At 40.0% G+C, this 288,358-nt stretch overlaps 1 protein-coding gene across 1 annotated transcript; it reads left to right on the plus strand.

Annotated features, from left to right (window-relative positions):
• Positions 1 to 25,353: 25,353 nt before the first annotated feature.
• RP1 (RP1 axonemal microtubule associated) lies at positions 25,354 to 220,804 on the plus strand. Its single transcript, XM_075214421.1, has 29 exons — positions 25,354 to 25,591; positions 63,571 to 64,228; positions 72,407 to 72,578; positions 103,613 to 103,776; positions 107,935 to 108,021; positions 109,435 to 109,567; positions 118,715 to 118,866; positions 119,323 to 119,401; positions 120,132 to 120,207; positions 123,241 to 123,317; positions 123,407 to 123,438; positions 123,531 to 123,660; positions 124,889 to 124,992; positions 126,695 to 126,871; positions 130,444 to 130,656; positions 131,668 to 131,845; positions 141,211 to 141,354; positions 149,281 to 149,480; positions 151,407 to 151,493; positions 175,810 to 175,942; positions 191,396 to 191,547; positions 195,787 to 195,941; positions 200,736 to 200,794; positions 201,430 to 201,474; positions 204,900 to 205,063; positions 210,170 to 210,389; positions 216,077 to 216,231; positions 220,544 to 220,622; positions 220,755 to 220,804. Coding segments are annotated over exons 1-29 (4,077 nt in total). The 5' UTR covers positions 25,354 to 25,589.
• Positions 220,805 to 288,358: the final 67,554 nt, after the last annotated feature.

A 288,358-nucleotide genomic window follows, 5' to 3' on the forward strand; every position in this document is an offset into this window, starting at 1 on the left:
GGCGGATGCACCCAGGGCCGGTGCAAGGTCTGTAGGCGCCCTAGGCAAACTTTCAGCCTAGCGCCCCCCCCCCCCCCCCTCTCCCCCCTGGGTTCTCACCTAAAAAAAAAAATACAATTTATAATACCCAAAAAATAAATAAATTAAATATACTTACCGTTTTTGATGATCAGATGCAGGGAGGCTCTTCCTTAATGGCTGCCCACCGCTCCTCAGCTTCTTTCCAGAAAAAGGAGAGGGGTGGAGCAGCCTGTGCATGCTGGGAAGAGAGGGGGGCGCTGGGTAAACTTTACTCCTGACAGACAGGGGCACAGCAGGCGGCGCCGGGTAAACATATGTCACCTGATCACTGACGTCAGTGATCAGGTGTGCAGCCCGGGCGCATCTGACAGCGGCGGCGGCGGACATTTAAAAAACAGCGGCGGCACCGCGCCGCCGCTGCACCTCTATCCCACGTCTCTCCGCTGACTAGATTTTCAATCTAGTCAGCGGCAGCGGCGCCCTGCAGGACCCGGCGCCCTAGGCAATTGCCTAAGGTTGCCTAATGGGAGCGCCGGGCCTGGATGCACCTACTCTATGTACAGTAAGGGCCTGCCACTGTGCCATTCAAGCACTGGAAATCTCTAAGGTACGTGATTTTCAGTCATGTCATTTGCACCAGATACAGGTCAAAGTGCTGATTACTAGTGATGATGGCTGTGTATGCCTGCTAGACATCAGGAGCAACTGTGAAAATGTATTTTATGTACAGTAGACATCCTAATAAATTTATTTAATCGAAAACATTTTTTTTTTACATTTTTTTTATGTTTTGTCTCATTAATGACTATATTGTTAACAGGTGACATTAATTGAATAGTTTATATTTTTTCTGTGCGTTCTTTCGTGAATTGATATTCCACAAATGTATTGGACGTATCCTGCAGTGTACTGTCTATTATAGCAGAGCGAACCTAGATCTGTATCCATCACCAGATGTATCATCACATCTGTTCCTTGCTGAATATGGACGAGTATATACCCGATGCACGTACTCTTCTAAACTGCTGGCCGAGGTAGGTCATCTCTTCCAGGGGACCCCGCTCTGCACTTCTGACCAAACGTAGGTGCCGGCACATGTGCTGACAGTACAAACTGGGCTTCACTACACATGCTGTGGACCTGGGCATGCTCAAAAGAGGGGGAAAAGTGTTGAGCATCAGCGGACCCCACTCACCTTCAAGCTGCATAGGGTGATCATTGATAGGAATTCAACAAAGTTTAACGATGTTCTCTTTGGTCCCCCATATAGCCAATATGCCAATATAGCTCAATATAGGGGTCTATTTATCAAAGGGAGATAAGCCCTAAATCTGGTGAACACAGGAGTTTCTCCCTATTTACAGAAGCCCCTGGACCAGTAAGGATTATCACCAGTTATCGGTGGTGTAGCCCTTGTTTGGGAGCCTCTAGCACAGTTTTCCACAAGTTTATTTAACAAGGACAGTGGTGATAACCATAAATCAGCAGTGGAAAAATTACTTTATTATTAAAAACAAGTATTTTAAATTTTTCAGGTCTTTACATTTTCAATAACTTTATTACTTTTTCTTTTTTTAATTGAATCTGTAACTGGAAGCCCAGGTTTAGGCTTCCAGTTCCAGAGCTGGCATGTTGACTCACGTATGCAGAGAAGGACCCTGCACGGCTCCTCTTACCACAGTCAGCCAGTGTCGCAGGTGAGCTCGACATCATTCAGCTGTCCCCCTGATATTTTATTAATAAATTGGGTGACTAAAATGGTGCATGAGTTGCATAGACAAACTTATCAGGAAGACTTAAAGTTTGGTAAATTACCCGCCAATTGCTGTAGAGTGCCTCTGCAATGTACACTGTGGTGATGTAACATTACACATTTTTCCTCACACCCCATAAAGGTGCGCAGAAAAATCCATGATTTTTGGGTACTATAGTATCCAGAAATTAGCGCAGTCGGACATTACGGTAAATGTCTGGTGGATCATTGTGGGGCATTGAATCCCCCCCAACCAAGAGCTCATGTACTTATTGAGGAGACAAAAAAAAAAATTTCAAAAGTATAAGTGGAGTTCAGGAAGGATACATTCTAAGTAGACACGCACTTAAGGAGGCCAAAACTAATTGACATATCCGTTCCTCCCCTCCATTTTTTTGTGCCCACCCCACTCTCCCCTGCTGACCTCTGATTCAGAAACCTAACACACATCGAGCACGTACCACATAACATGCCTGCAGTCCCACATATACAGGAACTGGGCATTAATTTAATAATGATGGAGGGTGATATTCATTTAATAGTGGAAGATATTCATTTATTTGTGTGGCAATTTATCTGATGTTGGGAAATATTTTATTTAATAGAGGGGTAATGATAGTGCCTATTAGATTAAGGTGGGTTAATGACACTGTTTATTTAATGCTAAGGTGGGATGGGGGCTAATAATTGAATGTGGGGCTGAGTTTGAGGATAATAAGGGCTATTTATTAAATGTGAATATTAGTTATTTAATGATGGAGGAAATGTGGAAGTAGGTTTAATTATAGGTTTAATTATTAATTGTGAATACTAATATTCTATCACTGGGGGCGTTTGAAGGGGAAATAGAATAATTTATTAATTGTGAGTACTAGTTAATGCTAGGTCATGCTGGAGAAAACAGGTTTATTCATTATCTCTGAGTGCTATTCATTTACTTGGGGGAAATAGGTCTTTTAAATGTATGTCCTGTCAGAGCCTGGCAGGAAGTGAGGTGTTGGGGCTATGCATGCTGGGAAGTTCCTGTTCAGTGTTCTGCATTCTTGTTATGTATGTCATGCTGAGTAAACATGTTATATGTTTCACTCCTGAGAGTTGTTACTCCAGACTTTTTACACCCACATCTACATGGTGTCGGAAGTTGTCAGATATAGCTGAAGGCCCTCTCATATTTGATGAAACATCACTGACAACTGGCTCCAGTTGTGGAAAGAATGGAAAGTGTACTGCATTGCTGGGCTATCTGAGAAGTCAAAAAAGGAACAAGTATATACTTTACTGAATCTGGCTGGTGCAGAGGCAGTAGGTGAAGCAGACACATTTGTCTATGAGGAATGAGAGAATAATGAGGCTAAAGTGCTTCTAAAAAATATTAAGGAGATATATTTACCTGTAAAACATATAATAATGGACAGACATATATTTAATACCATAAACAAAAAATGTGATGAAAATGTGCAATCATATGTGTTAATATTAAAGCTACTAGCAAACAAATGTGATTTTGGCGCCATCACCAATGGACTAATCAGAGACATTGTCACGGGCACTAGGAGTCTTTACCCAGGGATCACCAGGTGATAGGCTTACCAGAGCAGTATAGGTGGTAATATGGTACTCTGGTAGCAGGGTGATCACGGAACAGGAAATAGCAGATGATGAGATGCTCAGGAAAGTCTATGACTAGCAGCACTGGCAATATGGAGGTAGTAATACACGAGGAACTGTATGGACAAAGGACACGTGAAGGTAGTCAGTGGTCTGCGGTAGCAAGTTGTACCACTGCTATAGTGAGGAGGAATGTCCAACAGAAACGAGGAGGTGATGAGAGTCAGCGGTCTGCGGATAGCAAGTTGTACCGCTGTCTGAGTGAAGGAATGGAATCCAAGTGGAGGTATCCGGGGAGTCAGTGGTCTGCGTTAGCAAGTTGTACCACTGCTATGTGAGAGGATACTGGAACAGGTGAAACTGTAAACAGGAGTCAGTGGTCTGCCACTAGCAAGTTGTACTACTGAATATATATGTGAGGAGGTGCACGGGGAGAGACTGCAACACAATATATACACGGGCACCTTGACTTTGATCCACAGTAATATGCACAATATAAATGTATAAATGACTGAACAACACTGCCAATATAGAAAGTCTCTTGAAGTAATCCGGCATGAGATAACACAGTCAATGATGGCAGTAGTGTCAGCAGATAGTACACTCCAGAGGAGAACCAACACAGTCAATGATGGCAATAGACTCAGCGGATAGTACACTCCAGAGGAGAACCAACACAGTCCAGCAAGGTATGCAATACACAGCACAGTCAATGGGAAGTATGCATACCGTGGTTCAGGAGAAGGCAGTCAGACAGGAGTGCAGAGATACCTGAAGGGCAGGAGGCCAGCAGGATACAAGTCCCTGGATGGGTGAAGCAGGGGTCTAGCAGGTGCAGCGCACAGGTAGGTAGACCAGCCGGGAACACAGGAAGGCGTGGAGAGCGGATCAGCAGTAGATGGATGAGTAGCGCTGAGAAGTAACAGCAGCGGGTCTCTGCGGGAATACGGAGGTAACCAATAGCAACCAGCAGGTGCAGTAACGATGGGACACCGGAGCAGAGTTGAACTGGAACAGATGATCACGGAGAGTAGCGGGTAGCAATAGTGGCAGCAGACTCAAGGAAACACGGTAGAGTAGACGAGGACTGAAGACTGAAGCGCACAGAGGCAGCGGATAGGAATCAGCTAAACAGTCACGATGAAACACAGACGGGTTGCAGGTTGAAGACTGTAGTGCACGGAGGCAGCGGATAGGAATCAGCTGGCAGTCACGATGATGAAACACAGACGAGTTGCAGGTTGAAGCCTGTAGTGCACGGAGGCAGCGGATAGGAATCAGCTGGCAGTCACAATCATGAACAGGTGAGTGGATGTGGTTGAAGCCTGTAATGCACGGAGGCAGCGGATAGGCATCAGCTAACAGTCCCAATGATACATGGTAGAGTTGAAGTGATTAGAAGACTGTAGTGCACGGAGGCAGCGGATAGGAATCAGCTCACAGTCACGATGATATAGTAGATGGTAGAAGTGGTATGGGAACCACAGTAGCAGAAGTGGTTTGGAAACCACAGAGGTAGAAGTGGTTTGGAAACCACAGGAATCAGCTGGGCTGAATAAACGAGGAAACACAGGAACACCTTCAGAGACTCATGGGGAATGAGACTCCAAGATCAGGCAACGTGGTGTTGACCACAGGTGCTTAATATAGGGAGGTTGCCTGATCTGCCAATTAAGTTAAAGGAACATACACTGAAGGTTTGGAAAGGGCTGCGCATGCGCAGTCCCTCAGGATAGAGGACGTCCACGGTTCCTAATAGTCCGGGAAGAAGCACTCACAGTCCGGTGAGTGACAGTACCCCCCCTTTTAAAGGTGGGCACAGAACGCCTGGAACCGGGCTTGTCCGGATTTTTGGAATAAAACTTCTTCAGAAGGGCAGGAGCATTAAGATCTTCAGCTTTGATCCATGAACGCTCTTCAGGACCAAAGCCCTTCCAATGAACGAGGAAACGGAGGACTCCTCGCGAAATTTTTGCATCCAATACCTCAGTAATCTCGAAATCCTCCTCCTGATGAACTTGAACTGGCTGCGGTGCTGAGGGAGGAGTCGAGAAACGATTGATAATAAGAGGTTTGAGTAAGGACACATGGAAGGCATTGGAAATCCGAAGATTCTTAGGAAGAAGAAGTTTAACACATACTGGATTGATAACTTGAATGATCCTATATGGACCAATAAAACGAGGGGCGAATTTCATAGATGGAACCTTCAAACGAATATTTTTGGTAGATAACCAGACACGATCTCCAATTTTTAGTGGTGGAATAGCCCGCCTCTTCTTATCTGCGAAAGACTTATATTTGTTAGATGTCTTCTTTAAACAGGTTTTGACCTGAGACCAGATATTTTTAAAGGTCTGACAAGCAGTCTCCACAGCAGGAACTTGGGTGGGCGGGAGGGCAGGAAATTCCGGAAAAGACGGATGGTGACCGTAGACCACAAAGAATGGAGTTTTGGATGATGACTCATGGTACATGTTGTTATGGGCGAATTCAGCCCAAGGGAGCAATTCTACCCAGTTGTCTTGGTTGGCTGAAGAGAACATCCTAATAAAAGTCTCAAGATCTTGATTGACTCGTTCCGTTTGTCCGTTAGATTGCGGATGGTAAGACGATGAGAGTGCTAATCGTATGCCCAAGGTTTTACAAAGGGCCCGCCAGAATCTGGAAACGAATTGTACTCCTCTATCTGACACAATCTCAGACGGACATCCATGGATGCGGAAGATTTCTTTAATGAAATGTTCAGCCAGAGTAGACGAGGAAGGTAAACCGGACAGAGGGACGAAATGAGCCATCTTCGAAAATCTGTCTACCACTACCCAAATAGTATTGTGATTCTTACTTGGTGGCAAATCAGTAACGAAATCCATACTAATATGGGTCCAAGGCTTGGACGGAATGGGTAGTGGTCGCAGCAACCCTGCTGGAGTTCTGCGGGAGGATTTGAACTGAGAACATAAATCACAGGAAGCAATAAACTCTTTGACGTCTCTCCTCATTGAAGGCCACCAGTAACTACGAGAGAGAATCTCAAAGGTCTTATGTTCACCGGCGTGTCCAGAAAAACGAGAGGCATGGAACCACGAAAGGATTTTCCTCCTCAGAGTAGGAGGCACGAGGGTCTTCCCAAATGGTAGCATTTTGGTGGATGACGCAGCCAGAGAAATACATTTGGGGTCTAGAATAGCATGGTTGGGAACCTCTTCTACATCAGAGGACGTCACAAAAGCTCGAGATAGAGCGTCAGCTTTCTTGTTCTTAGCAGCTGGTTTGAAGGTTATAATTAATTCAAAACGGGAAAAGAAAAGAGACCATCTTGCTTGACGAGGGTTCAAGCATTGAGCAGATTGCAAATATGACAAGTTCTTATGATCCGTGAAGATCGTCACAGGATGGCGAGCTCCTTCCAACAAGTATCTCCATTCCTCTAATGCAGCTTTGATGGCCAGCAACTCCTTGTCCCCGATAGTATAGTTTTTCTCTGCGGGCAGAAGACCCCGAGAGTAGAAGGCACAAGGATGTAATTTTTGTTGCTCCGAGCGTTGGGAGAGAATAGCTCCTAAGCCCACATTAGAGGCATCTACTTCTAGGAAGAAGGGGAGTGTCACATCAGGTTGTCGCAGAATGGGAGCAGACGAGAAGGACTCTTTGAGGATTTGAAAGGCTTGGAGAGCCTCAGATGACCATTGCTTAGTATTAGCCCCTTTCCGAGTTAAGGCCACAATGGGAGATGCAATGGATGAGAAGTCTTGAATGAAGCGTCTATAGTAATTGGCAAAACCTAAAAAACGCTGGATGGCACGAAGAGTAGTTGGCTGAGGCCAATGTAGTACAGCATTTACTTTGTCTGGATCCATCTTCAGGCCAACTCCGGAAACTATATACCCCAAGAATGGAATCTGGGGTAACTCGAATGAACATTTTTCCAATTTACAGAACAATGAGTTTTTCCGTAGTCTGGAGAGGACCTCTGCCACATGTTGGTGATGAGAAAGCAGGTCCTGTGAGAAGATCAATATGTCGTCCAGGTAGACAACGACACATACATATAATAAGTCCCGAAAGATCTCATTGATGAAACCCTGGAAAACCGCGGGGGCATTACACAGCCCGAAGGGCATTACTAAATATTCGTAATGCCCATCTCTGGTGTTAAACGCGGTCTTCCATTCGTCACCGGAACGGATTCTAATTAAATTGTAGGCACCACGAAGATCCAACTTAGTAAATATCCGAGCTCCCTTGATGCGATCAAATAGCTCAGTGATCAGCGGAATGGGATACCGATTCTTGATAGTAATGGCGTTGAGTCCACGAAAATCTATACAAGGGCGTAATGATCCATCCTTCTTTTTGACGAAGAAGAACCCAGCTCCAGCGGGAGAGGTGGAAGGTCGAATGAACCCACGCTGGAGATTCTCCTGTATGTACTCAGATGTGGCTTGAGTTTCAGGTAACGAGAGAGGATAGACCCGGCCCCTGGGAGGAGTCTTGCCAGGTAGAAGGTCGATCGGACAATCCCAAGAACGATGAGGAGGAAGACGTTCAGACTGAGCTTTATCAAACACATCGGCAAATGAAGCATACTGAGGAGGGAGTCCCGGGGAGGACGATGAGATGGAAGATTGCTGTACTTTAAGAGGAATAACTTGAGAGAGACAACGATGGTGACATTCAGGCCCCCAAGACGTAACTTGAGGGGTGCGCCAGTCAATCTGGGGAGAGTGACATTGAAGCCATGGAAGGCCTAAGACAATCGGACTTGTCGTAACAGGAAGAATTAAAAACGAAATTTCTTCATGGTGTAGTACACCAATCTGAAGGGTTACTGGAGACGTACTCTGGGTGATGAGACCATTGATGAGACGTGATCCATCTATAGCCGTCACAGTAATGGGTGTTTTTAAAGTGATCACTGGTAGGGACCATTGATTCACTAGTGATTTAGAAATGAAATTTCCTGCTGCTCCGGAATCAATCAATGCCTGTGACTCAAAGGATTTGGTAGCAAAGGAAATCGTAACATCGAAAGCGCAGACTTTAGATTTCATAGACAATGGAGAGGACTCCAGGGACCCTAACTTCACCTCTCCAGAACTAGTTAGGGCCTGGCATTTCCCGATTTCTTAGGGCAAGAACTGAGCATATGTGTGGAATCAGCACAATAGATACAGAGTCTATTCTTTACTCTTCGTTTCCTCTCTTCTAAAGATAATTTGGAACGTCCTATCTCCATGGGAATCACAGAAGGTGAAACTGGACGAAATTGAGGGTTTAAACGAAGAGGTGCTTTAGCAGAAGTTGTTTTCTCAGATTCTCTTTCACGAAATCTCATGTCTACACGATGGCAAAGAGAGATCAAATCTTCTAGTGACGAAGGAAGCTCTTGGGTAGTCAGTGCATCTTTAATTTTATCGGAGAGCCCCTGCCAGAAGGCGGCAACTAATGCTTCAGTGTTCCACTGAAGTTCAGAGGCTAAGATCCTAAATTGAATGACATACTGTCCTACTGTATGGGAGCCTTGTCGCAAACGAAGAATGCTGGAAGCAGCGGAGGTCACACGACCTGGTTCATCGAACACACTTCGGAACGTGGAAATGAATTTGGCACTATCTTGTAGAATTGGATCGTTTCTTTCCCACAGAGGGGAGGCCCAAGCCAGGGCTTGTCCAGAAAACAATGAGATAAGATAGGCCACTCTGGAACGATGGGTAGAAAAATTTTGAGGTTGGAGTTCAAAATGGACTGAACATTGGTTAAGGAAACCTCTACAAGTTTTGGGGTCCCCGTCATATTTTGACGGAGTAGGCAGGTGAAGCGTAGGAGCTGTAGACACCTGGGATGGCACTGGGGAAACGGAGGAAAGCACAGGAGCTTCAATACTAGCTGTAACAGTCTGTCCAGATGTTCCTTGGGAGGTTAACGATTGGTAACATTGAAGTAACAGCTGTTGGCGAGCATCCTGTTGCTCCACACGGCTGACCAGATGCTGCAGCATCTCTTTAGCAGTAGGTTCCGTATCTGGGTCTGTCATGGCCTGATCTTACTGTCACGGGCACTAGGAGTCTTTACCCAGGGATCACCAGGTGATAGGCTTACCAGAGCAGTATAGGTGGTAATATGGTACTCTGGTAGCAGGGTGATCACGGAACAGGAAATAGCAGATGATGAGATGCTCAGGAAAGTCTATGACTAGCAGCACTGGCAATATGGAGGTAGTAATACACGAGGAACTGTATGGACAAAGGACACGTGAAGGTAGTCAGTGGTCTGCGGTAGCAAGTTGTACCACTGCTATAGTGAGGAGGAATGTCCAACAGAAACGAGGAGGTGATGAGAGTCAGCGGTCTGCGGATAGCAAGTTGTACCGCTGTCTGAGTGAAGGAATGGAATCCAAGTGGAGGTATCCGGGGAGTCAGTGGTCTGCGTTAGCAAGTTGTACCACTGCTATGTGAGAGGATACTGGAACAGGTGAAACTGTAAACAGGAGTCAGTGGTCTGCCACTAGCAAGTTGTACTACTGAATATATATGTGAGGAGGTGCACGGGGAGAGACTGCAACACAATATATACACGGGCACCTTGACTTTGATCCACAGTAATATGCACAATATAAATGTATAAATGACTGAACAACACTGCCAATATAGAAAGTCTCTTGAAGTAATCCGGCATGAGATAACACAGTCAATGATGGCAGTAGTGTCAGCAGATAGTACACTCCAGAGGAGAACCAACACAGTCAATGATGGCAATAGACTCAGCGGATAGTACACTCCAGAGGAGAACCAACACAGTCCAGCAAGGTATGCAATACACAGCACAGTCAATGGGAAGTATGCATACCGTGGTTCAGGAGAAGGCAGTCAGACAGGAGTGCAGAGATACCTGAAGGGCAGGAGGCCAGCAGGATACAAGTCCCTGGATGGGTGAAGCAGGGGTCTAGCAGGTGCAGCGCACAGGTAGGTAGACCAGCCGGGAACACAGGAAGGCGTGGAGAGCGGATCAGCAGTAGATGGATGAGTAGCGCTGAGAAGTAACAGCAGCGGGTCTCTGCGGGAATACGGAGGTAACCAATAGCAACCAGCAGGTGCAGTAACGATGGGACACCGGAGCAGAGTTGAACTGGAACAGATGATCACGGAGAGTAGCGGGTAGCAATAGTGGCAGCAGACTCAAGGAAACACGGTAGAGTAGACGAGGACTGAAGACTGAAGCGCACAGAGGCAGCGGATAGGAATCAGCTAAACAGTCACGATGAAACACAGACGGGTTGCAGGTTGAAGACTGTAGTGCACGGAGGCAGCGGATAGGAATCAGCTGGCAGTCACGATGATGAAACACAGACGAGTTGCAGGTTGAAGCCTGTAGTGCACGGAGGCAGCGGATAGGAATCAGCTGGCAGTCACAATCATGAACAGGTGAGTGGATGTGGTTGAAGCCTGTAATGCACGGAGGCAGCGGATAGGCATCAGCTAACAGTCCCAATGATACATGGTAGAGTTGAAGTGATTAGAAGACTGTAGTGCACGGAGGCAGCGGATAGGAATCAGCTCACAGTCACGATGATATAGTAGATGGTAGAAGTGGTATGGGAACCACAGTAGCAGAAGTGGTTTGGAAACCACAGAGGTAGAAGTGGTTTGGAAACCACAGGAATCAGCTGGGCTGAATAAACGAGGAAACACAGGAACACCTTCAGAGACTCATGGGGAATGAGACTCCAAGATCAGGCAACGTGGTGTTGACCACAGGTGCTTAATATAGGGAGGTTGCCTGATCTGCCAATTAAGTTAAAGGAACATACACTGAAGGTTTGGAAAGGGCTGCGCATGCGCAGTCCCTCAGGATAGAGGACGTCCACGGTTCCTAATAGTCCGGGAAGAAGCACTCACAGTCCGGTGAGTGACAGACATAATAGTTTGTGGCATATATAATGATACTGTGTGAGGAGGGGTTGAGGCACCCCGACATCCTGGTGTCCCCGGAAACTTTCTAAAGAATTCCTTTATGAGCTTATCAGCGTGGAGTCAACTCCGCGGCACCCAGGATCGTTCCTCCAGGCCGTAGCCTTTCCAATGTACCAAAAAATGAATCTGTCCTTGACCTTTCTTGGAATCAAGAATTTTTTCCACAATGAGTTTGTAATCCCTATTCACAATGACTGGCCGAGTTCTGTGTGATCTATACCGATTGGACTTGCTAGGGACGACAACTTTTTTCAAGAAAGAACAATGGAATGTGTTTGGAATTTTTAAAGATAGAGGCAATTTAAGTCTGAAGGCCATGGAATTGTTCTTCTTGATAATAGTAAATGGTCCAATGAACCTGGGTCCTAGTTTCCTACAGGGTTGCCTGAACTTGATGTTCCGGATGGAGAGCCAAAAGTTATCACCGACCCTGAAGAAGCAAGCTCTACGATGACAATCCGACAAGGACATGAATCTGAAGGAGGTCTGAAGCAAAGCAGATTGGACTTTCTTTCAGATAATTTTGAGCCATGAGGCAGAAGCAGAAGCTCTGGAAACACCAGGAGAGGTTACTGAAGAGAGAGATATCGCCCTTGGATGGAAACCAAGGTTGCAGAAAACGGATATATGCGGGTTGAAGAATGACAAGAATTGTTATAGGCAAATTCAGCCCACGGGAGTAGAGAGGACCAGTTATCATGAAATTTGGAGATATTCAAGCAGAGGAACTGTTCCAGGGTCTGATTAGTTCTCTTTGTCTGGCTGTTGGATTGCGGATGATAAGCGGGTGATAGGTTAACCTTTATTCCCAGCAGGCTGCAGAAAGACCTCCAAAAGTGGGCGATAAATTGAGAACCTCAGTCAGAGACAATGTCCTCAGAGAGACCATGTAACCTAAAAATATGTTGAATGAATAATCATCATCATCATTTATTTATATAGCGCCACTAATTCCGCAGCGCTGTACAGAGAACTCACTCACATCAGTCCCTACCCCATTGGAGCTTACAGTCTAAATTCCCTAACATACACACACACACACACACACACACACAGAGTCAATTAGGGTCAATTTTGATACAAGCCAATTAACCTACCAGTATGTTTTTGGATTGTGGGAGGAAACCGGAGCACCCAGAGGAAACCCACGCAAACACGGGGAGAACATACAAACTCGACATAGGTAAAGCCATGGTCGGGAATTGAACTCAAGACCCCAGTGCTGTGAGGTAGAAGTGCTAACCACTTAGCCACCGTGCTGCCCACAATGAGGCCAGAGTCCGTGCATCAGGATATCCGAGAACAGGTAGAGGTCAGGGTCACCAGATATAAATCATGGTCCAAGAAACAAGCCAGAGGTCATACACAGAAGGGTCAAACCAAAAATATAGGAGCAGAGTACAGGAGCAGGTCAGCGGCGGCTTGGGACACTGCCGTGGCTCGCAAAGACTGGAGGCAGTAGTCAATGTATGCCTTTCACACTGCCTTCTTGTTGTCATACACCTAAGAGAAGACAATATGAAAGTCTTTGATGGTTACTGGATAATGGGTTAATGGGGAAACCAGACATGTTGAGGACATCAATTGCAAAAGGAGTGAATTAAAAGACAAAAAAGTAAAAACTCCTGGCCTTATTGTGAACAATGTAGTGTTCAAGTTTGAAATTAGAACTTGAACACCATGGTTCGAGGATGTTTTAAATATTTTTCTAACTACTTCTGACAACACTAATCTCAACACCTACTTTTGCTTGGAAATTCCACTGTCAGAAACATCATTAAGAAATGGAAATGTAGGGGAACTGATAGAATTGCTTGTAAATAGTCAGATATGCAAAGCAGAACCGGTTTATCACTGCAAAGGACCTGCAGACAGGTTTAGCTCACAACAAAGCAGTGGTCCACAGGTTCACAGTACAGTATTGTATACAAAAATCTTCTGCATGGAACAAAAATAATATAAAAATAAAGACTACAAAACAATATTTAAATAAGTTGAAATTTTTTTCAACAAAATGTTGTGGACTGATGAAACTTTTTAGCCTCAAGAACACAAGATACATTTAGGAAAAGAGATGAAAAGCATTGGAAGAAAAGAACAGTTTTGTCATTCATTAAGCATGTGGGTGATTCTATTATGCTTCAAGGTTGTGTAAGTGGCACAGGTAATATTGTACGAGTGTGAGAAAGAATTAATTTATCTCAATATCAACAAATCCTAGAATAAAATATCCCACAGTCAGTGAAGAAATTTAGGCTGAAAAGAGGTTGGATATTACGGTAAGACAACTATCCAAAACATACATCAAAATCGAATATCAAGTATATATAGGAATGAAAAAATAAGGTTTTTAAATGGCATTTGCAGTACCCAGACTTGAATAGTATTGAAAATCTGTTGGGAGACCTTAAACATCCAAGGCATACAAGAAGACCTAATGATAATATTTATGAGGTAATAGAGTTCTGCAAGGAAGAATGGGAAATGTTCCTAAAGCAAGTATAGCAAGTCTGTTGTTTGGTTACAAGAAATGTTCTGAAGCTGAGATTTCTACAAAGCAGATGTTACACAAGCCTCTGTGAAATCTGCATACCTATTTGGGCTATTGCAGGTTGATGTAGAAATGGCAATTGTACATTTTAATGTACTGCCTCTCACCACTATAGGTCCTCTCCCTTCATTAATAACAACTTTTCACTTTTTCTTCTAAATTACTGCTCATACAAGCTTCATTTATGTTAAATAAATCAAAAATTTGAGAGGACACCAGGGGGTAAATGTATCAAGCTGAGAGTTTTCCGGCGGGTTTGAAAAACCAATCAGATACTAGCTATCATTTATACTTATCATTCTACAAAATGACAACTAGAATCTGATTGGTTGCTATAGGCAACATCTCCACTTTTCAAACCCACCGGAAAACTCTCAGCTTGATACATTTACCCCATGACTGTATTTATTTCATGTGTCACTTTTCCCCATTCTAATGCGTTTATTACATGGGTATTTGTGTGCCTGTAAATGTTATTTTCAATATAAAGTGTGAAGAAAAAGGTCTCCCTTTGAATGTCTAGGACAACACCTGAGGGTAAATTTATCAAGCTGCGGGTTTGATAAAGTGAAGATGTTGCCTATATAAACCAATCAAATTCTAGCTGTCATTTTGTAGAATGTACTAACTATATGATAGCTAGAATCTGATTGGTTGCTATAGGCAACATCTCCACTTTTCAAACCAGCAGCTTGTTAAATTTACCCTCTGATCTCCTTCATGTCTCTCAAGACCACCCATAAAAATCAGTTTATTTACAGTAAGGAAACATTTCTGCAACCTCCCAACTAAACAGGGAATGCCCCTGAAATGTGCACTCACCACGCCAATATCTCACCTGGGAATGTGAAATCCCCTTTTCACATATGGGCACACTATGCACTGCCTCAAGCGTACATTTAGGTAGGAATGTCCCTATCTGCCCTGCTCTTCTTCAAAATGTGCATCCTCTGCATACGCCGTCATAATGAAATGCAGATTTATGCACTTATTATAAAATCTGGCACCACTGAGCAAAAACAGGCGCATGATATCACAAAAGAACATTAGCATTTGGGCCCTCCTTTATGAGGCACTTACCTTATAAATAGATGTTCTACTAATTACACTCAGAGGACTAAGTAGAAAACCTACTGCTATTTGAGCAGTATGGCTTTGTGTGAGGAACAGTGAAAGACCATATTACATCACTGGAGCTTGTTGGCACAGCACCTTTGGCATTCTAGGTCATGAACTCTGCACAAGTCCTACCAATCTTATATAGAGCATTGCCGCAGCAAACATTTCTTTCTTCATCTATTTTAGCTCTTGCTAATTAAATTAAACCATCCTTAAGAATTGACATACATTAAAATCAGCTCTAATTTTCCCAAACACCTGAGTTAATCTAGCATTTCCCAATCTCAGATAATGACACCCAGTTAGATGACTTTAATTTATTTAATTATTTATTTATTTATTTATCCTGCAATTTTTACTGAATATGTTGTTTTTTATTTCTAGCTTCCCTCGGTGTGGCCTCACTTGTGGTGCACCTTGTTCTGTACAATGCTACTAGATATCCTCTAATAGCAAGGGCTTTTGACGCAAGCTGGTGATGTTTGTGGATGAGATGAAGTTTGCATTGTCCAATGGGAGGAGATGGGAAGATGGCTCGTTATCACATTGCGCAATAAATGAAAACTGTTACTGCCTGAAATAGCAATGCTTCCACTGGTGAAGGCTATCCCCATGCATTTTAATGGGGAAGTCTAGTTAACAAGTATCATGGCGTTACTTGTACCGCGTCCAGTACCTGTTCTGTTATCACATGTCAATGGCGATAACAAATTGTAATCATTTAAAAATGGTTTATTCCTAATATTTTTTATTGTAAAAGGTATTTAATTACATTTTTACATTTTTTTAAAAATGTTATCTATTTTTAATATTTATTTTTAACTGAAACCCAAAATCTCGGCTCTTGGTTCCAATGTGCATACATGAGCTAGCAAACAGTCTGCACACAAAGACTGGCCCAGCGAATTGTTGGCTAAACCTTTGCCTCCCTGAGCCAGTATCTCCAGGGCAGAGCTATATCTTTTTCTTAATTTGCGGCGATAACTGATTTGTTATCGCTGCGATCTTGTTTCTAAGGCTCAACAGGCCACTTAGTCTTGCCAGCTTTTAAACCTTGTCCTCCTGGAGTGAAAAGTGTAGGCGCCCCCTCTACTATTAATAAAAGCTGAAATTCACGGCATTGAAAAGTGGGGGCGGGGCTTAATGGTGCAATTGCGCCATTAAGCCCCGCCTCCACAAGTGTCCAGGAGGTTTCCTATTCCCGGACTCCCCAAAATTCGGGACCCTCACGGAAATTCCAGAAGAGTAGGCAAGTATGGTCTGGAGTGCAGCATGGTCTTTTGAATCTGTTGTTGCAAAGAATTATTAATGAATACAAACATTTAAATAACTGCTTTGACTGCAATAAACCTGCAAAAACCTATTTATAGTAATAAACATAATTTAGTATGACATTTCAATAACACTCAAATCTTCTAGCTTTGAAAGTGCCTTTTAAGACCACCTGCTTAGTTTCCTCGCCTTCTGGCCTCTGTCTGCCCTGGAGTTGACAGATAAGCTGTGAACATCCTTTATGAAAGGAAACAGTGATCTATGAAATTTGCACCAGGAATCTTAGTGTAGCATTGCCTCCAGGACATCCTAAAATAAAAATTGTTCCAAAATAGCACTTTAAGTGGAAAACACTATAATAAGACCTAAACAATCCACTTGTCAATGAATCTGGTGAGAAAACGTTATCCCCAGATACTAGATCTGTGCACAGGTGCGATCTAAAACATCTGCAGAAAGAGGATTCCTACGTGAATCTCTTCAGTTAAATTTGGAAGCAAAACAGGAAATCATTTTATATAGATTTCTTACAGTAACCATGAGATGCCATAGATGCTATGATAACAATTAAATTACAGTTTTCCTTTGTGTAAAAATATTTGTCACATTTTCCTTGATAACTCATTATTCCTATTGTGACTTGCTTAGAAAATGTGACTTTTAACCTTTTATAATAAGTCAGAGCAGGACACCTTCCATTTTATTTCCTCCTGACTACCGTTGCTTGGGAAGACATCCAAATAAGAAATAACGATATTAAAGTAAAGGAACAGGTGGGGCGGTTACAGGTCATGTAAGTTAGCATTTTCTACATAGATTAATGTTTTATTTGGCAGGCTTTGCTTTTTTTTAAGTAAAAATACCTTTGTGATTCCAAAGGATATTATACACCCTGCAATGTACAACATATAGATACTTTGCAGTCAGGGCCGGATTTACCACTATGCAACCTAGGCAATTGCCTAAGGCCCAGCGGTCCCCAGAGGGCCCTACCAGGGCCGGCGGTGAGACCACCCTTAAAAAATGGGCCACTACTTATGGGCCAGTGCTATATGCTTGCCCCCCTGGGCTAAAGTCTGCCAGCCAGCCCCTGAATAGGGGTATATGTTATGCTAAAAAACTATAGTGCTATGGATTTTTTCAGGGAGGGGGCCTCAAACCATTATCTTGCCTAGGGCCCCATGATGTCTAAATCCGGCACTGTTTGCAGTATATACTTTCAGTGCCACCAGCAGGAATTTCAGAGCCTAGTACAACAATTTCCTGGGGCCCGTTCCATAAGTTCCTTTGTACCTGAAATGCAATATGTGAAATGTGATGTGATTATACTTATTGTGTGAAAATAAAGTGATTTAAAAATTGCAGATTAAACGGCAATAGTTTTATTGCCACTTTATTTAATAAACACATATATTTGTGTAATAAAGATGTCACCGCTTATAACTTAAGTCTAAATTTCCTCAGCTGTTATGCACAATCCAATCCTCAGATCAGACCAGTGAGTTGATATACTTCTCTTATAACTATAAGATAGTGTGATAAGTATTCACACCTAATTTGTTCCCATAAGCAATTGCTATAGAAAGCCCCCTACAGGAAAAATACCATCATTGCTGGGTCCCAGCTATTAACCTTAGCTAGATCTATTATATCACCGCAGGTATTTCGGGTTTCATATTTAATCTGTTTTATCACTCATTCAAGCCCCATCTATTTGATTCCTCCAAATAGATGTATATGGTTGAAATTTAATAAATTATCCCTCATATAAAATGTAATAAATTATCCTTAGAGAATCTGCAATTACTCATTAAGAGGATTTGTCACTACCATTGCTTGCCTCCTGCAGTTTTGCAGCAAGGGGAGGGCTGGCAATTTGTCCCATTGCCCCCCAACCCATCCTGCCCCTGTTTGTAGCCCATTATTACCACTGTCTTATTTCTATTCCTATCTGGCTACCCAGCGTCACTATGCCAAAATTCTTAACAAAACTCATTGATGGTTATGTGCTTATCTACCTTACCATTATAAGGCAGGGATATGAATAATGCCTGTCCAATGGGAGCAAGAGGGCTGGAGAATTGATCATGGATTAGTGCCAAATATTTAAATTACACTGTGTTTTTACAAATAACAACTTCTGTGTCTGGCTCAATTAGCTTTGTATACAATTAAACTTACCTAGTCTGGAATAATCAGTGTAATGTCCCTGTAAGGACCAGTCTAAATGCTACATTTCATAATAAGAGCCTGCTTATTGGAGATCATGATTAAGGACAGGGAATAAGCACTTAACAGGGCTACCATTTTATTTGAGAGACCTTTCTGAAACTAATAGGTATTTTGCTATTGTCTTTTAAATGCACAGTAGGACTATCAAAGTTAGATTGCTATCCCAAGTCCTAGAAAAGGTTGGCAATAAAACTGCTAGCCCTTCACAAAGATCTTTTTGGAAATATCTGCTATTAGAACTGTGACCATGCAGGACAGAATGGCATTAGGCTTTATGCTTACAAGTGAAAGGAGTGTGCATGTTCTAATTGAAGAGGAATGTTGTATCTATATTCTTGATAAGTTTACATGAGATATTTGGTGAAACTGAACATATTAGAAAAGAAGAAACAAAATTACATCAAGATGCATCATGGAATTTGGTTGGTTAGGAGCTCTAGGGGGCACACATTTTTATGATATCTTGTTTTGTTTTGGGTTTCCCATGTCTTGTCATATTTATCTTCCTACTCATATGTAAAGTAAAATGACAGAAGATTCTGTTCCATTTAATTTCATAGAAAGAAAACGTGTTTAAATTAAATTTTGAATTAAAAAAATAGAGAATAAGAAAGTGACACATTTGTGGATAACCTCATGAGGTTGATAACCTGATGTAGTTGAGCCAAGGTAGGTTCAAAAGATGAGAATGTGGAAGTAGACCTTAAAAGCCAACCTTAAATGTATGTTTTTATGGGACTTAAAAAGTGTCCCAAAAGTAAGAAAATAGAAATAGCAATGAAAATGATTCTGTAAGTGGGGTGATAACATCAACACTTATTTCTGTAACATATTATGTAAATGCATAAGGAATTGCAGTAAATTAGTAACATTATATTTTGTGTAGAACATAGGGAACAGACCTCAATATTGAAGATGATTATGTTACAATTTAACTTTTGATAAATAGGAGGTGCAAGCAAATTTGAGTGAATTAAGCATATTTTATCACGAGTTACGTAAAAGTAATGCGCAAGGCCACAACAGACCTTTGCTCTTAATTGAATTGCTCCCTTGTGATTCCCACATTTGATTTGACTGGTCAATTTTGTTATTTGCCCAACTATTGTACTGTGTGTTAAACAAACAAATCAGGTATAATTACAATCTTGGCATCTTATATTGTATGATTCCAGAAAAAGAATACATTGCATGGTCATTCCTTAAAGATTTTATAATAGCCTTTCATGTTGACCAATGGTTTTCTATTATATATCTATTCCCCTAGCCCTTTTAAAAGGATTGCATATTGTTTGAGAATGTTATAAACTTACATATGATTTTGTTCCATGATAAAACCATTTACGCACAAAGAAATACACCGAACAGGGCACACAGGAACACCCTTGAATAACTGTACTCTCTGTTGTTCACTACATTATATAATACAAACACTATATATGATCTGCCTGCATGCTTACAGGCTCACTTATATTTGTTTAGTGCTGGTCTTTGTAATTGACTAAACAGAACTTATATCTATATTGTCTAGTAGAGACTAGTGGATAGTTTTGTCACTAGTGAGGATATTTAGTTAAGATTTGTCTGTAAATTCTATACCACTAGCCAGCCATAATGATTTATTAATGAACCGAAAAAGAAGCTTTTACAAAAAGTTTCTGAGCAACAAGCTGCCCAAAATGCTGGCCCTAGAAATAATGTCATCTGTTTTTGTTCAATCTGTTGCATTCTGTTATTTAATCATTCTGCCTGTACATAACAAGGTGTTGAACGATATAAACATTATCCTCTGTCATCACACATACCAAAGCACAGACATGTGGATAAGCGAGCACAATCAGCTATCTACAAGTCTATTATGATATGCTTGGTAAAAGTTGCCAGTAGCCTTGTCAACAAAAGGTTAGTATTAGCCACAATTGCACCTTTACCATCCTCTTCATCATCCTTACTATGTTCCCTTAGAGAAAATGCAAAACATTTTGTACCCAGTCATGAGTCCTGATCTCAGCCAATGGGATCGAACCAGATGGCTTCTATGAGCCAATATGTATAAACAGGTTAATTTATATTTCCAGATGATTACCAAATTTTTTTGTTCATCCTTACTTCATCCTCAATCAATGCTAACTTTTGCAAATCACTAAATATGTTAAGAATACATACTAAAATCATGTCCATTTAATAGGTACAGGAAAATGTATTTCATTTTGTATCCTTTGTAGGTTCAGTATTGTAGCTAAATATGTCACTTTCCACCCTGAGTCATTAAGGAGAGTAAAGTATAAAAAGGAGTAACTTTGCACCTTGGTAAAATCATGTTGCATTGGAGGGGAGGTCATTTTAAAATGCGGGGACAGTTGGGATAGGGCATGTCCTACTAGATCAAGCTTTAAATTTTAGTGTAAAAATAAAGCTAACAAGTATTGTGTGCTAGATGAAAAACAGCCAGTATTTAACTTATGTGCAAAATAGTAAACTAATTTGTACCCCTTGCATTGTAACATGGTTTGTGCCGGAGAACATTTACTCATTTTTTTGCCATACTGTCCTTAATGACTCAGGCCCTATGTGGTTAATTAGATATAGTTATTGTGGTCTTGTACCATTTCTGACTTAGAAAATATGGATAAACATGTGTTTGGTCTATATAACTAAATAGTTTCAATTAGCAAAATAAGGCTGCAGGACAGAAGTTTTTATCTTTCAAACGTACATTATTAAAGAGTAAGTACATTGTGATGGCTATTAACGAAATGGGTGTCTACTGAATGTTTATGATTGAACATTAGCAAGCGGAGTGATGATACAAACTGAGACTTGCTTCCAACCACAGAAAATGGTGCTGAGCCCAAGAAACATGAAGGTCAGGACAAGAGGGCAAATCAAGTTTATACTTAGGGATACAGGAAAGAGTCAGTCCAGACAGGTCAAGTTGTTTATAAGGGTCAGGGGGGAAATGCAGTTCTTCCCAAAATAGTCACTTGACAGTCATTGTATAGATGATTATTTCCATTCATTCAGACTTCCTGGTAGTCAAGTAAGGAAATCTCTTTCAGTGCCTTATTTTGAAAAGATGAACCATTCACAGATACAACACACCCTTGAAAAAATTGTAAACAAGAGATAGATAGCATGTACATAGCTGGTCATTAAAAACAAAAGGTTATCAATTTTACAGTTAACCATATAAATAAAATCCTATAATTGCTTTAGAATAAAAATAACAAGAAGAAGAATATGGAACATACTTTGGAATGCTTCTATGTAGAGATGCTCAGGCTCGGTTTTCTGAAAACCGAGCCCACCCGAACATAAGGGATCCAAGTAGGTTCGCGAGCCTGCTCGCTATCTCCGCGTGTCCTTCTGAATCGTGGCAAAACGTCATTGTTGCGTTGTCGGATCTCGTGGGTTTTGGATTCCATATGTACCTCCCTCCCCAGGAGATCCAGCGCCATTGTTCACACAGAAACAGGGATAGCAGTGTTCTTGTCACTCTCCATTCTCCAGTGCCATTGCTCAATGCCATTACTCATACACAAACAGGGGTAGCAGTGTTCTTGTCACTCTCCAGTCTCCAGTGACATTGCTCAGTGTCATTGCTCACACAGAAACAGGGGTAGCAGTGTTCTTGTAACTCTCCAGTCTCCAGTGCCATTGCTCAATGCCATTGCTCACACAGAAACAGGGGTAGCAGTGTTCTTGTCACTCTCCAGTCTTCAGTGCCATTGCTCATACAGAAACAGGAGGGGTAGCAGTGTTTTTGTCACTTGACAAAAATTGACTGAAAATGATTGGAAATTAATGTTATTGAGGTTAATAATAATAATGTAGGGATAAAAAAGAGCCAAATTATGTGATTTTTGCAAAAAAATAGGGATTTAAGAAACAAATCTGGATCCAAAACCAAAACCAAAACATGCAAGGGTGGTTTTGCCAAAACCAAAACACGAAGTTAATCCAGATCCAAAACCAAAGCCAAAACACGGGGGTCAGTGAACATCTCTACTTCTATGGTCTATAACCAGCTCTGCTCCTCTAGACCTACAGTATATTCCTCGGAGTGGCACTATATAAAGTAACGTTTCAAATAGACTTGGTCCAACTACAGACTGCTAAATCTCTTATTGAGTGCACAGTTTTCTAGAGAATGGATAAGCTGCATTCACATGATTATTGGTTCAACCTACAAAATGATCGGCTTCACAGATGCATTTTCAAATATGTTTATTCCCAACTAATATTGCATTGACAAAATAACACATCAGAATCCCTTTGTTTACTGCAATATGCACATATGTGAATGCTGAGAGTAACTAAAAATATTAAATTTGTCCTTCATCAATAGAGAATAAAGGAGTTGCAGAATTCTAAAATACATAAGATAACATGAGAGTGAACAGAATATTCATGTACAACATGTATATAAATATTATTTTTATAACTTCTACAGAACCAATCAAAATGAACAATATTACTTGTACTTGTATACACATAAATAGCAATGTGTATAATGTATATTATTTGACAGGTTATATTGTAGTACTGCCAGTAGATGGCATACTTTAACTGGATAAAAAAAAGCCAAGGAAGTGAAGGTAATGTCAAGGTGATGACAATTTAGCTGTGTAAACAATTCCATGCCAGTATGAACGATATACACACATACATACATACATACATACATACATACATACATGTTAAGGTAGACATGACACTGGGGAATTAACTGTCATATTTAATTAGCAAAGTAACTCTTATTTTAAAATACATCATTGCCAGTTTTATTGCTAATGTAATTTTCATATTCTAAAACTAGGGTTCTGTAGGTATCATATTTGTGAATATATGGGAAATGAATGGAATATCATATCGTTATTTTTCTGTAGCATATATGATATGTTACTCTGCATGAATCAGTTTTAAACATAATTTCTATACAGAAGTCTCCCTGTATGCTGCTAAATATTGTTAAAAGGAGCTGATACAGGGATAAAGGAAGGGAACAGTGAAGCATGGTAAAAGTAATGTTACCTGGTGTTTGGTATCCCTCCAAACCAATAAGATTTTTTCAAAAAGCTCTAAATGTAAAAAAAAAAATTCAATTACACATATGACCACCAGATGGACACACAGGAGCGAAGGAGAGCAAATCAACAAAACAGGAGTAAATTTGATCCTGGACAAACCATGTTACAATTTGAGGGGTGCAAATTAGTTTACTATTTTGCACATAAGGAAAATATTGGCTGCTTTTTCAAATGCATAATAACTTTATTTTTACACTGACATTTAAAGTTGATCTAGGACATGCTTTACCCCAACTATAAATCTGTTCCCATATTTTAAATTTAACTCTCCCTCCAATGCAACATGGTTTTGCAAGGTGCAAATTTACTCCTTTTTTTAATTTGCTTTCCTTAATGACTCAGGACCACAGAGTCAGCCAGTTAAAAGGACGCAATTCTCTCTGAATATGTGTGTTGTTGTTTTTTTTTTTTAAACATAAATCACCCTGGTTACGGTTAAGAAGACACATGGAGGAAGTGTACTAAAGTGCAGTTTAACTTGTTTTTCTAAGATTTTCTGAGTGGTTTGAAAATAATCAGATTTATTAAAGGCCAAAAGGTTTAGAAAATGCTGCTTTTCAAAACACCACATTACGCATCTTGATTTTTTTACATGTTCAATTTATGACTAATAATCTAATGTATCTAGGCCCTACCTTTCTTGAGGTTTGTCGTAATCTGATATTTTTAGTGGAAAGCCAAGCCATAATCCAATGGAATGTCTACCCTGAAAATCAGAAAATCGTTTAAACAGAGAAGAGGAGCAAGTGATAGAGGAGTGTACCTTCTTCCACACTTGTCTCAAGTGCTGCATGGATTCTATATCCTCAGGGACATCAGAGGTCTGAATGGAAGATAAAGATTTTGGGTGATAATCATAGACACAGAAGAATGGCATCACGATTATGAAGCGTTATTGCTAGTAAATTCAAGCCAAGAGACCAGTCATCCTGGTTCAAAGCAAAACACCTCAAATATTGCTCAAGAGTTTAATTAGGGCTTTTACTCTGTCTGTTTGGTATGTGGATTAAAAGCAGAAGAAAATGACAACTCAATCCATGAATCCAAGCAAAAAAGGAGATAAATTGAGATCCTCTGTCAGAAACAATATTAATTAGAATACCATGTAGTCTGACAATATACTTACTGTTAGGAATATACAGGCAGGAAGAATGAGGTTGTTTTGTGATAAAAGATGGTTTATTGAAACTCAGCACCATACAAGGAGACACAGTACTGAACTGTCAATAATTATATCTAGGATAATCTGGAGATACACGGTATAGCAGAAAATCTCTGACAGTAGACAGTCATTGGTAATGTATAAGTGTCTCTGACATTGATTCACAATAGCAAACAATCTCTGATATTAATGATGTTCACTTGAGGCAGGTTGGCAAACAGACTGATGATAACACAGTCAAAAAAGAACAAACAGCTGAGTTTACAGCAATAGAGCTACCTGTGAGTAGAATACTGCAGATGGAGGAGGAGTTCATAAACCAAGTAGTCTGTGCCAGAAATCACTGTAGTCAGAAGCCACAGTTAGGAACCAGAACCAATAAAGATGTAGAACAGGAACCGTGGGTCACCATAATACAGAGCCAGAAGTCATCTTAATGCAGAGCCAGATGTCATCATAATGCAGAACCAGATGTCATCATAATGCAGAACCAGATGTCATCATAATACAGAGCCAGAGCTCAGGAGCCAGAAGTCACTGTAACACATAACCAGGGGTCAGAGCCAGAAGTCACCATAATGTAAAGCCAGGGATCTGGAACCAGAAGTCACTGTAATGCAAAACCAGGTATCAGGAGTGTAGAACCAATTGGAATGGAAGCTACAGAACCAGGAACCTAACATGTAAACCCTATCACTGGCAATATGTAGTTGGACAGAGAGACCTCAGAGAGACCCCCTATTATCGAGAGAGCACACAACAGTAACTGATCTGCTGATCTACCCCAGATGTCAACAAAGTGACCAAGATGTAAGTTTGCTTGTAAGACAATTTAGTTATATCTGATGTCATTTAGTGTTAGAAACAAATCCAGCTAAAGGATACACATTTTCACCTGGATAAACCCTGCTTTATGCCAGGGACAACAATTTAACAATGCCGCTGTTCAAAGCATAGCGCAGTGGGGGGCATGGCCGTCATGATACGTATTGTATCATTAAGCTCTGCCTTTGCTTAATGACGCAATATGGGCCCCTAGAATGCTGAATATGCTTTGATTAAAATATGGCAAGGTACATGGGGCATCTTCTGAATTATTTTTCTAAGTAAACAAAACTGATCTGACTTTGAAGGAAAATTAAATCCTCCACAACACATAATAAAATAGTATTTAGGATTCAGGCCACTGTACAGTGATGCAATATTCACAGTGTATGTATGGGATTGAAACAGTGAGATAATCCATGGCTTTAATGGTAAAGATTACTAGGTGTGGCAAGCCTTTATTTACTGTTGATTTACTGTTGCTACAGTAAAGCCTCAATGAAGAACAAACAGTGAGTTTTTGAATAAATAAGTTTTCATTATTCAGCTGCATGATCCACCACAAAGAGGTTTACTGGCATCTAACTGCTAACAGATCTAAAATTCCTCTGGGTGTATGAAGTCGGATGAACCAGCTCACTGGAAAGCAGGTATTACATAGCACCCTATATTCTGTTTAATTCTGATTATATTCATCCTCACACAGACTGTTCATATTATTCTCTATTTCTAAAGTGTTTGTTATCCTGAATTGCTCTGTATTGAAATTAGTAAAGCTCTAAAAGTGGTTGTTCTAGTGTGAGATGTATGTACTGTATGTCAGGCTTTCTAAACCTCTTCTTACCATGTGTATACATCCTTTAATTTATTCAAAATAACCCCTAATCTGAGTAAATGTCTACCAAGCCACCACTTATACATGGAAATGCATTAAGAATTCCACATTTCTAACTAGTTGTGTATGTTTTGTTCTTCACTAAGAGATGTTAATGGTATTTTAAGTTCTATTTAACAGACTAAAGCAGTGGTTCCCAAACTGGGTGCCGCGGCGATCTCAAAGGGGTGCCGCGGCCATTGCAGGAGATAAGCAATCAGGGGACTACTTGGTAATTATTTTTGCTTAGGGGTGTCTTGAAAACATTATGGAGAGCATAAGGGTTCCTCGAACTGAGAAAGTTTGGGATCCACTGGACTAAAGCAAACATTGAATCTATTTAAGGTATCCCTTGAAATACACATACAGAAGGTTAACGACCAAGGCTCTATGTATGTGGCCCCCCGGTTGGGTCCTGCTAAAGAAATAATACTTTAAGTGAAACTTATAGAGAATCTCAAAGGTTAGCTGGCAGCCTCATATAATAAAGGGTTGGTAATTATGATGACAGATATCAGTCAGGCACTAGAGTCATATAGTATTGGTATGGCCCAAGATTCCTGTTACTTTTCTTTGGTTCTTATCCTTACGGTGACTAAAATGAAGGTCCAGGTCTTCCTCTGACGCATCCACCAGTGACTGGCATTGATGCCTTATTACTAATAGCTCAAGAGTGTACAGTTTTGAGTCATGAGTCAGTATACTTCAATCCTGTTGTTGCACTGTGATAGCAAAACATTATCATAGGTCAAAATTGTGAATTACTGTATGGCTAATTTATAATAGGTAAATAAATTCAATAAATTATTATTTGGACTTCATACTTCAGGTACTTGAACATCAGTCCACCCAAACAAGGTATTTGAGTTGAAAACAGAAATAAATTAGTACAATGCTCAAAGACAAGAATTCTGTTTTTGCACTTACCTGACCCTGCATAACTGTCATTGGAAGCTACACACCCACATATGAGGGTTCCCGGATACAAGAATCTTATTAGTATGATGCATGAATATGATCTAGACGCATCCCAAAGTAAGTTCATCTACCTGGATGAATGCAAAACCGGGTGAATGGAACTTGATTAAATAACAAAAAATCAGGTGATCCATTTAGAAAAATAAATTTTTAAACAATTATAATTATCTTTTATTTATAAGGGGCCACAAAAGGTCTGCAGAGCCATACAGATCCGTAATATATTATTGCTACTCAATATAATGACTTAGACTGGCTATTATGTCTGCTCGATTCCCAATCACTATCTAATTTGGCAGAGTGCTAATTGCATTAATAGCAATATGGCACATTAGCAGTAACTAAGCAACTAAATACACAAACATGTCATTCTCGTTATTTTCCAAATCATTTACTTATCTGGATAAAATGGTAATGAAGTTATATTAAGTTTATACTTTAAGGCCCTTTGCTGTTGGGATCTATTAACGTCCAATGTCTGATATTCTCCTTCTGCACATTCACCTTCTACCCTATATTATATATATATATATATATATATATATATATATATGTACGTACGTCTGAAGAGGGGAAAAAAAAGTTAGATAAACAATACAAACACCACACATAATTAACAGATATATTCTGACAGGACAGGATGGAGGGATTTCATGAAGCAAAAGAGGGAGAACTTCCTGTCCTTGGGTGCTATATAGGATTGTTTGCCACTCCCAGTGGAAGCCTATTGGATATAATTCAAAACAAGCCAGGAAAAATTTTAACCCCTGACGGTAAGCGCAATAAAAGCCTACAAGCCTGGCGTTTAAGTGCATTCATCCCTATGCAGGTCTTCATTTATTCATTTCATTTATCATACCAGTCACATGGAGTGCTGTGGTTATAGATATGCCCTTTAGATCCAATCATTCAGCCTGAACCGTGAAAAAACATTCAGCAATCAGATGAACTGACGGGATCGCTGCATACATAGGTAACTTGTACATTATGTACAAAGTTATTAAAGGTCATTTGTGGCCTGCAGTGCAAATGCCATTTCACAGCTGTGCCTATTCTTGTTCTATCTGTTTATACCTAAATTTAATATATTAACTGACCTAAAGAGCATTGACTACAGGGGGTGCATAACTTGCATCTTTTAATAGGAGCACATGGTGTATTGAGGTTTTCCTTGCAGAATGCAGGTTAGACATGTTTGTGCACTTTGTATTGTGCCCACATACAAAACAAGAATTATTTTGGGGGTGGACAATATATTTTAATGAGATCCAAGAATGGTGAAAGTATATTTGTGCGGGCATTCTCTAATTAGCAGGGTGGCATAGAGCTTTCCTCACCATAAAAAGATTTAGTTTTTACATGTGCTTGGAGGTGGCGGGCATTGGACCTTGACCTATGCCTTCAATGTAATGACTTCATCACCTTACATGTGCTCTTTATATGTGATAGCACACTCGTAGTCACAATTCTACCTATGTAGTAAAATCTTATAAAAGCACATTAATAAAGACAGTTGAGATTGCTTCTCTATGTGCATTGCCATGTGGACTTGCTGTCCAGCAAAGTAGGTGGAGAAGAATTTTACTGGGGCAGTTCTAAAAAGTTAAAATTTCAGCTTAAACTAGGGTTGCCACCTCTTTCATTTATGCCTCATACCCTCTAATGGTTTACTTGTATTTTATAGTAATGTTAAAAATGCTAGTAATAATGCATATATATTAGGGATGTGCACCGGCGACTTTTGAGGTCTCGTGTTTTGTGTTTTGGATCCGGATTTTCTCGATGTTTTGGGTTCGGATTTGTTTTGCAAAACACCTGCCGAAAAGTTTTGGTTCGGATTTAAGGTTTTGGATTCGGATTTTTTTTGAAAAAAAAATAAAAAGTGTAAAAATCAAGTTTTTGGGCTTATTTTCACTCCTACGCTATTATTAACCTCAATAACATTCAATAACAATAATTTCCACTAATTTAAAGGCTATTCTGAACACCTAACACCTCACAATAATTTATTTTTTTTAGTACAAAACGTTGCAACGAGGTATCTTTCTGGACTGCGTAGAGGAGTGTTCCCCACAATACAATTAAAAGCCCATCAACTGGTCTGAATTACACCCAAAAATAGTATCTGGACTGCGTAGAGGACTGGCCACTGGCCACCACAATATAATATATAGAAAACCTTCAACAGGTCAGAATTACACCCAAAAATAGTATCTGGACTGCGTAGAGGACTGGCCACTGGCCACCACAATATAATATATAGAAAACCTTCAACAGGTCTGCATTACACCCAAAAATAGTATCTGGACTGCGTAGAGGACTGGCCACTGGCCACCACAATATAATATATAGAAAACCTTCAACAGGTCTGCATTACACCCAAAAATAGTATCTGGACTGCATAGAGGACTGGCCACTGGCCACCACAATATAATATATAGAAAACCTTCAACAGGTCAGAATTACACCCAAAAATAGTATCTGGACTGCGTAAAGGACTGGCCACTGGCCACCACAATATAATATATAGAAAACCTTCAACAGCTCAGAATTACACCCAAAAATAGTATCTGGACTGCGTAGAGTAGTGGGCACTGGGCACCACAATAAAAAATATATAGAAAACCTTCAACAGGTCTGCATTACACCCAAAAATAGTATCTGGACTGCATAGAGGACTGGCCACTGGCCACCACAATATAATATATAGAAAACCTTCAACAGGTCAGAATTACACCCAAAAATAGTATCTGGACTGCGTAGAGGACTGGCCACTGGCCACCACAATATAATATATAGAAAACCTTCAACAGGTCTGCATTACACCCAAAAATAGTATCTGGACTGCGTAGAGGACTGGCCACTGGCCACCACAATATAATATATAGAAAACCTTCAACAGGTCTGCATTACACCCAAAAATAGTATCTGGACTGCATAGAGGACTGGCCACTGGCCACCACAATATAATATATAGAAAACCTTCAACAGGTCAGAATTACACCCAAAAATAGTATCTGGACTGCGTAGAGGACTGGCCACTGGCCACCACAATATAATATATAGAAAACCTTCAACAGCTCAGAATTACACCCAAAAATAGTATCTGGACTGCGTAGAGTAGTGGGCACTGGGCACCACAATAAAAAATATATAGAAAACCTTTAACAGGTCTGCATTACACCCAAAAATAGTATCTGGACTGCATAGAGGACTGGCCACTGGCCACCACAATATAATATATAGAAAACCTTCAACAGGTCTGAATTACACCCAAAAATAGTATCTGGACTGCGTAGAGTAGTGGGCACTGGGCAGCACAATAAAAAATATATAGAAAACCTTCAACAGGTCTGCATTACACCCAAAAATAGTATCTGGACTGCATAGAGGACTGGCCACTGGCCACCACAATATAATATATAGAAAACCTTCAACAGGTCTGCATTACACCCAAAAATAGTATCTGGACTGCATAGAGGACTGGCCACTGGCCACCACAATATAATATATAGAAAACCTTCAACAGGTCAGAATTACACCCAAAAATAGTATCTGGACTGCGTAGAGTAGTGGGCACTGGGCACCACAATAAAATATATAAAAAACCTTCAACAGGTCTGCATTACACTGCACATACGGCTGCTCTTCCATCCTCTCCATCATATACATGTTGGAGTTTCAGCGTGTGGAAACCTCTTGTTTTTGATAATGTCAGTGCATTTTGAATATTTTTCAATTTGCCCCACACCACTGAATGTACTTTATCTATGATACGCATCTATCTATCTTGACTGCGTAGTGTGGTGGCCCCGGTACACAATTTGGTACCGAGGCCACAATATAATTAAAAAACCCTCCACGGGTCAGAATTCCACCAAAAAAGGGTATGGACTGCGTAGTGTGGTGTGCCCGGAACACAATTTTTTACAGCGCCAACAATATAATTAAAAAATTGGGCATCAACTGTCACCGTTGTTTAATATCTGATACACCTAAATATGGACTGCACAGTGGAGTGGCCCCGGTAGTAAATTTGGTGCCGGGGCCACAATACCTCCTCCAACTTCCAAGTATAGTGTTTATAAAGACAGACAGCATCGAAGTGTTATTAGTTGACTTTCTTAACCCTAAAATTGTCCCTATTGCAAATATTCATGCAATGGACAGTTACTTTTTCATTGAAAGACTTAAGCTTTCAAGTGTAGTGTTTATAAAATATAAACAACAATACAGTAGTTTTAGAGCACGTCAATACCTCTTGTTTTAAATTATGACAGGGCATTTTACTTTTGGTTTAATTTCTTGAATTTGTTTAAATTTGGTTTTACTTTTTGAACATGGCAAACGACTGTTGATTGGTCATATAATGCAAAAAAAAAGTTCCAAGATGGAATTGTCCTTGGGCCCTCACACCCACCCTTATGTTGTTGAAATAGGACATGCACACTTTAACAAACCAATCATTTCAGCGACAGGGCCTACCAAACAACTTTGGCTGAAATGATTGGTTTGTTTGGGCCCCCACACCAAAAAAGCTATTCATCTCTCCCTGTACAGACTAAACAGGCTCTACTGAGGCAAGATGTCGTCCTCATCCTCAACCTCTGATTCCTCTCCCCCTACAGTGTGTACTTCCTCCTCATCACACATTATCAATTCGTCCCCGCTGGACTCCACAACCACAGGTCCCTCTGTACTATCTGGAGGGCAGTGCTGTACTTCATTGAGGAATTGATTATTCATTTTTATAAACATCATTTTTTCAACGTTATGAGGAAGCAACCTCCTTCGCCGCTCACTGACCAGGTTCCCCGCTGCACTAAAAACTCTTTCCGAGTACACACTGGAGGGGGGACAACTCAGGTAAAATAGAGCCAGTTTGTACAGGGGCTTCCAAACTGCCTTTTTTTCCTGCCAGTAACAATATGGACTGTCTGACATGTCTACTTGGATGGTGTCAGCAAAGTAATCATCCACAATTTTTTTCTATTGTGACAGCATCCAATGCAGCGAGAGTAGACATGTCTGCAATGGTTGGCAGGTCCTTCAGTCCGGACCAGATGTTATCAGCATCCCCGCCAGCGCCTCTTTTGGGAAAACTGAGCTTTTTCCTCGCAGCCATAGATGTGGAAGAAAATGAGGGTGGAGCTGTTGGCATGTCACGGTCCTCTTCAGAGGACAATCTCCTGACCAGCAGGTCTTTGCACCGCTGTAGACTTGTGTCCGCCGGAAACAGAGACACAACATACGCTTTAAACCAAGGATCGAGCACGGTGGCCAGAATGTATTCCTCTGACTTTAAAAGAGTGACCACCCTCGGATCCTGGCAAAGCGTACGAAGGGCTACATCCACAAGAGCTACATGCTTGGTGTAATCGCAATGGCTTACCAGCTCCTCCCTCACTTTCTCCAGCTGCTTCTGCAACAGCCTGATCAGGGGAATGACCTGACTCAAGCTGGCAGTGTCGGAACTGACTTCTCGTGTGGCAAGTTCAAATGGCTGCAGAACCTTGCACAACACGGAAATCAGTCTCCACTGCGCTTGACTGAGGCGCATCCCCACTCCTTTGCCTATGTCGTAGGTGGCTGTGTAGGCCTGAATGGCCTTTTGCTGCTCCTCCATCCTCTGCAGCATATAGAGGGTGGAGTTCCAGCGCGTCACTACCTCTTGTTTGAGGTGATGGCAGGGCAGGTTCATGCTTTTTTGATGTGCCTCTAGTCTGCGGTAGGCACTGGCTGAATGCCGAAAGTGTCCAGCAATTTTGCGCACCACCGCAAGCATCTCCTGCACACCCCTGTCACTCTTGAGGTAATGCTGCACCACCAAATTAATGGTGTGGGCAAAACATGGGACGTGCTGGAAATTGCCCATATTTAATGCCCGCACAATGTTACTGGCATTGTCTGACACCACAAATCCCCATGAGAGTCTAAGTGGGGTAAGCCACTGGGAGATAATTTCCCTCAGTTTCTCTAATATGTTGTCAGCGTTGCGCCTCTTATTAAAGCCTGTAATACACAATGTTGCCTGCCTTTGCACGAGCAGCCATTTTGTAGATGCTGCTACTGATGCAGCTGTTGCTGTTGCTGCGGAAGGGGATGCATCTACCCAGTGGGCTGTCACAGTCATATAGTCCTTCGTTTGCCCAGAACCACTTGTCCACATGTCCGTGGTTAAGTGGACAGTGGGTACAACTGCATTTTTTAGAGCACTGAGGACACTTGATCGTACTTCTCTGTACATTTTTGGTATCGCCTGCCTAGTGAAGTGGAATCTCGACGGGATTTGGTACCGGGGACACAATACCTCCATCAACCCTCTAAATCCCACTCCACTGATGGCGGACACCGGGCGCACGTCTAACACCAACATTGCAGTTACAGCCGCAGTTATACGGTTTGCAATAGGGTGACTACTATCGTATTTTGTGGTCATGGCAAACGACTGTTGGACGGTCAATTGTTTTGTGAAAGACTTAGCGGTCTTACGACTTCCCCTCTGGGAAGATGACCGACTAACAGCAGCAACAGCAGCAGTGGCAGTAGTAGGCGTACCGCTGCAGGATTCCTCGGATGAATCCCGTATTGAGGAGGACTCAGTCTGGCTGCTGACTTGGGCTGCAGGACTGAATCTGATGGAGATTGTGGAGGAAGTTGACGAGGAGGGTGTTGCTGGTGTGTATCCAACTGGACCACGGGATTTAGGTGTCCCTGTACCGATGAGGGTCCTAGCCCCAGTTCCTGAACTAACCACTGAACTATGAAGGTTATTCAGGTGACGTATAAGGGAGGATGTTCCTAGGTGGGCAAGATCCTTACCCCTGCTTATTTGAGCTTTACATAAGCTACATATGGCCATACATTGGTTGTCTGGATTTGGTTAAAAATAACTCCAGACCGAAGAGGTGCATTTTTTGGTCTTCTGACCAGGCATGATGATGGGCTTTTTCATCCCATGGACATCAGCTGTTTCCCCCCCTGGTGCCTCATTTACAATAACCACATCACCATCCTCATCATCAAGTTCCTCCACAGCGCCAGCTACATCATCAATAGGCTCCTCCCGAGCCACCTCTTCCCGTACAGTGATGGGAAGGTCAGGCTTGACAACCACCAACACCCTTGGACTCGCCTTGAGGATTTGGGATAATTTCTCTTTAGAAGGCAGAGTTGTTTGCCGTTTTGTTGCTGACAGCATAACTCTCTTCAATTTTTTGTAGGGGGGGAGGAGGAGGAGGGATAAGATCCGTGGGTGAAGCTGAACCACTAGTCATGAACACGGGCCAGGGCCTAAGCCGTTCCTTGCCACTCCGTGTCGTAAATGGCATATTGGCAACTTTACGTTTCTCCTCAGATGATTTTAAGTTTCTCTTTTTGCTACTTTTTCTTAACTTAGGCTTTTTGGATTTTGCATGCCCAGTACTACGAGATTGGGCATCGGGCTTGGAAGACGACGTTGATGGCATTTCATCGTCTATGTCATGACTAGTGGCAGCAGCTTCAGCATTAGGAGGAAGTGGGTCTTGATCTTACCTACTTTATGCTCCAAATTTTTGGTCTCCATTATATGTAGCACAAGATACTGCAGAATGTGTGAACTTGGTAATATTGCAGTACCAATGGACTTATACTGCTGGATTGGTTTTGCAAATTTGGTTATAATTACTTTTTTTTAAAAAAAAATTATTTTAATATTTTTTATAACTTTTTTTTTATTTTTTAAAAACTTGGGAATAATGGGGAAATAACTATGCCCTTAGAAGCACAGAGCACAGGACACAGCACCACTGGACTGAACAGGACACAGCACAGGACCCAGCAGCACTACGGAACTCAGCAGGACAGAGCACAGGACACAGCACCACTGGACTGATACTGCAGAATGTGTGAACTTTGTAATATTGCAGTACCACTGGACTTTTACTGCTGAATGTGTGAACTTGGTAATATTGCAGTACCAATGGGCTTATACTGCTGGATTGGTTGTGCAAATTTTGTTATAAAAAAATTAAATTAGTTTTTGGTATTTTTTTAAATAACTTTTTTTTATTTTTTTAAACACAGGGGAATATTGGGGAAATAACTATGCCCTAAGAAGCACAGAGCACAGGACACAGCACCACTGGACTGAACAGGACACAGCACAGGACCCAGCAGCACCACTGACCTCAGAAGGACAGAGCAAAGGACACAGCACCACTGGACTGAGCACAGCACAGCACAGCACAGCACTGAACTGAACAGTACGAGATATAGCAGGACAGAGGACCACCTAACACACCCTCCCTCTACCCTGATCAATGCCCGAGTGAAGATGGCGGCGACTAGCGGGGAATTTATAGGATCCGAGTATCGCGAGATCCGACAACGGGATTATGAGTCAGAGCCTCGGTTTCAGATTTGAATTTGGCGCCAATACCCGGATCTTTCTCGGATCGGCAACGTTCGGGTGGGCTCGGATTTCATAAATCCGAGTGCGCTCATCTCTAATATATATATATATATGCAAACATGTTTTTAGTAGTATATTTTTTAGCGTTTCAGAACTGTAAGCTTCCCGATTCATTTACATTGAGTAAATGTAAAAATGGAACAAGTAGCATTCTGTAAAATGTTGCTCAGACAAGGCATCCTCTAGAGGTCTAGTCTCAACATTTAACAGATTAACGAGTGGAAGTGAGAAGCGGACATGGGGGAGACATTGGAAGTTGATTAGTTTGTCCCGAAATCATAAAAAAAATAGCTAAAAGTTTGATATTTGCCACACTAAAGGAACATCTCTATAAAATCCTTTATGGATGGAATTTATTTCCAACATGTCTTAATGCAATTTACCCGAGCTGTCCTAATAAATCATCATCATTTATTTATATAGCGCCACTAATTCCGCAGCGCTGTACAGAGAACTCGCTCACATCAGTCCCTGCCCCATAGAATAGAATAGGGTCAATTTGTTAGCAGCCTATTAACCTACCAGTATATTTTTGGAGTGTGGGAGGAAACCGGAGCACGTGGAGGAAACCCACGTAAACACGGGGAGAACATACAAACTCCTCACAGATAAGGACATGGTCGGGACATTGAACCCATGACCCCAGTGCTGTACGGCAGCAGTGCTAACCGCTACACCCCTGTGCTGCCCCATATATGGTCGTATTGTCCCAAACTAACTCCTTCACTTCCTGATACGCCCAAGCACAAAGCAAAGCTTATTCTGAACCTTTTAAATGGGAAGAAAACTGGGTATAGTTACTAGAGATGGTCACTGACCCCCGTGTTTTGGTTTTGGATTCGGTTTTGGATCTGGATTACCGTCGTGTTTTGGTTTTGGTTTTGGTTTTGCAAAACCGCCATTGCGTGTTTTGGTTTTGGTTTTGGTTTTGTTTGGTTTTGTTTTGCTATTTTTTTGGAAAATCCATGTTTTTGGGCCTAAATTAACCCAATTTAGTGCTCCAACTGTTTTAGAGACAAGTAATCTAATTGTTGAGGTAATAAATCATCCAAAAAAACAGTTTAATTCTTCGTTGGTAGGCCTATTCTACACACAAAACAGATTGTCTTCCTCTCCATCTATGCATATTGGCAATGCAGCCATAGTCTTTGAATGTATATTACACCCTACACTTATAGTTAAATATGTAAAGAAATGGAAAAAGCCAGTTTGGTTTCTGTCTCTCAAGGTCCCCCTCCACTTGTATAAAATACCAAAAAATTCAGCCATTATAGACTGTACAATATTAATTGACATGGAGAAAGCCAGTTTGGTTTCTGTCTCTCTAGGCCCCCCTCCACTTGTATAAAATACTAAAAAATTCAGCCATTATAGACTGTACAATATTAATTGACATGGAGAAAGACAGTTTGGGGTCACTCTGTCTCTCTAGGCCCCCCTCCACTTGTATAAAATACCAAAAAATTCAGCCATTATAGACTGTACAATATTAATTGACATGGAAAAAGCCAGTTTGGTTTCTGTCTCTCTAGGCCCCCCTCCACTTGTATAAAATACCCAAAAATTCAGCCATTATAGACTGTACAATATTATGAAAAATGGACAAAGCCAGTTTAGGGTCACTCTGTCTATGACACCCTACCCTTAATGATAAATTGCCCTAACAGCAGCCTTTCAAGATGGTATGTGATATGGAAATGCCACAAGTCCCTTTCCTCTTTTGGGGTAGATTGCACCCTACACTTACATAGAAAGTTTTAAAAAGATGTTATCGGCATCATCTTCAGCTTAATCCTCACCCTCATCAGTGTGTACGTCATCATCACAGACTATCAATTCATCGCCGCTTGAATCCGCCATTAGAGAACAGTCAGTGCTTGGATGTCTTGGATGGTGAAGGCCTTCCTCGTGGAAGATGTAGTTCATTTTTATAAACATCATTTTCTCCACATTTTTGGGAAGTAACCTTCTACGGCGATCACTGACTAAGTTCCCTGCTGTGCTGAACACTCGTTCAGAGTACACACTGGAGGGTGGGCAGCTTAGGTATTGCAAAGCAAGTTTGTACATGGGTTTCCAAATGGCCTGCTTTTCTTCCCAGTAAGGAAAGGGACTGTCTGACATTTCCATATCAACTACCTCTTGAAAGTAATCCTCCACCATCCTTTGCATGTTTATACTCATATTGGATGGAGTTATGGGCAAAGTGACACATTTTTTTGAAAAATCCTTCAAACCAGCCCAGATGTTAAATTGTTCTGGTCTGCCCCCTGTGTCTTCCCTGCTTCTTTTTTGGAAATTTAATTTTTTACGAGCAACAGCTTGAGAAAGTGAAGGAGGACACGTCGTCAAGCCGAGGCCCAGTTCAGCGGCCAACTTGCTGAGCAATAGCTCCTTGCAAAAGTTCACATCTCGCTCATTTACAAGTAAAGACTCAATGTAGGTTTTAAACCTTGGATCAAGCACAGTGGCCAAAACGTACTGATCCGAGTTCAAGATCTTAAAAACTCGAGGGTCATTGTGAAGCGAATTAAGTACTTGATCGACAAGGCCAACATACTTTGCTGAATTGCTTGCTTTCAGCTCCTCCTTCATTTTCTCAAGCTGCTTTTCCAATAGTCTAATTAAAGGAATGACTTGGCTCAAACTAGCAGAGTCTGCACTGACCTCACATGTCACAACTTCAGATGGTTTCAGCACCTTGCACAGCACTGAAAGGATTCCCCACTGTGCAAGAGTGAAATACATCCCCCCTCCTTTCCCAATGTCATGACTTGTGCAATATGCTTGGATGGCTTTGCGCTGTTCCTCCATCCTCTGAAGCATGTACAGGGTGGAATTCCACCGAGTTACCACCTCTTGCTTAAGTTGGTGGCAGGGCAAGTTAAACTGCTCTTGGAGCTGCTGTAATCTCCTACATGCTGTGGCTGAATGCCTGAAATGGCCTGAAATTTTACGGGCCACCGAAAGCATCTCCTGCACCTCACGGTTATTTCGTAGGAAGCTCTGCACCACCAAGTTGATGGTGTGAGCAAAAACAGGGAATATGTTGGAAATCACCCAGCTGTAATGCTTGCACTATATTGTTGGCGTTATCTGAAATGACATACCCTGGGGAGAGTCCGAGTGGTATAAGCCATGCATCAATCACATCTCTCAATTTGCGTAACAAATTGTCAGCCGTATGCCTGTTAGTGAAGCTGGTGATACAAAGAGTGGCCTGCCTGTGACAAATGTTACGTAGTGGTGTACATGCTGCTGCTGTTCCTGCTGGTGAAGGTGAATGACCAACCCAGTGGGCTGTCACAGTCATATAGTCTTTGGTTTGGCCACTTCCACTTGTCCACATATCTGTGGTTAAGTGAACAGTGGGCAGAATGGCATTTTTCAGCGCAATCTCTACATTTTTACACACTTTTTGGTATAGTTGTGGAATAGCTTTACGGGAGAAATGGTGTCGCGATGGAATTCTGTAACGCGGACACAAAACCTCAATTAACTGTGAAAAACCAGCTGCGTTTATTGTGGAGATTGGACGCAGATCTAACACTAACATAGCAGCCATGGCGCCTGTGATTCGCTTGGCGACTGGGTGACTGCTGTCATATTTGCTTCCCCTCACAAATGATTGTTTCACAGTTAATTGCTGAAATGTAGGACTGCTCATTTTATTAACCTGCCACTGGGATGACGATTCACCCCCAGCAGCAGCAACAGCAGCAGCAGGACTAACGCTTTCTTCAGAGGAATCAATAATAGTGCAGGAGTCATCCAGCCTTAAGTGGGATGCCGGGCTAACTCCGAGCGCTACTGAGGATATTGATGAGGATGGTGTGGTGGGTGTATTTTGTAGCCGTCGGTATGTCGGTGAGCGGAGGGTCTTAGCTGATGAGGGAGTGCTTGTATTCTTTTGGGAAGAACTTTCAGCTTTTCCCAACACTTTGCCATGAACTCTCGTTAAATGGCGTAACATAGACGAGGTTCCAAGATGGTTAAGGTCCCTCCCTCGACTGACTGTGGCTTCACATACACTACAAATGGCTATACAATTGTTGTCTGGATTTGGGTAGAAATAATTCCATACATAAGAAGTGGATTTTTTTGTTTTATGCCCAGGCATGACAATGGCCTTTTTCTTGTCACGTGCCAGAACTGCTGCCACTGGTGCAGGACTTACACAAACAACCTCATCCTCATCAACATCCTCATTAGCGCCCTTGTCGCCTACATAAATCTCCCGCTCATCCTCTTCTAATTCCAAAGTGGCATCCTCAATTTGGGTATCACCGGCTACACTCGGGCTATTAAGGCACACATCAGCAGAATGCTCACGATCAGACATCCCACTGTTGGATGGACTCTCCACAGGGATTGTTGTCATTTGTGAATCAGAGCAAATATTCTCCTGTAATGCCTCACTGTTATCTTGCAGCTCGGCTTTGACGCGTAACAGTAGTTGTGCACCAATTGTAGGCTGGGTAACTTTTTGGGATCTGCCACTAATAGCCAAAGGTGAAGGCCTCATTCTCTCTTTGCCACTGCGTGTGTAGAATGGCATGCTTGCAATTTTTTTTTATCGTCACTTAACTTTTGCTCAGTTACACTTCTTTTTCGCTTCAATACAGTAAATTTTTTTTTGGTTTTTGTTTTTTGCACTAATTTGAAAACACTCTGTTGTTTGACATCGCCTTGGCCAGATGACGTACTGGGAACACTAACATCAGGACTGGTGACAGAACCTGGTTGCTCATTCAGATCATATGTGGACTGCTTTGAATCCATTCTGAGCGCAAACCACTGGGGAGTGCTAAAAATTATTTAGTAGATACTGCTGACAGTTATGACTTTTGACAGCCAGAAATATTAATGCACAATTAGGGAGGACACCCCAAAAGCACTGAGGAGTGCTAAAAATTATTTAGTAGATACTGCTGACAGATATGACTTTTGACAGCCAGAAATATTATTGCACAATTAAGGAGGACACCCCAAAAGCACTGAGGAGTGCTAAAAATTATTTAGTAGATACTGCTGACAGATATGACTTTTGACAGCCAGAAATATTAATGCACAATTAGGGAGGACACCCCAAAAGCACTGAGGAGTGCTAAAAATTATTTAGTAGATACTGCTGACAGATATGACTTTTGACAGCCAGAAATATTAATGCACAATTAGGGAGGACACCCCAAAAGCACTGAGGAGTGCTAAAAATTATTTAGTAGATACTGCTGACAGATATGACTTTTGACAGCCAGAAATATTAATTCACAATTAGGGAGGACACCCCAAAAGCACTGAGGTGTGCTAAAAATTATTTAGTAGATACTGCTGACAGAAATGACTTTTGACAGCCAGAAATATTAATGCACAATTAGGGAGGACACCCCAAAAGCACTGAGGAGTGCTAAAAATTATTTGGTAGATACTGCTGACAGATATGACTTTTGACAGCCAGAAATATTAATGCACAATTAGGGAGGACACCCCAAAAGCACTGAGGAGTGCTAAAAATTATTTAGTAGATACTGCTGACAGATATGACTTTTGACAGCCAGAAATATTAATGCACAATTAGGGAGGACACCCCAAAAGCACTGAGGAGTGCTAAAAATTATTTAGTAGATACTGCTGACAGATATGACTTTTGACAGCCAGAAATATTAATGCACAATTAGGGAGGACACCCCAAAAGCACTGAGGAGTGTTAAAAATTATTTAGTAGATACTGCTGACAGATATGACTTTTGACAGCCAGAAATATTAATGCACAATTAGGGAGGACACCCCAAAAGCACTGAGGAGTGCTAAAAATTAATTAGTAGATACTGCTGACAGATATGACTTTTGACAGCCAGAAATATTAATGCACAATTAGGGAGGACACCCCAAAAGCACTGAGGAGTGCTAAAAATTATTTAGTAGATACTGCTGACAGATATGACTTTTGACAGCCAGAAATATTAATGCACAATTAGGGAGGACACCCCAAAAGCACTGAGGTGTGCTAAAAATTATTTAGTAGATACTGCTGACAGAAATAACTTTTGACAGCCAGAAACATTAATGCACAATTAGGGAGGACACCCCAAAAGCACTGAGGAGTGCTAAAAATTATTTGGTAGATACTGCTGACAGATACGACTTTTGACAGCCAGAAATATTAATGCACAATTAGGGAGGACACCCCAAAAGCACTGAGGAGTGCTAAAAATTATTTAGTAGATACTGCTGACAGATATGACTTTTGACAGCCAGAAATATTAATGCACAATTAGGGAGGACACCCCAAAAGCACTGAGGAGTGCTAAAAATTATTTAGTAGATACTGCTGACAGATATGACTTTTGACAGCCAGAAATATTAATGCACAATTAGGGAGGACACCCCAAAAGCACTGAGGAGTGCTAAAAATTATTTAGTAGATACTGCTGACAGATATGACTTTTGACAGCCAGAAATATTAATGCACAATTAGGGAGGACACCCCAAAAGCACTGAGGAGTGCTAAAAATTATTTAGTAGATACTGCTGACAGATATGACTTTTGACAGCCAGAAATATTAATGCACAATTAGGAAGGACACCCCAAAAGCACTGAGGAGTGCTAAAAATTATTTAGTAAATACTGCTGACAGATATGACTTTTGACAGCCAGAAATATTAATGCACAATTAGGGAGGACACCCCAAAAGCACTGAGGAGTGCTAAAAATTATTTAGTAGATACTGCTGACAGATATGACTTTTGACAGCCAGAAATATTAATGCACAATTAGGAAGGACACCCCAAAAGCACTGAGGAGTGCTAAAAATTATTTAGTAGATACTGCTGACAGATATGACTTTTGACAGCCAGAAATATTTATGCACAATTATGGGGGACACCCCAAAAGCGCTGGGGAGTGCCAAATATGAAGAAAAAATAATAAACCTCTATCCTCCTCTCTGCACTAGCGATTTTGGTTAGAGCAATTGCAAGAACAATATTGTATTCTCTGTCCCTGCTCTAATTAGCCTATGACTACACCCTGCTCTCTCCCTCTGTCAAATGGCGATGGATTGCTGTGGAGACGTGTATTTATAAAGTTGAAGTATCGCGAGAACCGAGCCCCGAGATCCGACGACGTCACAATGACTTTCGGCCTCGATTTGGATTCGGAATGGGCGGGAGAGTACCGAGCTGCTCAGCTCGGTACTCGGATACCCAAAGTTCGGGTGGGTTCGCTTCTCGGAGAACCGGACCCGCCCATCTCTAATAGTTACTAAAATGATCAGATTCTACCTATCATTTATTTAGTACATTCTAGAAAATGACAGCTAGAATCTGATTGGTTGATATAGGCAACATCTCCACTTTTTCAAACCCGCAGTTTAGTAAATATACCCCATAAAGTCTCTAATTGGAAAAACAATGTAACTACTGCTTTTAGCTATGTACAGTAAGCTCTGGCGGACACATCCCTAGAACATATTACAAGGATACTCCACAACCAAAAGAAGCTTCTCTGAACACTCTGTTGCAAGTGCTGTGTTTTACTTTGATTTTTATAAGATGAGAAAAGCTCTTCTCCATGTGGAAACTCTGATAGCTGCATAGCACAACCAATCTGTAACTGCATGATAGGGAAATGACCCACTAAACAGAAGAGCTGAAGATCTCACAAAGGATCCCAAGGGCATCAGTGACCATAGAGACTACCCTGTTATATTTAATGTTATAGAATGCCATGTCTGTAATATTCTGTTCTAGATAAACAATATTAGCCCTTTCTGTAGGTTTGGGTCATTTCACGCTACACAGTGTACATACTGTATATCTCAATATCTTCCAATAGTCTAGATATATGTAGAACAGTCATGATTTCCAGCGCCAATATGGTTGTGCATAGTTGCCAACTGTCCCTAATTTCAAAGGACAGTATGAAGTTTTAAAGATTTATCCTGAGAAATGTCGCTATGTTTCAATACTGTCCAGCTGCGCACGAAAACTCATATTTTTCAGCACGTTGGATTATTACCATCTTCTCTTTATGTGTTAATATTTATTGAGCAGAAGTACTCAAAGGCAAAACAATGACATCATAATCAAATTCAGCAAACATGTCATAATAGGAATTGTAGTGCTTTAAGGTCCATCAAGGCAGTGCATTTAAGCCCAAGTTAGACAATCCTATCTCATCGGCACTGTGCCCCTGGACACTACTTAGAAGTGCTGGTAGCTATGGGCGTGTAATAGCATTGTATAAAAGCATCTAATTTCTCAGCAAGAAAGAAGCAGTATCTGCTTTGTCAGGATCGGGGTCAGTGGAGTAACTACCACTGAAGTAGCATGTGCAGCTGCTATGGGCCTATTGGGGATGAGGGCATGGCCATACTGGTCCACCTGCTTCGGAGGCCCCTGTTGTGTACCTTGGAGCATGCGCAGAGGGCAGCATATGTGCAGTGTAGGCTCCTTTGGGCTTTCACTTCCAGAAATTAAATTCAAAACGGTGCTTGTCTGCATAACCCCCCTAAATGTTGTTATGGGGCCCAGTGAGCGTGGGCTACACCCATTATCAGCGACTTTTGTAATTCTGAGCACTAGTGAGATAAGTCATCTACTAACAGTGTTTTTGTAGAATTTTTCACTAACTCGCCTTTTTACCACATACTGCTAGATGGCAGCTTGGAATAGAAAAATAGAAAAATCTATCCCTGTGTCTAGTTTAAGGAATTTTATACGAGAATGGCTTAGCACGACTGCTTAAGTTGTGCCTGCTTTTTAGTGAACATGTCACAAGCAAATTATGATTTGTAATGTTCTGTTTAGCATCCAGGCTGATCATACATGTCATAGACAAATGTAAACAAGATTAATGAAGTTTGCCAACAAGGTTTACACAAAGCGCTGTACTTCTAAGCCTCAGTATGAATTATTTATCTCTAGCACCATAGCAATCCTGCAGCACTTCTGTTTGTATTTGCTTTATACTCACCAATGACATTAACAAATCACTGCTAATATAAGTCCTTAGAAACGTCTACTAGTAAACTTCTCAAGCAAACAAGTTTGGCCACGTGAGCAGTTTATGCCAAGCTGAGTCTTCCTGTGCGCTGCTTATAATTCTGACACAATACTGTTGTCAAGGGCTGCCAGGTGGTTTTTACAAACTCTGAACTTTGTTTTGCAGCATAAAACAAATCTAAATGAGAAATAAAAAGCAAGCTCATCTATAAATGTCCAAAATTAATTTTGTATTACATTATCTACTACTCCATTTTCCACTATACATTAATTTTAAATGTTCTTAAAAATATGATGCTGTGCTGTTTTTCTTTCTTAAGCATATTGGGGCTGATTCATAGCAGGACATACGCCAGTTTGTATAGCCTATCTTGCGTGATATTACTCTGCGCATGTCCAGGCCTAGGCACCTGTGCAGACTTGCGGCCCTTCCGCCTGTCTAGGTCTAGAAAGGCGAGATGGGGCAGGGAAGGGGCGTTCTAGCGTTGGCCTGAGAATATTCTCACCAAGCAGGTTCCAGTAGCAGAACATGAATCATCTTATCAGGCCTCCATATTAGAGCTATCTATAGAAATCCCTCACATGACTATTTATAAATTTACCTAAAGCAAACCCATGTTTAATATTATAACACTTGATGGGATAAGCAGATATATGCTCAGAGCACATACATTTCTCTCCAATGAGAGCACTGTGCTGCCTCAAGTAGGCAAACAAAATATTAACCACTTGACATTAGAAAAAGATCTGTACAAATACAATATTTTGGCCTGTGATGGGGAGGGGCAGACTTAAAGAAGAAATGGAGTTTCTCCGCTAAGCAATCTCCCCCTCCGCTCCAGATGGAAGTCCTGTGAGTGTTCCTCTCCCGGCTGTCAGGCGCTGACTCTGCATCCCTTATAGATACCGGAGACAGATGCCTCTCTTCTCTCAATCGGACACTCTTCTGGGATCTGGCGAATGCGCAACACCTCGCATCCCGTTCTAGGCAACGAGATGCTGTCATTCTCAGCCTGTCGACGGTCAGCTGTGTTCTGACTGCTGAGACTAAAGGCTGCAATCAAGAGGCACTTCCTTCTATTTATACCTCCCTCTGGTGCCATTAGGGTGCTAGAGTATTGGTTCACCCTTCTCCAGCATTCCTGTTTGTTCTATTGCTACTTGGTTCTTGATTCGGCTTGTTATTGACCTTCCCTGTGGATTCTGTTTGTTACTGCTCTGCTTGTTCTGGTTTTGACCCCTGACTACTCTCCTGGTTACCTCCGTTGTACTGTGCTGCCTTTTGTTCTGATCCGGACTGTTCGACTGTTCTTCTCTCATCACCTCACTGGTGACTGTCTGGAAGAACCGTGAACTGCACACCTCACGCAGCCAAGTCCATAACCTCCTTGTGGGGGTCCCTGGTGAACACCGGGGTAGCATTAGACTCCGCGCGTCCCTGTTTAGTTGCGCTAATACCAGTCAGTGATAATTCCAGTGTTAACTACATGACACCGGCACTCTCTCCTTTTCCATACAATCACTGCTTGAATAAAAGAATAACTTACATCTTCTGAGCCTCGAAAGATCTGGACTGATGGAGTTCCCAAGTTACCTTGACACGTGCCAGAGCATCTTTTGAACCTATTAACCCAATGTCTAATGACGTCTGCATCAGAAACAAATCCCACTGATAGTCTATGTCAGGTCCTCAATTTTGAAAGTGTTTAAATGTTAGAGCATCTGCAAGCATGACTTAACACAAGCTTAGATATCTCCAGGCATTAATAACTAAATAATGCAAAGGTGCAAATGTTCTGTAAATGATAGAAAAGCAATCAGACACCATATAGTCCTTCACCGTGTTCTCACAAACACTGGCAAAGTTTTCCAGGAAGCAGGAACTCCACCACCACTAGCAAAACTTCAAAGCATATAAGACCAGAAAGGGATAAAAATATGTAAATCTATAATATTTATTCAGACATAGACATTATAAGACTAACATAGAGGACAACTGTATAAAACCCCTATTGTGGTGGACACCGCCGGCGAATCCTGTGACGATTGCCTGAAAGCCTGGAAACCAGAAGCCAGAAGGGTAATCTGTGGTCTACTTGAATTCCAAGACTGGCAAACACATTTGAACAGTCTTGCAGGTGGACTGTACATTGTTTACATTGTCTAATCTGTGAAGGTGCAAAAGTGCAGTGCACATGCTGTATTGTGCCATCATACACCTACTTCTGCATAAAATTACCCATTTATCTGTTATATGCATGGATGTGCAGGCCAAGAGGGAAAAAGTACACTTTCCATTTGCACATTTATGAAAAGCACATTTCTTGGTGCACAAATAAATGTAAGAAACCATTCAGACACACAAAAGTAACTCTCATGATTAATTTAAGACAAAAAGTTAAACCGATCAGTATGTAAATGTATGGTTGGGTACTTAGGGCTCTATTTACTAATTCTGCTCAGTGAACTGCAATAGGCAACATTATCTATTGCATCATAACACTGCCATCCATAATGTAGTATCGCAGGTATTTAATAAACCTTGCAATGCGATGCGAAATTCCCCCTCCTTTGCGATAGAGGATGGGACTTCACATTGCTCCTTACACTGATGCTATGGTCTCCCACGGTGCATCTTCTTTCTTCTGAGATTCTGTTGATCACACGCCCTTTTCACACTTAGGTGTGTTTACAGATGTGTGTCTTTTCCGTATATATAAACTTTTACCTCCTTCTTGCGCAGTGCCTCCACCTTAGTCAAGGTTCAGTAGGGTCTTCGTGGGGTAGAGTTAGACTAAGGAAGCCTCTGCCCCCCACCAGAGACACACACATAAAGGAGCAATACACAGAACTGGACTTTAGAAGCCACATTAGCACATCATTGGTGAAGATGTGGTCTACTAAAGATTTTGTTAGTTTTACTATTTAAAATATATTTCTTTCTATCAAACAATATTTTAAAGGTAGGGGTAGGATAAGAGTAACACTTTAAACATTAACAAACACTGAACACAATTAGCACATTTACCACCAGCCGAACTACGTTGTATTAAGAGGTATCTCTGACCCACTTAATCTCACTAGAGCAGGTCCATCAAAACCCCTTTCGCACATAGCACTGTAATTTTATTGCATGCAATCTGTTCTCAATTAACTAGCTATTGTCGTACAATGGCATTTGCGCAATAAACATATAAATTCATTTTTTTAATTCCAGTGAAGACTAGTACAGATGCAGATTCCCACTCTTTGTCTACGGGGCTGATATGCATGAATATAGCAGAATGCAGAATATGATAACAAAGTCACTTGTATCTTTTAACTTGACTTAACACATATGATTTCAAGTAAGAGCATTTCTGTTTATCCTTCCTCAGCAAGACAGGTAATCTCTCTTTTTAACACATTGCAAAAGATGCTCCTTTTCTTGTTTAGACTTAAATCCAATATGGAGACATCCATATTACTAGAGATGGTCACTGACCCCCGTGTTTTGGTTTTGGATTCGGTTTTGGATCTGGATTACCGTCGTGTTTTGGTTTTGGTTTTGGTTTTGCAAAACCGCCATTGCGTGTTTTGGTTTTGGTTTTGGTTTTGTTTGGTTTTGTTTTGCAATTTGTTATAAAAATTACATTTATTGGTGCTAAAATAACATAATTTAGGTATTATTTTGTAGCTACATTATTATTAACCTCAGTAACACTAATTTCCAGTCATTTTTTATTCAATTTTGAACACCTCCTATGTCACAATATGATTTTCATACACTTGAAAAGAAAAATTGCTGCAGTTCTTGCCAGTGATAACAAAAAGGCCATTGTCATGCCTGGGCATAAGACCAAAAATCCACCTCTTAAGTGTGGAATTATTTTTACACGAATCCTGGCAAGAGTTGTCTATCCATTTGTAACATTTTGAAAGCCACACTCAGTAGAGGTAGGGACCTTAACCATCTGGGATCCTCATCCATGTTTCGTCATTTTTCAGCGAGTTATTGGCAAACTGTTGGGAAAATCAGAAACTTTGGTTAAAAAAAAATTAACAACAAGCATTCCAGCATAATCTACCTCCCTTCTCTCATCTACATCCCAGCACCTGCAATCTTCCCCCCCAACAATTGGCAAGTAAACAATCCTCTGCAAGAGGAAGCAAGAATGAAACCTGTCACCCAGTCGCAAAGCGGATCACAGACGCCCTGGGTACTATGCTAGCGTTAGATCTGTGTCCAATGTCCACTATTAATACAGTTGGTTTAAGACATTTAATTGAGGTGTTATGTCCCTGTTAGCAAATGTCATCACTATACCATTTTACTAGAAAAGCTTATTCTCTCCTGTACCGGAAAGTTCCTAAAAATGTCATTATTGGGTGACAAAATGGTATTCTACCCACTGTACACTTAACCACAGATATGTGTACAAGCGGAACTGGGCAAACAAAAGATTATATGACTGTGAAAGCCCACTGGGTTGGTCTTTCGCCTTCCCCAGCATGGACAGCAGCAGCATGTACCCAGGTGCATCACATTTTTGAGAAGTAGGCTACTCTGTGTATCAGCAGCTTCACTAAGAGGCATACAGCTGACAAACTGTTCCAAAAACTAAGGGATGTCATTGAAAGATGGCTAATCCTGCTTGGAGTCTCCTGAGGATATGTCATTTCTGATTACGACCCCAATATTGGTCCAGCATTACAGCGGGGCTGAATTCCATCACATTTCCTGTTTTGCACACACTATCAACTTGGTGTTACAGAACTTTTGAAAAATGACATGCAGGAGATGCTGTTTGTGTCCATAAACATTTAGGGTCAATTTGTGGTTTCTGCAACAGCATGTAGGAGAATACAGCAGCTGCAAGAAGACTAGCATTTGAGGGGAATATACTTTAGTCCAGCGAAGTAGTTACCTGTGAAGAAAGTGCAGACACAGTTAGCTTGAGTCAAGTGATTGCCTTAATAATAGATTTTGAAAAGGTGCTACATAAAATTATAGTGTGCAATAAAACAAAGTAAATGTGCTAACTATATTTTAATTGTAGATGAAATACTTAATTTTCTTTGCAAGGATCCCAGACTTATCAACATCTTGTTGGGACGTCTTCTCCTTCAGTTTCTCTGGCAACTGCTTGTAATAAAAGAAATTGCTTTCCCAAGACACCCAGTGGTGATGCAGATGAGTCCGCTAAACATTTTGATATTTGCTGTGCTGTAAAAGAATTGCCCAAAAACCGTGACAGCTCTGCCCTAAAATCAACTAGTCATTCCCTTTGGAAGGCCATTATCAGCAATTACATCATACTACACAGACTTCTATGATATTGGGATATTGGGATGAATTAGTATTGTTGGAGGAAGATTATCACTAAACCCTGCCACCTCTCCAGTTTCGCAATGAGCTATGGTACAATAAAATGTAACTGCAGATTTAGACCAAGACTGTCAGCCCTATTATTTCTATTTCAGCAATTACAATTAGCAATGGAGCAATGGAGCTCTTCTCTTTGGGTGTTACCTATATAACGCAGCACAATTTGCCTGCAAATTCTACAGACAAGCCTGCTTGTCTTCCTCTCCATCAATGACTCTTAGCAATTGAGCACTCGTCTTTGGGTGTATATTACACCCAAACATTATTAGTGAAAATTATGAAAAATACAGTTTAATCCCTGATAGGCCCTCCACCATCCTTTGCATGTTAATAGTAGGATTGGTTGGAATTATGGTCAAGGTCACACATTTTTTTGACAAATCCTTCAAACCAGCCCAGATGTCAAACTGTTGTGGTCTGCCCCCTGCGTCATCCCTGCTTGTGTTTGGAAAGTGCATATTGGTGCCAGAACCTCACATGCCAGAACTGCTCCCACTGGTGCCACACTGCTGCAGGACTTACACAATCAACCGCATCCTCATCGTCGGATACCCAAATCTCCCCCACATCCTCTTCTAAAGACAAAGTGTCATCCTCACTTGGTGTATCACCGGCTACACTCGGGCTGTTCAGGCACACATCAGCAGAACTGCTGAAAGGGCCCTTCTTTATGGGTAGACTAACAGAATGGTCACGATTAGACATCCCACTGTTGGATGGACTCTCCACAGGGATTGTTGTCATTTGTGAATCAGAGCAAATATTCTCCTGTAATGCCTCACTGTTATCTTGCAGCTCGGCTTTGACGCGTAACAGTAGTTGTGCACCAATTGTAGGCTGGGTAACTTTTTGGGATCTGCCACTAATAGCCAAAGGTGAAGGCCTCATTCTCTCTTTGCCACTGCGTGTGTAGAATGGCATGCTTGCAATTTTTTTTTTATCGTCACTTAACTTTTGCTCAGTTACACTTCTTTTTCGCTTCAATACAGTAAAATTTTTTTGGGTTTTTGTTTTTTGCACTAATTTGAAAACACTCTGTTGTTTGACATCGCCTTGGCCAGATGACGTACTGGGAACACTAACATCAGGACTGGTGACAGAACCTGGTTGCTCATTTAGATCATATGTGGACTGCTTTGAATCCATTCTGAGCGCAAACCACTGGGGAGTGCTAAAAATTATTTAGTAGATTCTGCTGACAGTTATGACTTTTGACAGCCAGAAATATTAATGCACAATTAGGGAGGACACCCCAAAAACACTGAGGAGTGCTAAAAATTATTGAGTAGATACTGCTGACAGATATGACTTTTGACAGCCAGAAATATTAATGCACAATTAGGGAGGACACCCCAAAAACACTGAGGTGTGCTACAAATTATTTAGTAGATACTGCTGACAGATATGACTTTTGACAGCCAGAAATATTAATGCACAATTAGGGAGGACACCCCAAAAACACTGAGGAGTGCTAAAAATTATTGAGTAGATACTGCTGACAGATATGACTTTTGACAGCCAGAAATATTAATGCACAATTAGGGAGGACACCCCAAAAACACTGAGGAGTGCTAAAAATTATTGAGTAGATACTGCTGACAGATATGACTTTTGACAGCCAGAAATATTAATGCACAATTAGGGAGGACACCCCAAAAACACTGAGGAGTGCTAAAAATTATTGAGTAGATACTGCTGACAGTTATGACTTTTGACAGCCAGAAATATTAATGCACAATTAGGGAGGACACCCCAAAAACACTGAGGAGTGCTAAAAATTATTGAGTAGATACTGCTGACAGATATGACTTTTGACAGCCAGAAATATTAATGCACAATTAGGGAGGACACCCCAAAAACACTGAGGAGTGCTAAAAATTATTGAGTAGATACTGCTGACAGATATGACTTTTGACAGCCAGAAATATTAATGCACAATTAGGGAGGACACCCCAAAAACACTGAGGAGTGCTAAAAATTATTGAGTAGATACTGCTGACAGATATGACTTTTGACAGCCAGAAATATTAATGCACAATTATGGGGGACACCCCAAAAGCGCTGGGGAGTGCCAAATATGAAGAAAAAATAATAAACCTCTATCCTCCTCTCTGCACTAGCGATTTTGGTTAGAGCAATTGCAAGAACAATATGGTATTCTCTGTCCCTGCTCTAATTAGCCTATGACTACACCCTGCTCTCTCCCTCTGTCAAATGGCGATGGATTGCTGTGGAGGCGTGTATTTATAAAGTTGAAGTATCGCGAGAACCGAGTCCCGAGATCCGACGACGTCACAATGACGTTCGGCCTCGATTTGGATTCGGAATGGGCGGGAGAGTACCGAGCTGCTCAGCTCGGTACTCGGATACCCAAAGTTCGGGTGGGTTCGGTTCTCGGAGAACCGGACCCGCCCATCTCTACATATTACACACATGTAACACACACTGCTCCCTCTTTTCGGCTCTGATGAAACAATTCTCAGCTGATTTTACAATCATTGGTGCCACAACTCACACTTTAAATGCTTTTCACTCAGTAAAGGATTGTTTCCCACAGTTTTCTTTGCACACTTCTTTCCTGATTTTATCTTAGTCCCAATATCCTGTAACACATGCGGGGAACGTACAGACGGACAAAAAGTTCCTACCTTGTCCGATTGGTCCACCTACCATTTGTATGGACCCCTCAGCACGGCTGACTCACCTATCGGGGATCTCTCTCCTCTATTTAAGGAACTTACTGAGGCCATTTGCTTGCCAGAGTATGTCTTGCTCCAGCATTTGTTCCTGTGATATTGCTTATTGGATTCTGACCCCGGCTTGACTTCTCCTTTGGTTCCTGATTTTGGCTTAGAGTGATTATTGGTACTGACCTGGCTTCCTGACCATTCTCCTGCTTCTAATTCGGCTATTTCCTTATATATGGTTCTGACCCGGCTTGCTGACTATTCTTCCATCCTGCATCCTTGTGGGCCATCACCGCTGCCTCAATTGTTACCTCGCCAGCTGACTGATACTGAGAGCCGTGACCTACACGTCCATTGCAGCAAAGTCCATACCTCCTTGCGGGGGTCCCTGGTGCAAACCAGGAACGTGTTAGACTCCGCGCCTCAGTACTCAGTAGCGCCAACTGCTGGAAGGTATCACCAACTCCACCTTGTGAATCTGACAGATAGGGTAGCATCAGTTAGTAATATGATTAACCTCTAAATGTTTCACTGGAGATAAGGGACCTAGCCCAAACCCTGAAAAACAGCCGCATACCATTATCTCTCCTCCACCAAACTTCACAGTTGACATAATGCAGTCAGGCAGGTAACGTTCTCCTGGCATCCGCCAAACCCAGAGTCACCCATCTTACTGCCCAACAGAAAAGCGTGATTTGTCACTCCACATAACAGGTTTCCACTGCATGGCTAGGTGCTTGATTTTATACACCTCTGGCAACGGGTCTGATTGAAACACCTCAATTCAATGATTAACAGGTGTGGCCAAATACTTTTGTCCATATAATGTACTTATGAATGCAAATGTTTAATATTTATTGCATGTTAAAAAAGTAAATACTTTACAGATTAGACCCAACAGTACCTCAAATAGAGCCCAATGTCCATCACATACAGTACAACTCCATACTCAAAAGTATAATTCTATAACACTACAACATAGCCTCATAATGCTTTCATGTTACCATACTGCCCAATGCAACATTATATAACACCATAAAGCACCATAATGCTAAAATAAATCCTAAGTCGCTTTTTGGTTCTCACTCTCAGGCAGAGATGACTTTATTGTTTCAACCGAATAGGAAATTTGTGCAAATTTGTTAAATACATACAAACATTTTTAATTTGTGAATCAGGCCTGTCACCAAATAATCAAATATTATATCTTATTGTAAATCTGACAGCAAAGTGGACATTTTAGAGATACCCTTTTAATGTATTAGACAAATACCAAAATAAAGGGGGTTTCAAGTAAGAGTTATATATGGCACTGTACGTGTGACTGAAAATTGTTAGTGCTTACAATGACTCTTTGTAGCTGAAATAATGCAGTATGGCTTTGTCATTGACGTGGTCCGAATGATCAGAATACGGGTTATACCAAACGACCACAAGAATGACCTGCCAATATAAATGCAGCATTTTAACTCAAATAAGTATTGCAGTAGCTGTGGTTCAACTTATTTTAATATACTTTATTCTATGTTTGAGGTTTATAAAAATTGATAATAGATAAAGTAAAATGCACAATCTAAACAAAGGCAATTTTTAAATGTCTAATTCCAATTTCAAGAAAATGCAGGGTGGTTGTGTGAATTCTCTTTTCTGTCATTGCGAACTATACTGCTAACTTGAATTCCCTGAGAAAATCATGTAGGCACTCTCCACACCCTGCTATTTTCTGGTGGCAACTAGCTTAAATATATGTGTGCAGAGATTTGCCATTTCTGTTGCTGTGTTAAGTGATTTATTGGAAGTCCCAGGAATGTCTTATCAGCTGAGATTGAGAGGTGCACACATAATACCCACCTATTTCCTATGAGCACAGCCTCTATTGTCCTGTCATACTCAACGTGAATGATTATTCCAGGTTGACCTTGACTGTTAAATGCAATTTTGAAAATCCTATGAAGTTTATTGTTGTTCTGTTCACATCACACACATTGCCAGAGCAGGTTCTTTTCTGTATGTTCTATTTATCTGTTTATTTCATTACAGGAGAACAAAGCCGCTACACAGTTACTGCTGTTCTAGCACGTATAAAGTGATCACTCATACAGTAAACAAAACACCATAAAATATGTATTGAGCTGTGATTTTGCTAACTGCAGTGAAGGCCATAAATAGATGGACAGCAATGTAGTTAAAAGAATAGGAATTGAAATTAATTCTTCCCACAAACAAAGTAGCTAGACTTAAAATTTTAATACATATGCAAAAGATATGCAAACAATATTACTATATAAAATATAAATGTGTTTCGTATACAATAATGAATACACCAAGCCAATGTCTTTTATGTAAATAAGTCAAGTAGGCATTTTTCTAAGACACTGCAAAAAGAAGAAAATGCTTTTTTTCACTGCGGCTGAATAAAAGTGGTCTATCGTTTGCAGATAACAACACTTGCAGTTAATCTTTACAAAATAGAACCATGAGCTTAAAACAAAATTATAATGAGAATTATGTACCCCGACTATAAAATACATACAATATTACAAGTCACCATAATCATATAAAAACACCATACTTGACAACTGTCCTGAAATGTCCGAGAGACTCCAGAAATCCTTTGTGTGTCTCCCGCATCCTGCCCATTAGGAACCAAAGTGATGCGATTTGCGTCATTGTGGCCCACCCACCATGACAAAAAAGATGATTTCTTCACAGCAGCATGGCCAAAATAATGCGATTTGCCCCACCCTGCCCCCTTTCACCCTCCCACCACACTCCCTCCCTTGATCTCACAGATGCCAACACCACAGAGTTGACAAGTATGAAAAAGTATCAGCCTGCAGAAAGTTCTTAGTGATTTCTTGTATTTTACAATAGTTAGTACATTATACTTTACTTTTAGACTGCAGGCTGAGTGCTCTTACACATGGAATTCTGAGGTGATTTTTAATATTCGTTATATTTTATAGTAGTATTCTTTATAATGTACGAGCTTGAGTTTGAAGTTAGACAAGCGTCTTGTTTGGAGTCATCATCATATAATGTTTAATTTGCCTTCACTGACATGGATACATTCCATTACAGAACACTGCACAATGAGCCATGTGACATAAGTGGTGTCAATAGGGATATACATATTGCATGCATACTGAAAATAAAAATGTAATATTGGGATCAATCAGTGGTGGCTATTGTTATGTCCAGTGTATGCAAATTCTGAGGCTTTCAGTTGCATTTATATGTGATGTGTGTCCTGTTTAACAAACAAAAAATATAGAGTTTTCAAAGACCATTACACCAACAGGGACTGTAATGACATTGTATTCAAATACATATACTTTAATATGGAGTTGGTCCCCCTTTTGCAGCGATAACAGCTTCCACTCTTCTTGGAAGGCTTCCACAAGATGTTTGAGTGTTTCTGTGAGAATTTGTGCCCATTCATTCTGAAGAGCATTTATGAGGTCAGGCACTGATGTTGGACGAGAAGGCCTGGCTCGCTATCTCCGTTCCAGTTCATCTCAAAGTTGTTCAATGGGGTTGAGGTCAGGGCTTTGTGCGGGTCAGTCAAGTTCTTCCACACCGAACTCATCAAACTATGTCTTTGTAGTCCTTGCTTTGTGCATCGGGGCACAGTCATGCTGGAACAGAAAAGGGCCTTCCCCAAACTATTGCCACAAAGTTAGAAGCATAACATTGTCCAAAATGACTTGGTATGCTGAAACATTAAGATTGCCCTTCACTGGAGATAAGGGGCCTAGCTCAGACCCTGAAAAACAGTCCCATACCATTATCCTTCCTCCACCAAACTTCACAGTTTGCATAATGCAGTAAGTCCGGTAATGTTCTCCCGGCATCCGCCAAACCCAGACTCACCCATCTGACTGCCAAACAAAGAAGCGTGATTCATCACTCCACAGATACGTTTCCACTGCTCCACAGTCCAGTGTCGGTGTGCTTTACACCACTCCATCCGATGCTTGGCATTAGTCTTGGTGATATGAGGCTTGCATGCAGCTGCAAAGCCATGAAAACCCATTCCATTAAACTACCACTGCACTGTTTTTGTTCTTGCATAAATGCCAGTGGAAGTTTGGAACTCTTCAGCTATGGAATCAGCAGGGCATTGGCACTTTTAAGCACCATGCACCTTCATCATCATCAACATCACCTTAGCAGTCTCTGACTCGGCTCTGTGATTTTATGTGGTCTTCCGCTGAGTTGCTGTTCTTCCTAAACGCTTCCACTTTCTAAAAATATCAGTTACAGTTGACCGTGGAATATTCAGCATGATGAAATTTCAAGAAACGTCTTATTGTAAAGATGGCATCCTATCACAGTTCCACGCTTGAAGTCACTGAGCTCTTCAGAACGACCCATTTTGTTTCACAAATATCTGCAAATCAAGACTGCTTGGCTATGTGCTTGATTTTAAACACCTGTGGAAATGGGTCTCAATTCAGTAATTAAGAGGTGTGGCCAAATACTTTTGCCCATATGGTGTAGTTCTAATATAGACATTTAATGTAATTTGTTTTCCATATGCATGCTATTTACACGATTTAAACGTGCTGGCAAATATGTATATGTAGCTGAGATATAAATGTGCTGTTATTGGCTATTGGTTAAACGCAACATCTTGTTTCAACCAAATAATGTCCCGATCACAGCTCTTAATGAGTGTGTGTGTGTGTGTGTGTGTGTGTGTGTGTGTGTGTGTGTGTGTGTGTGTGAAATCTGAAGTCCTAGGAGTAATAGTAATTATTGGGTTTCTACCTTTGGTTCCTATCAGGATCTGATGTTGGACACCTGATACAATAACCTATCCTCCCACATAATTCTTACTCTATCAGTCGCTATGGTCTAACCTTATTTCACATTAATAACAAGTGACACATTCTGAGTAGTTTGCCCTCTTTCAGCTCTTAGACCTAAGATACATTAGTGTTTTTTAGCCCAACTGAATATATCACATATTGTCAGATACCAGTGATTGAAAGTGAAAAAAGCACTTAGCATACGAATCATCCAAACCACATAAAGTCATGCCTACTTTTTATGCCTATGCAAGCTATCATACAAATAACATATACATTATTTCCATGTTTAACTGATGATAAAAAGACATGAAAGGAAACAAGAAGAAAAAAATAAACAAATATGCAAACTTGCATACCTTTATTATAAGATCACCTAATGTGAACAACAGAATGAAATAATACAATATATATAAGTACTCTACAATACTGCAAATGTAACAGTGAGATACCAAGTACTTGATTACGCCACAGTGCAATTAAATCTTCTGTAATCCGGATTAAGGAAAGCAGCTACAAATCTTATTATAGGTCTGGCAACAAGAAAGGGCAGCCATATGTGTATGTCTCATTGTACAGATTAAGCTGCACGAACAGCATCTGATAACAGATATGTCTAACCAAAATGTCAGCAGGTTCTTTCCAGCAGTCAAAGCTTTTTAAATTGTATAATAATGATGGTAATTTTCTCCAGCGTTCAATTTGGTTGGTTACAATGTAATTTCCGCTGTGAACATTAATTGTGTTTTGAAATTGACTGTATATGCTTGTTGCAGGACACACTTAATAGTGACATGGTCCTATTTAATGACAGCAGCATCTTCTATCTTCTCTCTAAACTCAACTTGTAGTTTCTAACAATGAATAGCTGCTATGTTTTCTTTTTCTTATGTTACACTACAGCCCTAGAAGAACCTTGTCAACATCACTAACAACCCAGCAACCCTTACCTTCCTGAAGGACCACTATCTAGAATAAAGTCATTTACAAAGCCTATTGCTATAATTCATATAAATCTGCTGGGAGACAAGTAATAGACTGGACATTCCAGACCAAAGCAAGCTGCATTTTATTGGTTAGCTGTGGACTAATTCATTCACTTTCGGCATCTGATTGGTTAGCTATGACTCAGGTCCATTCAATTTCAATATCTTTTTGATTAGCTGTTGCTCAAGTACATTAACCTGCCTGATATTCCCCACTGTCAAATACAGCAATTACCTCTAAAGAGGACAGGCTAAAGGGCCACGGCCTATGAAAAGTTTAAATGGAAAAAATTCTCCCCCTCAGCTTTGGCTGATCTGAGAGATGATCTGGTAAGTCGGGTAATTATTATGCTTTATGCAATGGCGGCGTTCACCCCCCAGAAAATATCAAATTAATTACTTTATTATGATATGTTTTACTACATCTTTATATTATCTAAAAATATTATTTTTATTTTATAAAATGTACTACAAAAATGACAGTGAGAGTAGAATAGAAAATGAAGGACTTTAACACCAGAATAAATTTATTTTAATTATGAATTCCAACATGTGATCCAGTCAATTCAGAATACTATTTATGTCAGTGCAAATAGTAGAAATATAAATTTACAGTACACATTTCTTGTGTCGAGAAAAAATGACACAGAGCATAATCTATGAATGGCGGCTGTAAGCCTGGTTTCCCTAATTTGACTCCAGTGATTAGCTTTAAAACCGTATTAGGCAAATTGATACTGATGTCCTGAGTGTCAGGTCTGCTCATAGCTTTTGGGTATCAGAGCTGTTTACACCATACCTGGATGTCTCGGAATTTTCGAATGCAATTTAAAATCTAAATCCAGTATTTCTGACAAGATAAATGGCAGGTGAGTGTTGACAATTTTGTATTAGAGAGCGATTTATTTGAAATGTAATTCAGAAATATTTGTTGTGTGATTGCTTTCTTTATTTGTAACAAATATTTAAGAATATTTTTTTGCAAGTGTTACAATTGAAATACATTGTGAGGCATAGCATGTGTTTTGATTACTCAGAATGATGGTTAGATTAAAAATATATTTTTAATGAATGAGTGTTGTAACAGGTTTCTATATTTATACATCAGCATAGAAAATATATAATTGATTTGATGGTTCTGTATATTTTGCACATAGTGAGGGTCATTTTACTAACTTGGATACAAATTCAGTGCTGTAACCCAGAGTTTAGCAATTAGCTTTAAACAGTTTAGTGCAAGGTAGACTAATGAAAACAAGCGTTTCATTGCTTGCTATGGGTTACTACACTGTTTAAGTTTCCACCTATGTGAGTTGATAACACACAAGTTAACCCGTGCATGATACTCATGCATTCTAGTCAAATCAAGCTACTTAAGGTGTTAAAAAGGTTCTTGTCATGCATTTGGGCCATAGCCCAGTCCTCAACCACCAACAACTCCACACTGTCACCCCCGGCAACCACCAACCACTCCCAACTGTCACTTCTCCTTCAAGAAATATATATATATATTTTTTTAAGTTTTATAAACACTTTTAACAATTAACAAATGAAATTAACAAATTAAAAACATCTTAGTATACCAAATTTCAGCCCTTTCTGAATTTTTTTCCCCACACACACTAAGAATTTAGTAGGTCAGTGTATAACTCCACCCAGCAGGTGGCGCTGCAGCTTGATTTTATTTTTTACACACACACACACACATACACACACACGCACACACGCACACACACACACACACACACACACACACACACACACACACACACACACACACAGACAGACAGACAGACTAACACACGCCACTAGACATTTATATTATAGATGATGGGCCTGATTCATTAAGGAAAGGAAAACAAGAAAAAGAGTAAGTTTTCTCCTGGACAGACCATGTTACAATGCAAGGGGTGCGTATCAATTTATTATTTTGTACATAAGTTAAATACTGGCTGTTTTTTTCATGTAGCTCACAAATACTTGATAGCTTTATTTTTACACTGAAATTTAAAGTTGATCTAGGACATGCCCTACCCAAAGTATAAATCTGTCCTCACATTTTAAATTTAGCTCCCCTCCAAAACAACTTGGTTTTGCTCAGGTACAAAGTTACTCATTTTTTCCTTTTTTTCCCTTAATGAATTAGGCCCAATGTGTTTGCGCAGGGCCATTGATAAGGTGCCTGGCAATTGTGATGCTTTACAATATGGCATAGGTAATTCACTTAAGATGGATGCATATTAAAAGCTAAATGTCAAGCAATGACGTAGAATGCACCAACTAGTAAACACAGAGCATATTAACTAAGTTGATACAATGTATAACTGCACATGAGTACACACCTTAATAAGGGCACCAAGGTGATGAAGGAATTACCAATTTCGTAATCCTGGCCTTGAATAATCTATCAATTATTACTTTGTGAGGAACGGTGGGGTTATGTCACAATACACAGGTATCAAAACTTCTCGGTATCCCTGGTTACCATTGTGTCTAGATTCAGTGCATGTAGGGTGTTCTATGTGTGTACCATGGCAGGGCCATCTTTTCCATTGGGCACGATGGGCAGGTGCCCGGGGGCCCCACGGGCAAGGGGGCCCCATATGCAGGGCTCTTAATTAGAATAAATAATCCTGCAAAAAAAAAAACCTGCAAAAAAAAACCTTCAAGGGTCACCGAGCAAGTACATCTATCTATCTCTATCTCTATATATCTGTATCTCTATACATCTATATCTATATCTATATCTATATATATATAGATATAGATATATATATATATATGTATGGGCCCCGGTGCACTGCTTTGCCCGGGGGCCCATAATGGTGTTAAGATGCCCCTGTACCATGGCATGAGCAATGGAAAAGAAACAGTTACGTGGTTAGTTACTACCTCTGCATTTCCTGTAATAGCCAGGAGTACATAAATATGTAAGGTGTTATATTTATAAAAGGGCCACACACTTATGTGTACAGATCATCAGGGACACTCAGTAAAACAGACAGTTTCCTGTTATTTGTCATTCTCTGTGCTCAATCTTCTAGTATTTTCCTATTGTGTGTAAAGAGAGCATTATACAATGTGCATCCTACTTTGTGCAAAGCTACACATGATGCAGGATTTTCCATTACACTCCATACTATGGCACTGAAAACTTTACCATTCCGTTAGTTAACAGGAAATCAGTAAATGAACTGCTATATTGATCACTAACCAAAGTAATTAATTATGTCTTGAAATGTTGCTTGTCAATTAACCTGGAAGATGGGATTAAAGAAACCCTGCTTTACAGTCACTGACTAGGATATAATACAAAGTATATTCATTAGGGTGTCTTGGTTCTAGTTTAGGAGATCATTGACAACGAGCCATGAAATGATGTCATCGAATGTCATCTGTGTTCTGCATATATATTTATATTTGTCTTCAGACAGCCATGAATTTTTAACCGGTATCATTCCCAGAAGATTGCGCTTGACTTCGTAAAGTCACAATGTTGAGTTCGATCTATTTAAACATGCTTACATTGTAATTAAAAGCCAGCTATAAACTGTTGGTAATTGCTGGTATGTATTTCAATTAAATCAGCTTCTAGTGCTGAATGCATAGTAGAAAGGAAATGCGTGTTTAATATGCATGAAATGTTTACTGGCTGAGTCCTCTTGAAGTATATTGTGAAAGTAAGATTGCATCAGTGTTATCAAGAACAATTACAGTGTGTTTTAATAATGGAAGATGCTACAGAACTCTGAGAAAAGCAACCTAAGCAGCCAACATTTTGCATTGTCTGTTCAACAATTAACCACATACACTAGTAAAAGCAATGTGGTGCTGTACAGATGTTTGAGAACTACAACTTTAGTAGTCTGTCAAAGCATAGATTAAAAAGAAGATCATTGTTAAAATGCTACGATGTCATAGGATGTTTACTGACATTTGTAATATCTAAAAGTTACCATACACCGACAGAAGTTAAAGAAAATCAAGCATCCCCCTCAGCCCCACTTACTAATACTGGTAATGCTGATATACCCTGCCAGACTACAGCAATATTGGGCAACAGGCCTAATATCATAGCGTCCGTGACACAAAAATGAACGTGATTGCTGATCAAATTCAATGGGATCATTATCAGTATGGAGGTAAACCGGGTCAGGAAATTACTGCAAATCACTGTCATCGGCCTGTGTGTGTGGTCAATGTTTGACTACTCTAACAGGCCCCAGTCATGCTTGAAGTAATCCAACCACTCGGCCAACAAGGCAGAAGATCTGGATCTCGACCAATTTAGCTACGACATGTGTGGCCAAATCGGACATTGGTCCTGTTATTCAGTGCTCATAGCGAGTTGCAGGGAAGGCCCGTGTTTGTCCAACTTTATATAGATGTTGACATTAGTTATACAATTTCAGCTTTTGCTGATTGGAAGCTGCCATAATAATGTCTCAAAAACAGTTATTTTAAAGATGTGGAATGGACTTTGCTCTTGGATTATTTGCTCTTGTTCCAATACTGAGAACAGTACAATATAATGCCACTGCAATGTTGGAACAGTGCTGAGTGGCTGGTGTATACATTTCCTTACAGCAACATATTAGGTCACCTAAAATCCAGCAGCTTCTGTGAAACACTTAATAGGAACATTGTGACTTTATACAAGTACCCCAGTAGCCTGAATTTTTTTAATGCAAAAACATTAGTAATTTATCAGATCTAATTGACCGTACATTTTATATTGGTTCCATAGAAGGGAAATAGACTATATGTTTTCATAACATTTGTTTTTTTTTTTTTAGGTTACTGTCAAAAATGAGTGAAACTACATCTACCAACATTTCGGTGGCTCAAGACAATTCCATAGAGAGCATACAAGCTTCTTCTACTAGACCTTCACGAAGGACAGGTCCTGGTTTCACCAAAAGAATATGTTTCTACAAAAGTGGAGACCCACGGTTTAATGGAATAAAAATGGTTGTAACCAACCGATCTTTCAAGACATTCGATGCATTGCTAGACAACCTCTCCAAAAAAGTACCTCTGCCTTTTGGAGTTAGGAATATAACAACTCCACGAGGCATACATCCCATAACCTCTCTAGAGGAACTCGAAGATGGTAAATCCTACATTTGTTCCCACCAAAGAAAGGTAAAGCCAATAAACCTTGAAAGAGCGAGTAGGAAACCATTAATGTGGCAGAGCAGCAGACCAATCAGCGCACGTCGTCGAACTACGCAGCTTACTCGACAAAACGAGGTTGCACCTTTCCAAAGAAAAAACACTGTTGTACTTGGAAGCTCAAAGAACTTTGTCATATACAAAAATGGAGAAAAAGAGTTTAAACATAATCTAGTACTGAATAAGAAGTCTATACAAAGCTTTGAAGCATTTCTGGACCAAATCTCAGAGGCCTTCCAGTTTCCGGTTTTCAAACTATACAGCACTGATGGAAGGAGGGTAAGACTACACATATTATGGGGTATAGAAATAAATGTTAATACAAATATATTATTTTATAGAAGTTACATACATTGAAAATTGATTGAAATCAGTAAGCATAATAATATCAACATATTAAAATAGAGTAAATTTAAAACCATACTAAATTAAAATGTTTATTAGGTTAAAAAAAAATTCATAGTTAAAATGTTTCAGTCCATATTCTAAACAGTGGCATTAAAAGACTGGTAATTGAATTATTTTAAAAATCATTTCCATGTAAACAATAATTTACAAAGTCATTTTGAGGCTAAAAAGTAATTTATAATGTTAGTTTAACCTTAGTTTTAATTAATATTTCTAAATTATTTAAGTAAACATGTGCTACAGTTGTTGTGCATTTATGAGACATTATTATTAAAATGGTGTGATTTTTTATTCTAATTAAAACCACACTGACATTTGGTAATCTGTATTCAATTTGGAGTTTCAGTTGCTAAACTCTTTAGTTTTTTGGGGGTTTTGGACTTCTCCTTTTTCATAGAAGGATCATCAGTCTCACTTTAGTTTTTTAAACTGAGTGGTAATGGCTAGTGAGCAATCCAGTGTTGGTTTTGGAGTGGAATCATGGATTTTTTCTAATGTAATGTTATATCATCGTATTTTATTATTATTATTATCACATACACTTTTAATCAATTAGAGTGCTTGTTTTTTGTTTTCCTTTTAATGCTTTTATTTTTAAATTAAATGTCACATATTCTTTTTCTGCTCTGGGCCCCTTTGTTTCAAACTTCAGCCCTGGCAACATTGGTTTATCAGGGAGCTAAATTGTATATAATAACCTCAATATACTTTATCAAAAATAAAAAAATCCAAGGCAAAGAGATTCTTCAATATTTTGCAACTCAAACAAATAGAAATGTTAGCGTAAATAAATATATATTGCAGTGAGAAATTCCTACATATCCTGTCAACAAGTTATTTATTTTATACTATTGCACATGTTACATTTCCTAACAAACACTTGAAGACATGGAGGGCCTGATTCTTTAAGGAAAGTAAACCAAAAAATTCTTAAAATAAGTTTTCTACTGGACAATGGATGTTACAATGCAAGGGGTGCAAATTAGTTTATAATTTTACACATAAGTTAATTACTGGCTGTTTCTTCATGTAGCACACAAATACTTGATAGCTTTATTTGTACACTGAATTTTAAAGATGATCTAGGACATGCCCTACCCCAACTATAAATCTGCCATCACATTTTAAATTTACATCCCCCCTCCAATGCAAAATGGTTATGCCAAGGTGCAAAGTTACTCATTTTTTTTACTTTCCTTAATAAATCCGGCCCGGTGAGTTGGCTACAGTATTCAATTGTGCCTTATGGCCAGTATAAAATATAATTATAACCCCTTTGCAAGTCCGATCTGTCCACAAGGGAGATATCTGTCGCTTCTGTGGCTGTTAACTCAATGCTTTGGCATTTTTATTTTTATTGTACCCACAGCCACTCCTAGATGCATTGGGTTTGTTTATTTTAGGGGGAAAAGCTTCTTAGAGGTGACCTAATTAGCATGTACAAAATGTCAGACCTACATTCCTGCCATTATATCAAAATGTGACTCATAACACAATACCAAACTATGCCCCATCATCATACCAGCTTGTGCCCCATCTTTATCACAGCCTGTGCCCCCTTCCCCACCCGATGTCTCCCATAGTTTTCTGGGATCTTGAGTCTAGGGGAGGTGGGAGCAAATGGACTCTGTGATTTTAATGAGAGCATAACTGGGTCTGTCTCATCCTGGTAATGAATTGCCATGGATGGGGTCCAGAAGGATTTTTACCCCTGTTTGACTAAATTGCCACTTTCCTCGGTGGGGGTTTGTTTTGACTTGGGTCTTTTTTCAACATCGCTAACTATGTAATTAAGTAACTATATCTCTGGATGTACATATTAGAGATGGTGGACTGGATGGTAGAATATAACATGAGCATATGGTATTGTATACTGCACATGGATGTCATGTGTAATAATTAACTATGTTTTTCTTGTCTGTAGTTATGGATCAGTGGAGGAGAAGGTTCTGTGTTCTCCATATTGTATATACTTTGAACTACAGTTTCAATAATTATTAGGACAGAGTTAGTTAATGTTTTTTTATATGTGGAGTCCATGAATTTTAATTTTGAAGGGCAAGTGTGCCTTCTGGTTTTAACATGGTAGTCATTGATAGGTATAACATGTTGGATATTAGTGATAATACATTCAGCACTGCTGGTTATTATATGCTGGGTCTGATGGAACCTGGATGCTCGATACAGTTGTGGCCAAAAATATTGTCACCCTTTCACTTTTTTAAAATAACTCAACATTCCCTCTAAACATAAGGTGAACGTAACAAAAGTATTTAGTCTACACAAGTCTTTCTCTTCTCAAGTTTAATATGGTATATCCTTTTAAATAAAAAAATGAAAAGAAATGTCATTGACAAAATTGTTGACAACCCAGACCTAATATTTGGTCTCACAGCCTTTGGTCAAAATAACTGCAGTTAATAGCTTCCTATAGGCATGGATGAGCTTCTTGCAATTCTGTACTGGTGTTTTGGTCCACTCTTTTTGTGCACGCTTCTCCAGTTCTCACAGATTTGAAGGTGCTGCTTTTATTTCTCTCCACATATGTTCTATGGGATTTATATCTGGATTCATTGCAGTCCAGTTTCAATTTGGGGGTCACTGTCGTCCTGAAGACCCATGACCTTTGACAGACATCCAGCTTTCTGACACTGGGTTCAACATTGCTCTGTTAAATGGCCTGGTAACCTCCAGATCTCATGATGCCATGCACACATTCAAGGTACCCAGTGCCAGATACAGCTACCCCTCCATGTTTGACTGTAAGGTAGGGGATCCTTTAATTCTTCTGTCTGTAAACATAGGAACGATGTGCTGCGACTAAAAGCACCAAGCATCAAAAAGTCCAGCTTTCTTATGTCTCTTTTTCAACAGTGAGACCCTCAAGGGCCTCCTTTCATTGAGCTGGTGACGAATGGTTGAGCCTGTCTTTCTTTGTGTACGAAGGTCACGTTGAATCTGCTTGGCAGGTGCTTTCTCCACTTTTTGCACAATCCTGTGCTGAAATTTTCAATCAAGTTCTCTCTTTCCAGGGAGGTTGGCTTACAGTTCCAAGGGCCTTAAACCTACTAATAACATTATGTACAGTGAAAACAGAAACATCAATCTTTCTAGAAATTGAGTTGTAGCCTTCAGATTGTCCACTCTTGGCAACTCTCTGGCTTTCTTTCATTAAGAAGTATTAAGGTCCACAATCATAGGTTGATGCGTCATGACCTCCCAATAACTCGAAATGCCATTGGTTGATTCTTCTGGTTCCTTGAAGTGAACAGGTGTCCTTCCACAGGCTCCCGCCTATATACCGGTATAAACCGGTCCTCTTATGACATCTCTGGACTTGCTATTTGGTGTATGAAATGTGATAATATTTATAACTGACGTTCGCAATGTGCAAATGCTACATAAATAGTACCGGAAACGTTCTCAAGAAATTGCAAACAGATTGATATCAAACTCGATATAATTTAAATATTGGAAACATTAATTAGCCTCTTCACCACTTTATATTTTATATTAAAAGATATAAAACATGTTAAACATATTTAAATGTCACTACAACAATAATTATGTTGCGTATTAATTGCATCGCAACTGATAGTGTAGACAAATTATTAATTACCACCTTCCTTCAATTAATAAACTTTAACAAGCATAGTGATGTCACAAATATGAAAAAAACAGCTTCTGCTTCTATTTGCCCATCATAAGTAAACTGTGGTGTATAAGTAATATAAAACCACAAATCAAGAATGTTAGTTATGTTTTCTATGTTTGTGTTGAGAAGATCACAGGGAGAATTTTTAAGACAGTGTTGGACTGGAGCATGAAGGGCCCACTGGGGGACTGCAACACTAGGGGCCCACCAGAAGGGGTGTGGCCAGCCATAATAGAGGCGAGACCAGATACTTTAGGGGAAATGGTCAGCCCATGAAGGGCAGCTAGCACCATAGTGTAGTATATAAAGAATGCAGTGTGTATATAAAGAGTACACAGTCTTGACCTGCCCCTTAGATTGGGCAGATTGTCCCACTAGAATCAAAACATTTGACAGACTGTCCTGCTCTCTCCTACCTGTTCTTTCACTGTCACCACCTGTGGCTGCTGGTTTCTTTAGTTCTGGCTTGTCTGGATCCTGTGATGTTGGGGGCCCTATTTGGAAAAAAAATGGCTACATTTAGAAAATTCCAACCAGCATCAGCATTAAATCAATAGGACCCATGATTAATACTTAGGCCTTCCTCCAGCCCCAACATTAAAATAATAGTATTTCCATTTAATAAATAAACCTATTTCCTTCCCTCCAAACAGCCCCAGCAATAAATTAATGGCATTTACGTATAGTAAATATACCCATTTCCTGCAACCTTCACTGCCATTAAATAATTAATATTCACATTTAATAAATAGAGCTCATGCTCCTCAAACTCAGCCCCACATTCAATTAATAGCCCCCAAACCACCCCATCTTAAATCAATAGTCCCCACTATAAAATTAAATTGCCCCACCATCAGACCGACAAACAAAATAACACCCATTAGTTAGCCACCACCTACCACAAACATGCTGTGCCATCACACACACACACATTACTGTGCCCCTTCATCACCATGCTGTGCCCCCTTATGATCACACTGCACTCTCCATGCTGATTTGCTCCCCCTTCTCCTGGCCCCCCTTCATCACCCTGTGCCATGCTGCTTTGGCCCCCCTTTATCACCCTGTGCCATGCTGCTTTGGCTCCCCTTCATAACCCTGTGCCATACTGCTTTGCCCCCCCTTCACACTCTGCCATGCTGCTTTGGCCCCCTTCACACTCTGCCATGCTGCTTTAGCCCCCCCTTCACACTCTGCCATGCTGTCTTTGTCTCCTTCACACTCTGCCATGCTGTCTTTGCCCTCCTTCACACTCTGCCATGCTGCTTTGGCCCCCCTTCACACTCTGCCATGCTGCCTTTGCCCCCCTTCACACTCTGCCATGCTGCTTTAGCCCCCTTCACACTCTGTCATGCTGCTTTGGCTCCTCTTCACACTCTGCCACCCTCTCCCCTTTCACACTCTGCCATGCTGCCTCTGCTCCCCCTTTACTCCCTGCCATGCTGCCTTTGCTCCCCCTTAATTCCACTCCTTCACTTACCTTTTCTATCGGCTTCTTTCTTCACTTTTCTACTCTTCTTGTTTTCTGTCTTTTTGCTGACTCCTCTCTGAGTCGCTCCTCACTTAACGTTGGGCGTGATGATGTCATGCCCAACATACGGAGCAGAGAGGAGGGGCGCCGGCGCCGCGATCACGTTAGTATTTTTTTTTTATTTTATGTATTTTTACTTTTTTATAACGTACCAGCCCCCCCAATGAACAGGGGAGCCATCAGGGTTGGGGGCCTAACGGGGGATACCCCGGCTCCCCAGTGGGCCAGTGAGACCCTGATTTAAGATATATTTGAAAGACTTTGGGCCTGATTCATAAGTCTTTTGCATGCCACATCTTGTGTGAAATTGCTCTACGCATGTGCTGAAACGGAAATTGCTCCGATGACTGCAATTGCATGCAATTCATGTTCGAAAACAAATTACACTTACGACTACCTATGATTTTAAGGATGGAACAGGGGAGGGAAAGGGCGGATGAACATAGGCAATGTACAGTAAGGGTGTGCCGAGGGCGTGCCAATAAAGATGTAGCCCGTTCAAGGTCTGGGCTTCTTGTATGTGCAGATTTTTTAGCCACATCATTTGCAGCAGCTACAGGGCAGGTGAAAGTGATGACAGGTATGGCATAGTTTTTGTTTTAAAAACTGCACTTACACTACATGCCACTAGATAGCACAGAACATGTGTATGCAAAGAAGAAAAGCTATAGAAACAGATTGTATGAATAGTATGCATTAAGAACATGCTAATTTATTTATTTTAATGGGGGAATATTTTTTTTAAAACACATATTTTTATTAATGATTATAGTTTTATGAGTTGGAAGTTTACTTGATAAAATTTTCTTTTTGTATGCATTTTAGTGGGACTTGATATTGCACATATGCACGTGCATATCCTGCAGTTTGTTCTGTCTCTTAACATATGACAAGTACTGTTTTGGACGAACGTACTTATAGCCAGATTCTAATCAAAATGTATCTTGACACACATCTGTATGTGAATACGGACGCACTGAAGTTTCGTGCTCACTTTAAAAACTTGTTTGCGAATATGAATCAGGCCCTTTATGATCATCTTCCATAATATCTACATCAGCATAGTGTTCATATGACTCTGCAATTATATAGATAAATGGGCACTGTAATGTCGACTGCTTGGTACTAGAAATGTCTCCACCATATCTCTCAATATTTCCAATTGGAAAATTGGCACAAATCAAGTCATGCCATTGGTCTGTCCCAGTCATACCATGATTCACCCATTAATCAAGCCTATTTCAGGTGATGACAAATACAGTACCTTTTTAAGCAGACCAAGGGCATTTTGATAAATGCAAATTGAAATTGTCCAGCTAGAATCAGGACTCATAGTAGGTAAGATGTGAGCCTTATATTTAAGTGAACAAAAAAAACAATGACTGGCCAAGGTCAGAGTTCTTCCCTTCCTGTGTGAGAGGTTGCAGAGAGGGTATTAACAGGTCTGGTGTTAATACATACCACCCAACTGTTCAAATCTTGATGAGATAGTCCCAATTTGAGAGGAATCCAATGGGTCGGCACGTGGGAAGCAGGCGCAGGCTGGCAAATTTCAGCCCAGGGGGCTCATCAATTGACGCGCCCGCATCGCGTGTCATGTGATATGTAATATTCTTGTAATATTGCATGAACAGGAGGGGGGCTCTGCCGGCCAAAAAAGCGGTTAGACTGAGCGGCCCAGGTGGCCGGATGCCCCCCTTCCCCCTAGCCCAGCCCACCCCTGGTGGGAAGCATGTGCCCGTTCTTCATGGCTTGCAGGTGTCTCTGGGGTGTTCAGAAGTGAAGGGCTTCAGTAACAGGTGGCATGCACCCCGAAGTGGTCACTCCCATTGTGACATGGACCCAACCTTAACATGACATCGCCATCTCACATTTCAGAGGCAGGTAGGAGTACAAACAAGTGTTTTCTGCACTAAAGCAGTCACAAACCACCACAAACATATTTTGTATTGCTTGAGTGTCATTTATTAACCCCTATAAGTTAATTTACATGCTTGCACCAAACTCAAATATCAACAAATGTGTGTGTGTGCTATGTACATGATATGATATATCAATGTTTTCCAGTTTTTACTGTTGAGATCACAGTCCACATGTAGTCACAAGCTATGTTACATCGATATATCAATTGATCTATGCAGTTTTGTCATTAACATTTTAGCAACATGTCAGCAACATTTTAATTTTTCAATAATACATCGTTTGAATGAGTTGCACTACACCTTACACTAAAAAAACGTATCAATATTTGCAAATATGGATCCTCAGAGAATCACTGAAAAACTTAACCTAGAGGGACTTACTGGACAAAGTGGTTGGCATATGATTGGATATCAGGGGGTAAATGTATTAATGTCCGGATTCTTCAACTCCGGCATGTTCAGCGTCTTCGGCGATTAAATTTAAAGCGGCGCTGCTTTAAATTTAATCGTCGAAGACGCTGAACATGCCAGAGTTGAAGAATCCGGACATTAATACATTTACCCCCAGATATCAGACAATCATATGTCAGGCATATAGGGCTTAGCATATATGTTTTATCTGTCTGCCTCCAAATATGCGAAAGACTAAAATTATCTTATCGCCAGACACTAAGCACCTTGCTATACTCTATAGAACAACCTGTTACTCTTGATTAAAGAAAGTTAGTCCTACAACTCTGCAACCATAACTTTGTTGTATCTGTTGAATCACACTTCCCGGGATGTTGGTCCTCCTTTATAAAAAAAAAACACCAGTGCACTCTTTGAAGTGGAGTCTCCTTTGGAGTGTGTGTTGTGAGATGTTTTGTTAATTAATTTCCATCACAATTTATCAGATGCTTTAATAGTCCATGTTATTGAATGTTTTTGTTGCTTCACAGATTCTTAGCACTCATGCTCTCCTGCTGAGCTCTGGAACTATAGTGGCAGCTGGCAGAGAACCTTTCAAGCCTGGAAATTATGAATCTGAGATGGATTTTCTACCTGCTAAATTACCTGGGATCTTCCAGCGCGTCTTTCCTAAATCAAGAACAAAACCAGAAATGAAAAGCCGTGAGTAGAATCAGCCTAACTCCTCTGTAAATAACCTTTGTAACCATTTGTCAAGATCAATTTCAGATAATTGACATACCTAATTTAGACATATCACATGTTCTTTTTAAGAAAGCTTTGCTGCAGGACTTTGATTTGGAAAGATGCCATATAAGCGGGTTAATATTTCCATCACTAAATGTGCACCAGAGGACGAACTAACGAGCTGAGGAACCCGGTGCAGGGAAACGGGGAGGAGGGAACTACGGCCCACAGTTCACTAGTTCCAACCCTCTGCCTCTGCCATGCAGCGGGCCCTATTAACTCCATGGGCCCCGATGCACCGCACCAATGGTAGTACCGCCACTGATGTGCACCCATTCCTTCATTTTAGGATTAAACCTACTATGGACCCAAAGCAGTGCTCAAACCATGGGTCCCACATTCACCCACAAAAACTATTCACATCTTTTAAATTTCTGTTCTGCACAATTTTTGGTTTTGATTTTTTTTTTATTAGAATACACAGCAAACATCTAGTCCAAATGTATTTACAACACAGCACACTTCACCCTCCAAGTATTTGGCAATAAGGAGTCATAATATGAATTTTTAAGCAGTTTTCACCAATTGTACCAAAAACAATATAACACATGTGCATAACAAACAAACAGCATATATCAGTGCAAGCAAACTTACAAAACAAAAAAACAGTTAGGTAAAGATATAACGTCAACTGGATTGTGCATGGTATGACGTTATCTATTTTGCGTAATCTGATGCAGTTAATCGAGCCAAAGTCATATTGACAGATATAGACTAATTTACTCTTCATTTTCCTTTTGGTATTTTTTGCACTAACAGATTTTTTTCTACATGCCTCCATCAGTAGATAATTTGGAACTAGAAAGGGTTCAGAGAAGGGCGACAAAATTGATAAAGGGTATGGAGTCATTAAGTTATGAGGAAAGGTTAGCCAGTTTAGGCATGTTTACTTTAGAAAAGAGGCGTCTAAGGGGAGATATGATTACTCTGTACAAATACATTAGGGGTCAATACAGAGAACTTTCATGGGAACTTTTTACCCCAAGGACTATCCACAGGACACGTGGTCACCACCTAAGGTTAGAGGAGAGAAAATTTCACAAACAGCAAAGGAAGGGGTTCTTTAGAGTAAGGGCAGTCAAGATATGGAATTCATTGCTAGGGAAGGTTGTCGTGGCAGATTCAATAGATATGTTTAAGAAAGGGTTAGACAAATTTTTAGCGGAAAGGTTTATCCAGGGATACAACCGTTAATTAAAATGTAGGATAGTAGTGGATATAGGGTAAAAATTGGATTGCAATATTGAGTCTGGGGGGATTTTCACAATTGAAACAGATTGGCGGTTGCTTCCTCTGGATCAATTTCAAATATAAGTGCAGGATCGCAGGAGATCCAAAATAGGTTGAACTTGATGGACTGGTGTCTTTTTTCAACCTCATCAACTATGTAGCTATGTAAGTAGCCAGAGCATTACCTACTTTATATATATGGAATAAATGTATGTAATGTAAACATAGTATTACATGGTATTAGACACTAAACAGACCACATCTTGAATATGGGATACAGTTTTGGGCACCTCACTGTGGGAAGCATATACCAGAATTTGAGAGGGTTCAGAGTTGGGCAACCTTAGTAATAAAGAAAATTTACATTATAAATAAAGATTACAAAAAACTTAATCTGTTCACATTGAGAAAAGCCACCAAAAATGTGGCTTAATAAACATGTATATCCAAGTTCACTACAAAGATATGAACGAGATTGAATTTTCAAAGGACCATACAGAGGCCAAGGGGTCATCAATCGTAAATGAAAGGAAGCTGATTTCACCATTAGAATGTTAAGGAATTATATACTGTGTGTGTGGTTAAGCTGTGGAATTCATGACCCCATGAGGTAGTCAAAGCAAATTCAGTAGCAAATATATAAATTAGATGACCTGCATTTCTTACAAGATATTACATCTGTAGCTAAAATTAGTAGAGAACATAATGGGGTTGACGGATCTAGGGAATTGGAAACTGTGGGACTGGTGGTTTTTATCTGAATTACCACAAGTAAACTGCAAGAAAAGTTGAATATTAAGTACAAGTGTCTTTTTAACATGTCTGAGGTCACACCCCTCTGCCTCGTCATTTCATTACAACAGAACACAACAGAGCACTAAGACTCCTGCTTTTTTTTTTCACTTTGTTGAAACAACCTGTTGTTGTCACATTCTGCAAAATACTTAAAGTAATACTTTACTTGGCCTGTTTTAGAGAGCAATTGTGTGAAATAGGCCCAAAGATTCTGTTTTGCAAATATAATCTGTTTTATGTGTAATTGTTTATTCTCTAGCAGAATATATCCAGAATTAACCTTTCCTGTCTATGCTCCATCTTCAGTGAATTGGATGTATGCAGCATGCTAATGCAATGACAGAACTGTATATACACGGCCCACTGTGCCGTGGTACAAACTGGATTCCATCAGATTTTAACTTTTTCCTCTGCATAGATCCCACTACTGGATGATGCAGCTTTTGGTGCCAGATATAGACAGGGGAAAATACACGCATGACCCCCTGAAGACAGAGAATAAGCAGGCAAGATAAGTGCTAGATAAACTCTCCAAGTGTCAGGGACTATTTTGAACTTATGCAGTATTAAGCTGGGTACACACTACAGGGTTTTTGTCCAATAATCGGCTCATCCAGCCGACATACCACCGCTCGTTCGAAAGTCGGGTCAGTGTGTGTAGTGACACGATGGTCGAAAGTCTGTAAAAATGGACGATTGTTGCCTCATTTGGTTGGCCGTACTGCTCAATATTTTCGTTCCAATCTCCTTTCCGTTGTGTAGTGTGTATAAACTTCCGACCGATCCACGACAATCCTCCGATACTTCCTCAACCTGGGGGGTGTGTATGTAAATTTGTGATGTCTGTACCAGTACCACGTGGTGCGGTATCCATTGTGTTTTGTTTAGATGTATATTGCACCTATCTGGTTGCAGACCATTACACTTGTATAAAGCACGTGTGTTGTTATCCTTTGCATCTATGTTGGGAATCTATTCATATTTACCCTTTATAAACTTATACCTTTATAAACTATTAAACTTAAAAAGTCATATTAACCTTTATTAACTAATATTTGTAAAATACCCAGATTAAACTTCTTTCATACCTTGGGATTCAACATCAATTTTTTCTTGTTTGATAACAGGTGGGTTACATTAGTGGTATCAGTGGCATCTAAACAGGCCTTCTCACCGTTAATTCTTCGTTCTGACAAAAAAAAATCTATGATACAAATTAGGCCTTTGCATTGCTTCGTGTGAAACTAGAATGAAATAAAGTCCTTCAAACAGGTACACTACATGTGCTACTGACCTTTTTAAATGTCGTAGTCGTACTGGTCCAGTACTTTTACCATCATCTCCACCTCTCTTGGGCTCATTGGATTTGCTCTTTGCTCTTCTTGAGCATCTCCATCCCCCACCTTAAGTTTTTCAACATTTTTTGGCCCTTCCAGCACCATCTCTGACTCAGTCTCCGTCTCCATAGCTGCAACCCCCACTGACACCTTCTCCTCACCCACAACCCCCACTGACACCTTCTTCTCGCTCTCATCTTCTCACGCGCCTGGGCGCCAGACAGGCTCCTGTCATTTTATACACAAAGACATGGGCGTTCGTTTCTACTGTGGATCAATCAGGGATGATGCCCACAGAGAATGGAGCATTCCATTACATACGAAGGGATTTTATTATTAGGGAATAATTATTGCATTGCACATTGCACTACCAGTTAAATGTTTTTTCTAAATTTAATGTATGGTAATAAACTTCTATTTTATAGGAAAGAATGAAGAGACAGTGTTGCCTTCTCTTTTTATGTTGATTTGGGTGTTAACAATAGTGAAAGTTCTGCCCCTTTATGCTACTGTCTTTGGTATATCGTTACATGCCCCGCAAATGATGCTTCAGTGTATACGAAATTAAAATCATTGCTCACGACAACATGGCTGTAAAAAGTCGCTAACGGGACGGCCGCTCTTCCCTTTATCGTCTAAAACAAGGCTAGTGTGTATGCAGTCCATGGACCGAGCGATAGGACCATCGATCGCATGTAAAATCGATCAGCATAAAAAGTTGGTGGAAAATTCTGTAGTGTGTACCCAGCTTTACACCTGATAACCTCTACCTTCAGCACCAAATAGCACAATACCAAGACTACACAAGTTTAAAATAAGAAAAGTTTTTTTTTTGAACAGCAGGTCATCTCCAATATTCCTTTCATAATACAGAACAGAACTGCAACTATAGATCTTAAGCTTGCAAGCAGGACCCTCTTACCCCTCAGTCTGTCTGTATTACCCAGTTTTGTTTTATTACTGTGTTTGTCCCCAATTGTAGAGCACTATGGGATTTGCTGGTGTTATATAAATAAATGTTGATGATGATATTTGAATCACAATGCACAGATAATAACCTTTCCAACTTTCCAAGAAATAAAAATATATAGAATGGGGCACAGCAATAGTGCTGGATAGCAGCAGGTGAGGCCAGAAATATCCAATGCAGGAATATAGCATAGCAATGGTTCAGTGCTAGATAGCAGCAGGTGGAGCGGGACTTATACAATTCAGGAACAGAGACCAGTAATTTCTCAGTAAATATAGACTTCAGCCTTAGGTAGTACACAAAGGTAAAACATTGGCAAGGCAGTGTTAGTAGCAAGATTTCCAAGTGCACACAAACTGCAGACATCATCAAAGAATGCACGGCAAGAATGGCAGGCAGCTAGCAGGAGTAATTAGTACAGAGCAGGTTCAGGTTACTGGATTGCTGGACATTTATCTGAGAGACTCAGTCACCTGGATCCTTGCACTGACTTATAAGAACAAGTTTTGCCTCCAGCACCTGTACAGCATCAATGTTAATCATTCTAGCATCAACATATCTAGGTGACCTCTGAGGAATCTATTAAAAGCTTCACGCACAGAAAACTGCCACATTTAATATTGAATGTCCCCATGTGCCTTCACTCCCATTATTAATGTTATAGAGAGCTCATTGATGTGTGCTGGGTGCACCTCATAATTGACCTCCAGTATTTGCAAATCCTTATAGATTTGATTGAAGGAAAAATATTCTGAATCTGAAAGGACAGTTCCTTGGATCTTGTTTATCATATATTGTGAATGTATTCGTACATCTAATCAATGCAAAGAAATTTAGTCAAATAGTTTATTTTGGAAATTTCTACCTACTATACTTCACCTCATACTAGAGCATCACAATCTATACCGCCAATATTTTAAATATCTGTCCTCAAGTTAAAAGAGAGAAGGGACTTTATTTCACACAAAATCCTCTTGTGCTGGCCTGGTTTATCCTCCTTCCCTCAACTTTCACATTAGTCGGGATAAAGAGAATCAATGCCAAAGGCCTAGTAGTTCAGGACCATTACTGCATTAACTATCAGCAGCTGTCACCTGATGAAAAAAAAGGAAAAGATCTGTAAAGGGTAGGTCTAGTTTCAAACAAGTACAGTCCATTTTATCTTATCAAGTCCAATATATCGAAATCTATATCTTACAGAGCATTAATGTAGACCAACGTGTTCTGGGTTGTGAGCACAACCCCTGTCACTTTATTCACCTAACATCATAGGGTTCTAAGTTTCAGCAAAACTAATTTGATGCGTTAGGGTTTAGAGTTCAGTGATATAAGGGGCATGTTACCGCAGAGTACAGCAACAAAAAGGTATGTAGGAAGACCAGACAACCTGAATCCTACAATTAAGATGTCCTTTCTAATGGCAGCAAGAACTAACTATTCCTTTTCATTGTTAACGTGGCAGTGGTGACAGGTGGCGTTATTTTCTGCACAGAGGTAAATGTTTAAGGCTAATGGGTGAAAGGTGACATATGCTTTAAATAAAGAAGAAAATCCTTAACCTTTCCTATTACCTTTTTTCAATTTGTTCTTTCAGTAGTTTTTTTTTACATATATCTTAATCTGACTATATAATTGTCTGCAATTCTCTTTCATTCCAACTGTTTTCTCTGTTATCACCTGTAACACACGCAGGAGGAAAGATACCCAGACAGACATGTAGACATTTATATATCAATACACACACTATATAGGTTATTTGATTTACCTATATTTTTTGTTTATCCTACACTTCTAGAAGCTCTACAGATAAGCAAATCCCTAATATAGTGAAATTCTATTCATGTTATTCCTTCCTGAGCTTCTTTATGTCCATTATCCCTAATCACACTATTATAGTTTGTAGCATATATATATATATATATATATATATATATATATATATATATATATTGTTATGTAAATCATATGGTTTCCTACAATTTCCTACAATACTCTGTTTCTACTAGATTTGTATGTAAATCATGGTTTGTTTGCCTGACTTTTTTAATTCACTTTTACTAACCTTCCATATTATCTCTTTCCTTTTCTTTTGCTTCAATGTGCTGTCTTCTCACTGGATAACGTAAACTCTTCCCTTCTATTGCTCATCTGCTCCTGTCATGAATTCATTCTGAAATTCACAAGTGAAAACTGATGAACCTGTCCTAATTCCCAATGATCAGGAGCACTTCCATTCATCATCAAATGTATGTAATAAAGACAGAAACCTTGTAGATTTGACCCACATATCTGACAATGAAACACTTCTAACAGAACAGTGGCCAAATTCTGGGGAAGAATTGCCCGTTATTTCTTCAGGGGACAACATTGAAAAATCAGTCCATCTTAATTGTGATGGCACTATGACTGTAGAAATGAAAGTTCGTTTTAAGATAAGAGAAGAGGAAACCATTAATTGGTCCACCACAGTCAGTCGAGCTAATCTGTCCTATTGCAAAAAGAAGATATTTCATTCTTCTGTAAATCCTGAAGTTCAAGCAGTAAGTATCAGAGATTCTCCTAAAATAACAAGTAACATTGATAATAAAACCCTTGATGATAGTAAAGACTCAATAGAAAATATATATGAAACTCATGTTGAAAGAGCCCAAAACCAAATACAAGATAATGACGTTAATACTGACAAATATACAAGATCCCCTAAAAGAAAAGATAAGACTCACTTCTACAGACCTCCCACGCCGGGGATTAGAAAAGGCCAAGAAAGAAGGTTGTCCATGAGGAGGTCATCAGAGGGGAAACTGCAGGAAAACATGAAACAGATGTTCTCCTTCAATGAAATGCAGTATGAATCTATCCAATCTGTAAATGATATTGTGGATCATTGTAATAAACAGATGGGGATAACTGCTGACAATGTTGAGTCCAAATCTGATAGCTCTAACCCAAAACAAGGTGAAACAGATCGCAATGATGAAGAGAGCTTGTCCAAGTTAGGAGAGGAGAGCTTTCATCTACTAGGGACCACTCGCATGGAACTGTTACAGAGAAATATGATATGCGAAAAAGGGGTGAGGAAAGCCGACAGAAGCGATTATATGTGTTTCACGGGAGCTTCTAAAGGAGATAGACCCCACTCTGCAGGTAAGCACATGTACCATCAGGATCAATTTAAATGTAAAGAAATCAAGAGATCTATGAGTGCTTCCATTACATTCTCTGAGCCATCCACATTCCATGAAGAAACAACACACGCAATAAGTGAATTTGAACTTGGTCATAAACATTGTTTGGATACAGTGTCACAAGGAAATGCTGTAACACAAATGGCACCAGTGCCCTCTACAAAGTCAACAAGTGAAGCTCATAGTACAATAGACTATTCATCTACCACTTCTATGGACAAAGTATTAAAAGGATCAGAAAATGACACTTGCAACAGCAACGATAATCATTCTACATCCTCTACAAAGAAGCAGAAAAAGAGGAAGAAGATTGTGGGTGATTCTTTAAAGCAAACACATACAAATATTCCAAATGGGGATAAAAACAATCTGGAATCTCCACAAATAGTTTGTGGAATATCTTGTGGGGGTATGAACCCTGAAACAAAATATATTATGTTTGAAGAAATATTTCCTCCTCAGATTTCCTCTGCTACAAATCAATCTGAATTAGGTACAATAAGGAAATTAAAGGGCAGTAAGCAAATGGCAAAGGTGAAGCCAAGATCAGTTAAAACAAATGGCAAACCCATTTCTTCCCTTAAACAAAATTGCGAGGAAAGTGAAGAAAAGAAAGACAGTACAGAGGTTGACATAACTTCCAGCAAAGGAATAGCAGATGTTGGTGATACTATTGTCTCAAATGGTTCTATACATTACACTAATGACCAAGCACAGTGTCCCCTTACTGAATGTAACTACGGACCAGATGAACTGGTGCCCAAAAAGACGGCAGAAATATATAGAAGATCACAGAAAACAGCAAAGAAGCAAAAATTTCCAAAGAAAAAAACAAAGAATAACAGAGCAGCTGAAACTAAAACATCAAATGGTTCAAACAGATTGGATTCAGAACAACTTAGTAATTCTCCAACTCTTCCAAATGCACTTGAAAGCTATGTTCAAACCTGGCTGAAGAACATATTCCCTAATGCAGCTTTACCTGTACTTCAAATGTTCTCTTCTACAAGGTTAGAGGATGATGTTACACATTCCTTTTCCCTTTCCAGCAAAGACTCGGGCACTCAGCCACATGTACAAACAAGTGAGTTGGTTAAAGGGGAAGTGTGTGAGAATGCAAATGGTAGCCAGACTCATAATGGGGATCAAGAAAATAAAGTGGAACCAATTCGCACGGAACCAAGGGCAGAAAAAGAGGTGCTTATCCAACACGTTGAATCATTCAATGACAACACTGTTCCAGTTGTTATGGAAAAAAGCAAACACTTAGCAGAATTATTTAGCCAGCAGTTTAATGATTTTGGATGCAATGCCTTTTATGAAAGCAATAAAACAGAGGAGTTAATCAACTGGATGGCAAGCCACCAACTCGTAAATGTGCCTCCAAAAAAGGCAAGCACTGATGCTGCTGTTCAGGTGGAAAATGAGTCAATTAAAACTGAAGTAGCAGGTTACATAAAATGTGATTGCATGGGAGATGTGTTGGAGGAACAATTCAAACTGTCCCCTCGAAATATAAAACAATGTAAATGTGGACAATTGGAAAAGTCATTCAGTCTCCCAAATTCTCCATCTAAAGTAGGTTCTTCATCATCTCAACTTTTGCTTGCCTGGTTGATAGTGTTACATTTAAAACAGGGTATGTGCCACACAACAGAAGACTTGTCCCTCAGCCCTAACAGTAGTCCGGCAATATTTACCTTACTTCAGTCACTGAAAAAAATTGCCATTATTGAAAAAGCAGATGACTTGAAGGCAGCTGTACTAAATTTGCAAGAGTCAACAGTAAGGTTTGATTCAGTTATGAAAAACCTCCCATGTGTAAATGAGTTTATAAATGTGTATGACATTCCAAGAGTCCTAACTAAGAGTATAGAGAGTAACCAACTGAATCACATGGATGTTGAAGATAAAACTGATACACAATGCATAGTAGAAAAGACAGATTTAATGAAAAATGATAGGCAAAATGTTTTGGCTGATGATAGTGCTGACTTAATGTTTTTTCCAACTGAACCATACAGAGACTTTACCGGTGAACACTGTCAACAGGAATCTGTTCAGAATCTAGAGCAATGCAATCTGTTAAAATCTTGCAAGTCCCCCAACAATGCAGCTACTGATTTGCTGATGAAAGTAGAGGAATCAATATCAACTGACAGAGATCATTTTGAACCCTGTTCTGTGGATTTATCACAGAGATGTATGACACATTTTAGCTTTGGAAATAATCACAAGATGGAAACAAGCACTGTTTCCCCAAAAAAGGTATCCAAAGTAAAAATGATGGTGCAAGAAATGGAACAAAGGAAATATTCTTCTCATGGCTCTGAACATCAGAAGTGTTTGCAAAGTCCCATTTCTTCTGACTGGTCGGACTACAGACAAGACAGTGAAGAGAGCGATAACCTGAGATCATCTAGTGAAATTATGACAGAGAGCGGAGAGGAACAGGTACACAAGAAGGTGATTAAAACAGGTTATGTTAAACGAACTATTGAAAGACTTTATGGTAAAGCAGAATCTAAAGTCAAAATACTTAAATCTCCATCATCTGTATCACCTATTAACGTAATCCACACACAACCTAAAAAATCCCCAAAGGATAAAAATAATGAATATTTGAGTTTCAGCAGTGAAGGTCACCAAAGTGTGTCCAAAGAAAACATATCAAGATCCATATCTATTCCTAGTAATAAGAATGAAATAGCAAAAGATAGCTTAAGTAACTTAAAAAGTGCATCATTGCCACTACTGGAGTCTTTTGTTGACCATGATAGCTTAGTTTCCCAAAAACCAGGGTCTTCCCAAAATAAAAAAAAAAAGAAACATTTATTAAATGAAGATGGTCATATGGAAACAGACACAGGTACAAATGGTGGAGTACTCATAGATAAAGGGCGGTGGTGGCTGAAGGAGAATCATTTGGTAAGGAGGTCACCCCCTGAAGTAAATGGGATGTATACTAATCTAGATACAACTTCCGCTGACACATTCCTCGACAATACTAGTGATGATGTTCCGTATCGCCATCATGCTTGCATAATGAATCAACCATTAGCTGAAGTGTCTTCTTCAGAACTTGAAGATATGGTTAAGCCTCAGCACTATACAGGCCATTACTTTAACATGCCCCATGGGAGCGACTCAGAACCCTTTAATGATGCATTCAGTACCAAATCAAAGGTCAGACCCAAATCGTCTGATGCCTTAGTTAAAAGCAAAACACAAGACTCCTCTATGAAGAAGTGTGGCGCTATAAGTACAAGCTTAACCTCATTTGCCACAGTAGACTTCCATTACTCTGATAACAAAGTACATCCCTTGCCACAACCGGGTGGTGAAAATACTAGTGATGACCAACATCCCAATCCTACTAGCACAAGTCAGAGACAACTAAAGGAACAGGACTCTCTGGACAAGCTTCAAGTTATTTGTGGACAGCACTGTCCAATTTTAACTGCAATAATGAATCCTATAAATGAAAATGATAGAGGCTTTGCTTATTGCAGACCCTATGACATAGAGAACCTTCTGATTCTACATTCTGTGCCGACAAATACAGCACATATTCCGTTGTTAAACAAGTGTCTATTTTTAGATGAAAATAACAATATACACTATACCAACAAGAAACTTCCTGTTATTAATTATAGTGAAGGTGGCAATAAAATTCCATTCATTTCTGATTACAAAGCAGCTTTGGAAGGTATAGAAACTTTCATAAAAATGGGAAAAGGCAAGCAAAGTTTATCAAAGCTGTATCCAATGCAAACAATAAAAATTACCAATATAATTAAACAATACGACAAATCTCAAACAAGCAAATTGTTTCAAGAACTTTCATGTATGGGAAATGATGAAAATAACAATATTCTACATCACCATATGTAAATCATCACAAAATAAATTGTTACTAGAATTGCATTACATTTATCTACAATTATGATCCTGCAAAACATCTTAGCATTAAATATTGGCCTCTTCTCAGTCCCATTTTTGCCCTACTTTCATGTCAACCTTCTTCTCTAGACTATATCTGACTTTTTTCCTGTCCCCTTTATTTTTTTTTTTACCATAACCCACTATGGGGTCTATTACTGCAGTCACAAACACATTTGTCTAGCAATGGTGCTAACCCATGGGTCTATAGCAGATATAGTAATATATTTCAGAAAGGAAACTGTATTAATTAGTTTTTGATTTTCATAAAATTCTATCATCTCATTGTGTTGAATGGGAAGTTGACGTTAAGCTATTAAAGTTGTATATAAATATTTGTACTGAATATTGTGCTCTGTATTCTTATTGGTGCTATCTGTGTATACATTTCAATATATTGCCAGAGCTTGATATATTTGGAAGTCGTTTGATTTTACAGTAACCACTCTTGGTATTGCAGGTGGTGCTACTTATATTATTGTGCTGCTGTTCTCTTTAGGAACAGCCCTGCAAATTCCTATTTTATCTTAAGATGGAAACAGCAAATTCTTTTTCGATCTAGAATTAAACATTTATATTAAGCATCACAAAATGCAATAAAAGCAACTAAATTTTTCCAGGAGGAATGGGGCTTATTAAAGAACATGGAGCTATATGCACAAATGGTCCTAACTTATGTCAACCAATTAAATACTAACTGTCATTTTTCTTGCAGACTTCAGAAAATGAAAGCTAACATTTGATTGGTTGCAGCAAACTTTTGCGCTTAGCACCATGTTATTTACTAAAATCCAATGAGTGAAGGTTCAAACAGCATACGCATGTTTTATAAAAATAAATCTTCTTAGATTACATGAATGCAAAAATAATCTGTTTATGACTCAGTTCATGATTTCACTTGCATTGGTTATGTGCCTACATACGTCCTTTATAATGCGAACATGGAGTTATCTACCAACTGTATTCAGAAACGCTCTCAGGAATGACTGTATATAGCAGAAACTGTAAAGAGTGACATTAATTAGATTCTGTTTAATGATCAATTTTAGCATTTAAAAATTAAAGGATACCTTATTTTTATATTGTATGTCTTCAAATAGATTGTACGCTCTTTGGGATTAAAATGTATTGTACAAAAGTGAGACATCTCCAATGACTTTTGGCCTTAATATATAATAATTCTGTGAAATGCAGAATGCAGAATTTACAAATACAGCACAGAATGGCCATTCCACAGAATAGAAAAGGTAACCCAGAGCTCAAATATTGTATTGTGTTGATATGCACCTCTACAATGGATTGTTCCTCTACGAAATGCCATTGCCAGGAAATTTCACTTTGCTCCTCTCTACTAGTGTTACACTTTTAAAATTCAACATTCATTGTTTTCAACGTATTTATTGTATGAAATATCCTATATTACATTCTGAGTTAATGTACAATAGAAAGTAGAATTTTTTGTGAATTCTAAATTCTGGTCTATTCTTTAGCTTTCATTTTATTTGTGTTATAGATTTTGGTTAATTGATATCTCTCTGCCCATAGACTGTAAGCTTGCAAGCAGGGCCTTCTAACCTCTCTGGGCCTGACCAAAGCATAGAAAGGGAGTAACTTTGCACCTTGGCAAAACCATGTTGCATTGGAGTGGGAGGTAAATTTAAAATGTGGGGACAGATTTATAGGTGGGGTAGAGCATGTCCTAGATCAACTTTAAATTGCAGTGTAAAAATAAAGCTATGAAGTATTTTTGTGCTGCATGACAAAATAGCCAGTATTTCTTTATGTGCAAAATTATAACCTAAATTGCACCCCTGGCATTGTAATATAGTTTGTCCAGGATCAAATTTACTAAATTTTTTGCTTTGCTCTCCTTAATGACTCAGGCCCTCTGTCTGTATTAAATTCTACAGTGCTCAGTGACAGAACATATAACACACCACATCTACAATCTCAAATAAAACAAATTACATTTAGCGTGTGAAGACATGTGGTTTTCCACATTTGTGAATCATGCACTGTTTGAATCTTGATTGCACCAATAAACTCTCCAACTTAAAAATAAACTTATAGCTGACCAATGTAAATACACATAACAAAAGTACCGTTTGTAGGCTCAAATCTGGATGATAGTGTTACTCCATTAGATGATAACAGTCCTCCAAAGGGCTGCAGTTTGTATATGATCCGTAGTGGATTTGATGGTCAAAACTGTATTCCTGGAGGAAAGCTGACCGCCCGATGGTAAGCGCTAATTGCGGTCTCGATAACCAGCCAAAAGAGCACAATCAGATAATTCTGGGTAATGTAGGTCGTGTCCTTGATGTCATAATAGATCCTCCGGCGTTTTGCACTGATGTAGCTGTGAACACCGATAGTGCCTTTCCAATCCTCATACACGATCCAACGAAGACCAAAATAATCAATCAGTATAAAAAACTTTATTGTGCCATACAAAGTAAATTAGTACTTACACTGAAGTAATATTCAAGATGTTCATAATAACTCCTCAACGCATTTCGTCCCCATATGGAACTTTATCAAGAGACTTGATATACAATTTAATTTTTGAGGTCTTGGGAGAGTCTCTCTGCGTGCTGCTCGTGGCAGGGTGGTCTGTTATTACTGGATTAGAGCGCTTATCCCCACTATATGTCTATATCCCTCTGCAGGCCCGGCGCTCCCATTAGGCAACGTTAGGCAGTTGCCTAGGGCGCCGGGCTCTGAAGGGCACCACATGATTAAAAAGCAGGTATACATTATACTGTAAAACTGTGCGGCAACCGCGGGCATACCTTCCACGGCCGCCGCACAGCTATGGATCACCATCGCCGCAACGGCGCCCTACAACAGCTGATGGGGCGGGCGCACCTCCGTCTCCTCCACTCCCCCTCCCCTCACTGACTGTCGGGCGTGACATCATCATCAGGGCCCGACAGTGTCAGTGAGGGACGGGACCCTGCAGAGAGGAGCAGCGTTATGGAGTGTAAGGTAAGGAAAGTCCTGGGGGCGGTTATTTTGGAGGGGGGGGTTGGCGGATTTTTTTTTTGGGGAGGGGGGGCGGATATTTTGGGGGTGGGTGGTGGATTTATTTTAGGGGGGGGCGGATTTCAAAATTGCGCCTAGGGCGCCAGGGATCCTAGCACCGGCCCTGTCCCTCTGTCTGTATTACACAGTATTGTTTTATTACTGTATTTGTTCTCAATTGTAAAATGCTATGGAATTTACTGGTGCTATATAAATAAATGTTGGTGATGATGATGAGCTATGATCAAATCCAACACAGTAAGATACATTTATTTACGTGCCTGAAGCCTAAAAAAATATCAATGCCACAGATGATTCCTGCATTCATTGGAAGGTTCAATGTGTCTCCTTATTTCTACTAGATATATTTCAGACTCAATTATTCCTCCCCCATACATATTTTACCTTATTTTGGATATAATAAAGTATGAAGTAGAGTTTATGGCATGAGCAAATTTGGAATATGGATGTCCCGTTTTTTGATTTTTACATTAAGGGAGTGCCAATATTGTTGTCTATGTATTGAAACCAGTCCTGATCCAAGATATCCGTGAATACCAAGTTCAGAATACTTTGTAGCCGCAGATTGTTTAGTTACAACCAGGGTGGCTGATTGAGACAACTTACAGATAAACCTGAAACATAATATAAAGCTTGCCTAGTGTTCGTTGAGTGAAGTATGAGAAACAAAGAGCTGTGTCTCAAAGTGCACCTGTGGTAAAAGTACAGTGGAGCAGACATTTTGTGGGCAGGGCCAATATTAATGAGAGTGCAGCCTATCAAATCATTAGGAGCCAATGACATCACTGAGTCATACCACAGAGCAAGGGAAGGCTGGAAATTTTAGCCCGTGGGGGCAAGACTCCACTCAGCAGCCTATTATAATGATTTTAAAGGAAAAAAAAATTGCAGGTGGCCCAGCCAAAGGTAGCCCACTGGGGGACAGGCCCGGGGGGCAGAAGCCCCCTGTCCCTCAGCCCAGCCTGCCCCTGCCACCGAGTTATCACTAGTTCCTAGTTAATCAAGTTGACTGGGCAGTCAACTTGGAAGGCTATTCTCTCTTCAGGAGGGATAGGGTAAATAAAAGGGGAGGAGGAGTATGTCTTTATATTAAGCCAGAATTAAAACCAAGTATTCAGGAAGTTATATACAAGAATATTGGTGATAATATAGAGGCATTGTGGGTGGAAATATCCAGCGGAGGAAAAAGTTCAGAGAAGTTGCTGATAGGGATATGCTATAAACCGCCAGATATTAGTACGATTGAGGAAGCCAAACTTCTACAACAAATTGAAAAGGCTACACAACTAGGTCAAATTTTAATTATGGGGGATTTTAATTATCCGGACATTGATTGGAGTACTGAGACCTGCGGTGCAGCTAGGGGAAATAGCATTCTGAGCACGCTAAAAGACCATTACATGTCCCAATTAGTAGAGGAACCAACTAGGAACCGGACTATACTGGACCTAGTAATAACAAACAATGTAGATGTAATATCAAATATTCAAGTAAAGGAGCACATAGGAAACAGTGATCATAATATGGTCTCATTTGAAATTAGTTTCCAGAAACAACGGTATAAGGGATCAACTAGGACTTTAAACTTTAGAAAGGCAAATTTTAATATGCTAAAGGAGTCTATAAAGAGCATAGACTGGGACAAAGCCTTTGAAGGAAAAAATACGGAAGAAAAGTGGGCTGTCTTTAAAATGTTGTTGGAAACATACACGTATAAGTTCAATCCTATGGGAAATAAATGTAAAAGAATTAAGTCTAAACCAATGTGGCTAAATAAAAAGGTAAGGGAAGAAATGCAAAGGAAGAAGCGTGCATTTCAATTGTTTAAGTCTGAAGGGTCAGAGGAGTCCTTCCGTAGGTACAAGGAATGTAATAAAACATGCAAAAAGGAAATTAGATTGGCTAAATTAGAAAATGAAAGGCACGTTGCAAAAGAAAGTAAGACAAACCCCAAAACGTTTTTTAACTATATAAATGGCAAAAGGATTAAAAAAGATAATATAGGACCCCTAAGAAGTGAGATGAGTGAATTGATAAATGATACTAAGGAAAAAGCAGAGGTATTAAACACTTTCTTTTCTTCAGTATTTACCAGAGAGGAACAAATGGCAGGAGTAATACATAAAAATGGAAATGAAACCATGCCATTAATTAATACTTGGTTGTCAGAGGAAGAAGTCCAAAGGTGACTGAAGAATATTAAGATAAATAAAGCTCCAGGTCCAGATGGCATACACCCAAGGGTCCTTATGGAGTTAAACTCGGAAATAGCTAGGCTGCTATTCTTAATTTTCAGAGATTCAATCTCATCAGGCTCAGTACCAAGGGATTGGCGAATAGCAGATGTGGTGCCATTGTTTAAAAAGGGGACGAGATCACAACCAGAGAATTATAGACCTGTAAGCCTGACATCAATAGTGGGGAAACTACTGGAAGGTATTTTAAGGGACATTATTTAGGATTACTTGGTACGCAATAAAATTATTAGTGGGAATCAACATGGATTTGTGAGGGATAGGTCATGTCAAACCAATCTAATTAGTTTCTACGAGGAAGTTAGTGGGAACTTAGACCAGGGCAGGACAGTAGATGTGGTCTACTTAGATTTTGCAAAGGCCTTTGATACAGTGCCACACAAGAGGTTGGTTTACAAAATAAGGGAACTGGGTCTAGGATGCAAAATTTGTACTTGGATCGAAAACTGGTTAGAGAATAGGGAACAGAGAGTTGTGATAAATGGAACATTTTCTAATTGGTCAAAAGTCTTAAGTGGAGTACCTCAAGGTTCCGTTCTGGGGCCTCTCCTTTTTAATATATTTATTAATGACCTTGGTTATGGTTTAGAGAGTAAAGTTTCTATTTTTGCAGATGACACTAAACTCTGTAAGGTAATAAAATCAGAGCAAGATGTAGCTTCTCTACAGAGGGACTTAAATAAACTGGAGGATTGGGCGGCCAAATGGAATATGAGGTTTAACACAGATAAATGTAAGGTTATGCATTCAGGGATCAAAAACAAGAACGCAATCTATAAATTAAATGGAATTAATTTAGGAGAATCTATAATGGAAAAGGATTTGGGAGTGCTCGTAGACAGTAGACTTAGCAATAGTGCTCAATGTCAAGCAGCAGCTGCAAGGGCAAACAAAGTATTGGCATGCATAAAAAGGGACATAGATGCAAGGGAAGACAGTGTAATTTTGCCACTGTATAAATCGTTGGTAAGACCTGATCTTGAATATGCAGTACAGTTCTGGGCACCACTCTATAAAAAAGATAATTTGGAACTAGAAAGGGTTCAGAGAAGGGCGACAAAATTGATAAAGGGTATGGAGTCATTAAGTTATGAGGAAAGGTTAGCCAGTTTAGGCATGTTTACTTTAGAAAAGAGGCGTCTAAGGGGAGATATGATTACTATGTACAAATACATTAGGGGTCAATACAGAGAGCTTTCATAGGAACTTTTTACCCCAAGGACCATACACAGGACACGTGGTCATCCCCTAAGGTTAGAGGAGAGGAAATTTCACAACCAGCAGGTGGCCCAGCCCAAGGTAGATCTTTACAGTAAGGGTAGTCAAGATATGGAATTCATTGCCAGGGAAGGTTGTGATGGCAGATTCAATAGATATGTTTAAGAAAGGGTTAGACAAATTTTTAGCGGAAAGGTGTATCCAGGGATACGACCGTTAATTAAAATGAAGGATAGTAGTGGATATAGGGTAAAAATAGGACTGCAATATTGAGTCTGGGGGGATTTTCACAATTGAAACAGATTAGCGGTTGCTTACTCTGGATTAATTTCAAATATAAGTGCAGGATCGCAGGAGATCCAAAATAGGTTGAACTTGATGGACTGGTGTCTTTTTTCAACCTCATCAACTATGTTACTATGTAAAAAATGACTGAATATTGATTAGTTCAGCCCACAAAGTTGCTGCTGTGTAGAAGAACAATGTGCACCTCAATAAGTAAAAGCAAGGAGATATGTTCGTAATTCACTAATTACAATTTTATGCAAACATTTCAGTCAACCCTCTTTCCAGTCTGACATAATGATAAAAAATCCCTTTTGTTTGAATCGATTGTAGCGGTACACAGACTTCTATGATGGTGGATTCCAGTGGGGATGAATTAGTATTGTTTGAGGAAGATTAGCACTGAACCCTGCCACCTCTCCTGTTTCTGAGTGAGCTATGGTACAATAAAATGTAACTGCAGATTTAGACCAAGACTGTCATGAGGTATGAGAGTAACTATTTAATGTAAATAAATTGTTTAACCCAAGAAACAGCAAGAATCAATGGTCTAGAATTATCTTCTATTATATTCATTAACATAAAAATATGTTCCAGATTTATCTTCTACTATTGTTTTAAGAAACAATATGGTTGAAAATAAATTATTTTTCAATCCCTATATTAGGTGCAGCGTATTATAAGACAGTAGGCGGTGTTGATATTTGCCTTACAGATATTAGGCAGCTGTGTCTTTTTAAACAAGTGACCATATCCATAACTACACCTTTGGATAAAATCCATCCTCTATATGATACAGACTGTGGTTTAGTAAAATGCAGTAAAATATACTGAGTCTGCAGGGAGATAAGTACAGGATTTGCATGTACATACTAGCAAACTCTGTATACACTTTTATGTGTGCTAATAAAAGTATATTGTCATATCACACTGCTCACTAGGCTCAGATTTTATTGTACTAAAACTCTTCATGCTGCAATGCATTTTCGAAAGATAATGTGAAATATTTTCTTCTGATTATGGTTTGTAATTATTCTTGTGCAGACTGTTAATTTTATACTTGTATTACGAGATGTCTTTATGTGTGCAAATAAATGCTTTGTGCGAACTCATCTGCACCAATAATTGCTATAGGTATATTTTCTTGTAAATTGAATTTTATATAATTGTGTGTTTTCAACTCTCATCTTTACAGGAACAGGATGGATATGAGTAAAACAAAAGCATAAATGTGTTACTATTAAGCATATTTAGTAAAATGCCACATATTAAATATTAATGTTACAATTCACTACAATAAAGGTTCAAACTCTGTAAAAAGCAATACCTATAAAAGATCATTTATGAGTACATTTTTCCCTTTCTGGAAGACAGGACACATATAGTTATATTTATTTCTAGCTACTGGAGTACCAATTATTCCACAATCTTTGCTAGGTTCTAAAATACACATAAATATATGAATTAAAAAAAATCATGTTCAGCCAATGCTGATTTTCCCACATTCTAACCACAGACAACATATCTGCTCAAATACTGTAATTTATGTTTGCTGGCATTATATTTCCTACTTTTTTTTTCAAAATACAGCATTTATTTCTTCTTTATATCCATAAATACCCCTATAAAGATACATTTTTCTATAGCAAAGCCATATGTATATGAACAGCAACAATGCTAATGCTAAGTAGATGCTTGTCAAGCTTACTGCCCCTCGGAGACCCATTCTTCCAGGAACACCTTGTGATGCTCTCTGAGACTGTGATTATTAGTACCCCAGACATACTGTACAGAACTGCAACATTGCCCGACTAATTTATCTTTACCCTTTTATTGTTTAAATACTTTACACCCTCACTACACCACACTGCCTGCTGCAATACATACATTTTTACTGAACATGTCATTGGTATCTAGTTATACAAATACAGAGGTAGTTCACTGTGATATCAACTTTTGTATTTGCTAAAATACTACAGGCAGAAACATTTTAGGTCAACGGGAAATGTATAACGTCTATACAGAAAATGGTAGTAGCATACTTGAATTGCCCTATAGTACTTCCTCTTGATTATAATCTTCTGGAATACTGGCAGGAGAAACTTGACCACTGATTGGGATTTTCTAAATTTCCATTAAAATGCTTCCCTTCCCCTGTCTTAGTGTATTGTATCTGAACTTGTATATAGTACTTCCACTGGGATTGTATCCAAAAAGCATAGTCAGTTATCCAACAAATATGTAGAAAGGTTGACCTTTATAAAAACGTGTCAAAATGTATAACCCTTCAATATACACACACACAAACAAGAGTCACAAGAAAAATAAGGGGCTATGTTAAAGAAAATCCTCTTAACACGATAAGTATAACATTAAATTAATTTGGAGCAAAGATAGATCCAGTGACACATAAGAACTATCGGCCTGATTCATTAAGGATCTTAAATGAAGGGGTATCTTATTTCAGTCTCCTGGACAAAACCATGTTACAATGCAAGGGGTGCAAACTAGTTTTCTGTTTTGCACATAAGTTAAATACTGACTGTTTGTTCATGTAGCACACAAATACTTGATAGCTTATTTGTACACTGAAATTTAAAGGTGATATTTAACTTATGTTCAAAACAGAAAACTAGTTTGCACCCCTTGCATTGTAACATGGTTTTGTCCAGGAGACTGAAATAAGATACCTCTTCATTTAAGATCCATAATGAATCAGGTCATAGATTCCATAAGATATTAAACTGGAAATTCCAGTTTAATATCTTATGGAATCTAGTTCTTATGTGTCACTGGATCTCTCTTACTTGTCGTAGTTTTTTAATTTCAGTGATGGTTGCAGTGATGTTTTTATCAGCCTCCCTATTTTTATATGAGGGGATAAGTTAGGCATTCTCTGTTCAATTTTTTGTATTCTTCCTCAAAGACTACAGTTTATCAAAGGCTGATTGTTGTGATTCAATCAGCTGAACAGGTGCATATTTCAATGGCTGTTATGTTTTTGCTGCTCTCTTGTATCAGAATCCATTCCACATTCTGCTGTATGTCAGAATTGTTGTGTCTCTTTGTGCTGGAGGTTGCTAAGCATCCATACTCACCTTGCTTTCTGAGCTGCTAATAGGGATTTCATATTGCAGCTGATTTATCAGCTCTTGCAAGACTCATTACTGCTAACTACCTAGCAGCTGATCAGCCAACACTCTACTCCCGTGACTTTTACCCAGCAGCTGATCAGTCAACACTTCCTGCTCACATGATTTCTACCCAACAGCTGATTGGCCAGGACCTACATAAATACACTCATTGCCATTATTACCTTGCTGGTGTTAGGTTTACCTAGACTAGTTCCTGTTCCATCTTTTATAGGGATTTATATATCTCCTGCTTCTGGATTCAATGTGTCTGACATTGGCTACGTTTACTTGACATGCTGTTGGATCTCTGCCTGCCGTTGAACTCTCTGCCTGTTTATAGACCTCCTTGTGGCTCCATAGCTGCAATTCTCTCAATGATTTGGCTAATAACAACTATACTTTACTGGGATCAAGTCTAGGGAGCATTCAAGTACCAGTGAATAGTGTGGTTCTGGGAAAGGCGGCTGCTAATGGTAAAAAACCTCCAGCACCATGGGTTCTATAAAGGGGTTGTCACTGATTGTGGGGTTCATATCAATGACTATCTTTTAGTCATTCATCATAACAGTTTGTGAAAAGGATTGGTTATTTTTCTAAAGTTCTTTACAAAACAGTGGTAATACAGAAGAAAAAAGAAGTTCTTTAATGTAGGTGCACTATCAACTCTACATTCAATCAGGGCCGGATTAACCATAGGGCTAACTGGGCTACAGCCCAGGGGCCTTTGGCATCGAGGGGGCCCTTGAAAGTGCTCAGCAGCAGTATTGATCGGTCGGGGGCGGGGGCGCCTCCGGCGCGATCAGTGCTGCTGAGCACTTTCACTGCAGTCCTTCTCCGGCGCGCTGTAGTCTCCTTATTGAGGAGATCTCGTCAGTCTTACTCTCACAAGATCTCAGTAAAGAGCGTACAGCGCGCCGGAGAAGGAGGTAAGTGCCTGGGGGGGGGCGCGGGCAGCTCGGATCATGGGGGGGGGCCCTCACGGGGCAATGGAGGCCCCCTTAGCCCAGGGCCCTCCATTCCCTTAATCCGGCCCTGCATTCAATATATGATGTGGATCAGAAGAAGCATGAAATTAAAACTTAACTTTTATTCTTGTATGTAAAATTAGCGAAATATAAAGTAAATAATAAGTTAAATTGTCCAAACATTGGTGAAATAAAACTGCTGTCTGCACCCCTTATTTTTCCTTTATAATATATAGAGAGCTATTGCTTAGTAACATTCAATATTGTAGGCTCCTCCTATGCCAAGTTCCGAGAATTATATTTATAAATGAATAGCATTATGTATTTCCTTTATTTCAGTATAGGCTTTTATATAGTATTCTTCTCAGCTTTTTGAGATCATATATAGAGATATAGTATGGTTCCCCTAGGCTGTCAGTTGTAGCAATGTGTAACACCACAATTCGTGGCAGGCTATGCGGGGTGAATTGCAATCTGCCTAACTAAGACTCCAGACTACCTGTGGACTAAATGGAGCAAAATAATGCAAGCAGCTTCAATGTTGAAATAGGATCGAGTGCAGACAGTGAGAATGCCGACACGCATTTCGCTAAGTCTGCTTAATCAGTGGCAAGCTGAGGGTTAGATTTGACGTTTCTTATATAGTCTGAAACCCTTCAGGTGACGGTGGCGCTAACAAATCACATAGAGGCTATGTGATTTTGATTGACAATATACTTATCCAGTGTGGGAATGTGTTTTTGTAGTTCTGCCTCCCTATATCTGTGATTGGTCCAATATCGTTCCTGTAAACCTTAACATCGGACATATCTGGCTCATGATACATGACTAATGCTCAGAAAGATGCATAGTATTGAGTAAAATTTGAAAGGATAAATGAAATAAATTCTGATAAGTACTTGGATTGTTATATATTTAAGGTAGTAATTGATATTTTATCTTACATGTTAATATTCCTTCTGTGACTTAGATTGTATATGTGATGTTTATAATTTGCAGTTGTATATTATATATAGGTCTAGTATATCACTTATAAAGATTGTTATGCACGTTTTGTCACTATTCAATAACGATTGTCGAATCTCGATTTGTGTTTCCAACGCACAAATATTTATTCTCAAAAAGTAGCAGAATAATTCAAGCAAAATAATAAGTACAGCCGTTACTTATCGCAGGCACTCTGGATCCAGTGAACAGTCATTCAAGTCTGAAGTCTGTGGTCAAGATGACTGAATACTAGATAAAAAGCTCCTGCTTATATGCAAACAGAAATACAGTAAAACAATGCAGATGGCGTGGCTTGCTTCTATTGGTCCAGGCTTCAGGAAGGTCCCGGGGGTTGCAGATCATAGGCTAGTTCAAACTAAAGAATCCAAAGGTGGGGGTCATCTCTCCAGGGGCTGTGCTCCGTTCTTCCCGCCAAGACTCCAATTTCAACTAGTCCATTAGCATTTTATAGTCAGCATCATATTAAAGGTTTATTCCCTAACATCAATAACTAGAGTATGCAATGTGCGATCTATTCGCCGAATGAACCGGACAGCTGCTGATGTAAAGGGGATTAATATGATACCAGACATGACACATTTCCTTTAACCTGTACCATATGTATTACTAATATGCATATAATTTATAATATTACACATAAACACTACTATATTTCGACATAAATAACTATGTGTTGCGACTATAATTAATGTGTACTATTTACAAAGATGCGTATTGGTGCGAATGTGTGTAAATGTGTAAAAACTGCTATTGCCACGTGTTGCGGCTGCGTATGCCCTTCCACGCTGCAGCGTGCAATACGCATCTTTTCAGACAAAGGCAACCGAGTCTGCTCGATATTAATTGAAATGACTTTATCCAATTTGCTGACTTCGACAAGATCGAATAAAATTAGTGAATGTATACTCTTGATAAAAAGTATATACTTCTTAGATTAATATTAATATATGAACATGATGAAATTTTTTTTTAGTGGATGTGATACATGTATAAGAGTTTCATAACAACAAAGTTGGGAACATTAAAGGTGTTAGGATAGTATTGATCTAGAAGATTATAAATAAAATATTATGTAAAAGGGAATATATGTTATTAATAGTCATAGATTCATAAGATATCAATAACATAGTGTGAGTGAAGATTCTATGGTGTACAGATATCTTTTAGTTTAAAATATCTTGTCAGATATGTGGAAGATGTGTTATTTATAATGTTACATAACCGCTCAGAGGCATCCGAAAATTTACACAGGTAAGTATAAAATAATATAATTCATCTTATAATTAACCTACAGTTTTCATATATTTATATATCTTTTTAAGAAGAAAGAAGATTGATTAAGGGATATCACAGACTACTAGCTTCCCATTCTTTATAAGAAGAATTTTGTTATCCTTGGATAGTTAATTCATTCCTTAATGAGTTAAAATTTAATTAGAACATTGATTTTTACTTGTTATTTTTAATTGCTTATTTTTCTCCTTCCAAATGGTTTTAAAAATTAAAAAGGAACCATTCATCAGGGAATATATTATAGGAATGCAGTATAATTATTATATTCATGCAATCCCAATGGATATACTGTATCCATAAGGAAAATCATTGTTGCTTCTTTTTTGAGAAGTTCCTGCTACAAATCTCCTCTTATGCCCAGGTTTATTTTTTCCATGCCGTATTCTGTCAGGTCTTTAAGATTACCATTGTGGATTTTATGGAAATGTCTTGCTACTCTTGTTATTGTTTTCATCTTTTTAATATCTTGTTCAGCATTTCTAATATTGCCTATGTGTTCAAGCAATCTCTGTTTCAGTGGTCTGCTGACAGTGAACCAGTATATCTCGTAGGTTTTTAGATCTTCTCCAATCAATAGATGTTTAGTCACTGATAATCTCATTAAGATCCAAATCTAATTTAAGGATGTGACTGTGTTTACACAAAATAGATTCAAATTCCTTCCATTGATTAAAGAACTTCTTTTTTCTTCTGTTGTATCGATCAAGTTTAAGGTAGCACCCCCTGATGCAAATATTAGGACTTGAGATATATATAACATAATTCAAGCTATAATTAAGGGGTTCTCAACTCTCTGCAATTGGTGTGACAGTCCCTCTCTTTCCTTTTAAAACAGAGGTAATACCCATTCAATTCTAGAATTCACTGCACAACCCTGACTGTTACAGGGCTTAGCCAGTTTTTTTTGCCATTTCTAACGTTCTAGGATCAGGAATGACCCATCAGTACTCACTTTGCACACTAGGTAATTGACTCTTTCATTTTCAGTCTGTACTTAATGCATTTCTCAAACACTTCTATCAGATGTTGCAAGTGCTCTTTACACTTTTTAAGGTAAAAAATGATGTCATCCAAGTACAATATTATTACAGGCCAAATAGTGCTCCATGAGCTGTTGTAATGTGGGGGCATTGCACAATGCAAAGGGGATGCAGGTGAATTCATACAATTGCATAGGTGTAGTGAAGGCTGTCTTCTCTTGAGCTGCTGGAGCCATGAGAACTTGCCAGTAACTGCTAGTCCGATCCAAAGTTGAAAAGAAAGCATCCGACCTTAATGTTATCAGAGATTCTTAATTTCTAGGTAAAATACATACATCCTTATTAGTGATGGGATTTAGCTTCCTATAGTTGACACAAACATTATTATTATTATTATTAATTTTTAATTATAGGGCGCCACTAGGTGTCCGTAGCGCCGTACAGGGACAAACGAAATTACAATACAAGGAGAGACAGCACAGTACAGTAAATAATAAGCACAGTAACTCTGTGAGCTCAAAGCACAGCAAGGGCGGGGGAGGGGAGAGGGGAAGGTCTGCATACGACGGAGCCCAAGAGGGAGGGCACGGATTATAGGGAGACCCCCAGGGGGGGAGAGGAGGGAGCGGGAGGGGACAGGGGGAAGAGGGTCCTCGAGGAGGATGACAAGGTTGCTGGAGAGCAGAGTTAACAGTGGTGAGACAGGAGGAGAGGTGACCCTGCTCAAAGGAGCGTACAATCTAAGGGCGTACAACATAAAACTGAATCACCTGGCTGTCAGTTAAGATAGGTTTCAGTTTAAGCAGATACTTTATGCCGTAAGCAGGCCCTCACACAAGCCCTGTGCTGCTTCTTCTTCATGACAGGGACCTACGCATTGTGTAGGGGCAATTGTCCAGGATCATCTAATGGTTGCACCGGCCCTATAGACTCTCAGTGTGATCAGCTGTTCAAGGCTGATCACAATAAGCAGTCAGGTTATACAGACACTTAACAAGATTAGCTGTGCAAGGTTACATGAGCCAGGGAACTGGTGAAAAGAGTCAGCGAGGTAAGTTAGGCAATCCAGGTTAAAAGACAGGAGATAGGGACAAACTCTGTGACATCCGTAAGCTGCCAGCTCTCATTACATTGGTTCTGAATGACCAATGATGTTATAGTGTCTTTACTCAAGTCTTCTTAGTAAGCTTTCAGCAAATTGTAGGTGGTTTCTTAACTAAACCAAGGGTTAAACATGAGTAATATATGAATGAGTTTGTGAATAAGGAGAAGAGTGGGTGAAGGGTTAGTTTAATAAACAGTCATATATGAAAACACAAACTTTGTTCTTTGAAACACAAATGATAAAACAATTGATACTTTAATAAATGTGGATATTGTGCAGTGTTACTGATAATGCTAGTTAGAATAATTGATCAGCAACATTCAGTCTCACACTTTTACACTACTCTAAACAGCAGATGGATAATAATACACACATTTGATAAGGGTGCGTCTGGTTTTTCTGTGATGCACACAGTTGAAAGGGAATCTATTACTAAACAAACAAAAACAGTAACTCAGTCCTTAATTCATAGATATGTTGGTGATATGTAAGGACCCAATCTCAATTAATAACTCAGGTCCTGATTCATTTAGGATCTTATATTAAGAAGTTTCTTATTTCAGTCTCCTGGACAAAACCATGTTACAATGCAAGGGGTGCAAATGAGTTTTCTGTTTTGCACATAAGTTAAATACTGACTGTTTTTTATATAGCACACAAATACTTGATAGCTTATTTGTACACTGAAATTTAAAGTTGATATTTGTGTGCTACATGAAAAAACAGTCAGTATTTAACTTATGTGCAAAACAGAAAACTCATTTGCACCCCTTGCATTGTAACATGGGGCCTGATTCATTAAGAATCTTAACTGAAGAAACTTCTTATTTCAGTTTCCTGGACAAAACCATGTTACAATGCAAGGGGTGCAAATTAGCATTGTGTTTTGCACATAAGTTAAATACTGACTGTTTTTTCATGTAGCACACAGATATCAACTTTAAATTTCAGTGTACAAATAAGCTATCAAGTATTTGTGTGTTACATGAAAAAACAGTCAGTATTTAACTTATGTGCAAAACAGAATGCTAATTTGCACCCCTTGCATTGTAACATGGTTTTGTCTAGGAGACTGAAATAAGAAGTTTCTTCAGTTAAGATCCTTAATGAATCAGGCCTATGGTTTGTCCAGGAGACTGAAATAAGAAAGTAATTTAAGATCCTTAATGAATCAGGCCCTCAGTCTCTAATTTAGGTAATGGAATGATTAGTGTTGGTATCCAGGAACAACTGATATGCAGCAACAATGTCACTGATATAGCTCGGCCCTTTCACAGGAACACTTTCTCTAATAGAACAATAGAATACTAGCTGGGTCGATGAGGAACCGACACTTCTAATAGTGGCCTAATATCACTCATGCATTGTTCTTAATTTCCACTTAATTTCCCCATGCTAGCAATCAGCCTATGACATGGAGAAGCAGCAGCCATGAAGCATCTTACTTATGAAGCTGTGGTCTGCTGCACCTCCATGTCAGTGATGGGCTGGGATTGTAGAACTTGGCTACAATTTCATATACCAGCACAGCACTACCAGACCGATACAGAGGAGCAGGACATGCTGTCCCCTACTTGCTCCATACAAGGAATAAAGCAGGGGGAATATTGGTCTAGGGGAGGGCGCTTCCACCTGCCCAGGGTCTATCTTAACTCAGTTTCAATGATAAATTTAATGCAACTTCTCTGATGTGTCCACTACCACAATTAATACTAAGGATGGTACTACTCATAGCCTGGCGTTGACGCCAGAGGATTTGATTTTCCTGTAGCTTGGCCCCTCTCACAGTCAATTGTTGGTGGGTGTCTAGTGGTAAGTTCTTAGTGGATAACCTGCTCCCAGACAAAGTGGAGCTCTCACTTTACTATTTTCCACAATGCTGTTCCAGCCTACAGGAATCAATGGCCCTGGTCTTGCATTATTTCTCACCCCTCAGGCTGCTGGGAGATGTCATCTTCAAAGTCCAGATCTGCTTGCCTAGGATGCAATAGAGGCAAAATCTTTTTCTGTTTGAAACAGACCAGCTGTATTAGTGTTCAGGAGACTGGAGTTGAACCGTGAAAACTTCTGGGAGTGCAGAGGATACCCTCTGACAACATGTGTGTAAATCTGTATAAAAGGAGGACTGTTTGACCATGTAATATATCATCATCATACCATCTGTAACTTCTGGAAAGATCGCTAGTATCACAAACTGGTGTATGTAACTGTCTATATTAGGACTGCTTAAGCTAATAAAACATCACGGCTTCAAGTTCCTGCTTTGACGCCTACTTACCTGCGGCAACTCCTGTGACCTACAGATTAGACTATTCTAATCTGTTATCCGGCTGTTTTGTGTTTGGGAGGCAGCATTCCAATGCTCTGCCCATTACCTTGCAGCTCTGGCCAATATGATAGGCCAAGGGGAACCATCCACAGCAACCCTGATCTAAAGAAAGAAGTCAGGAGTACCAGCCCAGTTGCCCAGTGAGAGGGTACAGCAACAGCAAAAGATACCCGAATGGAAGCGGTTCTAGGTGCCGGTGTAGGAGCCTAGTGGTGGCAGCAGGCTCCTCCTATTGCAGTTAGAAGGCGCATTTGGGATAAAGAAAGGGGACGGTGGCAAGGCAAACCCAGCCAGTCCCAAGCAACACAACAGACAGGGTGGCATAGAAGGTCCATCCTGTCACAATATAAAACTAACTCCTCCTCCTTCCTCTCCAGATTTCTATGCTGGTGAATTTATCTGAGACTAATGAAATTATGTTTAATGTTCTAACTTCCAAAGTTTGTAGGAAAGCTCAATCTATTTTTCCGACCTCTATCATCTTTCGTCCTTTCCTCTCCTTGCCAGATATGTTATTTCAGCATCTGTCTGTATTAGCTTCTGTTGGGAAATAAAGGTTGAACTTATCACTATTCCAGTATTAGCCGTAGGAAAAAATATCTAATACAATACAGTTATTATTACAAGAGTTGCAAAACCTCCACAAACAATTGCTACATCTATGCAAAAAATAAAAAATATTTACAGACTTCTATATGAAAAGCACAATAAATGCTTTTTGTAACACATTCACAAATGTAACCCATTAAATCAATAATGTCATAGAAAAAGCAACAGAAAACAACAATATAATTCTTCATTCATTTAATATGAAACAAACATCTGAGTGCTTACAGTGCTAAAAAAATAATACAAATAAAATAACATGGTCTAACTCTTCTAACGTTATTTCTTGTAAAAATTATTTTGAATAGAATGTTCCCATTGTTTTATCTAATGTACAAATTAGATATAGATGAATGTATAATAATAATAATAATAATAATAACAACAACAACAATAATAATAATATGTTGCAGGAATTTCTTAGCTTCTATAAAGATGTTACTAAATGTATTGTCGAATTTAGTTTCGCTACAGTTAGTTTTGTTAGTTTGAGAATCTTACAATACAACACCAATTGGCTAGGCTAGGTACACACTGAAGAATTTTCTGACCGATGTGTTATCTACAATGACTGAAGGTCCAATCGTTTGGACAATTCATGTGTACACACTAGACAGATTTATCTTCAGATCTGTGCTCTTCATCTGGTCCTATAGTCATTTAGAGAATGACAGCACAATAGCTTATTCCTATCACACTGGTTAACTGCATTCTTATACCTATCCACATGTCATTACAAATTTCTTTAGCTTCGTGACTCTGAAATTTTCAGTCTCACAATGAAGAAACTATTTCATATACAACATTCTCTACATTTAGTCACCAGGACATGTTCATTGCCCGCATTAACTAAAAAGACCATGACTCTGTAAAACTCTATGGAGATCATGATTGTGAGTGCATACACACTACAGGATCGGAAGGTGATGGGAACGAGATTATTAAAAAGTACGACTAACCAAATGAAATGACATCCGGCACTTTGGAACGATTGTCGTTCATCGTGTGATTATACACATTTACGCGATATGTGGCTGAGCAGTCGTTTATTGAGTGATTGACCGGATAATTGGCTGAAAACCCTCCAGTGTGTACCTAGTCTTAGTGACAATGGGCATGGTACATTGCCAAACCTAGAGGGTCAGAAAAATGACAGCGTGGCAGCTAAGGGGAGACAGTCACAGACCCTTAAGTTTGCTAATTGTGAATGTTAAAGTGTTTCATTTATTTATTTATGTTTGTATTTATTTTCTTTCCCACTTATGCAGCCGGAAAATGGAAAGTATCAGTTTTCACTAGTGAAATGCCTTCTGCTGGGACCACGTCTCAAGTTTACATCTTATTTTATGGACATATCAGAGTATCGGCACCTGTTTATCTGTATAGCAATGAGGAAGATGTTTTCCAGAGTGGCCATGAAGACACATTTCATGTATGTAAATGGAGGATGCTTAGTTCTTTAATAAACAATTAGTAATGGTAAGAATGCAGTGATCTGAATAATGACATAGTCAGAGGTGCCTCAAAGGTGATAGACTGCTCTGGGTGATCTCAATATTTAATTACATTTTGAAATGGATATAGATAGGGCAGGTTTACAAGTTATTAGGAATTCACAGCAACTAGCAAAAGGTTTGTTATACTTACAAACCTCACCAGGCAAGTGTCTTATTCCCCTAGGGCCTGATTAATTAAGGGAAGTTAAGTAAAAAAAATTGAGTAAGTAGTCTCCTGGACAAAACCATGTTGCAATGCAAGGGGTGCAAATTAGTTTTCTATTTTGCAAATAAGTTAAAAACGAGCTGTTTTTGTCAGGTAACACACAAATATCAACTTTAAATTTCAGTGTACAAATAAGCTATCAAGTGTTTGTGCCGTTAGCAACTAATCAGATTCTAGATATCATCTATTTAGTACATTCTATAAAATGACAGCTAGAATCTGATTGGTTGCTATTGGCAACATCTCCACTTCTTCAAACCAGCAGTTTAGCAAATATACCCCTCAGTGTATCTCAGAACTCTTTTGTCTCTCAGTCTCTCTCAGAACTCTTGTCTCTCAGCTCCAGGGGGTATATTTACTATGCGGTGCTTTGAAGTCATTTTCTTCAAACAGCAATTTTGTTAAAGACAAAACCCAAAAGGCTTTATCTTTAATAACATACCGTTTTTAAAAAATTACTTAAATCACCAGGAATCGGCGGTTCTGCATTGTAAATATACCCCCAGGTCTCTACTAGACCTCTGCTGTCTCTTGCCAGGCATCAATAGGCCTCACTTGGCCATCTACTGAGCTATCCAAACTCCCCTGAATCCTGCATATCTGTACTCAGCTTCCTGAGCCCCATCTGGGCTATATTCTGGGGCTGCTTGCCTGCTCCTTGTAGAGCGCTATTGGCCCACACATACAGTTGTGGCTAAAAATATTGGCACCGCCGCAGTTTTTTCTAACAATGACCCATTTCTTCCAGAAAATTGTTGAATTTAAAAAATGATTTTAGCATCCACATATGTATGTATTTCCTTGGTCTGTAGTGGAATAAAACAAAAAAGCAGAAAAAAAGGTAGCTTATGCCACACAGAAATCTTTTAATGGGCCGGACAAAATTATTGCCACCTTTTAGATTATTTAGAAATAATTACATTTAAAGCAGGTGATTCACATTCACTTTGAAACTCACCTCACCTTTGATGAGTAGCAGGTGGCTGCAATATAAAAACCACTCATTAAACAACCTTGAACAGAGAAAAGGACTCATTCTCCTGCTTTTGCTCCTGTGGGTACTGCAATGAGTGAGGAGAAGAGAAAGAAATCCAGATAATTGTCTGATGAGGTCAAGCAGAAAATTGTAGTAAAGCATGGACAATCTCAAGGTTACAAATTAATGTCCAGCAACCCTGCTGTCCCCTTTTCCACTGTAACGTAATGTTAATTTAAGGCCTATGGAACCGTAGTCAATCTCCCTGGAAGTAGAAAACTTGATTGAAGATTGCAGTGCAGGATTGTTTAAATAGCAGAGAAAACACCTTGATCAACTGCCAAACAGACCTTCAGACACAAGGTGAAAGATATGGTAGAAGGACCAGGAGGGCCTCACTTTTGAGAGAGACACATAAGAAACCCTGAATGAATGTTGCCAAAACACCTAAACACAGAGAATAAAGAATTGTTTTTGTATTTTTCAATATAATAGGTTATTTTGAAGGAATTTACATTCATGGCCATAAGTTTTGAGAATGATACAAATATTATTTTTCACAAAGTCTGCTGCCTCAGTTTTTATGAATGTCATGAAGAGTGATCAGATGAATTGCAATTAATTTCAAAGTTCCTCTTTGCCATGACAATGAACTATCCCAAAAACAACATTTACACTGCATTTCAGCCCTGCCACAAAAGGACCAGCTGACATCAGGTCAGTGATTCTCTGGTTAACACAGGTGAGAGTGTTGATGAGGACAAGGCTGAAGATCAGTCTGTCATGCTGATTGAGTTAGAATAACAGCCTGGATGCTTTAAAAAGAGGGGGATGCTCAATCTCATTGTTATTCCTCTGTTAACCATGGTTATCTGCAAGGAAACACATGCAGTCATTATTGCTTTGCACAAAAAGGGCTTCACAGGCAAGGATATTGCTGTTAGTAAGATTGCACCTAAATCAACCATTTATCGGATCATCAAAAACTTCAAGGAGAGAGGTTCAACAGTTATGAAGAAGGCTTCAGGGCGACCAAGAACATCCAGCAAGCGCCAGGACCGTCTCCTAAAGTTGATTCAGCTGAGGGAACGGGGCACCACCTGTGCAGAGCTTGCTCAGGAATGGCAGCAGGCATGTGTGAGTGCATCTGCATGCACAGTGAGGCGAAGAATTTTGGAGGATGGCCTGGTGTCAAGAAGGCCAACAAAGAAGCCACTTTTCTCCAGGAAAAACATCAAGGACAGACTGAAATTCTGCAAAAGGTACAGGGATTGGACTGCTGAGAACTTGACTATAGTCATTTTTCTTGATGAATTCTCTTTCAGATTGTTTCGGGCATCTGGAAAAATGCTTCTCCAGAGCAGGAAAGGTGAGTGTTACCATCAGTCCTGTTTCATGCCAACAGTAAAGCATCCTGAGACAATTCATGTGTGGGTTTGCTAATCAGCCAGGAGAGTGGACTCACTCCTAATTTTGCCTACAAACACAGCCATGAACAAAGAATGGTACCAAAGCATCCTCCAAGAGTAACTTCTCCCAACCATCCAAGAAGCGTTTGGTGATGAACAATGCCTTTTCCAGTATCATGTAGCACCTTGACCTAAGACAAAAGTGATAACTAACTGGCTCGGGGATCAGAACATCAAAATTTTGGATCCATGGCCAGGAAACTCCCCAGACCTAAATCCCATTGACAACTTGTGGTCAATCCTCAAGAGGCGGGTGGACAAACAAAAACCCACAAATTCTAACAAACTCCAAGCATTGATGAGGTAAGAATGGGTGGCCAACAGTCAGTATGTGGCCCAGAAGTTGATTGACATGCCAGGGTGAATTGCAGAGGTCTTCAAAAAGAAGGGTCAACACTGCAAATATTGACTCTTTTCATAAACTTAATGTAATTGTGAATAAAAGCGTTTGACACTTATGAAATGCTTGTAAGTTTACTTCAGTATACCATAGCAACATCTGACAAAAAGGTCTAAAAACACTGAAGCAGCAAACTTTGTGAAAACCAATACTTGTGTCATTCTCAAAACTTTTGGCCTTGACTGTATACCTAATTAGGTGCTACTTATGACTTCAATAAGGGTTGGGTTTCTGAAACCCCAAAATCTCAGCAGAATGAAAAATGCCACAATCTATTAAGAGCTGTCAGATTCCACATATTGATTTCACAAAACTGACTTTTCATCATTCCATAGCCATTGCTCTTTTGATTTTCAAGATGATCCGAGTAGCTTAAAGTAAAAACTCTCTTGAAGGACTAAAGGACTGTTGTAGCAGTGATTTCTCTACTTCATAGGTGGCATTCTCTAAGGTAAATCCTTGGAAGATGTGTAAAGTTAACTGGTGCGTAGTTAATCCCTTTATCAACTAACTATAAAATAGACCCTGAGCCTTCCAATTTTTTTGAGAAAGACACAATTCTTGCCACCGTTAGTATATATAATCTTGTATTTTCTCTTTTTTTGGGTGGGGGGTGAAGTTGCTTCTTTCCCTCTCTCATTCCCATTGCTAGTTAGTACCCGACTGTACAGTGACATAGAACACAAGGAAACGGGAGAGTTGTAATCAGATTACCACGTCTAATTTCTCTTTTCTGCTCTTTCCTGGAGGTTCCTATGACAGCATCATTTTCCCTTTCTTAGTAAGACAACAAACTTAGGTTACTCTGTTCTATCAGAGACAACCTATTAATATACAGTCAACCACAAAGAAATGAAAATTATGATTAGAATCTATTTACACTTTGCTACAATTCAGCTTGTGAGAAAAGATATCAGGGTCTCACACAAAACAAATATAAACTAAAATGTAATGAAAATCTATTAAATCTCTGTAATATTTATGTATTTCTTCTTCAATAGAAATTATATTTTTTTCCCTCAGGTTAACACAGGTGACATTGGAGAGGTTTATAAGATACGTATTGGACACACTAACTCGGGAGAATCCCCTGACTGGCACTGTGAAGAGGTACTTAAACATTTACATTACATTTACAGTTGGGCAGGACTGGGAAACTAGTTATAAATCAATATTGGCGTTAAAAGGCAACCAATGTAACCAGAGGCGGAACTAACGAGCTGCGGGCCCCGGTGCAGGGAAGCGTTGAGGGAACCGGGGCCCACAGCTTGCTAGTTCCCCATGCAGCTGGCCCCATTATCTCCACAGCTGCACCAGTGGTAGTTCCACCAGTGCATGTAACACAAATATAATTTACAGCAACAGTGCGCTTATTTTTGGGACTCTGTGGCTTATATTTAGCCTGTAAGCCTATGTGGTCATCACTATTTATTGTAAAAGTGAAGAAGGTCAACAACCCATACGGTTAAATCTGGTGCATCCCCAGCATTCAAATTCACTTGATATTGATACTGCTTTTGTGAACTATTGCGTACATCCTAACCACCAGCTTACTACAATGTTTGATCACAGATCAAGTGATACTTATTGTGCTCCATGTATTCTGTGCCCTCCCTCCTACTTTAGCAAGATCAGGAGAGTTTTGCCTTTAGATTAATAGATTCTTGTGAATTAAGCTCCAATCAATTTATCTCTGTGTTACATGGAATTCAGTTACCTCTGTTTCCCCCAATGTTGACAATAATCCTGATCGTGGCTGGTTTTAGTTATTAAAGAATGAAAGAGACAATAGCTCTACTTCAGCTCTCTGTGAATCTTTAAATAAGATCTCATTTTACACACTCTCATTAGGGTTATGGATGGAGTTTGGAGTTAAAGTAAGGCTTAGCTATAGAGTTTTTTGCTCCAGTTTATGGTACAGAAACCATTGGTGGTTTCATTTTGGTTAGAGGGTTTGTATAGGACTAGGCTGGGGATGGCTTTGGACTTCCCAAACCAGTGAACCCTATACCTAACCTTAATGAGTTACAGCTGGGGGGACTGATTTACACAGTTGTTCCTCCTTTTATTGCTAGACTGACCACGACTAGAAGCATGCTCAGTAGTGTGGGTAACATGGAAACTAATTTTATGTAACAATGGCTAGTTATCTACTTGTGGATTCAATGATAAACATTAATCACTGAACACAGGTTAATCTGTTCTGGTAATTTTTGAACCCAATGATTGTTTATTGTAGTAGTTATGAAAACTGTATAAAACATAATTTAGTATGTAATTTTTACAAGTGGTTTGACCTCAGTACTTGTTTTTTATTTTGTGGGGTTATATTATATTATCATCCTTCCTTACAGCTACACAATGGCAATTTTTATTTTGATGAGCACACTTTGATTTGACAGTTAAATTCATAGGTCAAAGACATAACCCTCTTACATTTAACGTTTGATGACTGGTTGGAGAATCAATGAACTATGAAATATAAAACTGTGAAGAATATTGCTTTCATGTTAACCTCCGTAGGTGCAGCTGTTCAATGTATTTTCAAATGAGCAATTCTGCATCAAAGTAAACCGCTGGCTTTCACAAGACCAAGATGACGGGGAAATCTGCAGGGAGTTTCCTGTGTTAAGACATGGCCATGCCAAACTGGCAGGTGAGACAAGTTTACATTTCTACTCTTCATTGAACTTTATGGGCTTATTTATATTAAATATTATCCATTAGAAAAACACTGACCCTTACTAGATTCACGTGCCAAATATGCCATATGTCATATCTAAAGACTGATAGGAAAACAATCAGAAAAAAGTGTGATTAAATAAAAGGTAAATTCATCCTACCTCAAGGAGGAGACACTGGGCAATTGTCCTGATAGGTGGGCCTTTGAAAAGTTCCTGAGCAAGGTAGAACCGTTTGGACTACTACCTCTTGCACTTTATCTCTGCACAGTAGTAATGCAATAGTAAATAAAACGTATCAGGTCGCTGTTCTGTAATGTCAGAGCAGAGGGTATAACTGAAAATGTGTGGACGCATAGCAAAATTATATGAAGATTCTCAAAGTTTCTAGGGAAATCCTGCTATCCTCTTACCTTACATTGTTGGTCGTCCACCCTTTCTTGTTTTCTGTTCCTCGTCGCTTTGATCAGAGAGGAAGGCAACTTCAGAGTCCACTTCTCCTCTGAGCAGAATATAATATTTGAGACCTTAAAATGTTGACTCTGGTGCATAGCATTCTGGGGCTTTAATGCATTGAATTGGAGGTGGTAACACAGCAGGAACTCATTAAGCTCCCTAATGAGGACGAACACCATGCTGGCAGAAGGGAGCAGGGCTGGAGCAGCACAGGTGGCATCTACACCGGACCCATGACCTTAAGGACTGCAATGGGCCCACTTAGCTGCCTGCCCTATAGTTACATCTATTTTAAGAGTTTTGAATGTAATTGTTCAAGAAAAACTCTGTTTTGCATTTGGTGACAGCGGTGACTGTTGTAGTAATAATCACTGCCACTGTCCTGCTTCACTGTATTCAATGGAAGCTGAAACAAATTATGTATCTTAGCTATGCCAGCAATGCTTCATGATCAATATTACATTATAAAATAGCTTCTGAATAAAAACAAGTATTTCAGTTAATTATTAAACTAACATAGAACCAAAAGTCAGTGGTTTACCAAGTATTTTTTTTTGACTCTCTGCTGTGAAAAATACTAATGCTTCACTCCTATTTACTTGTAGTCCCACTTAAGCTCAAATTTATTTCAAGTTAGTTCATTGTTACCCAGAAAACCCAATTACTGTAACTCCAACTTCCAATGATCTATGCATAGAACACTATTTTCTAACTGATTCATTCCTAAATACATATTCCTCTGAACTTTTCTATGGCTGGACTTTGTTCAAAATAACAAATTGACTTAGCTATTTGTTATTGGTCAGCTAGAAATGTATTTTTACTGTGCAAAGTCACATAATGGTTGTCAATAGGTAGAGGCACAAACTGGGCTATTTTTACTATGCTCTTTGCATTACAATGAACTTGCCTGGAACACATTTTTTTAATAAAAGAGCATATTGATTTGAATTTATTTTCATTAATAAATAATCCATTGACTGTCCAATTGTGCTACAAAAAAACCCCATACATTCTAGAGATGACTTCTGTAAAACCATGAGAGCAGATTTTTCTAAAATGTAGTCAGATATTTTATCTCACGAGACTACTTAAAAAATGTGACATATTTGCTGTTTTCTATTCAGCTAGCATTAGATTGTCACTAGCAATATGACCTCAAGCACACAAACAACATGTTGCTTTTGATATTTAAATTGAACTCTCAATGGGAATAATTTATATTGTAGTTGGATTATTTGTATTTGTACAATTTGATGACAAATTATAATGTATATTAATTGTTAGAAGAATTTGTGGTTAAGATTTATATGGCTGCCACTGCAAAGAAAGTGTCCTTCTCCTAAGCCAGTCAATCAGGAAACTCCTCAGATGCCATGTGATCACATGATACTTGATATCACAGATATCATGTGATCACATTATACTTAGCAAACCGCAAATTATTAAAAGCAGATTGAATCAAAACCAATCAATGGGCTAGATTTACTAAACTGCGGGTTTGGAAAAGTGGAGATGTTGCCTATAGCAACCAATCAGATTCTAGCTTTCATTCATTTAGTGCATTCTACAAAATGATAGCTAGAATCTGATTTGCTGCTATGGGCAACATCTCCACTTTTTCAAACCCGCAGTTTAGTAAATATACCCCAATGTGTCTTCTTACAGGTATCCTGAGTGATTTTTAGAAGTGGGATTGCAGTTTTCAGCTTTGATGCACTTTGAGACTTTGTTGGTTCAAATCAGGATGTACACAACTTTTTTCGGTGGCAGACATTTTAGGCACACTTGTGGGTGTACTCAGAGTCAGATTAAGACCGCATGGGACCCTACACAGACACAATGGGCCTGATTCATTAGGGGACATAAACAGCATTTTTGTGCATACAATCCTCAAAATTCCTCTGCGCATGGCGTGACTCAGACCATACGCCACAGAACGCAGTCACTATCAATTCTTCGGAGTGGAAAAAATACTTAATGTCAGGATGGTGTCAGGATGAGGGCCCCAAATAAAATATTAAATTGATAAATATAAATGAATATGATTTTCCCTCAGATAAAAGTTTTGTTTTCTTTTTAAATCATTTGGTCAATTAGCCCAGTGGGAGGTAATTAGGTTAAGCAGACCCTCTGTGAGGAATCCAACTTAAGATATGCAGATCACAGACATTCATTGTCTTTGATCATGTATTCCACTTCCTAATTAGAGGAGACGTCCTTTCAATAGGTATTGTAAAAACAAAATAACCACTAGGTGCAAATTAAGGAAGGCCATGTGTCGAGGTGAGAATCTTCTAGACAAAGGCAAAACATGAAGGCTGTCTATGGAGGTATATAGAAATATGAACTCCAAAGGAAATGCCTTCATATTTCATATTTTGGGAAATCCATGTGCCACTCCATACTGAGGGGCAAAAACCCCACCAGGGTTGTGAATTATAGGTACCAGCGGTACCATGGGACAACAGTAGTCACATGTCTTTGCGAAAGGTATGCCATATTTTATAATTCCATAATGTTTGGTATTTAAATGTGCAGGAGATTATCACTGGTTTATTGACGGGGGAGTTATGTCTCTGGGATATAGCTGAGAAAAGTTAAGACAGGTCAAAACTTAGGAATAGTTTTGAACAAACCCTAGGTGACACCCAGAGGACATTTCCGCCCCACATTAGCATCCGCACTGCCCTTGTGAATGCTGCCCCATATCATTTTGCTGTTGTGTTGTGAAGGGACAAATCGTCAGTCTTTTTGGAAATCAATCATCATTGATAAGTTGTCCATTTTTACAAGCCGATTTCCCATGGTGTAGTTTATTCAATTCATCTAAGTTTATATTCTGAAACTTTGTCTTTTTTAAATCTGGTTTGTTATGTATGTTATGTCAATTTAGTTGTTTTATTACCTGTAAGCATTGTACCTTTTGTATATTAAATCTAAAAATTTAATGGTGATGTCCTTATTGCTCTAAACACATTCACTGCCTGTCTTAAAGAGATAGATTGCTTAATCATGCTAACCCTTTAAATGCTGAGGTGTGCATTGTGAATACATTTGTATACCAAGCCGAGTGTTTGTTTGCATGTACATTTGTGTCATAGAGCCTTGAGGGGCTAAGTGTTAAGCCTTTGATTGCTGGTGTGTGCCTTGCTAAACTGTGTGTAATAAGGAGTGATCTCTATGTGCCAGTGTGGGACAGGAAATTGAGGTCATATTGCTCTTATTCAATAGGTGGTGGCAAAAACAAAGTGAGTGTGATTGTGTGAGTGCTGTTTGGGGGGGGGGGGGTGATCCTGCAAATCTGTAACCTGTGCTATATATGAGAGGAAGATTGAGTGCTGGAATCATGTGTAACCCCATACAGTAAAACACTTCCAAGTCACGAGTGCACAGAGTGCGGATTGTGACTGGTAAAGGCAGTTAGGAGAGGTTTTCTGATAGAATAGAGGTGATCTAGTGTTAGACGGTGTAAATATATGATAAGATATTAAATCAGGGAGTGGCTAGAGGTGGATATTCCTGACACTTAATACAGTCTACAATTTCAGGGAGAGAACAGGGTGGAGATGGGGAGTTTGCCTGTAGTCAATGTACAGTAAGGGCGTGTCAGTCTCGAGAGCATGCACCTGCGCCCGATTCAAGCTCTGGGCATCTCTCAGGTACTTGATTTTCAGCTGTAACTCTTACTCCAGCTACAGGTCTAGTCTAAGTGCAGATTACTAGTGAGGACAGCTGTGTGTGCATGCTATTACATCTGTATGGAATCAGGAGCAACTGTAAAAATTTATTGTATGTACAGTAGACATTCATAACATATCAATAAATGTACTTCATGGAAAAATAAAAAATAAAAACAAATGCACATTGCGCTCTAAGAGCTCTCCTTCTGCCCCAAAACATGCTCCAGTAATTGTGGAACTACAAGCCCCAGCATACCAAAAATGTTGAAGCAGATAGCTGCACTACAGCTGGAAGGCAAAATGTTGCATAATTCTAGTCTGCTTAATTTTGTCCCCCTTTAAGGGCAGCAGTGAATTGGGTGCATGTGGCTCACCCTTCATGAACAGAGGAGCATTAATTGGGAACATACCTCTCAACTGTCTCTGAAATTGGAATAAAATTCATGCGGTACAGTTCCACATATTGGGACTGTCCCACCAGAACCGGCCAGTTGTAGACTATGCAGATCTGTGCTATTTATCTTTTCTTTTTTGCATTTTCTCTTTTTATCTTTTCTGCAGTTTTGAATAATTAGTGAGCACTCCCTCTCTCAACCACCCCCAACATTAAATTAAGGAAAAACACATTTAGTAATTATGCCCCTACCCCCAACAAGCCCCCAAGTAAATTAATAGCATTCATATTTAACAAATAGGTATATCTCCCCAACAAGCCTTGGCATTATTTTAACAACACTCATATTTAGTAAACAGACCTCCTTCCCCCAACCAGCACTGACATTAAGTTAATAACATACACATTAAATAAATAGGCTTAATTCCCCCCAACCTGCACTAATGTCAAATTAATTGCATTCAGATTTAAAAAATATGCATATTTTTCCCAGTTTGCCTAACATTAATTTAATCGCCCCCATATTTAATAGACATCAAAGGGTTAACTTGTCACACCACCAGACTGTTACACAATGCAAATGCAAGCACACACTAGGCTTGTTAGTGAAATGTTTTAACAAATCCCAAATCGGCATTCAAAGGGTTAACTTGGTAGACCTATATTCTTCTTAACAGGCTAATGGATTTGTTAGAGTATCAAGAGTGCCACTTATTACATTTGTATATAAAATCTATAAAGGTACAGGGCATTCAGATATAAAAAACCAATAAACAATTGACATAACATATATAAGCAAAACAGTTTAAAATAAAAGGGATTTAAGTCAGAGTATCACTTACATGAGTTGTATAATCTGTGCCATGGGAAAATGGCTTGGACGATGGACAGCTTATCAATGTGGATTGATTTTCCCAAAAGACTGACAACTTGTTGATTACTGGTCTCATCTTTTTATAGATACTTCCACACCTGTCCCCACCTCCATGGCTTGCGGTCTGTGACACTTTTTCGATCACCATTTGCATGTTGCCTGATTTACTACCCAAATCTACTATGTGACCTAACTTTTCTGTGGAGCATCACACAGACCCAAATTTATTATTAGTAGATCCACTATGAATTTACCCATCTATTGATACCAAACAGGCCTATTACACGATATCAGTTGAGCTTATACTCATTTACTCAACTTCTCTGTGTGACAGAATTCTTAATTTGACATATGAGCTGCCCTTCATCATGCTATTGCGGAATATGTGGATGATCACTACTTTTATTGATTTTAAGTGGCATATTTTAAAACTGAATTATTATTATAAAATACAGCCAGTCAGCACATGGTCCTCTTGAGCTAGACACCATGCTGAGCAGTTCCTAAAAGTTTATTCAGGTGTCAAAACTCCATCCCATGCAAGGATATAGCGCACCACAGGGGCCTTTGAAGCTGCCACAGGTGACACTGCTATCTTCTAACACAGAGATGTGCAGAGTCACCGAATACACACACAACAGACTTTCTGACTTCACATGTTACACTTTTGTAGCTCAATTTATCAATGTATTCATTTGATATACCATATTTCCACTGCAGTTATGATTTAGGCCTTATTCCCCACAATTATAGGATGGATTAACCCTTATAAATAACCGTAAGTTCTCTAGGTTCACGACAGAGAACTGTTAGGAACCCCTCCAGCCAGTACAACAAAACCCGGAATCAATCCAAAGGCAGAGAAGTGGAACTGAGCAGGGAGCAGGTAAGTATGCACAGAGCAGGAACTATAACCAGCAGTGAGGCCCAGTCCTCACTGCCTTAAATACTATGATGGACAAATCAGAAAGGAGGAGGACAGGGCTGACAATGAGCCTCAAGAGGCTGCTAATTAATTACTAGCTGGGAACTAGCATAGGTAATAACATAACCAGGAAGCATGTATAAAAATATAAATGAACCAGTTTAAATAATATGAGAGCTCCCCCTGGAGTTGGAGGATGTCACTACACCATCCTGCATCTATGCAAGAAGGATAATCCTAAAGAATAAAAACAGAGCACAGAAATAGAGCACGCGCCCGGCTGCTAGATCACGCCAGGATGTGGCGTACCACCGCGGCTCGTGACAAGAACATAACATTTATACCCCCACTAACAATAATGCTTCCTACACCAGCCTCTACATAAAATCAATACCCACCAAAACAGCTCCCATATAACATTAATACTCCCAATTAACAATAATACAACCCTTCCAAATAATAATAATTATTTCCCCTCAAGACCCATACTGATCCTGGACATCTGACCAGCCACATGTGCCAATGGAGAGAATGGGTTTATAGGACAGGAGTGAGGAAGGGAAGAAAGGGGAGTGGGTGGAAGATAGAATGGGGAGAAAAGGAGATAGGTGGGATGGGCAGGGAGGAACAGATCACTGCTCAGCAGCGCAACTCATATGGGCCAGCCACCGGGAAGCACACCAATGCTTGGGTCAACCCCCGATAATCCCAGGCAGCACAGTCCAGTGCCTCAGGTCTCCACACATGGCCCACCCTCCTACACTTCAGACCATGTGAGGGACTAAATGTTATATTAAAAAAAAAAGGTCATCGGGCACTGGGTCATCAGGCTACTTCATATCTCTCTGTCAGATACAGCTGATCTAGTCTCTGAAGTTTATGAGCAGTGGGATGTTGTAGCTATCCAGTAATAGCTCTCCCTAGTCCACAGGACATTTGTTCTGTTTTCCCTTCTCTCTCTTCTCCCTTCTCCTGTAAGTCTCTTTTCATATACTGCCCCTCTTCTCTCTCTTATTTTTTACTTCATTTCTTTGTCCTATTGCTTTATCTCATTTTACCCAACCACGCTTACTACTAATTTACAGTAGTATAAATTGTAGTGGCTACTTACTGAACTCTAATATTTGACAAATGTAGTCGTATTATGTTTACTTTAGTATTTTACTATTTTAGTATTTGTTTTGCAAAGATTCAGGCTAATCGATTGAACATCCTTCTCCCTTAATTATTTCACCCCAAACAGAACATATTTGTCCCCAGCCATCATACCCAGCACAACATAAGACGTACTATTGATTTAATCTACACTATTAATAAACGCAAGCTTCCATCCCTTGTGCTACCATTAGATGCAGGGAAGGTGTTTCATCAGATTTCCTTGCCTTTCATGCTCCATATCATTTCCCACACTAGATTCTTTGGTAAATATGCTGCCATTCATGGAATGGCATAGTCTCCAATTCTTTTTCCATTAGTAATGGCACAAGACAGGGCTGCCGCTTTCCCCTCTTATCTTTGCTTTGGTCACTGAGCTGCTGTGCAAAGTGTTAAGTACCGCAGTGATAAGGATGTCTTCGGTATTAAGTCTGGTAATTCTGAATACAAAATTGCATCCTTCTTACTATTGCTCAACCACTGGGCTCACTCCTTGCTCTTCTGACAGACATTCAGTTTTATGGCTCTTTATCCAGGTACAAAATTAATACCGAAAAAGATGGAGGTTTTGGACTTTTATCTCCCCCCTTCTCAATCAAAACGGCCTTGGAATCTCAATTTCCATTCCGTTCTTGCTGTCATTAAAGACTATCATCGGCTATACAAAGCAAATTATCCCCAGCTCCTATCTAATATTAAAAATGATCTAAACGTCTGGCACCTACAAGATATCTCTTGGGTCGGAAACATAAATGCAGTTAAAATGAAAATTCTCACTAGTCTCTTTTATTTTTTCCAGGCCCTCCTCATCCGCATCTCTCCACAAACCTTCACATTTATTCAACACACCACCTCAGCATTTATCTGGACCAAAAAAAACACAATGGTCCTTCTAAAATCCTACAATGGACCTCCCAGGGCAGCGGCTTAGCTGTTTCTAACTTTAAAAGATATTATAAAGTGGCGCAGCTCGCTCAGTATGTCCAATGGAATGTGACCTGCCCAACTAAATTATGGGTCTTATTATAAGCCGAATTTCTTAACCTGCCTACCTTGTATTCGCTTCTATGGCTACCACTGTCCCACCTCGACAAAGTCTCATCTCTTTGTGTTTAGGAATGCGCTAACAAGATTTACAAATTGGTTTCAGGCTCCTCCCCATTCGTTCCCATCTTTGGCAATCCTTCTTTTACCCTGGGTCTTGCCCTGTCTTTCTCTTCCCCATGGCCGGCAGGTGGTACCAGATTTCTCAGCGATATAACTCATACATCCTTGTTCCCTCAGCTTTCAGACCATCAGTCTTTATTGAACTCATCACGCAATCACTTTTTTAAATTTTTGCAAATTTGTAAATTTCACTCATCTTATAATTTCCATCCACCAAACAAATCTTTCTCCACCTTTAAAACACTTTGCATGAGATAGGCCTCAATCAAAGGTTTGGTCTCTACATTATATGTTGGGTTTTCGCTCCCTGGTCCCTTTTTGGGAGATCCCTACATAAGGTTTAGATATGTTGGTGCACTGAAGATTAGATACTAATGTTGTCAACCTGTAAATCGTCGATTAATGAATTACACTTTCACAATATTACAATATTCTTTATAAAAACCTACCACGTGTTTTCTTTTCTAGTGACAAAGTACAAAATTCACGTTGTAACTGGAGATCTGTGGAATGCGGGAACAGAAGCCAATGTCTACATGTCTCTGCATGGGCAATATGGTGATACGGGTTCCAGGCCATTGCTGAAATCTAATCAGGCAAACCCTTTTATTAAAGGACAAGTGAGTAATGCATAACATTCATTCTATGTTTTCTGTAAATGTCAACAAAAGTTATCAGCAAGACACCAAGGTCTACGAACAACTTACTGGATGCAAAATGCAAGAATAAAACTGTACACTTAATCTACTTTCAACTATACCAATATGTAATAGTTCTGAAGGGCAAGTGACGCCATTTGTGTCATGATCACCCTGCTTCCTGCTGCACAATCACAATAAGGATTCCATTGTCAAACATTTGCCACAATTAGAATGCACAAGGAACACAGAACATGATATTATTACGAATCAATACAATAGCATAACATAACTTTTATTATAATACAATTTGAAAATATGTTACCCCTTTAATCCAACTGTATGCCAAAACGTTTACAGTATATTGCAATAATACGCCAGAAGAATTGTGAAATGGATTGAAATCCCATTCTGTCTTTTACCTTTTACTTTGCTCAGACTGATACTTTCTTCCTGGAAGCCGTGCATCTCAGTGATATACACAGAGTCATCATAGGTCATGATGGACTTGAACCGGGTAAGGAGCATAAAATCTCAAATTCTTAGTTTGTCTAAATGCGACACTTGAGTGAAACTTTAGTGAAAAAGCAGATTGATGATTTTTGGTCAATAGTTTGATTTTTACTAATCTACTCACAAAACTTTGGTTTATTATTTTTTATTTATATAGTGCAGTTCGTATTACGCAGTACTGTACAGATAATTTTTTATCATTCATATCAGTCACTGCCCCTTCGGCTTAAAGTCTAAATTCCGCCCTCCTCCCTTCCTCCACACACACTTGTGTCAGAACCTACCAGTATGTTTTTAAACTGTTGGAGGAAACCAGAGCACCCAGAGGACGCCCATACAAACAGAGGGAGAAGTTACAAGCTCCACACAGATAGGGCATTGGTCGGAATCAAACCCATGTATTAAATCTAAAGACAAATAGTTTAAAAGCATATTGTAAATTATGAACCGTTACCCAAATTGCATTCATTATTTAGCCATCAACTTATTTAAGAAAAATCTTTTATACTATTTATTGGTTGTATTTGAAAGATAAAATCAACACAGCAAATGGTAATTTCAAATTGTGTTTATAAAAAATAAACAAACTTTTAATTATTTAATTTGATTTTGAATGGATTTTCTTTATGGTATCCCTTGTCATTGGAACTGTTTAGCCACCTCAACATGAGTTCAATAAAAGTAAATTGAGTTTTACTTTATGTCTCGCATGATGTACTACTTTGACTTTATAGGTAATGGCTGGTACCTGGAGAAGGTGATAGTTCATGATGAATTAAAAGACAAGGAATACACCTTTTTCTGTTACAGGTTAGTTACAAACTGTAGTTTATTTCTTCATTTATTTTAAATTTTATATATATATATATATATATATATATATATATATATATATATATATATATATATAAATATCGCTTACATTTTCCATAAATGCCAATTGCAGGGGCTTGCTGGGATATTTTAGACTAGGGGGCAAGACTTGGCACAGGATACTTCATTTTAAATGAAAAAAAAAACTGCAGGTAGCCCATTGACCCAGCCCAAGGAAGCCCACCATGGGACCAGCCAGGGGGCAGATGCCCCTCTGTCCACCAGCCTGCCCATGGCCACTTCTAAATTTCCACTTTACCCGCTGGGCTAGATTTACTAAATGGCGGGTTTGAAAAAGTAGAGATCAGATTTTAGTTACCATTTATTTGGTACATTCTGCAAAATGACAGCTAGAAGCTAATTGGTTGATATAGGCAACATCTCCACCTTTTCAAAACCGCCGTTTAGTAAATATACTGCACTGTGTGTGTTTGTATGTATATATATATATATATATATATATATATATATATATATATATATATAAACACATGTTAACCCGTGCATGATACTCATGCATTCTAGTCAAATCAAGCTACTTAAGGTCTTAAAAAGGTTCTTGTCATGCATTTGGGCCTAGCCCAGGCCTCCTCAGGGGAAGAGCGTTACTTCCCGACGCAAGCGGCCTTTTTAATGTGTGTTCATGAGGTAAAATTACCTCACGAAAATGAGTTTGACCCCTCAACTCGTAAATTTAGCCTTTACTACCCCTCCCACGGGGGGAAGGGGGGATGATGGAAGTTAACTGACTTGACTATTCTAATTTTTTTGTCAAATAATGTCAGTATACCAAATTTCAGGTCAATTGGATGAGCCCTTTCTGAGAAAATAGTTTTTTCCACACACACACACACACACACACACACACACACACACACACATACACTAACGCACGCCTCTACACATGTGTGTTCATGAGGTAAAATTACCTCACGAAAATGAGTTTGAGCCCTACTAAATTTCAGCCCTTTTTGAATTTTTTTTCCCACACACACTAAGAATTTAGTAGGTCAGTGTTTAACTCTGCCCAGCTGGTGGCGCTGCAACTTGGTTGTTTTTTTCCACACACACACAGACGCCACTAAGCATTTATATAATATATATATATATATATATTTCCGCAACATGGACAACTTCTTGTTGCAAACCAAAATGGTGGTTTACTGTTACATCACAATCATGCATCAAACGTCAGGACGACACCAGACAACCTTCGTCTGGCTATACAGCAGTTCCCTAACTACTAGCCGGCCACTAACTGGCAACGGTTCCCATGCACAATTGCCAAGTTCAGTCTTTTATAGTACAGACTCCTCCCACATGCTTAGCTTGACAGACAGGCAACACTCTACCTTTGCCTTTAAAAGGAGATCCCAATAGATGTTCTGTAACCTCTCCTGATTGCAGACACCTCCTGCTGTTGCTGGGGAAGACACCTCAAACCATATGTGTTAAATGACATTTTACACTTAAGCTTGTAACATATGCCTCAGACCTGTATGAAACTATAATAATAATAATAACAATAATAATATTATTAACAAGTTACTAATCTCTCTTATAGTTGCTTTTTTATTATTTAAAGAGATCATTTTTTCTGCTTGGCACATTATTGACCTACAGTTATTTATTAATCATTTAATAAGATATCACTTTTCCTCACGTATGGATTACCTGGAGTAATGCATGTATATAAAAGCCTCATTTTGAAGTGTAGACATTAAAAAACAATTTCTGACAAGTTTCCATTTGATATAAGCTTAAATTTACATATATCTCCTGGTGTTGGCGGACAATAATGAACATATAATTGCAGTTTGCTTTTAAACTTTTCATTAAGAGAATATTTGAGCTGCAGAAACCTCTCACAGGCCGGCACGACTGAGAAAGCAACTAATGAAATCTTGCTAAGACTTGTTGTTCCGCAGCTTAATATTAGGATATTATCTGACTTTATATTCATGCAACACAATTTGTTCAAATTGTTGACATTAAAAATAGTGTTATCATTGTAAAAGTCCCTGTAATTTTTCATAATCCAATTCTGAGATGTGTTTTATTTACAAAAAACGTTGTGAATAATTGAAAAAAATCTGTGACTGTTAAAAGAACAACATGAAGCGATCACATGGGATTAGAGATTCTTCCCAAAATCTGTTATTAAAACCCACAATCTGAATCACCTCTCAATTTAGGAAAAGAATCTTTCAAGATATATTGACTCATAGACATTAAGAGAATTACTAAAACTTCTGAGAAGGAAAAATGGATTCTAGATATGATTTATCTTGTACAGTGATGGACAACAGATGGACCTCTGACCCTTCACCTGCGGCCCACAGCCGCTACCTAATTTATTGTCAGATTTGTTGGATATAGCGTGTAACGTGTTTAAAATGTCTCCTGATAAGTTATTACAAATGTCTTTCTTTCATTAAATGTATTATTTTAACTTATTACTGAGATTCAGTGAAATGTGCGGCCCTTGTGGATGTTAGAGGGTCACACCGTGTGCCCCTGAAGTGTATCGTGTTGCCCATCTCACATCTAGAGGTAAATGTATCAAGCTGAGAGTTTTCCAGCGGGTTTGAAAAACCAATCAGATTCTAGCTATCATTTATTAAGTACATTCTACAAAATGATAGTTAGAATCTGATTGGTTGCTACAGGCAACATCTCCACTTTTCAAACCCGCTGGAAAACTCTCAACTTGATACATTTACCCCCTAATACATTCTAGAAAATGATTGCTAAAATCTGATTGGTTGTTATAGGAAACACCTCCACTATTTATTTTTTGAAGTTTTAGTAAATCTACCCCCTTAGTCCTGTCTGGATAAATCAAAATATAGGAGATTGCACCTATAGAAGTAGTCCAAGCGTAGGGCTCACAGTGTTCTGACTAATACAATGCTTGTTAGGAAGAAATCTATAACTGGTGACAGTTCCTCTATAATGTGTTCTATCTAGATGGCTGGATGAAGGAGAGGAGGATGGGAAAATAGTAAGGAACCTTTCCATCTCAGATGAAGCTGATTTCCCAGCCAGTAAGTATCCAAACAAAATCTCAGCACTTATCCCAATGTTGTGCAGGAAAATAACTGTATTTACTGATATTATGTTTTTAATTCAAAAGGGCACGAACTTGAAGTCAAGAAAAAGGAAATGGTAAAGTAAATGTGTCTAGGTTTACGATCATACCGTTTTCTAAGGCACAAGGAATAGAGTTGATTATTTGTTTTTTATATGTCTCTTATCAGTGGAATGCTGAGAAATGGAAGTATCAGCATGAAAACAGTTTGCAGCTCTACTGCAAAGCAACAAGGAAATTCATCCGGCTCACTCCAGAAGGCAGAGTGGATGCTCTCGGAGACAAGAAGGATAAATACGGTATATATACTATCATCATCATCAACAACATTTATTTATATAGCGCCAGCAAATTCCGTAGCGCTTTACAATTGGGAACAAACATTAATAAAACAATACTGGGTAATACATACAGACAGAGAGGTAAGAGAACCCTGCTTGCAAGTTTACAATCTATGGGATAAGTCTGAAATTAAAAAAATGTTTTTGTGGCACCAGGGATAAAACAACATTACATAGATTTAGTACATTTAGGCAATGTCCAGATCAGTATTAAATATAATGGGCAGTTCACATGCTGCGTTATTTGTTTAGAGATCCATATTCACTAATGGATCATTCATTTTCTTGTAAGGATCAGTGTGATGAGGAGCAGGCACATATAATAACGGTTAAACCCATCAGGCACCCCTTAGATTTTTAAGGGCAGATTCAATTCCCTGGTTTGTTCTTTAGAACAACTTGGGGCATACATCATTACCGTTACTATGGTAACAGATGCGTAGTAGTACTGTTAGTATGATAGTGAGTCCAGAACATTCTGTTACAGTGGACAGTATACAGGGGATGGCGTGTAATTTCCACAAGTCATGAAGTGTCAGCTATTGGGAACTAACATCAATGTACTGTGGGATGTTAGTTCTGTGGGATTTTTATTATCACTTATAAACTTGTGCAGGACTGTGTTTTATGAAGAGTTAGGTTTATGGAGAGATGGTGTGGAGCCTATAATTATACCAATATTAACATGAACTGTGTTGATAAGCTATTGTGTTCAGACCTGTATGCGCACAGGACCATTTCCGAATGTCCACCCACTAAACCCTGGGATGCACTGGCCAAAGGTGCTCTGTAGATGAGGTAGGGTCACTGATGCAAACTGGCATTGACATGGGGCATGAGGCTGGAAAACCCCATCACTAAACTATGTACATACATTACAATACTAATACCACCCATGAGGAAAGAGGATAACATTACTGAGCTGACCAAGTGGTGGCTAGATGCAGCCCAATAAGGGCCCCCACCATCTATTACAGCTGCCATAGACTCTATCATATGACATCACTTTTTGGTAGTATTGCCCAATGAATATAATTCCAATATATATGCAGCCCTCTTCGTGTAAGCACTTCCATGGCACTGTTCTACAGTATGATGTAAAGGCCTTTGTTGTATTACTGTATGTATACTACAGGTTACCTCTCATACTTTATAAGACAATTCTAACTTTTCTAAAAACCTGCAGGTTTTTTTGATGTGTTGGTTAAAAGAGGAAAGGTTCGTGTTTTCAGAAGTCATCACATCAGACATCTCGCTTTGGCAATTGACAAGGGAAAAGTCACTGCAATGGTATGAAGAATTCATTTTAATACAATATAAAATAATTTTCTTTCCCAACCACCATGAAACTTGGGTTTTGTTTTGCTTAACTATGTTGTCTTAAATATTCTCCATTGGCAATAGCTCTTTTTTTAACTTGGCAAATGTTGTTCATTAGAGTTCCTAATAAACCTGACAGTAGATTGTGTTAGCTGTGTATCACCTGTTTGATGTAAAGTTTTGTAGTAGGATATTCTTATTATTACTATATTGATAAATATGTTATGATTTCTACCTAAGTCATTATAAACCACATTCTATTTGAGCATACTGAGCGTAATCTATATTGAAACAGAAAAAAAATTGTACCATTTGCGTGTACACAAAAATACCCTCATACGTTTACATTTTTGCAACTGTATTTTGAGTTGCACGCATGATAATTTATGTGAAAATGGGGACATCATCATCACCATTTATTTATATAGCGCTACTGATTCCGCAGCGCTGTAAAGAGAACTCATTCACATCAGTCCCTGCTCCATTGGAGCTTACAGTCTAAATTCCCTAACACACACACAGACAGACAGACAGAGAGAGACAGACTAGGGTCAATTTTGATAGCAGCCAATTAACCTACCAGTATGTTTTTGGAGTGTGGGAGGAAACCGGAGCACCCGGAGGAAACCCACGCAAACACGGGGAGAACATACAAACTCCACACAGATACGGCCATGGTCATCATCATTAGCTCCAGAATTTTGCACATGGGCTATAGTTTGGGCTAAGGTACGCCTTGCATTTTTTATATGGCACAAATCGACTTTTGCCCAAATCTAAATCAGGTCCATTATGTTTTTATTATATATAAAATACTCCATGGCTCATTTTCCTGAAAGTAGGCAGGAAAGAGTATGGGTGTGGTTTGGGTGGTTGAAGGGGAGGGCTTATTGTGTCCTGACTTTGCTTATTATAATATTGAGATATATTAATGTAATGCTAGTAAATGAGTCCTTTTCAGCGTCATTTAGTAAGTGTAAAACTTACAAGGAGCAGCATATCTAGATTAATAAACATACATTTATAGATATGTACACATATAGGTGCACAACCTTTTTTTGCATTCATATGTACAGCCCTTCCCTCTTGTTACTTCCTAATGGTACTTGTCATTTTGATGCACAGCAAATCACTTATCGCAGTGTGTCAAACAAAAATTACCAATTTTCCGCCCACTGTTGTTGTGCACATATGTGAGCTGGCATCCTGACTTGTGCATGAGCAATGGAATGGAAAATCCAGATTTGATCCTCAATTCCACTAAAAAAGACTGTATAAAAAAAATGATTGAATTTATTTTAAAAATCTAATAAAATTTTTGTAATATTATTGAATTTTAAAAAAATGGTTAATTTGACATTTTTAAGGATTTTCATTTCATCTCAGGATGGCGATAACAGTTTAAAGGTATGGCAGCAATACAAGTGCGCTAGATGTTACATAGACTTACTCATGGAAATGCATGGGGAAAATTTCAATGGGGAAAGCCAGTAAATCTTATTGCCAGCAGGAGTTATCGCTGGTGATAGCAATGTTATCACCAACGGTACCGCTTTGTTGTGTTGGTCAAAACAAAGACAAGTCTTATCACCCGCAAAAATGCCCTAGAAATAATTTAGAAATATTGACAAGTTTGTTATTACTCTGCTTTTGTGCTATTATTTTCATGTAGGACAACAGTGGAATTCTATGTGAGCTTGAGGTCCATATTCAGCATAACCGCTGTGTTACTTTGGAGTCAACCAGAATTCCGGGCATGACCGTTTCCTTTAAGAGTGATGGTGACCCAGTAGATGATAACATTGGAAGCTATGCTGAAATCTCCAAAGAATTTGCTGTACATGTTAAGGTACATTACGTCTTCCATATTTGTCTAATTAACAAGCACCAGTCTTGTTTTATGTCTATATATATATATATGTAAAATGTCTTATGTGGCTTTCATGCAGCTGTTAAAGTTGTGGTATATATGAAAGCTGAACAAAGGAGAAAGGATACATCTGAAAATTAAATTGAATTTTGTGACTGCACTGAGCACAACACAATGTCACGACTCTATGGTTTGAACTCCAGTGCAAGATTAATATACAGATTAATATACAATGTGGAAACTTTGCTGCCCTATGACCTGGAAAGTCTACTCGTATAGAGCCTGGTGCTCTATACGTAATCGTGGGCGCAAATCATAATTGAATATGCTCCTAAGAACACAACACAACACAATTTCAACACCCATGTGTGTTAGGCCCAATGGTAATAATTTACTATATAATAAAATTGTATTTAATGTGATATTTGTGGGAATATTGCACTATGCGTATCTAGGGCGCTTTTCACATGATCCACCCAACTGCTAAAGTCAGTCTAAATTGTATTTATATGTTAACAACATAAAAGTGAAAAGAGGAATGAGAAAAGTAGATAATAATGTGACAATATTGGAAACGACTAGAAAACTAGAATATGTGTTGGAGAAATTACAGGTTTCTGGAATTATTTCTTTTGTTCGCTGGGGAAAAAAACTCAAGAGATCACTGATTCCTTTTTCAGGCCGCTTGCTGTATCCAGAAGAATCACATAGCAGCAATACCAGATAACTGGGTTGTGGGCACGGTCTTACAAAGTCAGTGACTTTATTCAAGGTTTACAATTTTAAAGTGCTATATACAAATACACCACAGCAACATCTGACTAGAATACAATACAGAGCTCCATGTGGTAAAGAGTATGCTAAACATGGTATTATCTGATGACCTGTATTGAAAGCTTAGTCTATTCTGGTAACCAATATTCAAGGCTAAGTCCATAGTAGTGACCAAAATACAAGGCAGAAACAAAATTACAAGAACCAATTTGGATCATCAGTTCATAAAGCAAGAGCCCATATTGGAGGAAACTACACCGATCAGCCACAACACTGAAACCACACTCCTAATATTGTGTAGGTCCCCCACGTGCTGCCAGAAAAACAGTTCTGACCTGTCGAGGCATGGACTCAACAAAACCTCTGAAGGTGTCCTGTGGTATCTGGCACTATGATGTTGTGAGGTGGAGTCTTCGTGGCTTGGACTTGTTTTTCCAGCACATACCACAAATGCTCAATCGGATTGAGATCTGGGGAATTTGGAGAACAAGTCAACACCTTGAACTTTTTGTCATGTTCCTCAAACCATTCTTGAACAATATTTAGCAGTGTAGCAGGGCTCATTATCCTGCTGAAAGAGGCCAATGCCATCAAGGAATACCGTTTCCATGAAGGGGTTACTTTGTCTGCAACAATGTTTAGGTTAGTAGTACATGTCAAAGTAACATCCACATGAATGCCAGGACCCAAGGTTTCACAGCTAACATTGTAGGCGCTTTCTGCAGTGGACAGTGATCAGCATGGGCACTCTGACTGGTCTGTGGCTATGCCGCTACATACTCAGCAAGCTGTGTCAGAACTGTGTGTTCTGACATCTTTCTATCATAGCTAGCAGTAACTTTTTCAGCAATTGGTGCTACAGTAGCTCTTATGTGGAACTGGACCAGACTAGCTAGCCTTCGCTCCCCATGCACATCAATGAGCCTTGGGCACCCATGACCCTGCTGTCAGTTCACTGTTTGTCCTTCCTTATACCACTTTTGGTAGGTACTAACTGCTACATACCGGGAACACACCACAAAACCTGCCGTTTTGGAGATGCTCTGACCCAGTTGTCTAGCCATCACAATTTGGCCCTTACCAAAGTTGCTGAGATCCTTACTATTGCCCATTTGTCATGCTTTCAACACATCAAATTCAAGAATTGACTGTTCACTTGCTTGCTAATATATCCCACCACTTGACAGGTGTAATGAGATTATCAATGTTATTCACTTCACTTGTAAGTGATTTTACTGTTGTGGCTGATCGCTGATTATTAACCAAAGCCCATGTTGATGTTATTATATAAAGCAGGGATTGAATCTTAGTATATAGTGCAGAGGCCATTGTAGTGGCACGTATACAAAGTAGAGATCATTCTGGTGTCTAGCATTCAAAAAAGAGACCCTTCTCTTGACCCCATCTAATGACCAGTATGAGGTGATTCCATGCATTATTGCAAACTCCCGTCGATTCCTCCCATTGATTCCCAATTTCCCATCAATTTCTCCCTGTACAGCTAACAAGCAATGAGTGCTGCAATTTGCTGCTTTTCACAGCCAGTTCACTGAATTTAAGGGAACTTTGATTGGCTTCTTTAGTTGTGAGAAAGGAAACAGAGCAGCAAGTAACAGTGAGGATGCAGATAACTATTATTCTGATAGCACATCTTTTATCAATGTATATTACTCTTTAATTACAGTAACTGTGCTATTGAGCACAAGGAGTGTTATCTGTATATTGTGACTATAATACTGTATATTACATCATTTCGAAAAGATAACCTAATACAAGACAGACATTTTATTTGTGGCATTCTCTGACCTCCATGTTTTTCATCCCTGTGACAGGTTTTTTATTATGTCTGCCATTACTAAGCAAATAAAGCTACTAGTATTAAAATTAATATATTGCAAACATTGTATATTACTGAGCTGAATAATATACATGAAATAACAGGGTGGTTTGTACATAGGTCTATTTCAAACCCCTTTAGTAGGTTGTCATGTTAGCAGTGTCGGCACTAGCATTAGGGGTACCCTAGTCAGCACCAGTTCCCCCTTGGAAGTGCCACCATTCCCCTCCATCACCGCTGCTTCCTACCTTAGCAGTAAGGAAATGGAACTGCATCCTCTGCTTCTCTGTGGGGATGTGGTGCTTGGCTGAGACATCACAGCCAAGTGCCACACTGTCAGTCCATCAAAGACATGATGGAGCAGCAGAGGCAGCTTCACAGGTAAGAAGATGCCAACTACTTATCCTTGATGTCTGCAGCTTGCTCTCCATGGGGCTCCATGTGTTTTAGATGCCCCCTAACCATTGGTTCCCTAGGCAGCCACCTAAATTTGCCTAAGTGCCAGATCTGCATGTTTGCAGAGTGGTGCTTTTCTAACTTAGCAGGCAGGGTGTAAGCTATAGTTTAGCAGACTTGATCTGCCACGCTGTATTGTGTGGACTAGTTGATGCACACACAGGAACAGTGTAGTGATGAGGTCACAGTAACTCAAATGACTGCATTCTCAGCTTATTGACCTGTATCAGGCCCCATGAAGACACTGTACTAAAGATGTAGGAGGTGCTTCAGCTCTCTGTAATATAGTGTCAATGTACATGAACCATGCCCTGAATAATATGTTATAAATTTTCTGTACACAAGAACAAACATATGTTCTGGAAAAATAATATATTTCATTATTTTAAATGTTCTTTTTTGTGGGAGAGAATGTGGAATGATATGAATAACATTTTATTAATAGTAGTTAGTAGTGTTAATTCTGACTTGTTTTATGTTTAAGGGTGTTTTCCACAATGGTGCTATAATTTTGCTGGGAACCAGCTGGAGCCAGGCCTTGTGCCTGAGACGTGATGGCTTCTGCAGTGGTGCTGGAAAGCAGAATGTGGAATCTTACTGGAGAGTACACAAAGCAGGTCCTGCTGTGTGTATGTTTGAAAGTGTAACACAGCCCAGAATGTTTCTGCAGATTAAAAATGGCAGTTGCGATGGACTAGTAAGTATATCTTTTATCAATAACCTTTAATTGTGGGAACACTATTTTGCAAGAACTATCAAGCTATTGATTCTCATTTAACAACATGAACAACTTGGGGGCAGTCTATTAATTTCATGGAAACCACCAAGCAACAGACCCACAACACTACTACTAGACCCTAACACATTACTGCTGAGCCCTAACACATTACTGCTGAGCCCTAACACACTGCTACTGGACCCTAACACATTACTGCTGAGCCCTGACACATTACCGCTGAGCCCTTACACACTGCTACTGAACCCCAAGACATTACTGCTGATCCCTATCATACTACTATTGAGCTGTATCATACCTCTACGAAGCACTAACACCTACTGAGCCCCAATACATTACTGCTGAACCCCAACACATTACTACTGAGCCCTAACATACTGCTACTGAGCCCCAACACATTACTGCTGAACCCTAACATATTTCTCAAGAGTTTGTAACTAAAATAGATGATTTATTTGAAAGCTAAAACAAAATTACACAGTGTAGCCACTTACATGACTGGAAAAATCAGTCAGGACAGCTCATTATAGCAAGAGGAATGTTTGATGCAAGGGCAACTTTTAATGTTATCAGGAAAGCATGTAAACCACTAAACCCTATACACATGTAAACCACTAAACCCTATACACATGTAAACCACTAAACCCTATACACATGTAAACCACTAAACCCTATACACATGTAAACCACTAAACCCTATACACATGTAAACCACTAAACCCTATACACATGTAAACCACTAAACCCTATACACATGTAAACCACTAAACCCTATACACATGTAAACCACTAAACCCTATACACATGTAAACCACTAAACCCTATACACATGTAAACCACTAAACCCTATACACATATCTTGTGAAATCACCTCAACTTAAAAATTGTGACACCTGTGATTTTAAGAGGTAAATGCATTTACAACATGTAGTGAAATTGTTTTAATGTGTCTAATCTGTGGTTCTATATTAGGGTACAGGAGATGATTACTGTCATTTCAAAGTTGAAAAAAACTATGAAAATGGATCAGCAACATTGGAAAGTGTAAGAAATAAAGGAATATATATCGGACAGCTGTCCAATGGATTCGTAAAGCCAATGATACATACAGGAGAGAAGAACATTGTATTTTACCCACAAGTCATCAAATGTACGTATTCACAGACATGTCCCTGGACCATAGACTTTTTACTTTGGGAACATACTGATAGTTGTTAATGATTAATCCCCAGATTTGATTGGCCAACTGGAATGAACCAGCATTGGGAGATGAAAACTTTCATTGACTGTGGTGGAGGTCAAGAGTATTTTGTCATACTTGGTCTCCAACTAAAACTCTCACACTGCCATGACATCATTTATGCCATGACATCACTTATGCCATGACATCACTTATGCCATGACAATATAAAGGGGGAGCTATGTTGTCTTTATCTATTACAGCTAGCATGTGCTGTGATTAACTTTGAGGTTGTTACGGGAGTGGTGTATCATTGTTCCACTTCAATACTATAAATCTCAATTCTGGCTCAGGAAGGGGCCCTATACACAATGTTGTGAAGTTTATAGGGTCAGGGGGAACACCTTGATAGCAGTAAATGTGTGACTGTCACGGATTAGTCATACTGAAGGAATAGTAAGTGCAATCATGCAGCACATTCCCAACTATCCACCGGGCCAATATAACACCACCACAGAACATATTAGGACAAGCAGTGCCCTTTTAATCAGAAGATCAATCATTACAACTTTGTGTCAGAAATAAACAGGTAGTCATGTCCCCCCCCCCCTTAATATTAAATATGCAGAACTAAGCTTCAACTAGAACTAAAATAATTCAATACCCATGACTGGCAAAACAGGTGATGGACCAGGAAAGGACTGCACTAAGGGTGGTTTCATGCATTGCTGTATGCTATATAAGAAAGAGAAAGGGTTGAGTTGAGGAAGCTGTGAGAATACTGGGGTTAGGCCTTTGTTCATAAAGTTAGAGGATACTAGGATCTGCCTAAACTATTTTTAGGCCTGCACGCTGACAATAAATATCACCTAAATCCCATGTTAGCCACGGGATAATGAACACGGTTTCAACCCATGTTGTAACCCTTCACCCCACACTTTGGTCACAAGAATATCCCGGCAGGGGCGCACAGAGGAAAAAAAATAAATTCCTAGAGACCTGCCGCACATGCGCCCACGCGGCAGCTCCGTTTCGGCTGCACTGTATTATACAACAGTCGCGGCGCTGTCAAAGAAGCATCCGCGGCGGTGCTATATACAATACAGCACCGCCGCGGATGCTTCTTAGACAGCGCAGCGGCTGCTGTATACTACAGTGCCAATATGTAGGGCACTTTTTAGCGGAGGGGGAGGGTTTCTGGAGACCCAGAAACCCCCCCTGCGTGCGCCCCTGCCCGGGTCACCACCTTTCACACTGGACCCGTATCTGCCTGCATTATCAAGTTGAGTCATTAAAAGGGGACAGCAGAGGCTCATATAGATGGTGTAGCTTATAGATAAGTTATAAAAAGTAGAGAGTGGCTACATTGCTTTTTAATCATGACCAATGAGAGATATCAGCAGCTACTGTACAGTATGGAGTTCCTGTACTATTGTGTATTCTTATGTTTCTGGATGTAAATGACAGCTTAATGCAGCCGGTTGCAGTCTGTAATCTGGCCCAGTGATATTTCTGCAGGAGAAGGACGGAATTTTTTGGCAGAGAGGGCAAAAACTCGACTCCAATACTTACACAGGAGGAAAGCCTTTATGTTGTCCACAATTGACACCATAGTCAAATTCAGCACTGCGGCAAACATAAGAATGTGGGTCAGAGAATGACGTCAATGACAAGCTTTCTGGTGTACTGTGGAAGGTTTTGATGACGAGCAGAGTATGGCACACTTTCCCATATCATGTGTAATATTTGTCTATTCGCTAGAACTCATCACACCACCGCTAGCAAAACAAATGACAAACTACCACAAAGGGACTGTCTGACATTTCCATATCAACTACCTCTTGAAAGTAATCCTCCACCATCCTTTGCATGTTTATACTCGTATTGGATGGCGTTATGGGCAAAGTGACACATTTTTTTGAAAAATCCTTCAAACCAGCCCAGATGTTAAATTGTTCTGGTCTGCCCCCACGTCTTCCCTGCTTCTTTTTTGGAAATTTAATTTTTTACGAGCAGCAGCAGCTTGAGAAAGTGAAGGAGGACACGTCGTCAAGCCGAGGCCCAGTTCAGCGGCCAACTTGCTGAGCAATAGCTCCTTGCAAAAGTTCACATATCGCTCATTTACAAGTAAAGACTCAATGTAGGTTTTAAACCTTGGATCAAGCACAGTGGCCAAAACGTACTGATCCGAGTTCAAGATCTTAATAACTCGAGGATCATTGTGAAGAGAATTAAGTACTTGATCGACAAGGCCAACATACTTTGCTGAATTGCTTGTTTTCAGCTCCTCCTTCATTTTCTCAAGCTGCTTTTCCAATAGTCTAATTAAAGGAATGACTTGGCTCAAACTAGCAGAGTCTGCACTCACCTCACACATCACAACTTCAAATGGTTTCAGCACCTTGCACAGCACTGAAAGGATTCCCCACTGTGCAAGAGTGAAATACACCCCCCCTCCTTTCCCAATGTCATGGCTTGTGCAATATGTTTGGATGGCTTTGCGCTGTTCCTCCATCCTCTGAAGCATGTACAGGGTGGAATTCCACTTAGTTACCACCTCTTGCTTAAGTTGGTGGCAGGGCAAGTTAAACTACTCTTGGAGCTGCTGTAATCTCCTACATGCTGTGGCTGAATGCCTGAAATGGCCTGAAATTTTACAGGCCACCGAAAGCATCTCCTGCACCTCACGGTTATTTCGTAGGAAGCTCTGCACCACCAAGTTGATGGTGTGAGCAAAACAGGGAATGTGTTGGAAATCACCCAGCTGTAATGCTCGCACTATATTGTTGGCGTTATCAGAAATGACATAGCCTGGGGAGAGTCCGAGTGGTATAAGCCATGCATCAATCACATCTCTCAATTTGGGTAACAAATTGTCAGCCGTATGCCTGTTAGTGAAGCCGGTGATACAAAGAGTGGCCTGCCTGTGACAAATGTTACGTAGTGGTGTACATGCTGCTCCTGTTCCTGCTGGTGAAGGTGAATGACCAACCCAGTGGGCTGTCACAGTCATATAGTCTTTTGTTTGGCCACTTCCACTTGTCCACATATCTGTGGTTAAGTGAACAGTGGGCAGAATGGCATTTTTCAGCGCAATCTCTACATTTTTACACACTTTTTGGTATAGTTGGGGAATAGCTTTACGGGAGAAATGGTGTCGCGATGGAATTTTGTAACGCGGACACAAAACCTCAATTAACTGTGGAAAACCAGCTGCATTTGTGGAGATTGGACACAGATCTAACACTAACATTGCAGGTTATTGATGAGGATGGTGTGGTGGGTGTATTTTGTAGCCGTCGGGATGTCGGTGAGCTGAAGGTCTTAGCTGATGACGGAGTGCTTGTATTTTTTTGGGAAGAACTTTCAGCTTTTCCCAACACTTTGCCATGAACTCTCGTTAAATGCCGTAACATAGACAAGGTTCCAAGATGGTTAAGGTCCCTCCCTCGACTGACTGTGGCTTGACATACACTACAAATGGCTATACAATTGTTGTCTGGATTTGGGTAGAAATAATTCCACACATAAGAAGTGGATTTTTTTGTTTTATGCCCAGGCATGACAATGGCCTTTTTCTTTTCACGTGCCAGAACTGCTGCCACTGGTGCAGGACTTACACAAACAACCTCATCAACATCCTCATTAGCACCCTCGTCGCCTACACAAATCTCCCCCTCGTCCTCTTCTAATTCCAAAGTGGCATCCTCAATTTGTGTATCACCGGCTACACTCGGGCTATTAAGGCACACATCAGCAGAATGCTCACGATTAGACATCCCACTGTTGGATGGACTCTCCACAGGGATTGTTGTCATTTGTGAATCAGAGCAAACATTCTCCTCTAATGCCTCACTGTTATCTTGCAGCTCGGCTTTGACGCGTAACAGTAGTTGTGCACCAATTGTAGGCTGGGTAACTTTTTGGGATCTGCCACTAATAGCCAAAGGTGAAGGCCTCATTCTCTCTTTGCCACTGCGTGTGTAGAATGGCATGCTTGCAATTTTTTTTTTATCCTTACTTAACTTTTGCTCAGTTACACTTCTTTTTCGCTTCAATACAGTAAAAAAATTTTGGGATTTTGTTTTTTTCACTAATTTGGAAACACTCTGTTGTTTGACATCGCCTTGGCCAGATGACGTACTGGGAACACTAACATCAGGACTGGTGACAGAACCTGGTTGCTCATTCTGATCATATGTGGACTGCTTTGAATCCATTCTGAGCGCAAACCACTGGGGAGTGCTAAAAATTATTTGGTAGATACTGCTGACAGATATGACTTTTGACAGCCAGAAATATTTATGCACAATTATGGGGGAACACCCCAAAAGCACTGAGGAGTGCTAAAATTGTTTGGTAGATACTGCTGACAGATATGACTTTTGACAGCCAGAAATATTTATGCACAATTATGGGGGAACACCCCAAAAGCACTGAGGAGTGCTAAAATTGTTTGGTAGATACTGCTGACAGATATGACTTTTGACAGCCAGAAATATTTATGCACAATTATATGGGGGAACACCCCAAAAGCACTGAGGAGTGCTAAAAATTATTTGGTAGATACTGATGACAGATATGACTTTTGACAGCCAGAAATATTTATGCACAATTATGGGGGACACCCCAAAAGCACTGAGGAGTGCTAAAAAATATTTGGTAGATACTGCTGACATATATGACTTTTGACAGCCAGAAATATTTATGCACAATTATGGGGGACACCCCAAAAGCACTGAGGAGTGCTAAAAATTATTTGGTAGATAATGCTGACAGATATGACTTTTGACAGCCAGAAATATTTATGCACAATTATGGGGGACACCCCAAAAGCACTGGGGAGTGCCAAATATTAACAAAAAATAATAAACCTCTATCCTCCTCTCTTCTCTAGCGATTTTGGTTAGAGCAATTGCAAGAACAATATTGTATTCTCTGTCCCTGCTCTAATCAGCCTGTGACTACACCCTGCTCTCTCCCTCTGTCAAATGGCGATGGATTGCTGTGGAGGCGTGTATTTATAAAGTTGAAGTATCGTGAGAACCGAGCCCCGAGATCCGACGACGTCACAATGACGTTCGGCCTCGATTTGGATTCGGAACGGGCGGGAGAGTACCGAGCTGCTCGGCTCAGTACTCGGATATCCAAAGTTCGGGTGGGTTCAGTTCTCAGGGAACCGGACCCGCCCATCTCTAGTTGCAATTAACTGCCAGGGTAGCAAAGTGAAGTCCTGCATCAACGAGTGACCACCTGTATTACGTGTTTCTCCACATCTGTGGTTTTATCAGAGACCAATCAGAGATCAATCTATAGGTGTTAACTATTGTAAACATTGTGGTATGTTTAATATAAGTATACTTGGGTTTTATTGCTTATTGTTTGCACAGATAGTGCTTTTTTGTTTCATGTTACATTTTCCATATTTTAAAGGGGTGGAAGAATCTTTCAAATAACAAATAGTCTGACGAACAAAGGGATGTACAGCACAAAATGCTCTATGATTGCCTGTGATATTTTTCTTTAATAAGTCCCATATATGAGTTTTTTTGTTCAAATTTCTAATAAGTAATTTATGAAATCCAGCACAAATACTTTCTTTAGAACAACGCCAGTGTTATTAGACTGGCTATAAAAATAGATGACAGTAAAACATGTAATTACCTGAGAACATAATAGGCAACATAATAGGCTAGATGTTGGGTAATTAAAGCAAAATCATTTAAAAAGCCACAGAAAGCCTATGTGCTTTGGAAGAAAATTACAATCAAAATAAAAGTTTTGTTATGTAAAACTTTGCAATTTATTTGAAAATGAATTTCTTTCATTTTTTATTTATATTGTTATTGTACTCATTATCTTGTACTGTATGTTGAGTACCTTCCACCACTTGAATTTAGCAGTATTGTCGTGTTTTATAAAGTGGTTTCTCCAGCCAGTTTAGAAGTGTGCTTAATGTCAAACAGAATGTTATGGGAAACACTATGTCCCGGGCAGACATCAGTGCTTCAGAATACTTTAGCTATGATAAAATATCTGTATTCTAATGACAAGGAAACATAAATTGTGTCATTACATGAACTTCCGTATGCTATGTTTTCTAGCTGGAAATCAGTCATGTTCTAAAATGTCCATGTGTCACCAGCATGTTAGTAACTAGTAACCACTAGCCCCATAGGAAAAGTATCAAACAGCTCCAATACCCAGCTCCATCATTCCAGCCCTAACTGTTGTCATAGCTTGTATCATAAATTCCAACCATCCAAGAACAGTTTGGTGATGAACAATGCCTTTTCCAGCATGATTGAGCACCTTGCCATAAGGCAAAAGTGATAAATAAGTGGCTCGGGGATCAAAACATCGATACCTTTGGGTCCATGGCCAGGAAACTCCCCAGACATTAATCCCATTGAGAACTTGTGGTCAATCCTCAATAGGCGGGTGGACAATCAAAAACCCACAAATTCTGACAAACTCCAAGCATTGATTAGGCAAGAATTGGTGGCCATTACTCAGTATGTGGCCCAGAAGTTGATTGACAGTATGCCAGGGCGATTTGCAGAGGTCTTCAAAAAGAAGGGTCAACACTGCAAATATTGACTCTTTGCATAAACTTAATGTAATTGTCAATAAAAGCCTTTGACACTTATGAAATGCTTGTAATTTTACCTCAGTATACCATAGCAATAACTGAAGCAGCAAACTTTGTGAAAACCAATACTTGTGTCATTCCTCAAAAGTTTTTGGCCATGACTGTACAATTACTACAGTATGTTCCTTATGATCACTCTGTTTTACTTTATATTTCATCCTTCTGACTACCCCATTGTCCATAATTATATGCACAGCCTAATCTAGGCTATTTCTACAGCATGCTCACTTCTGCATTAGCCTTCTTCCAAAATTACATACTCTCTTCTGAAAAAAAAATACTAGCTTCCTGCTCTCTAAAGGTCTGTATTACAGATCTATAAATCTCCCTTTCTTGATTAATCTGACTTCCTTACTACAAATATTTCTCCATCATACTCTCCACCCAGTCCTCAATTCAATTTTACTTTATACAAGTGGTGGAAGTGGGAGTGTATATGGTGGTATGCCATATCACCACTTCTCCTACTACCTTCATTCTAAAACTATCAAATTCCATCCACAATACATTTTTCATACAGTCACTTCTAAATGTCCACTTCGACCACTGCTTCATAGTGTGACCCTGAGTCCACCTCTTTATAGTAAACAGTGGATTTGACTGTTTATTGACATCCAGAAATGGGAGATAAATTACTGTAGAGGGGCTTTATACTGTAAATAAATAATGTGCATTACTGTATGTGTGCACACCAGTAATTATGAAAAATAAATGTAAAACAAATATTTGAAAATGAAATAAATCCTTTACATTAATATAGGTAAAATATAGACATTACTGTACAATATAAAGTTAGAGATGTACACTAAATCATGTGTGATCCTTTCTAATCCAAACGGAGTAGAACCCAGAAAAATTTCCATAGGCCAGGGGATTTGGGAAGAGCCCCAGCACTACTCAGAGCAGGGATGGTAGTAACTGAGAGGCCACTTCATAGAGACACAAGCCCCGCACTGACCAGCCCGTTGCTGCTTTCCACTATAGTAGGGTGTTTCCATGCACCAGAACTGGCAGTTAACACTGAATTTGTGCTCTTTGGGTGCTGAAGGTCATTAGGTACTGTGTATGACCTATTCTTTCTGCTGAACTGGGCTCAACTATGTATGGGAGTCTGGGACACTATTTCAGGCAGTAGAAGATGTACTAGTTGCCCTGTTAAGGATGTAGCAATAGTGTACTTGTGTCACACCTGTCTGTACCCAGACTGGGTTGTGTCTCTGGAGCTGGACTGATGACTACGTGGACAAAGCTGGGTGGCCTGATAATATTCCTATGCATGTATTGAATGTACTGGTGCAGATGGTGATTACACTAGCAGGGGAGAGCAAACAGGAACTGGATTGCTGGACCAGACTGTAACCGGAATACTGGACCGGACTATAACTGGAATGCTGTAACTGGAATAGAGCCAGAATGCTGTGAACGGAATGGAACCAGAGTGGATGAAACCAGATTGCTGGAAACAGACTGGATCCAGAATGCAGACTGCACTGTCAGAGCTGGATAGATAGCAAGACTGCAAACTGCTGGAAACCAGGTTGGCGTCTGAAATACAACGTTGGCAATAGGTAAGGGCTCCAGGAAGTCCTTTTATAGTTGTTGTTGTTGATTCCTGATTGGAGACTGCAATCTGCTGGGCAGAAGCAGCACTCTGAGGTGCTCAGATGAATCGGGTTACTATATCCAAGATGGCAGCTCCCATGGACTGGTTTTGGAGGGAATCTGAAATGGAGGCTGTTATCACCTGATTGGCTGAGAGGGATCATGCAACAGAATCCAAGATGGCCATGCCCATACTCTGATTCTGGATGGATCTCTGTAGAGGAGACAGACTGGACAGCATCTTACAGAGAGGTCTGAAACCAGCTGAGCCTGAGGACCACAGGGACAACTTGGAAAGGCAGAGAAGATGTAAGTGACAGAACCTGAGAGCCTGGTGTGTGACAACTTGGCTTTTTGGTTTCTTTCTCCAGGTAATGGAACAGGCATAAATGATTGTGCAGTATGTGTGCAAATACTAGTAATTATGAGAAACACAAAGAACTGCATCTATTATAATATAGGTAAAACAGAGACATAAGAGTATAGTGTAAAATTATATATATATATATATATCTTGTAGCAAGAGCACCTACTTGTGACACGGACACCCTGCAGACCTCAGTCACACAGACCACTTCTTGTTGCAAATCAAACGGTGCTTTATTGTTGGTATCACAATAACAGCAACACCAGGCAATCTACCACTTATTGTTCCCTAACTGGACACCAGCCACAAGCTGGCATCAGGTACAATGCACATATGCCCAGTTCAGTCTTTTATAGTTGAGACTCCTCCTACAGTCTTGGCTTGAGGGACAAGCGACACTCCCACTTTGCCTTCAAAAAGGAGTTCCCAGTAGATGTTCTGTAACCTCTCTTGATTGCAGACACCTTGTCAGCTTTCTGCTGTTGCTGTGTTAGACAACTCAAAGCATGCAAGTTAAATCCCATTTCTTACTTCTACTTTGTAACATATGTCTCAGAACCGTATATATTACTTGCAGACTGTCAGACAAATAGCTTATTCTTCTCTTTGTTACAATATATATCCTGTATATATACAGTTTTGTGCAGGGTACATTTGGAGCAGCCTGTGCAGCACAGCCAAACACATTCAGTAAGTTTTTCTTTTTCATTTTAGTTGGAAGAGAAAAGCCTATGGGAACATCTGCAACACTCAGCCAGAAAAAGGAAGACATCCTGAACCATGAAGTGATTACTGAAGCAGAGGGGCTCGTGGCTCGGAGCCCATCAGTAGCCCAACCCAGGCCACCCTCAAGCAAAAGTGAGTTGTTGAATCAGTGCCATCCTGCACAATATCAGGTGTTGATCGTAACAACCAATCAGATTCTAGCTATCATTTCCTAGAATGCACTAGATAAATGATAGCTAGAAGTTCAATGGTTGCTATGGGCAACGCCTCCACTTTTCCTTTTTGGAAGGTTTGATAAATCTACCCCACAATGAGTCAAATAACCACAGATTTTTACCATGTTCTCCCCAGCTCAATGTAAATTTGTCAGTTTGTGTTTGGCATGTGATAAGAGAGTAGTAAAGGAATCCAGCATGCAAGCATTTCTATGCAATGGATCTATGAAACATAATTAAGAGAGATGACAACCTCACCCCCCTACTGAACCTATAACTTAGTATTAGACTGAATTAATCTGCACATAGTTAATTAATTGCCATGAAGAGCTTGTTTTATATCAGTTAATCAAATAAACTCAGATGACTTGATTCAGAAAGTCGGTGCTAATTTTGGTAATTGACAAATCTTCCAAGTGAAATGGGTCAGGAGGATGTGCGTGAATCCATGTAGAAAGACAAAGAGTAAAGAAAATCATTAGTGTGGCAAGACAATCACATGCTGTTTTCTTGCTGCACTTATCTGCTTTGCTTATGGTTTACTTTATATACATTTTGTATGGAAAGTAGCATTTGCATGAAGGTGGAAAAATTATAATTTTTAGTTAAGTGGTACATTGGCATCAAGATATCTGATCTGTAACAATAAATGAACTGTTATTAACTGATTTGTTCTTAAAGTAGAGTTGATATTGCCCTAAAAATTATGAGTGAAATTAATAATTATGTACCCCACCAGCTTACTGGGCTGTATCTATTAACATTTTGGGAGGAAAAAAAAAAGTTAGGCAATACCAAGAAATGCAAAAAGAAAAAGAAAGAACATTGAAAAAAAATAAAAAAATAGAAGCCCCTGTGTCACTTTTTGTGACAAGGATCCACAAATACATTCAGTTGGATACAGGCCACATTGAGAGCTTTGCAAGTTGTCCATTGCTTGGGAAGCTAGAATCCTGCAGCTGCCAGTAACATTTAGCATATAGCTGCTAGTGGGTCCCTCTCTGAGTAAGCGGAAAAGCAGGGAAGTGTGAATACATAGTGACATGGAGGCCTGGTCTACACTAGCCACCAGATTGAGGGTTGTAGTCAACAAAATGGGCCGCCTTATGTACAGTTTAAGGTGTTTGCTCAAAGCTAGCTACCGTATTGGAAGTTTTGCTCTACACTAGCCAACAGGTTTTGGCTAGTCACCATACTGGGGGAGATCTTCTGCACACTATTCTGACAGGACCCAGTAATTGCAGAAGTACATTCCACAGCCAGAACTTTTGTATCCTGACCATCAGTGTCACCGTTGTATGGACTTTGCCAATGTGGATTTACCCTTTTTGAAAAAAACTAATTTGCCACCTTCTTTCATGTTTTTTGATTCTTTAAAAGATGTCCTATTGCAGACATGTTTGCCAAACTATTGTGAATTAATCCCTTACTCCAATGGTCCTGTGAACGTATGAATTTATTGTTTTATTGACCTCTTCAATGTGTGACCAATGTTCTGCTTGCTGCTTACCTACCTGTAGCCTCTTTGCCATAGTCTTACCTTCCATGACATAACCATAGCCTTGACCTGTGAGGACATGGGTATGTTCTATGTTAGCCACCAGATTGGACGTATTCTATACATCTATATCAGGAAATACTTGGACAGTCACACAATTTTCATAATTTTTGCTCTCTACACCCCTACAATGGTATTGAAATTGAACAATGGACATGCAATTGAAGTGCAGCTTTAATTCAAGGGGTTGAACAAAAATATTGTATGAAACGTTTAGAAATTACAACAACCATTTTTATACACAGTCCCCTATTGTCAGGGGCTCAACTGTAATTGGAAATTTAAACATAATCATAAAGAAAATGTTCATTTTTAACAATTTGTCGCAAATTCTTTGCTGGCAATGACTGGGTGAAGTCTGGAAACCATGGACATCACCAACTGTTGGGTTTCCACCTGTGTCATGCTTTGTCAAGCCTTTACTGCAGCTGTCTTCAGTTGTTGTTTGTTCGTGGGTCCTCCTGCCTTCAGTTTTGTCTGCAGCAAGTGAAATGCATGCTCAAGCAGGTTGAGATCAGGTGACTGACTCAGCAATTGAATATATTTCATTTATTTGCCTTAGGAAACTCCTGGGTTGCTTTCACAGTATGTTTTGGGTCATTGTCCATCTGTACTGTGAAGTGCCGTCCAATCAACTTTGCAGAATTTGACTGCATCTGAGCAGACCGTATATCCCTATATATTTCAGAATTCATCCGTCTGCTTCTGTCTTCTGTCACATCATCAATAAACACTAGTGACCCAGTGCCAGTGGAGGCCATGAATACCCATGCCATAACACTGCCTTCACCGAGTTGTACATATGAAGTGGTATGCTTTATATCATGAGCCATTCCAAACCTTCTCCACAATATTTTCTTACCACCGTTCTTGTACAGGTTGATCTTAGTTTCATCTTTCCAAAGAAGAGCTACGCTAGCTTATTTAGATGTGTGTTGATGTTCTAATCTGGCCTTTCTATTCTTGATGCTTGTGAATGATTTGCACCTTGTGGTGAACCCTCTGTATTTGGTCTTGTGAAGTCTTTTCTTTATGGAAGACTTTGATAATGGTATGCCTACCTCCTGGAGAGTGGTCTTCACTTGGTTGGATGTTGTGAAGGGGTTTTTCTTTACCATGGAAACAATCCTGGGATCATCCACCACTGTTGTCTTCCATGGATGTCCAGCGCTTTCTGTGTTACCAAACTCACCAGCGCATTCTTTTTTTCTCAGAATGTTCCAAACTGTTGATTTGGCCACTCCTAAGGTTCCCACTATAACTCTGATGGATTTTTTGTTTTTGCAGCCTAAGGATGGCCTGTTTCACTTCCATTGAGAGGTCTTTTGAACACATTTTGTGGGTTCGCAGCAGCTTCCAAATGCAAATGCCACACTTGGAATCAACTCCAGACTATTTTCCTGCTTAACTGATAAAGAATAATGAAGGAATAGTCCACACCTGTTTATGAAACAGCTTTTGAGTCAGTTATCCAATTACTTTTGGTCTCTTAATATAATAGTAAATCCTAAACCCTTCCTCAAATTTGGATGTAAATACCCTCAAATTAAAGCTGATAGTCTACACTTTACATCCACTATATGACTTTAACTTGTATATAATTAGGTTAACAGCTAGAATAACAAAAATTGAGTCAGTGTCCAAATATATAGAGACCTAACTGTATATACTAACCACCAAGAGAGATTGTAGTGAGACAGGTGTCTCACTACCTGGATGGAGAGAGACAGGTGTCTTTGGAGGACAGAGATAGTAGATGGGGCCTGAAATGGAGTGATATGGTAGTTTGTATAGGTGAAGTGTGTTTGTATTGGAATATGTGTTATTGGATGTGTGTTTTGTTTGTAATATATGTATTTTGATTGGCATGTGGGGCTTTAGGATGCATTCCATGTCCATACCACAGCATGTGGAACCTCCTCTCACTGTCACTTTACATTGGTGTATCTATATCATTTGTCAAAGGATTAGCTCTAGAGATTTCCATCACCTGATTTGTATATATATTTTGTTCTTTACTAAGCAGTCATCTATTGTGTAACATTTAACATGCTGTGATGACATAGCCATCAGATTGGGGGGAATGGTCTATGCTAGCCACCAAATTGTATGTATTCTTTATATGCTAGCCAGTAGGATGGGCTTTCTGCTCTTTATATTAGCCACCAGAGAAGACTCTATGTTGAACTTATTTGAATGGGGTGTGTGGGGGTCATACCTGTTTATCATGTTGTAAGTGCCACAAAATTTTTACCAAGGGACAATCTATCTTGGGCCAAGAAGACCTTAAGCTGGGTACATCATGGGCACCCTTTAGGGCATATACAAGGCATCTTGCTGGGCATATTACTTGACATAGTACATCTTTGTTTGCCATTTAATATACTGTGGCACAATACAGCTTGTTTTTTGTCATATTATATTTTGTGCATAACACTTGTTACATTAGATATTGTTGGGATTATTGGCATATTACGTGTTGTTGGGAATATTACTGTTTAGCTATCATAGCATGGGGCCGTATACTTGAGCATGAAGCTGTTTTTCTGGCATAAAACTGTATTTGCTGGGCATTGTGATTGAATACATAGTAATTACATACCCTGTGTGCTAACTTTACTTTACCAACACATTATGGTATTGCACAGCAGGATATCATTATTTGCGGTGCCACACATGTTCGGTGTTAACTATCTCAAAGTACTTTGTGTTATGCACCATATACAAAAACATACAAAATATATCATAAATATGTCCCTTTCACTGTACCACCAAGTATTAGAATCAGAATAACATGCACACAACTATGAAGAAAGACATAGAATGCATACCCTTGCCTAATGTTCTATCAAAATAATAATAATATGCTCTAAAGATTTAATTTTACTGCTATCCAACTTCAAATAATCAGTTCCATAATAAATTATGATCTATTGAATTTTATGAAAAAAATGCCTTGCTAAAGTTGTAAATTCATTTCTGCAATTAATATGGATGTGCTTACATTCTAATCACTTCATAATGAGCCTAAAACATTCTGATGTTTAATAATGTGCTTGATAATAGCTGTTATATTAAGAGACCAGATTACGAGCTGTATTCATTGTAGGCAATTGATTCTGAAAATACACATTTCTAACTCAGTGTAGCTGTGCCCATGTTATCTCTACATGCAAAAAAATAAATAAAGACAAATATATATATATATATATATATATATATATATATATATATATATATATATATTTGTCTTTATTTATTTTTTTGTATATTATATATATATATATATATATATATATATATATATTGTATGATTACCATGTTATATTTTAAATATATCCTTATATTTTTTGACTAGATGACTCATTTTAAAAGTGTTCCGTATAGGACTGCAATACTGTCAGTGATAGTAGACTACACCCAGATATGAGGCTCACTAGAAAAAACATCTTATTTTGTTCCAAATTGAAACTTACATTTTCCAAGGAATAATGTAGCCTCTTACCCAGTGGTCAAAGTGGAAATTTAGAAGTGGCAGAATGGAAATTTGGAAGTGGCCATATAGAAAATGTAAGTAAATAGAATTTGCTAGTTTTAGAATGAAGGCAATTGTAAAAATGGCAGTATGGCCTACCACCGTATACACCCCCACATAGATCACTGCACTTACGGTAAAATAAAAAGAATATTAGTCCATATATAGGAAGGATAGGTTGGATAAAAAGTAAAATAACACCATTACAAGTGAACCATGAGTGTAGTAATCCCGTAGTCAGGTTGGCACTGTTAAATAAATCTACAATTATCGGCTACTCACGGCAATAGGCGGATATAGATTAGAGCTGAAGTGTGTGATATCAGTGGGGGAGAGAACAGTATTACAAAATAAAGGAGAGATTGCAGCTGGGGGAGAGAGTGATGGTAATTGCACAATATGTCAGTGCTTTATAAATAAAAGATAAATATATGGCAATGCAAAAGTGGTAGATGCCAGCAGGGAAGAGTGAGAGATGCATTGGAGATAGGGTTAAATGGCAGTAGGTGAAGGAGATGGCAGTGGGGAAATACTGAGAAATGACAATGGAAACAGATCATAGAGAGATGGCAGTGACGCACAGAAGGTATAGAGGAAGTAAGGAGAGATGGTAGTGGGGGGAGAGACAGGTGACTATGGGGGAGAGAGATAGTAGATGGGGCCTGAAAAAGAGTGTTATGGTTGTGTTTGTGTAGTGTTTGAATTGGAATATACAACATTGGATGTGTGTTTTGTTTGTAATATTTGCTTTTTACTTGGCATGTGAGGCTTTAGGATGAGTGCAATGTCTATACCATGGCATGTCGAATATCTTTTGTCAAAGAATTAACTCTAGAGATTGCCATCACCTAATTTGTGTATATATTTTATTCTTTACTAAAGCAGTCATCTATTGTGTAACATTTAACATTCTAAATTACCCTTCAATCAGTTCCTCCTGATAGTACATATACCATAGATTGTGAACTGCTAAGAATTTGTCCATCTGTAAAACACAGGTAACATATTTGATAATCATAATTTCATTCTTATGGCACAACTACAATGGCAGGGCCACTACTCATTATTACTAGGGTTCCTGATGAAACCATTACTGCTTCCTCATTTGCATATGACACCAATATCATTAAGCTGCTAACTGCTAATATCATACAAGCGAGGAAATAAAATAATACACAGAACTTAAACATTTCTGGAGAGAAATAACGAACAGTATAATATAGACTGCATACAGATTTTGTTGTACTTTGTTAAAGGGGTTCTTCAATCAAATTAATATATTTCCCTCCCTTGACGGGTTTATATTGCCTTTCCCAATGGTAACTGGCTTCATGTCTTTCTTGCCTATCCAGTGAGCAAGCAGTGTGCACACACTGTACAATGCTAGTGTGTCTGCTAATTGACCTGGGGAACCCCTTTAATTCACGATTCAATTATCAGAATCTCAGTTATGAGAAAAACTGTCAGAGCAAGATTTATTTACACTAGAGAAGAGATTATTAAGTATGATTAAGTATGATATAAATAAAAGCAATAAAACCGTGGAACATACTCCCACAAGAACTGGTGTTGGCAGACACTTTAAATAAATTCAAGAAAGGATTGGACATTGTCTTAGCAAAACAGAATTCCTGGCAATTAAAAGCACATATGTTGGTATATTGTTGATCCAACAATACACCAACATCGTCCAATTGCCAGTAAAGAGCCTAGAAGGGATTCTTCCCCTAAGACAATCTGAATTCTGCTTTATTGAGTTAGTTTGCTGCCATCTGGATCAACTGGGGTTTCTCAAGGAGATACAGCTGAACTTGGTAAGCATAAGTCTATTTTTAACTAGAGATGCTCAGGCTCGGTTTCCTGAGAACCGAATACACCCGAACTTAGCAGATCCAAGTACCGAGCCGGGCTCGGTACCTTCGCACTTTTTCGGATTTAAAAACGAGGCAAAATGCCGTTTTTGATGTCGTCGGATCCCACGATTTTTGGATTCCTTTTTAAGATCCAACATAACGGTGGGTGAGAGGGTGAACCCCCACTGCAGTGTGCCAAAGTGTCCTAGATGTGCTATGAACTGCAGTGTGTGTGTGTGTCATTGCTCTGTCGCTTACCATCCAGCCAGGTAGCTGCAGTATTTGTCCGAAAGTGTAGGAAAATAATATTGTGATATGTGAGGTTGTCAAAATTGACTGCAAATGACTTGAACTTAGTGTTATTGAGGTTAATAATAATGTAGGAACAAAAAAAGAGCAAAATTATGTGATTTTAGCATATATTAGGATTTTATCTAAAATATCCAAAACCAAAACACGAAGCTAATCCAGATCCAAAACCAAAACCAGTTAACGGGGGTCAGTGAGCATCTCTATTTTTAACCTTAATTATGTGAATATGTAACTATATGGCTGAGATGAAATTGCTGCAACATTTCATGTGAATTGAATCGATAATAAGGTGTAAAGTTCCAGCAAAACAATTTTCAAGTGTGTTTCTAAATTTGCACGCTGTGTAATGAATGAAGATGGAACTTTGACCAGTTCATTCTGCAGTGCAGTGTGGATATGGGTAGGATTGGGAACACTTGTCAGATACTGATGACGAAATAAGCAACAGTTTGCTGTCAAATTATATTAACAAGGTAAATATTTCATGGAACAGGTTTGAATATTTTACTCATCTATACTATATAGTATTTATATAACACCTAAGCTATGTATGCTTGTTAATCAATGGTAACTTTACTATTGTAGATGGTAGAAAGCTCAGTAGCTATGGAAATCCTACTCATTCTTCAGATGAATGGAAAGTGTCCATCCTGACCGGCAGTGCTGGACCGTCAGCTGATGTCACCCTGTGGGTATATGGAAACAAAGGGGCCACGGGTCCTATCATCCTTGGAGCTGGCAACAAAGATCATCTCTTTCAACCTAGACAGGAAGATGATTTTGAGGTAATTACACTGAACACAATGCTACAATATTTATATGTAAATAAAAATGCAAATACTTCAAAGGGTGACAAATAGTATCTTAATTGAGAACTTGCTTAGAGAAAATTTATAATATTTTTGGTTAAAAAAGCAAGTTCCGCCCATCATGTATGCAATACCCATAAGGATCCCTCTTGAACAAAACTAATTATTATTCTCCTATCCAACTGTGTAGAACATTTACTAAATATGATGATAATAAAACAATTGAATTCATTAATTCATACATTGCATTCCAGAAAGGTAATTTAAGTGGCCCATTGCAGAAGTAAGAACCACAACGTATAAATAAAAAGGTTATTTAATAGACTACAAAAAGCACTAATGTTTTCCAGATTGGAAATTAAACATCTAAAACATAATCAGTTGACTATTGACTTCTCACTAGAGATAAAGCCAAAGAAAACCAGAAACATAGATACAGTACATTATATTCCATTAATTTATTACCATGGCCAGTAAAAAGAGGTAATTCCAAGTACACACTATGGTACTTTATAACAGCTGGGCATAGTGTACCATCACTGTTCATTTTCACCAGTTTATGGAGACCAAGATGCCGTCCTTTGTATGCAGAGCCTTCTGGTACATCCATGAAATTTAAATAAGCACGATTGGTACAAGAAGTGGTATATTTAAGGGATGCTTTTCGGAAATGCAATTGTTTAGTCATTCATAGCTACAGGGAAGGAAACTGTACTTATCCATAATGGCTACAGGGAAGGATAAGTGCCATGTTCATCATAGTTACAGAAAAGGATAAGGCCAGCAGGATTGAGATTCCAGGACATGACACATAGGAGAAATAAACAGTCCTTTACTATAAAAATATAAATAAAAAACAACACAAAGTTTTCGTCTATTAATACACCTTAATTGAAGTGACTCGAATCTGTCGGAAAAGATTTAAGGACTTCAGAAAAAAGGGTTTTCAGGGTGCTACAATTGTTTATAAAACCATTGCTTAAAACTTTCTGGACATTGGTGGCTAGGACATGGTTAGGTTGGCAGTATACAAATAAGGAAAATGGAATGCCACAATTACTTTTCTAGGAATAGTCATCCAGTAAAAGTCCCTCAAAGAGCAAGAATTATAATACTTAAGAATGTCACAAACAGCCACTAAACAATAGCTAACGAAATGTAGATAATTTTTGCATTGTTCAATGGAAATGTTTATTAGTCCACTAAATTGAAAACACTCAATAACAGTTGTGTGCATGACAGAATAACAATAAGGAAATCGTCATCCAAAAAGACAATAACTGCTTTTCTCAAGCTTGCCAAAGGCCACCAGGATGATCCAGAAGGCAATTATTTCTGTGAAGAGTTATATTAATGCGGAACTTTCTGACTTTGGGAGAATTTCTGAATTTGAAGCATTGAATTCCAAGAAGAGAAATGTATCTTCAGCTGAAACTATCAAGACATTTAACTGCTGCTAAGCCCAGCACCACCCGGAAGCCTAAGCATGTGTAGCTCCCTCATACCTAGTACCAGAGGCGGAACTAGCGAGCTGCGGGCCTGGTACAGGAAAGCGGGGAGTAAGGAATGGGGCCCACTGCTTGTTAGCTCCCCGTGCAGCGGGCCCCATTATCTCCATGGGCACTGCACCTGCTGCACCAATGGTAGTTCCGCCACTGCCTAGTACATGGTGTGTTGGATTTTTAGACCATGTATGTGACATCGTCTGTATAGTAAAAACAGTCTTAAGAAGCGTCAGTAGAGACATACATTTGGTTCAATAAAATGTTTCTGTATGTATACAAATACTACCAAAACGTTACATTAAAATGCTACCTCGGTTGAAGGGTTTTACAATGTCTTAATATGTTAATGAAATAGGAGTACAACTAACAAATAATGTACATGTTTATGTCTTTGCAGATAGGAATATCAAATATAGGGAAAATATACAAGATCAGAGTAGGGCATGATGGAACCGGGCATCACCCTGAATGGGAGCTGGAACGGGTAAGGTTGGTGAAATAAAGGAAGTCTAAGACTCCCAGCTATATTTACTTGGCTCAGGTTGCTACAAGTGTGTGCATGGAGAAGCGGTCATTTTTACTGAGGTTTTTAAACATATTTTTAGATGTCCTTTTTATATTCCTATATTGGATGGAGAAGTGAAAAGCAATGGTGGAAAAAATACTTTTTTTTTTTAAAGATTTTAAAATGAGGAAGTGGTTTGTATTTTGTTCAATTAAATTGTATTTTTTTTAAAGGGTGTGTGTGATTTTTACTTTACATTTTAAGTATTATGTGAGTACTCTCATTAGCCAGTCCATTATAAACCTCTAGGCAGGGGATATTCATTTTACCTGTAGCCTGCTTACCCTGGTTTAGAGGCACCAACCCTGTACTAAGCGTCCTGGGGCAGGTTTTCTCTGTGACTGAGATCTCCAGACTAATGGTGTGCAGCATGTGCAGTTCATGGAGATAATGGGGCCTGCTGCACGGCAGATGCAGAAGGTCAAGGGCACCGGTTCCCTCCTCCACACCTACCTGTACAGAGGCCCACATCTTGCTAGTTCCGCCTCTGCTTGTTATAGTGAGAATGAGCCCCGGCTGTCAGGTGCTGGCTATAGAATTTGCCTGTTAATTTAAAAATGATTTAAAGGCTTACGATACTTATTGGGTATAGTTTTTTGTATGAATTTGGCTTTAGGGGTAAATTTATCAAGCTGTGGGTTTGAAGAAGTGGAGATGTTGCCTATAGCAATCAATCAGATTCTAGTTATCATTTATTTAGTACATTCTACAAAATAAAACATACAAGTGGTAGCGCTAGTGTGACTAAAAGTTAGCTTGTTTAATTAAAAAAGAAGGAATATAAAATAAATATATCAATCAATAATCATGGTCAACGAGCTGGTAAAATAGCACCACATATTGCATGAAATTTCTTATAGGCACCAATGGTCAGCTATGAATACACATTTCCTTGTAACTTAAAAGCGGAATGTCCAGCAATGTGTCCCAGGTATATAGCATCCAAAATCACAGTTGATAATTTCACAGTTTATATATGGAGCTCTAGCACTCTTCAGTGCAGAAAGAAAGTCTCCTAATCAACAGCTGAATAATTGGTATACCTTACAGGGACTGGTATTAATTTCTGGTCTCCTTTTGACAAGTCCTCCAATAAGACTACTATGGAAAGGGATAGCTGATTTACCCCTGTGCCAAGATTCCTAAATTCCAATCTCTGTAGATGCCAGTAAAAAATGTGTATACACGAAAAATAGAGAAAGAAGGTGCATCCAAGCTCGTGTACGTCTTCCTGGCGCGTTAGTCCGCCCCTTTGGTAGACAGTTTCATCAGAGGTATTTGATGAAACCGCCTATCAAAGGGGTGTAGAAACGCGTCAGAAAGACGTAGACGAGCTTGGATGCAACTCCTTTCTCTATTTTTCGTGTATACACATTCTACAAAATGACAGCTAAAATCTGAATGGTTGCTATAGGCAACATCTCCACTTATTCAAACCCGCAGCTTGATAAATTTACCGCTTAGACACAATATTGGTACAGTTATGATGTTTTTAAGAGTGAAATGAGCTGTTCCGACAACCCTAATAACGCGAAATCCGTTCCATCATGTAATAGAAAACAGGAAAAATATTTTATACTAGCTCTACTCGAAGAAACATATTTTTACATGTAACTTATCTGCTTTGAAAATGATTTGCTATTCTGTAGCTTTGTCTTTTGTTGGCAATGCTAATGCTAGCAAGAGGACATAATTCTCGCTGGAGGTTTAATCTCTTACAATATGTCATATTTTGTCTTTGCCGACCCTCTGACAAATACAGCTGGCACAGAAAGTATGTGCTGCTCTTTTTTATTGCTTATGAAAGCTATGTCTACTCGCAGCCTGGATTACAGAACAATAGCAGCCGTATTGCCATGAAGGATTGGAGAGCTAGCACAGGGATAATAACATTGTACAGTCATACTTTATATTTTTGCTTTCACATTGACTGCCTAAGCAGGTTAAGTCCTTCCTTTACTAAAAAATAGGAGGAAAGTCAGCTTTGTGCTGTATTCCTGAAGGGTTGTTCGATTCATAAGTCTCTGCGATTTCTATCCTGATCATATTCCCTTAAAAGCATCAACTGAGTTATTCATAATGACAAGGTATATCCTTCAACATGTAACTATATTCCAGTGCTGAACAGTATGGGCCTGAGTCACTAAGGAGAGCAAAGCATAAAGAATGAGTAATTCTGCAGTTGGACAAAACCATGTTGCATTGGAGGGGGAGGTAAATTAAAAATGTGGGGACAGATTTATAGTTGGGGTAAGACATGTTCTAGATTAACTTTCAATTTCAGTGTAAAAATAAAGCTATCAAGTATTTGTGTGCTAGATGAAAAAACAAGCAGTATTTAACTTATGTGCAAAATAATAAACTAATTTGCACCCCTTGAATTGTAACATGGTTTGTCCCAGAGAACATTTACTCCTTTTTTTTTGCCATACTTTCGTTAATGACTGTTCTATAACGAAATCCTCTGCAAATGCCTATAAAAGCAGATAGTGCAGTAAAAATTCATTTCATGGGTACGGAATTATAAAATTCTGAATGATGTCATAATGTAGATTTAACATTTGTCTTACAGTATGTAACTGTTGGAGTATAAGCTTTTTTTGTGGTTTCCCCCAACTAACATCCTACAGTCCGTACTGAGTATGAAACTGCCTATATGGTAAATACAGCCCTAGTCACAATTAATAGTAATGTAATCTGGGGAAGCATCACATGACCAGCAAAGTGGGGTGATATATCCAATCAGTCAATACACCTGGCATAATAAACTTTAGGGTGTTGTTGGATTTCACAAGCATTTGGGACCTTTAAGAAGGGATTGTCACTGAATTACTGGAAGCTAGGGTGTATTGGTGAAAAAAATAGATATCCCTTTTTTTTTTTTCTTATTGTAGTTGTCTAATGTAAATGTAACACCTACTTTTCCAGCCATGGTGTATGTATCAGTTTGTGTGTCCTGTCTGCGAATTCATTTTTGTACCTTGTATTCCGTATCGCGCAGTGCCCCCACCTTGGTCTGGGTACCTTAGGGTCTTCGTTGGGTAGTGTCTTGGTTGTAGCCCCCCCAGAGGGACACCAAGGAAACCTCCGTCCCCCTACTCTGGACCACAGGCACACCCAAATAATATATTACTACACCAGATTAGTCTTTAGAAACCACAGCGGCACATTTATTAGTGAGCCGCGGACTCCTAAATTTCTTTTGTAGATTCTTTATATAAAAAAATATATCTCTTTAAACAGGATAAGTATCACTAATAACATACACTAAACTCTAACACTTACTTTAACTTTGCTAACACATATCACACAAGTGCAATTTAGTATTAGACCAATGTATACAATCATGCAGTCTTTGTTAATAGGCCATTCAACAGATCACTTCTTCTCAATCTCAAGTGATTTGATAAAACATGCTCCCTTGTCTGTCTTTCCTACAATTTAACATGAATGCAGTATACAATTTACACCCGCTGCTCCCTCTCTTCTTCTTAGGCATAAGCATACAGTCACTTTAATACAAGCTGGCTCCTCAACACACAATTATAGGCTTTCCTACATATAGCAGATAATGCCAAAGGGTTTGGTGCAGTTTTTCTCAGTTTTAAACTCAGTCTCCGTCCCCTAACTAACTGTCCCTACACTTCACCCTTGTTATTATATCACAGTCACATAAAAGGGTATTATATAGTATTCTTCAGGCCTCCCCACCTGTTTCCTAACGGACTAGTAACGCAATACTCAGTCCAAGCAAATCAATAATATGACAACATGAGTTACCTATCCCCACTGTTCTCCAGTATCTGCATCCAAGATGGCTCCTCTCTGCTCAGGTGTCCTGTAAGCTCTCTCAATGAAACGCCTTTTCCTCTCTCCTCTTGCGTCTCTCCCTCTCTGGGGTCTCACTATCACTCAGACCTCCGTTCAGCTCTCCAGTTGTCTTGCTGCAGAGGACTCCCTCAGGATGTCTGCCTTCCTGAGTCCCCCTCAGAATTCCATCTGCCATTTTTAACTGCTCCTTCACAAGCTCCTCATCTCCACTGCATTCTGGGAAATGCAGCCCTCCGCTCCCAGGGAAGACATGTAAAGTGCATGTGAGGTCCACTTGGGTTGACCGCGCCACATAAATATTAAGAGATTATTGTATATTCTTGTTATAGGACCTAATTTCCATGATGGTGCTTGTAAGTCTCCTTGCCGAACTAACCATTTGGTATAGTTCCATTATTTGATTTCTCTTCCCCATAGCCTCTTTATCCCCTTCCAGAGCTTTCCTGTCAGCCTAATGGAGATGTGATAATTCTCTCACCATACAATAATTTGGGAGCATATGTGTGACACCATTCGGGAAAGTCGTGATCTTATTTGCGTTGTGGGCTTGGCCAGAAATGTCTGAAAATGTGACATAGAGCAGGTAAAGAGATGGCAGACACAACGGACTAAGCTTGCTCATAGCCTGTACAGAGGGATAAAATAAACCTATGTCTATCACATTCATTTCATTATGCTAGGCAAATCTATGTACAGAAAATTTTTGCAGTTAGTATCCCTTTAAGGTTAAAAGTAGTTTTCTGCTCTCCTAAACTTCTAGTGGCAGTCTAAAGGGACACTAATCATAAAATATCTGTGCTACATAATGTCCCTCTTCATACAATCTCGTGTCAGGAACCATATAACTTATTTTTTATCACCGCAAGACTGAATCAGAAGGGAAAGCGGTAGAGCAAACAACAATTCACCTTGTTAGTCTTGTGACAGTTTGTTTGAATTAAATCCAGATTTTAATCATTCTGTTTACAAACAATGTTTTAAATTTACCAAATTTGCAGACAAAATCGCAACATGTGTGGTCAGGTTTGGCGTCACTACTATGATTGCCCGCAACTCATCAGACACCTCCCCAAATTCCGTCACCTTTGCCTGTGAGCTTTGATTCCATTCTTGCAAGCACTTCAATATACATGCCATGTATTTGGAGAGTATTGTTCTTTCTTTTAAGATGCTATTTGTTTTTTTTTTTGTGTTTTTAAAAAGCAAACTTATGATCAGGTAATCGGCAAATATTTATCTTCACTTGTTTACTTTCAGACTGGAGTAAAACAACTGCAGCTTGATAGGAAGAATCACTTTGCATAACCAATTATGCCATCTGGCTGCTTTAAATCTGTGTACTTTAGAAATATCAAAACGGAATAGAACTTAAGTCATTATAATTATGCCCACATGATTTTTCCTGCCATATGTTCTATTGTATTTTCTACAGTCCATTTGATTACCACATGCCATAAATCTCACATGATAATTTGAAGGGTGTCAATGAATTCCCTTTGCTGGAGGAAACAATAAGAAATAAGAGATGATCACATTCCCAGCAAACAGCTTTAATTTCTACATCCTTGACTTGGTATTAGAGAGAGGATTGGAAGGAAATACTCAGCGATATTGTCCTTGTGTTCTGCTTTGCTTTGTTCATCAGAGCAAGCGCCTACAAATAGTCTTATTACCCAGAGCTGAGAGCTGGCTTGTAATACAGCTTTGAGTGGTAGAGGACTATAGGGTCTATATATCAAAGGGGCGAAAAGCTCGATGACCAGTGATAGCGACTTTGCCCTATACATCAAGGGGTTCATCCGGCATTAGCGATGTAATCAACGGCAGTGATCCCCACTGGAAATAAGAATCACTGGTGATAGGCTTCCTTAGGCTATATATGGGGAATCTATTTCCCAAACATTGCAGTGACACAAGTACTGCCCCAATCCTTGTTCTGTTATCACCATATCAGGATGATGATAACAAAACAAAATCATAGGAGAATGCGTTATTTTTTTAACAAATATTTTTAAAAATATATATTTTGAATAATTGTTTTCCGTTCCACTACGCACACGTGAACCGGCTAGCCAGGACACGCATGTGCCTTTTCCCTGAGACTAGTCCGGCAAAGCGGCAAGTTAAAACTTACCGTTTGGGCCAGAATCACTGAGGCTCCTCACTCTGATGAGACTACTCTACTCTCCCTCTCTCTCTGATATTTCCAGTAAAAACCATTAAACCCTTCACCAGCTCCCCTTTCTCCATCAATGTCATTGCACAATATCCTTCCAGCCACCAGAGACACAGGGAAATTTAGTCCCCACGGCACCGGCTTCCATAAGGATTTTCAATCTCCACTCGGTAGCGGAGGATACAATGACAGTACAACTAGAGCATTCTTTGTTCAACAGAGCACATTGCTGTAACAGAGTGACAACATAGTAACACATTCAGGAACAGCTCCACCTGCAGTCCTTCCAGTGTAATCGCTCAAGTCTGAGTAGGACTTAATCAACTAAACTCATCTTTCTAGGTAATCTATTATGTCTTTCTCCAGGTAAGGGCTTGGTGAAAATATCTGTGATCATGTCCCTGTTGGACAATATTGCAAGTTGAGAAGACCTTGTCCCTGTAAACCTCTCGAGAAGTGGTGAAGTGGTGCTTCATACTGATGTGTTTGCTTCTTGGATTGACACGTTCTGTTTGTGCCAACTTGAGACATCCTTGGTTATCCTTAAATATTTCTGTAGGTTCTACTTGTTGCTGTCCCAACTCAGCTATCAATTGTCTCAACCATATAACCTCTTGACTTACATGCGCTGCCGCAACATATTCTGCTCCTGTGGAAGAAAGTGTTATAGATGATTGTTTTTTACTTGTTTAACTGATTAGTCCTTTACCAAGCAGAAATATATAACCACTTGTTTACTTTCTGTCAGCAGGGTCTCCAGCCCAATCTGCGACCACATATCTGGTCAGATTACATTTGCTGTTTGCTGGAAGTTTAATTCGCAAGGTGATGGTTCCCTTTAAATAACATATTACTCTTATCAGAGTTCCAGTCCATCTGACTTGGTTTGGAGATCTTTCTATTCAAAACTCCTAGTGCTGTTGTAATTTCAGGTCTGGTAAAAATTGGCAATATACAATAATTTTCCAATTGCTTTTCTCTGGTAATAGTATACCTTGGTTTCTCACTTCTTTTATATAATTGGTTTCCATGGAAGTACTTGCTGTTTTGCATTCCAAACTTCTCAGTAGTTTCCTGTATCCTTTGGTTCTGACTTAGGATGAATTTGCCACTTTTTACTCTTGCTATTTGAATGCTCATATAGTGTTTAAATAGTGCACTATACATCCTAGGTGTTTTGTTTCAAAATCCTCATTCAGAATCTGTAATAATTCAACTTCATCCCCTTCTTGCTCAAAATATACTACAAGATCATCAACATAGGTTAGTAGATAAGGGGCAGCACGGTGGTGTGGTGGTTAGCACTTCTGCCTTACAGCACTGGGGTCATGAGTTAAATTCCCGACCATGGCCTTATCTGTGAGGTGTTTGTATGTTCTGCGGGGGTTTCCTCCGGGTGCTCCAGTTTCCTCTCACACTCCAAGAACATACTGGTAGGTTAATTGGCTGCTAACAAATTGACCCGTGTTTGTGTGTCTCTGTCCGTCTGTGTCTGTGTGTGTTAGGGAATTTAGACTGTAAGCCCCAAGCCCCAAATGGGGCAGGGACTGATGTGAATGAGTTCTCTGTACAACGCTGCGGAATTAGTGGCGCTATATAAATAGTGATGATGATAAAATCCATCCGTCAGTTATTCTATTTGTGTCTAAGCAGGGGTCTGCTTTGCTTCCCACAAAGTCCTTCTGTATGATTGCTTTGTTTGTTTTTGTGTTCCAGGCTCTCGCTGCCTGCTTTTCTGGAGTTTGCATACTAGATCTGGTCTTTGAAGGTCTTTAAATCCCGGTGGATGTTCCATGCAGTGGTGGAACTACCATTGTTGCAGCAGGTGCGGTGCACCGGGGCCCATGAAGATAATGGGGCTTGCTGCACAGGGAACTAGTGAGCTGATGGCCCCGCTTCCCTGCACAGGGGGCCCACAACGTGCTGATTTTGGTTCCATGTAAATGTCTTCCTTTAGCTCACCATGTAAAAACGCTGTCTTGACATCAAAGTGGTTTCATCAATTCATTTCTCAGTTCCTCAACAAATGTCACACTGTTGCTTATAGTTACCTTTTCTTGTTTTGGATTTAAGATTCTGTATCCTTTGGAACATTTGCTGTACCCAACAAGAACCCCTTCCACTGCCTGGTTCCAGCAGTAAGGATGGGTACACACTACAGAAAATTTCTCTTGATGCGATATGATTAACAATTTTACCAACATCTGAAAAACCCAATCAGCATGCTGTGCTCTTCATCTGTCATAACCGTCGGCTGAAAAGACTGCACACTCCATAGAGATCTGCCTATACTGCTGGTCATGAGTGCATACACACTGCAGAACATGAACGACATTGTTCAATTATTGAATGAGGTTTTTAGTCTGGTCATTATTCACCCAGATCACAAGCCCAATTCAATATAAAATTAATCATGTATCCCATTTAAATAAAATTCTTTAAGAAATCCCTATTGTTTTAGAAGAATTTTATTTAAATGGGATACATGATTAATTTTATGTTGCATTGGGGTTGTGACCTGGGTGAATGTTGGGTAATGCACATTTAGTTCCGTTATGTATCTTGTTTAGAAGTAGATACGCTTAAACAGGCCACAAATTGTTCCTCGAACCAGTTCATCAAATCAGCTCAAAAAGTCACCGGAATTTCTTGAAAGTTAAATTTGATTTTAAAACATCAAGCTACATTAAAAAAAGTCTAACAGGTTCAATGTTCAAATAGCTTTCACCATGTATGAGCTTAAATTTTTACATTTCAACTATTTTTTAATGGGTAATATTGAACCCTGAACTGAAACAGAGAACACAAATGACATAATCAAACTTCTAGCATTGATGTGTTTGCTTTTTCCATTTAAACATTGTTAAATACTTTCATACATTTTTCTTATTTAAAAATATTTTTTAGTGTTTAAAATAAAATGTCGATGTAAAAATACTAAGTTTTGCACAAACATAAACATCAGATGTGAACAATGAACGTGAACTGCAAAAGTCATTGACTGCAGATTTTGAACTGCAAATCCGGGCTCTAGTGATTCTACTGCAGACATGTGGTGGTCTTCAAACTGGTGAAATTCTACCAAATTTCAAACAGGTGCAACATTTTTGAGCATTTTTAGTCAGGAGTTCCATGACGACATTAGGGTTTAAAGATTTGTCTCTGGAACTTTTGTCCCTGGTTTTCAACATTGACATACATTCTTATTTTTTGGCTTTATAAGTTATTATTTATTAGGAAGTATTTAAAATGCTTAAATATGTTAGATTTAAATTCAGTAAGAGTTGTGATTGGTACTGTAGAGCTCAGAGCTCTACCAACACAGAATCGCACATGTCTTGCTTACATGCACCAACTCAGAGGAAAAGTGTCACTGTAAACCAGTTTAAATTGTTTGCAACTATGCCCAGTCTAAATAGCTGCCTGAAAATGCTGACCTGGGCTAATGAAAGAATGAACACAAGTTAATTTCTCTCTACAAAACTGCATAAAATACTCTTATTTAGAGCTGATCAGCCTGAGCTAGATGATCAATTGCTAATAAGAATCCAAATGAGTGCTTGCATTTACAAAACTAACCACAAGATGTCACTGATGTTAAGAAATGCCAATGTACAGATGAGCTCATCTTTTCTTATCCCCTGCCTACCATTCTAAATACACACAATCATAGAACAATGTATATATAGGAACATTAGCAGATACACATACTAAACCTGATGCTGAGTTGGACGCTTGTAGGGTGTAATTTAGGAAAAAAAGACACTTGTAAAATACTTTATTTACGAACATATATATATAAATAAATAGATGATGATGATGACCATACATCAGATCAGCAGCAGCTATTTATATAGCGCCACTAATTCCGCAGCGCTGTACAGAAAACTCACTCACATCAGTCTCTGCCACATTGGAGCTTACAGTTTAAATTCCCTAACATACACACACACAGACCAAGAGAGACTAGGGTCAATTTAATAGCTGCCAATTAACCTACTAGTATGCTTTTTTGGAGTGTGGGAGGAATTAAGAGCACCGAGAGGAAACCCACGCAAACACAGGGAGAACATACAAACTCCACACAGATAAGGCTATGGTCAGGAATCAAACTCACAACCCCAGTGCTGTGAACCATTAAGCCACTGTGCTGCCCAAGATATATCCAGCTTTGCACCAGTGACATATGCATACACCCACAAATGCATACGCACAACAATGTCATAAGCACAGAAAAGTTTGTTAACATTTGTTTTGATAGCGAAAGTAGACTTGATAAAATACATCAGATCAGTGGTCGAAGTGGGAATTTAGAAGTGGGAGCCTAAGTTGTAGGGAGCTTGATAGTGTGGAAATTAATTTTAGATGTATCTTAACACAATATGGTATAATAGAAAGCATACTAAATTATGCAAGACTATTATTATTATTATTATTATTATTATTATTTATTTATTTATAAGGCACCACAGATTCCGTAGTGCCGGATATAAAAGCAAGTAACAAATAGATGAGGTAATACATGTCAGCAACACAGATGAGTGTGAGTAATGCTATGGGGACTCACATAGAGTGCAGCAAAAGACGTGACAGGACGTACAAGGGACAGTAGACAGACGTGGGACAATAGGTAGAGAGGACCCTGCTCGCGAGGGCTTACATTTTAAAGGGAGGAGTGGTGAGAGACAGTAGGGCCAACTGAGAGAAACATTTAGATGGCAGACATGAAAGGTAATGGATAGAATGGTTAGGAGGTGGTAGATAGGCAAGCTTGAAAAAGTGAGTTTTGAGTGAGCATTTGAAGGACTGAAGGTTGGGGGAGAGTCGAGTGAGACGGGGTGGGGAGTTCCAAAGATTAGGGCAGCATGGTAGACGTCTTGGAGGCACGCATGGGAGGAGTTAATGAGAAGTTGATTGAGGCGGAGGTCAGAGGTGGAGCAGAGTGGCAGGGTAGGTATGTACCTCGAGACAAGATCAGAGATGTAAGGGAGAGATTTGTTGGTAAGGGCTTGAATTTGTTCTGAAATGGATAGGGAGCCAATAAAGAGATTTACACAGAGGAAAAGCAGAAGAGGTACGGTGGGGAAGGAAGATGAGTCTAGCCGCAGCATTCTGTATGGATTGAAGGTCAGATGTGTGAGAGCAAGGAAGCCCAGTGAGAAGGAGGTTGCAATAGTCAAACCGAGAAATGATGAGTGAATGGACAAGGATTTTGGTTGCTTCCTGAGAGGGGAGGGGATGAATTTTCATAATGTTTCGGAGGCAGAAGTGGCAGGATTTGGTCAGGGACTGGATATGATGGGTAAAGCTGAGGGCTGAGTCAAGGGTGACTTCAAGGCAGTGGGCTTGGGTGACAGGAGAAAGAGTGATGTTGTTAACCAAGAGGGAGATATTGGGATAGCAACATTGGCAGGAGGAAAGATGAAGAGCTTGGATTTGGAGATGCTGCGTTTAAGGAAGCGCTGTGACATCCAGGTAGTTACAGCAGAGAGACAGCTAGATACCTGGGTTAGGACGGCAGGAGAGAGGTTGGGGCAGAAATATAAATTTGCGTGTCATCAGCATAGAGGTGGTATTGGAGGTATGATTGAATGAGATCACCAAGAGAGGTGGTGTAGAGAGAGAAGAGCAGAGGACCAAGGACAGAGCCTTGTGGGACTCCAAAGAAAAGGGAAGATGGGGGGGATGGAGAGTCAGAAGCAGACACACAAAAAGAGCGGCCAGAGAGGTATTAGGCAAACCAGGAGAGAGCTGTTTTGCGAAGACCTAGGGAATGAATGAAGGTTGGCGAAGAGAAGAGAATAATTGACGGTGTCAAAAGCAGCAGAGAGGTCAAGGAGTACGAGAAGGGAGAAGTGACTATTGGACTTACCTGAGAGTAATTCATTTGTTACTTTAGTGAAGCCAGACTGGAAAGGGTCAAAAAGAGTGCAGGAAGAGAGAAAGTGGGCCAGACAATTGAAGATAATTTGTTCGAGAATTTTAGAAACAAAGGGAAGCAGAGATATGGGGCGATCGCTGGAGAGAGAGGATGGGTCAAGGGAAGGTTTCCTGAGAATAGGAGAGATGAGACCATGCTTGAAGCCGAGGGGAAGATACCAGTGCAGAGAGGTTAAAGAGGTGAGCAAGGTAACAACAGGCATTGGAAGAGAGGGAGCAGAGGAACTTGGAGGGGATCGTATCAAGAGGACATGTTGTAGAGGAAGAGGAGGAGAGAAGAGAGAGGATCTCAGGCACAGTTACAGGAGGGTAGGAGTCAAGGGTAGCAGAGTAATTGATAGAGAGTACAGGTGGAGGGAGGCAAGTCTGACAAGAGCAGATATAGTTTCGGATAGAGTCAATTTTATCTTTGAAGTAGTTGGCAAAGTGAAAAGCGGTCGAGGGGGGAGAAGGTGGGGGAGGATACAGTAGAGAATTAAATGTAGCAAACAGGAATTGGGGTCTATTGGACAGGGAGGAGATAAGGGATGTGAAATAGGTTTGACAAGAGAGAGCACAGAATAGTAGCAGGGCAGGATGATTTTATAGTGGGGGAAGTCAGCAATGGAGTAGGATTTTCTCTATTGGTGTTCAGAGGAGCGGAAGCACTTTTGGTGGAGACAAGTAAGAGGGGAGTGCCAGGCTTGGGGTTTAGATTAGCAGGGACGGAGGGGGGTGGGACAGTATACGGAAGCAATGGGAGCAAGTAAGGGTCCAAGAGATGACACAAAGATGATGGGATCAATGCTGTTGATGGGACGCAGTGTGTGAGTAAATTCGGTGGGAGAGGTGGGGCAAGGGGCAAACAGCAGGTAAAGGAAAGGAGGTAGTGGTCAGAGAGTGGGAAGACAGAACTGGAGAAGATGGAGATGTCACAGAGATGGGAGAACACTAGGTCCAGGGAGCGACCATCAGGGTAGGTGGCAGAAGTTGTCCATTGGGAGAGGCCAAGACAGGAAGTGAGAGTGAGGAATTTAGAGGCAGCAGTAGTAATAGGAGAGCTTGATTGAAAGTATGAGAAGGCTGAAAAGGCAGGTGGCACAGAGAGATCCAGCACTTCAACATTCACCATTTAAAAACAGGATAGTGTCCTCCACTTTACCTGTATGTTTTAATTTCCCAAACACATTAACATACTGACTCCAAACACGAAGTCCACAGAGGAAGTATCAGTGTGACAGATCACACTGCAGCGTCTTGGAGCACCGCCCTGTCCCTGTCCCCACTGAAGTGCGCATTAACTTGTGCTTTAAGGGTCTCCATGTATCCAGCTGAATGGGGCTCCTGCGATATTGTGCTCCACCCCCCAAAGACCGGATCCCATGTACAGGCAGCAGTGGCTTTTTCTTATGCTCACATGCTTGGAGAGCTTGTGAGCAGCTACATAGGAGTGGGGCGAAGAAGTGCCCGGGGATCATATCGGCACATACCGCCCCACTTTGAGCACTGCACCACACTTAATATTTTTTATCACGTACAAATAAAAATAGTAATCATTGTTTTTCAAATATGCCACAAAATCCTTTAATATATGCATGATCAATGCAGAAAGCACCTATTGGCTCTATAGATGAAGCCACATTCAGCCAATCAGCAGCAGTTAGCTAGTGCTAGCGATCGTCATCTTCATCATCAGCATGTGTTGCCCTTGCCCTCTAGGGTGCAAAAGACACGGCTCCTCACAGACATCTATGTGTCTCCGTACTGGTCTGTCTCAGCTGCATATGTGTGAGCACGACCCCGGCCTATATTAGACTGCCCCATTCCCTACCCCGTTCAACCTCTCCAGATGTAAGGAGGGTTATAAGCGAGAGATGTGCGCAACTTTTCATGCACACTGATGCCTGCGCTACCTTTTCATAATTTACATTGCAAACTAGCATAGGATCAACTCAGCATCTGGCCCATAGTAGTTAAAAGTCCTTTCTATCTCTGTATAACTTTAATTGCAAAAATGATTATTTGTTCAAACTTTATAAAACAAGCTGCTGTAATTTATCAGTTGTCAATATTACATTGAGAAACCATGTAAATGGCAAAAGGACTCTAGGATATTTTGTAGTTTCCAGTGTTAATTGCATAACAATAGTGTATTAAGTTGCAGTTTACTTTCAAGTAGTATTGAGGTAGTCTGGATAAGCAGTGCTGTATTTGAGAGGAAAGTGTCAGTGAAGCCGTGCCTGTGAGAAAGTATTTACAGGAATGGAGTTACCATAAGAAATGCAGAAATTAGAAGCAGTGGGTAAAGATATATCCAGTTATTGGCTCATCTATAAAATGACATTGGCCCATTGTTTGCATTCTAAAGGTATTAGAGCGGTGATAGCCATCTTTACGATTGTGGATATGCTGACGCTTATCCTGTCAACACAAACATGGTAACATGGTAAATGTCGACACATCCATGCTGTATGCTGAAAATGTAGACATTGTGCTTGATGCCAGTAGTAGTGTCGACAGTCACAATGTCTGCATTAAACGAGCAATGCTGGTGGGTCCGTCAGCACAAAACAGCACTGGAGGTTTTATTATTATTTGTGTACTGGTTTTTCTGTATTTTGGTAGGGGAGTAAGTTTTATTACTGTTTTTATGTATGTGTTATAACTGTTTGTGCCACTGAACCCGCCGGCATTACCCATTTAATGCAGACATTACTACTGTCGACATCTAAGTCTATATTTTCCGGTGTTTAGACAGCATGGACTTGTTGACGTGTCGATAAATGTCAGCATATCCACCGCCAAAAATTCCTCCCCAGCCCTATTAGAGGTATTTGTAACTGCGTATACAAAGCTGTGCTTTGTTCATTAGGACATGAAAGTCAAGGTGCATCTTTGTATTATAAACCTTAAGTGTCCCTCTTTGGTCATTTGTATTTGTAGGTAGGACAGTCAAATATATAGCAGACATCTGAACTAATTATAGCTACAGAATTTTCACATTTATCAGATCTATAGCCCAGTAGTCCATGCCATATATTTGGAGGCCATGGTTATGTCATCCGTAGCACAGCATAGAGATCAGTAAGTCTCTACAATCCACTATTTCCCCCACATTTTCTTGCAAGAGATAATTCTGCTCTAGACAAGCTCTAAATGTAATTTTGCAAACACTATTATCATTATAGTTCTGTGTGTATGTTAGAAAATGTATTGTAAAGGAAAATTGTTAGGTGATAATTACACAACTAATAAATGCAAATTTCTAACAATAAACTTTTTTTATGTTTCAATTAGAACAGATTTCCTTAAACCATTTGTAATCTAAACAATTATAATTATTTCCGTGAGGGCCCTGTGTTTCTCATCTTGCTATGGTGCTTTATTCTATTTCTGCAGAACATGTAGTCGCCTCAAACTATATACAACGTTCTACTTATAAGGGAACTGCTAGTCATGACTTCTCTTATAGTCTCTTCTATGTCACTTGAGTTGTGACATTCATCTCAGATAGAGCACCGCTCAGTCTCTGCTGGAGGCTGCCACAGGAGAGACATCCTTAATGTACTGATCACTGAAAGTACCTCTTACTACTGTTTTTAGACACTGTGGACCTGATACATTAACAAACTAATGTGCTTTTTTTTTAAAAAAAACAAAACAAAAAACTGCACATATATTGGACATACGCACGTCCGTATTCATAAAGATCTGAAGATACGTCTGTTGATGAATATGGGTATAGGTCCACTCTGCTCTAACCGACAAGACACTGCAGGATATGTCCAATGCATATGTGGAATATAAATTCACAAAAGAACATACAGAAAAAAATTCAATTAATGTAACCTGTTAATAATATAGTCATTAATGACAAAACAAACATTTTTATAATATTACCTTTTTTATTTTTTTCTCCATAAAATACATTTATTAGGATGGTATGAATGACTACTGTACATAAAATACATTTATTAGGATGTTATGAATGCCTACTGTACATAAAATTGTTACATATGCTTCTGATTGCAAAAACATGTTCTAGCATACACACACAGCTGTCATCACTAGTAATTGCCACTTACACCAGACCTGTAGCTGGTACAAGTGATACGACTGAAAATCATATACCTCTGAGATGCCCAAAGCTTGCTGGGTGTGCTTGAGCTTGGCACACCCTTACTGTACATTGACTATGTGTATATGTCCAGTTCCCACCCCATTCCACCCCTGAAATCGTAGGGTGTAGTAGAAGCCCTTTCCGATCGCAGATGATTTGGACGCTGCTGTGCTCTCTTAGAAATATGGTCCGGTTGTGTGCATGCGCAGAGTAAATGTGCACAAAGTACACAACATATGGACATTTACGTTCCTCAATGAATCAGGCCCATTGTTCGATAGTCACTACGTTTTAATGTGTTATTTTGCATGTAGCTCATATAATCAATATTGTTCCATGATCTTAGAGCTTTAATCTGAGATTCCTAGACTGATAGATGGATGATACTTAGTGACAAAGATAATGAATATCACAATAGATAGTGTTAACATTGAAACGATATAGCTTACTTATGACTTATGACTATGGGACAGCACGGTGGCCTATTGGTTAGCACTTCTGCCTTACAGCACTTGGGTCATGAGTTCAATTCCCAACCATGGGAACCTGTGAGGAGTTTGTATGTTCTCCCCATGTTTGTGTGGGTTTCCTCCGGGTGCTGTGGTTTCCTCCACAATCTAAAAACATACTGGTAGGTTAATTGGCTGGTTTGTGTATGTGTGTGTTAGGGAATTTAGACTGTAAGCCCCAATGGGGCAGTGACTGATGTGAGTGAGTTCTCTGTACAGCGCTGCGGAATTAGTTGCGATATATAAATAAATGATGATGATGACTTATAAATAGTATTTGACTCATTGGGGTATATTTACTAAACTGCAGGTTTGAAAAAGTGGAGATGTTGTCTATAGCAACCAATCAGATTCTAGATGTCATTTGGTAGAATGTACTAAATAAATGAAAGCTAGAATCTGATTGGTTGCTATAGGCAACATCTCCACTTTTCCAAACCCGCAGCTTAGTTGTCAGGCGCCGTCCGCACGGCCGCCTGACTGTATGATCGCGCGTCTGGTTGCTAGGCAACCAGACGCGTCATTTCCGGATCCTCGGCCGCCTGACCTCTGCAGACAGCGCGACCCGTTGCTAGGCAACGGGACGCTATAGTGATTCCCGGCGCTGAGGATGACAGCGCTGCAGCGCTGATTCTATTGGAGCACTCCAGTATTTAAACCTTCTCTGGCCCTCCTACCAGTGCCAGAGTATCAGGTCTTCCTGCCTCCAGCGTTTCTGTGTACCAGTTGCTATATTGTTCCTGACCTTCCTCGTGCTGCCTGTGACCCTTTTGACCCGGACCGTTTGACCACCCCTATCTGGATTCTGCCTTGTACTGCGCTCCCTGTAGATTACCGACCCGGCTTGCCTGACCATTCTTCTGGATTTCCCTTTGTACCTCCTCTACTTGAACGTTGCCGAACCGGCCTGTCTGACACTCCCTTGTATCTCGCTGTGGACTCTAGGAAGGACCGCGACCTGCGTGTCCCTGCAGCGGAGTCCATACTTCCTTGCGGGGGTTCCTGGTGAATACCAGGGGCACGTTAGACTCCGCGCCTTCCTCTGAGTTGCGCCAACAACAGCAGGTACCTTCTACCAGTCAAACACCCACTACAGTCGTGACAGTATACTCTGGCCATGACAACGGAGGGGTCTGGTGAACCGTCTGCTCGTGACCTACTCCTGCATTTGGCCCAACGTGTGGAGCAACAAGAAGCAGCCCAAGCGCATCTTCTACAATGTGTCCAAGGGATTGCTACCCGCTTCGATACATTTCAGAATGCTGCACCCGCTACACCAGCCATAACCTCTGCGGCATCCACAGCATCCAGTGTGGTTACGGTCTCTACAGCGGCCTCCGGTGTACGCATCCCGACACCCGAAAAGTTTGACGGTGATCCCAAGAAGTGCAGGGGCTTTCTGAACCAATGTGCCATCCAATTTGAGTGCAACCCAGGGGCCTTTTCTTCAGAACGCACCAAAGTAGCTTTTCTCATCTCCCTCCTCAGTGGTCAAGCCCTTGCCTGGGCCTCACCTTTATGGGAACAAGGGGGTCCACTTCTTCATAACTCCAACTCTTTCATTGAAGCTTTCAGGAAAGTCTTCGATGATCCCGGAAGAGTTGCTTCTGCAGCTACCAGCTTGTTAAACCTCCGCCAAGGTGACCTGTCCGTAGGGCAATACGCAGTTCAATTCCGAACCCTGGCTTCCGAGTTAAAATGGAATAATGAAGCACTGGTGGCAACCTTTTGGCAAGGTCTGGTGGATCGGATTAAGGATGAGTTAATTTCCAGAGAACTCCCGGCTGAGTTAGATTCTCTCATCTCCATGTGCATAAAGGTGGATTTGCGTTACCAAGAGCGCACGCAGGAACGCTCTCCTGGCAAACGGTTCATACCACGGCTAGCACCCCAGTTCCAAAATCCCATCCTGCCAGTGGACGAACCAATGCAAGTAGGACGCTCTAAATTATCCCTTGAAGAGAGGGAGAGACGCTTCAAACAACGCCTGTGTCTGTATTGTGGAGATCCGGGACACCTGCTAAGAGTTTGTCCCAAGAAACCGGGAAACTCTTCCTCCTAAATGGTGGCGGGGAGGCCGTTTTAGGAGAATCCACAGTTGCTCCCTATTCTAAAGAAAATTCTCCAGAATTTCAGATGGCTGTCATCCTGAGCACCCCCAAGGGTACCTTTTCCACCACGGCCTTTGTGGACTCCGGCTCCTCCGGGAACTTCATTTCGGCGGATCTAGCTTCGCAGCTCCAGATACCTCTGAACCCGTTGCCCCAACCGTTATCTCTGACGGCAGTCGACGGAAGTCGTGTCACTCACGGCTCCATCTCCTCCGTGACTTCTCCTGTTCGGTTGAGGGTAGGAGTACTTCACAGCGAAATTATCCAACTTTTGGTGTTGCCGAGGTCCATTAATCCCCTCATCTTGGGGTTACCATGGCTGAGAAGACATTCTCCTCAGATGGATTGGGACCACGCTCAAGTTATGTCGTGGGGTGAAGGATGTCAAGTAATGGCTCATTCCGAGCTAACCCACCTTCCTGAGGCTTATATGGAATTCCAGGATGTATTCAGTAAAGTGGAAGCGGAGATCTTGCCTCCCCATCGTCCCTGGGATTGCGCTATTGTTTTATCTCCTGACCAACCCATCCCCAAAGGGCGGACCTACCCTTTATCTCGTCCAGAGACGTCAGCCATGTCTCAATATATTTCAGAAAACCTGAAACGGGGATTTATCCGCAAATCTACTTCCCCAGCGGGTGCAGGGTTTTTTTTTGTTAAGAAGAAGGATGGGTCTCTTCGGCCTTGTATTGATTATCGTCCTCTCAACCGCATCACTGTCAAAAATCGATATCCACTACCTCTCATCTCCGACCTCTTTGACAAACTCAGTGGATCTCAAATCTTTTCCAAACTAGATCTCCGTGGGGCCTATAATTTGATTCGCATCAAAGAAGGAGACGAATGGAAAACGGCCTTTAACACCAGAGATGGACATTTCGAGTACCTGGTGATGCCCTTCGGCCTCTGCAACGCCCCAGCCATCTTCCAAACCTTCGTTAACGATATCTTTCATGACCTGTTATACACTTCTGTGGTAGTATATCTAGACGATATATTAATATTTTCTAAAGATCTGAAGACTCATCGGGAACAAGTAAAGGAGGTCTTACGTAGACTTCGGGAACATCACCTCTATTGCAAGCTGGAGAAATGTGTGTTTGAGATTAGTCAGGTATCTTTTCTTGGTTTCATCGTGTCGGGTCAAGGTCTTTGTATGGATCCCTCCAAGGTGTCAGCTATTCTGGACTGGCCTCAGCCACAAGGCCTTAAAGCTATTCAAAGGTTCATCGGCTTTGCAAACTATTATCGCCAATTTATTCAGGGATTCTCCACCATTATAGCCCCCATTACAGCGTTAACCAGGAAGACTGCCAACCCTAGGGTCTGGTCTTCGGAGGCCATGTCTGCCTTCATAACGTTAAAGAAAGCATTCTCTTCAGCCCCAGTTCTGTCCCAGCCAGATCAAGAACGACCTTTTTTCCTAGAGGTAGATGCATCCTCAGTAGGCATTGGGGCGGTGCTTTTTCAAGAGTCTCCGGCTGGCTCACACAACCCGTGTGGGTTTTTCTCCAGACGATTTCTTCCAAGCGAATGTAATTATGGAATAGGGGACAAGGAATTACTGGCCATCAAGGCGGCTCTGGAGGAGTGGCGACATCTGTTGGAGGGGGCTATATTTCCTGTTACTGTGTTTACCGACCATCGGAATCTAGTGTTCATTCAAGAGGCTCGTTGCCTTAATCCTCGGCAAGCCCGCTGGGCATCCTTCTTTGCTCGATTTGACATGAAGCTCACATTCTGCCCGGGAGCCAAGAATGGACGTGCTGATGCATTATCTCGCTCATTTGACGATTCCGATCGTTTAAGACCATTGGTTCCGCAGCATATTATTGATCCTTCTAATATCGTAGCCCTTACTAGGACCAAAACGTCCTCTCCTCCTCCAGGCCGGTCATTTGTGGAACCCCATCTCCGATTCAAGACCTTGCAGTGGGCTCATTCATCCCGCATTGCCGGCCATGCTGGAATAAAGAAGACTACATCGCTGCTTTGCCGACGCTTCTGGTGGCCTAATGTACGTGCCGATGTTGAGAGATTTATTGCTTCCTGCACTACCTGTGCTCAACACAAAACTTGTAGAAGAGTCCCGGCAGGCCTTCTTCGTCCACTTCCTATCCCCGATGCTCCTTGGGAAAGTGTGGCCATGGATTTTATCACAGACCTACCCCTCAGTGCAGGGTTTACCACTATCTGGGTGGTTATTGATCGATTTTCGAAGATGGCACATTTTATTCCTCTAACTGGACTGCCCACGGCCAGTCGTCTGGCAGATATCTTTATCAAGGAGATATTCAGACTACATGGGTGCCCGAAGGAGATCATTTCGGACCGCGGAGTCCAATTTACATCCCAGTTTTGGAGAACCTTTTGTAAGAGAGTAAACATAGAATTGAAATTCTCTTCGGGATACCATCCGCAAACCAACGGACAGACGGAGCGAATCAATCAGGATCTCGAGACATTCCTCCGCTGTTTTACCTCCGACAACCAGAATAAATGGTCTCAATTCCTTCCTTGGGCGGAGTTCTCCCATAATCAACACATTCATGAGTCTACCGGATTCTCTCCGTTCTTTATTGTATACGGAAGTCACCCTGTGTTTCCGGATCCTTTTCCAGTGTCCTCTTCACCGGTTCCAGCTGTAGATACTCTTTATCGGGAATTTTCTCGCATTTGGGCTAAGACTAAGACGGCTTTACTCAAGGCTACTCAGCATCACAAGATCTTTGCAGATCGTCATCGGAGGGCCACTCCTCTCTTAAAGGTGGGAGACCAGGTATGGCTATCCACCCGGGACCTAAGACTAAAGGTCCCTTCTATGAAGATGGCTCCTCGATTTATTGGCCCGTACACCATCATGCAAGTCATTAATCCTGTATGCTTCAAATTGAAACTTCCTCCTTCTCTGAGATGTCATAATACTTTTCATGTCTCATTACTACGACCACTGGTACTCAATAAATTCTATCGACCTCCCGGTCGTCCCCCACCAATACAAACCTCTTCTGGAACTGAATTCGAAGTCAGTCGGATCTTGGCGTCTCGCATTCTTCGTGGCAAACAGCAATTTCTGGTCCATTGGAAAGGATTTGGCTCAGAGGAGAGATCATGGGTGGACAAACAGGACCTTCACGCTCCTAGAATTCTCAAGAAGTTCCTTCAAACAGGAGGAGGAAGAGGAGGGTATACTGTCAGGCGCCGTCCGCACGGCCGCCTGACTGTATGATCGCGCGTCTGGTTGCTAGGCAACCAGACGCGTCATTTCCGGATCCTCGGCCGCCTGACCTCTGCAGACAGCGCGACCCGTTGCTAGGCAACGGGACGCTATAGTGATTCCCGGCGCTGAGGATGACAGCGCTGCAGCGCTGATTCTATTGGAGCACTCCAGTATTTAAACCTTCTCTGGCCCTCCTACCAGTGCCAGAGTATCAGGTCTTCCTGCCTCCAGCGTTTCTGTGTACCAGTTGCTATATTGTTCCTGACCTTCCTCGTGCTGCCTGTGACCCTTTTGACCCGGACCGTTTGACCACCCCTATCTGGATTCTGCCTTGTACTGCGCTCCCTGTAGATTACCGACCCGGCTTGCCTGACCATTCTTCTGGATTTCCCTTTGTACCTCCTCTACTTGAACGTTGCCGAACCGGCCTGTCTGACACTCCCTTGTATCTCGCTGTGGACTCTAGGAAGGACCGCGACCTGCGTGTCCCTGCAGCGGAGTCCATACTTCCTTGCGGGGGTTCCTGGTGAATACCAGGGGCACGTTAGACTCCGCGCCTTCCTCTGAGTTGCGCCAACAACAGCAGGTACCTTCTACCAGTCAAACACCCACTACAGTCGTGACATTAGTAAATCTAGCCCCTTGTGTACAGACCCAATTTTGCAGCAAAAATATTGCTGTGAAATGTTAATTTGCTATTTCTTAAAGTAAATATTTCTGTGAAAGGATTTAGGATTTTCAATGAAGAACAAGTAAATCCAATATATAACTTTAACATATCCTATATTTGGTTTAACACCGAACAATATATTTCACATGCATATATGATATTTGAACATCTAAATGGTTTGGGTTCAATGGCACATAGCACATTAAAACATGGTTAAGCCTAAATGTTAGATAGGTGACTAAAGGATTTTGCACCTTATTTTTTTTTTACATGTTACACAAAACAAGATTTATTTTGCTTGTCATTGTCGACAAAGTAAATTTCATATTATCAGAATACACCAAAATCAAGAATTATTGAGATCCATTTACAATAATAATATTGAGTTATTTACAATGGACACACTTAAAGGAGAAACATCTCCTTTTACACTGTTGCTCCTAATTGAGTGTAGTATGTATACATGTGTATACACCTATAGCATGCCTAAATATGTCTGTCCTTGTGTGTGGTCTTGGATAGCATTGTGCCCTCTTTCCATGTCCTAATTATATTTAGGTGGAAAGATAGAAAGTCATGTTTAAGCTCTGCCCACTGGGTTCCTATGACGCATTTAACTGTTCACCATAGTCCAGTGGTTCCCAAACTGTGCGCCTAGGCTCCCTGGGGTGCCTCGGCGATCTCACGGGGGTGTCTCAGCCAGGGCCAGTGGTAAGCAAGGCGGGGGACTACCTGGTAATTATTTTGGCTTAGGGGTGCCTTGAAAAAATTATGGAGACCCTAAGGGTGCCTTGAACTGAAAAAGTTTGGGATCCACTGCTATAGTCTGATATTATGATTAAATCACTGAAGACTAGTAGGTCACACGTGTGTCTGGTCTGTCAGTTTGAAAGTTTTTTTATTATATTGATTTCCTATGCACACGTGCAGTTCGTTGGTTTGGTTTCGCCTTAAGCTGTGTGTGATCCGTTTGTAGAAAATGAAGTATGCACCCTCTGAGATATAGAAGTTTAGCCTGTTTGTATTCAGGCATATTTTTTAGTCCATTAAAAAGAAAGATCACGTCTCCAGGTTTTACCTGTCAACTCCCCTTTTGATCACTTAAACAGTGCAAGCTCAAAGTCACCATTCTTTTGTACTGAACAACATGCAGAAAATGTTTCTGCCTGATTCTGGCTATGGTCTAATCCAACCAACTTCTAACACAATCTGTGAGTGCCATTAAAGTCCTATTCTTTGTGCACAAATATAATTTTTCCTGCAGTCGAAGAAGATCAATGATATTTGTACTTTTACACTATTTTATGCTGCATTTTATCATGGTTTTCATCATGGTAAATGACCCCCACTGAAGTGAGGTAAGTACTATTGTATGCAGTGATCCTTGTACTTGGCAAGGTACAGGTTAATTGTAAAGCTGCTGCACGTCCCCTTCTGGCCAGCAGAGGATAATGCAAAACCTAACGGTTTTTCGATTGACTATTCTGTAGTATAGAGAATCATAAGAGTATATTTGTTGGACATGTACATGAAGAATTAGATCTAGCAGCAATTTTTAGGTTTTATGATTTCACAATTCGTCTCTCCGTTATGACTGTGAGTGTAAGTAAGATAAAACATATTTACATTTTCAAAAATACACTAAACGGCTAAGTAAAAATGTCTAATTTATTTTTCAGATAATTCTCCAGAAAATGAAAAATGGAAAAACATTTACTTTTGATGCTAACAGGTGGTTGTCAAGAAGTCGTGGAAATGGTGAGCTTGTGTGCGAGCTTCCTGTTGTGGAAAATAGTGCATTTATTTTCCCAGGTAAGTGCTTTTTTGCCTTTCATATTGCATAAGCACATAATCATTTGTTTTACCTTCGCCATAAGCAATGTGATCAGGATACCTAGATACAGTAGGGCCACGTGCAGTGCCTCAGGGAATACAAGCTGATTCCTCTATGTAGTCTACACACCCCCCTAGCTTTTGTTGTGCAGTCAGACATAACAATCACATTACAAGAACCATTGTGCTTTACTTTTTATTTTCAATTTGCTTATTAAATACTGAATGCATGTTTATGAGACTTATAAAAATCTCTGCTCGCTCCTATTTCTAATCTTTTCTTAATGAGTAGCATTTAAATGATCTCAGTCTTTACATTAATGGCACAGTAACTTTCTATGTCCCACTATTAAACAGAACCTGTCAAAAACATACTTGTTATTTTACACTCATTTTAAATTTATTTGCTGCTTGCCTCTGTCTCTTTATCTACTGCTTTCCCATGCATTTATCACTGGTTCCAGAAACAGAATGCAATAAACAACAGAATAGAAATATTCTTTACCTATAAGTAATGTTAGTCATCTTTCTGTAAATGGTTGCAACATTCAGCCATAACTTAAGGGCAGCTCCGTCTGAAGTTTATATTTTCTCCCCAGGTTTATGTCTATGGTCCACATTAAGGCTGGGTGTTTGCAATGCTGTTGTTTTACTTGAGCGCAAGAGGTTATTGGTCACTCCGTTGACTTCAATGGGTTTAAGTGAATGAAGCTGGCAGTATTTGAATAGCCACAATGCTTCTGAACGCAATTAGCATGACAGGGTTGTGTACGCTTTACCGATGTCCACTACTCCGGCATGGAGAAAGCCTACAAATAAAATTCGAAATTATAAAAAAACGATTGGAAAAGAAACAGACTTACCTTCAATTCGCCACTCTAGAACTCCGATGGTAGCACGATGCTGACAGCAAGTGATTTTGATTGGAGAAGTGTTCGGCACTGCAGGGCGACGTCATCGCAACGTCTGTCAATATAAATTTAAAGTGGTCCCATCGGGCAATAGTGTGCACTACTGTTAGTTACACACAGCTCTGTCCACACGAGCAGTACAGTGTGAAGCGGGACATACCTCCCAACTGTCCTTCCAGTCAGACCAAATCCTGACTAAGCGAGACTGTCACCCAAATTCGGGACTGTCCCATCAGATTCAGGACAGTTGGCAGACTGTCCTCCTCTCTCCTACCTGTTCTTGTCACTTTCAGCACTTGTGGCTGCTGGTATCTTTAACTCAGTTGCTGCTTGCTTGAATGTTGGGGGCCCTATTTGGGGAAAAAAAATGGGTACATAAAATTTAGTAAACTTCAACCATTTCTGATGTTAAATCAATAGCATCCACATTTAATAATTAGGCCCCAACCCCCCCAGCACTAAAGGTCCCACCACCCTATCTTAAATTACTAGGCCCCACTATTAAATTAAATAGGCCCACCAACAAATTGCCCCATCATCCCACAATTAAAATAACACCCCTTAAATAATTAGCCCCCACCTATACTTCACCATTAAATTAATAGCCTGCCTCACACCCACATTATATTAAGACGACACTCACTTCCATCACACATTATATTAAGACTCCCCTCTCTACCTTCCATCACACATTATATTAATACTCCCCCTCCCTTCTCTCACATATTAAATTAAGACCCCCCCCTCCCCTCCCTCACACAATATATTAAGACCCCCCCTACCTTCTTTCACATATTAAATTAAACACATTAAGACTCCCTTTTTCCCTCTCACATTATCATCATCATCATCATCAACATTTATTTATATAGTGCCAGCAGAAGTGCTTTACAATTGAAAACAAACAATAATAAAACAATACTGGGTAATACATACATAGACGTAAGAAGGCCCTGTTCGCAAGCTTACAATCTATGGGATATTAAGACTCCCCTCCATTCCCTCACACATTATATTAAGACTCCCTTCCCTTCCCTCACACATTACATGAAGATACCCCCCTCTCCCTTCTCACACACTTACCTTGTTCCATCTGCGCTATATTGGAGAGGCAGACTCTTCTGTCTGCCTCTCTTGCTGCTCTGCACACATGAGATTGCTCCTGTCATTTGGTGCGCATCCCATGTGACACCTGTCTCTTACAGGGATAGGAGGAGGCCAAACATAGGGGAGGTAGGGACAGATCATAAGATTTACAGCCAAATGAAGGAAAGTGGCTGGTCCAGGAAGAGTGGCCACCCTACAAACTACCACATTGTCCCCTAGCTGGCACACTGGTTCATAGTATATCTGCTATCATGGAGGCTAATTCTGTTTGGTGAGAGCTGCGTCAAAGTACACTACAATAAACAGTATATCAAAGCCACAATGTTATTGTGTGTGCACCAGTATCATACCTCCCAACATCTGGGTAGGAGGCATCAGGAGAGGGGGGATGGCCACATCATTATGGGGGTGTGGCCATACCCAGAGGGCATGTCTATTACTTTTGAATCTCTAGGCTGCCCCGTTCTCTCCTTAACTCCCCTTCAAATACCTTCAATGCCATGTGCACAAATGCACCGCTGCTCGGCCATGCAGAACAGCAGTGAACGGACTTTCCTATTTATGGGACAAAGCTGTCCTGATTGGGATGGCGGTACAGACCCCACTAATAGGGACTGTCCTGCCTAAATCTGGATGGTTCAGCGGTATTCAGTAGGAAACTTTCTATGGATAGTTAAAAAGTAGACAGTCTGTAAATGCAAACAACCTGCTTAATCACCTTTTTCACTAATATCTCTGTTTTGTAGTTTGAATCAAATCTGTGTTCGTTTTTAATCAATTAAAATGAATAACAAATGTTCTGTTCACTGTTGTAGGCACCTGATGTGGCGTTGTGCTGCTGTGTCTGATTAATTAAACACTAGCATGAAGATATCTGTGCTATTATGGCTCACACCTGCTTCACTTAGAAATAGCACAAACATCCCTTCATTAGTTGTCAGATGCTATAGCACAGAAAAGCACACAGCTTTTATAAATATATTTAAACTCATAATTAGTGTCGGACTGAAGCAAGATGGGCCCACTAGGGGAATGCAATGGTAGGAGCCCAGGAAATATTGTGCATTGTGCCGCGCTAAATTGTCGTCTCATCACTGCAAAGTGGCGCCGCACCACTGAAGGTTGTGGCGAGCCATCAGAGGGATGTTGGCAGCCACCAGAGTGTTGAGGAGTGCCAATAGAGGGGCCATGGTCAGCCCATGAGATAAAATGTTTGGTTTTTTTTACATTTTGGTGCTTGTGAATTATACGCATGCCATTGTAGCTCCTCCGCACTATGCTGCTTCTTCCACTTGAACTGCTTTTATCAATGCCCCATATCTTGTTTTTTTCCTTTCATGCCTTTTAGCCTATCACATGTAAATTCTTATGACACATCTGTGTTCTGGGATACTGATTGGAAGTCACTGGCTTATTGTGAAAGTAGAGGTTTGGGAGGTACTGTACATGCTGAGAGGGCTGAGCTGGAAGCTTGTATGATGAGGAATTTTCCTGAAGATTAAGGGTGCCAACATATCAAAATTGACCCTAGTCTCTGTCTGTGTGTATGTTAGGGAATTTAGACTGTAAGCTCCAATTGGGCAGGGACTGATGTGAGTGAGTTCTCTGTACAGCGCTGCGGAATCAGTGGCGCTATATAAATAAATGGTGATGATGATGATATAACATTGAAAGACTTGTTAGATACCCTAGTTCCAATCCCAGTCCTAGATCCTTGTGACCTTAAACAAATTACTTGTGTTCACAATACCAAAAAGTTGATTCATTCTTTTGTGCGCTTAATAGGGCAGGTAGTCTGTACCTGGACAATTTCTGTGTACAGCGCTGCGTATATTTTATGCCTTACTTAGAAAATTGAAAATAAAGTATTTCTATTCTGTTGCAAAACCACCACACAAATTAAACCATATTACCATCATAGGTTTATTATATGTTGCAAATTTGAGACATGCAATGATTACATAGCATTTGCGTTAATGGGCAGCACAGCGGTTAGCATTGCTGTCTCACAGCACTGGGGCCCTTGGTTCAATTTCGACCAGGGTCCGATCTATATGGAGTTTGAACACTCTCTCCACGTTTGCATGGGTTTCCTCCCACAGTCCAAAAACATACTGGTAGATTAATTGGCTTCTGACAAAATGCATTCTAATGCGTGTGTGTGGTAGGGAATATAAAACCTATGCTCCAATGGGGCAGGTATTGATATGAATTATAAATAGCCTCTGCGCAGCGCTCCGTAATATGATTGGCACTGTATAATAATCATTTTATTTAGTGCTTTTCTCCCAATAGGACTCAGAGTACTTTACATTTGCAGATTAAAAAACACATAGTACAAAATAAACCTATAAAGGATTAACAGAGTTTAGTACAAATAGCTAAGCATTCGGGTTTTTTAGGAAATTAAGGAGCAGTAATGAAATACTTGAATAAACAGGTCTTTAGTATGTCTTTAAAGATGTCTAGAGCAGGGGCCTGGCAGACTGTGCGATACAGTGAGTTCCGGAGAGTAGGAGCCGCAAAGCTGAAATCTGAAGCCCCAAATGAATTATAGGAAATTCAATGAATTGTTAGTAGTTCCTCATCTGCAGATCAATATAAATAAACAATAATAATAAGGAGGATTTCACTTTCAGATGAATGTATTGGTTTACATATATTCTTACAATTTTATTAAACAAAGTTCACTATAGTTGTATTGTTAAAAAAAAGGATAAGGTTTATTTAAACACAGTCAACTTCAGTGTATTTGTCTCCATCCGTTTCCCACCCAAGAGAATGATTTCCATTTTTAACTCCCAAAGTGAAGTAACATCTCCAAAAATGTGTAATTTTGTAATGATCAACACCTGATTACTGCTTCCTATAGGGAAGTGTACAATTCAAGCTGTTTTGTTTGTACAAAAAGGTTCTGCAGGCCACTGCTAAACCCTAAGGCTGGGCACACTACAAGAAAATTCAAACAATGCGATAGCTAAGCGATTTTACCAAGGACAGGAAAAAAAAGTTCCAATCAGCATGGCGATTCATGTGTACACACTATACACGATTAACTTCAGATCTGTGCTCTTCACCTGTTATAACCATCGACTGAAGCTCATGGCCTCCTCCCTGCCTCTCCTTTCAGTGACAGCAGGTGATATTGCTAAATTGTCGTTTCCATCTGCAGAGTGCATACACACTGCAGAATTGGAACAACATTGTTCCATCGTTGAACGAGATTTTTATTTCAGTTTACAAATCTCATTCAATGATATGATGTGATTTGGAATGATAATCGTTCCTCGTTGCAGTGTGCACACTACTGGGTCATTCCATGTCAGTTCAATCAGGGTTGTCTACCACCCATCTCAGATTTCTACGAAAATTTTTTCGTTAAGAGGGGATGTCAAAACAACTATTTCTGCCAAATATCTTGACTGTCTGACAATTAGTTGATTATATATTGATTTTTAAATTTATTAAATAATTTACTAATCCCGGCTTCTTTATCCAGTTTATTTGAAGTATTACGGGTGTTTATTAAGGAATCGACACATAATTTGGGCCCTTAAGGTAACTCTTCCTCCCGAATCCAAAAATCCAAACCAAATTACTTTATCTGCCTCATGTTTTGCGTTACGCCAAAAACGCACGGTTTTCGAATATCATTAAAACCGCTAGATTCAATTGACATTAGGGATCCCATTTTTTGGGGGGTGTTTAAAAAAGGTATAAATTACTACCACAAAAAAAATCAGCCGGGTACTCTGTTTCATAGTGGAGAGAAAAAATAATGAAGTTGATGCTCGATTACTGCTGTACAGGAGATTTGGATTCGGGAGGAAGAGTTACCTTAGGGGTCCAAATTTTGTGTCGATTCCTTAATAAACACCTGCTGTACTTCAAATAAACTGGATAAAGAAGCCGCGATTAGTAAATTATTTAATAAATTGAAAAATCAATATATAATCAATTAATTGTCAGACAGTCAAGATATTTGGCAGAAATAGTTGTTTTGACATCCCCTCTTAACTAAAAATTTTCAAAAAAATCTGAGACGGGTGGTGGACAAATCATGTTTTTTTTGGGTGATCTGATTAGGAATGACCCTACTGTGATATCGGGCCAGTCAATCATTTATCGTCTGATTGGCCCAATGATCTGATGAAAACAATGTAGTGGGTACCCAGCCTAAGAGTGTGGTCTCCCCCCCATCTTGACGCACATTTGCCTCCACAAGTTTTAGCTTTGTTAAATGACCTTTTGTTTGTTCATATCAGGTAACAGTATATGTAACAAAACACTGTAATTAATATTTTGTAAGTTATATTTTATTTGACATAAAATACTAGCATTTTTATTGATATAGATGTCATATATATATAAACCGACAGTGACTTATATAAACTAGGGATGAGCGCACTCGGATTTATGAAATCCGAGCCCACCCGAACGTTGCGGATCCGAGTCGGATCCGAGACAGATCCGGGTATTGGCGCCAAATTCAAATGTGAAACTGGGGCTCTGACTCATAATCCCGTTGTCGGATCTCGCGATACTCGGATCCTATAAATTCCCCGCTAGTCGCCGCCATCTTCACTCGGGCATTGATCAGGGTAGAGGGAGGGTGTGTTAGGTGGTCCTCTGTGCTGTTTAGTTCTGTGCTGTTTAGTTCTGTGCTGTGCTGTGCTGTGCTGTGCTGTGCTGTGCTGTGCTGTGTTCTGCAGTATCAGTCCAGTGGTGCTGTGTGCTGTGCTCTGTCCTTCTGAGGTCAGTGGTGCTGCTGGGTCCTGTGCTGTGTCCTGTTCAGTCCAGTGGTGCTGTGTCCTGTGCTCTGTGCTTCTAAGGGCATAGTTATTTCCCCAATATTCCCCTGTGTTTAAAAAAATAAAAAAAAGTTTTTTTAAAAAATACCAAAAACTACTTTAATTTTTTTTAATTACCACAAAATTTGCACAACCAATCCTGCAGTATAAGCCCATTGGTACTGCAATATTACCAAGTTCACACATTCAGCAGTAAAAGTCCATTGGTACTGCAATATTACCAAGTTCACACATTCTGCAGTATCAGTCCAGTGGTGCTGTGTCCTGTGCTCTGTCCTGCTGAGTTCCGTAGTGCTGCTGGGTCCTGTGCCGTGTCCTGTTCAGTCCAGTGGTGCTGTGTCCTGTGCTCTGTGCTTCTAAGGGCATAGTTATTTCCCCATTATTCCCAAGTTTTTAAAAAATAAAAAAAAAGTAAAAAAAAATAAAAAATTTAAAAAAAAAAAAAATATATAATAATTATAACCAAATTTGCAAAACCAATCCAGCAGTATAAGTCCATTGGTACTGCAATATTACAAAGTTCACACATTCTGCAGTATCAGTCCAGTGGTGCTGTGTCCTGTGCTCTGTCCTGCTGAGGTCCGTAGTGCTGCTGGGTCCTGTGCCGTGTCCTGTTCAGTCCAGTGGTGCTGTGTCCTGTGCTCTGTGCTTCTAAGGGCATAGTTATTTCCCCATTATTCCCAAGTTTTTAAAAAATAAAAAAAAGTAAAAAAAAATAAAAAAGTAAAAAAAAAATAAATAAATATAATAATTATAACCAAATTTGCAAAACCAATCCAGCAGTATAAGTCCATTGGTACTGCAATATTACAAAGTTCACACATTCTGCAGTATCAGTCCAGTGGTGCTGTGTCCTGTGCTCTGTCCTGCTGAGTTCCGTAGTGCTGCTGGGTCCTGTGCCGTGTCCTGTTCAGTCCAGTGGTGCTGTGTCCTGTGCTCTGTGCTTCTAAGGGCATAGTTATTTCCCCACTATTCCCAAGTTTTTTAAAAATAAAAAAAAAGTAAAAAAAAAAAAAAAATTAAAAAAAAAAAAATATATATAATAATTATAACCAAATTTGCAAAACCAATACAGCAGTATAAGTCCATTGATACTGCAATATTACCAAGTTCACACATTCTGCAGTATCTTGTGCTACATATAATGGAGACCAAAAATTTGGAGGATAAAGTAGGGAAAGATCAAGACCCACTTCCTCCTAATGCTGAAGCTGCTGCCACTAGTCATGACATAGACGATGAAATGCCATCAACGTCGTCTTCCAAGCCCGATGCCCAATCTCGTAGTACCGGGCATGTAAAATCCAAAAAGCCCAAGTTAAGAAAAAGTAGCAAAAAGAGAAACTTAAAATCATCTGAGGAGAAACGTAAAGTTGCCAATATGCCATTTACGACACGGAGTGGCAAGGAACGGCTTAGGCCCTGGCCCGTGTTCATGACTAGTGGTTCAGCTTCACCCACGGATCTTAGCCCTCCTCCTCCTCCCCCCCCCTACAAAAAATTGAAGAGAGTTATGCTGTCAGCAACAAAACAGCAAACAACTCTGCCTTCTAAAGAGAAATTATCACAAATCCACAAGGCGAGTCCAAGGATGTTGGTGGTTGTCAAGCCTGACCTTCCCATCACTGTACGGGAAGAGGTGGCTCGGGAGGAGGCTATTGATGATGTAGCTGGCGCTGTGGAGGAACTTGATGATGAGGATGGTGATGTGGTTATTGTAAATGAGGCACCAGGGGGGGAAACAGCTGATGTCCATGGGATGAAAAAGCCCATCGTCATGCCTGGTCAGAAGACCAAAAAATGCACCTCTTCGGTCTGGAGTTATTTTTATCCAAATCCAGACAACCAATGTATGGCCATATGTAGCTTATGTAAAGCTCAAATAAGCAGGGGTAAGGATCTTGCCCACCTAGGAACATCCTCCCTTATACGTCACCTGAATAACCTTCATAGTTCAGTGGTTAGTTCAGGAACTGGGGCTAGGACCCTCATCGGTACAGGGACACCTAAATCCCGTGGTCCAGTTGGATACACACCAGCAACACCCTCCTCGTCAACTTCCTCCACAATCTCCATCAGATTCAGTCCTGCAGCCCAAGTCAGCAGCCAGACTGAGTCCTCCTCAATATGGGATTCATCCGAGGAATCCTGCAGCGGTACGCCTACTACTGCCACTGCTCCTGTTGCTGCTGTTAGTCGGTCATCTTCCCAGAGGGGAAGTCGTAAGACCGCTAAGTCTTTCACAAAACAATTGACCGTCCAACAGTCGTTTGCCATGACCACAAAATACGATAGTAGTCACCCTATTGCAAAGCGTATAACTGCGGCTGTAACTGCAATGTTGGTGTTAGACGTGCGCCCGGTGTCCGCCATCAGTGGAGTGGGATTTAGAGGGTTAATGGAGGTATTGTGTCCCCGGTACCAAATCCCCTCGAGATTCCCCTTCACTAGGCAGGCGATACCAAAAATGTACAGAGAAGTACGATCAAGTGTCCTCAGTGCTCTTAAAAATGCGGTTGTACCCACTGTCCACTTAACCACGGACATGTGGACAAGTGGTTCTGGGCAAACGAAGGACTATATGACTGTGACAGCCCACTGGGTAGATGCACCCCCTTCCGCAGCAACAGCAACAGCTGCATCAGTAGCAGCATCTACAAAATGGCTGCTCATGCAAATGCAGGCAACATTGTGTATTACAGGCTTTAATAAGAGGCACAACGCTGACAACATATTAGAGAAAATGAGGGAAATTATCTCCCAGTGGCTTACCCCACTTAGACTCTCATGGGGATTTGTGGTGTCAGACAATGCCAGTAACATTGTGCGGGCATTAAATATGGGCAATTTCCTGCACGTCCCATGTTTTGCCCACACCATTAATTTGGTGGTGCAGCATTACCTCAAGAGTGACAGGGGTGTGCAGGAGATGCTTGCGGTGGCGCGCAAAATTGCTGGACACTTTCGGCATTCAGCCAGTGCCTACCGCAGACTAGAGGCACATCAAAAAAGCATGAACCTGCCCTGCCATCACCTCAAACAAGAGGTTGTGACGCGCTGGAACTCCACCCTCTATATGCTGCAGAGGATGGAGGAGCAGCAAAAGGCCATTCAGGCCTACACAGCCACCTACGACATAGGCAAAGGAGTGGGGATGCGCCTCAGTCAAGCGCAGTGGAGACTGATTTCCGTGTTGTGCAAGGTTCTGCAGCCATTTGAACTTGCCACACGAGAAGTCAGTTCTGACACTGCCAGCTTGAGTCAGGTCATTCCCCTGATCAGGCTGTTGCAGAAGCAGCTGGAGAAAGTGAGGGAGGAGCTGGTAAGCCATTGCGATTACACCAAGCATGTAGCTCTTGTGGATGTAGCCCTTCGTACGCTTTGCCAGGATCCGAGGGTGGTCACTCTTTTAAAGTCAGAGGAATACATTCTGGCCACCGTGCTCGATCCTCGGTTTAAAGCGTATGTTGTGTCTCTGTTTCCGGCGGACACAAGTCTACAGCGGTGCAAAGACCTGCTGGTCAGGAGATTGTCCTCTGAAGAGGACCGTGACATGCCAACAGCTCCACCCTCATTTTCTTCCACATCTATGGCTGCGAGGAAAAAGCTCAGTTTTCCCAAAAGAGGCACCGGCGGGGATGCTGATAACATCTGGTCCGGACTGAAGGACCTGCCAACCATTGCAGACATGTCTACTCTCGCTGCATTGGATGCTGTCACAATAGAAAAAATTGTGGATGATTACTTTGCTGACACCATCCAAGTAGACATGTCAGACAGTCCATATTGTTACTGGCAGGAAAAAAAGGCAGTTTGGAAGCCCCTGTACAAACTGGCTCTATTTTACCTGAGTTGTCCCCCCTCCAGTGTGTACTCGGAAAGAGTTTTTAGTGCAGCGGGGAACCTGGTCAGTGAGCGGCGAAGGAGGTTGCTTCCTCAGAACGTTGAAAAAATGATGTTTATAAAAATGAATAATCAATTCCTCAATGAAGTACAGCACTGCCCTCCAGATACTACAGAGGGACCTGTGGTTGTGGAGTCCAGCGGGGACGAATTGATAATGTGTGATGAGGAGGAAGTACACACTGTAGGGGGAGAGGAATCAGAGGTTGAGGATGAGGACGACATCTTGCCTCACTAGAGCCTGTTTAGTCTGTACAGGGAGAGATGAATAGCTTTTTTGGTGTGGGGGCCCAAACAAACCAATCATTTCAGCCAAAGTTGTTTGGTAGGCCCTGTCGCTGAAATGATTGGTTTGTTAAAGTGTGCATGTCCTATTTAAACAACATAAGGGTGGGTGTGAGGGCCCAAGGACAATTCCATCTTGGACCTTTTTTTTTTGCATTATATGACCAATCAACAGTCGTTTGCCATGTTCAAAAAGTAAAACCAAATTTAAAAAAATACAAGAAATTAAACCAAAAGTAAAATGCCGTGTCATAATTTAAAACAAGAGGTATTGACGTGCTCTAAAACTACTGTATTGTTGTTTATATTTTATAAACACTACACTTGACAGCTTGAGTCTTTCAATAAAAAAGTAACTGTCCATTGCACGAATATTTGCAACAGGGACAATTTTAGGGTTAAGAAAGTCAACTAATAACACTTCGACGCTGTCTGTCTTTATAAACACTACACTTGGAAGTTGGAGGAGGTATTGTGGCCCCGGCACCAAATTTACTACCGGGGCCACTCCACTGTGCAGTCCATATTTAGGTGTATCAGATATTAAACAACGGTGACAGTTGATGCCCAATTTTTTAATTATATTGTGGCCTCTGTACCAAATTGTGTACCGGGGCCACCACACTACGCAGTCCAGATACTTGTTTGGTGGAATTCAGACCAGTTGAGGGTTTTATTATTATATTGTGTGGACCACTCTATCTATACCACACTACAACTCTATACCACTCTATTTCATACTTTAATTCTATTTCATACTTTAATTCTATTTCATACTTTAATTCTATTTCATACTTTAATTCTATGACTAATTACCATAAAGAGGAACAAAATGAACCAATTTTACCAAAAGTATAATATGACTTAGACTTACAAACACTACACTTGAAAGATCGTGCCTTTAAATGAAAAAGTCAGTCTTCATTGCACGACTATGTGCAACAGGGACAGTTTTTTGGGTTTACAAAGTCAACGAATAACACTTCGACCCTGTCTGTCTTTAACATACTTGATGGGATCTCAATGACGAATTGTCTGTACCATGTTTGGAGGAGGTATTGTGGCCCCGGTACCAAATTGGGTACCGGGGCCACTCCACTATGCAGTCCAGATAGAGGTGTATCAGATATTAAACAACGTTGACTGTTGATGCCCAATTTTTTAATTATATTGTGGCCTCGGTACCAAATTGTGTACCGGGGCCACCACACTACGCAGTCCATACCCTTTTTTGGTGGAATTCTGACACGTGGAGGGTTTTTTAATTATATTGTGGCCTCGGTACCAAATTGTGTACCGGGGCCACCACACTACGCAGTCAAGATAGATAGATGCGTATCATAGATAAAGTTCATTCAGTGGTGTGGGGCAAATTGAAAAATATTCAAAATGCACTGACATTATCAAAAACAAGAGGTTGTCACACGCTAAAACTCCAACATGTATATGATGGAGAGGATGGAGGAGCAGCCGTATGTGTAGTGTAATGCAGACCTGTTGAAGGTTTTTTATATATTTTATTGTGGTGCCCAGTGCCCACTCCTCTAGGCAGTCCAGGTACATTTATTGGTGCGAATCATAAAAGTTCAGGGTTTTTAATATATCTTGTGGTGACCCACTCCTATACGCAGTCCAGGTACATTTATTGGTGCGATTCATAAAAGTTCAGGGTTTTTAATATATCTTGTGGTGACCCACTCCTATACGCAGTCCAGGTACATTTATTGGTGCGATTCATAAAAGTTCAGGGTTTTTAATATATCTTGTGGTGACCCACTCCTCTACGCAGTCCAGGTACATTTATTGGTGCGATTCATAAAAGTTCAGGGTTTTTAATATATTGTGGTGACCCACTCCTCTACGCAGTCCAGGTACATTTATTGGTGCGATTCATAAAAGTTCAGGGTTTTTAAGATATATTGTGGTGACCCACTCCTCTACGCAATCCAGGTACATTTATTGGTGCGATTCATAAAAGTTCAGGGTTTTTAATATATCTTGTGGTGACCCACTCCTCTACGCAGTCCAGGTACATTTATTGGTGCGAATCATAAAAGTTCAGGGTTTTTAATATATCTTGTGGTGACCCACTCCTATACGCAGTCCAGGTACATTTATTGGTGCGATTCATAAAAGTTCAGGGTTTTTAATAGATATTGTGGTGACCCACTCCTCTACGCAGTCCAGGTACATTTATTGGTGCGAATCATAAAAGTTCAGGGTTTTTAATATATCTTGTGGTGACCCACTCCTATACGCAGTCCAGGTACATTTATTGGTGCGATTCATAAAAGTTCAGGGTTTTTAATATATCTTGTGGTGACCCACTCCTCTACGCAGTCCAGGTACATTTATTGGTGCGAATCATAAAAGTTCAGGGTTTTTAATATATCTTGTGGTGACCCACTCCTCTACGCAGTCCAGGTACATTTATTGGTGCGAATCATAAAAGTTCAGGGTTTTTAAGATATATTGTGGTGACCCACTCCTCTACGCAGTCCAGGTACATTTATTGGTGCGATTCATAAAAGTTCAGGGTTTTTAAGATATATTGTGGTGACCCACTCCTCTACGCAGTCCAGGTACATTTATTGGTGCGATTCATAAAAGTTCAGGGTTTTTAATATATCTTGTGGTGACCCACTCCTCTACGCAGTCCAGGTACATTTATTGGTGCGAATCATAAAAGTTCAGGGTTTTTAATATATCTTGTGGTGACCCACTCCTATACGCAGTCCAGGTACATTTATTGGTGCGATTCATAAAAGTTCAGGGTTTTTAATAGATATTGTGGTGACCCACTCCTCTACGCAGTCCAGGTACATTTATTGGTGCGAATCATAAAAGTTCAGGGTTTTTAATATATATTGTGGTGACCCACTCCTCTACGCAGTCCAGAAAGATACCTTGTTGCAACGTTTTGGACTAATAACTATATTGTGAGGTGTTCAGAATACACTGTAAATTAGTGGAAATGCTTGTTATTGAATGTTATTGAGGTTAATAATAGCCTAGGAGTGAAAATAAGCCCAAAAACTTGATTTTTAAACTTTTTATGTTTTTTTCCAAAAAAATCCGAATCCAAAACCTTAAATCCGAACCGAGACCTTTCGTCAAGTGTTTTGCGAGACAAATCCGAACCCCAAAAATAACGAAAATCCGGATCCAAAACACAAAACACGAGACCTCAAAAGTCGCCGGTGCACATCCCTAATATAAACATATGGACACACAGGCAGAGATGGAGACAGGTTTATGGACAGAAAGATGGACACAGACATATAAACAAACGTACCTAGAGGCAGATATATAGACAGACATATATACTATATAAATATAAAGACTTATAGTCAGAGACATAGACAGATTGGAATTCAAGATAAAAGACGTTAAAAGGAATCTAATAATCTCAGAACCGATTCGGAGATTGTAGCTGCACACAACTGTACATTAACAAGGTGAAGGTTATTGAGGTCAACCAATATGTAAAAGCCATATCATTAGACAGAACTCAAAGACCAATGAAACTCAATATATAAAAGTCACTAGAAGAATCCTTTGAATAGATTTATGATCAGAAAAACTAGTGTTCCTCTTCTATGGCTCTTTGGTGAAACTCCAAGTTCCTATAACAAAAAAATAAATGAATCTCCGATACTCACATGTGCAGTTATTTTCTAATAATAAGTTAAACAATATTTTATAGAAGTATTTTTTCATGCCTTTAAGTAATTAAAACCAGTTAGCATTTTCTTCTACCTAATCATGTACTCTGTTCAAGTTCTTAGCATTACACCATGCTGCTTATTCTCCATTTCCTATTCAGCCAGCTGACTTAAAATCAGATCGTCTAGAACATTTGTAGTCCTAATAGCAGCAAGGTGCCAGCCCTACTTCGGCCAACATTCATGAAATGAATCCTGTTTTATTTGATCATTGACCTACGTGTTACAACTTGGGATTTTTATCAGTTTGAAGAGAGAAATTAGTACATTTATTGTGGTCTGCTATGTGTAGATATCTTGTTTTATTGTCTGTTACTTACATTGGTTCTGATAGCAGAAGTGGTGCATACTAGGCTTGAGAGATAGGTAATTTGTTTATGGAGAAAGCCAAAGGAATCCATTGTTCAAGGAAATATAATAACATCCTTCTACTATATAAATAATTTGAGATCACCTTGGTTATAAAGATCATATACCAAACTTCATGCATGAAGATGGTCTTGCAGGGCAAGATCTATATAGATGTCTAAGAATGGTGTGATAGCATTGTGTGTTTGTGTTGCTATGGCGACTGTATCGGATGGGAGCTCGATATTGAACAAGGTTTTGTAAGAGGTGTTTTCTAGATTCTACAAAACTTTTGAATGTGCAGTAACTTTATATAACTTTATATAACTGCCTGTTTTCCAGTTGTGAAATATGAGATCAGTGTCTACACAGGACATTTGGAAAACGCCGGAACAGAGGATTCAGTTTATATTTGCATATTTGGAGAAAGGGGAGACTCAGGAAAAAGACTTTTATTCAGATCGGATTTGTTAAATCCATTTCGGCAAGGGCAGGTAATATATTAATTTTCTTTTGAATGTTGTTTTATTTGTCACTATTTATTATTCAGACAAGGTGGTCATATCCTAATATGCAACATTACCTTGTTATTGAACTAAACAACTGGGAACTATGGCTAGTTAAGTCATAACTATAAGCCAATGCTACGGATAATGGATCTCTTTAATTGGATAAGAGTAAAGTTATTTAAATTAATAGTTGATATAATATAATAGTTGATATAATATGCTTAAAATTATACAAAACATTTTGACATAAATGGATGTGCAATATTCAGAGAAAAGCAAAGCATAGATTTAGAGCATATGGTTCCACCGCTCAAGAAGGATTGGCAGTAAATAGTAGAGATTTTCACTGAACCCCGTGTTCTGGTTTTGGTTTTGGATCTGGATCAACTTCGTGTTTTGGTTTTGGCAAACTGTATACCTCTCTCCGGAGTCCTGACAAAACGCACAACACCTGTCTGCCACAAGTAGTGTTAAAAGTGACCTAATTTCACTCCTAAAAGAGTATTAAGAGCATAACTTTTGACAACAGCACAAACTACAGCAGACACAGATGGACTTGAGAGTCCTTCACTCCAGCAGGAGTGAGCTGCTCAACAAAGAGATGAGAAAGACCAGAGCTCAGGTGGTTTAGTGCAATTCTGACCTCCCAGGAGTCCGTAATGGTGCTGAACCCTAAGATTAAGGAGAGTGATAAGCCTGAAGTCTCCATCACTAAGTTTGAGAGAATGGCATCAGCCCAGGCCTGTGAGTTCATAGTTAATCCACCTCAATGGGGAAACCCAAATGGACTATGCGACCTTGGTGGCTAAAGATGCTGGGAACTATGAAATCATCAAAGCAGCTTTCTGACTAGTCACACCCAGAAACCTATATGCGACACTTTAGAGCTAAAGTCTCTTGTATGTCTGCCAGGCCTAGGGTCCTTGCACAATGGCTAACAATTAGCTACAAACCTTTCTGTGAGATGCTGAAGAGGAGATGGGACAATCCAGCCTGTTATTCACAACCCAAGCCTCGTGCATGGACCCCTCATGGTCCCATAAAGAGAACACTGCAATACAAAGGGAAGAATAAGAGATCAGTTAAAGGTTACTACAGCCCCAGGCATATCTATTGGAGCCAAAAGCTATGCCCCACTTTACTGGCTTATGAGGAACCTCAGCAATGGAGTAGCAAGCTCCCAGGGAGGTTTTTCACACCATGGTTTTCTAGACTCCAGTCTTACTTTCCCATAATCCAACTCAGGAATGAAAACTGCCCACTGTCTTTGGATGTGAGAAGTATCAGCTGATACAAGATGGACTGTTCATTTTGTGGAGGTCCTTACTACTGCCCCTATTGTACAGAGCCCACCTCTATTATAGGGACCGAATTCAGCAGCAAGAGGTCAGAGGGGTGATAGACTATGGTGAAGAGTATATCCTGGTTTTGGAAGTTTCATTGCCTTTCAAGAAAGTGTCCGATAAATGTCCCATCCACATTATATATGAGGATGCATGGTCCTATCTGACTGCTTAAATGCCACTTACCTTATGGGAAACAAATACTCCTCTAAGGGTGTGTATGTCCTTACTTGTTGGCTCATTTATCAATAACAGGTATTGAAAGAACTTAGCTACCCTCTGTGTAGTTCACTTTTCTGCTTACTTTTCCTATCTCAGATGAAAACCCTGATAAAAGCTAAGAATGGATCGCATGCACTGGGAATAGCAAGTCATTCTAGTGGAGTAGATTGTTGAATTATCTGACATTAATTAAAGCCTAAAATGTATTAAGCTTTTTCTAGCATGCATACATGATCATCTTAATATCACTTGGCACTTACACCTTACCTGTAGATGGTGCAAGTGATACACGTACCTTAGAGATTCCTACAGCTTGAATCTGACGCTTTGCACAGTTACTGCCCATTTCCTTCCCCATCCCACTCATGAAAACGTATGTTGTCTAAAGTGTCCTTTGCGTTTGAAGATTAATTGGATACACTTGCACTCTGTGGCTAATAGTACAGTTCTGGCCATGCGCTGGGCAATTTAATGCAAAATACGACACACATCGGTATTTTCGCTCCTTAATGAATTGGGCTCCTTTGTGCTTTTTGTCCTGACTGTCAGATGACAGTCCCCAAGCGCCAGCCTCTGACCCCTCTTATTTCCCTTCCTATAGGCTGGGATTTTTTTAATACACAGGGGTGTACTAAGTTAGCCCACTAGAACCCTCTTCTAAGTGGTACAAAGTCGTATTTGTGTTGTGGATTAAACCACTAGATACCCAGAGGTGTTTCTGCTATGCACTACCATGGCCAGACAAGTGACCAACAAATTGTTAGAACATTTTTTCAGAGTAGGATTATTGAGACCAAGGCATAAACTTTACGTCTCTTGTAGTTCAAGGGGTCCTAAGTCTACTGAAAGTCTGCACTGTTAGGATGTCAGTCCCCCACCCACACCCAGTTTATTTGTACGTTAAAGGCAATATTGAAAAGATTTATTACAAAACTACGACAAACTCCACCCCTTTCTCATCGTTGCTGTTCAACTGAATTTTTCCTGCTCAAGCTTTTATGTGTCAGAAAGCCTCAGGTATCCTAATTCTTTTTCAAAGAAAAGTGATAGCAGCAATGATTTAGGAATGAGAATATTTGATAGTATATTTTGAATAGGCACAGCGATACAAATTGCTAGTAAAAGCATATATTTTGACAGCACCAGATGCAAGGCTTTAATAAGGCAAGAGAAAAGCAAAGTGTAAAAATGTTCATCTTTGCTCTTAGCAGCTAGCACAATTCAGCACCAACTGTTTTAGGAGCAACAATACGTCAGCACTTACATCCTGTTTGCAAATAACACATACTTAAACTTGGTGATTCTGCTATAACGTTTTTAGTGCTATTTGTTATATTCCTACAATGTTAATCACATCGCTATTTGAGACATTTTTTTGACTACTTTGTAAGTTTTTTAAAAAGTTTATTTTAGCACTATTTACAACTGGCCAACACCAGCACACAAATTACTATTTACACATTTAATTATTCAATTTCTATTTGTTTTTTTTTATTGTATTTTGTAAACTAATTATCCCTCTATTGAAGGAATATACTTGTGGATCTTGTGTATACACATCTCTTACCAGACAGTGTGGCGGAAGCATTTCCAGATTTGCTCCTTTATCGAAGTACAGAGTATTTACAAAGCTGTCCCAGGTTTCACAGAATGTTTGTGTTTGCCTGTCTTTTTGTACAGATGCATCTAACCAATCCATAGGAAAGATATCAAATTAATTTTCCCTGAACAAGTTGACGGATGGGGAGGTGCACTGGATACACATCTTTTGAACACTCTTTTCCATATCATATATGATTGGTGAATGTCCAGCACCATCCACCAATAAGTATGTCAGGATCCATCTACTAAGTATAACAGAGGCCACATACCCAATAACTGTGTCACCTGGAGAGTGAAAGGGAGGCTGGGGAAGTTCTCTGGCCACTATAATTGTGCTTATAATAAACCACAATCAGAATGGCTGGGAAGCATTCTCTGCCTTTCACTCTCCAGGTGCAACCATCAATTGTGTGGCCAGAGGTAGTGTTCCCTTGCCCAGCCCACCTGCGCCTTATCGTGGGGGGGGGGGGCTTAATTTTGAGGAGGTCAGCCACCATCATCCCCTCACCAGCTCCCCCCCCCCCCACCCCCCTAAACTCTGAGGTAGTTGCACTCCATGAGGGATGCTGTTCCTTGCTTTACAAGACAGTACCTATGCTTCAGCCTTTCTCTCAATGCAATTTGTTTTTATCCAAGACAGGGCTGGAGTTTGCTCAAGGAAACTACCAACAGCTAGGAGTATAGTTAGTGGTAGGTGTAGGTATTGTGTTAGTCTACTGATTGAATTAAGCTTTATATTCTTGTCCCTTTGTTGCTCTGTTTAGTGTTTGTATACTTGGGTCTAGTAAAGCTGCTGATGACTGTCTACAGAGTACAGACACAACCCCTGCCCTACACAGGGAACATAATATAATACACTGAATTTAGTATTCCACCTATAAGGAAAAGCAGCAGTTTAAAAGAGAGAATGCCAGGCTTCATGTTACCGAATTCTCAAGTAGACCTGTAGACAAGCATAGTAGTATAATGGCGATGATAGCAATAGTAGCACAGGTAAATGAGCAGTGGATGTATTATGCAGGGATTCCTCACGTCTGACTTTGCTTTCATCCCTTAGGTTGATGTGTTTGAGATTGAAGCTGTGTCACTTGGGAAGCTACAAAGACTGCGGGTAGCCTGCGAGGCCAATCACAAGTCACAGTACTGGTATTGTGATAAAATAATCATCAGGGAACAGGGCGCGCTCTCAGAATATGTCTTCAATTGTGAAAGGTAACATTATTCACACCATCACAATTCTACTGCTTGCAAAATGCTGTATATCTGTATTCCCACAAGGAGAGTTTCATGTTTGATGTCAGTTTTATGGAACCTGAGCCCACAAATATTCCAGAACCTGTCTCACAATGAGGTTTTCTAGCAATATCGCCACTTTCATTTTCCTAAGATCTTACTGCCTGTCACATGGGCATTCATATTTTCAACACATTTATTTCTAAAGTTCAGAGTCAAACTAAACATTATCATTTTAACCCAACTGAGACCCACAGAGTAATATGTAATACCAAGCTTCCAGCTGCAAATCAAGGGAGAGATGTCTGTCTATAAAATATAAAGATGATAAATGCATATATATGCACATTTAGATTTAGATAAAATGATCATTACACATTTTGGGACTCACTTAGAGCTGGAATGGAAGCACGTAAAAACAGTGTCCTTAAGTACATGTGTAGTCAGATGCATTTAAAGATACATACAACTCAAAAACAGTAGCATTTTTGCTAGACGTATGTCAGGTGTAAAACCAGGGCCGGATTAACCCGAGGTCTAACTGGGCTATAGCCCAGGGGCCTTGGGCATCCAGGGGGCCCTTCAAAGTCCTCAGCAGCATTATTGATCGGTCCGGGGGCGGGGGCGCCCCCAGCCTGATCAATGCTGCTGAGCACTGTCAGTCCAGTCCTCCGTCCCCGGCGCTCAGTACTCTGCTTACTGAGGAGATCTCGCCAGTGAACTCTCGCGAGATCTCCTCAGTAAGGAGTTTACAGCGCGCAGGGGACGTAGGACTGGACTGACAGGTAAGCGCTTGGGGGAAGGGGGGCCCTGACGGGGGGCGGCGGGTGGCTCACATTGGGGGCCTCACGGGGGAATGGAGGCGCCCTTAGCCCGGGGGCCTCCATTCCCTTAATCCGGCCCTGTGTAAAACGTGTTTATTTTTAAGCCCCAAAATAGCGTAGACATGTGGCTTAGCAGTGTTATTAGTAAATGCTAAAGTGGCATTGCCTTATATGTACATAATATATGTAATGATGTATCTCAAACACAAGAGAGAATAGTGTCTTGGCAGTTATTAATAAATGCAAAAGTTTTATTTCCCATATACAATGTAATGAAATACAAACACGTGTCATTTTCACTTTTTAGAAATCAAATGTCAATCTTCTTTCCCACAGTAAAATAAAATGTATATACGAATATGCATACACATTTTTGACGCTTATGGAAATGCGTTAATCATGACAAACATTTGAAATGCCCAACTCGAAATGAGCCCCTTCATTGTGTAAAAAATGGATTAAATATAGTCTTTGATTTGTATAACGGAGTGAGGGTATCAGAAGTTTGTAGACATTTAAAATGACAGCAAATAGGATTGATGGCCTTGTTCTTCGACATGGCAACACACAGCTCAGTCTATCTCTGGTCTGTACATATGATATGTTGTCATGTTCAGGGGGGTTATTCTGTGAGTTGATACATTCATAAGTGTCATTTGCAGTAAAGATTCCCCAATGTGATCACTGTGGTTTCAAAGCAAATAGGTTTTATTCATATTAAAAGGCAGAGTTTGGCATATATATGCATGTGCCTGTTGGCACCAACACAAGCTTCTTTTAGAACGCTCTGATTTCCAAAGCTAAAGCTGAACAATTTTTATACACTGTACAGTTGTAAAAAGCAGTGACATCACAAAGATACACAGTTACAGTATTAAGGTCCACATCCATAGGTTGAAGGTTCTTGACCTCCCAAGAACTCAACGTGTCATTGGATGGTTCCTCTGGTCATTGTTATTAGAGATTGCCAGCTGTCCTCCTTCAGATTCCCTCCTCTAGACCTGTACAAACTGGTTCTTTTATGATGCCAGTGAACTGGTTATTTGGTGTATGGAAAGTGATATTTATAACTAGCGATCAAAAGCTGCATAAATAACACTGGAAACCTTCTCATGCAATTGCGAACAAAATGATACCAACTTCGACTTATTTGTATGTTGTTATTTGGAATAATAATCATTCGATTGCGTACTAATTACATTGCAACTGATTGTAGTGTACAGAAATTATTCATTAAAACATTCGTCCAAATATTAAATGCTTCTCTAGGCCAAAACTGGCATTACTATAACATTGAAGTTATAATGAGGATGACAAATAATGGAATTAATATAGTTATTATTATTATTATTAATAATATTTATTTATAAGGCGCTACAAGGCATCCGCAGCGCCGTACAGAGACAAACAAAATCACAATACAATGGGAGACAGCACAGTACAGTAAACACAGCAACTCAGTACGCTCAATGCACAGCTAGAGAGGGCGGGGAAAGGGGAGGGAGGATCCGAAAACGACGGGGCCCAAGAAGGGGGGCGCGGAAGACAGGGAGACCCCCAGGGGGGAGGAGGGAGCGAAAGTGGACGTGGGGTGGAGGACCTTTGAGGAGGAGGGCTAAGTAGCTGGAGAGCAGAGTTAGAAGTGGTGGAAACAGGAGGAGAGATGGCCCTGCTCAGAGGAGCGTACAATCTAAGGGGAGGGGTGGACAGACAGAGAGACGCAGGGGAGAGAGGGAGAGTAGGGGGACAGAGGCAGAAGATAAGGTAGGAAGTTAAGTGGGAGACAGAAAGGCTTTAAGAAAAAGATGGGTTTTTAGGGCCCGTTTGAAGCTGGACAGATTAGGGGAAGTTCTGATGGAGGGAGGGAGCTTGTTCCAGTGGAGGGGGGCAGCGCGGGCGAAGTCTTGGATACGCGCGTGGGAGGAGGTTATAAGGGGGGAAGAGAGGCGACGGTCAGAGGCAGAACGGAGAGGGCGGGATGGAGCATGAATAGAGAGGAGGGTGGAGATGTAGGGCGCAGTGGAGTTGGCGAGGGCCTTGTAGGTGAGTGTGAGGAGCTTAAAGAGGATTCTGAAGGGGAATGGGAGCCAGTGAAGGGCTAGGTAGAGGGGGGAGACAAAAGAGGAGCGGCGAGAGAGGAAAATAAGCCTAGCTGCAGCGTTAAGGATGGATCGAAGGGGATCGAGATGAGAGTGGGGGAGGCCAGTGAGGAGGAGGTTGCAGTAGTCCAGGCGGGAGATGATCAGAGAGTGGATAAGGCATTTAGTTAAATGTATTTTTGTGCAGAGGGTACAGCTGGTGTTAATTTTGGGTAGCGGTATAAAAGAGGGTCTTATAACAAAGGAGCACACTACTTATTATTGTCAAATTTAACATGTTCATTCAGTCTTCTAACCATCCACTGACCCTCCCTCTGTATGATGCCATGAGAAAAACTTCCCAAAGTTTGGTGTTAAAAAGTCTACAGACAAGAATACATTTCTCCTTAATTTACTGCTTCTTACTTCATTTGTAAAAAAAATTCTGTAGGCTGCATGTTAAAGTTTTAAAGTAAAATACCGTATTTCCCCATGTATAAGACGCACCCATGTATAAGACGCACCTTAATTTTGGGGCCCAAAATGAAAAAAAAGATGTATTACATAAAGTGGATGGAGTGATGGTTATGTTAAGGATGTTTAACTACTAATCAGCCCAACTACGGTAACATGCCTAATACTAATAGCCCATCTATCATAGTGACATGTATATGGTACATAACATACTACAAACACGCTGGGCTAAATTATCGGCGGTCAGCGGAGCTGCCGATCACGTGACTGACAGCTCCGAGACATCAGAGACTGTGGGAGGCGCCTGAAGGACCTGAAGGTTATTTTCCCTGAAACTATGAAGTGCAGATCGGTTCAGCGGGGACTCCTCTCTCTTATCCTCACACCAGGGATCATCTTCTTCATTCTGGTAAATAGCGCTGGTAGTGTATAAGACGCACCCTTTTTTTAGACCCAAAATTTTGGGGGTAAAGGTGCGTCTTATACATGGGGAAATACGGTAGTTGGTTGTCTGGTCCGATCCAATCGTTGTATTAAAAAGATAAACTGAGGTTTTTTGCATAGAAGCAGACTCCACTGACAGCCCTTCAATCCTGAATAGCACTGATGTCCAACAGGCGGAGTGTACATTTATACACGTAACACAAAAGAAAGCTAACAACAAGTCATACATAAATTATACAAAGAGTTAACATTGGTCCAAAATCAAAACCAGAACTATACACAGTGTTTGATTGCGTAATTCAGATGGTCATCTACACAGGTGTCTGTTTAGCTGGTGCCGAGCTGTCTGGGCCTCTCCCAGGTAAACAGTTTGAATATGTTGATGAGATTATGTATCACTCCTCTCCAGTAAGATGTTGTCCCTATATGGTCATGTAATCTTCTCTATCAGTCATTTTAGGTGTTGATTCTGAAACTAGATTGATAACTTACAGTGGCGGATCCAGGGGAGGGGGCAATCGGAGCAATAGCCCTTCACTCCCCCTCAGCAGGTGCGAGCTGCCTGCAGCTGCACACTATATTCTTGTCCCTATCGGCTGAGAGGCAGAAAGAGGTCCTGCCCGGCTGCTCCGACTGTGTTTAAAATCCTCAGCACCCTCCCCCTTGTGTCTGCCGACAGAGACATGCGTATATTGTGCGGCTATAAGCAGCCGCACAGAGAGGGCGGGGGGGAGGGGCACTAAACCCCCCCAAAGAAAAATTCTAGCTTTGCCCCGATAGCTTATGCATTGTTATTATAACTAATTAACATTATTACATCTGTGACACACTAGATAAATTTATATAACCAGTTATTATCGTTGCAGATCCTATTGATCATTTATTAAATCTATATAAAAATATTTTTAACTTTACCAAAAGATAACTTATGTCCATTTTACACTTTTTTATAGATGGCTCCCTTATATGTCTAAGGGTTCTCTTCATTCAGAAATCGAACTTCAAGTGCAAGGTAACATAATGACATCAGCAGGTATAACGGGTTCTTTAAGTCACATACTGTCGTAAGCAGTACTACATTGTAATGATGTATAGGAAATGTTTAATTGCAATGTAAATAGTAATCGCTCCTGCCTGTTATTATGGTATTTGAAAAATAAATGTTTCTATGTTGATCAATACAAAAATACTGAAAGTTATACACACCCGTCTTCATAGCAATTGAGATATATCAAAGCTACATACTACTCATTACGTTACTTGCAGGGATAATATCAAAACAACAAATACTTTCTGAAGAAATATCACAGTGGTAAAAAAAAAATTACATTTCCATATTAAGAAACACAACATGTTGTTAAACTAAATAAGGCTGATTTATTTTTTGCTACCAGTCTTCATCTATCTGTGTAGGTCCTCAGTACTTAAGTGGGCGGGAATAGAGCCAAACAAATTTGCAGAACATTCACAGCAGCATCAAGTATTTCAGTATATGAGTCATTCTGTGTGGGACAATGACCTGTCCATTTGTGTGTATATATGGAAGCACACGGACATAAAGAACTGATATTATGCTTTTTATGAATAGTTAATAGGATACAAGCAAAATATATTATTATACATTCTTTGTTTTCTTTATCTTTCTAGAAATAGAACAGTCTTCTGAAGTGAAACACCCTACTGAAATAAATGGTAAAACCCATCCAATTGACATTTTATATAGTACCATAGTTGGAAATCATGTATGTTTGTAGATGTCATCCTACTGAGTAAATCAAATGTAAGGTATCTTCAGATTGTGGTATGAAAATACTATTTAATGCTATAAAGTTATGAAAATGTACTTTCACTGAGCTTTATAATGACAAGCTATATTTTACTTAATGGTGCTGCTACATGGCGCTTGTTCTACTACTGCTATACTAATATAGTAAATTGTGGCCACACACAATTATTTTTCAATTGGCAAAACCAAAGCTCTTGGTATTAAGGGTGACATTATTTTGTTCTGAATTGTTTCTTAAAAAAACAATGATAATAGCAGAGATTAATTGTATTGCCCCCCCATTTGTGAATTCTGCATTTATTGTGTTTTTCACGTTAGTTGGTGTCTGTGGATGATTATCATTCCACCATGTACCTACTCAACTTCCCTTCATTATTTTTCCTGCTACTTTTCTCCAAATGTTTCTGCTCTCTCCAGCATCCTATATCTTTATCCCCAGGGGCGGATTGGGAATTTAAAGTGGCCCTGAAAAAAAGTCAAAGTGGCCCCATGTAGGTGGGGCCAAATAAATGGTAGGTGGGGCCCAGTATGTGTGTGTACCCAGTGTGTCTGCCCGTGTGTGTGCCCAGAGTATGTGTGCCCAGTGTGTGTACATGTATACGTGTGTCCTGTTCTTGTCACTTTCACCTCCTGTGGCTGCTGGTGTCTTTAGCTCAGTTGCTGCTTGTCTGGATCCTGGAATGTTGGAGGCCCTATTTGGAAAAAAAAATGGGTACATGAAATTAAGAAAACTCCAACCATCCCTGGCATTAAATCAATAGCATAATAATTTACTAAATAGCTATCCTTTCCCCAAACTCAGCACCACATTCAATTAATAGACCCCAAGCTTCCCCATCTTAAATTAATAGGTCTCACCAATAAATTAATTAAATTGCCCCACCATCACCGGACAAATAAAATATTACCCATTAAATGATTAGCCCCCACCTAAACACCACCATTAATTTAATAACCTACCTCCCACATTATATTAAGACCCCCCCAGACTATTTTAAGAACCCCCTCCCTTCCATCCCTCGCACTTAATATTAAGAACCCCTCCTCACACACTATATATTATATATTTTAAAAGCCCCCATCACACTCAGACACTATATTAACATACTCCTCCTTCCCTCACACACTATCTATATATTAAAAACCCCACCAATTACACACTGTATTAAGATACCTCCACCCTCCCCCCTCACACTTACACTTACCTTGTAACATCCGCTGTCATAGATGCAGACAGCCTCTCCTGCCGCTCTACATGTCTGGCTGCTTCCTCCTATAAGTGCTATTGATAGGAGTCAGATGGGATGGGCATCACGTGACAGGTGCCATCCCATGTGACTCCTGTCTGTAGCTCTGATAGGAGGAAGCAGCAAGACACAGGGATCCTCGCGGCGACCACATTAAGGAAGGTGGCTGGTCCCGAAGAAGGGGTCAGCTACCCATTACCAAACTGACCCCCTCCGCTAGCACCCATTTCAGGGGGAAGGGGACTCACAATTTCTTTTTTTTAAAAAAAAAAAAAACCAACCCAAAAAATACATTCAACGGCCTCCTGAGGCCAGCGGCCTACCGGGAATAGTCCTGATAGGTTGTATGGCCAATCCGCCCCTGTCTATCCCCTTTACTCTTTCTCCCTCCTTGCTCATCTGCATCCATGAACTGCTTTGTTTCCTGCAATTACCTCTCTCATCGACCTTACACAACCCGAAAAATCACATAATCACAAATCATCCCATGTCCTCCTTCGCACCCTTCCTTCTCATGGCTGCTGTCAACCTCTCACCTAAGCCTGGTTCCCGTGCAACCTCCACACTCTCTCCACCTCAGAACTTCCTTACCACTTCATACGTTGAGTCCCTCCAACCTATTCCACATATCTCTACTACCCTCCATCCTCTTTTTATATGTGCTCTTGAAAGCAAGATCTATTTGTAACAAACTCAGGGGACCCTCCCTCAGCCAAGCTCCCAAACATAAGGGTTATAGCACATTACAAATAATGGAAAGGGCAAGTATACCTAATAAACTGGCCACTCAATGTAAGCTCTGGATGGTCACTTACAGTTGGTATATCTTTGGATGCAGGAGCATATATTCAGGAAACTGCCATGATGTCACTTACTTGACTACTTACTCCTGCTCTGTCTGTGCTTCGGTCGATTGTGCTATATAGTTTATTTGCTTTCTGATCCTCTGTGGGGATGTGATCACATTTCAGACACTGGAAATGACGGCAGTTATCCTGACGATATGAAAATGTTGGCAAGCTAAATGCCGATACCTCCATTCTGGCGACAGCTTGAAAATGTCCACAGTGTGGCTGTCAACAATCACAATGTCTACAATATAAGAGCAATGCCGGAGGGTCCGGTGGCTATAGAGCTGAACCATCCGGCATTGCTCTTTTAATATCACCATTGTGAATGTCAAGAATGACACTCTGGACATTTTCATATCGACAGGATAATTGCTGACATTTCCAGTGTCCACATTATGTACCCAACCCCCTCTGTGTACCAACTCAGCTTGTCCTCAGATTGTTTTTATGACGGCAACCTTGACCTTGTCTTGTTTATTATTAGGAATCTCTGCTGCTAACCCTTGACCTTTTGTGAAGTTCAAAAACTGTTCCTACCCAGAAATGTTATAAAATTGTTGTGAACTATACAAAGACGTGCCCTGGTAGATTTAATCATTTTGGACCATAGGCCACTTTCTCTGTGTCGCAGCATAACACAACATAACCCAATATTGTATCCCTCCATGAAACCAACCTCCAGTGTATCTTATCTATATAAAATAATTAAAACTTAAATGATAATAATTCAGCCCTGTTTCAACCTATGTATCAGTGTGTATAATATGTAAATAATTATTTATATAAAAAATAAAACAATGATGTGCATGCTAAGCAGAGTGCAGCCCTCAAATCTTACCACCCGAGGAAAATCTGGTTATAACAAATGATTCCTCTCTTTAGAAAAATTTAATTTCCCTGAATAGTGATATCCAAGATTTGCCTAGAATGTAGATTTTCTTTGTTCAAGGGTTAAGTTGCATGAATAAGTTAGTTGTATATTTTTCTGCTATATAATTGTATGCAGTGCTGTACTTTAAGGTCCAAAATCACAGGAGCGGATGCTAGTATTTGAACCAGGATCTCTAACAAGTCTGTCTGTGTCATTATTATTCAGTCAGTGCACTTAACCGCTTTATAGCTCTTGTGTCTGTATGTTTTGTAATCAATGTTATTTGTCATCCTCCTATGACATTTTCACCTCTCTTTCTGCTAATTAGTATTTGCATACATTCCCTATTGCTTTCTTTTCAGAAGGAGAATGGAAGATCACAGTTGTAACTGGCAATCTCCCTAAAGCTGGCACTGATGCTACGGTTTTCCTTTATGTCTATGGTGAAGAGGCAGATTCTGGTCCCATTATGTTGGGATCAGGGAGTCATCAATTGTTTAATATAAACAGTGCCGACACCTTTCAGGTATGCAGATAGCGCAGTGTTTACAATTACATGTACATAAACACCTGGGTATAGCTCAGCCTAGGTAAAATTTAAGTGCTAAATATTCCTCTCTCTTTTTTTAAAAAAACATTTGACGTGGAAATGATTACCAGAGGCGATATTCAGTATAACTGGGTCAGATAAACTTTACTAGGGCAAGTGTTCACAAGGAGAAAACTTCCTCTGCTATAGACTTCTCTTAGCTGCACAGGATGTTTTCTACCTGATTCAAAAATCATACAGTGCTTTAGGCGGTATGAGTCTGATTCATTAAGGAAAGGAAAGCAAAAAAATGAGTAACTATGAACCTTGGCAAAAACCATGTGGGGACAGATTTATAATTGGGGTAGAGCATGTCCTAGATCAAGTTTTAATATCAGTGTAAAAATAAAGCTATCAACTATTTGTGTCCTACATGAAAAAACATCTAGTATTTTTCTTATGTGCAAAATTATAAACTCATTTGCAACCCTTGCAGAGCAACATGGTTTTGCCAATGTTCAAAGTTACTCATATTTTTTACTTTAATTTCCTTAATGGATCAGGCCCTATATGTGAGGCTAATGTCTTAAGGTATGATGGTTGGCCAAAAAAGCAAAATGTCTTTCTGGTTATACAGTTCATCTGTATGATTAGCAGATATTTACAACTTCTTAACAAAGAAGAGGAACGCATTACAAATATATAGCAATCTTTCAAAAGAACTTGAATAAAAAAACTACATATACAATGCAATTGCTCTACGTTTGGTTCCACAGACATTCTCTATCAGGATGCTACCTAACCCACAGACATTCTCTATCAGGATGCTACCTATCCCACAGACATTCTCTATCAGGATGCTACCTGACCCACAGACATTCTCTATCAGGATGCGACCTATCCCACAGACATTCTCTATCAGGATGCTACCTATCCCACAGACATTCTCTATCAGGATGCTACCTAACCCACAGACATTCTCTATCAGGATGCTACCTAACCCACAGACATTCTATATCAGGATGCTACCTAACCCACAGACATTCTTTATCAGGATGCTACCTAACCCACAGACATTCTCTATCAGGATGCTACCTAACCCACAGACATTCTCTATCAGGATGCTACCTATCCCACAGATATTCTCTATCAGGATGCGACCTATCCCACAGACATTCTCTATCAGGATGCGACCTATCCCACAGACATTCTCTATCAGGATGCTACCTATCCCACAGACATTCTCTATCAGGATGCTACCTAACCCACAGACATTCTCTATCAGGATGCGACCTATCCCACAGACATTCTCTATCAGGATGCTACCTATCCCACAGACATTCTCTATCAGGATGCTACCTAACCCACAGACATTCTCTATCAGGATGCTACCTAACCCACAGACATTCTATATCAGGATGCTACCTAACCCACAGACATTCTTTATCAGGATGCTACCTAACCCACAGACATTCTCTATCAGGATGCTACCTAACCCACAGACATTCTCTATCAGGATGCTACCTATCCCACAGATATTCTCTATCAGGATGCGACCTATCCCACAGACATTCTATATCAGGATGCTACCTAACCCACAGACATTCTTTATCAGGATGCTACCTAACCCACAGACATTCTCTATCAGGATGCTACCTAACCCACAGACATTCTCTATCAGGATGCTACCTAACCCACAGACATTCTCTATCAGGATGCTACCTAACCCACTGACATTCTCTATCAGGATGCTACCTAACCCACTGACATTCTCTATCATGATGCTACCTAACCCACTGACATTCTCTATCATGATGCTACCTAACCCACAGACATTCTCTATCAGGATGCTACCTAACCCACTGACATTCTCTATCATGATGCTACCTAACCCACAGACATTCTCTATCATGATGCTACCTGACTTTTAAAAGGCGGTGGAAAATGTAGTCACCTAGAAGTAACACTGAATTGTCAGATTTGTTTGTTATTACTTGTAATACTTATTTATCTTACATTATAATGCTTGCTAACATGTTATTACCGATTGATGTTTCTTTCTTTGTTTAAATGTATTATTTTAAATTATTTCTAAAATGAAGGGTAATATGCGGTCCATTTACAGGGTGGATGGCCCCACATGTGACTCTTGTAGTGCATCAAGTCCCCAGCACTGATTTAGAATGTGAAATAAGCATGTCTACGTTTACATGTCTTTAATTTAATTCTTTAATAAAAATCTTTGAAAGATTCTTACCTATTTATTTTCACCATGGCCACAGCTTAATGCTATGCCAGATTATGTTTTGGAATTCAACCAGATTCCGTTAAAATTAAAATGAGACTTAGCACATTGCCTGAGATGAGATCTTTCAGGAAAGTAATTGAGAAAACTGACTTCATTTACTGTTTGCTGTTATTTTTATGTGTGGCCTCTGCTGAGGCTGCCAATGCAGTCACTTAGGACGTGATCCCCTCAGGAGGTTCTCTTTGTATTTTCATTGCTGTCTCTATCGCTGTTCATCACACTTGATCCATTAGAAGTTGCTTGTACAGCTAAAACTGATGTATGCAATTTCCAGATTAAAAATAAACATACCGTTTTTCTAAGTATTTAAGGCACAGCTCTGTAACGTGAACAACCCGTTTACAAGGTAGTATTACTAACAATAATGCTAATATAAAGACAATACAACTGTTCTGGGAGGCCACAACCATTTTGACCTCTGGCTTTCCAACAAAATTGGGAGTTGTATAGAGATTTCTACTATGTTATTGTTATGAGCCGCGGCTCCCCGAAGAGCCGCCGCGACTCACTTCCGGCGGTCCCAGGCGTCCCGGCCGTCTCCATGACGACTGGGATGTCACTTCCGCTTCCTACGTCCCGGTTGCCTGGGCAACAACCGGGACACTCTAGCTCTACTGCCGCAGCGCCCGGCCAGCTGTCTTACAGACGGGCGCATGTGCGCAGAAAAAGATAACATACCTTTTACCTGTACTCTTTTACAGGAACTCTGTATAACCATATGTTCCTGCAAGTAACACATTACTATGGTTCCAACATGCCCTGTTTGTAGATACTGAGGATTTAGGAACAGAGATGCTTGTTTCATATATGTACTAAATTGAACATTTTACCTGGTCATTAATGCAGTAGGGAGGGGTCTTGCTGGCTCTCTCTCCTATTGGCCTCCCTCACTACTTAAGACAGTGAGGACAGAGCTTCACTGCCAGTTATAGCTCCCAGTGTAGCTAGGCTCCTGTTCCTTGTTTCCCTGCTACTGTGCTGTACACTAGGTTGGATTTCCCGTGTATGACCCCTGGCTTGTCTCTGGACCTTGTTGTATTGCCTGTGACCCCTGACCTCGGCTCGTTATCTGGTATCGCTGTCTGCTGCCGGCCCTTGACCTTTGCTTGGATCTCACGCTGCTGTGTGCTACTTCACGCTATCCCTGGGTTCTCCCCAGTCAGTGCACATTTCACGACCCTCCGTTTGTCTGCAGCCAAGTCTGTCCCCACCACTAGGGGCTCCAGTGAACACCAGACTTCGGAGCAGACTCCAGGTTTTGTCGTGCTGACTGGAGGGCTTCCTAACAGTTATTATATATTTAATTAAATCCTTTTTCTTTTTACTTATATTTTTTTACCCAGGCTCTTGTGCAAAGGCCTACACATTTCATTATCCACATGATATTGCTGCTCACAAGACTTCTCTCATGCTGCACCTATCCTCTGGCATACTCTCCCTCAATCTTGCAGACTGTTAGCAGTTATCTCTCTTTAGGGAAGCCTACCATGATATCTAGTTACTCTATCACTTAGTCCAGTTATCATTGCCTATCTTTCCCTTTTCCACATAATGCCATCAGAATACTGTTTGTATTAATCTTGAACATCTTCTATTGCCGTCCCTGAAGGTGTTCACCAGTTGTACACTCAGTACTCCTGAACACTTTACATTTGAATCCGAAACTGCGTAGCATGGCCACGGCTCTGTGTAACGTGGCCACTGCCACCTCTTGTGCCCACTGTGCCAATTAAGAAAAAAAAACCAATTTAGGAGATATGGTGAGAATGTCATGATTAGACCTTTTAATGACGTTTACTGTAGTAGATGACAGCAAGCGTGTTGCAGGATTTCCTGTCCCTTAGGGAGGTTGTAGAAAATATTCACCCCTTTTGTTGTCTGTTTTTATTTGTAGTTAACTAAGAAATAGATTTTAGTTGCTTTGTTTTTATTTCATAAGAAATTAGAATTACCTAAGGAGTCTATTGTAGGAAAATAAAATCTGAACAATGCCAATGGGAGAAAATACCTGTTATAGCCACTGTATAGGAACAGCTAGATTTATTTAAGAAACAAAACTACATTCAGGACAAAACTGACTTTTAATATGTAACTTTTTTATAACACATTCTATAAAAAAATGTCCAAAATAACTCATTATTTTGTAATTTTGTATAGAATTTTGTATTTTGAATTTGTAATACGTGATTCAATTTTACAAAGCAAACATATTATCATTTTTATATATATATATATATATATATATATATATATATATATATATATATATATAGTGGCAATGCATCCAAGTACAGGGGATATGTAATCATACATACTGTACCAGTCTCTGCCACATTGGGGCTTACCATCACTAGAGTACCTGGAGGAAACCAATGCAAACAAGGGGAGAACATACAAACTACACAGATAGGGCCCTGGTCATAATAGAACTAATTACCCCAGTGCTAACCACGTTAAATTAGCTCATCTCTGTTTATACAAAGTGAAGGCTCTTTGGCACAACACCACCACTCTCAGTATATTGTACACATGGAATACTATACAGCTTCTGATAAAGGTGTATATCAAATTTTCTGGGTTTGCTTGGATGGATATTCAGGAGATAAAAGAGTATAATATATGTATATCTTCTCATGTTTTAAGAAGGGGTTTCTCTACACGCCAATGCCAATGGTTTGATCAATCAGACCCCTGGTATCGAGGCCCTTCAAAATGACATCATTGTTTCTTTTATACCTCTTGCACAGATTTTATACAATGTTTTAGTTATGTTTTTGTGATTTTTAACCCTACAGATAAATTTAAAATATCTGCAGAATCCACATAAAATACGCATTGGGCATGATGGTTCAGGAGAGAGTCCAGAGTGGTATCTAGAGGATATAAAACTGGAGAATCTTTCCTCTGGCCAAGAGTTTTACTTACATGTATATCGATGGCTTGGAGAGAAACAAGATGATGGAGACACATGGAGAGAGCTGCCTCTATCAACAGATGGAACTGATCCACCACCGTGTATGTATTCTCAATTCTAGCTGTTTACTGTACAATAGATTGTGTATTCATACATACTGTATGTTTGACTTGCCAATTAATTCAGTGACTTGAAAGAGCCGTAGCTTAGCCAGTGGCCTACAGTGTGCTTGGTAACCCTACTATTAATAGATGTCCACACACAAAGAAGAAGAATAACTGAATTGTTAGCATGATATATAGGGAAGCAGCAGTAACAAGGATACAATTACTGCAATTGGAGTCTGGTGATAATGCAGCAGTCATCGAGACCACACTGAGACCACATCAGATCCACATGTACAAGTTCATGCTGTCAGTATATTGGTTATTGGAGTCCTTGGTGACCTCACCAATGTCTTTCTGCTGTTGCAGAACCTTAAGTATTATATGCCCCATATAGCTCTACCCAGAGTACCCCTAATGTTAGAGAATGTGTTTACATGCTCTAACATGAGCTTGAGCTTATATAATTAAATCTAAAACATATTTGTGATATAAAACAAAATCAAAATGATCTCCACTACTGGGAAAAAGAGTAAATATTTATCATACAGTACATTTTTACAAAAGCTTACAAAACCACTATTCAAGCACACACAGGCCTGTATAGTTGCAATGGATCCTCGGACCTTCATTGCAATTTATTTTTTATTATCTATTTTGTATTGATGGGGACGCAGACCCCGTGCTTTGGTCCTACGTCCACTTCCATAAGTTTTCGCCATAAGAATTTTTATTTTTATTGATTTATTACAGGCCTGTATAGTATCTATATAAATTATGGACGACGTAGAATTAAATGATGGAAATATAATTTGTGAGTAAAAGTAAGAAAAAAAAATCATGGAAGGTGTTTGCTTGTTTCGCCCTACTTTAAATTGAAACTCTCAAACCATATAGACACAGCAGAGAAATCCTTAATAAACCCCATCGGCATGTGCTATGATCATATGAACTATTAATATCTTCAGCAAAGCAATATTAATGTGATTACTGGAGTGCACCAAATAAGGACTAAAAGTCTAATTTATTACACCATTTTTATGGAAGAAATAAATTTCAGGGCCGGTGCAGGCGCCTGGGGCACCATAGGTGACCCCAACCCTCTCTGACACCCCATCCCCAGGTTCTGCCCAACCCCCTTTGCTACTTATCTTGTAGAGCAGGGTTCTGCATCTTCTGCACCTCAGACCAGGAGTATGGCGCTGGTCTATGACATCATAGTCCAGTACCAACATAGAGGAGCAGAAGCCAGCAGCTTTGCAGGTAAGATGCTGTCAGCTGCTACCCCTCTATATCAGTAGGGGGCACCACGGTGTTAATTATGTTTTAGAAGCCTCCTACACCCTAAAGCGCCTAGTGGTAGCGCTTAAAAACCATTAAAAAACATACTGTTCAAATACCACTGCTGTGATACTTTGTATTAAGCTGTTTATATAGGAGAACCTATTGCTGCTATTGCTGTCTGAACAAAGTATATTCACCCCCTCAAGAACATCATGAGAGAGAATGCAAAGATACTACATTATTTTTAGAAACAATACCCCTGCCTATGTTTCAATATATAATAGATACTCATGAACATCTAGAAATGAAGTGCTCAGTAAAGATGCTACAAGTTATCATGCATAATACAAATAGCTGTAATCACAACAATATTGGAAAGCAGGATTGTATACCCCGGATTCGCTGGATCCCTCTCCTATGAAAGTCCATAGCTCCAAAAATAATTAGGACCTCTGTCCCTGCAAAAAAACATGTTCTTTTATCACAGGGCTCTCTCTTCTGTTCTCCATGTGGGCTTTATTTCCTGAGTAGCCACGCTGCCTGGACGTAAGATCCCCCTCTCTCTATGGGAGCACTTTATAAAGGGGCTCTCATATAGTGGGACCTCCTCCCCTTTTTCATCTCCTTCTTATAGCCACCCTGCCTCTGCAGCGATCCCCTCTCATTATGGGGCCACTTCTCAGGTGGTACCGCTGATACTACTGACCCCCCCTTGCCAGGTACCTGTATAATAACACAGGGGACATTACAGCAACATTGACACTGGTTTTTGGCTACACATGTCCACAACACGTCCTTCTCAAAAACTGGATTTTAAAGTGGCGTTGTTTATGTTTGTTAAATATAGATTTAACAGTTTGTATAAATGTCTACAACACGTCTGGCATTTTGTTATTGTAAGGACATAATCCCCAGCAGAATGAGAACGAGAGAAGATATTAATACCTTTCACATCTCATAAAGCCTGCCTACAGTGAGTCTTACACTGTGAGAATAATGTGCAAGTCTTCCTGTCATACGCATTCTTATTAAGAACTGAAGTGATCCATTTGATGTGTAAAATATATTTTGAAGAGTAATTACTGTGTTTGCTGTGTATTACAGATTTTATTTCTGATCCTCAGTGTGTCCTTTTCCTCACATGTTTTTTAGCATACATTAGATGAAGCTTTACTGGCGACATCATGTCATGCTCTGAGGCATTTGAAGGTCTTTTAGTGAGGCAAATGCCAACCCATTATTAGTATGTTTTCATGTGCACTTGACCCACTAAAGTTGGCTAAAGCTAAAATTTAAATGTTTTTTTTTCTTTTTCTGAGATTTCAACAGAATTGCTTGAAAAGACTAGTTTCTCTTTCCTACCATTGAGGGACACTACGAGACATTGGGGTATAGTAGGTGGGATTAGGAGTCTAGGCATTTATCAGACTTGATGGGGAGAGGAGAAAGTGTTCTCTCCAGATCCTCCCCTAATATGGCCGCCTCCGAGTATCGCCGATAAACCTATATATTTAATATGGCTGTCGGCTGTGGGCCCCGCTACTATATATTAATGTGCCCAGGCTGCCTGCCGTCTAAATGACAACTGCATCACCTCCTTATGAGTGCGATCATTGTCTGTCCCCCGCAACTTATTGTCTAGGGGCGGGGGGAACCTGCCGGCATGTCGGGCGGGCGGGAAGGAGAGGCTGTTATAGCTTCACTCCCAGCCGGCCTTATTATAATGAGGCCGCGGTCGTCTATATGGCTGATATCCTATTAATATTATTTGTGGTGCCCAAATAACTGCTGCCTAGTGGTAGACTTAAAAAGTATGGCCCCTTTGCTCGTTTCTAGGGGAAGACTGCCGGCAGAGGTGCAAGGCAAGAGAGACCAGGCTGTTGGTTACCTGCGCCGGGACCCAGAGTGAACAGAGCTGCAGTCTTATTCACTCCTCTGGGTCTTTGGATCGAGTCCTGCACTGCACCTAAAAGGAACTTAAAATAAAAATGTGAAAAAAACTAAAACTAACCCGAGTATAGGCAAGAGCCTATACCGATGTGACCTAACTCCTAGGCACTTAGAAAAAACTGAGGTCTGAACTGGAGAAGAGGGGCATAGTAGGGGAGGAGTGTGGGGAACAAACAAGTCTGAAAAGTGCCTAAACTCCAATGTCCCACCTACTATACCGCAGTGTCCCCCCAATGGAGTCAAGGAAATCGATTTTACAGTGAGTAAAAATCTTCTTTTATTTATCGGTAATTGAAAATATATATACTCTCTACATATATGTTTGTATATAAACACACACACACACACACACACACACACACACATATATTGTGACATAAGTGCTGGAGAAGTTATTAAAGGCTGATATATATATCTCACAGGCTTCTGTCTTGTATGTTTTAAAACCCCAATGGGATTGTTGTTTATAAAAAAAACTTCCTAGAGATTGTCTTCAGCTTCAGGGCCCCTGGTGTATGAATGGAGAGAGACGAGTAGGCTCCATTTACAAGGCCCATTCCTAGTCTTGCAAATGACCTGTATCAGTGCTGGTATTCAGGAGTTGCATCTGCATGGTGCTGGTAAAAGGCTGTAAGGCTGTTCAATCAGTCTCTCATTATCTGGAGGGGAAGTCAGATGCTTTCTGAGAGACACTGCAGCTTCCCAAAGAGTGTGTTCAGCTTTAGGGAAAAGCTGGTAAGGGTCCCTGGAGTGTAAATGGAGAGAGAAGGGTGGGCTCCACTTACATGGCCCAGTACGGGGCTTCTGTTCTGCCAACCTGACTGCAGGCTGGTTAATGTTTGCACTTATGAGGGGTGTTTAAAAGGATGCCAGTCTCAGTCTGATACTCTGCTCTGCCTGAGGAAAGGGAGAACAGAGAGTCTCTAATAGAGAAAGTCTGATATTGGTTGTGAGTGACTATAGGTGCTGTAACTACTTATGTTTTGTTTAGATTGATAGTCAGGAATGACATATGTTTAGATCCAGGACAGGCAATGCGTTTATTTTAAAGCTTTCTTTATTTGTTTCTGCTTAATAAAACTGGCAGAGGCTAGTTGTACCAAAACCTTGGACTTGTGTGACTTCTCTGATGCAGAACACTACCATCTACTCCAGAAGATGGCACTTGCTCCCCTAACCTGGCACAATATATATATATTATTTTACAATTATTACAAAGAGAGTAATTGAGAAGTAAAAAGAAATAAATTAAAAACTACTTTATTAAAACACACATAATAATTCCCAAATATTGCTTTTACATGTTCTCTATTCTGGGATAATTTTAAATGTATACCTTAGGCCAGGGTTTCCCAAACCCAGTCCTCAGGGCTCCCTAACAGTGCAGGTTTTCTGGATCACATGTGACATAATTAGGACCACCTGTGGATCTGTTACAATGTGTCAGTGAGTAATGAATACACCTGTGCTCCAGCAAGGAGATATGGAAAACCTGCACTGTTAGGGAGCCCTGAGGACTGGGTTTGGGAAACCCTGCCTTAGGCTATTTTTTAACAGATGTGCTCACCTAGTGAAGAAACCTGAAATATATAGAAATTATTCATGTTAATACTGGCAAGGCAGACCTTCCAACAGTCCTGATTTTCAATGAGCAAAAGGAGTGTGGCCTGATGGAAAAAGGGTATAGCCTCATCCGAAATGGGAGTGGATCTGGGCATAGTTTGGGTATATTATGAAAGTGGCTGATTTTGACATGAATGTCTAATCGGGAATGTTGGCTGGTTTGTCAAGGGAGGCTTTTCATATGCTTCTTAAACTACTGGCAAGGGCTGGAAACTTTTACCATATCCTCTAGTGGCAAGCATACATTATTCATTATATTTCACTCCATCTCTACAGCAGTGCAGTAGTTTACATCTCCCATTGTAGAGATGCTTGCAGACAATTTGTAGTAATGATCCCCAGATGGGGGGCGAAACATTTCTTGTACTATAGTGATTTTTATTATCACCACCCCTCACTTTGGCACCTTTATCCTTAATCTACAATGTACCACAGAGGATTTCAATCACTTAAATTCATTATAGAATCTCAAAAGTTGGTAAAGTTTTGTGCTGTAAGTATTATAATAGTTTATTTCAAACCCATCATACTGGAAAAAAATGTTTAGTGAATTTGGCTAATTTCTTCAACAAGCAGTTGGGATGATGCTATTTGGATGAATATTGATAAAATGACTTTTTTGTGTGGTAATTTAAGTTTTTAGCATCAGTTTTTGTAGTGAATAGTGTGGTGTAGATAACATCTCTGTCCAATGACCTTGTAATTTATTATAACAGTAAAATAATGTATTTTGCCTTAACTCATTTTGATTACATATACAAAGTAGTTGTTTCTAGAAAATGTCATATAAAATTGTAAACATTATTCTCTTTCTATTTGTATTCCAGTGCTGGATTATGAGATTCATGTTTACACGGGCACCATTTCTGATGTTGATACAGAATCTAATGTTTATATCAACATCTTTGGAAATAAAGGAGATTGTGGCAAACGGAAACTACATAAAACTAAGTTTCAAACTATCAAATTTCAGCGGGAGCAGGTAAAGAATTTCACTTTCAGTGTTTTTATACATTTTAGATGCACTCTGTTGCAGCAAGTCAGGTGTCATTAGACGTGAGAACGTGTGTATCTAGGAAACTGAATACTTAACATTCCGATAAAACCACAGCCTAAGCTGGCAGTAAAGTTGCCTACAGTGTCATGACCTACATCTTATTCTGCTAACGTAAATGTGCAGATTATCCATAATTTCTACAAATAAAGTCACTGTATTATTAAGCAGTTTAGATTGTCTGCAAAAAGTATTAAAACTTCATTGAGACTCAAGGTAAAAAAATTGTGCAATAGTAGTGACCAATTTCTCATTGAATATGAATATTTATTAAGTGCTTGCACTTAGGAGTGTCTTTTAATCCACTTTTGCTGTGTTCACTTTTAAGGTACATTTGACTAGAGTCTAACATAATTTGGATTTCTGATATTGTACAGTCATGGCCAAAAGTTTGGAGAATGATACAAGTATTGGTTTTCACTTGAGATGCTCACTGACCCCTGTATTTTGGTTTTGGTTTTGTTGATTTGGATTAACTTTGTGTTTTGGTTTTGGATCTGTATTTTTTTGAAAAATTGCAAAAAAAATATGCTAAAATAATATAATTTTGCTCTTTTTTTGTTCCTACAATATTATTAACCTCAATAACACTAATTTTCAGTCAATTTTGACCACCTCACAGGTCACAATATTATTTTCATACAGTTTTGGTCAAAGACTGCAGCGAGCACAAACACATGGCCTTTTGGAGCACATCTAGGAAACATTGCCACACAGCAGTGGAAAAAAAGAAAAGTGGTGCAAGATGGAATTGTCCTTGGGCCCTCCCACCCACCCTTAAGTAAGATATTGAAAAAGACATGTATGGCTTAACAAACCAAGCACTCCAGCGACAAGGAGTGCCACTTTTGAGGCTGAGGTGCCTGGGTCGTTTGGGCCCCCACAAAACAAGCTACTAGTAGCTTAGCTGCCTTAAGCCCAACAGAGGCAGGATGATAAATATGTTCAGTTTAAAGAACAGCTAAGACACCTGAAAAAACAAATGGGTGTGTCACCGGCCCCTGCAGATGAAGATTTGGAAGATTAAGACAAGGAGATTGCCATCACCCAGAGTATACGGCTGGTACAGTGAAACTGAGAATGGCTCATTAAATCAGTTATGGCTCCTTTGATCGCTCCACCCGTTACTTGGATAACTGTGGCAATTTTACAGCTAATACATGGCGACAAGCACTGACCCCTCGGGATGCGTGTTTTTATCAGATGGAGACCAATCCGGGGTGCCCCGGCTGGTTGGAGATGGTGAACTCAGTGAAAAACAAAGTATGTTGTCACACATACGAGAGGGAAACAATAGAAAGGATGATTGAACACAAACTTCATTCTAACACAATATTAATTCAACCCTTCAGGAAATCACCATTACAGAAGTCTCTGTAACATAAATGTCAAAAACAAAAATGTAAAAAAAAAAGCCTTTACCTTTTTAAAGAAAAAAACACATATTTAATAAAGGTGAAACTTTACTGTAAAGAAACATAAAATTTCCAACATGTCATTTTATCTCAAATATTAATAAGTATTCCAGCATCAGCTAGCTTCCTCTCAGCTAGATTCCAGCACCTGCAATCTACATTGTCATTATGCTCACCCTCATCAGTGTGCTAGAATGCACCATTACAGAAGTCTCTGTACTTTCATCTAAATGTCAGTAAAGGCCTTGCTCGTGAAATTTGTAGTTCATTTTTCGACAGAGCTGTCACAATTTTTGGCCAATTATTGTAGACCAGACCAAATGTCAAAATGTTATGCTGCATCATCTGCATCACCCTCGGGTCTCTTAGAAAAGCTTTTTCTCCTAGAGAAACTGAAATAAGGGACACCGTCGTGTCAGGTACCACTTCAGCTGTCAACTTGCTCACCAGGAGCTAATTGCATCTCTTGTGATCTGAGACATTGGGAAAAAAAGAGTAGACATAGCTCCTAAACCTAGGATCAAGCATAGCCGCCAAAATGTAGTAATACGATTTCCAGAAGTTGATAACTCTAAGATCCTGTTGAAGTGATTAAAGTACTTCATCTACGAGTCCGACATACTTAGCGTAATTTCTTTGCTTCCTCCTTTAATTTTTCAAGGTGCTTTTCCAAAAGTCAAATAAAGGGAATCACTTTGCTCAAGCTATCAGTGTCTGCTAGCTTTGAATCATTTCCGCACCTTGCACAACACGGAAAGTATTCTCCACAGTGATGGACTTAAATACATCCCCTCCTTTCCCAATGTTATGACTTGTTTGATTAAGCATGGATGTCTATTCCTCCACCCTCACAAGCATATAAAGTGTGGAATTCCACCTTGTTACCACCTCTTGCTTCACTTGGTGGCAGGGCAAAATAAATTGTTCTTGCAGCTGCTGCAATTTCCTACATGCTGTTGCAGAATGCCGAAAATGTCCCGAAATTTTCTGGGCCACAGACAGCATCTCCTGCACATCCTTATCATTTTTCAAAAAGCTCTGTACCACCAAGTAGATTGTGTGAACAAACAGGGAATGTGATGGATTTCCCCCAGCTGTAATGCTGTCACACAATATTGGTGGCGCTGTCATAAATGACATATCCTCAGGAGAGACCAAACTGGATGAGCCATGTTGCAATAACAACCCTTAGTTTTTCAAACAGGTTGTCATCGGTATGCCTCTTAGTGAAGCCGTTGATACACAGACTAGCCTACCTCGGAATAATCTGGCGTTGTTGGGTATATGCTGCTGCTGAAGGCATTTCACTAACCCAGTGGGCTGTCGGTCATATAATCTGTAATTTGCCCAGTTCTGTTTGTCTACATATCTGTGGTTAAGTGTACAATGGGTGGAATGGCATTTTGTAGCCCAATAATTACATTTTATGGAACCTTCTGGTAGAGGTGAGGAATTGCTTTTCTAGTAAAATGGTGCTGTGATGGAATTTGGTAACGGGGACACAGGACCTCAATTTAACTCTAAAACCAGCTGCATTAATAGTGGATATTGGACGCAGATCTAATACTGGCATAGTCGCTATAGCGTCTGTGATCCTCTTTGCAACTTGGTGACAGCTTTCATACTTGCTTCCTCTTGTAAAGGATTGTTTAACAGTCAATTGTTGTAAACTACTAATAGTCTTCTTCTTGGTTGAAGATCCACCACCAGCAGCGGGACTAACGCTCAAGAATTCTTCAGAGTAATCCTGGATATGGGAGAAGTCATCTAGCCTTAGCAACTTGGATGGAGGACTAACTCCAATCACTAGTGAGGATATTGATGAGGAAGGTGTTGTCGGTGTGACTTTACAAATGCTACAAATGGCTAGACAACTGTTGTCAGGATTGGGTAAAAATAATTGCACACATAAGAAGTGGATTTTTTGGTCTTATTCCCAGGCATGACAATGACCGTCTTCTTATCACTGGCAAGAACTGCTTCCACTGGTGCAGGACTTACACAAACAACATCATCCTCATCAACATCCTCATTAGCCGTCGTCAGCTACACAAATATCCCCCTTATCGTGGTGCAAATACAAAGTGGTATCCTACATTTGTGTATCACCGGCTACACTAAGAGGCATACCAATGACAACCTTTTTGAAAAACTAAGGGATGTCATTATAGTATATGCAAATTGCCATAAAAAAAACTGAGGCAGTAGACTTTGTGAAAAATAATATTTGTGTCATTCTCAAAACTTTTGGCCATGACTGGATGAGGCAGTGGCCTGTACACTTATATTATTACTTTAGTGAGGATGGAGAAGGGATAGTGTCATGATATCAGAAGAAGAATAGAGGCAAGCATCAGCCACATACTGACAGCTAGATAGTGGAAGTAGCAGGGTCCCAAAACAGCGCTGTATAGTAGTGATGTGAGCATCCTATCAAACTGATGCAAGAAAACTGTGGAGTCAAATTTTACTCTATATAAAGTTCATATATTGGTGAATAAAGGGGAGAGAGGTCTCAACATCATTATGGAAATCATTGCTATGGAAAATAATAAATACAATAAATAAATAATAAAATACATGAAAAAAAATATCATGAAGTAAAGTTGGACAACTCAGTACTTTATCCTGTTAATATTGCTTTTAGTATATTGTAAAATGCTCATTCACTGTATGTGCATTGCTGCATAAGATCAATGATCCATGTGTGAGCATCCACCTCCACTCCATTCACCTGTGCAAATGTGGGTAAATATTACCAATCTTATGAATTCAATAATTTAAAATTATTTGTTCAATCACATGTACCATTACTTCCACTGTAGGTTGATGTTTTTTCCATTCAAGCAGTTTCATTGGGGATACTCCAGAAAATCAAGATGATTTCTGATGGAAGTAAAGAAGGTATTGTATTAGCTATACACTATATAATTCTACTTATGTTACAAACTAGAAATACAACAAGAGTACATATAAATTTTATTTAAGACATAGATTTTCATTCCCTAAATGACAAGTTTTAATACTGTGTATCAGTATTTGAATCTGGAGCTTCTGCCTCTGAAGACTGCTGCTCTGCTGACTGAGCTATTCTGGCTGCTGCTCAGCTCACTGACTTCAATCTGTGTTCTAGGTCAGTTGAACTATTCTCCTGACATTCCAGCATGTCCTAGCTCCACCCCTTGACTTCCTATAAAAGCCTTGTCTCTTCCTGTCTCCTTGCCAGACTATTGTGTTCCTGCCAGTAGTCTAGTCCTGTTGCTGCTACTGCTTTTCTGCCTCCAGTCTTCCACTATTTGTGTACCGACCTTGGATTGTCCTTAAACTACTCCTTTACCTGATCCCTCGCCTTATTGCTTGACTGTGTACAGACCTTGGATTGTCCTTTAACTACACCTCTGCCAGAGCCCTTTTGCCTTATTGCTTGACTGTCTACCAAACCAGCTGCCGTTGACTATTCTTATTCTATTTTACCCATGTGGCCTGCCTTCCTTCTTGCCACTGGACTCCTATGGACTCCACAGACAGTTACACTGTGGCAGGTTATGAAACCTGTAAATGAGAAGGAGTGGCGGCTGAGGATGGAGATCATATCTTACCCCGTTGCACAAGTTAAGGAGGCCCACAATGTTACTCAGTTGCATTTTGTACACTTAGTCACAGATAGGTTAGCTCAGCACTCAAACCACCAAGTGTATAATAAATGTGCTGAAGATTTGCAGGACTCTTATATAACACCAATAATTTGCCAAGTGTTCTCCTATTGTAATAAAGGGTCAGTTATGTGGGTGTAGGGACTTGGTACTTAACATAAGTACTTATGTAGCTTCAAGTGTTATGAATCCACTTACAGCAGAATATAAATTATATATTAAGATCAGTAGAAATGCATTCTGGTAATACGTTGCAGGCTGCGCATCCCTATTCCCTGCCAGCACAGTGATTAGGAGCCAGGGTAGGGGAGTGGTGCAGGTATCAGAGGAGTGCCTTATAATTGAAGCTGTAAAGTCAATGAGGAGCGTTGTCCATTGCAAAGCAATTCCCAGTGATGTAGAGGTCCCACTGCAGCAGTAGTGGAGAGGGGCAGCCAGGTAGTGCTAAACTTGGGGATGATCAGTTCTTGGTAAGTGATGTCTGCTGTAATTGGGTGATAGCCCTGGGAAAACAGTTTAAGTCAGTTGAATATAGTGGGGTATGTTGAGAGTGCAGCTCCGAAAATGGCACCCAGCTGTTGGTTCTAAGTGAAGAAACATTTCAGTACCAGGTACAGTACCTGTTACATGTAGAGCAGCAGATAAGTGAAGCACCCATATAATTCACTAGCGCCTGTAATCTGCTTATTTACTTTTTTCAGTGTTCTCTTCTAAACACCAAAACATGCTTTTGACAGGGATCAGAGTCTTACAACCAATCATATGCCACCCTCTATGACAATGAACATCCATTCCTCCTTTAAAGTTCTGCAAATCCCTGTCAAAAGCATGTATCAGTTTTTCCAAAATGGACGATGTACAAACACTTAAAGCTGTAATGCCATGGAAAAAATGTGTGTGTGTGTGTGTGTCTGTTTGTAATCTTGTTTTGGAGATACATAGTGGTTTTCTGTTTTCCTTACCCTCTTTCTTCACGTTGCTATTGATTTGATTTACTGTGCCAAGTAACAATGTACATGAAGGAAGGCTCTGATTGAAATATCAAGTGGCCCTCTCTTCAGAAATGAGCTTGAATGCGAGACTGTGCAGCCATATAACTCTCCCACACTCGAATAGGTCTTATCTGCACTCAACGCGTCAACCTGTGAGCAGCCGTGAAGTTTGTACACCTGCCAAAGAGAAACAGATCAATACTTGGAAATGCACGGATTGGGTGTGCACATTGGCCACTCCCCGTTGTTACTGTCCTGGTTGCACTAGCCAGGGCACAGGTGTCCATCATGGAAATGCTTCCTGCATGGGTACCATACTTGCTTAAGTGTGAGGGCAAAACAAGTAGCAAACACTGCATGGGATCAAGTTACTCACAGTGAACAGAACCAATTCTCTTTGACTGAGGATCACCACTTATTCTTGTTTCACCTGCAACAGACACAACACAATCCCCCCACAGTGTGCCATGATAGTGTATACCACCCACTCTAGTCTAACAAGGAACAATGACTCTAGAAACAACTATGTGGTCACTATGTTGCACAACCAATAAATACAGACTATGTGTAGAGCACTACCCTATATACTCCTATCTACTCTTATGGCACACTCAGAATCGCACAATGTGAAATTAAACAAAACTGGACTAAACAGAGTTCAATGCAGGAACATACAGCAAACAACAGAAATGAAAACAATCAATCACTTTGGAAAATCACTTCAGCTTTCCATTAATGCAGGACTGACTGGGGACCTAAGTTATGAGTGCACACCAGGGGCTAGATTTACTAAGCTGCGGGTTTGAAAAAGTGGGGATGTTGCCTATAGCAACCAATCAGATTCTAGCTGTCACTTTGTAGAAGGTACTAAATAAATGAAAGCTATAATCTGATTGGTTGCTATAGGCAACATCCCCACTTTTTCAAACCCGCAGCTTAGTAAATCTAGCCCCAGAAGTCTACTTTTAATGGGGTCCTAACTAATGGGCGCTAGGGAATTTGGTGGGAAAACTAAACTTAAGGACATAAGGACCAATTACCCACACCCATTGAGGACCAATTACCCACACCCTCACTCACCTGGCATCTACAGTGAATCCCTTGTAATTCAGTGGATATGGAAAGGAAAGAGCGCACAGCATTGGGGATAGAGGAGGTAAGGAGAACCCACTTAAATTCCACAGGCCTAGTGCCTGAGCAATAATGGGCACAGGCCTAGGCCTTAATCAAAGGAGTCCCCAGGACTCTTGACCTGACTATAAATGCCAAACCTATCTTGTGCCCAAATATGTGTACCATGGACTTAGTGTCCAAATTCATTTGTGCCTACTGGCCTAGTGCCCTAAATTATCTGTGCCCATGGGCCTAGTGCTCATGTTAGATGTGCCCGAAGGCCTTACCTGGTCTGACAGTTTTTGTTTGGCAGCAGGGGGTTACCATGAAAGCTCTTTGCCTTCCCCTGCTGCTATTCAGTGACAGTATTACTGCTGCCTCTGTTCCATCCTCTTGACCACCGTCCTCAATGCAATGCCGGCGTCTTCATGCATCTCATGCCGGCCCCGCCATCCTCAACATGCTGCTGCTGCTGTATTCTGTCTTCGGCTGATGTCTCTTCTTTCTTCGGGAGCTTTTCACAGCTCCCTCTCCACAGTCGGACTGCACACAACCACTCACAACAGATAGTTATACGGCAAAGGGACAGGGTGATCTGCATGGTACTTCGCTCCTATTCAAAATTCTAGTGACAAGCTCTGATGGCTTGCTGCAGTGGCCACTAGTTGGACCAAAGTGAATCTTTACAGATTTGCTTGATCCAGGACCAGAGTGGTAGACGGATACCTTACCCGTGCCACAATGTCGGCTAGCAGGTGATTAGGTCTCTTCTCCTGGGCACCTCTTCACAACACAGAGGGCCTTTTCAAAGGGAAGACTGAGTTAAAAGAGGGCATCCTGAAGAGTAATCAGATTAATGTTTAACAAAATTGCTGTTAACAAATAGCAAGAAAAACTAGTATGTGGGATTGCAGCTTTAAGGTAACACAGTGAGGGCAGCTCCCATTTTTTAACTGCAATCTGGAACACCAATGTAACACACAGTGTTGTTTGATCAGTTCATATAAGCCACACTATGATTAATTTTTCCTATCAAATGTAAATAAAATTTTCATAGAAACATATCCCTGCCGTAGACAAGCACAGTGTGGATTACAGATGTTAAAATGTCCCCACCCCCCACTAAACCAGAAATACTCTTTCAACTAGGAAGAAAATATTTCGGCTGTTTCAAGCACTGCTATAAGTGCCTATTTGCAGGGACACTTATAATTGCTGCGATGTATACACTCTTTAGGTAGAATATTTTTATACAATGAATATTGATACTTTAATGAAAGGAAAAGGTGGAATCCCCTCTGTGAATTGCATCTGGCCACTAGTTCTTTTATTATATTTGGAGTCCCGGCTATAGATTTCCAGTGACAAGAAGTGTGACTATTCTGCAAACACCTGGACACGTTTGAGTCTAACTTTCAATACATATTCCATTCTCCTTTAAAACAGGCAAGGGATGGTTTTTGGATAAAGTCATCATACAATATACAGAAGATGGACATGACCACAACGTTTTATTTCAATGCAACAGGTATGTCATATGTAGCAGAGAAAATTATTGTAATGCAATAATATTTAATATCATTCATCAACCAATAGTCAGATTTTCCTGCAGGCACTGACTGGGGCATGGTACAGTGGATTGGGGGTGTGGCCAATGAAGGCTAGATACATGATTGGCAGATAAGAGGGAGGCCTTGATAGTGCTATACATAATTTACTGTTGTACATGTATACCAGTTTTTTAAATGATTCACAATTACGCCTTCCATTGATTAATGTTTTATAAGTTTAATTTCACACCACTTACCTACTGTATTATAATGCCTTCTAATAAAAATTGACATTGCCATTCAGTTGCTATTTCTCGCTGTCAAAGTGAGCATCATTTCATAGACAGAACTAAATCATACTGTAATGCTATTATTTGAACACAAGTATAAACAGTATCATTGTTGCTTGTATGTCTACTATATAAAACATATATGCTCATTTAGCCAGCTATAAAGTATGTCCTTCATGGTACAAGGTTAAATACTACGTATAAAAGCACATAGACACTTTGAAATAAATAGCAAACATTGACATTGCACAGTTACGTCAAGCAACACGTTGCATTAAATTAATAACATATTGTAGGTGTTTCTATTGATTAGACAAATAATAATAAATGAGGGTAATGCAGAACACGGCACTAGATGGGATAAAGTGCAGGATGGGCTCAGGGACTTATTTGACAAATAACCATTTACACACTGGTGATTCATCGTTTGGGAATGTTACAACAAAATATGACTATTTAAAGAAAATATTCTTGGTTATAGTCGCCTTTTTCTTGCTGGACTGGCTGCAGAGTGGCTAGTTACATTCTTTCTAATATAAATAATAAAGTTATTTCATCCTTTTACCATTTTTTGCTCTATTCTGTACTTAACGTTTTTCTTAGAAAAAAAAAACTTAGCTTAGATTTTCAGAAAACTTACTTTTCCATGCCGACTGTTTCCTGTTTCTTGGAGGAAAACAACAAGTCTTTACTATAAATACAATGAAATATTTTATTCAGAGATGACTGGGTTGTCAGTTTAATATCAGCAATTTTATTGTGTGAGGGAGAGACAGAGCAGCAAATCCAATTATTTTGACATTTGTACAGTTTTCCTACAAGATTGTCATATGCCAACAGGAATTCTAATTTTATTAAATGTCATAATTTTTATAAAATTCTGGGCGTCTAGCTGTTTTATATTGAAACTTTAATTATTGCTTGCAAAAAAATATTTATTGTACAAACATCAATGTATCTAATATTGCTCAGACATCTGCATGTGAAGGTAGCCTGGAAGTCATTGGGTTATATTTAGATGTTAAATGGTCAATTCAAGGCAGTTGCTTATCTGCTGTCAGAGCTTGTGAGACGCACCACGAGAGATGTAAACCTAATGAAGTCAGCGGCGTTCAATGGAAAACTTCTTGTCAGAAGGAATTTATTCAACACTAAGCTGAGGACTTTAATTCCAGGACAGAAAAATTGCATAATTTTTTTGCTTGAAGCAATTTGAGGGACACTGATTGATATGGGAGGAAAACATAAAATTACATTGCACAACATGCAGATTTGAACTTCTAGGAAAGGATTACTGAGCAATTCTCATAATGACCCAATATTTTTTTCTTTTTACCTGAGTATAGCAAAGGAAAACAGCAGAACCAAGTGGGTTTTGGCTATGTAGATATCAGATATTCTTTTTTAATTACAATAAAGAAACAAAACATACTTCTTTTAGTGCTGTCGTGTTGCCTTTTATACACAGAGCCAGCTTAGGTTTATTTACAAATGCTTGTTTACTGGAATTAATTTGTCTACCCCTTGTGCTTTTGTCCCGCAGTTTTCCCTACGCCCTAGTAAAGGTGGTAAAACACTGTCTACCTCATCATGTACCGCTTTCATTTCTTTCCTATGTTTAATAAGAGAAAACCCATTTTCTTATTAATAGGAGAAATCCAATTTCTCAAGCCCAGGTTTCCAGTTCCTCTTTCCATGCCAGTTCACACATGGGCATAGGCTCCCACACTGGCCTGGCAAAATAGGAAGATCAGCCTTAACGCTTGCAGACAGTATTGCTGGAGAGCTGAGCATGCCTCAGCTGCCCCGGTAACAATTTATTGGTAGATGGCGGAGAGAGATTTTTGTTATCGCTGCAATATGTAGAGAATCTTCCATATCGCCAGCCAATAAAGAAATAGAACCCTTATTTACAACTTCATCAAGACCAATGTAAAAATGTTGTTATTATTATTATTATTATTATTATTATTATCTTTAATTTATAAGACGTCACAAAGGGTCCGCAGCGCCATACATAACATACCAAAAACAGTGAGCCATGACACAACATGATACAGAAATAACAAAAATAGATACACAGACACAGGTAACATGGTAATGCAAATCAAATTATTACTGGGACAAAGAGTGAAAGTGATGGTAGAAATCAGTGAGAAGTAGGCTGAAGCTTAAGAAAATAGGGCTGGGGAAAGAGGCCAAAAGGGTACAGAGGGTGAATAGTAAAAGAAGCACACAAGGAAAGAGGGCCCTGTTCCTGAGAGCTTACATCCTAAAGGAAAGGGGAGACACAAATAGGGTGGTGCTAACTGGGGGAGAGAGTTAGGAGGAGGACTGATAGACTTGAATAAAGAAATGAGTCTTAAGGGCACGCTTGAAGCCTTTGAGAGTAGATGCTAACCTGATGAAACGTGGAAGATCGTTCCACAGCTGGGGAGCAGCCTTGGCAAAGTCCTGAAGATGAGAGTGAGAGGAGGTGATCAGTGAAGTAGTGAGGCGGCGGTCAGAGGCAGAGCGGAGGGGGCGGGTAGGAGTGTAGCTAGAGATGAGACTGGAGATGTAGGGAAGGGAGGATTCATTAAGAGCTATAAAGGTGAGGGTGAGAAGTTTAAATTTAATTCTGTAGGCCAAGTGGAGCCAATGTAGTGACTGTTGGAGGGAGACAGCAGAGATAGAGCGGTGGGAGAGAAAAATGAGGTGGGCAGCAGCATTGAGAATAGACTTAACAAGGTCAAGGTGAGAATCAGGTAGTCCACAGAGAAGGGGGTTACAGTAGTCAAGGCGAGAGATTACAAGCGAGTGAACAAGGGTTTTCGTAGCTTCCATGGTAAGAAAGGGGCGAATTTTGGATATATTCCGAAGGCGGAAGTAGCAGAATTTTGAGAGGGACTTAATGGTGAGGCTTCAAGGAGAGGAAGGAATCAAGGATGACCCCAAGGCCATCGTACTTGAGGGACAGAAACAAGGGTAGTGTTATTAACAGAAATAGAAATGTTGGTGCATGTCCCAAGATTAGCAGGTCACATTATAGATTATATCCTCTCCATGAACATTCTTAGCTGCAGTCTCAGCTAAGGGGTTCAGTGAGCCAGGCAGCAGACAGCTCACATGCAAAAAGCAATCTGCCTACCCTATTACAAATTATATACATGGGAAAAGTTCCTGGAGCCTGCTAGTTCGATGTTGTCATAGATGGTGTAATGAGTTTTATAAGAAGACCTTTGATTTAAGATGATGCTTTTACCTAACAACGTGCTCACAAAACATTTGGGGCTCAATCATACCTCTCTGCTGTTAGTGCGCTTTTCAGCAGCTAACTTGCCCCTGAAATCCGCATTGATAAAAAAAAAATTATGGACCTGTTCCCATCATTGCATTAAAATTTTTTAATGCTGTTTTTAAAATCTAATTTTGACATGATCTATTTCTCATACATTAATGCACACTGCCAGTACAATTGTTTATTTTGGTAAAAAACCAAACAACTAAGTCTATATTAGTGTTTATGGATTTTATCCGTTTACCTAGTGAATAATTGTGATTGTGCCCATAAGGTTGGAGTCCTGAGTGCAAGGAGGCAAAACAGTGCACTCAAATTACTCAGAATTCAAGAAAAAGCAGAGTATCAGGAAATCAGAATGCCAGCAGTATACAGAGACAAGTATTTCAGGATGTCATAAGTTCCAAGAGTATAGGATACGAGGAGTTCAGGATGCAGAACATACTGTAGACTAGATTTCAAGCATATAGTTAGTTTAATGACATGGCCACCAGGGAATTACAGGTGGATTTGAACAGTATCTTTTACCCCCAGAGGCTACAGAGATGATAATTACGGTTGCATCCAGATCACCTATGACAAAACTTCTGCTAGAGCATATGATTACATGGTCTTACATAGGTTTTTGACGAAACACATGTAAACACTTCCTATATAAATATTTTACAATGGCTCAAAACATAGACCAAGGGCTAAATGTATGAAGCTCCGGGTTCTTCAACACCCGCGAGTTCGGCGTCTTCAGTGCTTAACTTTAAAGCGGCGCTGCCTTGTAAAGGGAAGTTTCCCTTTACAAGGCAGCGCCGCTTTAAATTGAAGCGCTGAAGACGCCGAACTCGCGGGTGTTGAAGAACCCGGAGCTTTATACATTTACCCCCAAATCTCTAAAAATGTTGAAAACTGGTCAAAAAAAATGTTAAGACATGCAGTTCAAATCAATGTTTTTTGTTGCCTGTTTATAAGGATAAAAATATTATTTTCTCCTGACTAAACTATTACTTTGTGGTCTAATACATTGCTGCATAGCATTTCCACATTTAAATAAGTTTTGTATTTATATAATGCTTGAGTCATTTCTTTCTAACTAATCTCTCTTAGGTGGTTTAGTGAGAAGCAGGACGACGGGAAAACAGAAAGAGTACTGTTTGCTAGTGGTAAGTGGAAGTTTTAATGTGATGGCTATTAGTGAAACATGAATAGCAGATTAATAAAAGCATTAAACTGCACTGACTTTATAATTTTACGTTCTGTGTGTTACAACTATGGGTGACATGGTTTGTTTAGTATAGCCAAATCATGCACGCTATAATCTTGGTCAGTGGTCGAAGCAGACATTTAGAAGTGGCGGTATGGAAATTTAATGTGAATGGAATTTGTTAGTTTTACATTGAAGGCAGTGGAAGAATTGTCCGTATAGCATACCACTGTATACACCCCCACTTCCACCACTGACCTATGTTTATACTAATGTGAGGTCATGTTTTCATAACAAGGGGGAAGCTGTCACGAGCAGGACCCTCTCTACCCTGTCTCAGGTCCGCTCCTTCAATTTACCTGCTGCACTTATGTTCATTTTTGTTAGAGCTGTGGTTTATGTTTGACCTGTAATTCTCCTTTGTATTCACTATGTTTAACTTGTATTCTTGTGTATTTTATACTGACTGTCTGGTGCTGCAGAATTTGTGACACTCTACAAATAAACAATGATAATTAAACAGCCAATGGCACACCTCTTACTTGCCAATCTGGTGAATTCGATCTTTAGCAAATTGTCCCTCTTTTTGATCTGCAAAACTTCATGAAACAACCTCCGCACGCACATTGTATATTATGTATTGTAATGCATTTGTACTTTGCAAGCTGTGTTTTATATTAATTTGCATCCGAAAATATGTTTTGTTGTCTGCAAAGAAATATTGTGTGTCTCGTTATAATAAATCTTAAGTGTGTCTTTATGGTATTTGAAAATAAAGGGTTTTATGTATTAGCAGAGAGGGGTAGGCAACCTTTTGCTCTATAGTTGTTGTTGAACTACAAGTCCAAGGGTGCCTTGCCAGCTGACGATCCATGCACTGCTATATATATATATATATATATATATATATATATATATATTTTGGTTTTCTGGTGTGGCACTGTTTGTGATTTAGGGAGTCTAGACACAGCTTTAGTTGTTTTGTTTTTAATATGTGTAACAACTTTCATATCTCCAGTATTTCACAATGAACAGCAATAGTATACACACACTGAGTTACTTGAGAAAGGTCTGGGCTCCCTTACAGTTTTGGACCCCCCGGACCACAGACCAAAATGACCATAATACTGATCACAATATTTCCCTTGCACTGCAGTCTCTTATGTACACCATAGTTGCCTACTCTCCTGGAATGTCCGGGAAACTCCTGAATTTCTGGGAGTCCTCCCGGACTCCCTGGATAGCAGAGCTACCTCCCAGTTTCTGGCCCGTACAATTAGTTGGCCTGTAGGGGTGGGGCTTAGTGACGCACCACTGTAATAGGCCAAACGGACTGTAACACAAGTGACATGTTCCGCTTGGCCACGCCACCGAAAATTGTCAGCGAGATCTCTCCTCCCGGAATGGAGATCTCAAAAGTTGGCATGTATGATCTAGATTTTCACTCAAAGGTAACATATTTCCCCATGCTGAAGGCTCCCCAGATTTCGCAATGCTTTGTGTGATATATTGCAAAAACTATATAGTTACAATGGATCGGGATATTGCAAGGTTTGAGTCTTGTTTACTGCAGTTGCACCTGCTTTTGCAGCCAGGCTATGCTCCGCTTTATACCCCAACTCCAGTTTGTCCCACTGCCCATTGCACATTTTCCGCTGTGGTTCTCACAATTCAGAGGAAGAGAAGGTGACGTATATTCCCTTAGGTTTGAACCTTCCCCTCCAATAAAGTTAGCGTTTCTTCTTTTTTTTTCCAATGAAAGCTACACTTTATTACCCTTCTATTCTACACCTAGCCATAGCCCTGGGGGCTGCTTCATGCAGCTGTCTTTCTGGATAGGAAAATAATTGGGTTAATAAAATTCATCGATTAGGTGGTGGCCCAGCTTTACAGTGTTTGTTAACGTGGGAAAGTAAAAGTAAAATGGGTCTTTCTTTCCTTTAAGTGTCATATTTTTGCATTTTGTAATAAATGACATCAGTTTATTTGCACAATAATACACAAGTGGTGCTACGTGAAGTATAAACTTATACAACTTACAAATTATAAAACTATTAGAATTCCCCTTAAAGATCAGTCACATTTGTGCTTTCATATAATCATTAAACGCCTTGGTGACTTATAATATCCTTATAATGTACAATATGCAATATATTATCCCATGTATATTGCTGCACATCTGTGAGCCTTAATGTGCAAACGACATAGAAGACAAATAGAAAATAGTGTATTTTTGCAATGTTGAGTTCATATACATAGATTGTATGTACAGAACCCCCACCTCTGCTGAACATCCATAGCAACCCTGTACGGGTTGGGTACTAAATGCCAATACTTCCATTATGGTGACAGCTTCAAAATGTCAACAGTGTTATTGTTGACATTCACAATATCAACATTAGAAAACCCATCCGAAAATGTATTGTAAATGTGACCACATCCTCCCTGTACACCTCTGCATAGGCCACCATCTTAGCTCGTAAAGCCTCACGTAGTTACACAAAGACTGGTGTTACAACACAAAGGCATTATAAATAATAAATAAAGGCTGATGTATGACATTGTCACGGAGCATGAGTTTGGAGTAGACCTCGAAGCCCTGCCCTAGATAGACTTACCCCAGAGAGGTGCAGAGTCTAACGGTATAGAGGTATTCACCTGGGATCCCCGCAAGGGAATATGGACTTAGCTGCTCTCTAGCTGCAGGTCGCTGTCCTCTATGGGGGATTAGAGCATGGTGAGATGGAACCGTGGAGGAGATCAGGACTGCTGGACGATGAATGCAGAAGTTCAGGTGAACGGCAGTGAACCGAAGCGTTGGGGTCTTTAGAAAGCGAATAGCTGAGAACAGGACCGATGATGAGGCATGAGGTTCCTGCAACAATACCGCAGGTCTTGATTGTGGAACAGGTAACCCAGGATACCAACTGAGAGGTGGTGAACTGCAGAGAACTGATGCACTGAGATCACTGGAAAGCGAATAGCTTGAGGATGGGACCAATGATAAGTAGGAATGAGCGGACTCGGATTCTCGCAATCCGAGCCCACCCGAACAGTGCGGATCCGAGCACTGTTCGGGAACTTCCGGGCGGCAAACAGAGCCAAACCGAGGCTATGACATCCAAGTCTCGCGTCGGATCTCGCGAGACTCGGATGTCATAAATACTCACCTTGCGGGTGCCATCTTCATTCTGTCTGTGATCACTCGTGAGGGAGGTTGTAGTTAGGGAGCTCCTGATCAGTTTAGTTGTTCTTTGTGCTTTGTCCAGTGCTCTGTCCTGCTGAGTCCAGTGGTGCTTTGTCCAGTGCTCTGTCCTGCTGAGTCCAGTGGTGCTTTTGTCCTGTGCTCTGTCCTGCTGAATCCAGTGGTGCTGTGTCCTGTGCTCTGTCCTGCTGAGTCCAGTGGTGCTGCCTGTGTCCTGTGCTCTGTTCTGCTAAGGGCATAGTTATTTCAAACCTATTCAAAAGTTATAAAAAATTTAAAAAATAATTCTAAAAAACTTATACAAATTTTTTTTTTAAAAAAAAATAACATTTTTTTAAGAAAATTATACAAAAATAATTGAAAAAAACCATAAAAAAATTAGTTTAAAAATACTAGGTACTGATATTTCAAAGTCAAACTACGTTCACTGTTGCTGCTGTACCAAAAAATAGGTACTGCTATTTAAAAGTCAAACTACGTTCTCTGTTGCTGCTGTACCAAAAAAAACTAGGTACTGCTATTTAAAAGTCAAACTACGTTCTCTGTTGCTGCTGTACCCAAAAATACTAGGTACTGCTATTTAAAAGTCAAACTACGTTCACTGTTGCTGCTGTACCCAAAAATAACTGCGGCCTTAACAGCTATGTTGGTGCATCCGGTGTCCGCCATCTGTGCAGTGGAATTCAGACCAGTTGGAGGAGGTAGGAGCAGACATCATTGTGGCCCCGGTACCAAATTGGGTACCACGGCCACTCCACTACGCAGTCCAGATAGATGCGTATCAGATATTAAACTACATTCAGTGTTGTGGGCAAATCCAAAAATAATTAAAATGCACTGTCATGATCAAAAACAAGAGGTATTGACACGCTAGAACTCCACCCTCTATATGCTGCAGAGGATGGAGGAGCAGCCATCTGTGCAGTGGAATTGAGACCAGTTGGAGGAGGTATTGTGGCCTCGGTACCAAATTGGGTACTGGGGCCACTCCACTACGCAGTCCAGAAAGCTACCTCGGTGCAACGTTATGGACTAAAAACAATATTGTGAGGTGTGAGGTGTTCAGAATAGACTGGAAATTAGTGGAAATGATTGTTATTGAATGTTATTGAGGTTAATAATAGCGTAGGAGTGTAAAAAAACCAAAAAACTGGATTTTAGCGCTTTTTATGCTTTTTTAAAAATAAATCAGAACCCAAAACCCTAAATCGGAACCAAAACCTTTTGTCAGGTGTTTTGGCAAAACAAATCAGAACCCAAAACCTCAAGCTAATCAGAACCCAAAACACAAAACACTAAAAGTGCCCGGTGCACACCCCTAATGATAAGGCACAAGGTTCTTGCAATAATATGACAGGTCTTGATCGTGGAACAGATAACACAGGATACCGATGTGCAGACGGGAGACAGAGAGAACAGCGTCCTAACAGGTAAGGAGACCTGAAGATCTGGCAACTTAGTAGAGAAGCAGGTGCTTTAAATAGACAGAGCTGACAGGCAATTAGCCAATCATGAGAATGTAGGAAGTTTTGAAAAGACCAGGAGTGCACATGTTCAGTTCAGACCAGCAAGTGAATGTAGGGAGTGAGAACCAAGGGAAACAGATAAGAACAGTGACCAAAATGCAGGTTACTGGCAGGGCTGGATTAAGGGAATGGAGGCGCCTGGGCTAAGGGGGCCTCCATTCCCCCGTGAGGCCCCCCCCCCCGTGATCCAAGCTGCCCGACCCCCCCCCCACCCCCCGGCACTTACCTCCTTCTCCGGCGCGCTGTACACTCTTTACTGAGGAGATCTCGTGAGAGTGATCTCCTCAGTAAGGAGAATACAGCTCGCCGGGGAAGGAGCGCAGTAAAAGTGCTCAGCAGCACTGATCGCGCCGGGGGCGCCCCCGCCCCTGACCGATCAATACTGCTGCTGAGCACTTTCAAGGGCCCCCTGGATGCCATAGGCCCCTGGGCTGTAGCCCAGTTAGCCCTATGGTTAATCCGTCCCTGGTTACTGGTGCAATGTGTGACAGAAATCACAAAAATGTCTTTTTACCACATGTATGTTCCCAGCTCATTGGAACAATGTGTCTTTTGATAGTAAGAGTGGATCGATAGAGGGTGCATGGTGTGCAGCAGCTATGACTCCAGGAGCTGAGGGGAGCACAGCAATACTGTGTCAACCACCCATATTTCAGAAGCCCACTCTCTGCTCTCAAAAGAGTAGGACCTGGGAGGCTAGAGCGGCAAGCTCCTTTCAAATTTTACTATGGGGCATGGGGATACTCTTTTCGGGTTGGCTCTATTTGATTTGGGAAGGCCATGAGTACTGGGCTAAGGATAAATGCAGCTTTGGTAAGGATTATTCATCCATATAACAGTGCTTATCACCAACCACATTTACCAGCTGCAACTCTTTCGCAGAGCTTTGTGGGACTTTCCTATCAGAGCAGAATATAGTGGCACAATGCTACCCTTGGCTGTTATATTTCACATCCTCAGTTAATGTTTTCTTGTAAGTTCATTTTATTCTGCCAGCGAAATAAAAATATATTTGATATATTTATCGTGCAAGGAGCTGCCTCTAAGCTCAGACCTAATGTGCCTAATTCTAAAGCCAGCTGTGTTCATGATAATTAAAATAATGAAAAATATACACATTTCTTAGAGAGGTGTATTGCAAGATTAAGCCAACTATTCCACAATTTCCCTTGATAAGGTGACCTCTGTAGCACTGATCATTACAGGAGATCATTACAGGAGAAATAAAGTGAAATTAGAGACAACTTATAAACAGGAAACATCTTTCCTTGAAATCTATGCTGTGTGTTACTTTAAGTGAAGTGGAGTTCTTGATGTAGATATCCATGTGTTATTACGGATGGACTGGATATGAGCAGTTGACTAAATAAACTAGTGAACACATTTCCAGAACCAACGTGACACAAAAGTAAAAATGAATGTGAGAAAAACACGAATACACTGATTACTGTTCCATAGTCATTGCTAAACGACAAGGGGACAAATTGGTGTTTCATGGAAAGCGTAAAAGAGAGAGAACAGCTTGATGATTCAGCGCTCTAATGATAATGTAAAGTGTTGTAAATTCTCAGCTCATTATCACGTTATTATTCATTTGGAAAACTGACTGATGATTAATTTTACCCATTTTGTTTGCAGAAAGGGATAATCCGGAAGAAGATATGGAAGGTAAGAAACACAGCAGGCCAGAAGAGATAATCAAACATTGTGAATAAGAATATGGAAAGTCATTTTGAAGTGAAGAATAAAACACACACAACAATGCTAAGTAAAAGTACAAAGCTGTGTGTATGATGAGGAATCACTGTAATGTGATGGAAATGTGTCACTGCTATACGGGAAGTAATTCAGTATATTATATGATGGCAGCTAGCCTCATCTCCTCCGAAAAGTCTTATGTTAGTAATAGAAATATATAGTAATAGTTAGTTAGTAATATATATACTTCAGATTTTTTCAACCTGTGCTATTCCAGCTCCCCGGTGCCACTCCAGCTCCCCGGTGCCACTCCAGCTCCTCGGTGCCACTCCAGCTCCCTGGTGCCACTCCAGCTCCCCGGTGCCACTCCAGCTCCCCTGTGCCACTCCAGCTCCCCGGTGCCACTCCAGCTCCCCTGTGCCACTCCAGCTCCCCGGTGCCACTCCAGCTCCCCGGTGCCACTCCAGCGTCACAATAGCTGGAGAGCTCTATGTTGAATCCCTGTCTTATATTTACAGCAGTTCTGATTGAATTTCCGTCAGACATGTTATACTGTAGATAAACAGCAAGACACAATGTCAAGGGTCTATTAAATCACATGAATAATTCTTACTTTGTTGCTCTTGTCCACTTATAGTATGAAGGACATTAAGTACAGTTCTAAATACTGGTGATCCCTGGGCAGACAGTAAATACAAACACTATTCAGAAGAAACACATAAAGAACACAACCACTACAGCTTTACCAAAATGACATAATATTGTACCCCCAACTTACTGCTTCATCAGGCCAGGCCTTCATAGATAGACCCCCTTAGTGTTATTCCAGGATCGTTGTCAGACCATCTACATGTGGGGTAATGAAGGAAGGTGTCAGACAGAAAGCAGAGTGAGAGGAGTAGCCAGGCTCACAGAAGAAGGATATAGGAGAAAAAGAACTTGGAGGTAGAAGGGTATTGTGGAGGAGGTAAGACGGGGAATAGTGACCAAAGGAAACTGGAAAAGTCAGGACTGGAGAGGACACATAGGAAGTGGGGGGGGGGGAGCCTGGACTACAGAGAAGACATATGTGAGATTTATGTGTCTGTGCATGCCCCCCAACTGTTTTTATTCTGGTGGGACAGTCCAGATCTGAGAGGACTGTCTCACAGATCAGGACTTCTATCCTGATTCCAGGACAGTTGGGGGATTTATTTCTCTTAAAGATGCCCCTTCAGTACCTTGTGTACCTGCGACTGGAGTGTGCAACATTGAATTGGTGGTTTTAGGAGAAGGAAGGGGGCTGGGGGAGTCCCAGAACTATGTTCTCCCCTGTGTATCATGACTACGTCCCATTCTTTGGGATTTGGGCCTTTTTGCCACATGCTTTTTACAACATGAGATCTGTTTCTACAGTAGAACTTTTCTTTACTAGTAAGATAATGTTTTCATTACTAATTAGTTTCACATTTTTTATTACCTCATTTATCCAACTACAACTACTTATTAAAACAATATAAAATTTACCATTTTTAATTATCATCTAATCTTATGTTTGTATTACACATGTTCATATTGTTTTGCTTATTCTCAAGTTTGTACTCCATGTGATTTATACTGTTTTTCATGTTATTACATAGTATCTTTCTGTAGTTGTTCTGTAGCATATTTTTCCCTAATGAACTCTTATATGTTTAATATCAATTACTTTAATGCATTTAAGGTATTTTAATTCATGTAATTAATATTTTAATATTACCTCTTAACTGATTCACAAAAGAAACAGCAGAAGGAACAACGCTAAACTGTATCTTAAAAAGACTATGAATAAATATCAATATGGCAGAATTTATAAACAACAATTTGGCTTTGTGCAAATACTGAACACTTTTATAATAAGTATATAAATCATATAGATATGCAAAAAAACAAAATTGCAATACAATTAGAAGAACTTGGAGGTAAAAGGACTATGTATAAAAGCGGCAGTTAGTCACATACAGAAACTGTAAAAAACGAACATGCACACTAAGGGCCTGATTCATTAAAGAACTTAAATTAAGAAGTTTCTTATTTCAGTCCCCTGGACAAAACCATGTTACAATGCAAGGGGTGCAAATTAGTTTTCTGTTTTGCACATACTGTATATACTTGTGTGTAAGCCGACCCGAATAACTTATGTGCAAAACAGAAAACTAATTTGCACCCCTTGCATTGTAACATGGTTTTGTCCAGGAGACTGAAATAAGAAACTTCTTAATTTAAGTTCCTTAATGAATCATGTCCTAAATATGAGTAAGTGGTCATCTTAATAACATATAACTCAGTAACACAGAGAGGCTGTCACTCGTGAAACTCTACAAACTGCAGTAGAGCGTCCAATAAAAATAAATGGTCTGAGAAAAAATTTACTCCTCATCATCTGCTGTCATTGACTCATTGTCTTCTCATGGAGACTTTAAGTTGACAAAACTTTCCAAAATCCTTTGAGTATATATCCTCCAGAGGACCATAGTCCTCCTCCAATTAATGAATTCATTATCTAGCTGGTGGGCTGAACAATCCTCCGTCAACCTCTGTATCACAATACTATTACATTAAAAACATAGATTACTAAAATAAGTGAAAAGTAGATAAACAGAATATAAAGAACGACAGACAATTCTTTGACTTCCTTAGAAGCAGAGTAAAAGCTCAGTAAATATGGAGACAGGGGAAATTAGTTTCTCTGATAACAAGCCGGTCTCGTTATATTATTAATGCAAGTACTGTGCTTACCATAGTGTGTATATATTGATCATCTATATAGGGACTGATTTTATAATTTTTGCACGTAGAAAAATTAAAAAAGATACGCACATCAAAATATCACCAGATGGATGTAGTGAGTCTCGTCGCTGATGGATACTCGGCAATGGTTTAAAGGAAAAGTGACGTAAGCCCCATCTAGTTGTCCCCAAGAACACTCAGGGTCCAGGCCTGTTCACCCGGTTCACCTGCCTAAACTTGCTGCACCCCCTTAGTTGCCTAGCCTGTAGTTTTAAGAGATATAATATATCCTGTACTGTTTAAAGTATATTAAAAGCCACTTTGGAATACAAAGACTACAACCAGTTGTGGCACAGCCACTGCGGGGTATGGAGGACAGGCCCTTCCCCCCGGGAGGCTAAAGCGGCATCCTCAAACTCCTACCCACATTTTGCTACAGGACCAGCAACACACTCGTCCATCCCTGTTTGTCATCTTCTAATAAGTCTAGAGAAAATTATATATTCCACTGAATTATTATCATGCAATACGCTATCTAATCAGGGCCTGATCAAGCAATAGAAGGGGGGGTGCAGCACTGGCAAACTGAAAAAATATATATATATTTTTTGGGGGCGATTTCCCCCCCCCCCCCCCCCAAACCACTGCCTACCTTATGGGGGCCGCCCCTGGTCTCTGGAGTCCACTTATGACTCCCTACCTTGATGACACAACTCCAATCAGGATCCAGAAGCAGACAGCTAACAGCTAATCAGAAGCTGTTAGCTGCCGTCAGTGCCGGCGCCGTGCACTCTTTAGTGTGGTCATGTGAGTTTTTAACATCTCACGAGACCACACTAAGCTGACAGACCGTGCCCGCACTTCAAGAAAGAAGAATCAATGTGGGAGCTTCTGAACGGAAGAGGATCACAGTCTTGCATCCACCAAGGTAAGTTACACTATTCTCTATGGGGGGGTGAATAGACTGAGTGGCCTTACTACTTATTCTCTACCGAGGGAGGGGCGGTGGCACAGATCATGACTTGGGGGGGGATAATGGGCCGAGTGGCTTTACTTATTATTCTCTATGGGGAGGAGCAGTGGCACAGATCAGGACTGGGGGGGTAATAGGCTGAGTGGCATTATTTATTATTCTCTATGGGGGACAGTGGCACAGATCATGACTCGGGGGGGGGGGGATAAGCTGCAGGGGGATAATCCTCTTTCTCTATATGTCTATATGGAGACCAGAGGGGAGACCGTGACTTGGGGGGGGGGGGAGAGAAGCTGCAGGGGGGGCATCAAGATTATTAATTGGCTAAGGCCTGGGGGGTTAATTAACTGACTGTCAGGGGTTGGTAGATGTTATTATTACAAATAATTTTCATAGATTTTATTATCTATATATGCCTGTACTAGGGGGTTGTTTCATTTGGTCATAATGGAGTGTTGTGTTTCAATCATTCAGGGTTTGTTAACATTTTGCATTTTTGCACATTCTCAATACTGGACTACTAAGTTTTCAGAAGCAAACTGACAACAACGCTTCAAGAACAAGCAAGAGAGAACATCAGGTAGTCTACACTGCAAGATCAGGTAAGAGAGAACAGCGCAATCTGTCTAACTTTGAATGTGGAATTTTACTTTAGTGACATTTTGATGTGTTTGCAAACTAATGTGGGCCTAATTCATTAATTAAAGTAATTTAAAAAAAATACAATTTGTACCAGCGATCAATATTTGGATCTGTAGTAAATTTAGACACATAATTGCAGAATTACAGTTAAATATTTGCGTAAATTTTGCTTGGGGAGGGGGCCGGAAACCGGTGTGTTGGCCTAGGGCGCCTGGAACCCTAAATCAGGCCCTGTATCTAATACTTTCTAAATGTTACAAGAGAGGGGGGATGGACAGAAATAAAACCCCAAAAACCAAAATGAATCTGGAGAACAATAAAATGAGGCTGCCAGGAGACCATAAAAAGTACTGCATTTTTATTTGGGATAATTGCTTTTTCTGAACGTAAAAATCTGATTTTAGTATTTGCTTTTATTCAGCATTTTTCAGTTATTATACACGTTCTATGTTTAATATATTTTTTAATACATATTTTCATGGACTGTAAACATTAAACAGCAGATGATTTTAATTACATTGTATAGACTAGTACACTTTATACATTTCATAAATGTAATGCTGTTCAGCAACACTGTATAATCCACCAGCTTCTTGCGCACCATGGGGGATAAAATTCTAGACACTTTTTAAAGTTGCCCATAAATTTGTTAGGGTAATACTGAAATTGTGCATCTGTAGCTGGAATTATTATTATATGAAAAATTCCTATCTCATTCCTTTTCTTACAGGGAAACCATGGGTTATACAAGTGAAAACTGCAAATGATTCCTCACAGACTAATGACTTAAAAGTTTCTTTCATAATTTATGGATCAGATGGGAAAACCATCGAAATTCCACTTGTGTCACAAAAATCTAATATGCCGAGTTTTTGTCCTGACTCGAAGGATGAGTTTTTGGTAAGTACATTAAACAGCCGCACTGTAGTGGTATGTATTAACATTTTTAAATTGATGTATTTTTGCTTTCTGTGATACTGTGGTTTAAACTGCTTTGTTGAGTGAAATCTGCCATAATGACTTCTACTGTCAAAGGGCTTGAGTCATTAAGAAGCGCAAAGCATAAAAAGGAGTAACTTTGCAGCTTCGCAAAACCATGTTGCATCGGAGGGGGAGGTAAAATTAAAATGCAGTAACATATCTATAGTTGGGGTAGGGCATGTTCTAGTTCAAGTTCAAATTTCAGTGTAAAAATAAAGCTATCAAGGATTTGTGTGTTACAAGACAAAAAAGCCAGTATTTTCTTTATGTACAAAATAATACACTAATTTGCACCCCTTGCATTGCAACATGGTTTGTAAAGGATCCAGTTTACTCTTTTTTTTTATTTTTTCACCTTGCTCTCCTTAACTCAGGCCCAAAGGGATTTTAAAACTATAAACAAACAATAGTCCAACACGAAAAGAAATATAGCTGACATCCCGACAGCTAGGACGTTTTTCTCAACTGATGGGAATATTGGGAGGTATGTCCTGCTCACCACTACTGGATCTGTACAGTAATATCCATATAATTGAGGATCACACATTACAATCCAATTATTTTTAATCTAAAATTTTTATCAAGATAAAAAATGTTTGATTATTTACACACATTACAACTTCGATACAAGAGATAAGTGACATTTATAGTGCTTGCATAATCTATGGACCTTTGTATGGTTATTAGACGTTAATCAAATATTTACTACACATATGCTTCAATCTGATCCTTTTTGATAACCATTTTCCACCAATTCTATAATTTATCAGTCGATAAACTGTCACTCAAACACATGTTCATTCTTTTAACAATAGAATGGTTTGGATTGCAACATGTAGTGTTACCTAATCTGAAGAGGCGTGGTCCTCAGATACTACTTTATGTGTATAAAGTATTGTATGATTGCATGTGTATATTGTATAATATGTGTATGTGTAATATATATATATATATATATGTATATATATATAAGAATTGCAAATATGAAGCAATGAAATTAATTAGTTATAGGTCTTGTACGAAAAATCAGATGACCTCAAATGCATGAGCATTCAATAGTCCCTGTAAAAGTGTAATACATCCACTTAATATGTTACCGGCCTTCTAATGGCATTCTGGTGTATATTGATCGTATACACATTGATTTGCTGTAGTATAAGTTACTGCTTATTTCTTGCATTCAGCTTCCACATATTCTCGAAGTACATCATATTAATCTGAAAAGTTGACACGGGTATGTTTCAAACAACAGATTGTTCTAGTAACGAAATATAGTGCAAGATATTTCCTGAGTATAGTTAGGACCTTCAAACTGTTCCTGGAGACTTTTTTTATCACTATAACATTTCATAAGAAAAAATAATGCCTATAACATATCTGGATAAATACACATATTGAGTCTGAGTCATTAAGGAAAGCAAAGCATAACAAGGAGTAACTTTGCATCTGGGCAAAACCATGTTGCATTGGAGGGGAGGTAAATTTAAAATGTGGGGACACATTTATAGTTGGGCTAGGGCATGTCCTAGATCAACTTTAAATTTCAGTGTGAAAAAAAGTTATCAAGCATTTGCGTGCTACATGAAAAATCAAACTTAAGTGCAAAATAATAAACTAATTTGCATCCCCTGCCTTGTAGCATGGTTTTTCCCGGAGAACATTTACTGCTTTTTTTTGCTTTACTTTCCTTAATGAATAAGGCCCATTGTGTATGACCACAAGTGATAAATTAGTCACGTACATTATTATTGTAGTATGAAGCATTTTATCACACATTCTGAATGAGTGTGTATGAAAATCATAAGTGGTCTGCCTAAATTTGCTTTTGTGAATTAATATTTGCCTGTGGGTCAGATCCAATTAAAGTAATTAAGTAATTCTACACTGCAGAGAACAAACACAAGCCCAGATGTCTGCCCTTTCAAAACTATTGTATATAATGCCAGATCAATGTGGAATAATACAGCTGCCATTGTCAACCTTATTGCATCTTGTGACTTGACATGTATTGCATAATATAACTACACGAAAATGCAGATTTGCAATGCTTTAAATCCACACTCAGCTTCAGACCCCTATCTATTTGAACAGTCCAGTCATTTCAATATGCAGATGTAAAAATGTACAGAGAATTGAGATTTAAAAATACTCCTCATCTATTAACCTCTGGGTGATAGAAAATCCTTTCTAGAGGGAATAACAGACATTACCTCCACACTAGCTCTAGAACATCACATATGGATAATCCTAAAAGAGACTTCAATCTCTGTATTTATGGCCAGAATTTACAATTTGGTCAAGATTTCCTTCAGACTATAAATGTGGGTTGCACACAATATGGAATATTTGTGACCCATAAGAATTACACACACTGAATCTAGTGTTCCATTTGGGCTAAAAGAGTGCTAATAAACACTTACCATTGAGCCAGTTGGTCAGATAACTACCTTGTGTATGCCCATATCTATACCATGTCTAATGAAGGCCAGATAGAGGAACTAGTCAGATATCGCCACTTAAAAAAAAAACAACTACCCAAAGCATAATTTCAAATCTGGACCCTACCAAAGTACTAAGCATTTGCAAGAATCTTTTCTCTAGTTGATTTATATTTTTTTTAAAATTTGGAATCTCCATTTGTTTCTATTGCACCATTCTAGACCAAGCCCCTCTGTCTTCACAATCACACAGCTTGGTTCTGTTGTGATGCTGGTAACTCCCAGGAAAGAGCCACTTGGTTGGTGTAGCTATCAGAGACACAGCACAACCGGCCCAAGAGGACGGGTCGCAGGGTCAAAGCTCAAGTTGGTGGGTTGAAAAATGTAGAATCATAAGGGACAAATTCAAAGTCAATTAGGAAACAGGAACAGGAAAACAAAACAAGGACTCTTAAAGCACTAGCAGAGAAGTAAAATTCCAACTTTGCTTGTGCAAATATTGCTTAGAGTGAGAGCCTTATTAAGTCTACATACATGTGTGGGCTCATACTCCTAATTGACTTGACCTTTAGCATAGTATTGATTGCAGTAATTAAAAAAGAATGTGCATTTTTCAGTGTTCGTGTTGTCTGTAGCTGGTATTACGGGGGGGATCGTCCATTGTTACACTTGTCAGTGTTTACTGTGCATTGCCAACTTTGGTCAGTAGCTGGTATTGCGGGGGATCTTCAAAGGTTCGACAATACCATGAAGAAGAAGAAAAACAAGGGATCTAGAAAGTCCAGTAAAGGAAAACAAAATCTGAAGAGGACAAGAAGTCACTATGGGCCTCATCTAGATTACAAAGCAAATCCAGCTAGAAGTTGTCGTTTTCCACCTTGGTAAAACCATGAAAATAAAACTGCCTAGAATATTTGTTACATGGAAGATCAGGAGGTATTTTCCCTGCATGTAAAAAAAATTGCATTTGTGCCCCTTGCATTGCAACATGGGTTGTACAGTTGCAAACTGGATTTGCTACTCACTTAAATGAGGCCCTATGAGGATTATAATGTCAACCTGAACTGGCACACAAAAATCAGATTACCTGTCATGTGTGATTGCAGCTGCTCTTGCACTATGGAAATACTCTACAAGTCAACGTGCCCTGAAGTCTAGCATAAACTTCTTACAGGAAAACTGAAAGGAAGGAGTTTGCACTTTACTTCACAATCTGGTCTAGAATCCAGACAGTGCAAAACCTTATAGATTCTACCAATATTTTAGATGAAGAAGAAATAGTTAAAGCCATCAAATGTCTCCATCCAACCACTTGTGACCTGGACCCAGGCCCATTGATATCTTACATTTATCATATCAACTCAGCAGTCTAGAAAAAACTGTTTTTTCATGGACCACTGAAAGGAACTCTTACCACGCCTCACATAAAACATCTATGACAAATTCCAGTCTGGGTACAGAAGAATCACTGTAAGGAAACTGTTCTAAAACTCAGCAACCTACTGATAGTTAGAGTGCTTTATTCTAATCCTTCTTGATCTTTTCAAATCATTTGATACACTGCGCCATGACTTAATAGAGAACTTGAAACGGTTTATCGTCTGTATGGTACAGTGCTCAACTGCTTCGAGTCCTGTCTGACAGGCAATTCACAAGGCTTCACCTCAGAAAGATTGTCCTTTATCCCATTAGCACTGCGTTATGAAGTACTACTGGTCTCTGTTTTATCACCAATAGCAATATTATATAACATCATGGCCTAAGCTACCACTGCTGTGCAAATGACACTCAACTCTAACTGTCCTTTAAACCAGTCTCTATAATTCCAGTACCAATATTAAATGTCTGCCTTGCTGGTCTTCAAGACGATGAGTTGTAGCTGGCTGAAACTGAAACCAGATAAATAGAAGTACTGGTGAGAGGACAGACCATAATAATAGGATGGCAGCACATGAATGGTATAGGACGTGTAAGACGATGAATGGTATAGGACATGTGGGCATAAATCTACAGATCTTACACTAGACATGGAGCCTGGGTGTAATACTAGATGTTGAATTGTCCTTCAAAAAGTGTCAGCTACCATCAAATCCTTTTCTCAATTGTAGAAATATCGCTGCCCCAAATTGAAGATATGCCAAACTAATTCATACTGTTGTATCCTCACAGTTAGGCTGGGTACACACTACATAGTTTTCAGCCGATTATCGGGCCAATCACAAGATAAACCACCATTCAGCCCAATATCACATTAGTGTGTACACTCCCACGATGAACGATTATCGTTCCACAGCTCATCGTATCGTTTGATTTGATTTTTACACTAAAAGTCTCATTCAACTATGGAATGATGTAATTCCAGTTCCTGAGTGTGTTTGCTCTCACGACCAGCAGTGTCCATGAATCTGTATGGAGTGTGCAGAGACCACATTCTTTTCAGCCGATAGTTATGACAGATGAAGAGCACATATCTGACAGTAAATCATGTAAAATGAGTTTAGTGTGTACACATGAATCAGCATGCTGATCGGGACTTTATTGTTTTGCTGCCGTTGATAAAGTCATTAGTGATATCGCATCGGGAGAAGTGTGTAAGCAGCCTTAGACTACTACGATGCCCTCTTCCAAGGTCTTACAGACAAAGAGCTTGCGACAACTGTAGATAGTACATATTGCAGCAGCCAGGTTGCTATCGAGTCAGTCTCACTCAGGGGCACACAGAGGATTTTTCGGGGGGATTTTCCTCCACCCCCGAAAAAATAATAATTCCTAGAGACCTGCCGCGCATGCGCGGCAGCTCAGTTTTGGCTGCACTGTAGTATACAGCAGCGGCGGCGCTGTCAAAGAAGTGTCCGCGGCGGTGCTGTATACAATACAGCACCGCCGCGGACGCTTCTTAGACAGCGCCGTGGCTGCTGTATACTACAGTGCCGATATGTAGGGCACTTTTTAGCGGGGGGGGGGGTTTCTGGGTCTCTGCGCCACTGTCACTATTGTTACATTGAAGTCAATATTAAATTAAAGAACTTCAGTTCCTACACTGGCTTCCTATAAAATGTAGTATGTGTTTTATGGTTGGCCTACTGATCTTTAAGGATCAAAATAACAAGTTCCCAACTATTTGAAAGATTTTTTGATATCTCAAATTGCCAAATATTCCATTTGATCCTAATGACAAGTTAACTAATTGTACACAGAACTTGGCTCACATGCTTTTTATCAAGCTGCTCCCACACTTTGGAATGCTCTACCTCCCACAGTTCTAGAGCAATCTTCTCTGTAGGTATTTAAAAGAATGCTCAAAATTCAGCAATTCACCAAAGCTTATGACTGCAATTTTTGGTATTCCATTATATTATTACAAATAAAAAAAATGTTTTGGGTCCCATGGGAGAAAATTCTATGTTAAAGTTAGTACCATTATTATTATTATAGCTAAATAGGTATGACATAGACAAACATTTACAACCTGGATGCAGCTCGCAGATGAACAGCTCTGAATAAAAATGTCTAACCAAAATGTGTCAAAGGATTTGTAATAGATTCACTCAATTATAATTCTTTAACATTTTTATTTCACAAAAATAAAAATCCTCTGCTATCAATTAGATATGAATTAATACATTAAAATTACATTAACTTTACCACTGATGTGCAAGCTTGTTAAAGGGCCCACTTGGTTTGCCACTTAAATCCCTTTACCATGTCAAATACTGACCTAACCTTGCCCATGGTTACCCTTTGTTTGCAGATATCCACTGCTGCTACTCAGCATTCCAACCATTGGAATTCTTTTCTACCTATACATTTCTTACTAATCCAGTAAATATCTGACAGTGTGATAATGCTGGTTTCAGGGCCATTAGAAGGTGTACAGTTTAGTAGTAAAAACTATATTAATATGCTGTACCATGCAGAAATTTTATACTATTACTCCACTGATGGAGGATGCATAGAGATTTCAGGGCACACTTCACAAATAATCTGTCATACCCTTAGCGCCGGTGCTAGGGTTCACGGCGCCCTAGGCAAAATAACGCCGCCGCTCGCTCCCCGGACCCACTCACCCCCCGCCCGCCCCCCCGCTCGCGTTACTTACTCGTGTTACTTACCTTTTCTTCCTCTAGCTGCTCCTCGCGATGCATGCTGAGAGGGGAGGGGAGAACTCAGAGGCGCCGCCGGACAGACTATCACATGATCACTGACGATGATCATGTGTGACTAGTGTGAGATGGAAAAACAGCGGCGGCACCCCGCCGCCGCTGCCCTTCTCTCCTGAACCGCTGACTAGATTAGAAAATCTAGTCAGCGGCGCCCTGCAGGTCCCGGTGCCCTAGGCAACTGCCTAAGGTTGCCTAATGGGAGCGCCGGGCCTGCATACCCTATTATAATAGTCACAGATTTACCCAAAGATAAAGCTCTGGTGCAATCAAAAGAAAATCTGTTACATAGCTAACCTAATACTGATAGTCCTGTTCACCAAACTATAAACTTTGAACAAGACTCTCTGGAGGGAAATGTCAGTGTATTGAAATAATCATTGACTTGAAGGGAACAGTTGGAAAATGTCCATGCAATACTGTGACAGGATGGACCGCCTATGCCACCCTGTCTGTTGCTGCTGGAAACCGGCTGGGCTTACTTTGCCACCGTTCCCTTTTGTTATCCTAAATGCACCCTCTTGCCGCATTAGGAGGGGCTTACAAAGGCTGCCACCACTGCACTCCTTACCGGCATCCATAACCGGGTTTCTTCTGGGTAACTGACGCTGCTAGCGTATCTTGTTGCTGGTGTACCTGTTACTCCTGACCTCTTACTATGGATCAGGGAAGCTGTGGATGGATATCCCCTGGCTTATCACACTGACCAGGGCTGCATGGGTAGCAGGCAGAGCGGTGGTACCAAAAAGCTTGGGTCCAAACCTCAGAGACAGACGGAGAACGGATTAGAATTAGGGTCTAATCTGCAGGTCACAGGAATTTAGCAATAGTGAAGATGTTTTCAAGCAGGTCTTTGAAGCAAGTGATGTTTATTTACTCTCACACTGGTTGGAGGTACCAGTGATCAGGTCAGATGAAAATCAGAAGAACAAGTTTCCAATACAAGCTAGTGCCTTTTATACAGTTTAGACACAGGCTGTTTTTAGCATCAGGATATAACCTGTTTACACAAGCATGGATTTACATGCCTTGCAAAGACAATAATATATACACTTAGTTATGAAATTCTTAAAAACCTTGCTATGATATCCTGCGTCTTATTTCAGAGGCAGGATACATACTAGCAAGTCAAAAGATCTAACTGACATGAATACCTTCTTCAGACAGTCGCCAAATACACATTCCCACAGAACAACACAACCCAAACAAGCCAATTCCCCACATCACAATACACCAAAGGCTTTGTAAACAAAGGCTCATTAAATCAGATATATACATCAGACATGATGCATTTCCACTGACAAATAATATAAGTTATTTGTTAGTGATCCAGTCACAAATACTTAAATAAATAGTCCAGGAAATGAATGGATCCTAGGTAGATGGTTAAGGAGAACTCCCTACTTATTACTAAACAACTACTACTGTGACTACTGTGTAATGTAATGATAGACAATGGAAAAAAAATAATATAAATATGTATAGAACCGTTATTACTACCCCAGTCTAAAAGAAGGCCAGCTATGGAGCTAGCCCATAGCGATTTATTTGAAGGACAATTGGAGACATAGAAAACCCTAAGCTGCACCTTGCAAAGGTTCTTTTGGCCTGAGGAATATAAACAATTTAGACAGTTTTTCCAGAATGCCGGCTTTGTGAAATACGGAGGCAGTTTAAAGCTTCCCCTTGTACCATTACCTGCGAGACAAGCCATAATGATCTGCTAATGGTCACCAATATACATTAAAAACACTCTACTTTAATTGCTTTATGAAATAAGGGAAGTACCATAATAATTGGCTAATAATATAATGTTTGCTACATTGCTGCGTTGTTTTCAACATTCCAATGCCTTATGGATATAATATTAAGACCACATAGATGAAGTTGTCATTCATAAATCTGACTATATATATGGTTGATTTGGTGCTAGGCAAAGGCAGATGTAATAGAAAATATAGCTAAATGTTCCATAGGGCTGACAGAGGTTAAATATTTGGGAGAGGTGGTATTAAACCCCAAATGGTTAAAAGGCCATTCAAAACTGGCCAGAAAACACAAAATAAGAAGCAAGTGAGAGTGTTCTTAGGGGTATTTGGTTGTTATAGGCAGTTCAACTTGCAATATGTCACATTAGATGTACCACTGACCAAAAAGACAACTGCCAGGGATTCAGAAAAGTTAGAATGGATTGAGGAATTGCATTGTCTCTGCACCAAAGGGCTCTATGTCCACAGCTTTGTTTGGCACAGATATTCTTAACACATCATATATCAGAGTAACATGAGTTAAACATTTTCTTTACTTTCAGTGATTGGATTTTTCCCCACTAATGCTGGGTACACAATACAGGTTTTTCAGCCGATTATAAGGCCGATCACAGGATAAACAACTGTTTAGTCCGATATCACATTAGTGTGTACCCTCCAACGAGGAACGATTATTATTTCAAAGCACATTGTATCATTTGAATTTTAAACCTGACTAAAAATCTCGTTCAACAATGGAACGATGTTGTTCCAATTCTGCAGCGTGTATGCACTCGCGACTGGCAGTGTCCATAGATCTCTGTGGAGTGTGCAGAGACACCATGGTTATGAGAGATGAAGAGCAAAGATCTGAAAGTAAATCTTGTAAAATGTGTTTAGTGTATACACATGAATCTGATGCTGATCTGGACTTTTTGTTTCAGTCATTGGTAAAATCATTAATGATCTGACATCGGGAGAAATTTTCTGTAGTGTGTACCCAGCCTTATAGTGCCGAATGACCTCACTTGCTAAGTAACAAATTGAATTACAAATGTGTTTTTGTTTGACAGGTATTTATCTATTATGCTGTATTCATTACATATTTTTCCCTGGTTTTAATTGTATATCTGTAATATGTTGTTGCTTATTTCCCAATGCATAAATAGAGCTTTTTTAGAATAAAATAAAAACATGGTATGTCCATGTTTTTAAGCTGTCTTTTTTAAATAATTTTTGTGCAATGCACTGATCTTTATGTACTGGATTAAGAAGGCTGTACACTGGTATTAAATATGTCTCAGTAAAATGTATTGGAATGAGTGAAGGCTAAACACACATAGATATTAAAGTATTTCTTATTTTACAGTGATTTTTTTTAACTCAACTTATGCAAATGTTATAGGTGAAACTTAAAGATGTCGGAGAGATATATAAAATGCGCATTGTCTGTGATCATATACCAGCTGCACCAGGCTGGCATTTGGAAAGGTTTCATATGGTAGAGCAACAGACCGGACAAGAGGTACAGTTTGATTGCAACTGTTGGCTCTCTGTGGATATTGAAGAAGAGGAAACTATAAGAGAATTTCGGGTACTGAATAATCAACAAGAACTTTTGCCAGGTAAATAAAACTAAATTGGAACTTATAGATCAAGATTGCAGCTAACAAACATTCTATTGTGCAAAGTATCAAACACATTCTCTTCTAGTTTGTGTAAGGTGTTTTAAAATCTGGTTTAAATCAGCAATGCAGAACTTACTATTTCTTAACACATACTTACCACCTTGTATGGATTTGCTTATGATTTTGTATTTCTGTCCCTGTTATTGATGACTGGGCTGAGAAGCACCTCATTGTTATGTTTCCTATAGGTCTAATGGGGTTTCACAAATGAATTAATTTAACCATGAAGTAAAGGTAATTTCTGGTCAGAGACTTTGGGGTATATTTACTGAACTGTGGGTTTGAAAAAATGGAGATGTTGCCTATAGCAACCAATCAGATTCTACCTGTCATTTTGTAGAATTAACTAAATAAATGATAACTAGAATCTGATTGGTTGCTATTGGCAACATCTCCACTTTTCAAACCAACAGTTAAGTAAATATACCACTTTAAGTTATTTAATGCAGAACCTTTTGAAGTATATCTAACATGTTAATTATATGAATGTGGTAAAGACATTGAAGAACAAGCTAATACTTAAAGGGGATCAATTATCAAAATATGATGCAAATAATTGGCTGTAAAGATAACCAATTCATTCACAATGCATTGTTTTTGCATGATAAAAATGGAAAACAAGTTTTTTAGCATTTTGTTTTATGTTAACTTTGGGCTCACATCACCTTTTCCTATCTGATTAGTAAATCAAGATAGCAGGGTGCCGAACCGATTTCACGAAGACAAAAATGTACAAATTATCACTTTTAATAGATAAGTAATTTTGTTGAGAAATTAGAAGTAATAAAGGTCTTTTCCATGATGTGAAAGTATTTTCGTATTTACTCATGGACAGTTTAACACCTTCCTACAGTACATTATCCTGCACCATGGTCAACATTGTTCGTCTTAACAAATGCAGGACTGGCAATCAATGTAACAAGCTGCAATGGATGCAGTTCAAGTTTATGCACCTCAGCGATATGTATGTGTGTGTGTATATGTGTGTGTATATGTGTATATATATATGTGTATATATATATATATATATATATATATATATATATATATATATATATATATAACATGATTCTTATAGTATTCTCAGTTTCATGCTATTAAATGGAGTCACTATAACTTGTATCTCAGCTACAGGAATATTATTATTATTATTATTATCTTTTATTTATAAGGCGCCACAAGGTTTCCGCAGCGCCGTTCACAATACAAACAATGGACAGTACAGGGAATAACAGTACAAAACAATAAACAAGTAGTACCAAGACTTCAGAGGCTCCAGGCAAGGCAAATATATGGAGGTTGGAGCAGAAGAGAAAGTAGAGAGACAGGAGGGAGAAGGTCCCTGCTCATACGAGCTTACATCCTAAGGGGAGGGGAGACAGACGACAGGCACAGAGGGTGTCGGAGGAGGGGAGCAAGCGCTCCCCTCTACTGAGGAGGAGCGAAGAGAGGAGAGAGACCATGGAGAGAGGGTTAGGTGGAAAGCTGGTAGGCTATGCGGAAGAGATGAGTTTTGAGTGCCTGTTTGAAGGAGCACAGGTTGGGGGAGAAACGGATGGAGCTTGGGAGGTCATTCCAGTGCAGGGGGGCAGCTCGGGAGAAGTCTTGAATTCTGGAGTGGGATGAGGTGATCAGAGTGGAGGAGAGGCGACGGTCATTGGCTGAACGCAGGGACCGGGCGGGAGTGTGGATGGAGAGGAGATTGGAGATATAAGGGGCAGTGGAGTGGGAGAGGGCCTTGTAGGTGATGGTGAGAAGTTTAAAAAGGATTCTGTTAGGGAAGGGGAGCCAGTGTAGGGCAAGGCAGAGAGGGGAGGCCAAAGAGGAGCGGCAAGAAAGGAAGATGAGCCTCGCAGCTGCATTGAGTATAGAACAAAGGGGGGCGAGGTGAGAGCGGGGAGGCCGGTGAGGAGAAGGTTGCAGTAGTCCAGCCGGGAAATGATAAGCGCGTGGATAATAGTTTTGGATGCTTCGTGAGATAGGAAGGGCGGGATGCGGGCGATGTTGCGAAGTTGGAAGCGACAGGATTGGGCAAGGGATTGAATGTGGGGGGCAAAAGAGAGAGAGGAGTCGATGGTGACTCCCAGGCAGCGGAGTTGGGGGACAGAAGAGATAGTGGAGTTGTTTACAGTGATGGGAATGAGACGGAGGGAAAACAATGAGTTTGGTTTTAGCAATGTTAATTTTGAGAAAGCGTGAGGACATCCAAGAGGAGATGGCTGAGAGGTAGTCAGAAACACGAGAGAGGAGGGGGGGGGGGAGAGATCGGAAGAAGAGATGTAAAGTTGAATATCATCGGCGTATAGGTGATACTGAAGACCGAATGAAGTGATGAGAGCAACGAGGGAGGTAGTGTAGAGTGAGAAATTGGGAGATGTTGAAATTAGGAGATGGATTATAGAATGTCAATAAGGGGAGGAATCTATAAAAATCTAAAATGCAAATGAAGAATACAAATAGGAATGGTCAGGGGGCAAAAACCTGGAATTTCTAAATACTTCAGTGCTGATCTGATACAACTATGTATTTATCAAGAAAAGCTTATTTACTGCACAGTTATTTTCTCTCGACATATGGGGATATATTTACTAAACTGTGGGTTTGCAAAAGTGGAGATGTTGCCTATAGCAACCAATCAGATTCTAGCTGTCATTTTGTAGACTGTACTAAATAAATGATAAGTAGAATATGATTGGTTGCTATAGGTAACATCTCCACTTTTTCAAACCCGCAGTTTAGTAAATATACCTAATGTACTTACAATGAATGAATTAAACCATAAAAATAAATTACACCATACTGAATTATATGGTGTTAAAAGCCAAATAAAATCATGGTTCTTGACAAAGGAATACAATTATTGTTCTACTATTTTAATTGTAACAATCGCGTCCTACAGCAAATGCTGATGTCAACGTTTTAGTAGCAAACAAACTCTATTATAATTACTGAAAACAAAACAAAGAATATAATAACAGTGTAATATATTTTTAGGCACAAGTACACATAGTAGTTTACTGGTGTGCATAATATTAGACATTATTGGTAGTTAAACTTCATTTATATTGCTGTTTTCAAATTTTGTAAAATAAAAGTCCAATTCGCACACGTGAAAAAAAAATGTAAAAATAAAAGTTACTTTGTCTTTATCTGAACATCTCTAAACTTGGTATACCATCAGTTTAAAATATCGGAAAAATAAAATGGATAACAGACAGGATATGTGATGTTGTTGATAAATTAAGATTTATAAAGCCAAAAGGGTTTTGGTTTACAATTATTTTGTGTTACATAATTAAGCTTAAATAAATTTTCTGTTGTGTTCAGTGATAATTTGGCCAATGGGTGGCACAATTCTTTTGAAGTCTATAATGCTCACTTACTAACTGCAGAATATACAGACGCGCAGTACATTTAACACTGTTCTACCACCTGAGTGGTGAACATTTTTATTTACCATTTTAAATTGAACAGGGGTGTAAACGTTGGTACCAATGAAAAGCCGCAATGTCCGCGGTTGAGGCTGATCTTTTGTCCTCCTGCCACACACCCTCCAAAACTTCACACAGCCCCAGCTTTGAGATGCTCTAAGACTATCCATATAGGCTGGGGAAAAACTTCTACCTGGAGCAGCCCCCTGGACTCCAGGTTGAGGTTGGAGCTATAGCACTCTGATGCCTGCCTTTTTTGGTATTAATTATATGCAAATTTTTGTCCGACTGGTGTATACCTACTTCACGATTTTGGGAAGTGTCCCTTTTAAATATTGCATAACAGTTTGTAGAAATGTGGGCTCAAATCGAAATGCATATAGTGGATGACGTAAAAATGTAATTTCAAGGTCTTGCCTACTGCTACATTCGAATCACCCCCTTATTTGATTTAAAAATTATATTCTTTTATTTAATTAAATTTATTACCTACCTCAGGTTTGTCATAGATAATGTCATGCTCCGTACTCCCGGCTTTCATCTACTGTATCCAGTCTCCAGCGTATTCCTCTGCACTCTTCCCCACAGGTTGTGGCTTCTGGCCTCTGTGCTCCCACTCCCCACCGCTGCCCGCCTATAGCAGCAGGCACACAGGGTATTTGTACATACGTTCATGTGACGCCAAGTCCGCCAGTTTTGAATGTGATGGAGCCTATATAAGAACTGCTCTGTGCAGAGTTCAGGCCCAGGGTATCAGGCTCACTATGTACGTATTCTTCAGAGGTTTCTATGACTTCTTGTGGCTGATACTTCCTCACCTGACCCAGAATGTTAACTTTTCTCTTTCAGATTCTATACAGTGATTAGATACCTGCGCATTCATGGCCCGGCTTGTCCTTCTTTCTTATGTCTTCTGTTTTGGCACACTGCAGCCCGACCGCGTACCAGACCCCGACTAGTTGACCCATCTCCTTCTTACCATCTTGATACCATTAGACACCAGGGGGCACACCAGTAGTGAAGCCCCTACCTCCTTGGGGGGTTACTGGTGTATATCGGGGTCCATTAGACTCTGTGCCTCTGTTTCTGCCAGTGCAAACTTTGGCTGGCAATAAGTAATCCGCTACTTTGGACATTTCCATGACAATTAGATTAATAAGATGATATCAGAACTGTGGGTTTTACTTGTATCACTTTTGAACATTGGTATTTGTGCAGCAAGTAATTTGCTCCAACCAGATTCTTTCTATATGGTAAAGGCCAGGGCATCTGATTCAAATTGCTGGCACCACTGAGGAATGTAAAACCCAGGTAACTTTGTGGCCTCCTGATACCCAGGGAGCAGAGAGTGGGCACTCGCTCTCTACCCCTTGATGCTCTTTTAAATTTATTGTTCCACAAAACAAAATCTTGTTTTGTCAAGCAGGCACAGTAAGGGGCACACAACAGTGCTCATCCCAATTTCAGCAAGGAACACCCCAGCCCTGTGACCTGATAAAACGTTCACGTACCTATATCAATTTGGTATATTAATGGAAAACAAGGCGGATGATATTACTAAGTGCCTTTTGCGCTGCATAACTACATTTTGAGCTTTATAATAGAGCCTTTTGGATGACCCCTCAACCCCGTAGAACAATCCACAAGACAGTTCTTGGTTGCATTATTAAATACAAACCTGCGGGAAAAACACGACTCTCTGTACAGAATATTTCAATTTATGTAGAAATCTGCTACTGGCAAGATTGTTACTATTATAGCTTAAATATACAATATGCAGTTATTGGAATGATTGATGTCAGTTCAGTATAAATGGCCACCCCCATTTACTCCTCCTGACTGGACTCAGTTTAGCAGTAGTTCCTATTACGCAGTCCTATCACAATAGCAGTGACTGTTATTGTGGCAGAGCGCTCTGAACTAGCTGGCTGCCCAGACTGTCAGACATGACTAGTAGAATACTGATTGCAAATCAGAGCTGAATACAATAACAATCAGTTTCCTCTAATAAGCATCAACTTAGAACATGAAGTAAAAATAAACCCTGAACCTTCATGTTATGTTTGCCCTGAATTCCCAGAAGGTGTTTCTAGTGGAAGTGAGGAGCATTAACTACAGTTTATCAGCTTCCATTCTTTTTATATCTTACTGCTGTGTAGTTTGTTATGGGGCCAATTGTTTAGCATCATTTATTTAAATGGAAATGGGTTCTTGAACTTGTATAATATTTACTCATTAATGTAATGTAAAGGCTGTCAACAAGGGTCTAGTATCAAAGTGCAAAATGTACACCTACAGCACATATGCTATTTTGTTATATTTCAGGGATCTTGTGCTGTTTCTTACTTTTTTCTCTCTGAAATATTTAGCTCTCAGATTGTGTTCACAATGGCATATGCTAATGGGGAATATTATTATTTACACTCATTGTAGAGAATCTGTTTCTTCTTGTGCATGATATAGGTGAGTTACTTTTATGATGATTTCTCTTTATATTTTTACAGTGAACCAGTATATAGTAGCTGTGCATATTGGTGATCACTGGGGAGCAGAGACTTTGGCAAATGTATACATAACTGTCTATGGGGAGAGAGGGGACTCAGGTGCAAGGAGACTATCCAAATCATTGACCCCCGGAGACAAATTCACACGAAACAAGGTAAATCAGATTCATATAAAGGTGTCTTTCATTTGTGAGTAATATATATATATATATATATATATATATATCAATACTGTGCAAAAGTTTTAGGCGGGTGTGGAAAAAGTGCTGCAACATGAAACTGCTTTCGAAAGTAGAAGTTGTAATAGTTTATTTTTATCAATCAACAAAATGCAAAGTGAATGAACAGAAGAGAAATTGAAATCAAATCAATATTTGGTGTGACAACCATTTGCCTTCAAAACAGCATCAATTCTTCTAGGTACACTTGCACAAAGTCAAGAATTTGTAGGATTATAGTCAGGTGTATGATTAACCAATCATACAAAACAGGTCACAATGATCATCATTTTCATATGTAGTTTGAAACACAGTCATTAACTGAAGCAGAAACAGTTGTGTAGGAGGCTTAACACTTGGTGAGGAACAGCCAGTGTTAATTGCTAAAAATAAACTATTAAACGATTAACACTTCTATCTTTGAAAGCATTCTTACTTTGCAACATTTGTTCCACACCTGCCTAAAATGTTTGCACAGTATTGTGTGTATTGTGTGTGTATATATATAAAATCCATTTATGTATTTATGTCCAGCTATAATTATATTTAGTGTGTACCACGTTCTGTGCCAGACGCAAACTTATCTTTGAAGTGCAGTAAGCAGAGTAAATGTAATAAGTACACAATAAACACCAATACATGATATCAAAATAAAACCATGGTCGCATCAGGCATAATCTATATTATTACCTTCTTTATTTGAAAGTACACACTGATGATCATAGTTTAGACTGTGTTATGGTACATAGCAGTTCTGAAAATACATCAAATATAGTATTTTCTTCTGAAGAGATATTTATTAAACAATGCAATCTATAGGATATGAGTAGATAGTAGATGTGGACCTTTAAATGAATTCCATGAACCCAATGAGGAAGCTGAGCTGGTTAGTTTGGAACTCTCTTGGGGATAGTTATGGGAGCAGATTCCAGGATCTTCCCATAAGTGTCTCCTCCTCAGCTAACAGCACTCACCCCTTATCCGACAGTCAACAGTGCTGCCTGGTATATTACGGAATCTGGCTGCTAGTTGCTAGAGGTTCATCCAACATATTAAATGCTCACTACATTTAAGATGTTGGATGAAGAATGACGTACTTACTACATGGCATGAGTATAGTGCCAACATTTAAAAAACAAACCTAAAGATACTTTGCTGCTGAGTGGATTCATCTAACATGATACATGCAGTCCTATACAAATCTATACAGATTTACCTTGGTTACTACAACTTTAATATATTTATTGAACTTAGTGAAAATGTAATATTTTGCATTGTAAGTGCCCATAAATATTTATTTATAAGGCCCTGAGAATACAGGTAATGCGAATTTCATGTAACATACAGGCTATGTATTGTTCCATGTAAATGTTCAATACCGTAGATCAGGCCTGTCCAACCTGCGGCCCTTCAGTGTTGTGAAACTACAAGTGCCCTTCCAGCTATCAACTGGTTGTCTACTGGCAAAGCATGCTGGAGCTTGTAGTTTCACAACAGCTGGAGGGCTGCAGGTTGGACAGACCTGCTGTAGATGAACGCTTCTCCTGACAAGTCTTCACATCCTGGTACTTAGGGGCAGTTGGTAACTGTGCAAGAGATACAATATGGCTTCCAGTAACATGGCGCCACCGTAATATCCTCACAGTGTGGAAAGTACAATCATTTTGTTACCATGCTGTAAGAAGTAATTACATTTGGTACTTTAGCTCTGGTTTGCAGGCAAGTGGTTCTATCTAAAGCTTAAAACAAAATGCAAAACGCATATTACGTTGTGGGGTATTATTTTTGAACAGTAATGTTTGCATGAGTGTACCGAATATAATAAAAGGCTTAATGGTTGATGGTCAGCCATGCTAAAACTCCCGAAAACATAACTCCCCTTAACATAAAATAAACACACAGACAATAAGTTTTGGCACATGAGAATCAGTTTTAATAATAGGAAACAAATGTATGGTGGAGGAGAAAATACAAGCAGCCAGTAAAATACCATAATGAGGGTTACTCACCCTCTAGGTTTAAATCAACTGGAAGACGTATTCCTCCCAAGATCACACCCTTAAAACGACCAGGTATCCATCCACCATAAGCTTAGAGGACCCGTATCAACTCCTAGGCTGACATAAACCACCAACAAACCCACCCCGAGGAAGGTACATGTGACCAAACCTAAAGCCTGAGACTTCGAAGGAATCCAGACTCTTCAGCTAAATATCAGTTCGCCCATCAGGTACAACACAACTCCCCAAACCCACAAAACTGAGGGCACAACTCCCTACCTGCAATATTCAATCAGAAACCATGTAACAACCACACCCCAACAGAGACTGGTACCTAGAACCCCTGCAACACAAGGTCTACCGACCTGATGGACAGCACTCACCATCTACCACAAATGAGCATTGGCCCCCAAAGCTTTCATGGACCAGTAAACAACAGGACTGACCAAGATGAATACAAAAAACCCTCCTGCACCAGGAGACACTGCGAAAACCACAACACATTGGGGATGGGAGGGCAGGAAACTTGCACATGATCAAAGAGGAAGTTCATAGGATATTTATGACCAGGTCAGCTAAGCAAATCCCATTGTGACACAACATTAGAGTATCCAAGTAATCCTCTCAGCTGCCCCAATATACAAGGAATGTATGTCACAACACCGACTATACAGCCCAAGCCACTCCAATGTGCATTTTAAAATAACAAAAAAATGATATTTGAACAAAGGGTAATGATCCTGTGGAACAGCCAGGAACCCCCACCCTGTGGTCGAACCCGGGCATACCCCTGACCAGAGACACTGGGCAAATAGATACATTCCCATACAGGGACAGGGTGGCAAACCTCCGCTTGCCCAACAGTTCTGTTTTAGATCACTGAACCTTACATATAACAGAAGAGTCAGAAATAATCACTGAAGACGGGGCCAGATTGGAGGAGTCACTAAGTTCACTGAATCTGAAAGCACAAAAGAAAATCATAACTTATGCAGTGCTAAACAACACACGTTCAAAATCATCTGCAGTCACCTCCCTAACAGCCCCCAGCATGGACGTGAGCATAGCAGAATTAATGGCCCGCCTTTGATCCGGCTGGACGGGTCATGCTTGCGTGACCACCCTTTCAAAGCCTTAGTTATAACCAAACTCTTAGACAGGTGAACCTGACCATACAACTGAGCAAAAAAGGATATGCCTGCAACTATAGCAGCCATCGCAGCCTTGGACCTACCGCCTCAATACTTATCTCAAATGAAGGAGTGCATACACTGGTGCAACACTTTACCTTGGATGTCATAGGTATCCTGAAACTAAGTCCACTCCTTCCAGGAAGTTCTATACATCTTTAAAGTGTGGGGTGCAAGGGAAATTTCGGCGAGGCCTTCTATAATGGCTTGACTATCTGCCAGACATAAGCAGGACAAGGCCTGCCAATGAGGGACACATGCTGCGCCAAAGCCCTAAACCTATCCCAGCGCCCATTGTCAACCAACAAATTGTCAACCCCGGGCATGAGCTGAGCTTGAAAACACACATCAAACAGCACAACTAACCACCACAAAAGGCTGTCAACAGGCAGAGTCAGTGCACTCTGCTGTTATTGGCTTGTACCACACCCAAATTGTCGCACCAAAACGTAAACTGCTTCCTCCTGGACACTGGGTGTCCACGATAGAGGGAAGCAATTCAAACAAAACCAGGTTAGAAGCCCAACCCACAGCAACCCATTCCTGATGGCCACAGTTCAGCGCACCCACTGCTTTCAAAATAAGCACCAAAAACCACCTCCACCGTGGTGTTGGTGAAGCTGCTAGACAGAGGGCACTATGGCCACACACACACCCTGTTAAACTCATGCAGAAACACCTCCTACACTCCTAAGTCTTCACATATTTCCAGAGACAAGGAAACATGGCAAAGAGGCTTAGTGCGACCTGCGGTAGCACTTTCGACAGAAGACCTGTCCATGGGAATAATCTTGCATGCAAAATTTAAGAGACCCATTGGGCATTCCTCAATGTCACCCAGGCGAAACCCGCACCTCCTTAATCATCGTCTGAAATGTATCCACCTTATTTTAAGAGAGATGGCACTGCCCCAGGGCAGTGTCAATCTCCACACCCAAATAAGACAGACAGGTGGTAGAACTCTCCATCTTATTGCAAGCGACAGAAGCCCCAAGGGAATGAAAAAGCACCAGCAAAGAAAGCAAAGCATCTGCGCAGGATGCAGACTCCCCGACTATGAGCAAATTGTCCAAAAATGGGCAACAGCCCTATGACTGGTACCAGACTCAAAGCACCATTAAAGAAACAAACTAAAGCATTAAAAAAAAAACTGTAACACAGGACATGCTTCAAGTATTCCGCTACAACTGCTCCCTACCAGGGCACTCTTGCTTTAGAAAAGCTTGCGCAAAACCTTAAGTAGTTTTTATCAGGCAAACATGCGATCCCGAAATCAGAAATTTCAGGCAACACCACATCATCAGAAGTAATATCATGTTCATCCATAACACTAGGGTCGTCATATGAACCTGGAACACCAACCGGAACTTGGTCCACTGCTTTCCACTCTGCTGTTTCGTCCACCTCAAGCAGACGCAGAGTGTTGGCCACCCTGGCTGCCGAGACACCTGCTGAAACAGAAATCTGGGACAAGTTTGCACTTAAGGGTACTTATAGAAGACCAAATGTAACATAAAAAATAGTTTTATGTTACCATAAGTGTCCTATTCTGCATATACAGTAGAAGTATCTTTAATCTGAGTAATATATCTAACAAAGATTTAAACTAAACTTCCCTCCAATGCTCCCAATGGAACAAGAAGCATATTCAATGCTGTATGATGATAATAAGGCTTCTGAACTGCAAGTAACTTTGTTATGCTTTACTGTTTGTTTGCCGCTAACTATTCTACAATCTTTAAAGCAAATTCCCTGACTCAGTTGAACCATCTCTTTTATTCGTAAAATATAAGTCAATATGATTATTAAAACACCATTTCAAAAATGGGACTAGTGTTTAGCTGCTTCTTAAACTTTTTTTGTTCATATAAAGATAAGTAACTGGATAGAGAGAGAAACAAAATATTGCATATAACCAAAGAAACCTTGCCAAAAAAACAATGTTTCATACAACTACAAAATAAAACCCTTGGTAAAGCCCTCAAAATACTGCAAGTACTATGATATCAATATGGAGACACGAATGAAAACTGATGTGACGAGGCAACAAATGGTGATTTATCCCATGCCAAATAATCGCATTCTCAATTTTTCTAGTTCAGTTTAAAAATGAAGGTGGCTAGTTGTTAAGGGTTACAGCACCTTTTTGCACAATGATCAGTGCACCAGTTTTAGTAAATGCCCTATTATGTTGTGTTCAATGTGAAATGAATGGGGCCATCCTGAACTGAAACTTACTTATTTATTACTTGGCCTTGGTAGCCTAGATCGATTGGAATTTATATCTATTGTATCTCAATTTACCTTGGAATACAACAGGTTGAGCACCCCTCAGACTCAATATCATTAATACAGTCACACACAGTACAATGTTTCTCTGTGGAGAGTAATGTGTGCTGAAGATTATAAATAAGTAAAAAGAAATTTATTTTTAAATAGGTTGCATTTTCCTTTCCAAATGACCTTCTATCAAACCCAGCTATTAATTTAATATATTATTCAGCGCTACCACTGAGAGTTTATTCCATGCATTTATCACTTTCACTATTAAGCAGTAGTTTGTAAATTTCAAAGGAATAGCTACTGCTAATTATTCACTGCATTTCATATGATTAAACGTGGGGCCATCGCACAGTATCTACGGTGTGTGAAATCACAGGTATTTTGTGCTACATGTTTTACAGATATACTAGTGAATTTCAGTTAATAAGAGTACTATATAAAACTGTGATTCTCAACCAGTGTGCTGGGACAAAAAAAAAAGTGTAGGGCGTTAGGTGCAAACAAAACCTCACTTGCTGCCCTTCACTATAAGACATACTTACCAACTTTAGAAAGTTGGTAAGCCTGCCGGGGGGAGTGGGCGTGATGGGGGGGTGGGGCTCCAAAATGCGCGTCATTTGGGACCCGTCCCCGTGATGCAATGATGCAAACTCGTCATTTGACAGCGACGGGTGTGGCCAAATGCAGCGATTCACTGGGAATCGCTGCGTTTGGGACCTAATTCTGCCCACTTCACTAGGAAGTGGGCACTTCCTGGTGAAGTGGGCAGATCCGGGAGATTGCCCCACTCTCCCGGGAGTCCGTGAGACTCTCACAAAATGTGAGACATTCCGGGAGAGTTGGCAATTATGCTATAAGGATCTCATCCCAAAAATATCCAATAATTGCAAATGTACAGAAAAAATAATAGTGAAAAAAATGGTGCTAGTAAGTACTGGGACTCGATTGTGTGTCATAGAGCTAATCTGGAAGAATTTAAGTGTCATAGGTAAAATGTCTTAAAAGAAGAACTAAACTTTTAATGGTGGTGATATGCAAAGTCTATATTTTGATAGAAAACCAAAGTAAACAGCAAAATGTCCCTTGGTTTCTCATACTTTTCAGTTTTATTTATCGGTATTTTAACGCATATACCACAAGTAAAATCAGGGGGAAGCTGGGCTGGGGACAGGGGGGCATTTGACACACCGGGTCGGTCCATAGTGGGCTACCTTGGGCTGGGTCACTGGGCCAACTGCATTTTTTTTCCTTTAAAATGTTCCTAAAAGGCTGTTGAGTTGAGTCTTGCTCCCCAGGCTAAAATTTGCCATCCCTCCCCTGGCTAAAATGCATTTTAAGGCAGGGAAATATTTTACACCAAGAACGTTTGATGTATACTGATATACAGTCTTCAGAAGTAACAGGGCCTTATTTCAAGCAAGACAATGAAAGCCCATTGACCAGATCGTCAATGATTTTCAGTATAGTTTTTGCTTTTATATCATCATTTGAGTCACTTTATGTGTGTTTGGGCAAAATTTTAAATCTTATAATAAAAGACAGTGAAATAAGCAGTTTATTACCCTTGTTCAATCCTCTTATTGCTCTTTTTTATTATCCATTTGTTCATCTCTAGTCTGTGCATGCAGTACCCACACTTAGGCAACATCACTGAGATTGACATTTTTGTTTAGAGTAATAAGAATAAGAAAATCCGAACACTACACATCTTGTTTAAATTGATGACGGGGTTTATTTATATTTAATTATGGTGATGGGTCCTCAACTTGTGTTCTGCCTTGGGTTTTGTAAAATATAATATACGCACAAAATAGTATACATCACATTTAAAAGGAAAAACTGTAAGATTGTGTGTTTCATAAATGTATTATCCAACTTATTGATGAGGGTCATTGTGTAATCTTACAACACCTTTATATATACAGTCAGTAGAATGGACATGTTAGTTGTTTTTATTGCTAATATTTGTGTTCTCCTTTTCTTCTAGACTGACTACTTTGTGTTGGAAGCTGTGTCTCTGGGGCAGCTGCGGAAGGTGGTGATTGGTCATGACAGAGAAGGTTATGGAGCAGGAATGTATATAAAGATGGTCACAGTAAAAGAATCTCAAGACTCTCTTAGCGAATGGGTGTTTGCATTTTGGAACTGGCTGGATAGTCACCTGGGATTATGTCAGACGGTTTGCAAACTGCACACAATAGGTATTGATTTAATTTACTTCATTCTGCGTAATGGTCTTTTGCATTAACACCAATATACCTTAGAAAGGTTAGAAGAACCACAGACTTCCCTCTAACATTATATCATTGAGAGTTACAAATATATCACCTGGATATTGCTGTGGTCTAAGTTAACCCTCTTATTTCCTTATTCCCTGTTTAAATTAATGTTCACGCCTAAAAGTACAATTTCATGGTCCATTTGCTCAGACACTTTCATCATCATCATCATTTATTTATATAGCGCCATTAATTCCGCAGCGCTGTACAGAGAACTCACTCACATCAGTCCCTGCCCCAATGGAGCTTACATTCTAAATTCCCTAACATTCACACAAACAGACAGGGTCAATTTGATAGAAGCCAATTAACCTACCAGTATGTTTTTGGAGTGTGGGAGGAAACCGGAGCACCCGGAGGAAACCCACGCAAACACAGAGAACATGCAAACTCCACACAGATAAGGCCATGGTTAGGAATTGAACTCATGACCTCAATGCTGTGAGGCAGAAGTGCTAACCACTAAGCCGCCACACTTTGTATCATTATTAAATTTTTTTGCTGTGAATTAACACACAAAGGGCATGATGCTAAGTTGGACGCATAGTGGATGTAATTTAAGCTTAGTATGGTAAAAAGTGCATGTTTACGCCCATATTCTGAGGTTTACTCATTGCAAGATGCATGCAAGTCTGCACCAATAGCATGTTCCTCCGGGTTAGGTAAAGCTTACGTCACATACACTTACACCCATGTTTTTAACCATTTGTTTTGCTTGCTGGTAACCATCATCATCAGCGTATGGTGGCATCTGCCCCTGGGTACCCACTCTTTTCTAGATTACTCTCCCCTCTCTAGCACCAGCTGTGAACTTATAAATTGACAGAACAACTTCCATTTCTGTATTCTGAATAAATTAAAGTAAAAAAAGTTTTGTAAGCAATATACAGACATTTCAGTAGATATATAAAGTTAAAAATGTATATCTCACAAAGCATAGCTAAAAAGAATTGATTCGTCTAGCGCAGTTTTGAAAATCTGTTGCTATGGTTACCTATTAGTGCAAGACATCTCAACCTGTAATATGTCAAATAAATATTCCATGATATTCTTACGCTCCTTATATCTTTGGATTCTTTTTTTCATGTTTTCGCTGTTTTCTATGTTTAAAGGCAAGAGATTATCAACAATCCCCAAACCCAGTCCACAGTCAGGCGGCTTATGGATAATTGATATTACTGGCTCTGGATTTGAGAGTTCAGAGACTCTGAACCACTTTTCTGTTTTGTTCTATGGTCACGGGGATAAAGAGCAAGTGGATCTAACAATTAGTGGAAACACACTGCAGATTAAGGTATTTCTGTTTTGCGCTTTTGGATGTAGACTCAACTGTATCTCAGTATAAAGCAGGCATCCATCTGTAGTAGTGTTTGTTAGACTTTGAGACAACCCTGGGGGAGTGTGGGGTGCAGGGGCGGGCTGGCCCGGGGGGCAGGGGGGCAGCGCCCCCCCGGGCCGCTCAGTCTTACCGCTATTAGGGCCAGGGGGGTAGGCCAGCTGGCCGCCCCCCGGATGCAATATAGCCTGTTTTCACACGTGATGCGGCGCGTCATCAATGATGCGGCCGCATCGCGTGTCATGTGACGCGGCCGCCTGTGCGCCCCCTGGGCTGACATCTCCCAGCCCGCACCTGGTGGGGTGGTAGGTGCATGAGTTTGCAGAGGCAGGTTCAATTTGCAGAGCACAAAACAACAACTTGCTGATAGAAGAGGTCTGTTGTGGAGGATTACATTACAGATGAGGGGTGGTGTGAGGACGATTACAGGGGTGGGTGGTTGGAATAAATATCAAGGGAGAGGGAGACAAATGCAGGAGACATTAATTACCAGGGTACAGTTCTGATGAATGACATGGTAAGGAGTGGTGATGATTTACAATATACAGTATGTGTATATGTTATGTCTGTTAGAAGTATATATTAGCAGGCTAGTAAGAGAAACCTCTGTTCTAATTTTTTTTATCTTGTGTAACTAAGGCTGGGTACACACTACATAAAATTTCTCCCGATGCAATATAGTTAACAATTTTACCAACGTCTGAAAAAAAAAGTCCAGATCAGTTTGCCGATTCATGTGTGTACTATATCTCCACTTTTTCAAATTCGCAGTTTAGTAAATATAGCCCCATGACTCTGCACACTCCATAGAGATCTATGGACACTGCCGGTTTTGAGTGCATACACACTGCAGGGTTGGGACAACATTGTTCCATCATTGAACGAGAATCTTAGTCTGGTTTAAAAATAAAATCAAACGATACTATGAGCTTTGGAATGATAATCATTCATCATTGGAGCATACACAGTAATGCAATATCAGGCCAAGCGGTCGTTTGTCGTGTGATTGGCCGGATAATCAGCTGAAAACCCTGTATTGTATATCCTGCCATTCAGTTTGATCAGTGTAGATCCAGTTTTCACAATGAAATCTAATGACTGTTATGGGTTACAGTGGCGCACGCAGGGGGGGTTTCTGAGTCTCCAGAAACCCCCACCCCCTGAGCTAACTAAGTGGCCTCTATAGCTGCACTGTCCTGTACAGCAGCCGCGGCGCTGCCAAAGAAGCGTTCCCCCCTGGGTTACATCACATTTCTATATCTTCACCATATAATTATATAATCCTTTTAGTATTATCTGGAAACATGGAGACGCTGCTTTATTAACGGCATTATGTTAATTAATAATAAAATGAATTAGAAAAGTATTCAGGATAGAGCCATAAAAAAATTTGAATACTCACTCACCCTGTGGATAATTTTCCATTAATTGATAATATTCTGTTGGTTAAAGAAAGATAAGTTCTCGGTTTATTAAGTCTTACAATCATTTCAATGTATTAATAGTAACTTACGTCAGCTCATTTTACAATGTTATTTTCTTTGTATTGTTTCTGTATCTTGTAAGCTAACAGAAATTTTAAATGTATAACTTTAATTTTCATAGATCACTATACATTATTGGTTCTATATTTTTTTCTAAAATCTCAAATATGTTTTGCATCATTTCTCATTTAATCTGAAAACATTTCAGGATTAGAATCTTAACTTTTCATGTTTGCAAACACTGTTTTATATATTCATGTTACATGGTGTAAATATTGACTACAAAGCTCGTGATTTATAGTTATGTCATAGGGTATCATACAAAAATAGACTTTCCTTACATCTGGGGTATTAGAGGTCTTACATTAAAACAAAATAAACTAAGATATTGGGGACTTAACTGTCACAACTAAAATGTGTAATAGTTTTCTTAGTTAAGCAAAGTATGTGAAATGGAGAATGTATTGTACTGTATATATAGCATACTTGCCAACCTTTAATACATTTCTTCTGGGAGCTGCAAGGGGGAGGTGGGCGTAAAGGGGCGGGGCCTTGGAAATCGCGTCATTTTAGCCCCGCCCCCGTGATGTAATGACTCAAATTGCGTCATTTTACAGCGGGGCCAAACTCCGCGATTCCCGGTGAATCGCGGCGTTTTAACCGATTTCTGCCCACTTCCTAGTGAAGTGGGCAGATCAGGGAGATTGCCAGGCTCTCCCGGGAGTCCGGGAGACTCTCGCAAAATGCGGGAGTCTCCCGGACATTCCGGGAGAGTTGGCAAGCATGATATATAGTATATGTGTAGTACTGATTATTAATATGTTACATAGACAATAAACATTACGGTTTAACATATATGATTAAGGATTCTTATACACAGGGGAGGGAGTGTATGAAGTTGACGATACAGATTTGTGTGTTCACTGAAACACACACATGCAGAACTATTACATTTACTTAGCTTACCTTACACAGAGTTCTCAGTACACAGATCATTTTGGTGAGCACTGCAGAAACACAGGGCACTTTAGTGACCACTGCACAATACACAGAGCCTTTAATTGGCTTCTGCACAATACAAAGCCATGCAGTGACCCCCTCTACAATACAGAGAGACATGCACAATACAGAGTGCACTCCTGTGCACATAGCACAGTGCAGAGCCTTCTAGTCATCCATGCACATAGCATAGTGCCATGTAGTGACCTATGTACAATACAAAGTGCATTCCTGTGACTGTAGCACAATGCAGGGCCTTCTAGTCATCCATGCACATAGCATGGTGCCATGTAGTGACCCCTGCACAATACAGAGAGCCGTGTAGTGACCCCTGCACAATACAGAGAGCCGTGTAGTGACCCCTGCACAATACAGAGAGCCGTGTATTGACCCCTGCACAATACAGAGAGCCGTGTAGTGACCCCTGCACAATAGAGAGATAATTGTAGTGACCCCTGCACAATGCAGAGAATATTTCTGCGACCCCTGCTAAATACAAAACCTCCAATTGACCCCTGCACAATGCAGAGTGCCGTGTAGTGACCCCTGCACAATACAGAGAGCCGTGTAGTGGCCCCTGCACAATAGAGAGAGAATTGTAGTGACCCCTGCACAATGCAGAGAATATTTCTGCGACCCCTGCTAAATACAAAACCTCCAATTGACCCCTGCACAATGCAGAGAGCCTCCTAGTGACACCAGCTAATACACAAAGCCTCCTAGTGACACCAGCTAATACACAGAGCCTCCTAGTGACAACAATTATACAGAGCCTTCTAGTGACACCAGCTAATACACAGAACCTTCTAGTGACACAGCTAATACACAGAGCCTCCTAGTGACACCAGTTATTATACAGAGCCTTCTAGTGACACCAGCTGATACACAGAGCCTCCTAGTGACAACAGCTAATACACAGAGCCTCCTAGTGACACCAATTATACAGAGCCTTCTAGTGACACCAGCTAATACACAGAGCCTTCTAGTGACACCAGTTATTATACAGAGCCTTCTAGTGACACCATCTAATACACAGAGCCTCCTAGTGACACCAGCTAATACACAGAGCCTCCTAGTGACATCAGCTAATACACAGAGCCTCATAGTGACAGCAGCTAATACACAGAGCCTCCTAATGACACCAGCTAATACACAGAGCCTCCTAGTGACACCAGCTAATACACAGAGCCTTCTAGTGACACCAGCTAATACACAGATCATTTTAGTGACACCAGTTATTATACAGAGCCTTCTAGTGACACCAGCTAATACACAGAGCCTCCTAGTGACACCAGTTATTATACAGAGCCTTCTAGTGACACCAGCTAATACACAGAGCCTCCTAGTGACACCAATTATACAGAGCCTTCTAGTGACACCAGCTAATACACAGATCATTCTAGTGACACCAATTATACAGAGCCTCCTAATGACACCAGCTAATACACAGAGCCTCATAGTGACACCAGCTAATACACAGAGCCTCCTAGTGACACCAATTATACAGAGCCTTCTAGTGACATCAGCTAATACACAGAGCCTCCTAGTGACACCAATTATACAGAGCCTTCTAGTGACACCAGCTAATACACAGAGCCTCATAGTGACACCAGCTAATACACAGAGCCTCCTAGTGACACCAATTATACAGAGCCTTCTAGTGACATCAGCTAATACACAGAGCCTCATAGTGACAGCAGCTAATACACAGAGCCTCCTAATGACACCAGCTAATACACAGAGCCTCCTAGTGACACCAGCTAATACACAGAGCCTCCTAGTGACACCAATTATACAGAGCCTTCTAGTGACATCAGCTAATACACAGATCATTCTAGTGACACCAGTTATTATACAGAGCCTTCTAGTGACACCAGCTAATACACAGAGCCTCCTAGTGACACCAGCTAATACACAGAGCCTCCTAGTGACACCAATTATACAGAGCCTCCTAGTGACACCAGCTAATACACAGAGCCTTCTAATGACACCAGTTATTATACAGAGCCTTCTAGTGACACCAGCTAATACACAGATCATTCTAGTGACACCAATTATACAGAGCCTCCTAGTGACACCAGTTATTATACAGAGCCTTCTAGTGACACCTGTTATTATACAGAGAATTCTAGTGACACCAGCTAATACACAGAGCCTCCTAGTGACACCAGCTAATACACAGAGCCTTCTAGTGACACCAGCTAATACACAGATCATTCTAGTAACATCAGTTATTATACAGAGCCTTCTAGTGACACCAGCTAATACACAGAGCCTCCTAGTGACAACAGCTAATACACAGAGCCTCCTAGTGACACCAATTATACAGAGCCTTCTAGTGACACCAGCTAATACACAGAACCTTCTAGTGACACAGCTAATACACAGAGTCTCCTAGTGACACCAGTTATTATACAGAGCCTTCTAGTGACACCAGTTATTATACAGAGCCTTTTAGTGACACCAGCTAATACACAGAGCCTCCTAGTGACACCAGCTAATACACAGATCATTCTAGTAACATCAGTTATTATACAGAGCCTTCTAGTGACACCAGCTAATACACAGAGCCTCCTAGTGACACCAGTTATTATACAGAGCCTTCTAGTGACACCAGCTAATACACAGAACCTTCTAGTGACACAGCTAATACACAGAGTCTCCTAGTGACACCAGTTATTATACAGAGCCTTCTAGTGACACCAGTTATTATACAGAGCCTTCTAGTGACACCAGCTGATACACAGAGCCTTCTAGTGACACCAGCTAATACACAGAGCCTCCTAGTGACAACAGCTAATACACAGAACCTCCTAGTGACACCAATTATACAGAGCCTTCTACTGACACCAGCTAATACACAGAACCTTCTAGTGACACAGCTAATACACAGAGTCTCCTAGTGACACCAGTTATTATACAGAGCCTTCTAGTGACACCAGTTATTATACAGAGCCTTCTAGTGACACCAGCTAATACACAGAGCCTCCTAGTGACACCAGCTAATACACAGATCATTCTAGTAACATCAGTTATTATACAGAGCCTTCTAGTGACACCAGCTAATACACAGAGCCTCCTAGTGACACCAGTTATTATACAGAGCCTTCTAGTGACACCAGCTGATACACAGAGCCTCCTAGTGACACCAGTTATTATACAGAGCCTTCTAGTGACACCAGCTGATACACAGAGCCTCCTAGTGACAACAGCTAATACACAGAGCCTCCTAGTGACACCAATTATACAGAGCCTCCTAGTGACACCAGTTATTATACAGAGCCTTCTAGTGACACCAGCTAATACACAGAGCCTCCTAGTGACAACAGTTATTATACAGTGACCCTTGCACAATACATAGAGTATTCTGGAGACATCTGCACAATACACATGGCCTTGTAGTGACTCCAGCACAATACAAAGAGCCCTGTATTGCTCCTTCCAGTAACACCTTTACAATTCAGAGCCTTCTAGTAACACCTGCACACTACAGAGAGCTTTCTGCTGCCCCAAGTACAATATAGAGAGCCTTGCAGTGACCCATGTGTAATACAGATTACCTTTACTGGTATAGAATACAGAGAACCTTGCAGTGACACATTATATAACCTCTTATAGTAACACTGACACTACACCCCGATATCCCGGTGGGTTTTGTCTTTAATAAAGTTGCCGTTTTAAAAGATGACTTTAAAGCACTGGGAATTGCATAGAAAATATTTCCTCTAGTCTTAGAATGTCCTGTACACTGAATTACACATTCTCCAATAAAGGGAAAAAACTGACATTTTGCAAAACAGTAAGTGGAAAAATACAACGAGATTTTCAACTTTAGATTATTCCTAACCTTTTTTTAATTCTATTTTTCTGACTCATAGCATGCAGCACCCATAGACCGTACTCCATTGGTCTGTCCAATTTTAGCTCAGTAGTTATAATTCTTCTTAAGATGTAGCCCCTCAAACACCATGCCCCACCCTCTCATAAAACTAACGTGGCAGAATGCCATCTAGTAGAGTCAGCCTTAATATAGGGGCATGACTGTGCCCTTTATAATATACATATATTAACAAAAGCTTATATCAAATCATACTTTGAATACATTTTAGACACTCTAGTAACAACCATGCTTGCCATAGAAAGACAGGCAAGATGATGTATGTTCATTATTACCCATGTGTTATGTTAATATATTTAAATGTTTGGATTTGATTTGCATTGATTTGCTCATTGGCATTCCACATTCTATGTGTACTACCCAACAAAACCAGAGGCTTGCAGAGTTACAGTGTCAACTGATAACAGCCCACAGATTTACATTAAAAAAAAAAGTATTAATCAGAAGAGTTTGAGAAGAACAGTGGGCCTGATTCATTAAGGCTGTTAACTTAAGAAACTACTTATTTCAGTCTCCTGGACAAAACCGTGTTATAATGCAAAGGGTGTAAATTAGTATTCTATTTTGCACATAAGTTAAATACTGACTGTTTTTTCATGTAGCACACAAATACTTGATAGCTTATTTGTACACTGAACTTTAAAGATGATATTTGTGTGCTACATGAAAAAACAGTCAGGGCCTGAGTCATTAAGGAGAGCAAAGCATTAAAAAGGAGTAACTTTGCACCTGGGCAAAACCATGTTGCATTGGAGGGGTAGTAAATTTAAAATGTGGGGATAGATTTAAAGTTTGGGTAAGGCATGTCCTAGATCAACTTTAAATTTGTCTGTAAACATAAAGCTATCAAGTATTTGTGTGCTAGATGAAAAAAAAGCCACTATTTAACTTATGTGCAACATAATAAAATAATTTGCACCCCTTGCATTGTAACATGGTTTGTCCTGGAGAACATTTACTCCTTTTTTTTGTCTTACTTTCCTTAATGACTCAGGCCCTCAGTATTTAACTTATGTGCTAAACAGAATACTAATTTGCACCCCTTGCACTGTAACATGGTTTTGTCCAGGAGACTGAAATAAGAAGTTTCTTAAGTTAAGATCCTTAATGAATCAGGCCCAGTATCACCCTCATCTTTGTTTCAGTTCAGTGTTTAGAGTCACAGCCACAAGCAGTGGTGGAACTACCATTGGTGCATCGGGGCCCATGGAGATAATGGGTTGAGGGCCCCAGTTCCCTCATCTCTGCCTCCCGTCACCAGGGCCCACTGCTTGCTAGCTTTGCCTCTGGCCGCAAGAATACCAACACACATTAATAAGCTGTCATATTATGAAGCCTACTAAACTGCTATGGAATAATGCCATTTAAATGGTAGCACCATGTAATAATGAATAACTTTCCATCATGGGAAAAAATTATTTACAAAGATAAGCTCCATTGGATACTCTTATCCCATAATTATCTAAACAATTAAAGCTATATTAAAGTCTATGTGAAGCTGTTCTCGCTGCTGTGTTTCAGGAAGAACTACAAGTGGGCTCCCTCTATAAAGTACATGTTTCCTGGTCCCGTGCCCAGATTTTGAAGTCATGGTATTTAGCGTCAATACATATGAAACACACAGTGACTAATGAGGAGATGTGGTTCAGTTTTAATTGCTGGATGAGGCCTAATGAGGATAGATGTGTGGAAGGCCCTGCTCTGTACCCGCACAAGGATCCCCTCCCTGGTAATTCTTTGCTCTTTTCATTTGTCTATGTGACATATTCACTGTGGAATTACAGTTAATGAAGACACATATATTTATTTTTCAGTTGTAGAATATACAATTGCTGTATATACTGGAGATACAATGAAAGGAGAAAGCACTGGCAGAGTGTACATTTGCATTGAAGGAGAACACGGAGAGACAGGAAATAGAATCATAAATGTGTCAGGAACTGATGTAATTTCCTTTTCTAAAGGACAGGTAACAGAATGTCTCAAAACATGCAGTAATATGCGACCTTATTTTATTATAATGGATGGGTGGTGTAAATACATGGTCAGCCTCTTATATCACTAGCCATCAAAGATAACAGTATATTTCAGTACAGTGGCCCTGGACCTATCTCATCCATGTAGTAACATAGATAATGTATTTCCCAGCCGTTTATACACTGTGTTTGAACACTACTAACAATTTCTCTCCTTCATTCATGTCTTCCTTGATTTAACTTATATCAGCTAGACATTACACTGATCACAGGCAGGTGCACAGCTTTCCCTTTAGTATGTACCCCCCCCCCTTCTTCCCCAAAAGAAAGCAAACAAAAAACAAACAAAAAATTAAATTTACCAAACCATGTTAGTTGAATGGTAAAAATGTTTTTTTTTTGTGCATTAATCATATATTTTAAGTAGCAACAAACCCCTTACTGTGAAACATAAGAATAACAGAAGTCACCTTGGAGTTCTGTATCCAAGCACTCTGCTCCTGGTCTCATGCTTCTATATTGCCAGGGAACACCACTGTGAATTTGAATATATAAGTTGCCTGTCTTTCATTGTAGAAGGTACATTATCCCATATACACTATATGGACAAAAGTATTTGGCCACACCTGTTAATTATTGAATTGAGGTGTTTCAATCAAACCCATTGCCAGAGGTGTATAAAATCAAGCACCTAGCCATGCAGCCTCCATGTGCAAACATTTGTGATACAAAATGGGTCGATCTGAAGAGCTCATTGACTTCAAGCGTGGTACTGTGATAGGAAGCCACCTTTCAATAAGATGGCTCATGAAATTTCATCCCTGCTGGATATTTCACAGTCAAATGTAAGTGATATTATTAGAAAGTGTGTCACGGTTTGATATTCTGGACTCTTAGACCTGCCTAACTCGATGTTACTCCTAACAGGGCGCGGAGTCTAACGGGCGAATGGTCTTCATCAGAGGTCACCGCAAGGTGACTTGGGTTTAGCGGCGTTCGCCTAGGCAAAAGTCCTAGAGGAGTGGCTAATATATAAACACACTGGTGATGTTGAAATGTAGGTTCTACAACCAAACAGCGGATTGAAGACAGAAGCAGGATGAAGAATATAATCAGCGGTTTAATGATGACTGGATGATGAACAGAACAGTCTTTAGTATATAGACATGAGGAGAGTAGTAACAACGTGAGCAATTCCACTAGCAACGTAACATGAATGAATACAGCTTTAGCAATATAACGGTATATTCATTAGTAGTAGTAGCATGAACAGTCCAGTGGCAGAATGAAAATGGCAATGTTATTTAGGTATATGGGACTACGGTATGGCAGCACGATAAGAGAGGTACAGATAACAGACCAGGCAACCAAGTAATCACGATAAGTGCTGCCAGAGTAGAATACCCCGTAGTACCACAATATACATAGATACATATGTAGAAGGAACAGTTCAGCCAACAAGAGTATATGAAATCAAGCAGATTGAATGATACGACCTGTAATGCCACTGAGCCACAGAGACCAATGTGGAGTAGATGAGCCAGGCAGCGCGACAGTAGGAGTTGGTGCGATTTGAGCGGAGAAAGCTGAGAAGCTGTAACCCAGCGAAAGCAGGTGTAGCTTGAATGGTGCAGCCCGCGGAGCGGTAACACCGCAGGGTCAGATGTAACTTGAGCAGCACGGCCCGTGTAGTAGCAGCACAGTGAAGACAAGTGTAGCTTAAGCAGTCCAGCCCGTGAAACAGCAACACAGAGGAGACAGGTGCAGCTTGAGCAGTATAGCCCGTGGAACAGCAACACAGCGGAGACAGGTGCAGCTTGATCAGTATAGCTCGTGGAACACAGCGGAGACAGGTGCAGCTTGAGCAGTATAGCCCGTGGAACAGCAACACACAGCAGAGACCCTGACGATCCAGGTGGAGGCCCGAGGAATAAGCAAGATCCTAATCAGATCAGTTGATCAACTTGATCAACAGGCCCAGAGGAAAGGGAGGAAGTGCCTTTTCAAGTTTAGAGCCAGAACCAGGAACCAATAGGAATCTTGCCTCAGACAGACAGGTACTAAGTCTGTGAATGTGCAGATCCAACACTAAGGGCTGAAGTCTGTTTAATGAGGGACAGGTGAGTGTCTTAGTCTTCGGTTATGGAAGCTGAATGAGCGCCGTGTGACAAAGTGGAAGTGTTTAGGAACAGTAGCAACTCAGCCGCAAAGTGGAAGACCACGTAAAATTACAGAGGCGGGTCAACAACTGCTAAGGTGCATGGTGCGTAAAAGTCGCCAACACTCTGCTCCGAACTTCCACTGGCATTAATGTAAGCACAAAAACTGTGTGGCAAGAGCTTAATGGAATGGGTTTCCTTTCCATGGCCGAGCAGCTGCATGCAAGTCTCACATCATCAAGACCAATGCCAAGCGTTGGATGGAGTGGTGTAAAGCACACCAACACTGGACTGTGAAGCAGTGGAAACGTGTTCTGTGGAGTTACAAATCACACTTCTCTGTTTTAGCAGTCAGATGGGTGAGTCTGGGTTTGGTGGATGCCAGGAGAACATTACCTGCCTGACTGCATTATGCCAACTGTGAAATTTGGTGGAGGAGGGATAATGATATGGGGCTGCTTTTCAGGATTTGGGCTGGGTCCCTTATCTCCAGTGAAGGGAAATATTAATGCTTCAAGATACCAAGTCATTTTGGACAATGCTATGCTTCCAACTTTGTGGCAACAGTTTGGGGGAAGGAAGGCCCTTTTCTATTCCAATTTGTAGTCCTTGCTTTCTGCACTGGAACACAAAGACATGGTTTGATGAGTTCGCTGTGTAAGAACTTGACTGACTCACACAGAGCCCTGACCTCAACTCCATCGAACACCTTTGGGATGAACTGGAATGGGGATTGCAAGCCAGACCCTCTCGTCCAACATGAGTGCCTGGCCTCATAAATGCTCTACAGAATGAATGGGCACAAATTTTCACAGAAACATTCCAACAACTTGTGGAAAGCCTTCGACGAAGAGTGGAAGCTGTTGTTGCTGCAAAAGGGGGACCAAATCCATATTAAAGTATATGTATACAATGTCATTACAATCCCTGTTGACAGGGCCGGACTGGAACTAAAAATCAGCCCTGGCATTTAAAGTACACAGGCCCACCTTAATTTCAGCAGGAAAGAAACCATGTGCCGCCGTGCAGCGTCGGCGCTGAAAAGGGTGTGATCACAATGTGTTAAGGGTGTTGCCAACGTGGGGCATTGATACATATATTATAATAAAACATTACATTTATCACGTCCTCCCAGCCACTTCACGCCATCCCCCCAGGCACATTATGACACCCCCGCCCACTGTACTTATCTATGCTTCGGTGCTGCTGACATCCATCAGGGTGGGAACTTCCTGTAGATTGAGCAGGGAAGCTCTTAGTCTCACAAGACTACCAAATCTGGAAGGCTTTAACAGGTATAACAGGCAATACTTAAGCCTAACAGTAATAATCATGGTGGACTTTTGTAGCAAGCAGTGCTTTTAAGATTTTTAAATAAGTAGGGGATTTGGAATAAAGTATACATTTTTTATGGATCACAGTGTGATTCAATCAAATCTGAGAACAACGATCCCTATACTAACCAGACAGCCTGTATTCATGGGATAAAGGGAAACAAATAATACACTATGATTGCAGCCTGTAGAACTCCATTCTGTCCATGTCTCATTTTCTTACATTATTCCTGTACATTAGATAGACTGTCCATTTATCATTGGTAACAATGATCTATGTGCTTAGCCCAGTCAGATCTCAAATCAAGTGATGGGAATCAACACTTGTGATCCAAGGCCTAGCCCTAATTTGGACTGTTATGTATGTAACACAGAGCCTTAAAGTAGACTAAAAGGTATCCTACAGCATGACTTTTACTGCAATGTTTTTTCAGTTTTTGGGGGGTATTCAATTGATGGCGTGATCGCCGAAAATCGAGCGCTCGAAAAATATTACCGTTGATACGGTAATCCTCCGTGTAAAAACCGTTAATACAGTAATTTACTCGATGGATTTCAGCTCGCGGCTCAGGGAGCTGCGAGCTGAAATTCAGCGAGTAATTACCGTATTAACGGTAATATTTTTTGAGCGCTCGATTTTCGGCGTGATCGCCGTCAATTGAATACCCGCCTTTATGTATGACATGCAAAATATATATCACTGTAAGATACATTTAGGTCATTTGTGAATTCATTGGAGTTTGAAAACAACTTAAACTTGGAAAAGTTATTACAGTCCCTGTAACATACAGAATAATTTCCCACCTCCATTGCCCAGGTCATCATACCCCCTCCCCCCCCCCCTTATAACCCTATAGATATTCCATGTCATAGTGAATCAAGTTTCAGTCCTTAATTATAAGCACTCATGGACACAAGGTCATTGCTCCTGTCATGTTCTATGTACTTTTCATTCTGTGCAAATAAGAGGAAAAGCAGCATAATAAATACTTAGGACACAAGCGGCTCTTTCCTCCCCAGCATGCCTCTATTTTCTGAATCAAAGTGCTGACAGCATTTCCAAGATAAGTGTTATTGCAGATCTTTTAAGAACTTTCATTCTTTGTCATATACACAGTTTTCTTTGCCATATACACAGGTTTAAGTAATTGACACTTTACATTTCCTTTAAGCTGTTTTTTATGCTCCCATCAAAGCATCTTCACATCTGCAAAACTCCTGCTGAAAATCAGTGCTAGGCAAGGTGTACACAGATATAAAAAAAGAAGAGTTAACTTTTTTCGTTTTGCAAATGTACAATATAACATTTCTCTCTTCACACATTTTAAGTGCTGCAAATATTACTGCAAACGACTTTATGTAAAGCCTGCAGGATCTGCCTTCTGTAAACAAAGCTAATTTGACAGCACTGACAAAACACAGGCTCTTCTGAAAAAAATAAAACCATCCTACTCTCATGGGGACAGTTTATCCCTCTGTCTGAAAGATCTGTTAATTAGAATTAAATAACCACTGGTGCCCATAAACCTGAAGTACTGTTATAGGACTTTATCAGTAATTTGCGAATGTACAAGCAGCACAGTGTAAAAATGTCTTCAATGAATATTGAAGCATTTCATGCTTGAGAAACTTTATCCTAACATTAAACGGCAATTGAACCCAACATTTCCATGTATGAAGCAAGTAGGTGAATGCAGTGTTCAATCTCATGTTTCCACTACACTTTTGTTACAAAATCAATTGTGGGTGTTTGTTTAGTACCCGCCTCCCTCTCCTTCATCACAAACAGATGCAAACATTTTAAGTAGCAAAGCTTAGTAAGCGAGTTATGAACCTTCAACTCTTTGAATATGAACTTGTTATTGAATCCGGCTGTAGAGTATATTTAATGAATTAGGCACTATGCTCACCTAAGCAGTTGCCTAGGGTGCCAGGAGGCGCCAAAACCCCTGAATGAGGGCAATAATGTCTTTATAGTCACCAAGGAAACCCCACAATGAGCGCCAGTCGCTGACATGACGGGGCAGCAGTTGGCATCTTCTAACCTTTGAAGCTGTAGGCTGCTGCTCCTCCATGTTTGTAATGGGCTGTGGGTGTGGCGCTTGGCTATGATGTCACAGCCCAGACTTCTGTGCTCTTTTCCCCAACACCTCCAGAGAGCACTTCTGTCCCCTACATAACATTTAACATAACCAGAGAATCCCACATTATATATGGTACCAGCTGCTTGGCAATAAGCCCGCGCTCGGTATATCCCATATTGTATATGGTAACAGCTGCGTGACAATATAAATACCCATATATGTATACAAAACAGAAAGACAGTTGTCAGCGCTTATCCTTTACACTGCATGTTGGCTTTTATCAAAGAAGATTGGGTAGATTTCTTATTGAGCATTTTGACATTTGAAACACTTTATTTCAGGTATATTATTTAGCTTAAAAATAACCAGGTGTTGACATATTAATGTATATTGATGTCCAATAGTGGGTTTAGTTGTTCCATTTAATGTACATGTGTCTCCCCTTTGTTAACCAGGGCCGTCTCTTCCATTGGGCACAATGGGCAGGTGCCCGGGGGCCCTGCAGCCCAAGGGGCCCGTCAGAGGCAGCTAAAAAAAAGTTCCTGAAAAAAAGAAGAAGAAAATACTTACCTTGCTCTCAGCTGGCGATCCGGCTCCCTCCCTGGTCTTCTCCTCCGTGCTGCGCTCGCAGTGCATGTCGGGCGTGACGTCATCACACCCGCCCGACATCCATTGCGGAGCGCAGCACGGAGGAGGAGACCAGGGAGGGAGCCGGATCGCCAACTGAGAGCAAGGTAAGTATTTTTTTCTTATTTTTTTTCAGGAACTTTTTTCTCTCGCTGACTCTGACGGGCCCCCTGGGCTGCAGGGCCCATATATATAATCTTTTTTTTTTATATATATATATATATATATATATATATAAATATATATAGGGGCCCCGGTGCACTGCTTTGCCCGGGGGCCCCAAATGTTGTTAAGAGGGCCCTGTTGTTAACTACACTAAGCAAATACATTTAACCTCACAATCCAAACTGCACCATTTCAACATAGTCCTTAAGCAAAGTACACCACACCAGTTTGAGTGAAGGGGACCAATGACAGCTGTAACAGTTTAATACAATGTACACTATATATACAGCCGAGTGCCTGCATCCAGTATCCACACGTTTCCTGAATTCTGGGATTAGACCTCACACCAATGTTTGGAATGTCATTGTAACTAGGAACCTTTGTGCCAGGGTTGAAGCTTGTCATCCGGGGTATTGAGGCTGTCATTCTGTTATCTCCTCCTTTCCACAGCAATACTTGTCAATACCTGACCATGTTCATTTATAGCCTGGTCCTTCAGGTAAGGAATGTCCATCTATGGACATATTTAATTCTTGTTAAAGTAAAACACAAGGGATGCTGAACTGTTAATTGCTGTAAGAGCCACATGAATGTTTAAGTCCTTGCCTTGCATATGGTTGGTATGCCCTTATTATACGTATTGCTTACATTTACTCTGTGCTTACAAACTGTCTGCATTTATATCTTAGGTGGATAGCTTTACAATAAAAGCTGTATATCTTGGCAAGCTCCAGAGGATTGTCATAGGTTTCAGCAATTTGAAAACAGGTATTTACAATGCTAAAAAAAATCTGTGACCAATAAGTTATAATGTACAAAGTTGATGCTGCAATATTGGGTGATATGTTCTTGTATATATGTAAGAATATATAAGAATATAGGGCCTGATTCATTAAGGATCTTAACTTAAGAAACTTCTTATTTAAGTCTCCTGGACAAAACCATGTTACAATGCAAGGGGTGCAAATTAGTATTCTGTTTTGCACATAAATTAAATACTGGCTGTTTTTTTATGTAACACACAAATACTTGATAGCTTATTTGTACACTGAAATTTAAAGTTGATATTTGTGTGCTACATGAAAAAACAGTCAGTATTTAACTTATGTGCAAAACAGAATACTAATTTGCACCCCTTGCATTGTAACATGGTTTTGTCCAGGAGACTTAAATAAAAAGTTTCTTCAGTTAAGATCCTTAATGAATCAGGCCCATAATTACTATTATATAAGTCATATTAATACAAGATCGCTTTTATTCTCCAACACATATGTTAGCAAGTTACTTGTCAGTTAGAGGACTGGTCTGGACTTATATATAGTGATATAAAAGAGTTAAAGCTGCAGGTTATTGGATTACTTTTAATTTTAATACACAAAGTGGAAGTACAGATTGATTTAATTATATTTGTTCTGGACTTATGTAGGGTATTGAAATGAAATAATTGGTAGCTGTTGACCAGATCATTGCTGTCCCCTGCCATTTTTAAACAAAAGGATTTTACTATTTGCGGTCTAACATAGCTAGAAGGAGTTAGTCATTATTAGAAAAGCGGAGTAATTTTGAGTAGTGATTTTACATCATCATCATAAAGAAGAGATTTTGGAAACTATACAGACTAGGAGCAAATGTAGAGGGTTGTATCAATTTCTTTTTGTTCTCTCTAACATTTGAGTTTTAAGAGTTCAGCAGTCCAGAGACAATTAATTAATTAGCTGCTAAATAGATTACAATAAAACGAGCTTGTGTGTGTCCTGACATCATAGACTGTCTCTGTTTCTGGAGGTTATCAGTTGACCAAGCCAGCCCCATATATTCAAAGAAGTCAATGAAAGGTATAATGAATAATACGGATACTAAATGCCTGTTTAAATAATCCAATATTTCAGGAGGCTTGACAATTCTTGAATATAAGTTTACTTTAAAGTCATGATATATTTTCTTTCCTATCTTATCTATATTTGCTTAAAAAGGGAGTTTGAAGAGACAATCCCTTCACGAATGTTCTTTCATATAAAAAAGGTTGCATGGCAACCAGAGAAGGGAGAGCAAACTCAAATTATATCAGGTTCCTTTTTGTAAATAGATCTGTTATTCTAACATATAATGTACATCCCTGTGGTGCAAAAGTATATTTTGATATCTTTTTTTCCTAATGTAAAGTGTAAACGGTCTTCATTGTTTGATACCTCTGCATATGGAGGCATTTTAATAAAAATAAATAATTACTGATTGTATTGGGCAATTGGAGTAATGTGTAACTATTGTATTCTTTATATAGATTCATGGTTCCTGGAAAAAGTCACAGTTAAAGAAGATTATACTTGTACAAATGACATATTTTATTACAACGACTGGATCACTTGCCAAGCAAGGGAACAATTTACTGAGTCTGTACTTATGCTAAAAGGTAATTCCATAAAATCTAGTCTGAATTTATAATTTGGTGGGCTTTCATTAAATACAAGAGTCTCGTTATTATTCATTATGTATTATGGTAGCATTCGAAATTACAAACACTGTGGTGCAGTGGCTTGTATTGCTGTCACAAGGGACTGGGGTCATGAGTTTAGGGTTCTACATATGTGGCGTTTGTATGTTCTCCCCATGTTTGCATGGGTTTTCCTCAGGTGCTCTGGTTTCCTCCCACACTCCAAGACATTTGGTAGGCTCATTCTGACAAAAGTCAATCCTATGTAATAAGGTGACATTCCTGAAATTGAGCACCTGATCTGATGTCCTTAGGGGAACCGCTCTTCATGATGGTCCAGGGTGTTAAATGCTATATCTAAAATTTGTTTTTGCTTACATACTCCAGTAAATTGCCCATATTATGGGCAGCACGATGGCTAAGTGGTTAGCACTTCTGCCTCAAAGCACTGGGGTCATGAGTTCAATTCCTGACCATGGCCTTATCTGTGTGGAGTTTGTATGTTCTCCCGTGTTTGCATGGGTTTCCTCCGGGTGCTCTGGTTTCCTCCCACACTCCAAAAACATACTAGTAGGTTAATTGGCTGCTTTCAAAATTGACCCTAGTCTGTCTTTGTCTGTGTGTGTATATTAGGGAATTTAGACTGTAAGCTCCAAAGGGGCAGGGACTGATGTGAATGAGTTCTCTGTACAGCGCTGCGGAATCAGTGGCGATATATAAATAAATGGTGATGATAACGACGATTTTAGTCATTTGCTCCCATTTTCACAGAGATGCTCAAATTTGGTTCAAAGTTCGAGTGTCTGCTATACAGTAAATTCTTAAATGTTAGATAGCAGGAAAAAGTTAGCTGAATTAACTGTTTAAGCTGTTTGAACAGTCTAGCTGTAATGGTTACACTGTACAGTGTTTTTAATAGTTTTCCATGAAAACCACAAATTAGAACTGTCAACTCAAATTTGAACTCCAGCACAATAATGTTCATTATTCAAATTTAATAGAATCATTCAGAATACTAAAATATGAACCAATTTAAACCCAAACAGGCAACTTTTTATGGTTTATTTTGACGTTTGTGTCTTAGCTGAAAGCTGATTATACAATATTCAATATTGATTCAACAAGAACAGACACTAAAGCAGTCACAAACACATTGTATATTTAAAGGGTTGAAATGTCCATTTCGCATAAGCATACATTTTTCTAATACAAATTGGTGTCATATCCCTTAACATCGTACAAATGTGTGTTCCTCGCTGTATGGAGTTTTCTATTGTTTGTATTTATATATTATTCATAAACTAAACAAATCTGTGTGTACTTATGGTAATACAGTGAAACCTTTGCATTCGTTATATTTAGAATCAGCGGTGGAATTAAAGAAAATGAAATCTTTCACTACTCCCACAAAAGGGAAGTGGCAGCTACAAGTGCTGGGTACACCCACATTAGAGGAAGACTTGGATCTTTCTGTACTTGTGTTTTGTACACATGGGAAATCTTCATTGCAAAAAGTAACAAATCTGAACTCTCAGCCTTTTCTGGTAAGAACCGAAAAGTCTTACATTTATCTCTGTCTGCAAAACTATCAGTGTATAACACATGACTAAGGAACTAATTACTATATAAATTATGACTTAGGCTAGTGTCGCACAAGATACAAAAAAAACAACACCAGGACGTTGTAGCTAAAAACATTGCAGCTTGTATAACAGGATATAGGAAACCACCTAATGTAGAATTCAATATCTATGTATTAAATGCTGCATTTCTTTAGTTACAATTCACTGGCTTTTTAAAACTTGTTTGACTCTAGCCTTACATTTGCCAACCTTACATACCTTCTAAATCATACTTGCCAACTCTCCCGGAATGTTCGGGAGACTCACAAAATTTGGGTCGGTCTCACGGACTCCCAGGAGAGCAGGCAAGTCTCCCGCATCCTGGACCTGCCTAGCCAAAATGGCGCGTTTGACCATGCCCCGCCCCCTCCTCCCTCTAGTTACGCCCCTCTTCAGGAAGACTCTTGCCGAAAGTTGGCAAGTATGTGCTAAATGTAAATGTTCAAAAAACATCCTGTGCCAAGATCAAGCAAATAACACGTATAAAATAATGTATTACTTATATTAAAAACCTCACACAATCTTTGAAAAGAAATAATGGAATTACTTTGCAGTGGAATGATGCACCTCCTAGTTTTAAATTGTATGGCTATAAGAATTCACAGAGGAGTTCTGTGACCCTATAAAGCAGTGATGGGCAACAGGTGGCCCGATGGCCGCTTGCAACCCTCTGAGCCTTCACCTGCGGCCCCCAGAGCCTTCCAGCTCTCTTTGTCTGTTATAGCTTGTAACACTTGTTTAAAATGTCTGCGGATATGTTATTATAAATAGGTGTATTAACTTATTACTCTAACTAAGGGTGATTGGAGGCCCCTTTGCAGGTTAGAGGGCTGGATTATGCGGCTTCCAAAGTGTATCAGGTTGCCCAACACTGCTATAAAGGCGTGGGCCACAGACCAAGTGCTTTGGTACTGGCCATGGAGATCCTTAATAGTTTGCAGTTGGAGGTGTGTTATTTCTTGTAATTCAAAAGTTGTCCTTATAAACACTGAAGAGATGACATCAGAGCTAACTGATTATAAGCAGTGACATCAGAGCTCATTGAAGATATAGATATTATTGTAGGAGTTGTTACATATTTTGCATCATTTGTCTTATACCATAAATAAGAATTAGGAATTTACATTTATGATTTTTGCTACACACATTATTAAATGTTAAAAAAACCATGGATTTATGAGTCCGATTCCCAACCATGGCCTTATCTGTGTGGAGTTTGTATGTTCTCCCCATGTTAACGTGGGTTTCCTCCGGGTGCTCCGGTTTCCTCCCACACTCCAAAAACATACTGATAGGTTAATTGGCTGCTATTAAATTGCCCTTAGTTTCTCTCTGTCTGTGTGTGTGTGTTAGGGAATTTAGACTGTAAGCCCCAATGGGGCAGGGACTGATGTGTGTGAGTTCTCTGTACAGCGCTGCGGAATCAGTGGCGCTATATAAATAAATAGATGATGACGATGATGGATTTTATAGAGTAAAATGTGGTATGCATTAAAATAATAAAGCGAAACATAAGTCAGTGTCTATGCACGTCAGAGGGTGCGGCTAAGGAAAGTGACCAATATATTATACCAGCTATATCTCAATATAATTTACGAGCAATAAGCTCTTGTATATTATTTACCATTCTTCCACCACACATGGCATATCAAATGTATCATCACATCTATATACCTATATACATTGTCGCACATCTAAGGGTCTCATGTAGAGTTGGACATATTTGCACCCTAATGCACGAATGGAAAACCCCATTTACCTGCATATGTTCAGTCTACAACACTAGTAAATGCACCAGGAGTAATAAGTGTGCATATTTTTGCCCCAAGATAACGTAGGGATAACATGTAGAGATGTGGCCTGACAGTGTTGGTAGTAAATGCTCTCATATTCCTATTTGTACACAATAAAGTAATGTGATGAAACATGATATACACACAAGAGAATACAGTCCACACTCTAGGCAGTGTTATTACTAAATAGAAATCATCTGTTCTGCTGCAGTCCAAATGGAAATATTAATTGTGTAAATAAACGGCTGCAATTTTATAGAATATAGAAGCCACAATAAAGAATGAAGTTCTATCAGGGGGGGAGGGGTCAAGGTGCAACCATCCAATCAGAAGTGGCTAACTAATGCTGCTGGTTGTCATCATCATTGGTGTGTCTCATTGCTCCAGCCCTCCAGCACTGCAGCAGATATACCTCCTGATGTGTATATGTTTATGTGTTCAGGTCTGAACACACCTCTACGCCCGCCCATCCCTTCTCTCACCCCTTCCAGCACTCTAGTCGTATGGTTTCCAAAGTATAAGGTGTTACCCGCAGAATATTGTACCAGCCAATCCCCCACAGAGCCTACTATGTGCTCATACACATGCCAACCTGTGGCCTGCACATATTATATATACCTTGTGTAGCAGCCATACCAGCCTGTGCTCATATTATCGGAGCCTTGTGTCCATGCACCATATTCAACCATCTTTCCCCACCACTGCAGCAACTGTGGACAAAGAAGAACTGGTTCCCCAAATACCTTGTATGCACAGAATTGTGTAACACTGAGCTATTACAGTGGCAGGAGCTGCACTTCTATGCAGAAAACCAATTATCACCTGGTCGGAGTTTTCATTGATTATAGAAGTAAGGCGCTGGCCACTGTAAATCAACAGCATTACAGAGCACTGTGCATGGAAGGTATTTATTATTATTAATTCTAAATTGTTTCCAGCTGATGAAG

The sequence above is a fragment of the Mixophyes fleayi genome, chromosome 5, assembly GCF_038048845.1.
Source record: "Mixophyes fleayi isolate aMixFle1 chromosome 5, aMixFle1.hap1, whole genome shotgun sequence".
Taxonomy (NCBI): Eukaryota; Metazoa; Chordata; class Amphibia; order Anura; family Limnodynastidae; genus Mixophyes; species Mixophyes fleayi.

Bases quoted from the DNA above. Each gene is read 5' to 3' on its own strand.
- RP1 (XM_075214421.1), top strand. The intron at 123,661-124,888 runs GTATATATACTA...AAAAACCTGCAG, and splicing joins AGACAAGAAGGATAAATACG to GTTTTTTTGATGTGTTGGTT. The intron at 195,942-200,735 runs GTAACATTATTC...ACTTTTTTATAG, and splicing joins TATGTCTTCAATTGTGAAAG to ATGGCTCCCTTATATGTCTA.